Source organism: Lemur catta, chromosome 1 (genome assembly GCF_020740605.2).
Source record: "Lemur catta isolate mLemCat1 chromosome 1, mLemCat1.pri, whole genome shotgun sequence".
NCBI lineage: Eukaryota > Metazoa > Chordata > Mammalia > Primates > Lemuridae > Lemur > Lemur catta.
The window spans coordinates 116,180,831-116,383,599 of NC_059128.1; the positions used below are offsets into that span (position 1 = coordinate 116,180,831).

The following is a 202,769-nucleotide window of genomic DNA, read 5'->3' on the forward strand; positions in this document are numbered from 1 at the left end:
CTCTGTCTCAAAAAAAAAAAAAGATTAGAAACAAAAGGAAGTCAGAGCCAAGTAGGGGGACATCTCTCTGTTGAAGCTTTCCTGGACATTTTGCTGCTAAAGCTTTGGCTAACTTTCTCAAAACACTGTCATAATAAGCAGTTGTTATCATTCTTTGGCCTGTAGAAAGTCAACAAGCAAAATGCCTTGAGCATCCAAAAAACCGTTGCCATGACCTTTGCTCTCGACCAGTCCTCTTTTGCATTGACTGGACCACTCCCACCTCTTGGTAGCCATTGCTTTGATTGTGCCTTGTCTTCAGGACCATACTGTTAAAAAGCCATGTTTCGACTCCTGTTACAATTCTTTAAAGAAACGCTTCAGGATCCGGATCCCATTTGTTTAAAATTTCCATTGAAACCTCTGCTCTTGTCTGCAGCTGATCTGGGCACAACAGTTTTGGCACCCATCAAGTGGAAAGTTTGCTTTTCAGTCACATAGACCTAAAAAGTGAAATACCCAAAGCAAATACAGCTGTAGGAGTTCAGAGAACAATACCTCAAAATGAAGGCTTCAGAAGCAGGTCTCTCTGATCTCCTGCCCTCCTGTCTCTGGCCCTTCATTCTCTTCCTGAGGCTAGGCACAGAAACTAGAATCCCTCACCTCCAAGGTGGGACATAGAAACCAGAATCCCTTTTCCCCAAAGTCAGGCAAAAAAACTAAAAATGTTATTCTAACTCCCCACGCTCCCCCCCCCCATTTCTGTGTAAAAACTGGCCATAGAGAAATCATCTAGGCTGGGCGTGATGGCTCATGGCTGTAATGCTGGCACTCTAGGAGGCCAAGGCAGGAGGATCACTTGAACTCAGGAGTTTGAGACCAGCCTGAGCAAGAGCAAGACCCGTCTCTACTAAAAATAGAGAAATTAGCCAGGCATGGTACTGCACGCCTGTAGTCCCAGCTACTCAGGAGGCTGAGGCAGGAGGATTGCTTGAGTCCAGGAGTTTGAGGTTGCTGTGAACTAGGATGATGCCATGGCACTCTAGTACAGGCGACAGAGCAAGTTTCTATCTCAAAAAAAAAAAAAAGAAAAAAGAAAAACAAAAAGAAATCAACTGACCTACCTCGTCAGATGGTAGGTCATAAAGCACCCCCATTCCAGAGAGGGTCCTGCCCCATTCCTGAAAAGAATACTGCACAGAGGCCAAGAATCTAGACAGGTCTTTCGGGGTTTGCCAACTCAGTCCGTTAACATTATATCAGACATTTTTCATCGGATCATACTTCTACATGGCTGTCCATATTTTTTTTTTTTTTTTTTTTTGAGACAGAGTCTCGCTCTGTTGCCCGGGCTGGAGTGAGTGCCGTGTTGTCAGCCTAGCTCACAGCAACCTCAAACTCCTGGGCTTAAGCTGATCCTACTGCCTCAGCCTCCCGAGTAGCTGGGACTACAGACATGCGCCACCATGCCGGGCTAATTTTTTCTATATATATATTTTTAGTTGGCCAGATAATTTGTTTCCATTTTTAGTAGAGACGGGGGTCTCACTCTTGCTGAGGCTGGTCTCGAACTCCTGACCTCGAGCGACCCACCCGCCTCGGCCTCCCAGAGTGCTAGGATTACAGGCGTGAGCCACTGCGCCCGGCCCATATTTTGTTAAACCTAAGTATAAAAATGGAGTTTCTGCTGTATCTTTGGGTCTTCATTCTGAAGGCTCCAATGTCATCTAGAACTACAATCATATATAAACGTGTGCCTTTTCTTCTATTAATCTGCCTTTTGTCAGTGATTTAAAGTGAGCCATCAGAGGGCAAGCTTCCCCTTCCCCTGTTCAGATTTGATGAGATTAGGGGTGGATTCCTGGGCATATGCTGATTCTGCTGCCTGGCCTTTACCCACCCACCCCCATTTATGTACTTATCTGTTTAGCACCCATCTCCTCTGCACCCCCAGAATTTCAGCTCCCTGAGGGCAGGGATCAGAGTCTGTTTTGCCCACAGCTGAGTCTTCAGATCATAAACAGTGCTGGTACTCAGGAGGCGCACATATGTGGAATGAATATTTTTCTGTGCCATTGAATTATTTAATTGAAATGACTGAAGGCAGGACCAGCAGAGTTCAGGGCCTCAGCTAACTGCCAATTTAGCTGGGCATCATAGCAGCCTTGCGGTTACATATGAAACCATCCATGTTTCCAAAAATGGGCTGCCCATGAAGATGTGGAGTGTGGGATATGACAGGTGGGATTTGCTTTGAGGTATTTCCACAAAAATGTGTTATGGTCTGAATGTTTGTCCCCTCCTTCAAAATCCCTATTAAAACCTAATCTTCAATTTGATGGTATTAAGAGGTGGGGCCTTTGGGATTAGGTCACATGGGAGGAGTCCTCATGAATGGGATGGGTGCCCCTCTAAGAGGCCTGAGGATAGCGTGTTTGCCCCTTTGCCCTTCTGCCATGTGAGGACACGCAGAAGGCACCATCTATGAGGAATGAGGCCTCACCAGACACCTACTCTGCTGGCGCCTTGATCTGGACTTCCAGATCTGTGAGCAATAAATTTGTTGTTTATTAATTACCCAGTCTAAGTAGGACTTTGTTACAGCAGCCAGAACAGACTAATTCAACATATGAGGCCAGGTGTGGTGGTGCACACCTGTAGTCCCAGCTACTCGGGAGGCTGAGGCAGGAGGATCGCTTGAGCCCAGGAGTTTGAGGCTGCAGTGAGCTGTGATGACACCACTGTACTCCTGCCTGGGCAAGAGAGCAAGACCCTGTCTCCAAGACAAAAAAAAAAAAAAAAAAAAAAAAAAGAGCAGCTTCCCCCCCACACACATTTGCTCCCAGCAGTTACAGGGAATCCTGGCTTCTGAGGCTCCAACAACCACCTTGGCTTCCAGCTCCCAAATGTCCCCTCTACAAGGGGAGGGGGTTTCTGTTTCATTTGCCTAAAGAAAGCCTGGCACTAGAAGGTGATTAGTAAATGCTTGACGGAGTTAGTTGTCCCCAGGTGGTCTTGCTGAGGCTGGCCACCATCTCTGAGTATCCAAGACCCCAAACTCACTACCCTTCATACCCAGGGCTCCAGCACCCAGTTTTTTTCCCCATCAGGCAGCACGTTGAGCTGGGGGGACCTGACGGGACCCCCCCCCACCTCTAACAAAAGGCACCAGATGAGGGCAACTGCCCACTTTATTAGACAGCAGCTGACCCACAGGGCTCCCCGTGACTCATACTCATCAGTGGACAGCCCACAGGATGACAGAAGGAACCTGCCACCGCTATTCTGCCCCTGGGAGCCTAGTCCTGGGATGGTGGGCAAGAGCAGACACCGAGGGGACATGGAGGCTGGCCTCACGGAGGCCTCATAAATACGAGGGGGTCACTGGCCGGGGATGCAGAGGAGCTCAGCAGCAGGGACTTGGGGAGGGAGGAGGCGAGGCTATCTTGGGGCAGCCCATGTCACGCAGCCACCTGTGTCTGAGTGGGCCTCTGCTCAGCATCCAGGCGGCACAGGGGACTGTCGTACACCATCTGCAGGTTTACCTTGTGGCCCACCAGCTCCCGGATGTTGTTGATGCCATATTTGATCATTGTTGGGCTTTGGGGAGAGGGAAGAGAGTTTAACATTAGGTCACGTCATGCTCACCCCTGCTCAGAAGCTTTCCATGGCTCCCACCTTCCTCAGGGAAAAAGCCAAAGTTTTCCCTATGACCCACAAGGCCCTACACCATCCGCCCTGTCACCTCCCTCCCCTTACATCCTCTTATTCTGCCCACCTCAATCACTCCCTCCAGCCACACTGGCCTCCTCACTGTTCTCCAAACACACAAGCCTCATTCCTACCCCGGGGCCTTTGTACTGGCTGTGGCTGCTGCCTAGAACACCCTTCCCAAGATATTCTCATGCTCACTCCTTCATCTACCTCCAGTCTTTTCTCAGCTGCCACCTCCCCCGTGAGGCCTTCCCTATTCACCTGGTCTCCTTACTTACTGCCCTCGGACGTGCTCTAGACTTTATTTGTTGAATGCAGTTATTTATCTTGCTGGTCATCATCCTTCTCGCTCCACTGGGTCCCCAGTAGATGGATGGTGCCAAAGCTACACCTCATCGAGGCAGCCAGACACTTACCGCTCCAGCGAGAGGCCCCAGGCTATGACTGACACATTCTCAGGAAGCCCCATGGGCAGAAGCATCTCAGGGCGGAAGATCCCAGAGTTCCCGACCTCCACCCACTTCTTCAAGCCTGTGGGAGCAGGAGGCGGAGGACGGGGACAGTGTGTGTGGGTGGTTCTGGGCCCGGTGGTGAGCTTGGGAGTTGGGGGACCTGGGCCCAGCTGTGGGCAGCCTGAGACCTCCCCCAACCCCAGCACCAGGCCCCACCCTGACCTTGGTGGTAGCTGAACACCTCCATGCTGGGCTCCGTGTATGGGTTGTAGGCTGGCTTAAAGCGCAGTTGAGTGATACCTGGAGGGGATGGTGGCAGGCAGGAGGTGGGCAGGATAAGGTTGGTGACCAAGGCACCCACCCACTGCACCACCAACACTGCCCACCCCGGCCCGCCCACTCACCCAGCTTGGTGAAGAACTCCCGGAGCACACCCATCAGGTGGCCCAGGGTGAGGCCGTGGTCAGCCACAACGCCCTCGACTTGGTGGAACTCGGCCAGGTGCGTGGCATCCAGGGTCTCATTCCGGAATACACGGTCGATGGAGAAGTACTTGGCTGCCGTGAAGGGCTTCTAGGGGGTGACAGCCGGGCCAGGCCCAGGCGCAGGTCAGAAGGTCCCCAAGACAGCATCCTTTTCCCACCCCAACCGCTGCCTAGGCCGAGCTGCACCTTCTGGGCAAGGCGGTAGAGGGCGCGCGCGCTGGCCGACGTGGTATGCGTGCGCAGCAGATTTTTCCGGGCCTCGTCCAGCTTCCAGTTGTACTTGTACCTTCGGGAGGAAAGGCAGGAAGTCCGTGCGTGCTGTGGCCCTAGCGACCCCAACCTCCTTCCCCTCCACAGCCTCAAAGTCCAGGTCCTGCCTCACCCCTGTGAGCCGTAGCCACCCTGAGAGTGGGTCCGCTTGACCCGCTGGACGTAGTCCATGGGGAGCTGCAGGGCCTCGGCTGGATCTAGGCAGGGCAGAGGGGCTTCTGGTCAGTCAATGAGCATTTCTCAAATAGCCACGGCACAGGAGACAGAGGGTGACATGTGCAGTTCCCACCCCTGCCCCCACCACAGCCTGGGACACCTGAGTCAGTCACGTGCCTCTTCTGCCCAGAACCGTCTATAGCTCTCACTCACCCAGAGGAAGAGCCCAAGTCTTCCCCGGGGCTCCCTGCCCTCGTCTCCTTCTACCTCTACTTGATCACTCCCTGCAGCTGACCTGTGAACTCACCAGACATGCTCTGGCCTCAGGGCCTTTGCACTGGCCAATCCCTCTGCCTAGAACTTTCCTTCTCCAATTGTGGCTCACCTGCTTAGGTCTTTTTGCTTGAGCAAAGATTTAATTTAAATATCCATAGAAAAAGAAGAACAACAACAACAAAAATAAAAAAATAAATTGACAGCCACCTCTTCACTCTCTGCCATGTGTGCGCACGTGTGCACACGCCAGTTTCCCCTGCTGCGTTCACTGTCACCTGTCCCATTACGTAGTCTGCTTAGGATTTAACCCACATCTCCCTCAGTAGCTTGCAGGTCTCCCGGGGGCAGAGATTTCTGTCTAATTCACACCTGTGACAACTGTGTTAACAGAGACCATGGCACACAAGAGGGCCTCAGAGAACATTTGTTGCATGGATGTGCAAATTTTTCAGATCCCCTTCCAGGGACACAATTTTGGTGTTCCTGAAAAGCCTGAGATGGAATCCTGGCTCCAGCATTTATGAGCTGTGACTCCAGGCAAGTGATGTTCCCTCTATGGGCCTCAGTGTCTTCATTTGTAAAAGGGGGGGTGACAGCACTTTCTGTAGTTGGTAGGAAGATTTGAACAGTGGCTAGAATGTAAAGAGTGCTTAGTAAGTTTTGGGAGGCATGACAATGACAATAACATGGCATTGCTGCTCCCAGTCAGGTAACAGGCACCCAGTGACCTTGCCTACCCTCCTGGTAAGAGATAACTACCCCTGCGGGAAGTCATTCCATTTTAGACGGTATGAAGACGATGAAAGAAACAAATGAGAGTCTGGCGCGGTGGCTCACGCCTGTAAGCCCAGTTCTTTGGGAGGTCAAGGTGGGAGGATCGCTTGAGGTCAGGAGTTCTAGACCAGACTGAGCAAGGGCGAGACCTCGTCTCTACTAAAAATACAAAAAGTAGCTGGGCATGGTGGCATGCGCCTGTAGTCCCAGCTACTCAGGAGGCTGAGGCAGGAGGTTCGCTTGAGCCCAGGGGTTTGAGGTTGCAGTGAGCTATGATGACGCCACTGCACTTGAGCCTGGGCAACAGAGCAACACTCTGACTTGAAAAGGTGAGGCTGACCCACCTCGAAGGAAGAAGGTGTCATGCTGGTCGCGCGCTGGGTGCTGCTGGGGCTGGAAGAGGGCATCAAAGTTCCAGAAGGAGCTCTCGATGAAGTTGTCAGTGGGCATCTCGGTGAACCTGGTGGGAGATGTGGCCTGACTGCACTGCCTGTGCCCGGTGGCTGAGCCAGCCCGTCCCCAGCCGGGTGCTCACCCCATCTCCAGGAAGATCTGGCGGAACTGGGAGCGGACCTTGAGCAGGGGGTGCAGGTGGCCACTGTCAGGGAGGACGCCGCGGGCTGCGAAGTTATAGGACTTGAAGGGCCGGTCCCGCCAGGAGCCACTGTGGGGGGATGTGGGATGCACGGGCTGGTGAGGGCTACCTGTCCCAGCTCCCTGCCATGGCCTGCACCTACCCCTCACACGGGGCCACCCCACACCTGGAGATCATCTCTGGGCTAAGCTCCGTCTCCTGCTTGGAGATGCTGGTGCTGAAGGCGCTGCCTTTGCTCACCCAGTAGGTCTTCAGGGTCCTGCAGCCAGAGGAGGAAAGGGGATGCCACTGTCACCTCCTCCAAGAGGCTTTCCCTGATCTCCCATCTGATGTGGATCCCAGTGCTACCCACTAAGCCACTCTGCTTTTATTTTCTTCCTGACATTTATCATCACCTGAAATCCTCCAATGTGGCCGCCGCTTATCTCCCTGTGTTCACTCACTTATTCATTCAACAAACACTGACAGAGAAAAGAATGTGTGCCAGGCTCCTTTCGAAGGTACTAAGCACACAGCTGGGAGTGACAATTTAGGCAAAGTCTAGCAGTTTTATACTGTTCCACGAAAGCCCCCCCCACAGTCCTGTGAGAAGGGGCTGCTTTATAGATAAGGAAACCAAGGCTGGGAATGGCCAGGTGACTTGGCCAAAGTCACACAGATAGTACGTGGCAGAGGCCAGACTTCAATCAGGCTGCCCAGCTCCAGTCTGTGTTCTCTCTGCCACTGTGTCTGCTCACAGGGGACGTCTGCCCCGTGAGAACAGAGCCACTAGCCCGGCCAGGTCCCATGAGCCTGGCCAGTGGGCACTGGGTCGACTTCAGTTCTCGGCAGAAGGTGCCGCAAGGGCAAAGGCCATGCGGTGGCATGAGCCTGGGCTCAACAACCAGGGTGGAAAGGGGGCTGAGAAGAGGCTGATGGCACTTGTGGCCAAGTGTGGGCAGGGCGGCTCTTCCCCCCCACCCCCCACAGAGCCATGCTGGTAAGCCCAGGGCGTGCCCACGCACACTTCAGTCAGTAGCTTCCTCTTCCTCAGCTCGCTCTTCTCCTTCTCGCCCAGCTTCTCGGCCTGTGCCCCCCGGACCAGCTGGAGCCGCCGCTGCACCTCGTCCTCCATGCTGTCCACCTGTAGCGACAGCAGGTGTGAGGGCCAGGGGTCCACCTGCCCATCTACACGCCCAACTGCCTGCAGGGACTCACCACGCGGAACACCCGGGGCCCGTCGGCCGCGCTCTTGTCCACACGGATCCACTTGTTGGACATGGCCTTGCTGAAGCCCACTTTGCCACTGGGCAGTCGCTGGAGGAGACAGGATGCTGTGAGTAGGGCACGAGAGTCACCTCCACCCTGTCCCCTGCCCCTCAAGTCCCTACCATGAGCTCGCTCTGGGCCAGGCCCTCGGGAGGGACACTGCGAAACACACGGGCCTCGTGGCTACCCTCCCGGGCAATCTCCTCGCCCTCGGCAGTAAGCTCCCAGCGCTTGGTGGAGCGAAGTTCAGCTTCGATGACCTGCAGGGAAACGGGGGGCCCAGGTAGGGGGGCAGTTCAGAGCCAGGCACCCTTCACCATAGCACTGGGGCTGAGGTTCAAGTCACAGGCTCTGAACCTGACTTCATACCCCACGTGTACCGTCCTGCAGTCAAGTGATGTTAACAGAAGGAGTTCTTCTCGCTGAACCTATTTCCCTTATGTAACACAGGTACTTTAATAAAGGTCCACCACACCTCCCAGGGCAAGGTAAAGTACTACTGATGCTACCTGGCAGAGGACAAACTCATATTATCCCTTTTGAACCTGTGACAGATTTTAAGGTCTAAGGTAAACAGATTCATCTCCATGTTTGTGTTCGTGTTTGCATCCCAGTCCTGGCAGTGTCAGAGAAGGGCCCTGGAGGCCCACATTACAAACAGAAGCCTGAGGATCCCAGATGAGGACAGGTCCATGGTCATGCAGACAGGAACAAGGCTAGGCGGGACCCACAGGTCCTAGCTCCTCCTTTGTTCTGATCTCAGCTCTGCTTCTCACTTACTGTGTGACCTCAGGAAAGTTGCTTAACCTCTCTGAGCGACTTTTCTCATCCATAAGACAAGTGTGTGCTGGGCTCTACCTCAGAGGATTTCAATGTAAATGAATTAATATAATACATAGAAAAAAATATAGAGACAGGGTCTTGCTCTGTTGCCCAGGCTACAGTGCAGTGGTATCATCACAGCTCACTGCAACCTCACACTGCAGGGCTCAAGTGATCCGCCTGCCTCAGCCTCCCAAGGATCTAGGATTATAGGTGTGCACCACTGCACCCAGGTAATTTTTCTATTTTGTTGTAGAGATGGGGTCTTACTCTTGCTTGCGCTGAATACAGAGTTTTTTTTTTGTTTTTTTGTTTTTTTGAAACAGACTCTCACTCTGTTGCCCGGGCTTGAGTGCCGTGGCATCAGCCTAGCTCACAGCAACCTCAAACTCCTGGGCTCAAGAAATCCTTCTGCCTCATCCTCCCAAGTAGCTGGGACGACAGGCATGCGCCGCCATGCCCGGCTAATTTTTTCTATATATTTTTAGCTGTCCAGATAATTTCTTTCTATTTTTTAGTAGAGATGGGGTCTCGCTCTTTCTCAGGCTGGTCTCGAACTCCTGACCTCCAGTGATCCTCCAGCCTCGGCCTCCCAGAGTGCTAGGATTACAGGAGTGAACCACCGTGGCCAGCCCAGAGTTCTTAATATGTGACAAGTGCTGCATGAATTCTAACTACTAATATATTATCGTTGCTATTATTGCTATTAGGTTGAACTACATTAAATTGGCACTATTTAACCCTCTGTGATCAACACAAATGGTAATTTCATATCAATCGAGGTATTGTCACCCCACACACCATAGCTGCAACATCTCTGCACTAAGGACCTTGGGCTCTGCAGCCTGAGTGCCTAATTTCAAATCTGGATTTGCCAGCCCCTTCTAGTGATACCGATCAAGTTACCAACCAATGTTGACCATCAGTTGTCACATCTGCAAAACGGGGATAACAGTGCCATCAGCCTAAGATTATGGTAAGGATTGGACAAGCTGAGACCACAGTGGGGCACACAGTAAGAGTTTGATGAATAAACAGCCCACATCCTGGCCTCATGGATCTAACCTCCTCCTGGGTGGCCCACTGGCCCCTCAGCATCCTCCTCCTGTGACTCCATCACCCACCATTTGCCCAAATTGGAAGGCTGGGCTTCATCCCTGCTCCCCTCAGCCTGGTCCTGAATCTCAGGCAGTGCCCACTCCCCATTGCAGCTGCCTACCCACTGCCAGACATCATGGCTTCTAGCTTGGGTATGTGCCAGCCTCTGCTCTCATCCAATCCAATTCCAGTCTTGCTTCTGCCTATTTTTCCTAAGGTGATGTAGCTGGCACATCCCACCAGCTCCAACGTCTGTTATAGCTCCCCAGTACCCCTGTCACGTAAAGACCGACAAGGCCTTGCAATTCTGGCTGTGCTGGTCTCTGTCACCACCTGTCATCCCCCAAACCTCCAGCCCTTGATCCCTCAAGTGCCATGGCTTTCCTTCGGCTTTCCTCCACAGTGCAGAGACCTGACTCAGCTGTCACTTCCACCAGGCCGCTCTCACTGACCCCCAAGGCTGGGTCAGCTGTCACCGCTGGGTTTCCTGTGCTTACCCTACTATTACTCTGGTCACTTGAGCACCTCCCTAATTAGATCACCACCTACATGGAGGCAGCAACCGCGTCTTCCTTATCCACCATCGTACACCGCCACCCCCAGGCTGATCATTCATTCCTCAATGGATGTTTACTGCATGAGGAACACCCGTGCGTCCGGGCCTTCACTCGTTCCAGACTCTCCTCCTGCGTATCCCGGCGCGGACACATGTATAACACCCCCAACCAAACCTGAGCGAGTCTGGCCTGGAAGTAGGGCCCTTGCGCCAAGGGGACTGCAGGTGCAAAAGCGAGGCACCCGACATCAGCGGCTTGGCTCACCTCGCCCAGCGCCTGCAGGCTCTTCACGGCGCCCACCACCGCTTGGTGCTCCACGCCCAGCTCGGCCGCCAGCTCGGCGCTGTCCAGGCCGCCATCGGCCGCCTCCAGCCGCCGCAGCAGTAGCTCCGCCACCGGACCATCCGCCATGGCTACTCCCAGCGCGCGCGGCGTGGCCCGGCCGCAGCCTGAGCAACCGGAACCGGAACCCCGAGTTTGGTCCGCCATCTTGAGTGTGCCAAGCGCAGTGTAGACTTAGTGCTTTGCCATCTTGGGTGTGGCTAAAGAGCCGCAGGCGTGCAAGGAACTCGGGCCCTACCTCCACTCTGCCTCGTTCATTGGAGTCTGGTTGACCAAAGAGGTAAAATAGGTGACCTCCAGGTCAGAAGCACAGTTCTGTTTTGAATTTCAACTAACCTCCCCTCCAGCGAGCTGTGTGACCTTGGACTTCACCCTCTCTGAGCCTGGGAGCCCTCTGCCCGTCTGAGATTGTCTTTTGCCCTGGGGGAGGGCAGTAGCTGGTGGGCTCCGAAGATGGTCATTTTGCATGTAAACTGCTTTGAAATTTTCAAAGGGAGGCTGGGTAGGGACCATTCCCCATTTATAGAGGGGAGAAGGACTCATCTAGTAATATTAATAGTTAAGGTGGCAGCTAACTTGTATGGACAACTTCTTCTGTGCCCATTCCAGTGCTAAGTACTTCAGGTATATTATTTCATTTCTCCCCAAAACAAAACTTTATGATGTAGACACTGATATAACCCCCCATTTCACAGACGAGGAAACTGAGGCTCAGAGGTTGATAATGATTTGCCCAAGGTTCTACAGGGACTTGGTAGAAATGGGGTCAGAAATTATAACCCTCCAGGTCCACTCCCATGCTCTGATAAAATCAGTATGTCAGGGCAATAATGTATAGTCTAGATCAGTGCTGTCTTATAGAAACGTAATGTGAGACACAAATGTAATTTTAAATTTCCTGGCTGGGCACAGTGGCTCACACGTATAATCCTAGCACTTTCGGAGGCCAAGGTGGGAGGATCGCTTGAGGCCAGGAGTTCAAGACCGGCTAGAGCAACATAGTGAGACCCTGTCTCAACAAAAAAGTAAAAAATTACCCTAGTGTGGTGTTGTCTTTTTTTTTTTCTTTTTTATTTAATTTTCTCTTCTCTTTTTTTTTTTTTGGCAAAAGCAGCAGGTAACTTACAAAAGAAGGGTGTGGTGTTGTGTGCCCATCTATGGTCCTAGCTACTCAAGAGGCTGAGGCAAGAGGATTGCTTGAACCCAGGAGTTTGAGATTGTAGTGAACTATGATGCACTCTACCCCAGGCAACACAACAACAGAACTAGACCCCTGCCTCAAAAAAAAAAAAAGTCAAATTAACTTCGCGAAACTACTTTAGTGCATCCAGATGATTTTTTCAACCCTTAATATAAAGATTACTAGTGAAATATTTTATGCTTTTATTCATATGAAGCCTTCAGAATGTGATGTGTATTTTACACTTACAGCACATCTCAGTTCAGACCAGCCACATTTCAAATGGTCAACAGTCACATGTGGCCAGTGGCAACTATATTAGACATCACAGGTAGATTCTAACCCCAGATCTGCTGTTTATCTCATCAGCCAAATCGTGGAATCTTTCTGTGCCTCACTTTCTTGCCCAGCTGGAGATATGACCCCAGGTTATTGGGAGAATTAAGTGATACAGTGCCCCACACGTACACACAGCACTGGTGATACTAAATTATGCATGGACCATGTGTTAGGCAACAGAACACATTTATTCATTTAACATCACAATTATTATTTGAGCCTGTAATATGGGGTTACTGATATCCCCCATTTCTGACCATACAGTAAGGTCCTATATTCAGGACATGTCCCTCAAAGTCCCTTCTTTCTTCTTTTTGTTTATTTCATTTCCACAAGAGTCCTTCCTTCCTCTCTTCAGTCATACAACAATTAGTTTTTAAGCCTGTTCTGTGCCAGGTGCTGCAGGAGACACTGGGGGTAGTGAGGGGAACAAGACAGGCAGTGTCTACCCCTGGGCAGAAGGCACCAAGCCCAGATGTGCATTACACAGGACTGGAGGGAAGGTGGGAGGGTCAGTGGCAGGCCTGGGGGGGTCACCACGGGTTCTGGCAGCCGCTTGAGGGGTGGGGGTGGGGGCAGGCTAGGCAATACTGGATATTGCCTGGGAGAAGGGGCAGAACCCAACTTCCCCATTACTCTTCATGTCTCCCTTTTCTTCTATTTTTAACCAAAGGCCCTTTCCAAGTAATTTTTTTTTCTCTTTTTTTTCATTCATCCCTTTTCTGAGTTGCCACCACTAGCGAGGACACAGCCCGTTCCCACTCTTTTGCTGGGAATCCTCCCTTCCCCCTTCCACAATCCACTCCAGCGTCCCCAAGCCCAGCGCCCATTTGCTCAGAGTTTGGAAACCCCCAAGCTCTCCTTCCTCCTTTCATAGCAGGAGGGCAGGGTGCTGGTCTCAGTCACGTGCCTCCAGATTCAGAAGAAGACTCCAGACCCAGGGGTCCTGCCCATCCATCTCCTAGGACGTTATCTTCCGGGCCATCTGTGTCTTCTTTTCCTCCCTAAACGGAACCCCCTACTCTCTGGCCTATAGCCGTTTAATTGCAAAAGCCAGGCAGTTTGTGGGAGACCGCAAGGCAGCGACCCCTTTCATTTACCGCTGAAAGGAGAGTAAAGGGGCGGCTGCGACAGGGTAATAAACCTACCCCCATCTTAGGAGCCACAGCCTACAATCACATCTTTTGAGCCTTCAGCCCTTCTTCCTCTCTGTCCTGAGACAGCTCTAAAAACTTTAAAAGCATTTCTGCCAGGTAGCATCTGGCCAGGGTAGCCCCTCCTGGCCACTCAGAGAGGGCGCGCCTGTCCCTTCAGAGGGACTAAATGACTTGCCCCAGGTCACACAGCAGGAATCCAACAGGCTGCCCGGGCGCTAGGGGGGCGGAAGTAGGAGAGAGCTGGCAATGACCCCACGGCCTTCACGGCGGTAGCAGCACTAGGGTGCAGCCAAGCCCCACAGCCCCAGCCCCTGAGCTCTGTCCCATCCCAGGTGGAGAGAGGGGGAGCGTTGGGGTGGGGTTCCCCAAGTGCAGAGTAAGAAGTGGCTAGGAAAGCCTTGCCCACCCCTTCCACGTAGAGGGGATAGGAAGGGGCCAAGCTGGAGAAGTGTCCCGGTTCCGCGCGGACACACCTGCGCTCGCCCGGGTTTTTTAAACGCCCAGATGAGGAAAGACGCGCGCGGCTAAGGGCGGGGCTGGGCTCAGGTCTAGTCACATGACCTGCAACTAGGGGCTCACGGCCCCCACCCCACCAGTGGGCGTCCCCCACAACGCGTGGTCGACCCTCATTGGCCATTGGTGCGGCCAATAGAAATCGGCCATCTGGGAACGCAGCGTTCCGAGGCACAGCCGAACCTGCTGAGCCGAGGAGGGTCCAATGGAAAGGAAGGGCCGTAGTCTCGGACCAATGATAAAGCGTAGGGGGAGGGCTCAAGGGCAGGGTCAGGTTGGTTTGAGGGGCGGGCGTGTATAAAGGCGCCTGGCGGGCAGCAGCGTCCGTCTGTACTGCAGAGCCGCTGCCGGAGGGTTGTTTTAAAGGGCCCGCGCGCCCCCGCCCCCTCAGCCCGCCATGCTGCTATCCGTGCCGCTGCTGCTTGGCCTCCTCGGCCTGGCCGCCGCTAAGCCCTCCGTTTATTTCAAGGAGCAGTTTTTGGACGGAGGTAACGCCTGGTCCCGCCTCGAAGCCGCCCAGACGACGCGGCTGCCCCCCAGCCCGGATCTGCGTTGTCGTCTGTACTTACCGCTCAGAGGGCCCACGCGGTGGCCCTTGGGGACTACAGCCGCGGGCGATCCCTCCTTCTGTGTCCCCGGGGCGCGTGGAGGGCGTGGCGGCCTCCCGCGGCGGGAGTTGGGGTTCGCCCGATGATCTTTTAAGCTACTCGAGTTGTGAAACTAGATATTGGGGTGGGGAGAATCGGGGGATCTCTTTCCCTACCTCCATCAGCTTGGGGCTCTAGGCAGATGTTTGGTGGGGGAGGGCGTACTAGGCCTGCTGCGCTGACTTAACTCTCTGACCCCCTAGATGGATGGACCCACCGCTGGATTGAATCCAAACACAAGTCAGATTTTGGCAAATTCGTCCTCAGTTCCGGCAAGTTCTACGGTGACCAGGAGAAAGATAAAGGTAAGAGCCTGAGAGTGGGTACTCAAATCCAGGAGGACTTCTTGGTGGAAGCTGTAGTCAGCACACATGCCAGGACAATCCCCCAGGAGCAGGGCAGGTGGAGGAAGGGGGAAGTCGTCTGTACCTCCGAGGTCTTAGGGCCCTTGGGGGGTCAGGGCCCAAAAGTGACCTCACTGTGGTCTCATCTCAGGGTTGCAGACTAGCCAGGATGCCCGCTTTTACGCTCTGTCGGCCAGATTTGAGCCCTTCAGCAACAAGGGCCAGACGCTGGTGGTGCAGTTCACTGTGAAACACGAGCAGAACATCGACTGTGGGGGCGGTTACGTGAAACTGTTTCCTGATGGTTTGGACCAGACAGACATGCACGGAGATTCGGAATACAACATCATGTTTGGTGAGGGGCTGTGCCCTGGTGCTGACCTCTGTCCCTTTAGTTGGAGGGAGACTGGGACCCTCTGAGTTCTTTATAACCCCGGAAGGTAATGTTGTGAGCATAGAAAGCACTTAAATAGTTTTTCTTCTGGACAAGAAGCTAAAGGGATAGGTCACAGTTAGCAATTTATTGCGTTATGGCTGTGGATCTATTCTGTTTGTATGATTATACATAGGTGTCTTTCAAATTTACAAATGAGGATGTTGAGTTCCAGAGCATTGTTTTTTTCTTTTAACTTAAGTCTCCGCCCACAGCCCCATCATGGCAGAGTCAGGTTCTAAACCTCATTTTTTCAGCCTTGACGGACCCAAGTTTAAGAACTGAGTTTTCCTTTTGTAAATGTGGGTGAGGGCCTGGAAATGGTGAGCAGTCTCTGACTTCTTAACTTGATCTACTTGTCGCCTAGGCCCCGACATCTGTGGCCCTGGCACCAAGAAGGTTCATGTCATCTTCAACTACAAGGGCAAGAACGTGTTGATCAACAAGGACATCCGTTGCAAGGTGTGCTTGGGGGTGGTTGCAAGTGGCTGTCAGGGGAGGCTCTGAGGCCAGCTTGGTGAGGGGGGCTACTCACTTCCTACCCTCCTTAGGACGATGAGTTTACACACCTGTACACGCTGATCGTGCGGCCAGACAACACTTACGAGGTCAAGATTGACAACAGCCAGGTGGAGTCGGGCTCCTTGGAGGACGATTGGGACTTCCTGCCACCCAAGAAGATAAAGGATCCTGATGCTGCCAAGCCGGAAGACTGGGATGAGCGGGCCAAGATTGATGACCCCACAGACTCTAAACCTGAGGTTGGTGCTTGGGCAGGGGCTCTCTCCCTCGGAGGGTGTGGAAGACAGCTGGGCCACCTCTGACCTCTTCATGTCCCTCCCCCAAGGATTGGGACAAGCCTGAGCACATTCCTGACCCTGATGCTAAGAAGCCTGAGGACTGGGATGAAGAGATGGATGGAGAGTGGGAGCCACCAGTCATTCAGAACCCCGAGTACAAGGTGGGCCTGGGGGCTGTCAGCAGAGCTGGGCTCACAGTGGGGGGGCAGTGCACCTCACTCACCCACTCACCCTCTAATTCCCTTTTCCTTCCACAGGGCGAGTGGAAGCCCCGGCAGATCGACAACCCAGATTACAAGGGCACCTGGATCCACCCAGAAATTGACAACCCTGAGTACTCCCCTGATGCCAACATCTACGCCTATGATAGCTTTGCTGTGCTGGGCCTTGATCTCTGGCAGGTGAGACAAGGAGGGAAGAGGAGGATCCCTAGGGGAGCTCAAGTGGTCAGAGTCACCCAGGAGGAAAGGGACAGGATAGGATTCAACCCCAGACAGGTCTGACACAAAAATGGTGTTTTTTTTTTTTCCCTGAGGTATTTTCTGATCTGTCTCCTTTTGAGTTCTTATTATGTGTCAAGTAATTCCTGGAATGTTTATGCAAATGAACTTATTTAACTACCCCTAATGATCTAGAGGGTGGTCAGATAACCCAATTAGAAAGTTAGCTGGGGCTGGGCGTTGGTGGCTCACACCTGTAATCCCAGCACTTTGGGACGTTGAGGTAGAAGGATCGCTTGAAGCCAGGAGTTAGGATACCAGCCTGTGCAACATAGCCAGACTCCATCTCTACAAAAAATAAAAAAATTAGTCGTGCATGGTGGCATGCATCTATAGTCCCAGCAACTTGGGAGAATCACTTTTCAGGAGTTCTAAGCTTCAGCGAGCTATGATTGTGCCACTGCACTCCAGCCCGGGCAACAGCAAGACCCTGCCTCTTTAAAAAAAAAAAGGCATAAAATTAGCTGGGACTGAAATGTTCTGTCTGTTTTGGGCAGTGTAATACCTTCTGTGCCTAGGACAAATCCTGGCAGGTAGCAGGTATCCGAATAGTAACTGACTAAGTAAGGGGTGTTGAGTCCCAGATGAGGAAACTGGACTGCAGAGAAATGAAGTCAGTAGCCCAAGATCACATAGGCAGGAAACGACAGAGCTGGGGTTTGAACCCAGGCAGTGTGGCCCCACAATCTCTGTCTTTCTAGCTTCAGTGTCGGGAATGTTAACACCCTTGGCAGAAGCAGGTGGCAGGCAACAATGTGTGGTGGTTATAGGAACATGGGTGGGAGCCCTGTCCAAAGCCAGGGCTAGTGGGTGTCACCTCTGACCACCCTTCCCTCCATTCCTCCCTTCCAGGTCAAGTCTGGCACCATCTTTGACAACTTCCTCATCACCAACGATGAGGCATATGCCGAGGAGTTTGGGAATGAGACGTGGGGTGTCTCAAAGGTGGGGCCTGCTTCTGATTTTTGGGGGGTGGGCAGGGCTGCCAGGGGTGCCAGGTGCTGAGGGGTGTGGTCTATTCGTGCAGGCAGCAGAGAAGCAAATGAAGGACAAACAGGATGAGGAGCAGAGGCTCAAAGAGGAAGAGGAGGACAAGAAGCGCAAGGAGGAAGAGGAGGCTGAGGACAAGGAAGATGAGGAGGACAAAGACGAGGATGAAGAGGATGAAGAGGACAAAGAGGACGACGAAGAGGAAGACACCCCTGGCCAGGCCAAGGACGAGCTGTAGAGGCCGTGCCACCTGCCTCCGGGGCTGGACTGAGGCCTGAGCGCACCCTGCCACAGAGCCGGCCGCGCCAAATAATGTCTCTATGAGACTAGAGAACTTTCATTTTTTTCCAGGCAGGTTCAGGTTTGGGGTGAATTTTTGGTTCTGTCCCCCCCCCCTTTTTTTAAACTAGTGTTCTGTCTTGGATTCTCTTTCACCCCTCACTTCTGGTTCTCTTCTTTCTTGAGTGACATCTCTCTGCCTGTCTCTCCTCTCCAACGTGGGGGCAGCTGTGTGGAGGAGAAGCCACAGGCCTGAGATTCCACCTTCTCTCCTTCCTGGAGCCGGGGGGGGGGGGGGGTGGTGGCAGGAGAAGGGGGTGGCATCTCCAGTCCCCCAGCACTGAGAAAGAATTGGGGCTCTTCCCATTTCCCCCTTCCCTTTATCTTCTGCTGCCCTCAGGACTGGGCCACTTCTGGGGTAGGGCAGCAGGTTCCAGCTGGGCTCACACTGAGAATGTAAGAATTACAAACAAAATTTCTATTAAATTAAGTTTTGTGTCTCCCCCTCCTGCATCTCCTTTTGGGGGAGGACAGATGTCCAGGGATTCTGGTGGCTCAGGGGTGACTCCTGAGTAAGGCTCATTTTCCAGTTGCTGTTAAAAGGTTGGCTGAGTGTTCTACAAGATTATAGGGGCCTTTATTTACCTCATAACCCCAAAACCAATGAGATAATGACTTGCTGCTGTAAATACTCCATGTATAACTCACTGAGTCCTTGCAGCTGTCAAGTTTTGGTTCTTGTACTAGTCTGATTAAGACAACTAAGATCCTGAACTTAGGGGTTGGGGCCAGGGATTTGAACTCACATCTGGGCCACTATCACATACTTGTACATTTTACAGAGCCGTATGTACCTCTTGCATATTAAGGAGCAAGACTAGCTGGGCACAGTGGCTCATGCCTGCAGTCCCAGCACTTTGGGAGGCCAAAGCAGGAGGGTGAGGCCTGGAGATCAAGACGCATGTCTGCAACATAGCAATACCCTGTCCCTACAAAAAAATAGTTTTGGCAGTGCACACCTGTAGTCCCAGCTACTTAGGAGGTTAAAGCAGGAGGATCGCTGGAACCCAGGAATTCAAGGCTCCAAGTGAGCTATGATCAGCCCACCACACTCCAGCCTGGGTGACAGCAAAGACCTCTGTGTCTTACAAAAGAGCATGACTACATAGCATAATTGCACAATTTCAAACATTTTTATACCAGCCAGGGGTGTTCAAAGATATTAATTCTTTTTATAATCAAGGAAATAGGTTCAGAGATGGGATGTAACTTGCCCAGTGACCCATAGTCTTGAAGGGCAAGTTGGGAAAGAGGTGGACCCAAGGGAGGGAGCAGAGTTTGAGGGCCTGGACTACTGGGCCCACCTCTGTTGGGGTTCTTGAGGCTGCCGCTTAAAGTCCAGTGAGTGGGTAGGAGAATGGGAGGAATTCTCTGTCCCTTGTTGCAGCAGCAAGAGTTAAGAAGCTCTCCATTGGCCCTGGCTAACTGGTGGAAGCTTGGGCGTGGAGGGAAAAGCAACAGGAGTTGCAATTGGGCAATGGGTGAGGTGTCAGGCGACTGCCTGGCTTGGGTGAGTGGATAGGTATGCTGAAAAGAGCACGTCTGGAGGTTAATGGCCAGTTCAGGACATGGGAATGCTGCCCCAGCCTCTGGTCTCTGCAACCAATTATCACTCCCACACACCAGCTCCTTACTGAGAGATCAAGCCAAGCCTCACCTCTATCCAGTTCCCTAAAGCTGCGGTCCCCAACCCCTGTGGCCTCCCCATCCATGGAAAAATTGTCTTACATGAAACCAGTCCCCGGTGCCAAAAAGGTTGGGGACTGCTGCCCTAACGCACCCCCCAGTTCAGGCAAACTAGCCCTCCCCCCAACTCCCCCTATTCCTTAGACTTTCATGCTTCTCTTCCTTCTGGGTTCCTGTGGCCCAGCCCAACCCCTCTGGGAAGCCTCCAGGATTGGTGCATTTAGGGTGGATTTATGAGAATTATGTATTCAGCATAAGGAGACATGAAAGTGAACATCTTCATTAACTACTTTTGGGGTCGGACTGGGGATAGTGGGGTTAACAAATCAGTGGGAGCTGGGAATTAGAACTGTAGGTTCATTTCAAAAATTCAGATCTCCCTCAATAATGAATGGAGGCCACAAAATGCGCCCCCTGCACACCAGCCTGGGCGGCAGAGTGAGACGCCTACTTAAAAAAAATTCTAAAAATATTTTTTCAGTCATTTTTGGTGATCTTTCCGGTATTCTTTCTAGTTTTGAGTAACTTTCACTTTCAGTGTTCTAACGGGTTACTGCCAGGGTGGCCAATCCAGAATAAAACTCATTTGAAAAGGCAAAAATCATAGAAAACGATATTTATGGAAGAAACACAAACATCTATAACAAATACAGGTACATGAAAAATTTTGTTCAACGTCAATAAAGAAACATTTGGGCGTGGAAGTGGGGACACTGGAACCATTTTGTGGCCACATGACGTCACCGCTAACGAGCATGGCGTCACTCAGGAAGCCACGTGACAAGTGTGCGAGCAGAGCAAGAAGCCCCGCCCCTCCTGCAGCCCAGAGTTTGGTCTGCGCATGCCTGGCCTAAGAAGTCTCTCGTGCGCATGCCCTAAAATGCCAAGAGGGCGCGCGAAGGTCACGTGCGTTGGTGGTCAGCGCGCGCATCGCCTGCCCCGGAAGCGGTAGGCGCGCAGCGCGGCTGGGTGCTAAGATGGCGGCGGCGTGAGTTGCATGTTGTGTGAGGTTCCTGGGGCCGCCGCGTCGCTCGGGGCCCGCCATGGCCGTCACCATCACGCTCAAAACGCTGCAGCAGCAGACCTTCAAGATCCGCATGGAGCCTGATGAGACGGTGCGGGCCGGGCCGGAGCCCGGGGGCGGGAGCGACGGGTGCCAGGGGTGGGGTGGGGGCAGGGAGGCCGGGATCCCAACGGGAGGGGTAGGGAGCATGGCTCGGGCCCAGCCCTGCCCTTCCCCCCCAGCCTGTCGGACTTTCCAGGACCCCCCACCATGGTCCCTGGCCCAGCCCCTGGCGGCTCGGGCGGCGCTCTTGGCCAGCTCTCCGGGCAAGGCCCCACCCCCGGGGCGCCCGCCAGGCCCCGACTCCGATGTCAGCGCTCTCGCGGGACGCGGGAGCCCCCAGGCTTTAGGTTCCCGGGCAGGCCAAGCTCTCGGGAACTGGGGGTCCGCATTCCCAGCTTTGCAGGCGTCTCCTCTGGACGTTGGTGGGCGAATCTGGGAGTAATAACGAGGAGATGCTGAGCAGTAGCGACAGCGGCGATGATAGTGATAATAAACGGTCTCAGTCTTAATAGTTTTGGTGGTCTGTGTTTGTTGGCCGTTTATTTCTTATCAGTCACTGAGCGTGTTAGTGTTTTGCTGATGTGCAAAATGGGGCTGTCATTTGGGAACTCTGACTCTTCGAATTTTACAGATGTGGAAACCTAGGGGTTAAAGAACTTTGCCACGGTCACATAAAACATGGAATGGCAGAGCTGGGATTCAAATCGGTTCGGCCTCATGTGAGAGCCCGAAGTCTAAACATTGTGCTGCCTTTTTAGCTGAGAGGAGAATTAGGACTTAATGGAACCATATTGAATATCAAATTGTATACTTGGCACTTTTTGCACACCTACCCTACGAGAAAGACACTGAAGTCCACTTTTTTTTTTTTTTTTCTTGAGACAGTGCCCTTCTGTTGCTCAGATTGGAGTGCAGTGCGCTGATCATAGCTCACCATAACCTCAAATTCTTGGGCTTGGGCTGGGTGCAGTGGCTCACAGCTGTAATCCTAGCACTTTGGGAAGCCTAGGCGGGAGGATCACCTGAGGTCAGGAGTTTGAGACCAGCCTGGGTGCGAGACCCTCTCTGTACAAAACAGAAAAATTAGCTGGGCATGGTGGTGTGTGCCTATAGTCCCAGCTACTTGGGAGACTGAGGCAGGAGGATCACTTGAGCCCAGGAATTTGAGGTTGCAGGGAGCTATGATGACACCACTGCACTCTAGCCCAGGTAACAGAGTGAAACTGTCTCTAAAAAAAAAAATTGGGGGGCTCAAACAATCCTCCTGTCTCAGCCTCTGGAGTAGGTGGGACTACAGGTGCACACCACCGTGCCTGGCTAATTTTTCTATTTTTCATAGAGATGAAGTTGGCCACGTTGCTCACTCTGGTCTCTAATTCCTGGTGGCCTCCCAAAGTGTTGATTACAGCCATAAGCCACCATGCCTGGCCTTTAAGTGCACTTTTTGTAGAAAAGGAAACATTTTTTTGATCAGCTCAACTGTTTGACTTTGGACAAGTTATTTAACCTCTCTGTTCTTCAGTTTTCTCAAATATAAAATGAGGCCAATGATACCTATTTTATAGAATTACGAAGCTTAAAAAGAATATATATACATTTACTGTAGCTAACTATCAACTTAGAATGCCCTCAGTAAACACTGATCACTGTTACTGTCGAAGGTCACCAGTGTGGAAATGGGGTGCCCTCCTTTTTGCTCTTTATTTCTTATACTTTACACCACCTAAGTTACTAACCTGCTTTTCTTCTCACATTAGTGTTCTCTCCCTGAGAACAGAGACTTATATTTTGTTCCCTGTGATGCTTCTCCTCCTTGCCATCCCGGCTTGCAGGCTCTGCCTCCTAAACTAGAAGGGAAGAGAATTTGGGGTTTGCAATGATTGTGTGTACCCCTCCATTCAGGTGAAGGTGTTAAAGGAGAAGATAGAAGCTGAGAAGGGTCGTGACGCTTTCCCTGTGGCTGGACAGAAACTCATCTATGCTGGCAAGATCCTTAGCGATGATGTCCCCATTAGGGACTATCGCATCGATGAGAAGAACTTTGTGGTTGTCATGGTGACCAAGGTGGGTGACATGTGCTAGCTAGGAGGGTGGGTGGATTAGCCCGGCAGCTGGCAGAGAGCCTGTGTGCCCAGGAGAGATTAGCTATGAGGAAGGCGGGGCCACAACAAGGCAGGATGTTGGGGTCTGATAGGGATACTGACACCAGCTCCCTTTTTCTTGCTGTCACAGGCCAAAGCTGGCCAGTGTACCTCAGCACCCCCAGAGGCTTCACCCACTGCTACTCTGGAGACCTCCACTTCCTTCCTGCCTGTCCCTGCCTCAGGCATGTCCCATTCCTCACCTACCGCCAGAGAGGACAAGAGTCCGTCAGAGGAAACGGCCCCTACGATGTCCCCAGAGTCTGTGTCAGGGTAAGGCAAGGGCAGCGGCCTCAGCTTGGGCCCTGGTGTCCCAGCACATTCCAGCGCCCACACACGGTGGTCCCACACACCTGGAGGGAGGGCAAGCCACCAGAAGCCAGGGTCCGATTTCTCTCTCTTGAATTTGCAGCTCTGTTCCCTCTTCAGGTAGCAGCGGGCGAGATGAAGACGCGGCCTCCACGCTAGGTGGGTGGGTGGTCCCCAGGGCAGAGGCAACTGGGTGCTCCAGCCATCAGTTGGGCCTTGTCTGTGTGCGGGAGGGCCTGGGAGCTGCCCATCCCTCTTCTTGGTGACCCAGGTCTTGCTGCTCTTCCACAGTGACTGGCTCTGAGTATGAGACGATGCTGACGGAGATCATGTCCATGGGCTACGAGCGGGAGCGGGTGGTGGCCGCCCTGAGAGCCAGCTACAACAACCCCCACCGAGCTGTGGAGTACCTACTCACGGTGAGGTGGGGCCACCGCCTCCTCGGGAGGCCTTGAGGGAGTCCCTGGGCCTCAGTGCCGTGCTGGGCACTTGGGGAGGAAAACCTGCTCTGAAAAGCCTTTGGGTAGTGGTTCCAGCCACTAAAGGCTTCCTATAGGAGGCTGGCCGTGCATGGGGGGTGGGCCGATGAAGGGCAGGGCCAAGGCCTCCCCTGTTTCCTGCCGGAGCATGGAGGGAGTTAGTGGGAGGTCTGTGCATTAGAGCTGAATAGGACCCCTGACAGGGAATTCCTGGAAGTCCCGAGCCAGAACACGGTTCTGTCCAGGAGAGCCAGGTGTCTGAGCAGCCGGCTACAGAAGCAGGTGAGCAGGCGGGAGCTGTACACATGGGGTGTCTGCTCACAAGGCACCAGACTCCCCACCCCCTGGGAGCCTGGCATGATGTCTGACCACACCCTTTCCTGCTGCTAGCGGGAGAGAACCCCCTGGAGTTCCTGCGAGACCAGCCCCAGTTCCAGAACATGCGGCAGGTGATCCAGCAGAACCCAGCGCTGCTGCCTGCTCTGCTCCAGCAGCTGGGCCAGGAGAACCCTCAGCTTTTGCAGGTGCGGTCCCAGGGGCAGAAGGAGCCAGGGCGGGCACCATTTCCCTGCCCTGCAGGCACCACAGCCCACATGTATAGTTTTCTATGCCAGGACAGACTCTCTGTGACCCATGTTTCTTGTGACCTGTTTTGTAACCCCCTGTGAGGTATGGGTGCTGTTAATAGCACACACCACAGAGGACACCGGAGGCTCAGGGCAGCCTGCCCTGCCCAGAGTCGTGCAGCTGGTGGAGTATGTCTGGGGCCTGGGCCTGGGCTCTGGCTCCAGCTCCACATACAGCTGACACTGTGTAAATGTCTGTAAGATTCCGTGGCAGCACCCAGAACAGCCGTATCCCAGTTGGCTCTGGGACCACTGTGCTCAGTGAGTGCAGTTCCATCCTGCCCTTGAAGGTTCACAGGCAGAGTGGGTGCAAGCAGGGTCCTCGGGGCCCAGAGGAGTATAGCACATTCCCCCAGGTCCTCTGTGAAATGTCCCCCTCTCCTGGCTTGGGACCCACCATCTGCTGTTTCTCCCCTCGATTCTCTGTTCCTCGTGCCGTCTCCTGCCCACCTCTCCTTTTCATCCGCACTCAGTGCTCCTCCTGGGGGCCTCAGTCCGTGTGGTCACTCCTGGATGTGTGTGAGCAACCTAGGCTTCACTGAACACCACACTCACCTGTAGCCAACTTGACATCTCTGTGAAAGTGCTTTTTAGGCTAGACATGGGGCCAGGTGACTGAAAAAGCACTTTCTTGTTTGATATAGACAAAAGGAGAGAAGGTTGTTAGCAGAACCTCCAGATACCCAACACCTGGATAGGTTAACCTTCCTAAAAGATACGCAGATCGTGTCCTTTCCCCACTTCACCGTCCCCACCATGGCTTCCCGTTGCACCAGAGCAAAGTGGGTCTGGCTCTGGCTCTGGCTCCGACTCCGACTCCGGCCTTCCCCTCTGGTCTCATCTTTTGCTGCTCCCCCCTTCCTTGTTTTACTCTGTTCTTGCCTGTGAGTCTTCTGTTTTTGGGATTTGCCCAATGCATCCACCCCCAGGGCCTTTGCACTTGCTGTCTGTGCTACCTGGAGGAACCCTTCCCCTCCCCATCCCACAGACTGCAGGCCCCTCTCCCTGGCCCTCAGCATCTTTCTGGCCCAACTTCTACAGTTGTCTAGTCTGTTTATTTGCTCACTTACAGCCTGTTAGCTCCACGGGGGGGGGGGGGGGGGGGGTGTATCCCCCCTGCTGTGTTGCTGTGTTTGGCCGATAGAGCAGCACTATTTGCTGACTGAATGAAAAAATAAGGGCTGTGATGGCGACCTGGGGAGAGGGGACAAGGGCTATGGCGCCATCCCTTCCCCTTTTTCTCCCACAGCAAATTAGCCGGCACCAGGAGCAGTTCATCCAGATGCTGAATGAACCCCCCGGGGAGCTGGCAGACATCTCAGATGTGGAAGGTGAGGTGGGCGCCATAGGTGAGGAGGCTCCACAGATGAACTACATCCAGGTGACGCCGCAGGAGAAAGAAGCTATAGAGAGGGTAAGAGGCCTGGCCAAGGGGTGACTGCAGGGGTGGGTGGGGTACCCCCACACCACCTGCTTATAACTGCCCATGTCTTCCCACAGTTGAAGGCCCTGGGCTTCCCAGAAAGCCTGGTGATCCAGGCCTACTTCGCGTGTGAAAAAAACGAGAACTTGGCCGCCAACTTTCTCCTGAGTCAGAACTTTGATGATGAGTGATGCCAGGAGGCATCAGGCTGCCCACTACCCCCCACCCCACTCCCACTCCACGAAAGTTTTATAAAAGAAAAAATATATATATATTCATGTTTATTTAAGAAGTGGAAAAAAATCAAAAACTTTAAAAAAAGAAAAACCAAACACCCCAGCTTCCCATCCTCCAAGAGTGGCCTTCATTCCCATCTCGGTCTAAGAAGATCCGGGCCAGACAGCTGTCCCTGTCCTCCTCCCCAGCCCAGCCTGCTCAAAGGAGCTGGCAGGACCAGGAGGCGACAGATGGGCCCCTCTTGGCCTCTGTCCCAGCTCCCTGCAGCCAGATGGAGAGGCGGCTGCTTGCTTACCCATCCCCTGACAGAGCCCCTGAGGACCCCCTACCCCACCCCCTTCCAGGATGAGGGGAAGCTGGAGCCCCAAATTTCAATCCTCCATTGGAGTGGCCCAAATCTTTCCATCTGGGGTGAGCCCTGAAAGGCCCAAGGCCTCCCCAGCCTGGCCTTGGCCTCCAGCTTGGAGAAGGGGTAACATCAGCTCAATGTCAAAGCCACCCCCACCCTAGAACAGAACCGTGTCTCTGATAAAGGTTTTAAAGTGAATAAAGTTTTAAAAACCAGCCCTATGATCTGTGCCTGCTGGGGAGTCCCACACCAGCTTGTCTGGGTCTGGGGCCTAGTTGGGCACAGGCAATATGGGAATGCCGAGAAGGGGAGAGGAGTCTGTTAGCCCCTGCAGATTGGGGCTCCCAGTATCTCCTCCCCCCTGGAAGTTGTCACATTCCCAGGCAGTGTGCCCCAGCCCCAGTTCAGCCTTGTAAGGGCTACTTCTCCTCACCTCCACCATCCTCACCAGTCTTGTTTTGGCTACACTTCCCCCCTGGTAATTGGCTAATTACTGGAGATTAATGTTGGTAAACAGAAGCTTTCTTCTCTTCTGCCATCTGCTCCTCCATTATTTGCCCATCGTATTCCCCTTTCTCTCCCCCGAAAGTCCCAGTCAGTTGGCATGGCCTAGAGTCCCCATGTAAGCAGAGCTGGGTGGGGGATTGCCCAGCCCCAGGTGCTGGGGTAGGAAGCAGAGGGCTTGGAGGCGCACCTTGAGAAAGGATGCAGAGCTCTTCGGGAGACTTGTCAGGTGGCAGGCTTTATTGGGAAAGGACAAAGCTCAGGAGCTGGGTGCCCCAGAGGCTGCTGGGTCCTGGGCCGCAGCAGCTTCCATTGCAGCAGCTCTTGCCTCCTTCTTCTTTCTTTGTTTTTCGTCCTTGAGGTGTTTGCGTTGCTGCTTCTCTAGGTCCTGCAACAGCTCCTGAAAGCGGGCACTCCTTGGGTCCACGTGGTAGCCCAGGCGCTCCTGGGCCTCAGCCTGGAGCCGAGCCCTCCTCTCCTTGTCTGCCTGTGCCTTCTCCCAGCGCTCCCGCTGCTGCTGCCGCCAGTTCTCAATCATCTGTGGCATCTTGGCCATGCACTCTGCAATGCGCTGCTCCCTGCAGGGGAAGGAGGGTGGGCCGTGAGGACAGCCACATTCAGCCAGGGCAGAGCACATCCACCCACATCCTACCCACAGACCTTTGCCCACAGCTACCTCTCCCAACTCCCCCATGGAGATTTTTTAAAAACTGGGAGTGGGGGGCAGTGGGAAGAAGACTAATCACTGCCATTCACTGTCAGGAAAGGTCCTTGACAAGTAAAGAAATAGGAAGAGATGAAGAGATAGTTACTTGTGCATGAACTTGATCACAGGGTGGGTTAAGTTCTCAGGGGCCAAGGCCAAGTCAATTCAACATTTCACTGAGCTATCAGCTGAGCCATCTGAGTGCCACACACCATGCTGGGCAACTCCTATAGATAACCTGCTCCATTCCACAGACATCACAGAGCACCTACTGTATGCCAGGCCCAATTCTAGGCACAGGAAGGAAAGCAAGAAAGGCATTTCCCTCCAATCCTATGAGTTTGTAGGTACCAGTCACAGCCCCATTTTTAAGGATAAGAAAAGTGAAGCTCTCGGGTGTAAACGGGTGGGGGGGAAGTAAAGCTGGAAGAATTAAACCCTATGTCAGGGTCACCCAGGTGGGAAGGGGTAGATGGGAGATCCTGCTCCACCTTGCCCTGCCTGAGTGACTCCACCTCCCCAAGGCCCGTTTTCTCATCTCTAAAATGAGGGTACTCATTGGATGGGGTGTGCACTGTCTGGGGGTGATGGTCACACTTGAAGCTCTGACTCTGCTGGGGCAAAGGCAATACATGTAACCTAAACATTTATACCCCCGAAATATGCTGAAATAAAAAATAAACAATCAAATGAGGGCAATCCCCCCTTGTCTTAAGGCACTGGGAAAACAAGAAGTTTAAACACCAGGAACACAAGAGCTGCTCTCCCCCCACCCAGAAGTGGCACCCTCTGGATGACCTTGGTCTTCTATTCTTCCCTCAAATGTAATCCTTCAGATATGCCTCCAAATCCAGCCTCTCTGCTTGGTTCCAGGCCCCATGACCTCCCTGCCCTCACTTCCCATTTTTCCCAGCCACACTGGTCTCCTGGCTGTTCCTTAAGGCACATCCTACCTCAGGGCCCCTGCACTGGCTGTTCACTCTACCAGCAATGTCCTCCCCGAGATCCCCCAAGGCTATGTCTGGGTTACTTAGGTCTCCGCTTAAACATCACCTCCTCAGGGAGGCCTGAGAACTCCAAGTTGCCCTCAAGCACGCACTCTTCACCCTGTTTTATAAATATCTTCCTGGTGGTCCTCTTTTGCCCTCTGAAATTATCTTGCCTGTTTCGTTCCCTTCTGGGACCGGGCATTGCATACTGTAAGCGCTCAGTAAAGATTTGCTGATGAATGATTAAATGGACTTACTTAGGGTTTGTTTTGCAGCGGGGTGAGTATGCACGTAAACCTACAGCATGCAGAGCCCACGGCTGCCTGCACACACGCACCTGTCCCGACGCTTCTGGTCCTCGGCCAGCTGCTGCACTCGCAGCGACTCCTGCATGGCTGCCAGGCTCGGGTACCACTCGCGCTCCTCGGCCTCCAGCTCGCGCAGCTGCTCCCACGACGGCCACAGCGAACTCGGGGCCACCCCCGAGGCGTCTCCGTGACGCCCGAACTGCTTGGCCGCGTGGCGCGGCCCCAGCTGCCAGCGCGGGGTCAGCAGGTCCTCCGGGTCTGGCCACCAGGGTCCCGGCGAGCGGCGCGGGGGCGGCGGCGCCCGGTAGCCACGGAAGCCCGGGCCCAAGGTCGCCGCCAGCCCAAGCAGGCTACGCACTTGTCTCACGGGCGCCACCATCTCGGCCGTGCGGGGTCCTCACGGGCCGGCCGGGCTGTCCGCGGCACTGCCTGAGCGCTACGTCCGACGGGGCCCCGGCTGGGCGCCTCTGCAGCCTCAGTTCGGGGAGGCGGGAGAAGGAGATAATAAATAGTTCATACACCTTCAAGTTTAGCTTTACATTTTATTTAAGCAGTTATTTATTAAAAACCTAATTTTAATTTTAGATATTTAAAATACCATTTAGGGCTAGGTACGGTGGCTCACGCCTGTAATCCCAGGACTTGGGGAGGCCGAGGCAGGAGGATCACTTAAGGCCAGGAGTTCGAGACCAGCCTGAGCAAGGTAGTGAGACACCACCCACCCCTCCCCACAGACTCTACAAAAAATTTAAAAATTAGCAGAGTGTGGTGACAGGCACCTTCTGTTCCAGCTACTCGGAAGGCTGGGCCAGGAGGATTGCTTGAGACCAAGCGAATCCCTGTCTCTAAATAAATAAATAGCATTTACATTTTTATTTTAAAATTTAAATGTTTTAAATTTTATTTTAAACAATATAAATACGTATTTAAAACAAATATTTTGATTTTAAGTTCTATCTACATTACTTCCTATTTTAATTTAAATATTTAAAATCCATTATAGATATTTGTTTGTTAGAACATTTATATTTTATTATTATTATTATTTTTTTGAGATGGGGTCTTGCTCTTTTGCCCAGGCTGGAGTGCAGTGGCATCATCATAGCTCACTGCAGCCTCAAACTCCTGGGCTCAAGTGATCCTCCTGCCTCAGCCTCCCCAGTAGCTGGGACTACAGGTGTATGCCACCACACCCAGCTCATTTAAAAAAAATTTTTTTAGAGATGGCGTCTTGCCATGTTGCCTAGGCTGGTCTCAAACACCTGGCCTCAAGTGATCCTCATGCCTTGGCCTCCTAAAGTGCTGGGATTACAGGCATGAGCCACCACTGAAGGGACATAGTTGAGGCCTCTTTGGAAAATACAATCTGCTGTCACTGGTCCACAGTGTAAAATACATTTTCTTATTGTATTTAGTGGGGGGAAAAAATTGAAAAAAATCTCTGCTTCATATTGCCCATGGTATGAATAAACTATAATTATTCCATCAGCCTGTTTTAATAGGCATTTAAGCTGTTTCCAATCTTTCTTGATTGCAGAAATGATGCTGCAGTGAATCTCCCTGTCTCAATGTGGGTATGAGGAAGTTTCCCTGGGGCGCATGCTCAACAAATGCAAGTCTTTTCCCATGGTTTGCTGAGGGCCAGATAGCCAGTATATGGAAGGGCCAATGAATGAAGGGGATTGAGGGAGGAAGTGAAATGAAGAGCTTTAGGCAGAGGCCAGCCATGCAGGCCTTATAGGCCATGGTGAGGGGTTTGGGTTTTATTCTAAGGCAATAGAGAGCCATGGGAGGTCTTTGAGTGAGGACTGATGGATATGATTTACAATTCTCCTCTGGCTGCTGAACAGAAAAAGACATTGAGTGAGTCTATTTGTAGAAGCAGGAAAAGCCATTAAGAAGTGGAAGGGGGCCAGGCGAGGTGGCTCATGCCTGTAATCCTAATACTCTGGGAGGCTGAGGCGGGAGGATCACTTGAGGTCAGGAGCAAGAGCAAGACCTCATCTCTACCAAAAATAGAAAAATTAGCTGGGCACGGTGGCACATGCCTGTAGTCCCAGCTACTCGGGAGGCTGAGGCAGGAGGATCGCTTGAGCCCAGAAGTTTGAGGTTGCTATGAGTTATGATGACACCACTGCACTTTATCCCAGGCAACAGAGCAAGACACTGTCTCCAAATAAATAAATAAATAGAACAAAATAAAATGCCACAAATCTTTCTATTAAAAAGGGTGCAGAAGAGAAAGATGAAGCTTTTCTTGCCTCCTATGGTGCTTAGAAGAGAACAATCTTGAAATCAGAAGGCTGCAGGTTCCCCACCCCTGGCAGCACTCTGATGTCAAACCAGCCTGGGTTGAGTTTCAGCTATGGCCCAGGGCTCTGCATACAGCAGGTGCCAACTGGTGCTGGAAAAGGGGCTTTCTGAGGGCAGGCATTAAATTAAGGTAAATTTCACACAAGATAAAATTAACTAATTTAGCCAGGCATGGTGGCAAGTGCCTGTAGTCCCAGCTACTTGGGAGGCTGAGGCAGGAGGATCGTTTGAGTCCAGGAACATAGTGAGACTTTGTCTCAAAAAAGAAAGAAATTGGTTATGGAGAAATAAACTTAGGGTATGTATGTACAGAGGAATAGTCTTCAGCAGTGAAAATGAAGGAACATGATATGGAGGAAAGATGATAGTTACAAAGATGCATACATGATGATACCATGTATATTAAGTTTAAAACACACAGAGCAATTCTATGTATCTTTTTTTAAAAACAATCTTCCCATTCTCAAACTTAAAGAGCTTCTGCACTCTTGCATAGCTGCATAGTATTATGGGGTTGTACCTAGGGAGATTGGAAAATAAGAATAAACGAGTGTGGGTGGAGGGAGTGTGGAAAGGGGAGAGGGTGTGGGGGGACGCGGAATGGGGAGGTAATGGAGGCAGGTCGTGCAGGGCTTGGTGGGCCTTGAGAAGGACTTTGGCTTTTGTCTCTACGGACATGGGAGCCATGGAGGGTTCTGAGCAGAGGAGGGACGTGACCCGACTCAGGTGCTCACAGGCGCCCTCTGGCCGCTGTTGGAGGAATAGAATGTGGGGGGTGAGGGCAGGAGCCCGCCGACCTGGGCGGAGGAGAGTGCATTGATCAGGAGCAGGTGAGAAGCGGACGGATTGCGAGTAGATTCTGAAATGGACCAGACTTGCTGTCATATAGGATTGGGGGCGGAGGGGAGGAGTCAGGAAGAGAGGGGTCAAGGATGCTGCAAAGTTTGGAGCCTGAGCACCTGGCAGGACGGGGCTGCCGTTAACTGGGACTAGAGGACAGAGGAAGGACATGCTGGGGGACTTCCAGCAGCTAGGGTGGAGCGGGGGCGCTGAGTCGGAGGCACCCACGCGCCTCTAGGTGGGGCGTCTGCGAGACAGGTGTTCTGGGCGCTGCCGCCGCGCAGTCCCGGGAGCCGCCGCCAGAGGGCGAGCGCGTCCCACCGCTGCGCGGAGGGAAGAGCGCGGGAAGGGCCGGCCCGGCAGCTTCTCACGGCCCGCGGCGGCCTCGCAGCTCCTCACCTGGGTGTGAGATGGAGGTCGGCGAGGTGCCAGGACCGGCCCAGGACCCCCCACCCCCAGGCGGCGCCTCGGAGGCCCCAAAGCCTGGAACGTGGCTCCTACCCACTTTATGTACTTCCAGCCCTCCAACCTCTACCCCCCACCTGGCTGTTCCCAGCAACATGCCATTTCTGAGAGGCCTTCCCTGACCACCCTGGAGACAGGATCCCCGGCCCCGACCCCCATGTGAGGCACATCCCATTTTAATATCTTCTTAACACAAGGCTGTGAAATCAACTTACCTGTCTTTTATTGTCTGTTTTCTGCACAATGTAAAATCCAAGGCGAGGACTCACTTTCTGGCCTATGTTAGGTGTTAAAGGAAAAAAAAAAAAACTGCAGCAATAACCTTGTTTCCTTGTTTTAATTGAGGCAAGGTCTTGCTCTGTCACCCAGGCTGGAGTGTGATCATAGCTCACGGCAGCCTCCAACTCCTGGGCTCAAGTGATCCTCCTGCCTCAGCCTCCTAAGTAGACTGGCCTTGAACTCCTGGACTCAAGTGATCCTTCTGCCTGGGCCTCCCAAAGTGCTAGGATTACAGGTGTGAGCCACCACACCTGTAATGTTAATCATAGTGATTCATGGTGCTACTGTGCATCAGCCTGTTTTAAGCTCCTTACATAAATTATGTCCTTGAGTTCTCAGAACAACCCTATAAGGTAAGAACTAAGGAAGCTGAGGCCCAGAGTGGTTAAGGGATTTGCCCAAGGTTGCACAGCCAGGAAGTTGCAATGCTGAGTTGGAAATCCAAGAAGCCCAGCTGCACAGTGTGATTTTGCTAAACAGATGAATGGGGTCTCAGGGCTAGAAAAGCAGCCACTCAAGGCTTCAGGCATTGTGCTCCTGTCCCCAGACCTGTCTTTCCTGGTCACCACAACGCACACACCACAGGCTCAGCCCCCGTGTCCCCCACTGGGCTGGGAGGAGGTGTGGGAACCCAACACATTTGGGTTTACTTTTTTTCTCCCCCGCTGTGGGTTTACAGAGGCACCGCCCAGACTGCCCAGGTGGAGGCAAGTGATTAAAAGCCGGTCCGGAGCACCCAGACTCCACTCACCAGACAGCAGGGTCAACTGCCCAGGACCCTGAGCCCTGTCCCAGACTGACAGACGGACGCACAGACAGGCAGATGCTCCTTGGCCGGCTAGCCGCTCTCCTGAGCCTGCTTAGTGGGGTCCCACTGCCCACGGGCTCTGGGGGGCCTGGACTCCAGCCCTGGGCTGCAGCCAAGCAGACCTGGGCTCTGGACCGAGGGGCTCCGGCCCCCCAGGTGCCAGCCTCTGCCCTTGGCAGCTGGAAGGCCTTCTTGGGCCTGCAGAAAACCAGGCGGCAGGAGACAGACACGCTGCAGCATAGGCAGGAAGTGGCCACTGCCCTGTCTCTGCCACTGGACCCTCAGGAAGCGACCCAGGAGATGTGTAAGGCTGTGCCCTTCATTCAGGTGAGCGGGTGGCTATCAGGAGAAGGAGAGGGCTGGGCCTCAGCATTGGCAGAGACCACGTGTCCCCAGACAGATTTCAGTTCAAGTTCTGTATCCTCCACCTAAATGTCTCTGAGCCTCAGTTTCCTCCCATGTAAAATAGGGCATAAGCCTCTCCCATGGGTGGGGTGGGCGCAGTTGTCTCCATCCTAGTCTAGCCATCACCACCCTCCCTCCCCAAGTCTAATTTTCCATTCAGGAGCCAGAGGGTGCCTATGAACACCTGAGTTGGGTCACATCTCTCTTCCCCTCAGAACCCTCCATGGCTCCCACCTCATTCCGAATAAAAGCCCAAGTCTTCCTCATAGCCCACAAGGTCCTGCCCTCTTGGACCCTGTTACCTCCCTGATTTGACCTCCTCCCACTTTCTCCCTCACTTACTTCACCCCTAACACACCAGCCTCTCTTTCCTCAGACACACCAACTTTCTATTCACCCCAGGACATTTGCACTGGCTGTGCCTTATGGCTCAAGTGCTCTTCTTCCAGGCAGACAGCCTATGGCCCTTTCTCTCACTTCCTTCAGATTTTTACTCAAATGTCGATTGTTTAAAAATGTGGGCCAGGCGTGATGGCTCAGGCCTGTAATCCTAGCACTTTGGGAGGCAGAGGCAGGAGGATCACTTGAGGCCAGCAGTTCGAGACCAGGTGTATCTGAGTTCAAATCCTGCCTTCATTGCTGATTTCTGGGTGACTGAGGGTGGGTCAGTCACCTTCCCTTCCCTGGGTCTCAAATGAAGTTAATAATAGTGGAAGATTCATGCCAAGTGCTTGAGATCCTGCCCAGCAGGGCCAGGGCATCAGTTCCCAAGACCCCTTGGCTCAGTCTTTGCTCAGCAAACCTTCACTGAATCTGGTTTTTGTTTTTGTTTTTGTAGAGACAGAGTCTTGCTCTGCCACCCAGGCTTGCAATCATATCATAGCTCACTGCAGCCTCCAACTCTGGACTCAAGGGATCCTCCTGCCTCAGCCTACCTCCCAAGTAGCTGGGACTATAAGTGCTCACCACCACGCCCAGCTAATTTTTAAAATATTTTTGCAGAGATGGGGTCTTGCTATGTTGCCCAGGCTGGTCTTGAACTACTGACTGCAAGTGATCCTCCTGCCTTAGGACTCCCAAAGTGCTGGGATTACAGGAGTGAGCCATCATGTCTGGACAAAGCTAACATTTATTGAGCACCAACTGTGTGCCAGGCAATGGGCTCCTGCAATACTGCTATCCCTCAGCCTTGGTGGTGATAGCGGCTTCCTACTGGTGCCAATCCTTAGCCCACCTTATCATCACCGCTTACTTGGTGTTTCAGCCCTGCTCTTCCTTGGGTAGCAAATTCCCTGAATTAATCTTCTCAGATGAAAGCCCCAGAGTGATTTGTTCTTTTCCTAGTTGAACTTCAGTGATTTTACAGGTGAGGAAACAGAGGTCCAGAGAGGTTGAGAAATTTGCTCCAGGCCACACAGCCAAGAGATGGCAGAGTCAGGATTTGAACCCAAGCAGCCTGGCTCCAGCACCTTGCCTCTCAGGGTGGGGTGGATGAAGTGAGCAGGCAACTATTCTTAACACTGTGGCCCCAGACTCCACTGCCCTGACCTGTGTCCCTGCCTCTGGCTGCAGGTTGTCTCCCGACCTGGCTGCACGGCCGCCCACCTCCGCAATCACCTCTGCTTTGGCCACTGCTCCTCCCTGTACGTCCCCAGCTCGGACGCCACCCCGATAGTCCTCTGCAACAGCTGTGGGCCCTCCCGCAAGCGCTGGGCACCCGTGGTCCTGTGGTGTCGCAGCAGCAGCCCAGCCGCCCGTTGGCGGGTGAAGATATCCACCATGCTGGTCGAGGGGTGTCAGTGCAGCCCGAAGACATGAGCCATGCATCGCAGAGGCGCACCCAGAGACATGCACCTTGGAGAGATGGGGAGAGATGGAGGGAGACACACCAGGAAAGACACCCACCCGAGTGGTGTTCCCTGGGTCAAGAGACCAGGATGAGGCCGGGCGCGGTGGCTCACGCCTGTAATCCTAGCACTCTGGGAGGCCGAGGTGGGTGGATCGCTCGAGGTCAGGAGTTCGAGACCAGCCTCAGCAAGAGTGAGACCCCATCTCTACTAAAAATAGAAAGAAATTATCTGGCCAACTAAAATATATATAGAAAAAATGAGCTGGGCATGGTGGCGCATGCCTGTAGTCCCAGCTACTCAGGAGGCTGAGGCGGTAGGATCGCTTAAGCCCAGGAGTTTGAGGTTGCTGTGAGCTAGGCTGACGCCACGGCACTCACTCTAGCCAGGGCAACAAAGTGACACTCTGTCTCAAAAAAGAAAAAAAAAAAAAAAAAAAAAGAGACCAGGATGCAGGGATAAGTAGACAGGTCCCCAGAGTTCCCACCCTGCTCTGCTCCCAGGCATAGTAGACACAGCCCCAGTCATGGGGATGGACGACTAGTAGTTATAGTGCACTCTTGTTAACCACTTACTGTTTGCCAGGCCCTGTGCTGAGACTTGGATGGGTACTAACTTGTGTAATCCTTGCAGCAGCCCTAGGAGACAGTAGATAACGTCACCCCCTTTTACAGATGAGAAAACCAAGGCCCAGAGAGACAGAGTCACCCACTCAGGGTCACACAGCAGTAAGTGGCACCACCAAGGATTCAAATCCAAGGCAGGGCGGTACCCACACTTAACCACTAGGCTGAACTGCCTCTCACATAATGAGGCAAGACACACTCCCAGCCACAGGAAGGACAGATGGACGTGCCCAGACCAGAAGACACAGTGATGACCCTGTCCTAAGGACACCAAAAACCCAAAGCAGGCAGGCAGACGCAGCTGCTGGGGAAAACCTGGGGTCCCCACGTGTTCCCAGCTGCCTCTTGCCTTGACCGTGGCTGCTGTTACACTCTCATCCCACCCCCACCGAGTCTCCCCACGGCCCTGCATCCAGCACGGCATTCCACAGGAACCATAAATGTTGGCCTGACCCAGCTCTGCGGGGGTGTGTGTGTGTGCCTCCAACTGGGGTTCTATGGAAGTGGGTGGCCCCATGATGGGGTGTGGGGGCACTGGGGGCTCCCTCCCCAGCTGGGGTGCAGGGTCTGCAGCAGGCAAGGGCAGCCTGGCTTTGGGCGGCTGGAACCAGGGCCCTGGCAGATGGGCCCGTCTGGCACAGACGCAGGGACATGTGGCGCTGTCAGTGTTGCCTCCAAATGCCCCCCGGAGCGTGGGGTTGGGGGGCAGCTGGGCCCTTCTCAGCCCTCTTCCTGCTTCAGGAAGGACAGCCCCAGGTGAGGGGAGCTGGAGGGACCCGAGGAAACAGATGGCCCAGCTGGGCGTGGGAGCCTGAGACCCCTGACCCCGAGGACCAGCACCAGAGGATGGGAACGGGCCTGGAGGGCAGCTCCCAAGGCCCCACTTGTAGGGCCCTGGAAGGGAGGGTCATGAAGGGCCCCGGGGGGGCACCCCCTCCCTACTGTCTCCAGGTTCTTTGCCAAACTCCAGGCAGTGTCCCAGTGGGCAGCGCAGCCCTGGCACCGCAGGCACCCCTCCTCTCTGGCGGGCATAAGGCGTCTGCTTTCCCCCACTCAGCTGTGCCCACCTCTTGCTAGCTGGGGGAGCCAGCTGGGAACCTTAACGCCAGGGGGGCCCCCAGAGTCCCTGTCCCCTCCCGGGCAGGGCCAGCCGGCCCCCACCCCTGCCCTCCAGGCCCAGTAATGGGTGGGTAATGAGTGCTGGGGAAGCGGAGGAGGGGTGGGGGATGCAGGTGCCACAGGCACTGGCACGGGGGCCGCTAATCAGGTTTGCCAACGCCATCTGTCACCACGCGAGCATCTGGGGCTCAAGGTGACCCTGTCACCCTCAGTTACAATTATGAATTTGGCATCTGTATTAAAGCCCGCCCGCCGGCCAGGCGGGGGAGGGCTGGGGTGGGCAAGGAGGTGCACAGTAAGCTCCGTCCCTGGGGTCCCGTTCCCAGAGACTGTGTGGCTGCCAAGGCATGGGGCTTTTCCATGCCTAGAGGAGAGTGTGTGTGCGTGTGTATGTGTGTGTGTGTGTGTGTGTGTATGCATGTGTGTGAGCACGCTCAGCCCTCAGTTCTGTGCCTGGGTGCGGGACTGGAAGTTGTGGGTTTTGTGTATCTCTGTGGGGTGGTTATGTGTTTCAGAGTTTGGTGGGATGGCTGGGGGCGGAGCTCTGAGATTACGCGGGTGCACAGATGTGTGTGCGTCTGCATATGAAGAGCCTGTGGTAGTGTGTCTTCGGGTGATGGTGTGTAAGGCTGTAAATGTGTGTATAGGTGACCCTGTGTGTGTAATTGTGTGTATATATCTGAGGGTTAGTGACCTTGTATATCTGACAGTCATAGGCTGTGTGTCTGCAGGGGTGAGTCTGTCTAGGATCCTTTTGGACTGTCTGTGTGTGTGTGTGTGTGTGTGTGTGTGTGTGTAAAGGGACAGCAGCTGGGCAGGGCTGTGTGTGGTCATTCCCAGGCGCCTCTCCTCTTCCTCTGATTTGTCCCTTTCCTCACCAAACGTGCTGCCAGCTCTGATCTGCAAGTCTCTGAGGAGGGCTCAGGGCTCCAGGCTTTGCAGGGTGGCCTAGATTCTAGATTCTGAGTTCGTGGAACTGGATTCTGGGCCTGGATTCTAGTTCTGAATAATGGGATCTCGATTTTTGGATTCTGGACTCTGGAATATGAGTTCTTGGGTCTGGATTATGGGTGTTGGGCCTGGATTTTAGATTCCGGGTTCTGACTTCTTGGATCTGGACTCTAGGTCTTGGTGCTATGGGAATCTAGATTGTGATGCTGGGTTCTGGGATCGGGATTACCGGCTCTGAATTCTGGGTCTGACTTGCCACTTCTAGACTCCAGTCTCCGGGCTCTGTGTGCTCAGAGGGGCTTGCTGTCTCTGCCAGACCACTTTCTGGTTCTGCAATTTAGCTGCCTGTCATCCCTCAACGAATGGGTGCAGAGACCACATATGGCCACCAGGGGCCACCCTTGGTCTAGATTTGGTCCTAGACCAGGAGGAGCCAGGGGACCACCTGGCCCAGCCTGACCCAGCCCTTTGAAGGAGACCAAGGGCAGGGCTTCACCCATCTCCTTTTCCATCTCAATCTCTGCTGGGGACTGATGTCTGTCAACTCATACTGACTCAAATGTGGAGACCCGGACCCGAATTGCCACAGAGCCCTGAGCAGGACCATGGGACAAGGCGCCTGCCCAGTCAGTGTGTCAGATGCAGGGTTGAAGGTGCATGTGTCTGTGAGGGTGTCAACATGTGTCTGAAAACATGTGCCCGGGTGCAAGGGTGAGGGTGGCCACAGCTGACTGTGAAAAGGTCCTCCTGAGACAGTGCACCTATAGGGCTGTGTGGTGTCACTCTAGTGTGGGGTAAGAGTCCCTCTCATATGCATGTGTTTGTGTCCACGATTATGTCACTGGGTGTCTATGGGTGTATCTATAGGTGTGACTGTGTCTTTATGGGTGAACTGTCACTGTGTCTTCCATGAGAGTTTGAGTCTCTGGGTGAAGGTGTCCTCAAAGGCTGGGTCACTGTGGCAATGATGTGAAGATGTCTAGGACAGGCTGGGTGTGGTGGCTCATGCCTGTAATCCTAGCACTTTGGGAGGCCGAGGCAGGAACCCAGAAGTTTGAGACCAGCCTGAGCAAGAGCAAGACCCTGTCTCTACAAAAATAAATAAATAAAACTTAGCCAGGTGTGGCTTTAGTTCCAGATACTCAGGAGGCTGAGGCAGGAGGATTGCTTGAGCCCAGGAGTCTGAGGTTGCTGTGAGCTATGATGGCACCACTGTACTCTACCCTGGGCGACAGAGGGAGACCCTGTCTCAAAAAAAAAAAAAAAAATCATAGGACAGAGGATGTGCCTTCTGGGAGTGTCAAACCAGAGGTGGGTGGCATCAGAGACCCCCAGAGCAGGGAGCTGGGGTTCTGTCTCCAAGTACTCTTCTTCATTCCATCTCGCCGTGTCTCTCTATGGCCAGGTCTCCTCCCATCCTCTGATTTTCTCTGTGGGGGAGTCCCTGTCCATTGCCAGGCACAGTGGGCTCTATGGGTCTTGCCACCTGGTCCTGCCCAGGTCTCCTGCCACAGCACACCCCCTTCCCCCTCACCCCCTGGCTCTGCCTCTCATTGGTCCTCTTCCTCTCCCTGCCCTTCCTTGGTGGTGTGTCTGTGTCCATCTCTGCCATGTCTCTGTTTCTCCCTCTTGGATGCACCATGTCTGTCTCTCCCCATCTCTGTCTCTGTGTCCCTCCTCTGCCTTTTTTCCCCGTCTGTGTCTCATTTCTCCCACCTCCGTTTCCTCTCTACCGTCTTCCTGGCCGGACTCTTTTCCTACTTGTGTCTCTATCTCTCTCCTTTTCTCTCCATCTGTCTGCCTCTCCCAGTCTCTCCCTTTATCTCTGTCTCTTCCTATCTCTCCCAGTCTCTCCCCATTTCTCCCAGTCTCTCCCCATCTCTCCCTTTACCTCTGTCTGTCCTCATCTCTCGCAGTCTCTCTTCTCCATCTCTGTCTCTCCCCACCCAGTCTCCCTGTCTCTCTCTCTGTGTCTCTTCATCTCTTGTTTCTGCCATCTGTTCCTTTTCTCATCTCTGTCTCTCTCAGTCTCCCCGGCTCTCCCTGTCTTTTGCCATCTCTGTCTCTCCGCATCTCAGGTTTCTGTCTCTCCCCGTCTCTGGTCTCTGCCTGTCACTCATGGCTTCTTTTCTCCCCGTCTCTCTCTGTCTCTCCCCATCTCCGTCTCTGCCGGCCCGGGTGGGTCCGGATGGGTCCGGGACAGCCCGGCCCGGGCGCCGCGGCGAACAATGCCCCATTCACGCGGCCCGCCGGCGCCATGGCAACGCGCCCGCCCCGCCCTCCCCGCGCGCGGGTCGCGCGTGCCAAGAGGATGCCATGGTTACGTCAGGCGCGTGCCCGCCCCGCGCGCCGCCGCCCCGCGCGCGCTTGCAGTGGCCGGGCCAGCAGGGGGCGCCCCGCCGCAGAGTCTGCCCTGAGTCAGGACTGCGCGGTCCTCCTGCAAGGGGCCTTCAGTGGCTCAGTGCCTCAGTTTCCCCATCCGTAAAATGTCGTTGGGCGTCGTTGTGTGTCTCTGTGAGTTTGCCTTTGCGAGTCAGTAGAACTACATATGTGTGCAAATTTGAGGGTTTGTGTTCACACGCTTGTATGGGTGTTTTGTGAAGGAGCTGCTTATACTTTGGGGGTGATGGTATCCCCGTGTGTTTGGAAAGGTGTGTCTGTTGGTATTTGCATGTGTGTGTGTGATGGCAAGAGGCAGTCCGTGTCATTTGGGTGTGATGGTGTGTCTGTGTGTTTGTGGCTGTGAGACCGAGTGTGTGCCCCGTGTCTGCATGTCTGGAGACTCTGTGTGTGTGTGTGTGTGTGTGTGTGTGTGTGTGTGTGTGTGTGTGTGGTGGGTGTCTGTGGTTTGGGTGTGGTCGTGTGGCTGTGAGTTCATGTGACTGTGTGTGGATGGGGGTGTGTGTGTGATGGTGGCTGGCTGGCTGTGTTGTTGGGAGTGATTGTGAGTTTGAATGTTGTTTGTGTGTCTGGGGGTCCATGTTCACAAATTCATGTGAGCTCCTGTGTGGAAATGGGTGTGGATTATGAGGACTGCAGGGGCCTGGCCAAGCCTCCCCATCCCCTCCCCCAGCCTCCTGGCACAGAAGGGGGTGCCCAGCTGCCTGGGACCTCCGACTCCTCATAGGTTCAGGAGAGCCCCAGATGATGAATATTCATGAGGTGGGGGGCTGGCACCCACTGCCAACAGCTGCGCGTCCATTAGTCCCCTCTCTGCTCTACTTGCATCGATGGCGGAGAGGAGACGGGGGTATCATCATGGGTCTGTCCCTGTCTCCAAGACTCAAAGATGGGTGTGTCCTAGGGACAATTGTGGGGGCTGAATCAGCATGCCGGGCTGCTTGTGTGGACAGCTACGGGGCTGTCTCCATGTTGTGACAGGCACTGGGAGAGCGACTGTTGTGTGACAGGTTGTCTCTATAACTGTGGTGTGGATGTCACCCACTGTTGCATTGAAGCACAGTCTGGGGACTGTGGGCGTTGTGTGTCAGTGCAAGTGAGATGCGTACCTGTCACCTGCAACAGGGAGGTTGCAAGCATGTGCTGTCGGAGTGACTATGAACAGTGGTCTGTACCTGCTGGCTGCCTGCTCCGTGACACCATGACAGCAAGAGCGTGTTGTTGTGTTATTGGAGCCACCAGGCTGGTTCAAACCCTGATGGAAGGGCAGCTGTGTGCCACACCCTGGGGATGCAATGGTCAGAGCTGCTTCTCTTCCTTGTGACCAAGTAGGACAGCGACTCTGTGTGGCCATGTGGCTAGCACAGCTGCAGGGGCATGCAGAGTGAGAATGTCAGTGTGCCTCTGTGGGCCAGTGTGACGTGGATGCTGTGTGAGGGTCAGAGTGGCAGGGTAACTGTGCAGCTGAAGGCACATATCACCACAATTGTCAATGGTGTGATGGTGTCACTGTGCAGGTGATGCCATGGCAGTGACTGTGTGGCTCTGTGTGTGGTTTAAGGTGTGACAGTGGTTATGTCTGAGGACATGAGGAGAAAGGCCAGGACTGCCCCATTCCCACCCCCAGGCTGCACAGGGACCTGGGTGCCTCTTGGCATGGGACTGGCAGCCACCCAGCTGGGGGATGCACATCAGCCTGAGACAGGGACACTTGGAGATCCAACACCAGCTGGGGCACAGAGCCTCACCCCTCTGTCTCCCTGTCCACTGGCTGGCTCTGGAGGAGTGGCCTCCAGATGTGGCAGGGACCAGTGGGGGATGGGGCAGGGTTTGCTCCTCCAGCCTGGGAGACTCTGGCCTGTGGCTGGGTGGCCCCCAAGGCCCCAGGCCCCAGCATACGTGGCTTGTCCGGGAACTCGGTGTGGCCAACCTCATCCCCTCTGATACCCACACCCTGGGATGGCTTAGTGCTGCTGGCGGCCCCAGCGGCCATGCACAGAGGCCCCATTCAGGAGCCAGGGCCAGGTTTCCAGGGCGGGTTGGTCCTGGGCCGGTTGCAAATGAAATGTTTCCCCAACTCCTTCCCCTCTGTCTGCAGATGAGCGATGGCTGCGGGAGGCCCTGCTCGGCTGTGCGGCCTGGGCAAGTGTGAGTTTGTGTCTGTGTTTCCTTGTGTGCATGCGTCATCTGGATGTCTTTGTGTGCTACATTTATGGATGACTTTTGAGAGCATCTTGTGTAGTCCTGTGTGAGATATTTGTGTACCTGTGTGACTTTGTGTGGCCTTGTGTGTATCTGTGTGACTGGGTTTGGTGTGTGATTCTGGGACTCTGTGTAACTGTGTCTGTGTGTGTCTTTGCCACTGGGCATATGATCTGCATCTCTCTGGGGGTCTGTGTGATGGTGAAGCTCTGTCTTTGTGTATGTGACCTGGCAATATTTGTGTCACTCTGCAGGTGGCTCTAGGAAGGGCAGTGTGGGATGTTCTGTGTGCTATGTGTGTTTGTGTGATAGTCTGGAAGGGTGTGTGATGGCATCTGGGTGACTGTGTGTGATTTGGGGCTTTGTATGACCCCACAGAGGAGGAGGAGGTAGAAGAGAAGAGGAGGGAAGAGGGGAGGGGAAGGGGAGAGGGAAGAGGGGGGAGGGTTCCTATTTTTGTATGTGTGTTTTGGTGGCCCCGTGTGAGTGTGATAGTGGGAGTCTGGTGCCTTCATCCACATGTGTACAATATGGTCATGGGTGTCCCACCAGGTGTGCCTCAGGAATGAGGACCTGTAACCCTAGGCTCAGTCCCTACTAGGGGTTCCCAGCCCTGGGAAGGAGATAGTGAGGAGAAGGCTAGAACCCTGGGCCCAGGGCACAGACTGTGCCCACCAGGTTGGGCAGGGAGGCACCAGACCCTTTTGGGGTGCGGGTATCCTAGTCCTATCAGGAGGGCTTAGAGCACCCTTTTCTCTCAGCCTGGCAGCACCCATGGCCTGGCTCCCTGCCTATCCTATGTGCCAGATGTTTGCCCACCTCCCCCAAGAGACCTGCTAAGCTGCCAAGCAGCTCTGGAGCCCAGCATTGCCTGGCCCCACCTTCCGTGGCCCAGGACATGGCTGCCAGAACCCAGATGTTTCAGCCTTCACCACCCCCACCCCACCCCCCGGGCATCCTGGCCAGGTAGTGCCATGGGACTGGTTCCAGTCCCTCCCTCCTCCTCCTCCCCCCACACACCTGCATGGTAAGAACACACCTGCTGCCAGCTGCAGCCAGGTGGCAGCCCTGGCAGGGAGGAATGTGGGGATTCCAGCTGTGGCATTCCAGCTGTGCCCAGCCCCCTGGCAGCACCCTCCTCCCTTGAGATTTGTGGAAGGCCAGGTGTGCCCTAAGACCTGGGATCTGGGGGGACAGGGAGTGGCTGGGGTGTCTTCCAGAGCAGTCCGTCTGCCTCCCCATAAATTCTTCCCAGCTGGCCACTGTGGAGGGGAAGCAGAGTGTGTGTGAGTGTGTGTGTGTGTGTGTGTGTGTGTGTGTGTGTGTGTGTGCGTGCAGGGGTGCAGAGGAGGGGGTCTGAGTGTGGGGAAAGAACTGAGGGTGGATGTATGTGAATATGAGGGCCAGTGTCTTGTCTGTGTGAGCAGGAGTGGATGTGGCATGTAAGTGTGTGTATGGATATAAGGAAGAGGGTATGTGCACTGTGCAAACAGGGAGGGTGCTGTGGTGACAGCATGTGTGTATGAATGGAAGTATGGGTGTTGAGTGTGTGTGAGAGAATGCAGGGATAAGTGCTGTTGTGTGTATGTGAATAAATAGAAGAATAGGTGTTGTGATGTGGCTATATGTGTGAGTGAAGGATGGATGGTGTGTGTGTATAAATAAATGGCTGGGTGTTGTGTGTGTGTATACACGAAGGCTGGGTGTCATGTGTGAGTGGGTCTGGGATGCCGGTTCCAGCAGGGCCCAGGTCCGGCCTGACCAGGACAGGAGAGTGGGGAGGGAGCAGCTGGCCCTGGGGCTGGGGCCTGGCCGGTGCTCAGGGCTGGGAGGACCGCCAGGGATGGGGGTTTCTGAACATTGTGCCCCTCACAGCTCTTTGCAGAGAGGCAGGATCCCCCAAGCCCCTAGCTCCATAGGTCCCAGACACCCCTGAAGCCCTCCATCATTTCTTCCCCTTCCAGCCTTTTCCCACAGCTCCCCCATTAAGCAGCCCCATAGACCTCCTTCACCCAGGCTGGACAGACCCCCCCAAACATCCTCTGCTCCTCCCTCCAGCCATCCAAGGCCCCCAACCCCCTCCACCCCTCAATCCCCTGGGGGCTCACAGGTCCCCAGCTCCTTCTCCCAGATGTCTCAGCTTCTCTAGGCCCCTCAAAGGCCTCCAAACCCTTTACACACATCCCCCTGCCTCTTCCAGTTCCCCACTCCCCACCCCTGGACCCCAACCTACCCCCAACCTTTCCAGAGCCATCCAGGCCCCCAGACCGCTCCAGTGCCAGCCCCAGCCCCTTTCTGGCCCCTTCCTGCAGCGCCGCCCCCAGCCCGCCTGTGACCCCACCCCTTCCAAGCCCTCCTGGGTCCTTCCCTGGGAGCCCCCTCCCCCTTCTGGAGCAGCGGTGGTGTGGAGGCAGCTGCAGCAGCAGCTCTGAAACTTTAAACGGTGTTAAAAGTTTCTGTTTACGAGAAGCCCTTGAATTTTTAAGGACGTATCGATTCCCTCCGCCGAGGCCTTGCCTCGGTGGCAGTGGCGGCGGCTGCAGGCACGGGGGAGGGGGGCAGAGAGGGGGCACAAAGGGAGGGGGCACGGTTGGACCGGTGGGATCCCGGACACAGAGGCCTCCAAGCACGGAATGACAGGCCCACACGTACCAAGGCACAGCCTCAGGCACTCAGAGACCCCCTCCCTGAGTCTCACTCACACCTAGTCACATACAGACTGACAAAGCCTCACACAGACAGATACACAAACCTGGACACACAGAGACCCCTCCCTGACACACATACACATACCTAGTCACACACACTGACATGGTACAACACATACAGACACACAGAGACCCACCTCCCTGACACACACATATACACACACACAGTCACACACACAGACATGGCCTGAAACACAAAGACATGCATCCCCAACACAGACAAAGAGCCCCCCTCTTTGACACCACAGTACACACCTGTGTACACACACTCTAGTACATACAGACCCTCATCACTGCCCCAGACCCACAGAGAGAAACACACAACTGCTGACACCCATTGATACTTTCTGCTCCATAGACTCCGATCACCAACAGACCCACAGGGACCCTCAAACACTCACCCACATGATCATACCCACCCTGAGACACATGGAGAGACCTGTCTCCCTGCCACAGAGCACCACAGTCAGCACACGCAGTGATACCTTGTGACAGCAAGCCCCTCAGGGCTAACACACACACTCACCCAGGCACCCCACCTCCAGCACTTCGCACTGAGTCCAGACTGCCATAAACTGACCTCTCTACACCTGACACCCTCTGGAATGTCAGCCCTCAAGGACATGGTCTTTTGTCTTCTTCCCTGCCATGTTCCCAGTGCCTGGCATAGGGCCTGGCTGACACCTTCTCTGCCTCACAGACACCCCCAGGTACACAGCCAGCCCCAGTCACCACCACAACACACTGATTGGCACAGAAGGACTCCTGCAAGTATGCTGATCTGCATCTATTGGGTGTCCCCAGAGGATGTCCAGACCCACCCAGACACCCATGGGCACACTGCCTGCTTGCCCTGGCTCAATGAGGTATTATGAGCAGGAGTGCACCCTCTTAGAGCACTTACACACACACACATACACACACACACACTTTTGTGCCAGCTTGCAGGAGCCCAATGGGCATTGCCACAGTGGCTCCTGCACAAACACACACACACACACTCTCCTGGGCACTGACACCTCCTCCAACAGACAATGCATAGCTGGGAGGGCAAGAAGGTGCTGGCTGCTCCTGGCAGCAGGCAGAAGTTTTGTCTTAGCAGGAGCTGCTTGGGGGCTATGGGCATTGCCTCTTTGCCTACCCTGGGGGTCACCCGAGGGCTTTCCCTACAGCCCACTGGGGTCCCCAGCACTATTTCTCCCTCTACGCCTTTCTGCTCTGGAAATAGGAGTCAGGGGCCTGCAAGAGGGGTGGGAAGCTCACCACAGTGTGTGAGTGTATGTACCTCGGGCCCCTGTGCCCATTTCTGTCCCTGAGAACTAAGCTGTGTCCCCTACTGTATTTGCATATGCCCAGGACCAGGGCCATGTTACACGTGTGTGTGTTGGGGGGGCATGCAAGGGGCCTGGGTGTATGTGTGTGATACCTGCATGCATGGTGGGGTGATTCTCCCAGGGGGGCTATCAGCTACCTGGCAATCAGGACAGTTAGTCAGTGTACCCAAGGCCTGGGGGTACATCTGGGCAACACAGTGTGTAATGGATGTGCTTGTGTGTTGTGCTGTGACAGCCCATGTTGGTTTGTATCCACGACACTTTGTATCTCTTTTTATCACAGTCCTCCCTATGTTGTTTGGCAATTATGTCCGGGTGTTTGATGGTGTGTGTGTGTGTGACAATGTGTTGGTGCATCTTCCTTTTATCAGTGTCATTGTGTATGTTGGGGTATATTGCCACAACTGCCAATATGTTTTGGAGTTACTCCATATGTGTGTCTGTGTGTAGGAGTTATATATCTGAAATGTGTCAGGGTGTGGTTGTGTGATCGTGTGTGTGTGTGTCAGTGTCCTGCAGGAACACGTGTCAGTCAGTGTATGTGCATCAGTGTGAATCTGTACGTGTCATTGTGCACTGGTGTGTCTTGGTGTCTATCAGTGTGTGTCTATGTGAGGTCTATGTTGTCGTGTGTCAGTCGGTCTCTATGTGTTTATGTGCAGCTTGTTGTGTGCGTGGGCATCATCATGTGATGGTGCATGTCAGTGTGTGGGTCATGGTGGTTTGCCAGACTTGGTGTGTGTGTGTCAGCGTGTGTGTGTGTGTGTGTGTGTGTGTAGGGGTTGTGTCAGGACGTGTGTCTTGTGCTTTGTGTGCGTTGTCTGAGTGTGCTTTGTTGTCCGAGCGTGGATCGCGTGGCCATGCGTTCTGTATGTGACATGTGTGGTGGGGTCCGAGCCCCGCCGCGTGTCAGCGTGTGTCTGCCTTGGACCGCTGGCCAGCACGTGTCAGGGCGGCCGCGTCGGTGTGCGCCCCCGCGCCCGTGTGTGCATGCATTCGTGTGTGTGTGCATGTGTGTGCGTGTGTGCGCCGGCCGCTGCTCCCCCGCCCTGCGCGCCCCTCCCCGCGCCCCTCCTCCCGCCCGCGCCGCCCGCCCGCTCCCTCTCCCCGAGTGCGCCGCTTCCAAACTTTGTCTAAACTTTCACTTTCACAGCGCGGCGGCTGCGGCGGCAGCGGCGGGTGAGGGTGACCGGCCAAGCGGCGGCGGCATGGAGTAGACGCGCGGCGGCAGAGGCGGCGGCGGCGGCGGCGGGGGACGCGAGAGGCAGCGGCGAGCGCGGCAGCGGCGGCGGCGGCGGCGGCGGCGGCGGCGGCGGCCCCGGAGCCCGCGGGGCCTAGCCTGCGAGCCGCGAGCGCAGAGCGGCGCCGGGCCGAGCGCGGGGCCGCGGGCCGGGCGGGCGCAGCGCGGCGGAGGCCGGAACAGCCGAGCCGGAGCCGGAGCCCGAGCGCGGCCGCCGCCTGCCGGGCCTCCCCACGCCGCGGCCGGCCGCCGCGCTCCCGCCCGGGCGCCCAGCTATGTACTCCCCGTACTGCCTCACCCAGGTACCGGCCGCCGCCCCCGCGCGATCGGGGGAGGGGAGCGGGCACGGGAGACCGGCCGGTGGCGCGGGCGGGCGGAGGGGGCGCGCTGCGCCCGAGGGTAGTGAGCCCGTGGGCCACCGAGGGGTGCAAGCTGCGCGGCAGGGAGTCCGGGCACGCGTGCGGGCGTCATCATGCGCGTGCGACCCTGGTCACCCGGCGGACTCCTGGTGGGGGATCCGGGGGGTGGCCAGCTGTGTCGTGGCGCTGCCCCTGGAGCGCAGGCGGGAGTTCGATTATCAGTGCGAGTGTGTGTGTGTGTGTGTGCGCGCGCGCGCGCGCTTGACTGGGGTGCGGTGGGCAGCGGGGACTTCGGCTGACCAGTGGGCGACTGTAGCATGCACCGGAGCAGTGTGGCCGCTGGCAGTGTTTGCGAGAGTGACAGACTGGCAGGAGGGTGGTCCCGAGGGCGCAGGGGGGACACTGGATCCCGCGGCGCTCTCTAGGGCAGGCGCAGCAGTTCCCGAGGGTGGCAGTGGCCAGAGTGCGTGGCGGCGACCCTTGAGGGCGGCTGGGGTGCCCGGGGCGAGCCGAGTGGCCCGGGCGTCTCCCCAAAGTCTTTGTTCAGGCCTCGCATGGGAGCGGGGCTAAGAAAATGGCGGGGCTCCCAAATTTCGGAGGGGCAGGGGAGGGGAGAGAGGGGCGGGCGCGCTGCCAGCCAGGGCCGCGCCTCTCCAACCCTGGATGTCCTAGCTGTGGGTACCCCCACCCCCAACAAACTTTTCTCGGCGCAAACTTTCTGGCCCCAGCGACCCGGGCTGCTGCAGAGTGGACCCAGCAGGCCTGGGGAATCCCGTCCCGCTGCCCAGAGACGGGAGGGGCAGGACGCAGCTGTGGACACTACCGATCTTACTTCGGCCACGCCGTCGGGCCAGCCGCGGGCACGACAGCGCCGACCTTGGCGCGCTGCTAGAGTGCGTCCCGCCTCCAGCGAAGTTCCCTGCGCTGCGCGCAGCGGTGGCCAAAGCGGGGAGGATGCCTGTCCTGCCACCCCACTCTCTGTGGGCCATGGTCTGAGGCCCTTAGAGGGCACAGGAGCTGCCCAGAATCCCACAGTGGCCCTGGCAGTGCTGCCCGCAGGGCCAGGCCACAGCTGGTAACACAGTCTCAGTAGAGGGGACACCTGGGGTTTGCTTAGCCCTGCTTGCCAGCCAGGCCTGCATGTGGAGGTTCTCTAGGGCAGGCCCTAACTGTCCCCTCTGCCCAGCCTGAGCCCTGCCAGCCATGTGCCAAGTGTGCCCACGGCTTAGAGTGGAAGTCCACGTGGATACGGCTGCTACTCAGGCTGGAGTGTGCCTGAAGCATGCATGGGTGTCAAGGGGTGGGAGGGTTTGTCCAGTGTGTGTCAGCTGTGGCCACACCACACTCTTGTATGCACAGGTGTGAATGTATGTGCATATGAGTCAATCTGGAGTCTGCATGTGGCCCCTGCGGGTCAGCCGTGGGCAGGCCTGTGTGGCATGGCTGTGTGTATGGCCCAGGGAGTGGGTTTTCCTGTAGAAAGCGGCCCTGAGTATGTGTCAGTGAGGGCTCAGATGCATGTGGACATGGTGCAGTGTGCATGCAGGTGTGAGCAGGCCCTATGACCACCATGTCATTGTGTGGGAGACCCCCATATCTGTGCCTCCAACTCCATGACTGTGTCGGGCCCCCACATAATAACCCTGTCCACTCAACTGGATTTGAGCTGCGGCTGCCTTTGGGGCTACTCTGGGCTGGCCTGCATGGCCAGTGTTTGGGGCCTAGACCCCATGCTCAAACAGTGCCTTTGCCCACCAGGCCACCAGCCCGGCTCCCCAAGCAAACATGCCAGACATCTAGGCCTGCTCCCCCGTGGCTTGGGCAAGACACCCGCCCCTTGGATTTCACAGCACCCTGGGAGACAAAATGCCAGCCAATACACTGGTGACAAGGCTAGGAAGAGGCCAGGGTGGCCCCCAGACCCACGGTGACTGCCATGGGGCTTGACTCTGTGACACCCGAAAAGAGAGTAAGGGCTCGGATCTATGTGAGCTGCAGATCCAGGCTACGACAGCTTGAGTGTGCCAGGGTGGCTGCGGAGAGGAGTGGGCACAGTCTCCCCAGGCTGCCAGCCCTGTGCGGTAGGCAGGGAAACCCCTCGGCTCTGGGCAGGCGGCTGCTGTCAGCCGGTCAGCAGGGTCTGGCTTGCCCCTTCCCGACAGCCACATCTCTGTTTTTACAAATTTTTCTGCTTCCATAGCTTGCTCTGCTGGTCTCTGTTTTTCTGACAGCCTCTTTCATTCACTGTCTTTTTCTCTGTCTGTTTCTCTCTGTCTCTGGCTTGTTTTTGACCCTTTTTGGTTTCTCTTTCTCCATCTCTGGGCTTCTATATCTCTCTGGTTCTGGCCCTTCTCTGCTCCCCCCTCCCCTGGCGTCTCGGACTCTCTCTCTCTGGCCTGGCGCTCTCTCCCTCTCTCTCCCTTTTCTTTTTTTCAAACCAGAATTGGCTTTGATTTTAAAGTCAATAAATGATTGAGCAGGAATGAGTTTGGAGCAGCGGGGCCCTGGCGGGGAAAGACACTGTGGGCGAGGGGGAAGAGTTGGGGGGGGGAAATCTCCTTCTAGAAAAAGCATCGAAATCCAGGGCGTCCGGGCGGGGTGGTTGCTGGAGCTATTCAAGCCCATTGCGGCCACAGGCCTGAGTCCTAGGCAGAGAGAGTGGGTGGACGGATGGGACCCCCCAACAAATAGACACACGCTAGGATGTGGACACGTGCACACACCACTGCCAGCGCCAAGATGGGGATAAAAAGGTCCCGCTCACACAGATGTCCAGACACACGACCATCGACAGACCTATGGACCTATGGACACAGGAAACCATGGAATTTTGTTCACCCACCACAACAAACACACTTTAACATACACGCACCCCTTGTGATGGGACACGTGTATCAATGTAGACTCAGAGACACCGCAATACCTCCCAGACACACGGCCATTGACACATATATGAACACAGGAAACTGTGGACCCATGTTCACAACACATAAACACACACATCCCTGGAGACAGGACACGGATAAGGATTTAGGCTTATGGAGACAGCGACACCTCCCAGACTCACAGAGCCCTCAACACACACTCGGACACAAGCAGACTCAAATGTGGGTTCACCCCCACACACACTCAAGGACGGACAGAGGGATGGACACACACCTTCATCACAGAAGACATGCAGTGCTGTTGGCTCGTCCAGGTGTGTACATAGATACCTTCTCAAACACACACGCACACACACACACACACACACACACACAATGCACCAGTGCATGTTCCCCCTTCACTGACACACAAACATGCAGATACTTGCTAACACACAAAAAGACATGGGCACGTACGCATATACACTCACCCTCAGACACACACCTACCCACACCAACCCTGCCACGCAAACAGTGGGATATTCGTGTACTCTTGTTTTTGCACAGTCCCCTGCCTAAACTCCTTCCAGGGGAGGAGCATGGCCAGGGCCTCTCGGATGCCTGCTCTCTCTCTGGGTCACTGTGGTCACCCCTCTGTCCCTGCACCAGCCTGGTTGGTGCCCCCTTTTAATGGTGCATTTTCTCTCCAGCTCAGGCCCTGCCTACTTCATGCACACTGCTGGGCTGGAGGTTGTGTGGGCATGATCCAGGATGGGGTAGGCCCCAGTTGGGGCTGGGTTGGTACTCCAGGAGATGTCTTGATGCGGGGCCAGGCCAAGTTTGGAGCCCAGGGCTCTGCTGGGGGCTGGAACGTCTTGTGTAGCCTTGAGCGCTCCCAGACACAGGCTGTGCGAGCTGAGGTCAAGGGCTAGGCTCTGCCGTAAGACAGCACTGGGTTTGAGCTGCAGCTGTGCATCTTCTCATCCCATGACTTGCAGCACAGTGTTTTCCTGGTCTGTAAAATGGGCACCAATGGTGTCTATCTCTTGGGCAATGATTAGGCTCTGAATAGTGGCTGGCATAGGGCATAGTGTGTGCTGGAGAAATGGTAGTTATTGTCATTTTGTTTGTCATCCTCCCAGACCCTCCCAGCTGGAAGAAGGATGCTTCTGAGGGGTAGAAGACAGGGTCAAGCACATCCTAACCCTAGAAATCCAAGTGGACCACCTAAAGGAGGAGGCAAGAGAAGAGTCTGGAAGGATGTGGGCTGACTCATGGCCCGGCTCCTTTCTCTTGGGTGGGTCCTGTAGGCCAAGCAGCGGGTAGAGAGAGATGATGGTGGGGTGGGGTGGGGCAGGGGAGAGACAAGGTCTTCACTGTCCGGTGGAGACCAGGTGTCCTTCTTGGGGGCTCTGAGTCCTGGTACAGGAGCACATGTGCACACATGTATCCAAATGTGAGTGGGGCAGAGCCTGGAGACTGGCTGTGTGCTGCTGGTGACTTCAGGGATGTTCCCAAAGCTCCAGGGCTGCTTCTGCATCTGCACCTGGGCATTGTCACCTGGACACACCATGGGGACAGGACGCATGTGTCCCTATGTGGGCACTGGGCCGGATGGATCGAGGGGCATTGTGGGGTGGGTGTGGGGGCCAGGCATGCAGCCGCGGTGCCATGGCTGCCGGTGAGATCTCCTGGTGGTCAGTGTCTCACCCCCAGCCTATGCATCCAGCCCTCAGAGATCCTGTCCCTTGCTCGTGAAGCTTGAATTTGGGGTTGAGTTTATTCTTCCAGCTGGACCAAGGAAGGCAGTGGGGCTGGGTACCTGCCCTTTTCTCCAACACCGTGATGACGACAGGACTTCTGTCCATCCCCTCAAGCTGGGGTGGGGGAAGGAGGGGGTGTCTTCATTTTCCTGCCCCCAAAACCCTGGATGTGGGGATGGGGGGCAGGGGGACGGCTGTGAGCGGCTATCTGGGTTCTCTCAGATCCACCTGCATGTTAATTGTCTCGTCTGGCCTCAGAGCCACCATATTCCCGCAGGTATCTGTGTGGCCGTGTGTCCCTTTCCACATGTCTCTGAGTGTCTGTCACCGGGCACTACCTGCATGTGACTCCAAAGATCATCACACGCTCCATCTCTTGTGTATTTGGTGTCGAGGGTGTCGGGGAGTATGTCACTATGAGTGTCACTGTGCCTATGCGGTCTTTGTGTCATGGCACCGTTGCGGCATGTCACTGTGTGCGGCAATGTGTGTTAGTGTACCTGTTGCTGTCTTTGTCTCTGTGCTTTGTCTTTGGGGTGACAGTGTCCCAGCGACATGCGTCACATCTGTGGCAGTGTGTTTTTCTGGATGTCCACGTGTCACGGCAAGGAGTGTATTGGTGTGCCTCACATGTATGTTGGCCTTTCCATGTCAACCTGTGTCCATGTAAGTGTCAATGCATGTCTCCAGGTGTTGCCCTCCCCCTTATCATTGTGTGTCCTGGGCCTGTCCCTGTCACTGTCATTGTGTATCTCACCTCATGGGCCCCTCTCTCTGGCACCATGCATGATACCCACTATGGCGGCTGGGCAAGCGGCTGGGAGCAGGCTGCACTGTGGCCTTGCCGGGGGGCCCCGCCCATGCCCCCAGCCCGGCATGGACAGAAGCCCATTGTGTGCGGCAAGGTGCGGGTGTGTGTGTTTGGGCCGCCCACAGGCCTCCCTCTGTCTGCCCGGCGCACATTGATCTTGGCTTCTGCCTGTGTCCGTTCTAGCCTGGCCAGCTGGGTGTCCGGCTGTCTCTGTGGGCCTGAGCCCACCATCCCTGCCATCCCCACCACCCCCACAGTCCGGCCTGTCCTGGGTCCCAGACCCCTGAGCCACCTGCTGTCCCTCCAAGCCTCTGAGGGCGCCAATTTGGAAACTGAGGCCCCCCTTTCTCTCCCCCTTTCTCTCTCTCTCTCTCTCTCTTTCCTCCCTCTCTCCTCCCCTCCTCCCTCCTCCCGCTCCCTCTCTCCCTCTCTCTCTCCTCCTGCCAAACGCGTCTTGGCTCTGTCTGAATATCTCTCCTCCTCGATTTTTGGCTCCAGCTCTGGGCGCGTTCACTAAAGGAAGAAGGGCTAGCTCCCCACCCCCTACCCCTTTCCTCACCGCCTCCCCCTCCCGAGGAGCCCCTCTGAGGGCGGGAGTGGCCTCGTGCAGGGGCCTGGGCCCCCGAGCAGGCTTGGCCAGGAGGGCACAGGCTTGGTGGTGAGGGGGCAGCGTGGACAGGGCCTGGTGGCTGGAGGGGGCGGTGGGTAGGGTGACCATGCTGCCCAGCTGGGCGGGCGTGTGGGCAGGGAGGGGTCGGGGGCACAGAGCTGGGGTGTCTGGCTTCTGGTGGGGCTGGCAGGCCTCTGTGAGGCGCAGCTGTGCCCAGAACTCCGAGTTGCATTTGCCACCACTACCGATGTGGCTGCGCCAGCCAGGGAGGGGAGGCGGGTAGCGGGCACTGCGGCGCTCTGCAGCCAATCAGAAGCGGGAGTTGCACTGGGGAGCTCTCCTCACACTGGGCCCCACCCTGAGGGGAGCCGGGGTGGTGGCCAGCACAGGCAGGGGGCAGTGCCCACTGCTACCACTGAGGACCCTGCCCCCTCAGCCGAAGCCCAGTGCCAGCCTTCCTGGCACAGATCGGACAAGAGCAGGAGTCTGTCTGTCCCCACCTGAATCAGCATGAGCCAGGCTGGAGGAAGGGGCAGCACAGAGGTGCACCGATACAGCCTCCCAACCTTTTAGTCCACAGCAAGCAGGAGCTGGGGGCTGGGGCCAGGGGCCAAAACATCCAGGTGGTTCCATCCAAATATCGGCTTTGGTTGGATCATCTGGGGGGTAGGGGGGTTTATTCTGGGTCCATCTCACACAAAGTCACACACTCTCACTGGCATATTCAGGCACAAAGAATCACGCTGCCACATACTGGCACACTACACCTCCCTCAATCAAACAGACATAGGCGTCCCCACACAAAGAGGGCTGCCCTCACACACAGACACCTAGAGGCACTTGGCCACACCCGAACACATTGATGCAGCATTACACACGCAGAGCACAGACACACGGGACACGCACAATCACATGGTCACATGCCATGAAACACACAGCGCACAGGCACTACCACCACCGTCAAACACCTGGGAGTACATGGAACCCACAGACACAGCAGGAAACACACAGCACACACACTGGATAACTGTGTCAGACACCCAAACAGCTCATGAGAGCACCGATACACCTGCACATACCACCAGACACACGGGAACACACACGAGCCCACGCATAACACACTCTCAGACACACAGACACATACATACTCTAACCCAGTGCCGCCAGTGGTGATCTTGCCCGTTGGGGAAGGTCTGGAAACATTTTTAGTTGTCACATTCAGAGGTGAAGGGGTGGCCAGGGATGCTGCTCAGTATCCTACAATGCACAGGACCCCCCCCCCACCGGCCTGCCACAGAGAACAATCCAGCCCCAAATATCAGTAGTGCCCAACTTGGGGCTGGACATAGTGGTTCACGCCTGTAATCCCAATGCTTTAGGAAGCTGAGACGGGAGGATTGTCTGAGGCCGGAGTTTGAGACCAGCCTGGGCAACATAGCAAGACCCTGTCTCTACAAAAAATTTTTAAAAATTAGCTGGGTGTGGTAGTGCATCTGTACTCCCAACTACTCAGGAGGCTGAGGTGGGAGGATCACCTGAGCCCATGAGTTCCAGGTTGCAGTGAGCTATGATGACACCACTGCACTCCAGCTGGGGTGACAGAGTGAGACCCTGTCTCAAAAACAAACAAACAAACAGAAAACTATAGTAGAAACCCTGTCCCACATACTCCAGAAACACAGTAACGCACACGAGCACAGCTAACCCTTGACACGTATTATACACACACACACATATCAGACAAGAGGCCAGCTGACACATCACACACACAGTCTCGCTCACCAGGACCCCGGCATTGTCACATAGGCAACTCTCCACCAACAAACCCAGGGATGAGTGGCGTGGCATGCACACAGTCCCGTGTTACCCCACCACATGGGGACAAGTCATACCCACACATGCATTTGCACTTGGGCCACACCTGGCCCTGGTTGGAAATGGCACCCAAGAGATGAGACCTGCCCAATGGCACCTCCTCTCTGCCTGCCAGCCCCACTGGCTGTCTTTGAGCAGCAGCAACAACCACCCTAACCTCTCTGGATAGAATTGGGAGCCCCAAATCCCTGCCCTGGTTTGTAGAAGCATAGGATGGAGGCAAGCCTGGGATGCCACATGCCCACCCCTGCCAAGGGCATCCCTGGCCTTCTGGACCCAGTGGCTGAGGGCCCCACCCTCACTGCCCTGCTCCTGGCAGCCATAGAGAGAAGAATGGTGATGAAGTTAAACTCCGAGACTCATGTCCTCTGTGGGGCTATCTCACTAACCCTTTGGCCTTCAACTCCCCATTTCTTTCTTTTCTTTTTTCTTTTTCTTTTCCTTTCTTTTTTTTTTTTTTTTTTTGGGATAGGGTCTCGCTCTGTCACCCTGGCTAGAGTGCAGTGGCGTCATCGTAGCTCACAGCAACCTCAAACTCCTGGGCTCAAGTGATCCTCCTGCCTCAACGTCCCGAGTAGCTGGGACTACAGGTGTGTGCCACCATGCTCCGTTATTTTTTCTATTTTTAGTAGAGACAGGGTCTTGCTCTTGCTCAGGCTGGTCTCAAACTCCTGAGCTCAAGCCATCCTCCTGCCTCAGCCTCCTAGGGTGCTAGGATTACAGGTGTGAGCCACTGCACCCAGCCGCAAACTCCCCATTTCTGACTCTGGAGAAAGAAGAAAGGCGGTCAGCGGCACAGTAGAGGGAGATGGGATAATAGTGAAATGAATGTTTGTGCTAAAAATCCTCAAAGCTAACAGGTACTGCATGTTTGCTGTGTCATGCTCTCTGCAAAGCGCCTCCCCAGCTTGTCTCCTTGAATCCTTCTTCGTGAGGCAGATACTGTTATTAGGAGAGTGGGGCCTCTGGAGCCAGCTTCCTGGGTTCAAATCCTGGCTCTGCCACTCACTAGCTGTGTGACTTTGGGCAAGTCACTTAACCTCTCTGGGTCTCAATTTCTGCATCTAGCAAGAAGGACTGCAATAAGGATCTGAGGAGCTGGTTCACAGAAAGTGTTTTAAAACTGTGCTTGATGTGAAGTAAGTGCTTGATTTTATAGACGAAAAACCTAGACCCAGTGCTAGAGGGTCATGGGCTAGGTGGAGTCTGAGCCCCTTCTCTGATTGACACCACCCTAAATCCTGATGATGGGACAGAATTACAGCTTGCTCTCTGGCTTTTTCAAATTTTGGAGCTGGCCTGCATACCCTAACACCCCCACGCCCCCATTTGAAGTGTGACCCAGCTGTCAGCCCTTGAATCCTCCTTACCACCCTGACCTTTGGATCTTCTTCTGTCCAGGGCTCAGAATAAGGGTGGATGGTAGTCTCACCCCCCTGCACTCCCAGTGGCCAGGCTTTGTGCCCTCACCCCAGCAGGGCTGGACGCCCTCTCCCACACCTTGCTGGGCACCCAGCCGGAGCCTACATGCTGGGGGTGCAGCCAGGGGCCTGTGCATTCCTTCAGCAAATATTTACCAAGCACCTCCTGGGTGCCAGGCCCTGTTTTAGGCCCTGGGGACTCAGCAGGGAGCAAAACCGGCAAAGGTGCCGGCCCTAGTGGGAGGGCAGACACTGAAGCTGATAAACGAGGGAGGGTCCGGTCTGAGAGAGTGCTAGGTGCTGTGGGGGAAAGAGAGCAGGTGGGGACCTTGGGAGTGCTGGGCAGCTGCGGTTTTAGCAGAGGTGGTAAGGGAGGCATCACAGTGAGGTGCTGATGTTTAGTGGTGCCCTGCTACAGCTCAGTGGAGCCTGTGGGCCCCATGCCCTCTCTCAGGGGCAGTTTGGAGGTCAAGGGTGAGTGGCTTAGCATGGTCTTGCCCACCATTTGCCTAGAACGCACGGCCCGTCGTTGCTTCAGTCTGAGCTTGCCCATTATCCATACTTGTGGATACGCCATGTGGTGCCCGCCCAAGACCTGGGGACAAGATGGCCAAGGCCTTTCCCATAGAGAAACCAGGTCTTGACGGGCACTGGGTATTCTCAACCCTGCCACTCTGAGCTGGGGGATGGAGCGGGGGCAGCTGGTGGCCCAGAGTGGCACTTCCACCTGGGCCCCTCGATTTAGCTCCCCCGGGGCGGGCCCAGTTTATTTTTACCCCAGCCTGTCACCCTGGCAGTACCAGGCTGCGCCATCTTTGCAGGGTCTTGGGGATCTGCCCACAGCTTGGGGGAGACCTGGATTTGCCTGCTGGGTCCCCCAACTGCCACTGGGTTCCAGATTCTCTCTGTCTCCAAAGCTCTAGGCTCCAGGGCTCTGAGCCGGGGGGCTGGTGGGGTCGGCACCTCAGGCTGGCAACCACTGTGCCCAGCCTGGTGGCATTTGGTTTGGCGCCCTGCCTGCCCGCCACCCCCACCCCATGCCCGGGCAGAGCCGAGCGGCTGCTGCTGCCAATCTCCATTTCAAAGCTGGGGGTGGGGGTGGAGGAGTGCTGGGCGCCTCAGGGCCCTCTGCCTGTCCCATGCCATCTGGGGCTCATCCCCCATGCCCACGCCCTGGAAGGGTCCAGCCTGTGTGCTGCCCCTTCCCACTGCTGCCCCTTCCCAGCCTGGAGCTCCGGGAGGATGCCCGCCCGCCTGGCTTCCATCTTCTCGGCTGTTCCCTCCCCTCCTCCCTCTCCCCTGCGTGCCTGTAATGGCGCACCATTTTTGGCATCTCCTCCCCCTCCCCCTCCCATAGGCACCAACCTCACTTCCAAACCCTCCATCGCTGGCTCTTGGGCCTTCTCAGCCGCCTGGGGCTGGAACCTGGAAATGGAAGTTGGGGGAGGGTGGGCGCTGGGTATGTGGGCACCAGGGCCTTTCTGGGTGCTCGTGTGTGTGTCTGGGTTGGGGGGCACAAGTTCTAAGCCAGCTCACTCAACCTGCCTCTTTCCGTTTCTCCTCAAGGTTGTTAGAGCTGGACTGCAGCAACAGTGGGACCCTCCCATTTCTGACCATGCCCCGGGCCTGGGGTTGGCCTCTAGGCCACCAGGAAACCAGGGTGGATATCTGTGCTCAAGCCCAGGCCCTGGATTGGCAAAAGCAAGGCTTTATCCATGGGGTGCCCTGAACCTTCCTCCCCTAAGTTCCCCCACAGGGCTCCAAGATTCCTGCTTCCCCTTTCCAGACCTGAGGTGGGGGAGCCAAGCCCCACCTTGGGCACTTGTGCCCCCAGAGGGACAAGGGACTTCGGAGGAACCGGTTTACTGCCCTCCTCCCCCACCAAGCCGGCTGCCCGCGCCTCTCTCGGCACTAAACAAAGTTTGCTAAGTAACTTCAAATGTTATTTGAGGACGGCCTGGCCTCAACCCAAGGCGGCCCTGTGGAAACTTGTTTTTCGCTGCTGAGGCTGCGAGTATCAAAGACACACTTTCGGGGGAGTGGGGTGGGGGGTGCTTCGACGCCTCTCCCCTCTCTGTGGCAGGGGCTGGCCCTGAAAGGACACACAGACACACAGGGCAGACACACACAGGCCTGCATCGATCGAAGGACACACATGTCATGCTGAGGCCTGCACACCAGAGATGGCCGCAGGACAGCCATGGAGCTCGGCATACAGAACACATATAACACATGCACATACTGACACACCACGGGGGAGGGAGGAGTGTCACAGGGTGCTGCCTTCCCCACTCCTGCCCACGAGCCGTAGGATTCTTTCAGCTGAATTCTTTTGCCACGTTGGAGAAAGTACACAACTTTGATGCTCAGGGTCCTGTATTCTCACATCTCTAGGGGATGCTTGGATGGGTCTTCCCATGCTGGTTAAAATGCCTGGGTTGGAACTGTGGCCCGACTGCTTTTTGTCTAAGCCTGGGTTTTCTTGTCCCTCTGGCAGTGTTGTGACCCCAAAAGTAGGCTCTGAGAATAGGGCCTGGCGGACAAGTGATGCTCATAAGTGTCTGAGGGCAATTACTCTGAAAACCTGTTACGTGTCAACCCTGACTGGAGGCCCTGACCCCAGGCAGCTGCAGGTTCTCCATATCCTGGGAAGAGCCGGCGCTGACTTCTCTTCCTGATCCTTCTCTCCCTCTGCCTTTTCTTCTCTCTGGTTCTCTTAGTTTCTTCCTCCCTTTTTCTCCCAGTTTTTTTTTTTTTTTTTTTTTGAGACATTCTCGCTCTGTCGCCTCGGGTAGAGTGCAGTGGCATCATCACAGCTCACTGCAACCTCAGACTCCTGGGCTCAAGCAATCCTCCTGCCTCACCCTCCTGAGTAGCTGGGACTACAGATACATGCCATGACGCCCAGCTAATTTTTCTATTTTTGGTAGACGGGGTCTCCCACTTGCTCAGGCTGGTCTCTAACTCCTGGCCTCAAGAGATCCTCCCACCTCGGCCTCCCAAAGTGCTAGGATTGCTGGCGTGAGCCACCGCATTCGGCCTCCCAGCTTTTCTTGATCTTTCCCCAAACCCCTCTTCTTCTTTCTCTGGTCTCCACTAGCCCTGCCCTGGCCTGGAGCTCAGGGAAAGTGTAGGAAAAATGGCAGGTGTGCATTCCTCCCTGAAGCCAGCCAGGCCTACAGTCCCTCATACCCTGAGCTCCCTGATGACCTGCCTGGGGTCCTCCAAACCCCAGCAAGAAGCTGGGCGCTGGGCACTTGAGCTGACATAGTGGGTGCAGAGCAGGCTTTGTCACAGGGTCCTCTAACCTGTCACTTCTGAGGTCTGCAAACTAGTGGGGCCTCAGTGAACTCACTGGAAAAACCAAGGCCCAAGGGGACACTAGAGAGCCTCCCCATCCTGTTCAGCCAGATCCCCACCGAGGTGGGTTTGCGGGCGTCCCCCCAACCCAGTCCCACACACTGCCTCATCTCCACTCACAGTCAACGCCCGCAACACCCCGCCACCCGCAGTCTGTCGCACAGTGACAGCCTGTCACAAGCACCGCCGCACACCGGCACAATCTGTCGTCCACGCACAGTCTCACACACAACCTGTCACACACACGCACACACACACAGCGGCACAGTCGCACACACAGCCAGCCTCACGCGATCACACCAAGCGTCACAGCTTGTCACAGCCATAGATTCCTCACAATAAAAATAACAGCTACCGACTCCAGAGCAATTATGCCCAGGCAGCGGGTGGGTGGGGAGTGGGGGGGGTGGGCATACATGACCTCCTGTGACCCTCCCGATGAGAGGCGGGTATGAGTAACCTGTTTTACAGGTGAGGAAACAAAGGCCACAAGGTCAAGTGCCAAGGTCATGGGCCTAGAAGTGGAGTGGTGAGAATTACTCAGCCAGGTCCCCAGGGGCAAGCAAGACTTAAACAGGTCACTCCACCTTTTCAACCCCCTGCAGCCCACCTGAGGCTCCTCCTTCCCTCCCTTTCCCTGGGAATTCCCTTCCCATTCCCCAAGTGGGGAAAACTGAAGCCCCGGCAAAGAAATAGGAAGGGGCCTCCTGGCCCTGCTGATTAAGGGTGCTCAAACCATCTGCCCTTGGCTGGGGGAAATCAAGCCATGCCCTGAAAATGCTACTTGGCTCTAAATGGGCACTTGTGGGCACTAAAAACCCACTGGACAGTGCAGCACTATCTGAGGGGTGATTACATGTGTGGTGGGCACCAGGTTTGAATGTCTGCTGTGTGGGTGTCAGTGGCAGGGAGAGCTGGGGATAGCCAGTAGTGGCAGCAGCCTGTGGTCCTGCAGGTGATTCAATGTGGTTGGATGAGGCCAGGGGTCTTGGAAGAGGGAGAAGAGAAGACTTAGGACCTCAAACCTCCTGTCCCTGTCCACACGGGTAGAGTGGCCGCTATGGGCTGCGGGGTTTCCAAAAGCACCTTGGCCCAGGCCAGGCCCCATCGTGGGATGGGGGATGGGGCCCTCCGTGCTCACGGGTGCTTCCTCCTCTGCAGCTAGCCTCCCCTTGCTTTCCCCTTCTTTGTTCCACCCGCGCCCGATCCCCCAGGGCTTCCCCTATTTGAGTTGCCTGGGCCAAAACCAACAGAACTCCAACGACATCCATCCTTGGCCCCGCGGGGCTGCCGGCCCTGCCCCATGGTCGGCTCAGGGGCCAGATCCCGGCTCTTCGGAGTCCAGACGGAGGCCCCGCGCACGTGGCCACTCCTGGGGCGAGCACAAGCACTAGCGCACACCCCTGCACTGAGGCTCTGATGGGGGACCCTGGCGCGCACAGGCCCATGTCGGACACCCGAGCAGGGCACTCAGGCACGCACAGGCACATAGGCGCGCTCCCGCACTATTGCTCTGACCCGGGTCCGGGTCCGAAGCTCGTCATTGCCCTGCGTCCCCGACCAGGATCCCAAACACTGAAAGGTTATATGTACTCTCAGCCCTAATACCCCAAGAAGACTGCCCAGTGCATAAACACGCCCGCGTCCGGCACCACGTGGGGGTCTCGAACACACGCATGTCTTCCCTTGCTCTCGCTGGATGGGGATTCTGAGCGCACGTACTGCCCGGCTCCTCCATGAAGGTCCTGGGCTCCAGTGGGTCCGTGAGCCTGCTGGAGTCTTTGGTGCCCACGTACGTGCCTCCAGGCCCACGCGGGCACACACCTCCCCAGCCTGCACACGCGAGTTTCACGTGAGCCACACACCTGCCAGGACGCCCAGGGCACCTGGCTCCAAAACCGCATTCAGGTTGTTGGGGGAGGGGGCTGGGAAAAGAGGCCTAATTCGCATCTCCCCCACCTCTCTCAGAACACCCGCCTCCCCAAATATCCCTGGGGGCACAGGTGAGACGCCCAAGAACTGCTGCTGCCCAGTGGCGCCCCTGCATGTGCTATATTTATATTTGAAATTTGTACCTTTATATATACTTTTTATATGTAAGAACCGCTCCCCCCTCTTCCCGCTCCACGTTTGTACTTGGATTTTACCACCCCCACTAGGCTTCGTCCCAAACCTGCAAAAACCATTTCTCCAGGCAGGGACGTGGGGCTAGGCAGCGGCAGCCCTCCCCCTTTCCTCTGCGGACGTCCCACATTCTTAAAGACTTGGGACCCCCTCCCCCGAAGGAAGGGCTGGATGGACTGCATCGCCGAATCCCCGCAGCCCCCAAAACACAAGACACAATCGCGGGGGTGGGTGCTGGCGGCGGCGGCGGCGGCGAGACGTTGCTTTTTGGTGTGTGTTTGCTGTTGCAGCTTAAATTAACCCTGAGTGACGGCCCGCAATTCTCCACAAAGAGGCCATTTAATGTCCCCCAACCTCGGGCAAAACCTCCACTTGTCTTGAGTTCAGCTTGGCCGCTGAGGCAGTGCGCTACTAGCCCCTCTGGCCTTCCCTTCAGGTGCGCCCCGGGCGTGGGGATGAGCACCCTGCGCGCGCCGTGGACCGCAGGAGCCAGTGTGGGTGGGTTTTGGAGGGGTGGGGGATGTCTTAAAATAGAAGCGCATGGCTGCTGAGCGGAAGCAGGGTGATGCCCCAAGACTCCCCAGACACCCCACTGCCTAACCATAGGGCTTCAATGTCCCAACCCCGCTGAAGAATGTTAGACGGGTCCATCACTTCACCTCCGGGTCCCCCAGGGGAGGAGCCGGTCTGTCCCCTAAATCGGCCGAACCCCCCCCAAGTCCCGGTGTGCACTATGTCTAGTGCCTGTGCATAGCCCCAGGGTGGACCCCTCCACAGGTGCCCGATGCCACCCACAGGCTTCTTTCATTGTAGCCTCCTGGGGGTTCTCTTAGCACGTGGCATTTCCCGGACCCGCGGCAAGTGGCTGGAGGCTGTGGGTGGGTGGGGAGGCCTCCCGCGGGCCCAGGCAGGAGGAAGGCCGTGTGCTTTCCACGCCACGGAACATGGGTGCTGACCGTCGCCGTCACTTGCACTGTGCCCCGCTGGGTGGGAGGAGAGGACACCATACCTCACAGAAGCTCTCTCTTAAGTCCCCGACCCTGGAGCGCAGGGGTCCTCGGGCCGCTAGCTGGACGTGTGCAAAGCCTGGCGTGCATTGCGCGCGCGTGCGCGGGGACGAAAAGGCGGGAAACAGTGCATCAAGGCCCTGGATTTGGAAAGCTCCTGTGGTGCGCGTCGAGGTGGCTTGGACCTGAACCACGCTGTTTGTTGAGTGAGAACTCTGGACACGTGAGCGGGAACTGAGAGCCTAGGTGAGGCCTTTGACCCTTTGTGCCGCCAGAGGTCCCAGAATGATCCCTCTTGGCCACAGTAGGCCCTCTTGTGTGTGGGGGTCCCTGGAGCGTCCTTGTGGCTCCGCATTGCGCAGGCGCGGCTCTGTCCTGACAGGGCCCAGGCTAATCCCTCACAGTGGCCCCCCAAAAAGTGACCCCGTGCCAGGTTCGCTTTCTGGGCCCCTCCCATTTGGAGCTTCAAAGGCTGCCATCAGAAGGAGCACAGATGTGGGCATTTTTGCCTCAAGGCTGGTCTAGTCCCAGGAGCGCGCGCGCGGAGGGGTGGGGGTTCAGGGCCACCTTTGCCTCAGTTTCCCTTCTCCTGCACGCGTCCTAACATCCGACAGGGGATAATGCGCTCCGGGGCTTTGAATATGAGTGCGATGTTGATGATTGCAGTTGTTCTTTAGCTGTTTGGGAGAGTTTGGAGTTTAACTTTGGCAGCTTTTGGGGCGTCACTTCGGAGAGGGCCTCTTCTCCGCGCCGCCACCTCTAGACCCCAGGCCTCCGAGGAGCCTCTGTATCTATCCCCAAGCCGCCTCTTCTTGGGGAGTAGGGGCAGGGAAATTTACCAGGGGAGATTTTTTGTTTGTTTCCAGGGTTGGCCGAGTTTGGGGGCGTTTGGCCTCCACCGAGCAATCTTCCGAAATGTGACTAAGTGTTTGAAAATGCGTTTTCCCTTTGCCTCTCTTCTGCCTTCAGGCCGCAGGAGTTGCGCAGCCTCTAAAAATCTTTTTAAAAATTTCCCCCCGGGTCCCTTAGATCAACGCGGCTTTCGCTCTCGAGGCTGACGTTTTTGAATTTGGGACGTTAAGGCCTCCCCACCCATCGATTGCTACCAGCCCTTTTGCAGCACTGGGGGGGGGGAGAGGATGGAAAAGTGGGGAAAAAAAGTGTGCCCCAAGCTAGCAGGCCCATTTAACCTGTTGGGGGAGGCAGCTGGCGTCAGGCTGAAGTCCTCCAAGCCACCCCGGGAACCAGAGCAGCCCCCGGGTACTCAGAAAAAGCGCCCAGGGGCCCTCCGTTCCTTCGGAAGCAGGTCATAAACCCAACTTCTCACCACCTGAATTACTTAAATGCGCTCTGATGGTGTTAGGTCCTTTCCCTTTTCCACGTGCACATGACTCAGCCCGCCCCAGCTGCCGCCCCGACCCCGGGGCGGCAGCTTGACCCTGAACTCTGCACCCTGGACCCAGAGGCGGCCTATCCCAGCATCACTCCCCTCCCCAAGCTCCCATACCGCGCTTATCTCCTTTTTCCCCCTTACTCTTCAGGTCTTTTCCTTCTTTTCTAAAAATATTTTTTTAATTTAAAGGAGATTTATTACTTTTTTTTAAAGCGTGTGAGACAGTGGCTGAACTCTAGAAACAGGCTGTTAAAAAAGGAAAGAAAAATACGTGCCCGTGACGCTCCATGGAGCTAGCTAGCCTCGCCTGCCCTGAGCCTAAGCTTGCAGTCGCCGATTCCCTAGTAGACCCCGGCATGGGGCATCTGGGATCTCCGCTGCAGAAAAGGCGCTATAGAAATGCAAGGAATTATTATGATTTTAATAAAATTGTCTCATTTAGGAGCACGCTTCTGCCCTGCCTCTGTCGTTGGAGCCCGGGTTTGCCACGGCAAAGTCTGTAATCAGAGAAAAATACCAGCTTTGTTGAGGGTTAGAATATATCATTGGCTAATGTGTGTGGTTTTTTTTTTTTAAATAATGCTAAGCATTGGAATAATTAAAGAGTGAGAAATAACTCTCTCTTCTCTTCTCTCCATTCGGCATTGTCTTGTTTAAGGGCGGAAAGCTTGCTTTTCGGCAGAGCTGGTTAGTTTTAATGTGGGCTTCTTTTCTCACCCGCCTTTCCCTCCGCTCCGGTCTGATTCGCAAATCCCCAAACTGGCACAAGCCGGGAAACTTGCGGCTGGCTGGCCGGCCGTTCTTCTTCCCGAGTTGGAGACAACCCTCTCCTCTTCCCTCCCCCGCCTCTGGGCCCTGACCCACTGCGTGGTTTGTGCTAGAGCCGTTTAAAAAAGAAAGAAAAGAAGAAAGAAGCCGGGCTCTGGTACCCCGGTGCCAGCCGAGGGCGCGTTTCCCTGGCGGTCGGCTGGTGGGAGAGTCAAACCCGGGTGTGGGGAAGCAGCTTCACTGCTTACTCTGGCATCCTTCCTCCCCCCCCCAAAAAGGATCAAATACTTCTAAAGATCGCCTGCTCAGAGGGCTCGGATCCCCTGTCATATTTTAAATTAACCTGAACAGTTCTTTCTTCCCAGCTCCATATGCAATAGGAAAAGAAAATTCGGTCCTGGAGAGCCTGCCTTGACAGCCCCATGCCCTTGGTAGGGGAGAGAGCTGCTCACTTGGGCTGGGCCTGGCATCCAGTACCAGGACAATGCCTGTGCCACTGCCCACAGGGCCTGGGTTTGGGGAGGAAGAGCAGGGTGCAGAGCCAATGGCTGGGGGATGGCCTGGAAAGATGCAGGAATCGGGGAAGTGGCTCTTTATCAGGCTGCAGAGGTTTGCTCTGGGCTTGTGGTAGGTGAAGTGGCCTTCCCCACCATGGGCCTTCCCCCAGGTGTGGCTGGATCACTGGGATGGAAAAGTGGCTTCTGAACGCCAGGGAAGACTCAGCTCCCAGTGAGAAAGGAAAGGGAAAAGTGGCAAAGAATGAGGGCAGGGGCTTGTGCCCACAGGCAGCAGTGCCTTTGAGTTGCAGAGGGAGTTATTTATTTGCTTCAGGTGTTTTTAATTAAATGCATTTCTCTTTTATTTTCTTTTTTATTCGGTGCTTAGACTTTTCAGCGATCCCTTGCATTAGTCTTTTTACATAAGCAGAAACTTTCCCCCCCCCCTTGGAGAGATATTGTGGGAGGTATTTTGCCTTCAGTGCTTTCTCTTTCCTGCTTTTTTTAAAATTTAATTTTAAAATTATAAAGTAAATTTAGTGCTAGTGAAAGTGAAGGGGGAACCAGCTGGGGCTGGAGCCAGGGAAGGGGTAGACAGGGGCAGGGTTCTCCCTCCTTTCCCCACAAGCGGCAGTCCCAGCCCTGCCCCAGGACCCCAGGCCGAGCCTGCAGCTGCCCGCTCACTCTCTCTGCTCCCCTCTCTCGATGTCATCACCTTCCCCTCACCTCCCTGCAGGACTCTTGTGGACAGGGATGGGGGCAGCCTGCTCTGATGGGTGCCGGTTCTCCCTTCAGGAACCCCTGGCTCTGCAGAGTCACTTTCCCTCATGACCTGCATACTAGGGCCCCCTCAGTCCTTGCCAGGAGGGCAGGCAAGAGGAGGGGCCCCTACTCCCGTTAGTCACTAAGGCTGTTTGGCTTTCAGCTCGGTGGGTCCTGTTTGTCCCCCATACATGCCCTGCTAGTCTGCTAAACCTGCTGCACAGTTGGTTGCCCTGTTGATGGGATCAGAGTTGGGCAGGCACAGAGAGAAGATACACACACACACACACACACACACACACACAGATACACAGAAACCCTCTGTAGCAGTGACGATGAGTGGAGCTTCTATTTGCCACACATTTTTGTGGTCACATGAATAGTACCCTTTGCTCTATAACATGTGTATGCATATAGGTATTCGCATTTGATGCTACTGATGTGACCCATATCAATTATGAGAACTCTATAGTTTAAAATTTTAAGGCCTGTTCAGTGGTGCTGAAAATGTTTATTTCTTAATCTGAGTGGAGTGACATGGGTGTGTTCGCTTTGTGAAAATGTATCAAGCGGCATACTTACAATGTGTGCACTCTTCTTTTTATACATGCCTGGCTTCAGTTAAAAAGTTTATTTAAAAAAAAAAAGGAAGCCCCAGCCTCAAAGGTAAAGAAGAGGCTGCGCATTACAAAACAATAATAAAAATTTAAATGAAAGTGTCTTCCAGCCTGCTTTGCTCACTCTTTTCCGCTAGGAATGGTGGGAAGGGCTTGTAAAAATTAGTGGGCTGATAAAAAAGATTACAGACTGGTAGTCCATGAGGCATCCTGACCTCTAGTCTAGTCCGCACGTGTGAAGTGCCTGGAAACTACCTGCAGACTTAGGCATAGATGTAGGATTTTAACATCTCAGGACCAAAGGATAAGACATGGTAAGGAGTAAGTGACTTGCCAATTAACATATTTCGGTCAACATCTGGAAAGCAAAATTGCAGCTGTTTTCCCTGGCCCCCCCATTGCCACCTCTTCTTTTTTTTTTTCTGCACACTTAAATTTTTTGTATGCCTGCCATCCATACTTTAGTTTTCTGCGCTGATGAAACCTTTCCACGGCTCTGTTCAAATCGGGTTGTTGGGTTTGGCCTTTTTTAAAAAAAAAAAAAACAGTGTATCTTACAGTCTAACAGTATAGTTTTTGGAGCAATTTATTTGAACAGGCCCAGGAGCCATTGATAATCCCTCCCTTTTCTTCCCCCCTCTCTGTCTTCCCAGAGCAGCTCAGGCCAGAAGCTTGAGGGAGGACTCTGGGCCGCCTCTGCCAGCTCAGTCCTTTCGCCTCTGCTCCTCCGGGCAGGTACTGACAGCTTCGCCCTGCACGGCCCTTCTGCGGTGTTTTTGTTTTCTCTTCGCCCCCCAAAAATATTTGAACCAAAAAGCCTCTCTTTTTTTTCCTCCACCCACAGCAAACTGAAAGGGCTAGTGAACCGTGATTCAACAGAGCGAGGGCGCCTCTTTTCTTCCTTAGCATTAATTAACTCAAGTTCGTTAGGACGTTGGGTCTGTCGCCCACAGTTTTCTCTTGTGTATGCTGAATCGGGTCATGGAGGGAGACTTCCCGTGCAAACAGTTTGTGTTGGAGCTGGAGGACGCAGAGGGGGAGAGAGGGTGAGAAAGAAAGGGAGCCGGGGAGGGATGGAGCATGGCTGGCCGAGGGGTGGGCACAGTCCGAGCTCCTCCAGGCACCCTGTGCCAGCCTCTGCAGAGGCCAGACAGTGGGCAAATGAGGATTCTTGGGTTTCCTTGGCAATGATCCTGGTAATAAAATAGTTGGGGGAGCAAAACATTTTGAGAGATTGAAAAATGACCTCCTTCCAATTCCTAAAATTGTACATTTTGGGGCTCCGGGCACTGCCTATTGCTGCAGCAACTGCAAGAAAGAGGCTCCCTCAGGGCTGAAGGTGCCAGGAGTGCAGGCCAGGTTCCGGGCAGGGGGCTAGAAGAAACCTTTCCTTGTTCTGTTTTCATCTCTGTCTCCAATATCAGGGGAAACAAAACAGGCAAGATGAGGGGGGTGTCTGGACGATCCTGACGGAGCTCTTGCAGAGGGGCTGGGAAGGTCACAGGCTTTTGGATTTTGTCACCTTTCTATCTCCTGAGCCCCCCAAAGGAGGGGACTTGCCGGAGGAGGGGAGTTAGGGTGCGTTTTCACCAGTTTGCTGTTTACTCTGGCCTTGTCTCTTGGCCTCCAGATATTTTCACTGAGTGCTGGGCAGACCTTATCTTCACCACACTGGTCTCTCCTTCCCTTGCCTTTTGTCAGTTTTTCACCTCTCCTTTAGAGAAAGTTGTGAAGTTGGCCTGTGGGGTGGTTCTTCCCTCATCCTGGTCCCTTGGCCACTGTGGAGTGACACTTTCCAGCCGAGGCTCACTTTCCAGTGAGGCTCCACACTGCCTTTGTCCCCCAGCGTTCTCAGTGGTCATCTGTCCTGTACACTTAGAGGGTCCCATCCCATGCAGCCTACAGGCGGGAGGAGAGAGCTTTGGCCTTCCCAGCTTTTTTTTGTTTTTACTTCTATTTGGTGACACAAGGAACTTTAGAGCTAAATACTGAATTAAAGACTAGGGTTTTTGTTTCCCATTCTCCGTAGAGGATGAGCTGAAAGTAAACAATTTCCAGTTGCCCTAGAGAGAATAGATTGTCTTCCCCAGTATCCCCATTCCTACCCTATTTTATGCAGTGCCAAGAGGGTGAGGGAGATGTGCCTGGAGCAGGGGAGCGTTTGCAGCCAGAACAAGGCTGCCTGTTGGCCCGATCCCAGGCCACCGCTCCTGGTTTGTAGTCAGGAGGAGAAAAAGAATGGAAGGGGGGTACAGTTTAGAGGAGAGAAGTGTGCGGCCTGGCTGTGAGGCAGACCCTGTCCTATATCCAGCACCAGGGTGTAGGGCGAATCCAGCATGAAGACCCTGGAAAGACACTGCTAGGAAGCACGGGCTGCCTTTCCGGAGCGGAGGAAAACAGGCCCAAGTCAGCCAGAAACCCGCTTTGTCCAAATTATCCAAGCTTCCTCGCAAAGTGCATTTTCCGGTTTCCATTCTTGGCATTTTGAGACTGTTGGATGATTTTTCTCTGGCTGCACAGGCCCTTCTCACTGGCCCTCCAGAGCAGTGAGGCCCTACCCTCCTCTAGGATAAGCAGCAGGGCCCCTTCCTTTCTCTGCCCGCTGCCGCTGCCCAGGGTTGCCAGGGCTGCCGCGGTCCTGTCTGCAGTTCCCTTCCCATCTCTGCCCACGAGTCGAGTCTGGCCACTGCCTTTTTGTGGCCTTCCATGAAGCAGAGATCTGTGGGACACAATGGGAGATCTTGGGGATATGAAATTAGCTTCTTTAGGTTCAGACCACTGGTGAATTATAAAATGCCAGCAATTGGGCAAACTAATTGGGGTTCTGTTTGTGGCCTTTTAAATTTCCTGCGTCCTTTCTCACCCAGACTATAGATATACAGTAGCAAAATGGATACTGAAATATCTGGTAATTTCTATGAAGTTTTGTTCGTTAATCACACTGACTGCGTATAGTTGTCCAAATGAGCATGGGCCTATGTGTCCAGGATGTGAAAGAATAAATCTGGGCCTTAAAGCCAGCAGGATAGGGACAAATAAGATTTTTTTTTAAAGATAAAGATACCTCCTAACAGTGTCCCTTTCTTAAAAGATACAACTTCTTGTGCTTCTAGATGTTTCACCATTGGTAGGTGCGGGCTGGTTGCAAAAGCTATTATCAGGCTGGGAAGATTATTTTGTTTCCCTAAAGAATTTTTAATACCATATACGTGAGCGAGGTACTGTACATGTTTTCTTACTTTTCCTCAAATAATCCACAAGGCCTCAGTGGACTGGATGGTGTCCTGTAGAGTTTTTGCAAAGCATGCATTTCACCATCTCTCGTGGAAGCGGTCATTTTCCTTAGCTAGTTTTTATTTTTCGGCCTCTCTCCGGGCCTGTTTCTGTCTTTTATCCTTGCTTATTTTTCCTTCTCTGCCCTGTCCTCTTCCCCTCCATTGTTGTTTTTCTCTGTCTTTGCAGTTTTGGGCCCAGCTTGGTGTTCCCTCTCCAGGTCTGGCTGTTTTTCTCTTTTCCTTTCACTATTTCCTTTCTCTATTTCTCTTTCTCTGTGGCCTGCTCAGTCTTTCTTTTCTTGGGGGACATTTTTCCCAGTGACAGCTGAAACCAGTATGGATATTTATTTTAGAAATGTTTCAGTGAAAACTGTTGCTGTTTTTACCAAATTCTATATATTCAGCAATGTAAGAGAGAGGTCTTTCTTCCACAAAGGCAGCAAATTCCTTTCCAGCAACCAAAACCCAAGTAAATTTTAGAAGTTTCATTTCTGTCTTCTTAATTTTATTCTGAAATGGGGAAAATACCTTTTCCCAAAATTTTTCCTGCCTCTCTTTTATTTTTTCCCCTCGTTGTCTTTAATTTTTTGTTTGTTTTTTGCTCACTTTGACCAGCATCACTGACTTCCTTTTTCCCTCGGTTCTTTTTTCTCTCATTCTCTTTCCCCCTTTCCTTTTTTCTCCTCCCCTCTCCTGCATGCCCCCACGCTCCCTCCATTGCCTGAACCCTTGCACTTGCTAGTGACTCAGACCTGGAGAAGCCTTGAATCATCTCAGGGATTTTTGTCTTGGCTCTGGTCCTCGGTGCAGGGTGCAGAGCGGTCTGATCTCCCACCCGCCCCAGAGGCTGGAGGGGAGAAGGGAAGGAGGCTGGACTGGGACAGGTAATCTTACCAACAGGAGCCTCAAGTCTCTTAACAAAAGGGGGACAGTCTCCTTTTGTCTGGGGCCCTTGAGGGGCGTGTCTGGGCTCGCTACCAGTGCCATGCAGGAGTGGGGGGCGGCGGGAGGGGGTGTGCTGAAATGTTTCTAATGGAACCCGAGCAATTCTTCTCTGTGTGCACCCACTGGGGGGAGAGACAGAGAGAGATACAGAGACGCTGAGACCTTCCCCTCTCCCTTCCCAAGCACTCAGAATACCCTGACCACTCTTCCAGCACAGCCTCCCACTGGGAGCCAGCAGCCCCTGCAGGGTGAGAGGAAAGTAAAATGTTGCCTGAGAATCCTCTGCCCGCCTTCAAGGTTATGGCCACAGGCAAGAGAAGGACAACTGACGATTGTTCTCCCTTCTAGTTTCTCCCCTGGGAAGGGCCTATTGCTTCTCCTCCTTAAGAGAGCCTTGAGGGGGCACTTGGGACTCTGCGTGGGTCCCTGAGGCTTCACTCCTCTGTTGTCCCTCCTTTGCCACTTCTCAGTCAAATCTCTCTGCCACCCCATCGACCTTTGACCACCCTCCTTCCAGGAGTGAATCACGTATCTCGGCCTGTCTCCATAACTTCTATGAGGATCCTTCCATCTCTTCTCCTGACTGTGGGACTGCTGCTCCCCCACCCCCATCCCTGACCCAGTTGTACCACCAGATTCAGGTTCAGCCCGTGCAGATCTCTTCACCAGCAACGTGGTCTGTGAGATGGAACATGCCAGGACTCCCCAGGAAGCTCATCTTGGCCATTTTCTGTTCAGTGTCCAATATTTAGTACAAATCAGAATTACCAGAAAAATATCCCCGTGCCAACTATAAACTCACTTGTAGTTTTTATGGCCTCATCTTGACTTAGAAAGTAAAATTGTTTCCTCAAGGTGGAGAGGCTGGGTTTGGCACCTTATGTCACTAACATCTTTGGCTGATTGGACTGAAGCTGGTTATTAACATGATGTGAATTATTGAACAACCACCCTAAGAGGCCTGTCCCGGTGGCACCTGCCTGCTGCACTCTCACCTATGACTGTTTCTCTTGCGGGTCAGCCTTGAGCTCGCTTCACTTGAAATAGACCATTCAGGGCACAGAGTGCGGTCCCAGGTGTTGGGTGGCCCCTCTCCCATTGTCAGGGTTCAGTGCCAGCCCAGGGCTGGATATTTTGTTTTGGCACACCCCAGGCGCTCTTCCGGGAACCTTTCTGCTGAGCATAAAGGCCACATAAAGGCCACAGAGCACAGAGTTTCAGTTGGGGAAGAAAGGGCTCCAGTGAGCAGTGACCGTCCCCTCATCTTACCAGCTGAGGGCTGAGCCTTGCCTGGGGACAAGGCGGCTGTAGTGATGGGGTTCCCAGCAGAGTCAGATCACTGTCTCCCTGTCTGTGTCCTCGTCCTTCCTCCTCTGCTTTTCCTTTCATTTCATATCCCTTTCCTTACTGCTTTTGGGAGGCTTAAACCATGGCTACTCCATAGCCCTAACTGGAGAGACCCGCTGCAGAGGTGGGGCTCCCTCTCCCCACTGCTCAGCCTCCCTGCCTGCCAGGGGACCAGAAGCAGGGGCTCCCCTGCTGGGTCTCTTCTTTTCTATGTGACTTGATTTCCTCAAGGCAGAGGCACCCGCTTTTCCTGATAGGGCCCTTTGCTTTGTGTCTTGTGTCTTTTCTGAGCTCTCTCCCTTTCATTTGAGTTTCTCATTTTATGCTTTTGTACCTTGTACTTGAGCCCTTTAGTCTGAATTGATTTGGGGGACAAGTAAGAAAAGTAATCTTAGATCAACTGAAGAGGGCAGATCCGGAGAAAGTGAAGAATTAAATGTCTGGGTGGTGGTGGTAGGCACTGGTCAGACTCAGGGCCTCTGTTCAGAGGTAATGTCCATCTTTCCACCTTTGTCACTTCTCCCTGGGGCTGGCTGTTGTGTTTGTGGCTGCTTGTAGAGCTTGTCAGCGGAGTGCTGTGACAGGAGGCTATTTTAATAAACTGTTGCAGTTTCTCAAGCCGAGCTGCGTTGCGTTGGCATCCCTCGTCACCACTAATGGAGCGTGCGTGGCTGGGTGTGGGCCGAGGAAGGCGGCTGAGCTCTGAGCTTGCTGGAGGCTGGGGGAGAAGGGGAGGAGGCACGAGGTGCTGGGGGCCCTGCCTCGTCTGGGCGTGCTCCTGAAGCAGCCAGACTTGGGGGCCGGTGGGGTGGCTACACCCTGGGCAGCGGGTCCCTGCCCTAGAAGTGCTGCTGGCATGGACACTTTCCGAGCTCTCTTTCTTCGTATATCTATTCATAGCACTGCAGGCAGGCTCGTGTGTATGGCCGGGGAGGAAAACTTCCACTCGCCCCAGTGTGCTCCATAAATAATAATAATAATAATAAAAAGAAATAGAACCAGAAAAAGAGAGAGTGTGCGGGCCCCAGAGAAAGACTGAAACCAAAACAGAAAGAGAAGGCGCAGCTGCTTCCCCAAGGCCTTCTGGGGCTCCTGCCCGCCAGCCCGCCCGAGTCAGGCCTTTATTTATTTATTTTTCTGGCTTAAAAAAAAAATTCTGCATCTTTCTCAATCCCAGGCCCTCCCGCTCCACCACCCCACCCCACCCCACCCCCAAATTTGCTGGGTGGCTGCTGCCAAATGGACCCGAGTGGGAGCCTGGAATGAAAAATTCATAACTGCTGGACTTTGCTTGTTCATTAGACGTGAACTTGTCGATTGGGCAAATTGTTTTTGGTCTCCAACTGCTGGGGGCTCTCCCCACCCTCCCGGCTCGCCCGGTTCCCTCCTCCCCTTGGATGCAGCCATTGGCTGCTCGTGGATGTCTCTTTGCCAAATAGGTGGATCCTTCTTTCTCTCCCTCTCTCTCTCTTTCTCTCTCTCTCTTCTCTCTCTTCCCCCCGCTTTTTACTGGCTTGGCACAAGCAAATGGATGGGGATTGAGCATGAAAGGAGAGAGAACGAGGGAGTTGAGAGGAGAAAAGGAGCAAAAAAAAAAAAAAACAAAAAAAACCCCCAAAACCCAACCAGCGTACACATACACAGAGACACACATACCGCCCCATCCCATCCACGTCCCCCCTCGATCCTCGATCTCTCCCTTCCCCCTTTCTTCCTTCCCTCCCTCCCTCCCTCACTCCCTCTCTCTCTTTTGCTCGCGTCTGCCAGCAACGGTCTGCAGCCGGTCAGAACTCGTCCTCTTCCCCGGGAATCTGCGAGCTCCCCCTTTTCCTCCGATCAGGCGGAGGGAGGCAGCTTGAAGTTTACACCCCTGTGCCGCTGCCAAAGCCGAAAGCCTTTTTCTTCAACTGCCGCATTTTCCCTCCTGGTTTTTGTTTTTGTTTTTGTTTTGCACGGGGGTGGAGTGGGGTGCGTTGCTGTGTGTGTGTGTTGGGGGGGAGACGGTGGAAGGCTGGTTTTAATTTTTTAATTTTGCATATTTTTGTTTTCTTTTTTTTATGGGGAGAGGATGCACAGGGGAAGAAATTGAAAAAAATTTTTTGTTGGCTTTTGTTTACCTGGCGTGTGTGGCAACCAGCTCTCCTCCTCTCTGCTTGCTATCCCTGACCTTTCTTTCTTTTTGCTCCTTTTCAAAAAAAAAATATTAATTTCCCCCTTCTGTGCAATGGAGCATGGGGGGGGAGGAGGGGGAAGGGTTTGAGAATCCACCCAAGCCCGGCCCCTATTCCCCAGAACACCAATAATAACCCCCTTTAAAACATTTACCTTCCTCCCCTGCTCCTCCTCCTCCCCCCTCCCCCCACCCGCCCCCAACTCACAACTCTGTTGAGTCCAGAATCTCAGAATCGGGCGTTGGGCTTTGCCGGGTGCTTCAGATCAATGGTAATTATTTAATTTTTTCCAGTTTTATTTTTGTAAACAGAAATCAATTATTATTTAAACTTCAAACAAGCAAACAAGCAAAAAAAAAAAAAAACCCAAACAAAACCGAGAGAGCCCAGTCCTCTGTCACCTGACTGAGTGGAAAAGAGGGTGAAGGGGTCGTGGGAGGCTGGGGAAGGGGTCGCAAGAAGACCCATGTAGCTTTTAACCCTAATGTGGCCGAGACAACCACCTTATTTGTGCTAACAAGAAGTGTTTTGTTCCTTATTACTGTGATTAACATTAGTATCGGTGTGGATAACAAAGCTGAAATCACATATTTGGGATGTAGATCTGATTAAAAAATGCTGGGGTGAATGTTCCAACTGGATCAAGAGAAAAGAAAATGAAAACAGCCTGGGGAGAGGGAAGGCAGATCCGTTTTCTTCACTCGCTCGCTCCGTGGATGTCATTTTCTCTTTTCTCGGGGGTGGCCGGAAAATCGACCGGTGTCAGGAATGAGAGGCGGCCCCGCACGCCCCCGCCCGTGCGTCCCCCGGCGCCTGTGCAGACGGACACCGCGCCGGGGCGAGCGGACAGGAGTTCACGGCTGCGATAGAACATGGAGATGTCATGGGCGCGACAGAGCCTGGCGGGGATACCAGCAGCGTGTGTGTGTGGACGGCAACGTTGTCTGTGCGAGCGTGTGTGTGAGTGAGTGCGGGAGAGAGAGAGAGGGAGAGAGAGAGAGAGAGAGAGAAAATAGGTGTGTGCACAGGCTCCCGGTGCCTCTGTCTGGCTGCTGAAGCTGAGATGGGAGCAAGTGGCTGGCGAAGCTGGTGGTGGCTTCAAACCACACTTTTGTAGAACAATCGCAAGAGAAAAATTGTTAGGGGAGGAGGGAGGAGGAGGAAGGCGGTTTTCCTTGCACCCCCCCTTCTAACACTGTTTTTCTCCTTCTCTCTTTCCCCCTCATCCCGTCTTCCCCTCCTCCCGTCCTCCCTCGCCCCGCATGCTCCCGGCTTGCCGCCTGCAGGATGAGTTCCACCCGTTCATCGAGGCGCTGCTGCCTCACGTCCGCGCCTTCTCCTACACCTGGTTCAACCTGCAGGCGCGGAAGCGCAAGTACTTCAAGAAGCACGAGAAGCGGATGTCGAAGGACGAGGAGCGGGCGGTGAAGGACGAGCTGCTGGGCGAGAAGCCCGAGATCAAGCAGAAGTGGGCATCCCGGCTGCTAGCCAAACTGCGCAAAGACATCCGGCCCGAGTTCCGCGAGGACTTTGTGCTGACCATCACAGGCAAGAAGCCCCCCTGCTGCGTGCTCTCGAACCCCGACCAGAAGGGCAAGATCCGGCGGATTGACTGCCTGCGTCAGGCTGACAAGGTGTGGCGGCTGGACCTGGTCATGGTGATTTTGTTTAAGGGGATCCCCCTGGAAAGTACTGATGGGGAGCGGCTCTACAAGTCGCCTCAGTGCTCGAACCCCGGCCTGTGCGTCCAGCCACATCACATTGGAGTCACAATCAAAGAACTGGATCTTTATCTGGCTTACTTTGTCCACACTCCGGGTAGGTTGCTATCAGCCTTTTTCCCCCGTTTCATTTTACTTGCTGGCATTTGTTCTGTTTATTGTTCCTCTTATTTCCAAACGATAACACACCACAGGCCTAACTGGTACGCCCGTCCTGCCAGGGCCTGCATCACATTTGATGTGTCCTTTTCCTTTTCCCCCTCTTTCTGTTTTCCCCCACCTGCTCCATTCTTCCCCCTCTGCTCCCTGGTGGTGGTAGGGACTTTGTGCCTCTCCACCTTTTGAGGACTCATCTGGTCAGAAAGATGCTACGGGTCTTAGGGCCGGGGCCAGGATGCCCCTGGAATTATCCATGATGGTGAGAGTTTAAGATGAAAAACAACCACCGCAATCAGTCGGTTGCTCTTATTAAAATGAGTCAGAAGAAGTATTGGGGGGCAGGTGCTAGCTTTCCTGCGGCTTCACTTCAAGTCCCAGGAAAAGCTGGATTTGGCACAAGCGGGGTGGGCAGCAGTTCGGTGGAGAGAGGGGGCATGCGAAAGCTCTGGATATGAGACCGAATGAATAGAAAAGAGGAAAGAAGGCACAGTGGGCAGATCCTGGGGCCTAGATGCCCAGGCGGGAGCTGTTTGGGCTGGGATTTGGCCATCAGGGGGTATGAAAGTAATTTGATTTCATAGAGAGTGAAAACTAGCAGGAGGTTCTTTGAGCTCTTCGCCTTTACCTTGTTTCGGCTGAAGTGGCGAGGTCTCAGGCTGGCTGCCCGTAGCCCTGGAACCTCTGCCATGGGGGTGGGCAGAGAGACTTTCCCAGGGCTCAGGCACCAAGGGAGCAGTATTGCTGTGGAAGAGGTCTTAAACAAACAAACAAACAAACAAACAACAACAACCAGAAAAACTCTGTAAAATCTCCTTTTCCTTTTGCGTTCCAAATAACTCTGGTTTTCTTCTTCACTTTTCCAGTCTTACCCTGCATTTTGGGTCAGAGTGGTTTACTTCTCCTTCCTTGGTCCTTTTTTTTTTCTTTTCTTCTTTTTTTTCCCCCTTCCCCTTTCCCTTTTTATAATTTCTTTCCGCTTTTGTTTTCTTACAAATTGAAACAGAGATGGCTGGTTAATTTTTAGCCTCCACTCAGCTACGCCCAATTTACTGCCGCCTTTGAAACCTAAACGGGCGGCACTCTGTGATTAAGCAAGGCAGAAGTGTGTTTACATTATGCCTAACCAACTTGTAATGAGAGGGCTACCAAACCTTTCTCTGTGTGTGTGTGTCTGTGTATGTGTGTGTTTTCGTTTCCACCCTTCCAGTATTTTTTCCCCCTTTATTTCCCTTCTTCCTCTCTTTATGTGAATGTGAGAGAATGTGGCTTGACTTCAACTCTAGAGAAGGTTCTTTCCCGTGAGTGTGTGTCTCTGTGTCTTCCTTCCTGTTCATTCACAAAGAAGAAAAGCGACTCAGAACTGCCGTGGTCACCCCCTTGCCTTCTTGGGAAGTTGAGAGGAATGATATCACTGGATCCCGAAATAAAATTCGGGGTGGGGGTGCTTCCAGCACTGTGTCAGGAATGTAACCTCAGTGAGCACTTCGAGTTTACATGTTGGGGAACTGTAGGGAGGAGAAGGTGGTATTTGGGGTCTCTCTTCTTGCTAGTTCTCTCTTGTTCTGAGAGGTGGTTTTGGCAACTGGTTGGAGGCAGTAGATGCTGCTCTGCTACCCCCGCCAGGCCCTAGTACCTATATGGATCTTTCTAGGCCTGCACTCAACCCTGTGTGACCATCACAACCCCTCATGCAGAGGGGCAAGCCACCAGTTCTTCTTTCTCCCTTCAGCTTGACTTTTTTTCTTCTCTTTTTTCTTTTTGGAGAAGAGACTAAGAGGAAAAAAGTTATGCCCTCTTTCTCTGTCTGTACAGCACGCCAGAGTGGGGAGGGTACGTATCTGGTGGTGTTGGAGGTGGCTAGTGGCTCAGAGGAGGGTTGGAGCCTCCAGCTTGCCGGTGTGGCCGTCAGATAGCTCCTCCACAAGAGGATTCTACACCTTCTGATTTTAGAACTAGGGTCCCCAGAGCATCTAAGATGAAAATCAATACTCAGTCTTCCTCCTGAGCTGGCTTCTTTCTATCTTGCTCCCTGGGTGGATCCTTGTAGCCAAGTTGTTTCCCTGGCCTCTTTTATTTTAGACCCAATTCTTGACTGCTGCCAGTGTGGGGCTAAGGTAGGATGAGGTGTGTGTGAGGAAGGAGACTGTTTCCTGGCCAGAAATAAGGTCCCCCCAACTGTCCCAGCTCGTGAGATCATTTGCCCAGGAATGTGAGTGAATTCATAGCCCATCACATGTAGCTGAGGCCACCTCTGTCTGGGATGAGGCCAAATCTCCTATGCAAAAGTGGAGTAGAGAACTAAGGATACATTTTCTATCATTCAGTCCCTAGACTCCAGATGGTTTCAATGAAGGTGGGATTTTTCTTGCTGGAATTGCTGTAGTTTGAGCGTGCCTTCCTGAAGAGTGTTGGGGGAGTTGGTGTGGCCTGGGCCACCAGTGGGCCTCATTGCTTATTCCTCTTTGGAGTTGGGTCAGTGGTCTTGAGGTGGCACGGAGTGGACAGAGCTTCCTCCTCAAGCTGCCTCAGTTTGCTAGAAAATGTCTTCAGTGGCTGAGCCACCGAACAGCATTGATCCACAGGCACCACCTTTTCCATGCCTGCCCGATAACACTCAGCAGAGCCGCCACATGTTCCTTGCTCCCAGGATAATAAGCTGGAGGCAGGGGCCGGGGTGGCAAAGGCTCGGATAAGAGTTGCTTTGGACTCTGAAAGACATGGTTTTCTTTCCCTTAAAACTGAGCTGAAGAGTTAGATCTGGGTTGATCCAGTGGTGCCAGGTTTGATGACAGTAAAATTGATGTGAGGTCAAGTTTGGGGCATGTGGCTTTGCTCCCAGGTGTCCCATGGCCCTTGGGGCCCTTGTTATGCCCCAGATGAAGCTTCGAGAGATGGCATGTTTGAGAGGGAATAAAGGACATGTGTATGGCGTTGATAACTCCACTCCCAGAATATGGGGTCCAAAAGGCTGCCATGAGGCTGGCCATCCTGCTGGCAGGAGTCTCATCGTGTGTCTGTCTGTGTTCAGGAGGGGAGGTTGAGGCAGGGCAGGGTCAGAGGACACTACCATGGGGAGGAGGGTGTCCTTTTCTTGGTGATGTCCTTCCATCCAAAAGGAGTGTCCCAGAGCGGGTGGCTGGGGATGGGGGGTGCAGAGGAGGGCCAGGAGGCCTCTGTTTGTATGAGGAAGGATTGCTGAGCATGCCTAGAAGTGCTGCTAGACTCTCTCCAAAGCTTCTGCGGTGCTCTGAAGGTCACCAGTGCCTTTAGACCTTCCCTGCCACCTAGGGCCTTGGTCCTGGGAAAGAGAAAAAAAATCCAAACTAATTAAATGCTTGACTGAATGGAACTGTCAGCTTCTCCCCGTCAGATCCATCCAGTGGGCCTGAGGTGGGCCCACGATGTCTAGGTATTCAGGTGGTGGCTCTTTCTTTTACCTAAGCTTGTTCATGATGGAGCATTTCACATGCGCAGGGAACCCCAGTGCACCCACCACCAGTGCCAACAGTCACCAACCCACTGCCGGTCTCGATTCGTCCATCCCCTGCCTGCGCACACTGGGTTATTTAGAAGAAAAGTCAGGCATCAACGCTTTTCATCTGTAAACATTTCTGTGCACATCTCTAAAGATAAGGACTCTTTAAAAACCAAACCACAATACTACTATCACACCTGTTAAAAATTCAACAATTTTTTTAAGTATCATCAGATACCTGGTTAGTGTTCACAATTTCCTAATTATTGCCTGATTTTAGTTTATAGTTTGTTTGTCTGAATTAGGATCCAGACAAGGTCATCTATGCATTGCAGTGGGTTGATCAGTTAGTCTCTTGACTCATACTCTCTAGGTAGTCCTCTTCCTCCTTGTCTTCCTCCTCCTCTTCTTCCTTGGCGTTGGTTTCTTTTCTGGCAGTTTTTATTGTTGTTTTTGTTGAAGGAACCAGGTCATTCGTCCTGTAGGGTTTCCGTGTCTGGACTTTGCAGGCTGCTGCCCTGGGTGGTTCAGGGTGCTGCTTTGAAAGGACATCCTGCCTCCCTTCCTGCCCTCAGGTCCTTCAACTGCTGGGCTCAGCCTTACCTGTTGTCAGAAATAGGTTAGCACCTGAGGATTTGTCTAAGTGAACTTTTTCAAGTGTAAGGTCACCCTTCTCGGGTATGAGAGCTTCCTGGTTTTAGCACTCTAATTCAGGGCTTGGGGCTTTGCAGTGAGCACTGGTTTTGGGGTTTGAGGGAGGGCTCCTCATCTGCATCCTTACTTGGTGGTAAGAGAGCATAGCTCGGCCGTGTTCATCCTGCCAAGATGCAGCTGGTGCCAGCAGTGTCCCCCAAGCCTGTGCTGGACACGGACACCCAACCTGTCTAGTGGCTTTGTTGTGAGCATGTGGGAGAGGCTGCAGGAGTGCCAGCCACCCTCTCAGTGTTCACCCCTACCATGGACCCTTGTGCCTCCTCACCCATTGCCTCCTTTTTCAAGGCCTGGAAATGCCACTAGTCTGTGTCTTTGAGGCAGCGCCATCTGGTGCCAGGGCTGACAAAGACCGCAGGCCCAGGAACCCATTCGTAAAATTAGCAAAATCTATGGATTATCTTTTAACCCAACATATCTTTTAACCCTTTAGAACAGCTCAGAAAAGATGTCACTGTTGTTCAAAGGTCAGCTTTGGTCGTCGTAAAATTTTTCCATCTGTCTAGCTCAGAGGATGGTTCAGGGATTAAACCAGCCTATATGTGAAAACACTGGCACGCAGCAGGCAAGTTGTGAGGGAAGCTACAATGATTTAGTGAGCTCGAGGCCGTCTCCTTATCATCTTTACCTGTTGGTTTTGTTTCTGTCTTAAGGGACAACCCAGGTGAAAGCTGGTTTTTCTGTAACACAGCCACTTTTCACATACCAAAGGCAGCTCTTATATCTTCTTTCCATCCCTCTCCCCAGGAAGCTGTCTCCTCTCCAGCCCGAATGTCGCCAGTCCCTCAAACCTCTCTCATCTGACGTGGCTCCTAATGCCCTTGCCATTTTGGTCACTACCCCCTGGAGGCCCTGTGGGTTTGTCCTGGTCCTCAAATTGGCGTGTTCATCATTGAACACAGAAATTCCAAGCACAAGCAGATCCTAGCCAACCACGGTAGCTACGGGTAGTTTTCAGGGTCGTCCAGCTACATAATATGCAGGGTCCAGTGCAAAATGAAAATGTGGGGATCCTTGTTCAAAATTTCTAGGAATTGTAACACAACAATAGTTAACCAAGCAAGGGGCCACGACGGTTGCACACCCATGAAGCTGGCGCAGGCTGCCTTTGCTCTGGACATCCTGTGTCTGTTAATGCGACCCAAGGTGCCTGGTTCTGGGTGGTATGAGACAATGAGGGGGCTTAGTCCTGCCTCAGAGGTGCTGTGACCTCAAAGGAGAGAGCAGAAATGCCCAGACCCCATCCCCAGGCTTGGTCTTGTTCTCAGACTCCTTTGACCACCTGCTCCTATCCCTTTTGTCCATAGTGCTGCCTGCCCAACCAGTCAAGAGCCCCCACTGCCTACAGCATTCAGTGGGTGTCTTGGTAGAGTGCTCACTCTGCTGGCTGGATCAGAGGCTGTGGCACGGGGAAAAAGAATCACCCTTGTCTGAGCTCTAGCCGGCAAAGCACGGACCGTGAATGAGCCAGGGAGGACCTGGACGCCTGAGCCCATAATTATGGACATGGTGACCAGCTGTGCTCTATCACTGACCCGGAGGAAACCAGGCCACTCTGCAGCAGGAAGGCTGGGGTCCAGACACGCAAAAGGACTTCCTCAGGACTTGGTTTACTTTTTGGCACTGCCAAAGCATAGTAGAATTTCCTTTATCCATGAAATGCACACTTAATGAACTTACTGTGAGCAAGGCCCTGGCCTGGGGGCTCCTAGATCTCTAAGAAGGAAAGAATCCTGCATGTGCCCAGCAGGATTTGGATAAAGGCTTCACAATGACTTCTAGAAGGCTCCATCCTGTAGGCATAGATGTGAACCTGCAGTGATCCATGCTGGAGGGGAGGGAAGGCCTACAGGGCTTCACTGGGGGCAGCTCCAAGAGGGCCATGAATCGGGGAGTCACAGCCCTTCTTGGACACCTTCTAGTTTTTGGAGACCTGGGATGCCAGAGGAAGAGTGGTCAGAAGGGATGGTGAGGCCAGTGCTGTGTTCCTCTTTTCTGGCGTCCTCCAGCATCTAGATCGAGGGGACAGCTGAGTGTCCCCGTTTCTGCTTAGGGAAAAAAGTGGCTCCCTCCCCACCCCTTTTTCTCTTTTCCCCATCCGTCCGGCCCTCCGCCCCCTGTCTCAGGAGCTGCCACGCTTCAGTTATTTTATCCTTCAGTGTCCGATTCAGAAGTCTTTTCAAAGGCCCCAGCCGTGTCAGCGCGGTGCTCGCACAAAAGGCCTCTTTGATTTCTTGTTTGTTTTCATTTGCCAGCGGAGGGGGAGGGGGTCAGGAGAGAAAAAGCTTCTGGGTTTTAAAATTTTTATTTGGGTTGCTTCATTCTCAGAGAAGTTGGCTCCCTGGAACTCCTTTCTGAGTTGGGGGTTTGGAGGCAAGTGGCGGCCTTCTGGGGAGAGGGCCAGGGTAGAAGTGGGGGCCTGTGGGGGAGGGGGGCACTCCCAAAGCAATAGGAGGTAGTTGGTGATTCCCTCTACAAATACTTGGGGCAATTATTAGGTGCTAGGCCCAAGGGTGGGAAAGATTGGGTTGGAAGCCCTGCTTTTTGAGTAGAGAAAGGTCTGAGGTGTCTGACACAAATGACATTCCCATTTGTCATGTCTCTCAAGGAGGGTTTGAGTGGTTGTGAACCTTGGCTTTGCTGTTTTCCCTCTTTTGTCCCAGATTCTGCCTTTGGGGGAGTCCTTCTAGCACACACACTTTCCAGAGATTCTTAGTGCCTCAGATGGTTGGGGCTTCCTATTCTGTGTCAGAGAATGAGGCAGAGGGCACAAAAGGTGTATCCGAGGTGTCTTCCTGGGAGTGGTACTAGAGGGCCTGGGCCTGCCATTTGCGTAGGACTTTGAGAGCAGGTCAGTACTGCCGAGCTCTGGCGAATAGGGAGTTGGGGCCGAAAGGAGATGGAGGGCCACCCTCGCACAAGCTCTGCAATGAGAGACACCCAGACCAGTGTGCCTATTGGGGTGCATACCTTAAGCACATATTGGTGTGCCCTGACATACCTGCAAGAAGGGGCACAGCCCGTGGGTTTGCATGCCCGAGCGCAGGCCTGATAGTCAGGGCTTGGGAAGACAGCACTGGAGACTGAGGCTCGGGCAGGTGGTCACGGGCATCAGCAACAGGGAAGTGTGCCCACTGGGTGAGGGGGGGCTCCGCAGGGCCTGGTTGGCAGACGGGAGGAGGAGGCTGGGGGGCTGAGAGATAGATAAATATAGCTGATGGCATTTCTGATGATAGGTTTTTCTTGGCACTGAGGGCACCATGGAAAACAGCACGACAAACGCCTGGCCCTGCAGGCCGCCGTCGCCATTTTAAGTGTGTTTGAGCTGAAGGGTTGTTGGTGTTAGAATAGGGTCTCAGAAGGCAGAAGGGCTGGGGTAGGGAGATTTCACTGGACTGGGCCTTATCCCCTGGGTGCCTGGTTCCTTCCTTTGTCTGTATGGATATCTCATACCTGATTTTATGGTCCTCTGGGGATTTTAAAAAATATTTTTGGGTTGCCCTTTGTGGTCCTGCCTCTCAAGTGACTTGTCCCACTGCCAGCTGCTGTGGCCTATCAGTAGGGGTTATTCTTGCTCTTCTCCCACTTTTGATATCTTAGTGATGACATGGCACGCCACTGCCACCCCAGGGACAGGGCATTCATTTGGTGTTATTTCGGGGACACCCAACAACTCAAGGGGTACCTGCTTGTCCAAGCTGCCAACAAATTCTTGTCCCCTTTGACTGAGGAAGGGGCGTGCCCTTCATCTCTGTTCCCTGCTTTAATTCTATTTTTCCACTGAAAGTCCAGTATGGTCTTAGCACTGTGCTTAGTCCTTTCTGCGTATTAATACCCCGAATTTTCACCCTGATTCTGGTTTTAAACCTGTGTTCCTGGCTGGGTGTGTGTGCACTCAGGTGACACGTGTAGGGGTCTCTACATGTAGTGAGGAATAAGCAAACCAGACCTGGGGACCAGGGAGGCCTCCTGGAAGATGACCTGCTTGATCCACACCTTGAAAGACAGGGAGGAATCAGTTTGTTTTCATTAGCAGACTGAGCCTTTTTGGTGTCTAGAGCTGATTTCCTCCTCACAGTGTTTGAGTGAGACAGACAGGGCACGTATCATTATAACCACCGGACAGAGGAGGAACCCACAGTATGGAGATATCAAGGGACTCAGGTCACACTATGAGCTTCCTGCAGAAGGGACTAGACCCCAGGTTCCAGGTCACTGAGCACCTCGGCCTCTCTCTCAGGACCTTGTCGCTCCTTGAACTTGACTGGGATTACTGGCCTTGGCGGAGTCTTAGAGGAGCAAGGCTCATGGGCACCCTTTGGGGCCAGTTTCATCGCTGTGGTCTCTGTTGCTCTCTAGGAGGGGCTGGAGCCCAGCTTGTGGCTCAGCTCAAGGGCTCCCCCAGCTGCTGAGCAGATGGGCTGAAAACCAAGAGAGGGCACCTGGCCCTATCCTGACACTGGCCTCCCTCCCCCACCGGCAGGCCACAGCTCCCTGCTTCTAACCTCAAGAGGCAGCTTGAGTCTAGCATAGCCAGAGGCCGGGTCAGCTGACACCCCCACCCTGCTAAGGCCAGCTTGGCTTCTTATCACACCTCTCTTGAGCGTGGAGGAGGGGTCCCACTTGACCTTCACAGGTAGAGTGGGCAGGAAGTCCAGATGCGGGGCCAGGCAGGCTCTGCTGGATTTTAGGATCTCTCATCCTTGCTCTGTCACGCCCTTTTCCTGGGAGTCCGCTTGGAATCACAGTTTGAAATAAAAATGAATGTAATTATCCTAATTAACCAGATGATCGCTGGAAGTTTTGCAATAATCTGCTATTCACTGCCTCATGTGCTCCTTCACGTAGACTCTCATCTTCACCCTTTTCTTAAAGTTGGAAAACTCTGGGGCTCTGTTTATAAAAACTCTCCCAACATGCTGAGGGCTGTGTAAAGGGAGAGGGTGGCTCACGGCTCTAGATTTTCCCTTGCTTCCATGGCTAATAAGACAGGAGCTTACCTCTTATCATTGATATCAGCTCCCCTGGAGCAGGGTTTCCCAGCCACGGCTGAAGACATTCGCACCGGATCGTTCTGTGTTGTGGGGGACTGTCCTGGGCATTGTAGGGTGTTCAGCAGAATCTCTGGCCTTGACCCACTAGAAGCCAGTTGCATAGGCTAGGTATGACAACCAAAACTGTCTCCAGACAGTTCTAAGTGTACCCTGGGGACAGAGTCACCCCTACCCAAGAACCTCTAGCCTAGAAGAAACAGAGGGATTCAGACAGAAAACCACCTGTGTTCACCTCTTGCCTCTGCTCTGGTTCAGGGCCTCACTTACCTATTCTCACCTGGCAACTGAACCTCTGATTCCCAGCTGTGCCCTGTGTGTCCTGTGCTGGTTTTCCCTTTCTGGACAGCGGGACCCTGGGCTGAAGCAGTCTGGGGGCTCGGGAACCAGCCCGTGTTTCTTTCCCACCCCTGTGGGAATCATAAGCCTGCCTCCGCATCCTCTACTAAGCATTCCTCCTTGATTTCTTGCATCATGCGTGGTCTCTGTGTGCTGGGACAGGGAATGCACTGCTGGGCTGACCCAGGCCTGTGCAGCAAGCTGGCGACACTGTCAGGCCCATACCAGCCCTCAAAGAGCAACAGCCGTTTGTCCTCGCTGCTTGGGTTGCAGAGACTAGAACTGGCATCTGGGTCTTAGCACTACTCTTTTTAAATCATGTATTTGACTTTTTTTTTTTATTAGTAGTAGTAAAACACACTCTTTGTAAAAATTCAAACAATGGAGAGTGTAAGAGATAGGCTCCCCAAACCACCATCCATGCCCAAGAGAAACTCACTTCACAGATCCGTGTCAGTTCTAATTTTTTTCATCAATTTGTATATTAAGTAACTTTTAAATATAGAGATTTCTATTTTTAGAGCAGACGGTATGTTTGGGCTAACTGCATTGGCTCTGTCGAGTGCCACTGCTGTCTTAACTCTTCCCGCCCCCTGCCCTTTGTACCCTCATCCCCGTCATCCCAGGTGCAGAGCCAGTATCTCTGTCCTCTTTTCCCCTGGGTGACAGTTTTGGTCACCCTTCTTGGGAGAAGGGTGACCAGAGGAGCATTGTTGGTGTCTGAGTGGCCAGGATCCCACTCTGGGAGATTTCTGCTGGTGGTGTAACCCTGACCATGGACGTGCCGGGCTGAGCCTCAGCTTTACCTGAGCCTGCACGAGCGGGCTGAGGCGGGAGGAAGGGACCCCTGAGGAGTGGCCTGCTTGCCTGCTCTGGAGCTGCCTTCCCAAATCTTCCTGGAGGGCAAGGGTACTCCTCTGTGGGGAGCAGACCCTCTGCCAACTGGCCTGGCATCTGGGAGGCTTCCTTTCTTAAGATGGGGGTGGTGAACTGTCAGTCAACCTTCCAGGATTGATTCCATCATAATTCTTTGTTTTGGGCTTAAAGCTACGGCAGAGAGAGAAGAGTGTCCTCTGCAGGCCAGGGGTGGGGCTGGGGAAATGAGAAACCAGACCAGACAGGTAGAAGGAATCCAGCCAGGGCTTTGTGGCTGGGTCTGCCGGTCTCCAGACAGCTGGGAGTAGGGTGACACCTGGTGACTCTTCTGGACTGGGCGGAGCTGCTAGGAGAGATCAGGAGCTCCCCGGAGGCGACCTGCAGGAGGCCCAGCAAGTGCAGCCCTTGGGGAGTGTACCCTTATTATGCCTGCAGATTATATCCCCATTAGCGCATAATTATTATATAATGGGCGTTATTGCGTAATGGCAGTTATATAACAGGTGGCCCAGAATACAGATGGGGAGTGTAATAAGTGTATATCCTCTGGTTATAAATAGCCACCAGCCCTACACTGAATATGTGGTCACACCAGAGCCACCTTATAAATACTCGTGCTGGGCTATAAATTTCTGAGCGGTGACGTCAGCGAGCATAGTACCTAGTTAGGGGGTGGTAGGAGGGACCCGCAGTCCCACCCGGCAACATGACGTCATTGTTTCCTTAGTAACAGGAACACTCCCGGGGGACCAAGTGAAGAGAGGCCCTTAAAGGGAGGAGGCAAGTGGATAGGAAGCTTTGGTGTGGGGGGTGCTAAGCCTGGGGCTGGCCTGGGTGGAGTCCCTGGGTGGAGTCCTCAATGGGTGAGACAGGCCATCTGCCCTTAGGTGACCTAGCCAGCAGGAGGGCAGTAGACTCATTTCTTTTCATCTGCTTTTTAGAGGGTCCCAGGTCCTCTTACCCACGTGTAGCAGGTTGTACCAGCCTTGGCCTTGTGTCAGGGAGAAGCGGGAGCCACCCCGTCCTTCTCTCTCCCAGGTGACCTCTCCACAGCCGTGGGGCCGGCCTCTCGCTGGAGGGGAGCTGAAGGTTGGCAGACCCAAGTTCTGTGCCCTGGTTGTGTCCTCCCCAGGGCGTGGCCACTTCCCCTACCAGAGTAAGTTTTAGGCCAATTTCAGCCTTAGTAATATAAGAAATATGTGAGCAATTTGGCGCGGGTCATTTTACAGAGCCTCGTGGAAGTCATGGTGCTGGGAGATGGCGCTGGGGGAAGAAAGGAGACAGGGATGATATTCCAGCCCCAGAAGAAACTACGAGGTGGGATGTGATCTAGCTAGGCGTATAAGAGGTAGCTTCATATAGGGTGTGAAGAGCTAGTCTCCATACCCCTGAGCACAGAGGAGGAGATTCGCTTTTTGGCAGGTGAGGGGATTGAAGTTGGTTCGGAGGCAGGGTGGGTGGCCAACCTGTCCCAGTTTGCTCAGGAGTTTCCTGGTTTTGGCACTGAAAGTCCCTCATCCCGGGAAACCCCTTAGTCTCCAGCAAACTGGTATTATTGGTCACCCTAGAACGGTGGTTTTCAACCAGGGGTGATTTTGTCCCCCAGGGAACATTTGGCAATGTCTATAGATACTTTTGGTTGTCACAGTGCGGGCAGGGTGCTTTTGGCACCTAGTGGGAAGAGTCTAGTGCACATGACAGTCCCCCAAGAACAAAGAATCATCTGGCTCCAAACGTCACAAGTGCGGAGGTGGAGAAAACCAGCCTCAGAGGGAGGATAAGCAGACCGCGCTGTGTGTGGTTTCTCCTCAGGACGCCCCTCGCCTCCGTTGGCGGAGTGGGCCGCCCAGCCGCCTCTCTGAATTTCTTGCAGCTCTGTTTTCTGTGCATTGTGTTGTGTGTGGGGTTCTGGGACTGGGAGACCTCTTCTAGGGAGTCATGTGGCTTCTGAGAGGGGCTTTCCCCGCTCAAAGCAGAGAGACCCTTTGTAGGTGGGACAGAGCTGAGATCAAACCCTGCCAGGCAGCATGGGGTTCCTTCGCCTGTTATTAAAATAAAATGGAAAAATCATCAAACAGCTATCTCTTATTGCCTTTCAAAGAGTTTCCAAAAGGCAGAACCTGCCTGCTTCCCCTGCCTTCAAGCCAACTTTTCCCACGTAGACCTGGACAGGCCACTGCAGCCGCTGGGGCTTCCTGAGTTTACCAGTCTCAGGGTGAGAACTCATTTCCGTAAAAGCCAGTTTCGCAGACCCAGCGAGCAGAGCTGGACTCTACCAACCAAAGAGCTTCCCAAACGAAGCAGATGAGGTGGGAGCCAAATCCTATTCCGGCACGTGGAGTTTATAGAAATCTGTGTTCTAAGCACTCTCATGTCATTTATAGAAGTTTCCATTTTGCTCGGCATACGTGAAATGCAATCATGAGAGCATCACAACACTTTCTCTTTCACCTGTGTTTAGTGTCTGTTTAGTTTACTACCTGGCTGCAGGTGACTTGGCGCCCTCTGGCCTTGACCACATGCATAATCCAGCCAACTGGGTCATTGTTTCTGCTGGCTTCAGACAGCCCACAGATGAAGGCCAGGAGGGTGGTAGTGCAGTGGTCTGGTCTGCACCAGGGATTTGGCCAGAGTGAGGGGATCAGCTGGGCCATGGGCTACCCCTTGTGTATGTTGAGCCCAACTTTTGAGTTTGGACTTGAGGTTGAGGCCGCTAATGAGCATGGATGGGGAGGAGGAAGGGCCCAAGGGTCTGCATGCAAGGCCCTGCCTGCTGTGCCAAAGGGGACTCTGTGGGGATCAGAGCTGGCTCTGAACACAAAGGCTGTTGCTCCATGGAGCAATAATCCTCAGGATATTGCCAGCCTGAAAGATATGGCCAAGAGAGAGGCCCCTGCCCCCAGGATGACAGGCCAGATTTCTCTCACTTATTTATGGTATCGTGGTTTACAAAGCGGGCCCAGCACACAGATCTCTGGGCATAGTTTCAAATATATGCATTTCTTTTAAATTAAAACAACACACACACACACACACACACACACACACACACACACACAGACACACACACACACACACACACACTCTCTCTCAAGTGCGTGCGGTCTGCTCAAGCCCTGCTGCTGCCCAGGAGTGTTCCTGGCCACGTGGGACGGTAACCGAGGATGATGGTACCGAAGCCACCATCTAATATTAGATTTTGTAACTCAGAGATTCATTAATATAATTACTCAAATGCCAGCCTGGCTTGGCAAGGCCTCTCGAATTGTGTTCCTCTTCAACAAAGTGCTCTGGCTGCAGGGATGCCCCTGGTGAGCCTGAGTCTTTCCTCGCCTGCGGACAGTGGGTAGCAGGCACGCGTTGGCTTCCTGGGTGCACCTTCCGTGGGAGAGGCTGGGCGTTCCCATGGTGGCAAGTCTTGCCGTTATGTGTCTTGTCACAAGACAGGCATCTCTGGAGAGTCTGCTGTAGAAGGGAGCAGTCTGCTGGGCAAGGCCTCGTTTCTACGAAAGTTGGACCTCGACTCGGCTGGGGACAGGGTTATTTTGTCCCACCTTGACACTTTGCATGGAATTTTGTAGGTTTCTCTCACTAGGCTGGAATCTTGGAGCTGGGACTATGTTTTGTATGGCTTTGCATCTGTCTCTCGCCCAGCACATAGTTTTATAGGCTCCGTAAAGCCATTTTGAATATTGAATTACCTTCAGATGGGAAGCAGCCGATGGCCCGTCCTTGAGACAATGCAGAGGCCTGTGACAGTGTAGAATCAGAAAGGGGGCTGGTGACGGAGGGGAGCACAGGCAGGGAGAGTGGGGGTATGCACTATGGGTAGGCATCTGGGGTGGGGGAGAGTCTTGACAGATGAGGGGCAATGGAAGCTTCCAGAACTCTGTAAGAAGTGTGGCAGGAAGGTGAGAAGCTGTGGGTTAATAGGTTAAAAGGGACTTGGTGTCTCGAAATATTTTTTTTTCCCTTTATGTGAAGGGGGTGTCAGGAAAATAGGGAAGGAGAAGCGCTCCTTTACCCCCGGTGGCTCAGTGAGGGCACAGGCCCTGGCTCAGCCTGCCCCAGTCTTGCCCATGCCTTTCCTCTGTCTCCCTGTCTATCCCTGTGAGACAGTCATCCTTGAGGGGGAGTCCCCACTTCTGGACACCAAGCACACAGTCCCCAGCGGCCACGTCCTCTCCAGACTCGGCCTTCGAGGTGCCTGAACTCACCCGTGACAGGGTCTCTTCCCGTGCCAGGTCCTCTCTGCCACTCTAGCCTGGTGATGCCCCATGGCATGGGCTGGCAAAGATCAGCCCTGGGCCCGACGGGACTGCTTGCCTTTTGCTCTGAGGCCCCTTCTCTCCTCCCTCTCTCTCCCCAGAAGCCCTGGCCTTCAGGGGCCTTGTGCGGATGGACCCGCGGCTGCTCTTCCTGCCCTCTCCCTCCTGGGTACCCCTCTTGCCTGGGCCTCCTGGGTCAGAGATGACTGCCATCCCCCAGCTGGTACATGTGCTCCTGGCTCTGGTGGCTGGATTTGGTTATTAACAATGAATTATTAAAGGAATGTGAATAGGGAGGGCGGTTTGTTTCTTACACGCCTGCGTGCATACACAGCCGCTTCTCCAAGCGGATCCCAAAGTTGATTCTGCTGGCCCTGCTGCTCCTTTGCTTCCCTTAAACCTCAGAACTGTTTCCAGTAGTTTTCGGGTGAATTCTGAGCTCTCTTCTATCCACTCTCCAGCCAGCCACCTCCTCCCCTTTCACCTTGTCCTAAACCTCTTTGTTAGGCCCCATGTGCCTGTCCTTACTTTCTCTGAGACCTGATTTCCCCTCCAAAGTCCCCCGTGTTTAGCGGCAGGGCAGGCAGAGGCCCACCAGCCACCCAGTCTTGGTAGTGTGGCATGCTGCAGTATGACAGTAATGTGAGGGTATCGTCCTCCTTGCTGCCGTGTTTGGGCTGGAGTCCACTTCGTCATGAAAGTTCAGGAGGCTGAGCCTGCCTCACTCGAGCTTGGCTGGAATCGCAGGGGTGCGGTTTTGCAATCGCCTTATTATGTTGTTCTATGACTTGGGGAGAGCGCCCAGTACATGCAGTCTCTCATCTGTCCGCTGTTTTAAAAAGGTATTTTTCTGATTATAAGGATAGTGCATATTCATTGTAAAAATACCAAATGATCATAAAATCTAGTGAGGAAAATAAAAATTATTAAAATTCTGCCACTTAAATAACCTTTTTATTTATTTAAGTTTATTTTTTAACCAACTTAAATAACCACTATTAACCTTTTATTGCATTTTCTATACCTATTCATGCACATATTTTATTTTTAAAAAATTAGAGTTTATGATATAGACACTGGGATGCTGCTTTTAAAATTTAACAACACTGTATAAATTTTGCTATTTTTCATGTCACTGTTTTTCAAAAACTAATTTTTAGTGGCTTAGCATCTTTTCTTATTAGCTGCATTGCCCCTAATTCTTGACATTTTTAATGACTTCTATCCCTATTCCTTTTGGAAATAAGAAATTACCTTTTATTATGAATACGATAAGTGCTTATTAAAAAATAAAAAACATGCTTTTATGGCCTGGCATGTTGGCTCACACCTGTAAAGCCAGCACTTTGGGAGGCCGCGGTGAGAGGATTGCTTGAGACCAGGAGTTCAAGACCAGCATGGGTAACACAGCAAGACGCCATCTCTACAAAAAATAAAAAATTAGCCAGGCGTGGTGGCTCACGCCTGTAGTCCCAGCTACTCAGGAGACTGAGGTGGAGGATCGCTTGAGCCCAGGAGTTGGAGGCTGCAGTGAGCTACGATCACGCCATTGCACTCTGGCCCGGGCAACAAAGTGAGACCTTGTTTCTAAAAAAATAAATTAAATACATAAAATGAAAACATGCTTTTAAATGGCTACATGAGATTGCATCATGCCAAAGTCGATGTAAAACCCCTGCCCCCATTGAGGCCTTCAAGTTCATTGCATTCATCCCCATTATAAATCCTGCTGGGATGGACATCCTGATGCACCAAGCTTTGTAGCTCTGTTTATTAACTTCTAACAGTTGAATTTTCTAGGCAAAAGATATGGACTGTTTTGAAGGCTCTTCATATATGTTGTTAAATTGCTGTCTGGAAACTCGATGCCCACAGACATCATGAAAGGGTCCGTCTGACTGCATCCCCCGTGTACCCCATTCATGCTCCCTGGAGCCCCAGCAGGATGCTGCGGTCATTAAGACATATTGTGCACATATCAACGTAGGTGTATGTCAGGACGAACTTCTAGGAGCCAACCCTCTGATCCCTGTCATAGGTGTGCACCGCGTTCCTTTATTTATTCTCGTCAGCTCACACGTCCCCTGATGGACAACACATGCTATCGCCCACTGTAAGAGCTAATCATGGACATCAGCCCACACTCTCACACCCTTCAACCCGTGTTTTTATGAGTCTGAGGTGCCCCCTCCCAGGCCTCTGCAGCCGATTCCTGTTAGCACTCCTAGGACAGGGACCCTTTCGGGGGTGGGAGGGAGGCTCCCTCAGCATGGCAGTTCCCTGCCAGTTCCTGGCCCAGGGACTGCAGAAATGGCTCTTGAAGCTGCCTGGCGGTGAGCAGGTGCCGGCTGTGGTGTCTTAATGGCTGCAGCCCCCTAGCCTCACTACCGAGGTGCAAGCCCATGCTGGCCGCCAGCACGTGCCCTGAGAGCTCCTGAGGAAGCAGCTGCTACCGACACTTGAGGCCAGCCCCACAGTCTGCCACCAGGCCTCTGGGGCTGCCAGCATGGCACATGTCCTCCCAGGACTGGAGGGGAGCCTAGGGGAGGATGAGCCCTCACTCTGGGCTGCGGACTTTGGCTTCACACACAGACACCCCTACTCCCCCACCCAAGACACTGTCTGCCAGGGCCACGCAGGCAGGGACACATACTCTTTGTGCCCTGCCCCAAGTCCCTGTGTGTGAGTGACCATGCTCTCATTGGGCTTCACTGCTGCAGCACTCATATCTGTGTGTGAACACACATGTTTATTCACCTCTAAAACCAGGCCTAATATCACTTTCTACACCCTGCTCAGCCCATGGGAGCTGAAGGGTCTTGGGCCTCTGGTGCCACTTGTCCCTCACCCCTTGTTTGTGATGTTCCATCTTGCCCAGAAGCTGACTGACTTCAGGCCCTAGGAGATGGAGCTGCCCCAAGACCCCTGGGGCCTGGCAGGAAGCCTGTGAGGTGCAGCAGTGGAGGAGAATAGGCATATAGGACAGGGAAAGGCGACAGGACCCTCTCTGCCCTTCTCTTCCTGCAGGATGTCCTGTGCCTAGAGGGCCTATGGCCACGCAGTCTTGGGTGGGACGCGTGCATTCATGAGGCTTGCTCTGTTCTCTCCTCTGCAGGTGTTCAGCATGTGTTAACCTGTGGGTGTCTGCGTGGGTGTCCGAGTGTCAGGAGGTGGGTGTCTGTGTACACGTGTGGGTTGGGGCATGTGTGTGTAAATGTCAGCTGGAATCACACCCCAAGAATATGAGAGGAAACTTCTCAGTCATGCTCCTGTGAGGACTCAGAAGTCCAGGGAGAGTGTAGTTCATTGTCCCCGTCACCCAGTAAGTAGGGGCACAGCTGGGCCCGAATCCAGCCTGGCTCCCATGGCCACAAGCTTCCGAGTCAGAGGGTGTGTGCACTTGCTGAGAAGTGTCAGGCCCTTCCCTCCTGCCTAGCAGCTGAGCAGTTTCTTTCTGGGGCTCTTTGTGAACCTGCCTCGCTATTAATCTACCTGTTAGTAAAAGAGATTACAATTGCCGTAATTACAGGGCGCTGTGTCTCCAGTCAGGAGCGGGGCTGAGTGAGAGGCTAGGGGTGGGTGCAGCCCAGCCCCACAGGAAGCTGCTATTAAAAGCCCCGTGTTTGGATATGGCGCAGGGATAACAGCTCTTGCCGGGGAGGTGAGGAGACCTGGAACAAGCAAAGCCATAGGTCCGGCCCGTGGGGGTCAGCCAGGGTCCCGCTGTAGGCTGTGGAATGACACATGGTGTCTGCAGGACTGAGGACAGTGAGATCAATGGTGACCCCTGGGCTGCTGTGAGCAGCACAGGGCCCAGCACCCTGACCTTTTGCTAAAGGTTTCCTCCACCTCTGGACAGGCCTGCACAGGCACAGGGTGGAGGAGACCTGGTGGCTCTTGTCAGGGTGGGACAGGGGCTTGCTTCTAAGAGGGTTCCACAGCTGCCATTGCCATGGATTTGAGTGGACAAACGGAAGTAACCTGGTCTGTGCTCAGTGTAGGCCCTAGAGTTGTGTGATGTACATGCTCCTGGGAGAAGAGGATGTGGGGTTAGCACAGGGGTTCTCTGTGGGGGTGGTTCTGCCCCCAGGGGACATTTGGCAGTGTCTGGAAACATCTCTGTTTGTCACTACTGGGGGTGGGGGTGCTACTGGCATCTAGTGGATGGAGGCCGAGGATGCTGCTAACATCCTGCACTGCACAGGACGAGTCCCCACAAAAGCTAATATCTAACCCCAATGTCAGGGGTGTCGAGCTTGGGAAGCCCCAACTGTAGCAGGGGAAAGGAATGACGGGAGGGCAAGTCAGGCCATTGGAGGGCCCGAGGACTCTCTGGTGCTGAATCTGGAGACCTTAGCTTAGGATGCTCGGCATTCTGTCGCCAGGGAGGCAGGAGAGAGGGGCAGTACCCCAGGTTGACAACCTCACCATGTGGACCCTATGGTGAGCATCAGGGAACTGAAGGCTGAGGACACTCCCATCCAATCGCCCTCCCATTTCTGGCAGCCTCCTCTTTCCTCTGGTGGCAAGAGCTGGACCTGCTATTGGGAAACTTGTGCCCCTCCATGTCCCCATTGCCCACTGAGGCACCTGGGAGTGAGAGGCTTGGACCCAATCCCTCAGCTTGAGTCTATAGACCCTCTGGGTGGGAGGACTCAGGAGGAGGGTGTGCAGGAGTGGAAAGGGCTGGCGCCCTCCAGCTCCTGTATTGCAGAGACACTGGCCACACCCTGGCTTCTCCCTAATGTCTGGCCTGGCTTCTGCTCTGAGAAAAGAGCAGGGTGGGCCAAGGCCTGGCCAGTAAACCTGTTGACCAAAGGACGGCTGGCACTCCTGTCCCCTTTCCTGCTTTTGTTTCCAACTTTGACTGCCCCCCACCCCCTGCACCCCTGGGAGAAAGGACAAGATGGTGGGTTGGGAGGGCACAGTGGAGAGTGGCCTGTGGGGCTGGGTGAGGTGAGTTCAGCGCATGGCCCTGTGTTTTAGGGTTTGTGTGCTGCTTGCTTGCTGTGTGCACGGTGGTTTCTGAACCTTCCCAGCCCTCAGGCCACTGTGTCTGGTGTTTTCTGCAGACAAAGCTCAGAGATTTTCAGCTGTTGTGAATTCCGAGTCCCTAATAGTGGAGTTGCTTTGCCTTTTCCCCCCCTTTTTTTTTTGCCTTGACAGCTCCAACCTTATAATTTTACCTTCTCTTTCCTTGCATGAGCTCCTTTTCTTCCCTTTTCCCTTCCTGGGGCTTTTGCTGCTCATCACTGGGGACCCCATTTAGGAGGGATCGCTCCTGACAAGAGGGGAGGGGCTTCCTGTCAAACATTGGGAGTTGATGTTTTGTTTGGTAAAACGTCTGTAAATAGGCTGCGAGGCAGTGATTCTACACGGCTCCCCATGCACGCCAGCATCTTTTTGTGTCTATGCACGTCTCCAAGCGTGTGAATGTCAGGAGCAGAGAGAAAGGGAAGGGGAGAAGGAGAAGGAAAGAGAGAGAAGAGGGATGGTTTCTGGGGGCATTGGGGTGGGTTTCTTCCTTCCTTCTTGGCCTAAATCACAGACCCTGATCAGGAGAGGGCCCGAGGCTCAGACTCTTGAAGGGTCAAAAAGAACATTGGAAGTCAAGCCATTGCCCTCCGAGGTGGCTCTGGGCTGGCTGTTCATGGAGGGTTGGAATGGGAGAGTAGGACTGTCCTGCCTGCTAGTGCTGACAGATCTGGAACCTGACCTTGAAGTCCAGGCATCTAGGACTCTTACAGCCCTGAGGGTGGGTCATGGTGGAGACTGTTCTCCCTGCCCAGCATCAGCTGGTGAGCTGAGATTCTCAGGATCAATATCAGTCTTCCAGGATAAATGGTGGGCCCACTGCTCCCTGGAGACAGGCTCCTCTGCAAGGCCAGTTCCTGTTCCTTTTTTTAAATTCTTGTTACCTTAGATGGGCCCTTTTCGTAAGTTTCAGGTGGCTCACCTATCCCAGGATTTGATTTATAGCAAACTCACTAAAAACTCTGGTCTATTTGATTTTATAAACTTGCTCACATCCATTTTTTCCTGCCATCAGCTTTCCAGACCACGGAATGCTCTGCCTTTGAGCTGCTCCTCAGCTGACATCCTCCCTGAATCCATTTTGAGTTGCTCTTCCCTGGACCCGTTAGAAAATGTCGGCTCCAACTGCACCATGCTCGCGAACAAAGGTGCAGAACGATTTTGGCTGCTGCGTCCAGGAAATAAATTCCTCTCCGGTGCCAGAAACCATTGAGTGGTGCCATGTGTTGAGCTCCGGGGCCCAGAACTGTGGGCAGGGTTATTGCTCGGGGCAAGGAGGGTGGAAGCCTGGGATAAGGAGGCCGTGGGGAGGAGAAACTTGCTTCCTGGACGTCCCCATGTGCCTCAGGTCAAAAGCCTGAGGACTTGCCGTGTCCCCTGCTTTCTCATGCCTGGCTTTCCATCTGCAACTGCTTGTGGTATGTATGGCTGGTCCGTGGACTCAGGAAAGACAGGCTTCTCTCTTTGTCCCATGGTGGTGGTGCCCTGGCCCCTTTAATTCCATGCTCCCTTCCCGGGTGTTCTTGTTTGGCCTGTCCAGTGAAGGTAAAGGTTGGTTTTCCTGGGGTCTGCCTGTGCTCTACTTCCCATTTCATGCTCGCACCTGTAATCAGCAATGCCACTTGTCAGCATCACTGAGGCCCATCTCATTTAAGCCCATGACAGTCGGATGAACTAGGCACTATTATAATCCTGGTCTTATGCCTAGAAGTCCGACAGATGGAAGAACCTTGCTCAAGACCACCTACTAACAAGCAGCAGCCCTGGGGCCTGTCCCCATCATGCACATCTGCCCCTCACTGTTGATCACCCTGCCTCATCCCAGGGTCTGATTTCTCCTCGTGAGTTCCAAACTCTTCTTTCCATTTTGTTGATACCCCACCCCTGGGTCCACAAGGGACCTCCTCACATTCCTGACTTCCCCATGCTCTGTCTCAGATGGGGGCCTTACCACCTGGCTGAGCCCTCACAGCCAGACTCATCACAGGCCCTTGGGTGGCCCCAGAGCCTCCCTGCCTCTTCACTTCCACTGTCATTTTCTGAATTCAGTGTCTTCTCCTCTCTTCTGGATTTATATTTTATTGAGATATAATTCATTATTTTAAAGTGTACAATTCAGTGGCATTTAGTACATTCACAACGTTGTGTAATCACTACCACTATCTAATTCCAGAACAATTCCTTCACCCCAAAAAGAAACCCCTTTACCTATTAGTAGTTAGTCTCAATTCCCCATTCCTCCCAGCCCCTGGCAACCACGAATCTGCTTTCTGTTTCTATGGATTTGCCTGTATTGGATGTTTCACATAAATGGGATCATGCAATATGTGGTCCTTGTGTCTGGCTTCTCTCATGGAGTGTAATGTTTTCAGGTTCGTGGACGTTGTAGCATGTGTCAGTGCTTCATTCCTTTATAAGGCTGAGTAATATTCCATGGTGTGGCTGTGTCACATTTTGCTTATCTTTTCATACATTGATAGATATTTGGGTTGTTTCCACTTTTTGGCAATTGTGAATAGTGTTGCAGTGAACATGCGTGTATAAGTATCTGCATGGATGAATATTTTCGATTCTCTGGGGTATATACCTAGGAGGCGAATTGCTCTCTCCTAGGGTTTTGTATTGCCTTCTGCATCCATCTTCTGTGCCCAGAGGTGCTGTCTTCCTCAGCAGGCACCCAGGGTCTCTCACGGTCAGGCACCTGCATCACTTTGCTCCTCCACACGGTGTATTCCAGCATTAGGGCTCTCTTCGGGCCTGAGCACTGTGCTCTTCCTGCCTCTGGGCTTCTGCTCACCTGTCTCTCTGGCCATTCTCCTTCCCCTTTTATCTGACTGCCTCTGTCTTTCCTACCCCCAGCCTGGCTATTACCCCTTCGGTGCAGCCTTCTTCCACTTCTCTTCTCACCCCCCAGGGCCAGCCACTCCTTCTGGGTTGGGGGCTGCGTTTTGTCCATTTTGAATCCAGCTTTCAACTGTAGGGCAGTGTTGCCCAGGGCAGCTTCTCTGGTTCTGTATCTGCGTATACTTGGCATCTAGCAGGTAATAGGTGCTTAACAAACACATGTGGAACCGACTTTAAGGCACTGCGTGCATTTCTCCTTGTGTGCCTGTCACAGATCTGTGTGTGACCCACACCAGTGCCCCTGCAGAGATACAGACGAATATAGAATCATAATGTGCCTCCCGTCACCCTCTGGCCCCCTGAGTGTAGGTGGCCTTGCATTCACTCTGTGGCCCCATGGAGCAGTAAAAAGAGGGGAATGGGGCAGGACTTGGGGAGCTCCAGAGGGATTGAGGGAACTCAGTCCTCTTTAACTCAGACAGGTGACCTCCTGTTCCAGACAGCTGGGGAGGCTCTGGTCCCAGGGGACATGTGACCCGACTTGGGGGACATGTGACCCGACTTTCGTCTTAACGGGGAGGCTGAGCACCTGCAGACAGAGCGTGCCTGTCCTCTCCTCCACACCAGCTCCCTTGGAGGTGGTCCTGGGTGGGGAGAAGGCAGGCCCCAGAGCCCAGGGTCTGGTGGGAAGAGTGCCGTTGCCACCCTAGTGTTGTTGATGATAACTAGGGGGTGGACGTGGGGGCTGCATACCTCTGGGAGGCACAGGAGCAGGGAGCCACAGAGCAGCTGCGCCCAGATCCCACCGCTGAAGGTGGCACTGAGGCTGTCCCACCAGGTGTTTGGGATACTGCCTGGCCCCTGTACTATCTCCACTCAGGGGCCAGACGGCTAGAAGGGAGTCACTCATCTCAGGCTCTGCCAGGTGGCCCAGGGTGGGCGGGCGCCTCAGGTGGGCACATCCTAGTGGTGCCAAAGGCCCAGAGAGGAGCAGGGGTGTGTCCGGATGCTCCCCAGTGCTTACTCAGGGTACTGAGGATGGAGGGGGAGGGAAGGGGAATGCATCTGCACCTGAGAGGGTGTGCACCAGGCAGCCTCCTGCTCCGTGAGGTGCTCTTCACTCCTTTTCTTCCCACTGGATTCTCCTCCGTCCTTCCCTAGCTGGGGTTCCAGCTGTAGGCAGCCACTGACACGTCTCCCCTGCCCCAGGCAGCCAGTGAGTCGAATTTTTTCCAAGCCCTGAGAACAGGCAGGTTCAGGAAGGAGACAGCTGCCCAGGCGAGTGAGCCTGAGAGGCCCTTCCTCGGAGCAGCCTGGCCCTCCTCCTCCTCCCTCCTGGGCCCTCTCCTCTCCCTGGGCCTCTTCCCCACGTGGCTCATTACAACTCCAGTTGTTCAGGTCTTGACCTCAAGAGCCTTCCCTATTGACCCCTGACCAAGGATACTAATCTGTGTCAACAGGCCCCAGGGGTTAAAGAAACACAACCCGCCGCTGCCGCCTTAGCAGGTGCCTGGAGGGGGCGGGGCGGCTCCCGGGAGCAGCCTGTGGCGGGAAGGCGCCTCCTCGGCGCCGCCTCCTGCTCCCTGAGCCGCCCTCTCCGCTGCCCCTCCTGAGCTCTCCCAGTTTCTCCTCTTCCTCCACAGACCTCTCTCCTGCTGGCTGCCCACTCCTCTGCGCCACCACTTCCTTTCTGTCTTTCTTTCCTTCGCTCTCCACTCTGTGTGCAGGATTTCAGACCAGATGCCCCCTGGCATCCAGGTGGTGCCTGGATTGATGCACAGCTGGCTGCCCTCACACCTCTGACTGACGTGCACTCGCTCCGCTGGCCCGCTCTCTCTCCTCGTCCTCCCACTTGCTGCAGTCTTGGGCAGGAGCCGCCCCCTGGGCCAGTGGCCCTCACACCAGATCCCCTATCAGAGTTCCCTGGGGTGGTGTGTGAAATGCAGATCCCTGGGCCTGCCCCCAGCAAGTGGATCTGGGCAGCACCTGGAAATCTGCATTTCCAGCTCATACCCAGGTGCCTAAGCCTCCAGGCTCTGCCAGCTGTCGCCCTTTGTGGTGTACTCCTTTGTCCCCAGGGGTGGGGCCACATGGGCTGGGGGAGGCTCAGATGGGAGCCTTCCTGGTGGGCACCCCTGAGTAGTCCCTGTGTTCCCACAACATAAGCAGGTCACTTGAGCAGGGCCTGGTGAAGTGTAGGGGCTGCCAGGTGGGGCTGCCATGAGTCCTTGGGGGTCATGCAAGGGAACTCTCTGCAACTCTGGCCCGGGCTCTGTGGGGGGCCAAGTCAGGGTGAAGAGGGCACCCTCCTGACTTAGACAAGAGGACCCAGGTCCTCTCAGAGAAGCAGTCCTGTGTCAGCCACATAACCCTACCCATTGAGCACACTGTGGTCATCTCAACCCAGCTGAGGCTGCTTCAGGGACATTATTAGCCCCTGTCCCCATTCACACACACAGACCAGAGGTGGGAGAATGATGAGTATGGGGATATTAATCACTGTTCCTGTCCTGCCTGGCACTGAAGCCCCAGTCTCCAGGAGTCTATAGATTCCCATGTTCCCTTGTCCTGCTCACAGGGAGGTAGAAATCCAAACAGAAACCTGGCATCCCCATTTGAAGCTGCCGTGTGCTGCCTCTGGCCACTCAGCCTTAAGATGTCCTTTTCTCCCGTGGGGACCCCCAGCCACAGGTTGCCCTTCCTGCAGGGTGCACACGTGTCTGGCAGGGGGTGCCCCAGGGAAGGGGCTGAGCAGAGTGCTGGGTGAGTTTGACAGCATTTTGTGGGGTCTGATAGGCCCAGGAAACCTAGATGGGGGTCAGGCCAGCAGGGGGAAGCGCCCTTGGGTGCTGCCCTCCTTCCCTGGGTGTGCTGTGTCTCCTCTGACTTTACTCTCTGTCCCCCACCACCCCAGACCCCACCTCCCTTTCCTTCTTCCTCTTGGCTGTGGCTCCCTGACAGGGCTGGGGAGCAATAGATAGACTCTCCAAAAAAATTTTTTTTAAGTTTCCCAAACTTTTCCAGATGCCAAGAAGGGGCCAAGGAAACTCTGCAACTGCAGAGGAGGAAGGAGAGGGGAGACGTTCCAAGGCCTTTCCCTGCCTCCCCCTTGGAGGAAAGGTGGGACAACTAAAGGAGCAGGGTGACTCCTGAACCCTCAGACAATCCACCCCAGAGGTCAGAGAGCCCCTTCCCCATCCTCACCCCTGGTGCCCCCCAACCTACCACACCCTCATTCTAAATCCCCCAGGCAGCACGGGTAGGCCGAGTCAGAGAAGGATGTCAGTGGGGTTCCTAGGCATTTCTGGGGTTCTGAAGGCTGGATTTGGGACAGAGCCCCCCCCCCGCCCCATGCCAGCTGTGGGAGGTCAGGAGCTGGGAAGCCAGAGAACCTGGCCCCAAGGGCACCCTCCCCTGGAGTCTGGGGCCTGACAGGAGAACCTCCACTGTTGGGGCCCAGGTGTGGGGGGATAGACAGGAGGGTGGTATGTGGGGAACAGTGCAGGGATCACTGCCCTCCCCCAGTCCCACCCTCAAGGGATGCTTCCCCCACCTCTATGATTCTGTCCATCCACTCCCTGGACACCTCCTAAAACAAAGGCCTCTTTGTGGTCCTGGCCCACTGGCCTGCTGCCAACCGCATTCTTTGCGTGTTTCCTGAGTGCAGATCCCAGCTCCGTGGTCAGCTCCTCCCCCACCAAGCCTGCCTCCCAGCCTGACTCCTGGTGGCTCAGAGCAGTCCCTTCTATCCTGCCCTGCCCAGGGTCCTCCCCCAGTTCCCATCTCTCCTGTGAACAGATCTGGACCAGAAGGGAGAGACTGAGCAGCTTGGCCCCTGAGCCTGCAGAGGCACGGCTGGGCAGGGGCAAGCAGAGGGTCACCTCCCTTGAGGCTCTGGCTGATCTTGGTCTATTTCACCAAGCTCTATGTTCTCATCTGTAAAAATGGGGAAAATAACAGCCACCCCTTGGGGCTGTCAGGCAGATTAAATGTCTCCAAACCACCCAGCTCCTGCCTGCCACACACGGGAGGAGGTGCTGTGTAAACCTAGCTCCCCTTTTTTACATTGCTCCCTGAGTTCTTGGCGGGCTGGGGCTGATCTTGGTGGACATCTGAGGAGCTCGGAAGGGTCTCCAGCAAGGGACCCAAAGCCTGTGACCTACTCCTAGGAGGGCTGAGGCCAGCACCCATAGGAGTCTCACCTCTCCCCCAAGGGAAGGAGCTGAGTCCTTAGCACATGTCCTGCCATTCCCAGGCCTGGCCCTGCTCTATGTGTCCTCTGCCCCTCCAGGTACCCACATCACTGTAACAGCAGTGGGATGCACTGCGGGTGGTGGCTAATGCCCTGAAAATAAGGGGACCTGAGGAGGGTAGGGCAGGGGGCCCCAAGGAGGGATGGCAAAGCTTTTGGAGTAGAACATTTTGGAATCTGAGCAGATACACACCCCTCAGTCACAGTCCCACACAGTCACAGACACACGCGGTCCTAATGAAGTCCTAGATCACTGCTCTGGGTTTTTTTTCCCCTCTCTCGTTAAAAAATGTTCATAATTTGGAAAGAAAAGGACCTTTTTACAAGCTGGCGGCTCTAGGGAACTTTCCGTCGGTTCTTCTGGCCTCGTGATGGGTGGGGCCCACTTTTCCTTCCCCCCTCTCTCCGCCTGTTCTCCTAATCCCCCTTTCCAGCCTCAGCAAACACATACACCCTTTAGGAGACCTCCAGCCGGCTGTCACCCCAGGAAGGCTGGAGGAAAGCCGAGGACCTGTCCATGCCCTCCTGGGCCGCATGCAACCCATGCAAGTCCCAGGCACAACCCTCCTGCCCCCCCGCCCCCCCACCACCAAGAGGTTGGCCCCATCACAGGCCTAGATTCTTCAGATTGCTGCACTTGCCAGAATCTGTGCCCGGACCCAAGCCCAACAGCCTGCCTGTCCTTCCCCAAGGACCTGCCCCACTCTCCTGCCGGGTGAGGGTCCCCCGAGTGAGTCCTCCATGCATGGGGGCCCAGCCAGGGAAGAATCGGGAGGTGCTGAGCTCACCGCCTCGGCATCTGCCCTCCCCCTGCCTCTGGTGCGAGGGCCAGCCACACTCCCGCCAGTGCCTAGCTCTCTAATAGCTTTTTAAGTCCAACCACATGTGTCTGCGGAGCAAGGAGCCGCCCCTCACGGGGCCTCGGCTCTCCTCCCCTAAGCCGAGACCACCCTCCACTTGGAGCAGCCTCGGGGCTGGGGGAGGGGGTCTGCCTTCAGAGAGCCCATCTGATCCCCCCAGGCCCAGCTGAGCAAGAAGGGAACAGGCTGAGCCCTCAGGGGTCTCTCTTGGGAGTGTCGTGGGAGGCCAGCCCTCAGGCTCACCTGGCTGTATGTCCCCCACCCTCTCCTCTTGGTCCTGGGTCTAGGATCCTCTCTCCCCCTGTGGCAGGTGAGGAGGGGTTCGGGAACCTGTGTGCAAAATCCTCATCTCACCGCAGGCCTCCCTGGCTAGGGCTTTGTGCCAACCCCTCTCTCCTTGCACCCAGCACCCCTGGGGCCACCGCACAGTCACCCTTTCAACTCAGTACACGTGCGGTCCCTGTGCGTGTGAGTGGTTTGTGGGGAGGCCTGTGGGGTGCGGTTTTGCAGGAGGGGACTCAGGGCTGAGAACCAAGGAGTGAGCAGGCCTGGGGTCCTAATGAGAAAATTGCTTCCAGCCAGGGAGCCTTGCTCTGTGGCTGAAATTGCATCCAGCCCCAGCCAACTTTGCTGCCGCAGTACCCGCCCTTTAGAAGGAGGTGGGGAAGCAGCCGGGCAGGGGGAGGAGCGGGGTTTGCACATGACTCAGCCAACAGTGCCCCCCCCAACAACACACACACAAACACACCTTGGAGAGTCTCTTCTACCTCGCGGGGAGGAGGGAACTTGGGGGAGCTGGAGGTTCCGGCTTGGCTCAGGACCCGACTGTTTGATTCTTGGGAGGCAGAGGAGGGAGGGAATCTCCTCTCCCTTCCGCTCAGTCCTGCCCCATTTACGGAGCACCCACTGGGTGCAGAGGGCTTGGAGAGGTGGGCTTGGGGACAGTGGGTCCACCCACTCAGTGACCTTTACTCTGAGAAGGGTGTTAAGAGCACTTTTGTTTCCAAAAAGACCCAGTGTGTCCGTCTGTCTAGGTGGAGTTCCACCCTCCAGGATGCTTTCAGCCTTCCGCAGGGGCTCAGGGTGTGGCCCCTCTTGCCTCTCCGTTCAGGGGAGCTCAGTGCCTACACCCCAGGCCAGGGGACCCAGGGGGTGATACTCGAGTCTCTGAGCAGAACCAGCTGCAGAATTTGTGGGGACCAGTGCAAAATGAAGATGCAGGGCCCCTTGTTCCAAAATTAAGAATCTCAAGACAGCAACAGCAGAAACCGATGCCAGGAAGCCAGCCCCACTTCCAAGCAGAGCTGGTACCACCCAGCAGCCCGCTGGCTCACGAGATCCAGCCTGCTCCTGCCTGCCCTACTGGACCAGGAGGGTCCACCTCCTGGCTCCCTGACTCTTGGGAACATCTCTTCCTAACCTGGGGCTTTGGTCTTTCTGGTGCCACACTCTCCGGAGACTTGTTTTTTTTGTTTGTTTTTTTTTTTTTTTTTTTGAGACAGAGTCTCACTCTGTTGCCTGGGCACTCTGGGCTAGAGTGCCGTGGCGTCAGCCTAGCTCACAGCAACCTCAAACTCCTGGGCTCAAGCGATCCTTCTGCCTCAGCCTCCCAAGTAGCTGGGACTACAGGCATGTGCCACCATGCCCAGCTAATTTTTTCTATATATTTTTCGTTGTCCAGCTAATTTCCTTCTATTTTTAGTAGAGACAGGGTCTTGCTCTTGCTCAGGCTGGTCTTGAACTCCTGAGCTCAAACGATCCACTCCACCAGCCTCGGCCTTCCAGAGTACTAGGATGACAGGTGTGAGCCACCGCACCAGGCCTCGCCAGAGACTCTTGATCCCCCCTATTTTCTGGATTTTAGAGACATTGGTTAGGGTGAAAGGGTGTGGGGGGAGGGGAGCAGAGTGAGAATGGGCCACACCTTAAGTGCTTAAAGAGTCTCAGCGCAAGGCCGCCCTTGTCACCCTCCCATGAACCTGACAGTGGAAACACGACCCCAGTAAGGTGGAACCTGTGACTGCTGGGCCCAGCAGGCAGCGGGTCAGCCAGGACCTTCCTGTCCCCAGGGTAAAACATCCCCTGCTAGTGGCAAGTTCCAAAGGCTCTGCGGAGCAGAGAGCAAGCAGGAGTGCTTGGAGGGAGGGAAGAAGGCAGGAGGAGGGAAACAACCCCATTGTCATCCCCCAAATTACTGGCTGGGATGGCAGGGGAGGAGGCGGGAAGCCGACACTGTTTACTTAATTAAAAGTAAACAACAATTTGCCGCTGCCAGCCTCCCATTAGCTGTGTGCTGAGCCCTAGTAGCTGGAGACTCAGCTTTCGCTCCCACCGAGCCTCCAGCTCCTGATGCCACGCCCCTGGCCTCGGCCTCGGTTCCCCAAGACCCTTCCCTGGTCCTGTCCTTGTTAGGCCGAGGAGGAGGAAACAAGCTATAAAAATCAATAGTGTCTCAGAGTACTGTGGGTCAGGGTAAGAGTGTCAAGAAACTGCGGTTTGTCAGGCCACTGTGGGGCCTAGAGAGCCTGTGTGTGCACACCGTTAGGTCTGGCTGTGGTGGGGCAGGGCAGGCTGCACTTCCCATCCAGTCAGCAGATGTTGGGCTCCCTGGAGAAGGCAGCCTCCCACCCTCCCCACCGAGGCCCCAGTCCGCACTACCTGAAGGCCTGGGCCTCTCTACCCCACCTCCCACTTGTCCTTTTCCCTTTTAGCAACACATAAACATCCTTCTCTCATCTTTTTGGCGCTGCTCCCAGAAGGGGGCTGTTTAGGGCTCTTGGAGGGCTGGGAAGAGAGGCAGCCTCCCTGGGGCCTGAGGGGAGAAGGGCTGCTAGACCTGGCCCCACCCCAGGACTAGACAACTACAGGTGACCCTGGGAATGGAGGGGGGATGTTGGCCTGGCTGGGGACCTGGGGACCACCCCCAGCTTCTTCTCTGGAGTCTCCAAACAGGGGAGGGTTGGTTGGATGGCGACAGTGTTGTGCAGGAGCTTCTGCTGGCCTCCAGGAGCAAAGCATAACATCTTTCCAGGGGTCTGTCCCAAGGCAAGCCCTCCTCTCCTGTGGGCCCTGAGTAGAGCTCAGGCTTCCCTGTGGACCTGGGCGGGCATGACCTCAGGCTCAGGACTTTAAAAAGCTCAGGGCCCTGGTGCTTGCTGGGAGTTGTCTGGGAGAAAAGTGCTGGAGCACTGAAACATACCCAGCTTTATAAAAGCATTGCTGAGCCTTGAAGGCCAGAGGGTAAGGTGAGGAACGGTAGCTCAGAGCAGAAAGCCAGACCCGAGAACACTTGGGAAGCTAAGCATGCTGGGATTTAAGCCCAAAGCAGGAGAGAAGAGGAGAAGCGAAGGTAAAGCACCCTTAGTAAACTCACCTGGTGCCCTAGAGCAGCAGGTCTCTGCTACCCCCAGGGGATGTTTGGCAATGGTGGAGAAAAAAATTTTCTTTTGAGACAGAGTCTTTCTCCGTCACCCCAGGTAGACTGCAGTGGCATCACTGTAGCTTATTGCAACTTCAAATTCTTCGACTCAAGCGATCCTCCTGCCCCAGCCTCTGGAGTAGCTGGGACTACAGGCATGTGCCATCATGCCCGTCTCATTTTTCTATTTTTAGTGGAGATAGGGTCTTGTTCTTGCTCAGGCTGGTCTCGAACTCCTGAGCTCAAGTAATCCTCCCTCCTTGGCCTCCCAGAGTGTTAGAATTACAGGTGTGAGCCACCGCACCTGGCCAATGGAGACATTTTTGGCTGTTATGACTGGGGTAGGGGAGCAGGATGCTACTGGCATGGAGTGGGTGGAGACCCAACATCCTACAGTGCCCTAGACATCCCCCAGGCCCCCACCACAGAGAATGATCCATCCAGCCCCAGTGTCAAAGGTGTAGGGATTGACAATCCTAGTCTGGAGTTTGTCTCTCCAGAAAGATTTAGGGACCCATTCCCCCACCCCCCAGCCATGGTGGCCCACTTTTCTCCCCTGCCACCTCCATTTGCCCCCTTCCATCTTCCTCCTCCACCGTTAGGGTACACACATCCACATGCACACGCACATGTGCACAGATCTCGGGATTCACGAACATCAGGATTTACACATGCACTTGCACACAGACAGATCTGGGAAGTCTGTCCCGTGCTTAACTGAATTATAGGACTGGAGTTTGGCAGGACATTGTGTATCTGAGCTGCAGCCTCTTGCAGCCGTTTCAGGGAGGACGGTGCAGGCTCCTTGGGATTCCAGCTGCTGCTGCTCCCCTGGGTGGCCAAGCCTGCTCCTCTCCCCACTCCCCTCTCTCTTCTCCCACTTCCAGGCCAGATGCTGTACCCCTTGTTCTTCCTTCTGTCACTTTTTGCATTCAGCTGTTACTAATAGGAGGCTGGGGCCTCCTGAGGACAAGGTACCCGTCAGCATCAGGCCCCAGCCTGTCAGGAACAGCACAGTCCAGGCCAGTCCCTCCTTCCAGGTATTCTGCTGCCCATGTTTGAAGTGCTACTGGTTGGAAAGGGGACGCACTTCTTGGGCAAGTGTAAGCCACCAAGTTCTGAAAGGTGGAAAGAGTTTGGTCTTAGGGCTTTGTGAAACCCTACAGGAGTGGCCAGGAGCCCTAATGGATGGAGGAGTGGTGCCAGTGGAGGGCACAGAGTGCTTAGGCAACTGCCATCCCCTCCCCTGCCTGAGCTGAGAGTGGGGAGGAGCTGGGAGTGGGGATGGAGTGTGCTGCATGGCAAGTGGGCTTTTAAAGATTTCCCCCCTCCAGCTCCTACCTGCTCCCACTCTGGCCTCTGTTTTGTCAGGCTCTGGGGGTGGGGTGGGCCTGTTCCCAGCCCTCCTTTCCTGGAGGCAGAGGACCCCACTCTGGCCCCTGCTTGGAGAACAGAGTGGGTGAGTTCAGGTCCCACCTTTCATGTGAGGACAACACCAGCACAGAGCCTGGCGGCCCCCACTCTGAGGAAGCCCTGCACAGGCCACCCCTAGCCCAGAGCCTGAGGCCCTGGGAAAGGGCCTGTGTCTGGAATGGGCTCCGGAGAGAGGCTGGGAGGCTCAGCGTGGGTGGGAGGGGCGTGGTCAGCCAGCCATGCCTCCTGGGGCACCAGCTCCCAGCACGTGCTGTGCTCTCTTACCAAGCCTTTGTGGGGTGTCTGCTGTGTGCAGAATCTACCCCCAAACACACAGCTTAGGAGAAGCTTGGTCAAGCTGCCAATGGTTGGCAGTGAGGGTGTCCAAGGACCCATTGGAGGAGCCCAGCACAGCCCTATATGTGTGACCCTTGGTGTTTGGCAAGGCATTGGGGTAGAGAGCAGCCCTCCAACAGCCAGCTAGACTGTCTTGCTCTGGAGCCCGATGATTGGGGGTCCAGGGAAGCAGACAGGCCCAGCCTGGGGCCCTGTGAAGCCATCGGCACTGCCCAGGGTGGGGGGGGGAGGCGGGCGAGTGGGCCTCACCTCGGCTAACCTCCCAGCGGAACAAAGGGGCCTTTCTCCACGCCCGCCGGGCTCCGGAGGGTGTGCCTGCCTGGCTACTGCCGCTAATGCAGAGAGCGCTGGTGCTGTTTTTTTTTTTTTCTTTTTCTTTTTTTCCTTCCTGACTTTTTCCCATTTCTCTCCCTGTCTCTGGTTCTTGATCTCTGACTTTCAGTCTCCATTCTTTTTCACTTTTTGTGCGGGTGGGGTGGAGGAGATCTTACTTTTCAAGTGTTTATCAAATGCAGGGGGCAAATCTACATTGCCAGAAGATGAGGGCATTCTGGGTGTGTTCGGATACCTCTGGGGTCACATAGCCGCAGACCCCCAAATCGAGGGTAGCTTCACCCTGGGAGAGGGAGGCAGGACTCAGAGCTGCTGCCGGTGCAGGGTGGGACGGGGCTCACTGGATGACGCCCTCCAGGCTCTGCACCTGGCTCGCCCCCCACCTCCCGCTCGCCCGCCTATTCCTCAGCCCCCTTCCATCGCCCCCGCACCGCAAGCTGTTCCTAATCAATGCGAACGGGAAGCTCGGCCCTCACTTCACATCACGGGATGAGCTTGGCAGCGGCAGCAAGAGGAGCCGCTGCCTCGGACTGATCCTTCCCTGGTGCACAGGCCGGGCACTTCTCCCTGCTCCGGCCTCGTGGGTGTGCAGAGGGAACCACGTTCCCCGGAGCTCGGGCCTCGCCCCCGCGGCAGCCCTGGAGGGCAGCTAGTGTTAACTCGCTGCGCCACCTAGCTACGGCATCCGGGAGCGCAGCGCCCCGCTCCCTGAGGCTCCCGGGCCACCTGGGCAAACCCCTTTTGGTGCTTCAGGGTTTACGAATGGGGAATTTGGCACTTGCCAGCCAAAGAACCAAAGGATGCTATTTTATCTCTTCGGCAGCCTGGATTGTCCTTATGCACTCTTGGTTTTTTACAGTGTATAAAACCTCCCCATCTCATCCTTTGTAAAAATCTGTGAAAATCCTCAGTCATATATCTCATGATGCTACCTAAGCTGGTCTTGACTGTGTTGCAGAAGAAGGCAAGAGAGACGCACTGGGGGTCTAATAGCAGCAAGTCTAGGATTCAGACCCCAGGCTTCTGATTCCAGCACCCAGTGCTGGGTCAGCCCCTCAAGAGACCATCCATTTGGCCCAGCTCTGCCCATGCTTCTAGGGCTGTGAGTTGGAAATTTGGAGTCAAAGGCCTGCATTCCTCATGCCTTCTCTGGCCAGTGGCTCCCTCAGGCCCTCCAGGGCAAGGAGAGGAGCAGGCCTGTGAGAGAGCGCTGCCCTACCCTGCCCTGCCATGGCGTGCTATTCATGGGGAGGCTCTGCTTCCTTCCTCTGATCAGTTCAGCCCTTGGATATGAGGCCAGTGTGTCCAGTCCTGTGCTTGGGTCCAGCTGGGCTTTGCAGGAGGATTAGTGGTACCAGGGTTTCCACATTAATTCATTGTGTATGGGTGTCAAGGGTGGGACCTGCAAGAAAGACGTTCTCAAGAGGGGGAGAGTGCTTCCCTTCCTTGGGTGGTCAAGGTAGCTATCATTGGAGGAAGGGTTTCTTCAGAGTCTTATCACCCACTGCAACTGTGCTTTGAGTCTGGGGGAATACAGCAGTGAACAAAACCAACAGAGGCCTTATCCTCAAGGGACTGATGGTCTAGTGGGGTGCTCCCAGCCAGGACCACCTGACCTGGGTGGCTTGGTGGCCAGGTTCCTAGGGCTCTTGTGCTATCCAGAGCCAGAGTATCCCACTTCCCCAGCCCTGGCCCAACCAGAGGCTCCCCTGTTGGTGGGATTTGGAGGAAGGGCTGCTCAGCTTCCAGGCTCCAGGTGGGAGAAGGGCCCCACTTAAAGATCTGATCATGATGGGCATTTATGTTTTTTGCTCTTCCATGAGCCAGAGTCAGCCTCTCCATCCCCAAGGCAAGTCCACGGGTAAAGGAGGCTCCTTTGGGGTCACTGGCCTGGGTGTTGGGTGCCGTCCCATAGAGGATGAGGAAGGTAGCCCCTGAGGATGGGAGGCAGGTGGCTTCAGACTGACTCCTGCTTCCCCATGGGGTGAATTGAGGTAGGTGGGTTCTACTGGGTTCTACTCAAGGCCTCTGGGTTTTCTGGGTGAATTCTCCCAAGGAAAGGGGGCAGCAGGAGGCAGGTGGGTACAGGACTCTGCTTAAGGCTGGAAAGAGAATGGGGGTGGGTGGAGGTGCAGAGGGGCAGGGGCAGGGCTGGTGCTTCCCCATCCCTGCCAGTCTTCTGTCCCCTCTGGCTCCATTTCCTTAGGTGAACAGGCACGGGGCTTAGGGGCCTTCCTCTGCTCTGGGCTTAGAAAGAATTTCCTGCTCTGTAGGAACTGACTCCTTCCTTTTCTTGGTCAGTTGTTCCTTCTCGGAGCCTCCTCCTCTTCTCTCTCCCCTCTCTTCCCCAGAAGCATTCAGCAAAGGCAGGCAGGGGCTCCTTGTCCTGGGGTCTCCCTGCTCAGCTCCACTGAGTGCCTGCCAGGCGGATGCTGATGGCTGGATGTAGCCCAGCAGTGGTGCACACGAAGCCACTCCTGAGTATTTTTAGGAAAGTTTCCCCCCTTTTGTTTTTTTTCCCCCCAAAGGAATCATTTCCTCCTCTCCTTTCTCTTCCTCTCTTTGCCTTTTCCCCCTTTCCTTGCCTCTTGGAACCTTGTCCTATACTTCTCTGATTCTTTGTGCCCCAGTCTTCTTTCTTTGAACCACTTTGCTTTGACCCTGCTTCTCTACCTTGGCTCCTCTCTCTCTCTCTTAGTTTTAGTTTTGTCTTTTTGTCACTCTCTGGCTCTCGGGTTTGCTACCTCCTCTCTGTCCCCTAAACTCCTGCTTGTCCCAGACCTGTCCCTCAAGTGGCCTCCAGAGCCTCTGCCTCCCCCTTCTCATACTGCGTTGGCTTTAGAGCCTGGAGGACTTTGTCTGTCCCTGTATGAATAATTAGACCAAGGGCAAGTGTATTTGAGGGGGTGGGGGGAGGGTGATGCCCAGCCCTGGGATGTGGGGACACTATTAATAGTCCCAAGAGCAGCTGGGGGTGGGGGTGGTTGTCTGGCTGGCCTGGCCTGGCCTGGGCAGCTCAAAGGGCCAGAAAGGGCAGCACTGGCAATAGAGCAGGTGGGGGTGGGGAGCAGCCCTGCAGGTCCCTTGCTGGGATGGGGCATCCCATGCCCAGGGCCCCTGTCTTTTCTTGGTGTACAAGGTGTGGATGGCATTCTCCACTGTCAGTTTTTATTCTTCAAGTTGGGGAGGGGACAGAAGCTTCAGGGGCTGGGGACCATTTGCCTGGACCCCACCTTCACATGACTCCTGGCCCCAAGCCCTCTCAGAAATGCTGGTTCCAGCTGCCACTGAGTCGTGGCAACAGTTGGCGCTGCCAGGAGAGGCACCTGGGCACCGATGGGCCAGCGCCTGTGCTCCTGGTATCCTCAGCTCTCTGTATCCCCAGGGCTGGGCTGGGCTGGGCAGGCTGTGAGCCCAGCACTTTTGGAATCTGGGGGTAAGTGCTGTCTTTCCCTTCCCCATTGGTCTTCCCTTTCCCTACATCTCCCCCACTGTCCTGAGACCATTGACTGATGGCCACTGCATGCTGACATTGGGAGGGACACGCCTGCCACTCTTTGCAGATGATAGTGAGCCAGACCCCGAGGAAGCCCCTGGCCGTGGTCTCTAGGACAAGACACCAAAAACTAAAATCTAGGATGTACTCAATGTGTCTAAAGAGCATGACTCCTGGGGAGGGGGGCTGAGAGTCGGCCACGGTGTCCCCACCAAGGTGGCACTCGAGCAGAGCCTAGACGGAGGGACAGTTTCAGCAAATGGAGATGCAGGGACATGGTAACCCAGACAGGACACTGACATTTATGGAACCCTGACTGTGAGCCAGGCCCTGAGCTAATCACCTTATTATACATATTTTCTCATTTGTTCCTCACCCAGGAACCCTAATAAGCAGGCGTTATCTTCATTTTACAGATGAGGAAACAGTTCATACTTGGCCAAAGTCACCAGGCCAATAGGTTCCGGAGCACAGCTGTGAACTCATGGGGAGCCCTGGCATACCACTGCCGGCCACCCACCTCCTCCCTCTACCTCCCCTCCACCTTGGTGTGCCCCCTTCCCCACCACCGTGCCCTTGTGCTGGGGGGAAGCCAGCCCACCCAGGGCGGGGGTCTCTGCAGAAGCAGAGCACAGCATTGTTCCCCCTTCCGTGGCCACAGGGTCCAGACCAAGGGCCGCTCTTTGGGTGGGCCAAGGGCAGGCTCAGGGAGCAGGGGAGAGGCAGGCCCGGGGCCAGTGGCTCCTGCCTCACTTCATCTCTCCAAGCTTTTTTTCTTTTCTTTCTTTGGTAGTGGCTGCATCATCTTCAATCCCTTTCTCATGGGAATTCTGCTCTGATGGAAATTTCTACCCCTGGGGATCTCTGAAATGTCCCAGACAGTGTTGCTGCCTGGCCCTGGGTCTGCTCGTTCACTCCACAGACAGTTGTGGACCCTGGTGTCTGAGGTTCTGGGTCAGCTGCCAAGAACAGACCGTGGAGGAGCCTGCAGGCCCACCTGCATCTCCCAGTGCTGCTGTGGCTGGGGTCTCATTTATTCAGTGCCTGGCTGAGCTTGGAGTAGCGGCTGACAGGCTGATAGTCCTGGGCTCTTTCTCTCTGTCTGCCTACTGTGTGCTCTGCTCTGGACCAGGGGCATGTCCCTCCTCCTCTCTCCTTTGCTGGCCACTGCCTGTCATCTCTTGGGTAAGAGTGACTGAGCACCCAGTTCTCCACGGCCTCTCAGCTTCTCCTGCTGCTCTGTGCCTGGGTCCATCTCCAGGGGAGTCCTCCCTGGGCTGGGAACAGCCACCACCAAGTGCTGGGCAGAGAACACTGAGCAGCTCTCACCAGGAGAATTCCCCGGAGGGATCCGGGGCTGCTTGCTGGGGATGGAGGGAAGGTAGGAGTTCTGACTCTTGTTTTCGTGGAGGAGGGATGGAGGGCTTCTGGCTAGGTGGCTACCTCCACAGTAGGGGTAGGGATGGGGGTGACCAAGCACCACAGGAGACAGACCTTTTTGACCTTGATGCTCTCTGGGGCCTGCGGCTGTCAGACAGAGCCTGAGTGTGCTGTGCTGGTCGCCTGGTTACCAGATGAACTGACAGACTTGCCTTTCCTTCCTTCCTGCAGCCTCACTGCTAGGCGTGAACTGGGCAGTAGCCAGACCTGGTCCTTGCTCCAAGGCACCCATAGAGGTGGGGGTGGGTTGGGGTGGAGAAGGTAGTTCTAGGGTCAGGGATGGAGAGTAGAATGTCCCATTCAGATGCTCTGCCAGGTTCCTGTGGCCGAATCTGTTGCCTCCCCCTTCCCCCATGGCTTTCCTTGAGCCTGGGCCCCAGGGGCAGCCACAGCTGTCCTAGACTGTGTGTGTGCCTGTGGGTGTGACGTGATTTCTTCCTCTTCCCTGTCACTCATCCCCTCTGCTGCATCCTCTTCTGCCCCCTCCTTTGAGCAGGTCACTCAAGTCAAAGGCTGAAGGCCCTTTGGAAAGGAGAGAGGACAGTGATGTCTCCCTGTCCCCACCCCTGTCCCCACCCACAGCTTCAAGGCTGTTCTTCCTGGTCAGGCTTGGGCTTCTGTTTCCAAACTACGTGTGAGTCTAGGAATGACAAAGGAAGGAAAACCCACTGCCTCAGGATGGCTGCAGGATGTGTGTGCGGACATATGCATGCACACGTGGGCTGGCTCGTGGGGCAGTGTGGGGAATGGAGCTAAGGAGAGGCAGATCCTAGAAGCCTCAGGGCTCGGCTGGCTGCACTGAGCCCCGCCCGCCGCCCTCTGGCTGCCCTGCATTCTCAAGGACTTCCTTGGTCCCCTGAGTCTCCTGTTTGCTGAGACGGGGAGAACCCCTCTGTGACCCATCCCCCTAGCCCCTCATCCATCCGCCGCTCCCCTCCTCAGGGTGTCTCAGATTCTCGGACTTGGGTTTCAGGAGGCACAATAGTTACATTCTCCAGCTCTGATTGCTACAGGCTGGGCCTCTGGCTCCCCTTGAGATTGGGTTTCCCGTGCCCTGGATGCTCTGGAATCTCAGAGGAAGGGGGAGAGAGGTAGGGGGAGGGGGTGTAGTGCTGGGGGAGGCCAGGGATGGGCCCCTGAATTGCATCAGTGCTTCAGAGGACAGGGTGTTGCAGCTGCCTGGGGGCACTCCCCAGAACAGAGTGCACCCCTACCTGCTTTTGGAGCCTCAGGCCTGGGTAGGGCCAGGGGAAGGGCAGGCACACTCCAAGGGCTGTTCTCCGCAGCCCCTAAAGGCCAATGGTCCCTGCAGAATTGAAGGCGGCTCCTCTCTGGTGGCTCTGAATGTACCATCTTACTCCACCCACCCTTTCTTGACAGTAAGAAGTGGCTGGTAGCACCTCCAGGTGTGTATGTGCATCTGAGTGTATGACAAGTGTTGCTCGCTCACATGTACACACATGTCTGGGCACACGTATGTGGGTTCGGCCCAGACTGGATCTGCACACCCCTGTCTGTGCAGCCCCCAATGAATTCACTGGGCGATATCCATAGGGGCGGCTGGCCGGTGAGTTACACGTGGCCCCTTTCACAGAGCAAGCTTGTTTCAAGTGGGAGTGGAGACAGAGTGTTGGCTGCAGTGATCAGGAATTCCTCCCTCACCTAGCGGGAGCCGTAAATATCTCTGTGGCTGGAAAAATATATATATTAAAAACACACTATCAATCGGGGTTTATGTGCAGCACCAGTCTCCTCCTGGCTGCTAGAGCTTTCCTTCCAGAGCTCTGCTGAAGAGGCAGAGTCCTCTTGGAAACACGCACATGTTGTATACACGCATGCAAATAGGCAGAAACAGGAGAGGGGAGGGGCCTGGAGAGAGGTGAAGTGAAGGCAAAGGAAGGACAGAGGGAGGGGAGCCAGGGCAAGGGCAGGGAGCAAGGAGTGGGGGCGGCATGTCTCAGGGGCTGAGAAGTGGAGCTGAGGGGGTGAGAAGGGCAGTGATGTGGTGGGGGTGCTTCGTGGCTGTTCCACAGGATTCGAAAGGCCCAAATAAGGGAGAGGCCCACACTGCCCACCCTTGGCTGAGCCTGGCCCTGGTCTGGGTGCTGCCCAAGCCCTCTAGCCCACAAGCTGTCTATTCGGGGGAATGACCCACAGGGAGCACCCCAGAACTGGGAGCCAAACCATTTCAGAGACTTGTTCTGCAGAGCCCAGATTTATCGCCTGTTCCTTCATGGTCCTCCCTTCGGGAAGCCTGTAACGTGGCCAGAACCACAGGCAGGGGAGGCCTCTGCCTTGGAGGCATGGATCTTGTGCGTAGCCCAGGTCCCCAGAGGAGGACGGCCAGCAGCAGAGCTACACACTTGTGAGCTGGCCTGACACCCGAGGGCAGCATCGAGAATGAGCCGTGGGCTCCGTCCCAGATTCCCTCCCTCCCCAAGCCTGGCCGAGGGTGCAGGGACCCAGCTTGCCAGGGCACTGGTCAGACATGTGGCTGGGCTCAGTTTTTAGGGAGTTGCGTTTGATACGCCGAGTGGGAGCACAGAAGCCGAGAGCATAGAAGGAGCTCTCTGGCTCTCTCCATCAGCACAGAAAGAAACATTTATTTGGTATGGGGCCCAGGAGAGGCAGTGGCACCCCTCTATCCCATCTTCAATCTCTCTAGGAAGTGGCAGGAGCCGTAGTCGCTCAAGATAGGTGGCTAGAAAGGAGACCAAGTGGCCCTGAACTTGGGGGTGTGCCGTCAGGGTCCCCGCTGCTCTGGCAACCAGGCTGGAGAGAAGACAGTGGCCTGAAAGGCTTCCAGGGGATGTGGCCCCAGAAGATGGGAGAATCAGAGAAAGAGCCTCAGGGGCATGGGCCGGGCGAGAGAGGATAAAAGATAAAAGATAGAGCCCGGCACCTGCCTGCCTTGTGCCAGCCAACACTGTCCCTGCCCCTCCACAGCCCACAGGCCACCAGCTGGCCCATTGTCCCCAGTGAGAGAGCAGACACTGGAGGGGGTGCTCCGGTGTGGGCAGGGGCTCACTCATGCACAGCTGCCTAGCAGGGACTGCCAGGAGAGAGCCACCCTGGGCTCAGGGGTGAGGAGGGGAGAAGGGGGTGGCCAAGAGATGGAGTGTGGAGACCAAGTGGGAGGCACGGCCGGAGTCTGGGAGGCTGCCCTCCACCTTTGCCATGGGGAACAGAGCCCCACTGTGCCACAGTCAGGTCCCCTCCTGTGCTGTTGGCAGTGGGCAGTGTGCGGGGCCTGCGAACAGGAGATAAAGAGTTCAGGCAGAGTGTTTTTTCTCACTAACTGTGGATTTGTGTGTTTGTTCAGCTGGTGGCTCTGATAAGCCCCATTCTGCCAGATAAAAGCCAGGCCGCCATGAGGCGGGGCCTGGGGAGGGATGTCATAAAGGGGCCTTCCTCCTGTCTGTCCCAAATCCCGAATCCCGGGGTTATCCCCTCCCCAGAGAGCCCAGACAGGGAAAGGAGTTAAGATGCAGGGATGCTCCGGAGCACGCCAGCTGGGGTGCAGCTCCTAATGCCTGTGGTGATCCAGAGCAGGCCAGACCTGGGGCAGGACATCTCCTTGCCCACCCTGGGAGCCTGGCCACCTGCGGACCCAGTGGACTGTCTGGGCCCTGCAGCCACTGGTTGGGTTTCCTGCCAGCCCCTTTCTCCTGCCTGTTCAAGGTGCCCCTGAGCTGACAGGGTGTTTGAAGACCTTTCCCCATCATGGCCCTTAGTGTCCCCAGGTGCCTGCCACCCTGTCAGGACAGGGGTCTGCTCTTGCTGAACTAGTGGAAGCCCTGGGCATGGAGATGGGCTGTGGGGGCTTCAGCTGCCTTTGAGTAGTGGGGTCTCCAGACCCTGGCCTAGGCCTTCCCTACCCCTTTGGCTGTGCTGGCTGGGGGGAAGCAGGGGGACGGTGCTTGAGCAGACCAGTGGGGCTCTGGCCGCAGCTGCCCCTGCCGCAGGGCTGGCTCCTCTATCTCTGAGCCTGGGTCCAGATTTCCCGTGTCTCTGCCTTTTGTCCTGGAGCGGAGCTGAGCCTGTCAGGGGCCGACGGCTGGGGCCGACAGCCGTAAGATGGCTGCCAAGGTCTAAAATGGCTGCCAGCAGCGCCCGGAGCAGCGCCCAGAGGCGCGTGGCCGCGGGCCTCGCCCGCCCATCCTCACCCCCCTTGCTCCTTTACAGGGAGCTAATAGTAATAACAGCAATAACGTTTCGGGGCCATGTCCTGGTTTAGAAGGATTTCCTGCCTGTCGCGCTCTCCTGGAGCCCCATGTGTCTCTGCCTCAGTCGCTGGCCCACCTCCATCTCTTTGTCGGGTTCCCTCGCATCTTTCTGTCTCTGGGCTAGGTGTGTGCGTGCACACCCACACACGTGGGCAGGCAGCTCTCCTTGGTCTTTCACACTGGGCCGGGACCACTCCCATGGGGTGGACTCTGAGGCCTCCTCCCCAGACCCAGGCCCAGAGGGCTCAGCGGGCACTGAGTTGGTCCTAGGGTGGGTGGGATCCATTGCAGAGACCCCTGGGCAGCGATCCGGACCATGTGCCCCCCGGCTGGCTCTGCAGGCCAGTTCTGAGGCTGTGCCCTTTCCCCAGCTGCAAGTCAGAGCAGTCTCAGGGCCTGGTGGAGGAGCCCTGGGGTGGGCCACCTGCCCCTAGGTCCCCTGGCTGCTCCCCCTGGACCGGCCAGGCTCCAACCAGACCCAGGAAGTCAAGGACAGGCTGAGGAGAGAGAGTGACCAGCAGGTTCACACCCACACGGTGCGGAGGCACAGAGGTCACCCTCCCAGGGAACATGGGAGGAGGTCTTGTGGGCTCCCTCCAGAGCAGAGAGTGCCACTAACCTCTCTTACTAAACACACCGTCAGGGTGAGTGGGAAGGAAGGTATGGAAGGATGCACCCCCAAACCAGAGGGGGTGAGGGGCCTCATTAGCACTTTCTTACACACACACAAAAACCCAGTTTTCTTGACTTGTTACAAATTTTTTTTTTTAATTTTAAAAATGGAACAAGGTAAAGAATAGGGGGAGTGGGGCCTGAAACCATTGCCCTTGTCCACCTGTCACTGAGGCAAGCAGCCAGGAGTGTGGCTAGCACTCCCAGCCCCAGACATACTCGGCCTTTGCTCAGAGAGGGCTGAGCAGGACAGCACCTGGCTCTCTTTCTTCTGTCCTGACTGGCCAGAGGATCCCTCACCACTGCTCTTGGGCTAGCGTCGTCCTTTGGGAACCTCCTTATGGTGGGGGTGAGACCAGGAGGCAGGGCCACTCTGAAGAGTCTGGCAAAGCCCTGGCCAATGCCAAAGCACAGTTTTCAGATGCCACCCCTATGTTGTCCCCTGTGAGCAGCTGATTGTTCACCAAATGCCTGCCTTCCTTCTTCCCCACAACCTGCCCCAGCCCCCCTCTGCCACCCTCTTGCCAGCTGTCGTGCCCAGGCAGGCATTCTGGAGGTCCCTGTTGTGCCCCTGGCACACAAAGCTTTGAGGACCTGGGGGGTGGGGGTGGGGGGGTTTCCCAAGCTCAGCAAAATATTCACACACACACTCCACCCTGCCCCCAGCTTTCTGTGAGCTCCCACTGCACAATGGGCCCTTGTCTCGGGGCTCCCTCTGAGCAGCTGTGGCACTGGGGCATGAGACAGCCCAGACAGGCTGGCACAGAGCGGGCAACGGTGTCAGGGCAAACCTCCCCCCTCCGGGTTGCCAGGCACTGCCTGTGAGCATAAAGGTGAGGTGGGGGAGGCGCAGGCAGACAGGGATGGCTTTAATTAACCGAGTAAAGGAAGGGGTGCTCCTCTGGAAGCTAAGCTGGTGGGGGCTGGGGACCCTTGGTCTGTCCCAGCTGTGGAGAGAGGATCTCTGGCTTCTTTCTCTCCTGGCCCCTCCATTCTCCTGACTCTTGGCCTGGGCTGCTCAGCTGAGGGTGACTTTGTCCCTCAGGGCACAGTGGACAGCATCTGGGGCTAGTTTGGGTTGTCACCACTGGGGGGCTGCTGTCACCTAGTGGGTGGAGGCCAGGGATGCTGCCCAGACACCCTACAGTGCACAGGACAGCCCCACTACAGAAAACAGTCCTGCCCAAATGTCCATTGTCTTGAGGCTGAGAAACCTGCTCTGGGGCATGAGCTGGTTTTTCCTTCTCCTCTCCTGTCTCCTCAGCTGCCCTGGCTGGCTGGGGTGGAGGGTCGCGCTCCTGCACTGGGCTGGAGGGCAGCTGCTTGGCCGGAGTTTATGGGGAACTTTGCTCCTGACCTCCTCCCCTTTGTGTCTCCTTCAGAATCCGGACAATCAGATAGTTCAAACCAGCAAGGAGATGCGGACATCAAACCACTGCCCAACGGTCAGTGCCCTGCCTGCCCTTGCCCACCCCCTGCTGGCCTGGCCACCTTTGCTTCTTCCCCTTCACTCAGCTGCCCCTTGCCTGGACTTCAACTGCTATCCCAAGGGGAGGGGGCTCACCTGGAGCGCAGTCCCTCTTTAGCATAGACCTGAAAGGGCCAGCCTGGAGCCAGAACCCGGCCTGGGTGGGAGGCAGGGAAGGAGGGAAAGGCGGGGAAGAGCTTTGGAGAAACAGGCCCCTTACTGGCCTTGCCTTCTCTCACCCTCCCTTTTCCCTCTTCAGGGCACTTAAGTTTCCAGGACTGTTTTGTGACTTCCGGGGTCTGGAATGTGACAGAGCTGGTGAGAGTATCACAGAGTAAGTGAGTCCTTCCAGGTTGGGCCAGGTTGGGCCAGGGATGGGGATTGGGGGTAAGGAAGTGGGACCTCCTGGGGCCACTGCTGATAGGGTCTCGGGGCAGGTGGATGGGGCAGACAGGGCCACCCGGAACACTTTCTACCCTATTGGCACCAGGCTGGGTGGAGCGGGTCATCCAGAGAGCCCCATCTTTGGTCCACTGCTTTGGAGGGGGAAAAAGTCACAACGTAAGGCTCTTCCCCATTGACCCCCAGCCAAGAGGAGGTTTCCTTAGCAGCCCAGATGGCCCAACTTTGCCCATCTTGTGGCCCCATAGTGAACTTGCCCTGGGCTCTGAGGAGCAACGAACAGGCCCCATTGGGCCTGCCTCACCTTCTAAACCTCATCACCATCTTGTTTTTCCCAGCTCCTGTTGCGACAGCATCGGGACCCAACTTCTCACTGGCTGACCTGGAGAGTCCCAGCTACTACAACATAAACCAGGTGACCCTGGGGCGGCGGTCCATCACCTCCCCTCCTTCCACCAGGTGAGCCCAGCGCCTCAGCCTCAGCCCCTCCGGCCTCCCCTGCCCCCCAGGCCATCCCCCCAGGTGGCTGCAGGCAGCTGTGCCACCCAGGCCTGGGTGCTTCAGAATGTCACCTCTTGCTGAGGGCACTCACTGGCTTAAAAGCAGCCTGAGCCCAATGTGTTCAGTCACCCACTGAGCTTCCTGCCTCTTGCTGTCATACACCACTTGGCCTTGGGGACACAAACCCACACAAGGCATGGCCATGCCTGGAAGTGGGGATCTGAGAAGGCCTCTCTCAGGAGGTGACACTTGGGCCCAAAAACCTAGTGGGCTGGTAACAGGGCAGCATCCATCCCAGTGAAACTGGACAGGCTGGTGGGACCACCCCACAGAGGGCTTTGGAGACCAGAAGGCGTTTAGGCTTCATCCTTGGGCTGTGGGGACCACTGAAGAATTTTCAGCAGCGGATGGGGGGATGTGTGTTCTAGAAAGCTCTCTCCAGCAGCAGCGCGTGTGGGCAGGACTGACAGCCAGCTAGGAGGCCACTCGGGCCTGTATGGTGGGGGTGGCGAGGGAGGGAGGGACGGAGTAGATGGCTGCTTGGGAGGTGGAGACAGTCAGCTCTGGTCAGGCAAGTCGTGCTAGGCAGGGTCGATCCTATTTTTTAAAACATGGACATTTGTGTTTATTGTGAGCTTTTTGGCATTCATTTTGATTTTTAAAAATACTGCATTAAAATATGCTTTATACTGATGACTGAGTTTTATGGCACCCCCTGACATTTTTGTCCCTGGGAGTAACTCATGCACCACACCTGGCCCTGGGGCTGATGGGAAATAATGGGTGGGGCAGAGGAGGCAGCTGAGGGTTTTGCCCACTTCTCTGACACGGGAAGGGGCTCGAGGAGGAGGGAGCTGATGGGCTGGCCTTGAGGTTGGGCATGTAGTTAGTGCCTGGAAGTGCGGCTGGCGCTGGAGCTGCACCCTACATGGAGGGTGGTCAGCGCATGGGCCATCTGCCTGAGTGCTCGGGGACTCCCTGGAGCCTTGGCCCACCCTTGGCCCATCTGACCATTTCCTCCTTCCCCAGCACCACCAAGCGCCCCAAATCCATCGATGACAGTGAGATGGAGAGCCCTGTTGACGACGTGTTCTACCCCGGGACAGGCCGTTCCCCAGCAGCTGGCAGCAGCCAGTCCAGTGGGTGGCCCAACGATGTGGATGCAGGTATGGGTGCGGCAGTCCCGACCCAGAGCGAGGGCAGCCTGGAGCCTTGTTGCCTCCACTCGGTCTCCCTGGCCAGCCTCCCACTGGTTTCCCCCATTGGGTAGCATGACCCATCGGTCTTCCTGCCTCCTGATCTTCCAGAGGAGGGCAGAGCAGGCTGCAGGAGGGGCAAGGAGGTGAGCAGCAGAGCCCAGGGGTGTGGCAGTGGGAAGCAGAGAGGCCTCCAAGGCTCTGGGGCCCTACAGCAGCCTCCTTGTGGCCACCTTCTTGTGGCAAATTTCTAGAGAGGTTGCCGCACCTTATGGGCTTCATGGTTTAAAGCAGTTTCTTAACCTGAGCACTGATAACATTTGGGGCTTCATCATTCTCTGTGGTGGGGGCCGTCCTGTGCACCATAGGATGTTTAGCAGCATCCCTGGCCTCCAGCAGCAAACCCCTCACCCCCTGTTTTGCTGACCAAAAGTGTCTCTGGACATTGCTGAATGTCCCCAACGGGACACAATTGTCCCGGACTGAAAACTGCTAGTCTCAAGGGCTCAGCTTTACAGAGAGGCTCAGAGTCTGGTGAAGAACAAGCAGAGTCATTTTCAAGCCAGGCAGGGAAGCTAGCCAAGGGCAAAGAGCCTGTAGGAAGCCAGCTCAGTCCTTCCCCGTCCCCTCTAGGCCCCCCTCCCTATCTCACCCACCCACCTTCACCTCCAGTCTTGGTGGACAGACCTGGACAGCCCAGGTGGAAGAAAGTATGTGCGCACATGTGTTTGAGGAAGCTGGCTGCAGGAGACCCCTGCCTGAGGCCCCAGTGGTGCAGCCTGTATGTGTCCTCACTGGGTGAGCATCATAGGGCTGGGGAGTGCAGACCCGAGCATGTGGGCTGTGCAGGGCACATCTGCTCCAGCCAGGCCTGGGACTGGGGCCTCATTCTCTGACTCAGGAAGATAAGTGTCTGACCTGATGGTGCTTTGTCTAGCGTTTGCCAGATGTGCCCTTCCTAGGAAGGCCCAGGTAGGCGGGCAGAGGCCAGGGTGGGTCTGGAGAGGCACTTCTGCTTTTCTGCTGCCCCATAATGAGTGCAGACTCCAGCTTCTCTGCTTTCAGCTCCTGGGAGGAGGAGAGGAGGGCTCGCCTCCAGGCCTCAGACTGAGGGAGTGGGCCGTCAGTGGAGGCTAACCTCCGCAGGATGGCACCCTGGCGTGACTCTGGGGGCCCCTCCCAGGGTCTCCTCCTGGCAGGCAGGGACCTGGTCTAGCACAGCTCACACACTTCTGGGACAGCCTGGGGAGGCGAAGGAAGGAGTGGAGAAGGCCCAAGGAGTGGAGACACTTCAGCCACATCCCCGGTCCCCAGTCAGGCCTCAGTCGGGTGACACCTTCGGCAAGGACTGCCACTGGGGTGCTTTGAGGGCTGTGTCTGATGTTGGCTCCGGGACAAGGGCTCCCACACCCCCCTGCGCAGACCTGGTTCCTGAGGAGCCCCCCTCTTCCTGGCTCCCGCTCTCTTTCTCAGCTGTCTGCTTTCGCGCCTGCCATTTCTGCATTTCTGCTCCTTCCGGCAGTCCTGCCACGCACGGCCCCCCCCATCCTCCTGCAGCACCCCCTCAGCTCCCTTACCCTCCTCCGCCCCCCTACCCGTGTGTCGTTTCCCCTGGCTGCGACAAATCGCCAATTAAGCAGCCCAGCTGCAGGACAGGGAACAGCTGGGGAGGTGCTGGGGAAGGCTGTGCACAGCTGGTGGGACGCTCCCCCCCCTCCCCACAGTGCCAGCTATCAGGTGGCACACAGCTGCTGCCAGATAACACCTCTGCTGGCGGCTGGGAGTTCGTCCTTCCCCCGCCTCTTCCCTCTGCGGTTAAGATGGCTCTTATTTCTCTGTTCTGCAGCCCCCACACCCCCCACCCAAACTGATTTAATTTGTCCCTCAAAGATGGCCTCTCTAGAGATCTTCCCCCACTCCACCTTATCCCCCTCAGCCCAGGACAGGAGACAACTCCCCAAGAGAATCTGGCGCACCAGGGGCCCTGCTTTGTCCTGTTATTTGGACACCATGTCCACTGGGCAGAGATGACTTCAGCTGGCAACACAAGGCTCCTAGAGGCATAGCTCAAACAGGACACTCTCTGTGCCCCTGTTTCCTACTTAATGCCACCCTTACCTCTGGCACCAGGTGCAGGGCAGAGCCCCAAAATGACCCATCCTATGGCAGCACAGCCTCAGGGTCCCCTGGCTGGAGGCATCTTCTCCCCTCTGGCTCTGCTTCCAGGGCCCACCTCAGCCTGACCAGCCGGAGGACTCTGCAGGTCCTCTGGCCCTCATCCCTGCTCTCTTGCTGGGCATTGCATCCCTCTTGAGGGCCCATGGCGTGGCTGTGCTTTCCCTTCCCAGAAGGGAGAACTGGCTTCTTCCCACCAGAACATCCCACGGCCCAGGGCACCACGGCACAGACCCCAGCCTGTCCCTCCCTGGCTGTCACGCTGGCACCCTGGGGCTCTCCCTGCACCCTTCCCCAATGCTAGCCCTTCATCCCACCCTTTCATTCCATTATCTGCTTGTCAGGGGCAGGCTGGGCCCCATGCTCACCCCCGTCCTGTGCACGCCGCTGCACGTTCCTTGGGGGCCTCATTTTCCTCTCTAGTCAGAAGTACTCACTGTCTGGCCCACACGCAGGGCCTCAGACGAAGACCCAAAACTGGACAAAGGAAGCAGGGGCAGCCTGGCGGAGGAAGGGGTGGCCTGGAGGGGCCGAGGAGAGAAAGGAGCGAGCTGCTGGCTTCCCGCCTACCCTGCTCCCGCCCCAGTCCGGCTAAACCTGCTCTGTGTTGCTGCTTCCTCCCCCCAGGCCCGGCTTCTCTAAAGAAGTCAGGAAAGCTGGACTTCTGCAGTGCCCTCTCCTCTCAGGGCAGCTCCCCGCGCATGGCTTTCACCCACCACCCGCTGCCTGTGCTTGCTGGAGTCAGACCAGGTGAGAAATGGGGGGCCCAGCGGGGGGCAGTGGGGGAGGTGGCTGAGTGTTGAGGGGCAGCTTGCCAGGTAAAGGGGCCAGGGCTGATCTCAGGTGACAGCCCCGAGCTCTCCGATTGAGCCATGGGACTGCAGCGGGTATGCATGAAAGTGGGCCCCTCTCCACGGCAGCACCTCTTGGAGGACTGAGCCTAGCTCAGGCCTGCTCACTTGGTCCCCGAGCACCCCCTGCTTGCTCCTCACTCCTCACGTTCGTGCATGGGTGCTGTGTGAGGACAGGCCCATTCTGAGGCCCCCGCTAGGCCAGCCAGGTTCTCCTTTCATCCCACCAGCTGTGGGTGGGAAGGCGCAGCCTTCTCCCCCTGCCCTCCTCTGGGCCTTCTGGCCCAGCTGCTGGCTGAGCCCAGGTTGGTATGGGGCAAGAATTGGCTAGAGCATTCCTAAGGAGCCCAGGCTTCTGCTGTATGTCCCAGGGCCAATGGCTCCCTTCTCTGGGCTCTCTGTCTTTTCTGGAAGTGAAGGGCTGGGCCCAGGGGACAGGTGGTGCCTGGGCTGCTCTGCAGAGAAAGGAGCCACTGAGGCCTTGGGGGCTTCTCTCTTGCTTCATTGTTTCTAGCAGAGAAGATGCTTGAAATGAGAAAACTTAGGTCTTCCTGAGAGGACAGAGTCAGGCAGGAAGCTGTGGGGGCTAGTCCTCAGCCCTGTCACTCCCTCAGCAGGCACCCATCTGGCAGCAAGAGGCCTGGACTTTTTCCAGACATGGCCCCGTGTCCACCCGAGGTCTCCTGGGCTCTTCTGTCAGACATGGAGAACAGGGAGGTTGACCTCCCGGCTTCCTCCTCCGGGCCTCCTGGCTGGGAGCCCAGAGGCAGCCAGTGCTGGGGGCAGGGCATGTTGGCGGCTAGGTGGGGGTAGGGAGCCAGGGCCCTTTGCGCAGGCAGCGGGAGGGTGGCAGGCCCCGCTCCTCCAGCTCCATCTCAGCGTTTATGAACTCCAGAGAGAAGCCAAGTTTCCCTAGCTCCCTAATGAAACTGAGAGCAAGAGTGAGCTGATTGGAAACAGACGGGAGGGGGAAGAGCTGGGGCCCATGCCGGGGAATTGCATGTGTGAGGACGAGTGGTGCACAAGAGCGATGAGACTGAGCACATGGGCACACAGCCTGGGTGGTGGTGGCTAGGTGCACACAGGCTCATGCTCAGATGTGTCAGGCACATGTGTCTTCATCCAGAGCCCCACAGAGCCGTCTGTCTCCTCTGGCCCCTCACCCAGGCTCCCACCAGGGCCCGGGGCCAGGGCAAGGCAAGGGAGGCATTTGCTGTGGGCGCAGAATGGCTAGGGGTGCCTAAAACTCAGTCATCAAGATAGATGATTTTTTTTCTTTTTTTGGAGACAGGGTCTCACTCTGTTGCCCTGGGTACAGTGCAGTGGTGTCATCATAGCTCACTGCAGCCTCAAATTCCTGGGCTCAAGCAATCCTCCTGCCTCAGCCTCCCGGTTAGCTGCAACTACAGGTGCTCACCATCACATCTGGCTAATTTTTAAAAAAATTTTTGGAAGAGACAGGATCTTGCTATTGCTCAGGTTGATCTCAAAATCCTGGGCTCAGGTGATCCTCCTGCCTCAGCCTGCCAAAGTGTTAGGATTATAGGCGTGAGCCACAGTGCCCGGCCTAAATAATATTTTCACACAGTATTTTTTTAAAATCCAAACTATTGCAAAAAAGAGTATAAGGAGCAAATATCAACATTTGAAACAAAAGCAGGGTCTGACCTTGCCTTACCTGTCTCCCCCTAATCCCAGCCCTGGTTCTGATCAAACTTTATTTACAAAAACAAGCAGCTGACCTGTAGACCCTAGTCTGCCAATTTGGTTGTACTTTTTTTTTTTTTTTACATCGCATGAAAATATTATTGATCTTGATGACTGGCTCTTTTTGTGCCGCCTTAACTTTTGTGCCTGTGACAAGTGCCTCACCTGCCTTACCATGCTCCTACACCCTCCTCCCTCTTCCTTGGGATCCTCAGCCCTGTGACCAGCAGCCCCCCTACTCTCCTGTCCCCTCACCCCTGCTGGGTGCCTTCTTGGCCCTGATACCCTTTTCCTCCTGCCCACACGCACACAGGGAGCCCCCGGGCCACAGCGTCAGCCCTGCACTTCCCCTCCACGTCCATCATCCAGCAGTCGAGCCCGTACTTCACGCACCCGACCATCCGCTACCACCACCACCACGGGCAGGACTCGCTGAAGGAGTTTGTGCAGTTTGTGTGCTCAGATGGCTCGGGCCAGGCCACCGGACAGGTGAGTCCAGAGGGCCCCAGGAGCCCCACTGCAGCCTCATCTCGGTGTCCATCTGTCTGTCTCAGGGCTCACAGGGAGAGTGCCTGAAATCCAGGGTCCCAACTGGGGCTGGAGAAGCAGGGAGCTGGGAGCACTGAGCGCCTCAATTTTCTGGGTTTGGGGGTGGGGGTCTGTGCACTACGCTGGGGCCTGTCTGTCATGGTCTGGAGAGTGGGGGCAGCGGCTGGGCCCTGTTGCGTAGGCTCCTGCCTTTCCTGTGGTCCTTGTTACCCCAGCAGGAGTGACCCCATGACCTATTCGGCCCAGGCCTGGGCATCTACTTCCCAGCACCCCTCTGAAAGCTCAGGGCTGCAAGGATTTGGTAGATTCTAGACCATAGTCTCCCAGTCTCAGCACTGTTGACATTTGGGGCTGTTTATTCACTGTTGTGTGAGACCATCCTGTGCCCTGCAGGGAGTTGAGCAGCATCCCTGGCCTCTGTGCCGGGGGCCTTCTCCTCAGTAGTGCACAGGAGGGCAAGATCGTCCCCGGTGAGAGGCACCGTGTAGATGGAAGGCCCCGGTCCACAGAGCTGCCATGGAGCTGTTGGCAGGAGTCTTGACGAAGGGTTCTCAGAGCAGTTCCAGTTCTAGAGCAAAGCCCTCTGCTCCTCAGCCCTGGGCGATAGAGCGGCTCCCCACAGAACCCTTCGCCATCACCGTCGAGCAGAAACTCAGGGCCGCTCAGCAAAGGAATTATCCCAGGAGGTGCTGGGCCAGAGGTGACCCTTCAGTGGGGTGGTGGTCCTCACTCCATTCCTAGGGGTCCATTCCGGGTTGGGACATGGTGGTCTCTAGACCTCTGGGAAAGCTCTGGAGCCTCAGCAGCATACTGTGCCATGGGAAGCCTCAGCTCCTCTGCAGCCAGCTGTTGCAGTCTAGAAGCCCACTGCGAGAGCTGTGGCTGGGAAAGGTGTTCCGGAAGCCCACGCCAGAGGCTGCCTTGGCATGCTCTGCACAGAGTGGGCATCTGCTAAATGCTGGAATATTGATTTTCGTGGGGCCGTGGTTCAGCCTCCTTGATCTGTCCATAACAGAAGTCGGTCCTCTTTCCTCCCTCCTGCTCGCCCTCCTTCCACTCCTCTCTATGTCTCCTTTCCCCACCCTTTGCCCTGCGAGGGCTTCTCTTGCTGACTCTGCAGCTCTTAGCACACTCGGCTTCACCCGCCTCTGTGGACAACCTCTGTCCACTTTTAGGGTCATGGAGGGAAGAGCAGAACTGACCCCTGACAGCCACCGTGCTTCCTTCAGAGATGCTGGCAGTGTCCATGGGGAGCTGGTGTTCCCATGCCCTGGCCCTCAAAGGACCTGGGGTCTGGAATATGGAGCAGAGAGGCTGGGAGCAGTGCCTTGCCTGTCTTCTCGCCTACAAAAGTAGAGGGGGTTTGGAGTCAAAATTCGGCTGGCCTAGGGACCAGGTTAACACAAGGAGCCAAATCTAACCACAAAACCCTTGAGAAAGTGGGTCAGTCAGTTGCCCAGTCGTCCGGAGGGCTGGGTCCTGAGCCTCCCCCTTGACTTGACTGTTCAAGATTGAGGACTCACTAGAAGGTTCCCTTCTTGAGGCAGCTCTTGCTCCCAGGAGACCGTGGACAAAACACTGTAGACAAGAATACAAACAGAGCACAGTGGTGTGAGCCTGTAGTCGCAACTACTCAGGAGGCTGAGGCGGGAGGATTGCTTGAGCCCGGAGGTGCCAGGCGGCAGTGAGCTAAGACAGCGCCACCGCATTCCAGCCTAGGCAACACAGGGAAACCGTATCTCTAAAAAAATAAATTATAAAAGAAAAAAGAATGCAGATAGGCACCTGATTAAGCAGGGAGTGTGGCCTGGCTGGGGAGCAGCCTCTCTGGGTTTCCTCTTGTGGCCTGTCATGCTGAAAAGAGGAGGAGGGGTCTCACCCCCAGCTCTGAGGGAGGCTTGAGACAGCACCATGCTGTGGAAGAGGCCGATGTGTACCTGCAGAGAAAATCAGTGGGCCCCAGGCTCTGCAGCTGACCTAGCAGCAGGGAGCAGTAACACCAGCCTATGCTTGCACTGCAGCCACCATTAGAGCAGTGCTTCTTAGACTTAGAGAGCATGAGAGTCACCTGGAGGCCTCGCTATCACACAGGTGGCTGGGCCTCACCCAGAGCTGCTGATTCAGCAGGTCCAGGATGGGGCCTGAGAATCTGCATGTCTCCCAAGTTCCACTTTGAGAACCATTGATGTGGAGCCTAGAGAGCCATCCCCAACCTTTTTGGCACCAAGGACTGGTTTCATGGAAGACAGTTCTTCCACAGGGGTGGGTGGTGGTGGGAGGGTGTGGTGGAGGCTGTGCTACAGAGCTCAGGCAGTGATGCATGGCCCGTTTGCTAACAGGCCACAGACCGGTAGGGGCCAAGGCCAGGGGTTGGGGATTGCAGGCCTAGAGGATGAAATTTCTAACCTTTTTGAGACCCTGAAGTTACATATCAGCTTGGCAGGAAAATATCTGCATAGAAAAATTTTACAGATGTTTGCAGAAGGGTTCCCAGGCACCCCTGTAGCCGATCGTTGGACCCCAGAGTAACACCAAGGCCGAGTGGAGACGCAAAGGGCAGAAAGAGGATACCTGGTTAGCTGTGTTTCAGGGAGAGAAAAGAGCCCAGCAAACATGATGAAGAAGCCACAGGGCCCAATGGGAGAACGTGACTGTGCCTCAGCCTGGACCGCCGATGTGGAACGGCCAGACCCTCGTCCTCATTTGTAGGATGAAAGTGAGGGTCTATACCAGCTTCTAGGTTCCTTCTAGTTCCTAACTCATGAGGTTTTAAGAACCTATGAAGCCATAAGACCTTGAGTTTTTGTTTGTTTGTTTGTTTGTTTGTTTGTTTGTTTTGAGACAGGGTCTTACTCCGTTTCCCTGGCTAGAGTGCCCTGGTGTCAGCCTCGCTCACAGCAACCTCAAACTCCTGGGCTCAAGCGATCCTCCTGCCTCAGTCTCCCGAGTAGCTGGGACTACAGGCATGCACCACCATGCCCGGCTAATTTTTTCTATGTATTTTTAGTTGTCCAGCTAATTTCTTTCTACTTTTAGTAGAGATGGGGTCTCACTCTTGCTCAGGCTGGTCTTGAACTCCTGAGGTCAAACAATCCTCCTGCCTCGGCCTCCCAGAGTGCTAGGATTACAGGCCTGAGCCACCACACCCAGCCAAGACCTTGAGATTTTTAAAACCTTGACTTATACCCCAATAAGAGCTAAGACGTCCAGTCTGATTGGAAGTTACTTCTAGAAACTGAATGTTGTAAATCAGCAGGTTTCAGTGTCCAGCCATATCAGGCTGGGATTAGCCTTATCGGGTGGGATTAGTGATTCAGATACCCCTGGGGGACACAGGCTCCGAAGACCAGAGTGAGGCAGAGGCTGCCTTCCCACGGGAGACTGAGCTCAGGACATCCCGAGAGGAGCAGTGAAGCTGGGACCTATGGGGACTGTTCCATTTCCTGCCCTGATGGAACAGTGAGATAGGAACCAGACCGGCGGTGGAAATGAGGGAAAATGTTGCTGTTTGACTCTCCCTATCACCCCCGCACAGCTGGAAACCTCTGCACTCTGGCCTGTGCTATTGCCTGGAACTGAAGGATCCCTTTCCAAAATGACACCCAGTACAAAAGGTCTCCAGCCCAGGACACACATGGCAACCAGCACAGCCACTGCTGGCCTTTGTCAGGGACCCCTGAGAGTTGGTACCCTCAGTGTGCAGGAGCAATCAAGTCAAAGGGACCATTTAGAGGGCCAGTGTGTCAGACTGTGTGTGGGTCATGAGAGATAAAGTGAGGTGGGAGGGAGGGCAAGAGTACAGAATGGTGCCGCCGGCACCGGTCAGCCTGGGCTTCTGTGATTTTAAAGTGCAGCAGGAGGGATGAGTCGCTCCTATGTGGTCAGTGGCACATGGGTGCTGCTCGCTTCTGCCAGCGCGCCAGGGAGCCTGTGGGGAGCCTGTGGGGAGCCAGCCTGCTTCAGAGGTTCCAGCGGTGGCTAAGAGTGTCCTGGAAGAACAAGGCAGAGAGGTAGATTGTGATTCAGGGAATCTGGCTGGTCCCCACAGAGGGGACAGTATTTTCTGAGCAGGGCTTGAAGGGTGTGGGAAATGGTCTCCCAGACAGAGGGCTCTGCAGTGAGCAGGTGTGCCGTCCTGGCTGCTCGGCCTGTGTTCTGGAAACCTCAGTCAAACGGAATGGGAAGTGCCTGGGGGAAGGGGGACAGAGGCATGGGTGGTAGGAGAACCCACCAGGTTACCCCATGGGAGCCTTGAGTGCCCATGTGGGGAAATTCTGCTTTAAATTGGATGCAGTTGGAGCTGTGGAAGGTTTTGGAGAATGAGAGACACCTGAGCTGAATTGGATTTGGGGAAGAGGGTTGATGAGCCTGCTGGAAGGATTCCTGGAGTCAGACAGACGTGGCTGCGAATTCCAGGCCTGGCCAGTTGTAGCTGGGTGATTTTGGACACACTACTTAATTGTTCAGAGCCTCAGTTTCCTCCGTTGTGAAATGGGTAGAATAGAGCTCCCCTCACAGTAGGGTTTCCCAGCCATGGCAGTGCTAGCGTTTGGACTGATGATCCTTTGTCCTGGGGGCCCGTCCTGTGAGCTGTAGGGTGCTGAGGGGCATCCCTGGCCTCCACCCACTCCATACCAGCAGCATCCCCCAGCCCTTAATTGTGACAGCCAAAAATGTCTCGAGACATTGCCAGTTTCTTCTTGAGGGGCAGAATCACCCCTGGGTGAGAACTGATGCCTTACGGGGTGGTTGGAGGGTTAGACACAACTTAAGAAAGCGCCTGGTGCAGGGCCAGGGACTGAGGGTCCTGAGCTGGTGGACACACTGTCAGCACATGGCAGACCCCTGCAGTCTCACTGTCACAGTCCAGATGAAACCCTTGAGGATAGAACCAGGGGCTGACTGGAGGCATCCAGGAGTTGGGCTCTGAGGGGATTGTCCACTGGTAAGAGGAGGAGCACACGGGAACCTTCCAGGTCTCGAACTTGGAGGACTGGGACTGGGAGAGCAGAGCTTTGCCCGCCAGGAGAGGAGCCAGTTTAGGATGAAGGGCTCAGGCCAGGCCTCCCTGTGCCCAGGTTGCAGGTGGTCATCCAGGGCACTGTCCAGAACATCAGGAGGGACGTGCCGAGACCTCCAGGGAGCTCTGTCCGGGTAGACTGTGCCTGAAAGAGGCAGGGGAGCCCGTGCCTCTTCCTTTGGCGTTTACGTTCCCTGGAGCCAGAAGGCTGAGCCACACAAGGCCACACACAGGCCCTGGAGGAGGAAACTTGAGTTTGAAGCAAATGAGGGCGTGAAGGACAAGGACTGGATCCTGTGGCCCAGGCATCCCTGGCTTCTGAGGGCGTCACACAGGGAAGTCCTCTGGAAGAACCTCATGGGACTGGCGCTGGCAGCGATGGATTTCCCTCTCTGGCTGCTTTTTAGCAAATAGGCCAGCACCCCACTGTTCACAGGCAGCCCAGGGCGAGTCCCCAACTTCTGGTGGCCTCCTGAGGCTACGCCGTGGTGTGGATGCTGGCAGGTCTGCAGTCCTTGGTTGGATCAACCAGCCCCAGCCCAGGGGCCCTCAAAAGGAGGGCATGTACTTTTGGGGGATGGGAGGGTGGGGGTGAGCTGGCTCATCTTTCCTGCTGTAGGACAAGGTCTTCAGGAGCGTGACAGTTCTAGGTGCAGCTGCACATATTTGCTAGGTGGCACATTTTTGTACCTAAAACATTTTCCCTAAAAAAGAACAAACCACCCGTCGGACACCCCCTCTTCCTCCCTCCCACAACTTCAAAAGAGGACTTAAAAAAAAAAGAGAAACACCTGAGAGACCAAATAGAGGCCTTACACCCTCACCCATCCCGTGCCCGGATGAGAGAACCCAATCCTGCATCTTCCACCGGGAGCGCCCGCCCTCAGGAGCGAGCTGGTGCGGCCGCGCAGGGGAGCGTGTGTCTGTGTGTGATGTGCCTTCATGCGTCACTCTATTTATGTTGTTCGCAGCCCAACGGTAGCGGCCAGGGCAAAGTCCCGGGGTCATTTTTGCTACCGCCGCCGCCTCCAGTGGCCAGACCTGTGCCCCTTCCTATGCCTGATTCCAAATCCACCAGCACTGCCCCAGACGGCGCCGCCTTGACTCCTCCATCACCTTGTAAGTGGACGATGAAACCGAAACCACAACGCCCAGCATCCCCAGCCCATCCAAACAGTCTCCACTACAAAAAGAAAAGCCTTCCTCCTTCCCCACTGCCAAAGCCCCCAACCCAGAGCACCACGGAACCTCCCACCCGGACAGGAGCAGAGCCGAGCCCCTCAACCACAGCCTCCCTCCCGGGCTGCAGTCGCACCAGCCAGCACCCCATGAGCCCCTGCCCGCTGCTCCCAGCCGGGGGCCCCTGGCCCAGGCCCCTCTGGGGGGCGGGAGGGAGAGCGCAGCGGGTGCGAAGGCCAGGGGTGCTGGCGGGGGTGGGAGGGGGCGGGGAGGCACAGCCATGCCATCTTCATGCCTGATTGCTGTTTTTTTTGTTTTTTGGTTTTGTTTTTTAATTTTTTGTTGTTTCGTTGTTCCCCCCCCCACACCAAGAAAATCAATTGTAACCACAAGGCGACGCCACCACCATCCCTTTTTTGCCTTGCCCCCCTCACCTCCATCCCAGGCCCTCCGGCCTCACCTCCAAAGATCCAGCAGGCCAGCCCATGACCCTTCCCCCCAGTCTCACATTTGGTTTCTCGTTGTTCCTCTTTTTTTTTTTCCCCTCCCATCCCTCTCTCCTCCCTCTTCTCAACTCCTTTCCCAGGTTGGATGTGTCAAGGACAAGGGGGTGGTTCCGGGCCTCTCTTACTTCATCTCTATCTGTCTTTCTTTTCTTTTCTTTTTTTTTTTTCTTTTAAATCAATGACAAATTTTGTCAAAGGGAAGAGAAGAAAAATCTGAGTCAAGAGGCCCCAGGTAGACCCGACGTGGACAGGAGGCTGGGTGGGGTGCTGTCTGGGGCCGGGGCGGGCAGCGCTCTGGGGGCTGGCGGGCCACAGGCCGGGGCAGTGCCGCGGTGGGAGGGGTGGCCCATCTCACACTGCTCTCCGTTCGCGCTCTGTCTTTCCTACTTTCTCGTGGTTTGAGTTCTTTTCCCCTCTCCATCCTCTTCATGCCATCTTCCCATCTGCATCCGCCATAGGACACATGGTCATGGTCATTGGAGGTGGGAGGGGAGGCAGGCTGCAGGGTCGGGGGCACTTCTGGGGAAACATGGACAGAATCTGGTGAGCACACGGTCCCTGGGTGCGTCTGGTGCAGGTGTGGGCCTCCCAGGCAACCTGTGACACTCTTTATCCCCTCTGGGGACATCTTCCCTCCTGGGGGTACAGGGCCTTTGCCCTCCTGTAGGGCTCCAGGGCACAGCCCAAGAAGAGCTCAGGGGTGTTTGGTTCATTTGTCCCCTTGGGCCCCAGGACAGCTGCCCCTAAGTGCCTGAAACCTGGAGCTCTGCCAGCCCTTTGGCCTCCTTTTCCTCTGTCGCCTTGGCCCATTTCAGGCCCTAGGACCACAGGCCCGTTGGACCTGGTGCATTAGAGAAGGAGGATGCCATGGGCCTGAGCCTTGCCACGCCTGGGCCCAAGCTGAGCAGCCAGCTGCGAGGCCCCTCTCTGACCCTGTCCTACCTGCCTCAGCCCTCTGTTGGGCCTCATTTGAGTTCCCTAATCTACCTGCCCAGTCCTTGGGCCTGCCCAGGGTGGTAAGTAGTGTAGCATCTAGCTGGGCCACCCAGCAGGAGAGGTGGCCTGGCTGAGAAGGCCTTCCCCACCTCCTCTGAGCCCCTTCTCTTTAATACCTGAGAGGGGCTGGAGGAAAACAGGTGTACCCCCTGAGGGTGCCTGGGGACCAGGGCTATCCCCAGCCCTGCCCAGTGCCTCACTAGGGGACAGAACTAGGTCCCAGGGACCTCAGTTTCAGCCTCCAGGGCCCCTCCCTCACCCAGGCCATGAAAGAGGACGCCTGGCTGAGGCTGTGGCTGCCAGGAGGTACAGTGTGTGCTCCTGGTCAGTGGAGGATGATGAGAGGCCTCCTGTGTGGGGGAGGCAGGCTCAGAGCCCAGCCTCCAGTACAGCTGTCCCTCTGGCCCATCCTTCCCACTGCCAGCCTGAACCCTGGCAGCGTGGTCTAACCCAGTCTCTCCCTCTCTCAGCAGCCCTGAGGGGCAGGGTCCAGGCGGCCCCGTGGCCTGACAGGGTCTCTCCCTCTCTCCCCTGCTCCCCACAGCATTCGCAACGACAGGCACCGCCTCTGCCAACCGGTTTGTCAGCATCGGACCCCGGGACGGCAACTTTCTGAACATCCCACAGCAGTCTCAGGTAGGAGACCCTGGCTACCGCCTGGATGCAGGGACAGGGAGAGCAGGCAGGGCTGGGGGCATCTTGGTGTTAGGGAAGAGGCTGGGGTCCTCAGGGCTAATCAGGGAGAGAGGATGGGGCGGGGCTGGAGGGCCCAGGCTTCTGCACGCCCAGCTGAGCCTGCCTCCCCAGGCAGCCCCCAGGCTCCCTGGCTAATCAGCTAATTGAATAATTAGCTCTGACAGCCCTGGCCCTGGGGAAGGCGGCCAAGGACCCAAGGCTAGAGGCGCTCTGGGCCAGGCCTAGTGGAAGCAAAGATGGGAGCCTAAGGCCTATCAGAAGGAGGACAGCGTCTGCCTCACTGCCCTGGCCCCCGGCCCTCCCCTCTTCCCTGGCTTTGGGTGGGCTGGGCAAGGAGTGGAAGAAGGACAGAGCAGGCCTGGTGGGCTGCGTGCCCAGAGACTCTGGCAGGGCAGGGCTGGCTGCTGCCCTGGAGGCCCCTCCCCCAAGTTCCTACGTGTTAGGGGGAAGGCCAGCATGCCAGAGCCCTCTGTCCCTGCTCCCATCCCCTGCTGACACCACCCCAGTTCTCACAAGGAGACAGGTCCTGTCACAAGCAGGAGATAAACCAACCCTCAACTCTCCAGTTGGAGGCCCCTGAACTTGGCCTTGCATGTGTACATACGTGCACATGTGGGTGGGTGTCCCCACGAGGCTGGGAATAGCCCATAGAGCCCAGCGCCCACAGGGGCCCAGGGAGGACCCACCTGAGGAACGGGGCAGAGGCAGCTTCAGAGGCCCCACAGCTTGCACAGCATGACGTTTTGGAAAAGAACAAATGTCTTTCTTTTGCACACTTTACAAAAACACCTCCTTGGTGGCTTCCTGGGCCCTGGGAAATCTACCTCTGTTCAGAACCCCCAGGGCTACCTCTCATCTCCTGCTCTGCCTCTGCTCTGAGGCCGGAATCCAGAGAAAGTTGGTGGATGGAATTTTTGTGTGTGGTTTGAGATTTTTTTTTTTTTCGCTTTCCTTTCCTCAAAAAAAGAAAAAAAAAAGGCCAAAAAACTTTGTCAAACTTCAAACTTCAGAGCTCCCTACTGGCAAGGAGGGGCGGGGAAAGAACTTCAACCCCCTCCAGCTTCCCACCCCCTTTCCCCAGAGTCACGTCTGACCCGTCTGGTTTCCAGGAGCAACCAGACATGATGTAACACCCAGATGAACTTGAACTTGGGGGTGTTGAGAAGAAAAACAATGGCTCCGAGCAGGGGCTGGAGCCAGCCCCCTCTACTCTGTGCCAGGGAGGCCGAGAGAGCCCTGCTGGCAGAGGGCGGGAGGGGGTGCCAGAGGAAGGGACAGCAGGCGGGCCTCGCCTCCCAGCTCTGGGTGGGCACCAGGGGGCAGGGCTCGATTGCTCCCTCCCTCCCACCGCCTGCCCCGGCTGCCTGCAGCTCTGCAGTGCTCATGCTTCGCTCTGGGGACCACTGCCACGAGCCCTCCCCACTCACCCCGTTTCCGCCTCCTCCTGTACTTTCTCGGCTCACTTGGCTTGGATATTTTGGGGCCAAGTCGGAGTTTGAGGCAAGTTTAGGAAAGTTTGTCTCCCTCCTGTGCCTGTACCCCCTCTTAGGCCCCAGGCAGTGCAGAAAGGGGTCCAGGGCCCCTGAGCAGGCAGGTGTGTCTGAGAGTCAAGGGTAGCTGGGGCTGGACAAGCCGCGCTGGAGCCCTCAAGCCTGGGGGCAGGCGGGCGGCCTGTGCGGGCGCATGGGGTACAGTCAGGGGTGGTTTCCACAGTAACCAGTGACTTTAGCTGATCTCTGGAGCACCAGATGGAGAAAGAACAATAGAATGAGGGAAGAAAAGAGAATTTTAGCAATTTTGTCATTCCCTGGGCAGCGCTTTTTACTTAGTTTTAATCAGTTTTGGACCTGGCTCAGGCAGCAGGGAGGGATGAGTAGAAAAGGCCGCTGTGCGTGGCAGCGAATCCCCCATTCCTGGGACCTGCAGGGAGATGCCAGGGAGCCCCCTTGAAGCCGCCTTTGTCTCTAACCCCAGGCCTGGAACTGGAGTCTTCCTCCTCTGATGAGGGCCCGACAGTCTGAGCACCGGCGGTGGTTGCCCCGCCGTGCAGCTCAGGGGACCCCAGAGCGGCCAGTGTGGGGCCTTGGCATGGTCTGCTGAGGGCAGAGAGGACAGGTGGGGCTCCCCCTGTCCTGCTTGTTCAAGGTCTCCTTTCCCTGGTGGGGAGGAGAGGTGGGCTCAGGGCCAGAGCCAGCCCCCCACCTGCCAGCCTCAGGAGAGTGGCACAAGGGTTCCCATGTAGTGTCCTCTTGGGAAGGGAATCCCAGAGAGCACCAAGGGCTGAGCCTGCCAGGAGGGGGATCTCACCCAGGCAGTTCCCTGCCCCAGGCCTGGGCCAGAAGCCCAGAAGCTGGCTGCCGACCAGGCTCTTCCCCACCCACTCTGGGGAGGCCTCGGCCTGGGTTTCCGCCTCAGCCTCCCCCAGGCCCCAGCAAGCCTGTTTGGCCTTTAGTCAACTGCCAGGTTGGACTTTGAGCAGGTGCTGGAGGAGCCCTGACTAGGGAGGGCAGGTCGCTCTTGTGTGTGTTGTCCGGCACATGGCAGGAACTTTAGCATCTCTGCCCCCAGCAGTGCCAGGTCACCGTGGCACCCCTAACCCCCACCTTTCCAGATGCCCGCGATTGATACCATCCAGTGTGGTAGCCACTGGTCACGTGTGGCTGCTTACATTTAACTTAACTAAAGAAAAATTTAGTTCCTCGGTCACAGTAGCCACATTTCAAGTGCTCAGAAACCACTTGTGGCTAGTGGCTACTGCATTGGACAGCACAGACAGAACATTTTCATTGTTGCAGAAAGTTCTAGATATCCCTGAGGCTCTTTATAATTCTAAAACTCAGCATCCCCATCTCACAGTGGATGACACCCAACAGTCCCATACCAGAGCCTGAGGGGCAGTCTAGCCTGCCGGCCTAATCTGTTTGACTAAAACAGTGTTTCAAATATTGGAAATTTTCACGAAATTCTGTCTGGACTTCTGGCTTCTTTTGAAAAGTTGGCAGATCTAGCTGTCTTGGGCCCTCACCTTGATGTGGCATACACCAGGCATTCTGGTCACCATAGACCCTGCAACAATTACAACCAATGACTGTTCTGCCTCTTACATTTGAGTCCTGGCTTGGTCACCCAAGGGCTGTGTGGCCTCGAGCAGGTCACTCACCCTCTCTGTGCCTGGCTTCTGTGTGGGGTCAGGGCAAAGACGGAATGAGTCAGTGCCTGGTGTGTGCTCTGTCATTGGCTCTGCCTGCCCCCTGCAGACCAGAGTCTGTGACTCAGCCTGGGAGAGGACCTGAGATACATTTTTTGGGACCCCTCCCATTTTATCCCTAGGGTACCACCAGGTGCACCCAGGCACAGTAGATCATGGAGGAGGACCCCCTGACCCACCCCTTGGCCAGGAGTTGGGGCCGGAGCCTTTGATGGAGGGCCTTGCCAAGCAGCCTGGCCCCATCCACACTGGGTGTACTCTGTACTCAGCTGCCAGACGCCAGACATGGCCCTGTCTGTGGGAAGGTGGTGCCCCCTGCTGGCATCCTGAGGGAAGTGATGCCCACCCCAAGGAGCCTCAGGTCCTTCCCCAGTGTCTGGTGCCCTTAGGGTAGAGGATCACACTCGCTGGGCTACGTGGCCCCTCCCCCAGGCCTGGCACTGCTAGGGACTGAAGCCATGTGGCTCTCCGCCCCCAGCCTTTCAGCCTGTGGGACCTTGGCTGGGGTGTATAGACGAGAATTTCTGCTTTTAATCCAAAGAGACAGAAAGAAAACTCAGCAAGAAGCTGGGCCACCCCCACCCCACTCCCCAAACCCTTCTGGGTACAAAAGCCCCAGCCTGGCATCCTCCCCACCCTCCAGGACCCATACAAAAACCTAAACAATTGGAAACATGGCCAGCTCCCAGGTCTGTGCCAGCGCCAGCCATGGGGGTCCCACCCGCTGGGCTCGGTGCCCACAAGAAGGCCAGCTGGACTCTAGCACTGGGGGGCAGGGGCTCTGCAGGGGCGGGGTTCCCATAGAAGGGAGGGAGAGAATGGGGATGCCCTTCCTCCTCAATGAGGGTCAGCTGCCCAGCAGCCGGGATCTTTGGGCGCTGGACCCTTGAAGGGCTGGTGGTCAGAGGGCCACGTTGGGGGTGAGATGAGACCTGCCCCAGCTGTTCTCAATGTCTCCTCTTTTTTGTCCTGTTTCAGTCCTGGTTCCTCTGATAAGATCGACTAAAGAACAAAATGAAAAGAGGTTCCTCGAAAGGGGGGAGAAGAAATTTTGAGACATGGAAAAATCCCCCAGTCCAGCCCAGCCCCACCGAAAAGCAAAAATTAGACGTCGTCAGCCACTCAGCCCTTCTCTCCTCCAGCCCGGGGACTCCCGCGGGCCCCCAGAAGCAGCCCAGTTCTTGGAGAGCCCTCGGAAGGGGTCTCAGTGGAGCTGTGCACCAGCAGCCAAGCAGAAAGAAACATGTGACACGGACTCTGTCAAGTAGAGGACAGAAAGAAAGAAAGGATGCAGCAGAACTGTCTTCCTCCCCTGCCCACCCAGTCCTAGCCTTCTGGGGAAGGAACAAAGTCCCCAAACAAAGCAACCAGCACAGTTCTGAAGGGGCTTTGCCCCCACCCTCACCCTTCCTAGGGGAACCCCACCCTCCCCTCCAGCCTGAGCTGCCCTAGAGAGTTCGGAGGACCAGCTTGTAAAGATGTTGGGGTGCAGGTCCCGCGGGTTTTTCCCCCCAGACTCTGCCCCTCCTCCCTCAGTCACTGCCGTGGCTCGGGCTTCTTCCCCCAGCTGCGCTGGACCAGGCCAGGGAGGGGTGGCCTCCACTTCCCTGCCCCACCCTCCAGCTAAAAGCCCCCAGGCGGGCAGGGGGCAACCTCTGAAGCTAGTTGCGGGAGCCCAGAATGGGGGGTGTTCTACCACCCACGCTGAGCCGCAGTGGCCGTTCCCCGGCCCGGCCCGGAGGGACCCCTCTGTACAGTCCACAGGAAACAGTCGGAATGCTCTCGACGGCCTCGTCCCAACCTGGGACAGACCCCCTCTTCCCTCTCTCTGCAGGCCGGGAGGGCTGCCCTCCTGCCACGCCACGAGGGAGGGGAGTTGGGCCCCAGGTCGCCCCTGCCCCCAGCCCTGCATGCAGGTGTCTTCGCTCCGCCCCATCGGCCCCTGCCCTGCTCCTCACGCAGACAGCCCTGCTGGGGCCGGGCCGGAGAGTGGAGCAGAAAGGGGACCCTGGAGCCGAGCGAGGAGGACCAGGCAGCCGCCACTGCCGTCGCTAAGCCACCAACTGCGCCTAGGTAGGCGTCCTGCTTGCCGACTTTTAGTTCCTTTGGAGGGTGTTTGGTGTCGTCCTTTTCAAAAGCGTTTTGGAGCTTTCTGTCCTCCCCACCTCCCTCCTACCCCCACGGCCACTTCTCTCTGGGTTTTAGCTGTAATGTCGTTACTCTTTATTTTGGGGTGGGGCATTCATTGTTTGGGTCTTTCGCTGTTGGAATTGGGAACTCCTCCATTTGAGCAACTTGGGAACAATTTGGTAACACACCACAGGAAGTAGCTCTCCCCCCCAACCCCCTCCTCCCCAAAGGGATGGTTGGGGGGCCTGTCCAGAGGGTCTTCAGAAGCCCCCCTGGGAGGGAGGGGAGCATGAGCACGCCCAACCCCCTCCAGGGTGTGACTTGGCCCCTCTGGCTTGTCTTTCTGTGCCTTACTCCCTCCCCCTGCGTCTCCCCCAGCCCTCTTCTCAAGTCCTTGTGCCTCTCTCTTTCTCTCTCTTTCTTAACTGTATGAAAACACAAAGCACAGGTCAGGATCCTCTGAAAGTCAATCAATCCAACATTGCACCACGTAGGGGTGGGTTACGGGCTTTATTTATTGTGAATCTAGTTTGTGAGGCTGTGGCCCTGAGCAGGCGGAGGGAGGCGAGGAGGGGAGGAGGCCGTCTGGGGAGGGGAGGAGGGCCACGACCTGGGGCTGCAGGGGCTGCCGGGTGGTGCCTCCTGCCCGGCTGGAAGCCATGAGGTGGCTTGTCCCAGGGGCGGCGGCTTTTGTTGGAAGTTGAGCAAAGCCCTCCCCCCTTCTCAGCTGCAGCCGTGGGAGGATCCTAGGGCTGAGGGGCAGGGGATCCCGCGAGGGCCTCCCGGGGCGTGGGGGGTAAGGTCCCGGGGGTTGGGGGGCCGGGTGGGCCGGGCGTGACGCGCGGTCAAAGTGCAATGATTTTTCAGTTCGGTTGGCTAAACAGGGTCAGAGCTGAGAGCGAAGCGGAAAGGGCTCCCTGCCCGGCCGCACGCGCCCCTTCCCTCGAAGAGTCAGGGCCTCGGGCGCTGTGGGCCTGCGGGAGCGGAGTCTGCGGGCCGCCCGCCCGGGCGAAGTCGGAAGCTGCAGGCCAGCTGGGCTCCGGCCGGAGCGTGCCCGGCGGGGTTGCCCGGGCGGGCAGGGGGGGTGGGGCTGCTCCTTTCCCAAGTGGTGTTGTGAGGGGCAATGAGGGCGACAGGAGATGTGGGGACGTGTTGGGAGAGAAAAAAAACCCACAAAAATATATATGGGGGAAATGAACTTTTTTTTTTCATTGAACCAAGTGCAATGCATCAGAGAGTTTTCCTATCTTTGTATGTTAAGAGATTGTTAAGAAAAAAAATTCTATTTTTGTTGTAATGTCCTCGCGGCTCTGGGGACGCTAAAAGAACCGGGCCTGACCCGCCCTGCGCGGGGATAACGAAAGCTGAGTGTTTTTTCCTTTTTTTTTTTTTTGTTCGTTTTCAGTTTTTTTTTTTTTTAAGTCGTTTTCCTGCGTTGACGAGGATGATCTGGGGTTTTTATTTGTTTCGTCGTTCGTTCTCGGTTTCGGTGGGAGGGCTGAAGGAAACGTTCACATTTTAGAGTTTAAAAAAAAAAACACCTCGATATTTAAAAATCCAACCAACACAAGATCAAAAAGGAAAAGGACGAGAGAAAATTATTTTTAAGATAATTAAACATAAAAACCCTGGTGCTTCTTACATTATAAAGTACGTTTTAAAGAACCCACAAACTATTATACATAAGTTTATGAATCAATTAAATATCCTGCACTTGTTAGGAACACGCATATCCCTTTGTTGAGTTTAACGGAACGGGACAGCGGCGTGCGCCCGGCGGCTGGGCTGCTTCTGCCGCGGGTCTCCCCGGGCGCCCCCTCCCTTTGGCCCAGCGCCCCCTCCTCGCCCCATCCCCGTCTGGGCACGGGGGCGCGGCAGGGGTCCCTGGCCCTTCCCCCGCAGAGGTCAATGCCAACGAACAAACGTCCCTTCCCTCCCTCCCTCTCCGCCCCGAGCGCCCTTCTTTGAGCCAGACACCAACTTGACCCTCACCAGCATTATCAGGAGCGCGCTCAGCAAGTTGGTAGTTTCCTCCCCCACCTCCTTTCCCGGCGCCCCCCAGTCAACATCTCTCCTCCCATCCCCGGCCCCCTCCGGGGAACACTGGGAAGGCTTGACGCTCCAGGACAGGACCAGCCACGCTGACAGGTCGATTTGCCCAGGCCCGCGCCCGCACGCACGCACTCACACGGCCCCGCACACAGCCCCGTCCCACCCCGCAACCAGCCCTGTCGACTGCCTTACACACCCGCCCCCGCGCTGGCCGGCCGACCTAGTGCCTTGTTCTCACCCCCGTGCTGGCGGAGCGGACGCCGCGCTCTGGGTCCCAGAGGGGCCGGGTGGCTCAGACGACCCACCACTTCCCTAACCCGACCGTGCTGAACAGACCCCCCCACACACGAAAGAAAATAAAGGAGCAATAAAGTCACGAGAACTTTCGTCCCCCAATCGAGAACCCAAGGGGCACCCCAGCCCCACCTCTGCTCCCCCACCCCACTCACCCTCGGGGCGCCCCCCTCCCCCCGCAAGCCAGCCTGGGCCAGCCCCGCTTCGGCCACCCCCGGGAGATCCGTGCGCCCGACCAGCACCAGCATCGCGGACCGCAAAGGCCGCCCGTCCCGTCAAACAAGTTTCTTCTTAGGCTAAGAAACGCAGTATATACGAGTATCTCTATATATAGTACTAATGGATTTGGTGTGCTTCCCCCTTAGCGTCCCCCTCCCTCTGCTCCTCCTCCTTCAGCCTGGTCTCCCCTCTCTGCCCTCCACCCCCGTCTCTGCACTGAGATACATAAGAAACAAGGGTAGTTTACTGTCTGTTTTGTTTTCTGGGTTTTCAGTGTCCTAGCGGAATGCAAGTAGGCAGCCAGCCCGTCTGTTCCCTCTCCGCCCCGCCCCTCCCCGCCCCGCCCCCGTCACTGCGCTTCTGTTATACCATCTTTGCCTGACTCTCTCCGGCTTCTCCATTGAATGGCTAATGTGTATGTGAAATAAATAAAGAAAAACAAAAGCAAGCGCTCCTGAGCCTTCCCTAACACGATCGTGCGGGACCGGTGTGGTGGGTTCTCTGCGACGGCTCTGTGCTTCTCTCGACGCGCAGGGGAGCGTCTGTCCCTGGGCTTCCGGGAGGGGGCGCCGATGAGAGGGGCGAAGGCCCCTGAGCCCCTCCTTGACACACCCGTCACCACCACCACGGCCACCCAAGCCCGGAAAAAAAGAGACACCACTTAGATCCAATGACCGCTCTACCATTTTGGCTCACCGACCTCGCCTCTGGGAAGGGGACACTGGCAAGGCCACTTCCAGCGGGCAGTGCATGGTTCTTAAAAAAGGGTCTGCGGGGCCCCTGGGGGCGACGGTCACCTTTCAGACCCTCGAAACCTTGCCCCGTCGGGGACGTCCTCACTGGTCCCTCTTCGGGCGCGTTTGCTCCCCAGCAGGCGCAGCGCATCGTCGGCCCTTTCTTCGACGGCCCCGGGCTGAGTCCCCGGTGCCCTCGGGCTCAGAGGCGCCGCCGCGTGGGGTCACCGCACCTCCGGACTCAGAGCCGCTTGCTCCGTCTTGATGGGCCGGGCCGCCCCACCCGGGCTGCAGTCGGGATCGGCCGGGGGCGCGGGTTGAGAGCTCGCGGCCGCCTCGGCCCTGTGTCCTGACCCCTGGCGGATGCCGTCGTCTGGGACTCTGTGCGCCCGCCGTTTGCGGGACCCGGGCGGGGTGGGGCCTGCGGTCAGTGCGGCCGCCTGGTCGCGCAGCAGCCGCACGAGGAAGCCGATGTACTTCATCGCGAGGCGGAGCACCTCGTTCTTGCTCAGCTTCCGGTCGGGCGGGTGCGTTGGCAGCAGCTTCCTGAGCTCGGCAAAGGCGCCGTTAACGTTCTGCTGCCGCCAGCGTTCGCGGCTGTTGGTAAACACGCGCCGGGCCACCTTCTGGGGCTGGTGCCCTGCGGACAGGGGGGAAGGGTTGGCACTGAGGCCCAGAGGGCGCCCCCTCCTGCCCTCACTTCAGGCATGTGCCACCCTTGTAGGGACTTAAACCCTGGGGCTTTCTCTGTCCAAGGGATCCACGTGTAGCTCCGCCTCCCATGGGTGCTTCCACAAGGATCATAACAAGCCCAGGCTAGGGACAACAGGGGCCTGCTGTACCTGTGACTGTCGGCATGTTTATGTCAATGGCTGGGATTCCCTAGGGAAAGTTCCTTTCCCTGAAGTCTGGGGAGCTGTCCCTGTGGCCCCTCCATTCTGAGTGTACCCATGTGTGGCTGGGTGTGCTCATGATCTGAGAGGTCCTCTTGTGACTGTGGTTCTGTCAGTGTCTTGTGTGGCTGTTTGACTCGTGGTATATCTGATGGCTGTGGTTGTGTGTGATGCTGCCATGTGGTTGTGGGTGTGTGGCTGTTTCACCAGTGGTTATGGTTCTGTGGCTGTCTCTTGTGTGACTTTGGTGCTATGGCTGTCTCTTTCGTGGCTGTGCATTCCAGTGGAGCTGTCATTTTGTGGCTCCCATGCCCTGTTGTGGCATGCTCTGTTTTGTCGTGTCTCTTTGTGGCTATGAGGCTTGGCTTGTTGGGTGGTGGTGGTTTTGTGGAGCTGACAAGGGGACCGTGATTTTGCACATGGGTTATAACATGTATGGGCTGTTCTCTGTGTGCACTGGAAGTCCTCTCTTGTGGATGGGTATGGGACAGACGTGAGTCCCACGCAGAGATGGCCAGTCCTTCCGTGCACCCACACTCACCTTCAGCCAGGTCCAGCTCACAGTGGCTTGGTCTCCGCTTCAGCCGGCTGCTAGGGAAGATGCTGAAAGGTCCTGCCGGCCCAATGTAGACACTGTAAGGGGTTGTGGGTCACTAATGCCTTGTGGGCAACGACCCTGGTCCCTAATTCCACTCACCCCCCACCACAGCTCCCCACTGACCTGTTGAGGAAGGGGTGAGGGTGGTAATGTAGGGCCAAGGCAGGTGGGGTGGTTCCTAGGGCAGAGAGTTGCAGCAGGGGGGGCCGTAGGGTGCTCAGCTCTGTGGTGGGCAAGGCTGCTCCTGGGGGCCTGGTGTGGCCCAGGCTGATCACTGGAACACCAGGGGGCAGCCTGGGGGGTGAGGAGCTTCCGTGCCCCATCCGCTCTGCCTGCGGGGGCCCAGGTGAGGCAGGTTTAGGGGGTGGGGCAGGTGCTGGGCTGGGGACACACAGCATCTCTGCCTTCTCAGTCATGGTGGGGCCCACCTCTGCCTGGGCCTGGGGCGGGCACATGGACCCCGAGGTGGGGGTGCTCACCTGTGGGAAGGAAGGAAGCCAATGGGGAGGAGGACCAGGTGCCACCTTCCCACCTGCTTAGCCCAACAGCCCTCAAATGGGAGGGAGAGGGAGGGGGAAAGAGTGGGGGGGGTTCAGTGGGCAAAGGCAGATGGGGGTGGGCCCAGAAGCTGCCAGGAACGGGAGGGGGTCCTACACAAGACCAGGAAGTGGCCACTGAGGAGCAGGCAGTGCTATCTGAGCAAAATTCCCTTCCAGAATTCCCTTTCACCTGCAGTCTGGAGAGGGGACAGGCAGGAAGTCCCTGACTGATCCTGGGATCCCCCTGAAACCCCAAGATTGGCCCTGACACCCTCACATCCGGAAATATGATCCTGAGACCCCTCGTTGACTCATTGATACCATGTGACCTTGGAACCTCTCCAAGATTGTCTCTGACCCTTCACTGACCACCCCCTCACAGGCCCCAGGCTGACCCTCTGCACCTCTGGTATGACCTGAGCTGCTTCCCATTGCTTCCACGTCTGACCCTGACGGTTCTCAATAATGGCTCTAGTGACCCCCAGCCCCACTGAAAATGTCCCTTTTACTAACCCTGTGACCCCACTACTGATAAAATAATGCTGACCCCAGGACCCCCAAACACTGACCCCATTGCCCAGTCCAGTCCCAGTCATGCCCCAGTCCTCCCTCTGGCTCTGGGGTCCCCCACCCACATCAGCACCCACACTTCTGCAGGCTGCCTTGACATCCCTGTTCACTCTTGGCTCCAGAGCCTGGGGTGTCCAGGCAAGGTGTGGGACTCCTGGCCCTCTGCCCTGTCTTCCTCAGCTAGGCCCTGGGGAGGCTGGCCTGGCCCCTCAGGTAGTGGGTTCCTGCTGATGAATGAATGAATGAATGAATGAACAAAGGAATGCAGGCAGGGTTCCCTCCCTCCCCCCAGGATACTCCACCTTCCTTCATTCAGGCTGGCTCCCCTCTTACCCCTTTGCTGTTCCCGCAGCCTGGTGAGTGCCCTGGCTCTGTCCGGTCAGGGCTGGCAGCCTGGGCCAGGATGCGGTTTCCAGCGTCAGGCCACGCTCCACCGTCCCGCTCAGGTCCGGCCTCTGCGCTCCAGGCTGCCCGTTCCGCCCGGAGTCGGGCCGCGCCTCCTCCTGGGCTCCAGAGGGCCGAGGCGGCCGCGGTGGTGGCGTGGGTCCCCCGAGGGAAAGTGAGCGGCTCCCAGGCCGGCCCGCCCTCTCCCCGCCCCCCCCCGGCGGCCCGGTTTCCTCCCTCTCACCCCCGGAGCAGCGGCCGGAGGATGCTGGGCGGGCGCAGATAAGGGCCTGGCCGCCTGGCCGCGCCTGATAAGGAGCCGGGCTGACCCCGGAGGAAGCCGGCGGGCGGGGATCTCTGAGCGCGGGCCTCCCGGCCCCGCCCCCGGCCGGCGCGGGCTGGACTCGGCCCGTCACCCCTCAGGTCCTCACCTGCGGCTCCCCCGGGCACTGGAGGGGCCCAGGCCCTCTGGGGACCCTGGCCGCAGGGGGCAACCCCGGGGGAAGCGCCCGGATGCACTCAGCGGGTAAACTGAGGCAGGGAAGCCTCTGGGTCTGTCCTCTGGTTTAGAACACGCCTTGCCCGACTGTCAGTGCTCATGGTGAGGGAGGGCCCTTTCCGCCCCGCTGGGGCCGCGTGACCCAGGGGCCCCCTCCTTCTCTTCTCACCCCGCCTGGTTCCTCTTTTTACAAAGCCCCTCCCGGCCTCTCTACCACCCCCATCCGGCAGTGGGGCACCAGAGGGGGGACAGTTCTAACAGACTGTGCTTGGGTGTCCAGCCTGGGCAGGTGTCCTGGGGAGGAAGTGCTACAGCTGTGGGGGTGGGGGGGTGTAGGATTTCCTAGGGTGCCAGGGCTGGTGTGACCTTCCAGTAGACACCCCAGAGGGTCCCCACACTTCTGGGCCTTTTGGCCACAGGATCACGTAGCCCCAACTTTGTGGTCCCTGGCCCTCACCCCACTGCACCTGCAGGGTGAAATTTAAGATCCCCCTGAAACTTCACAAAGGGACAAGCTCTGGTCACAGCTAGCAAGGTAACAGCACCCACATGACTGCCACCCACCTGGGTCAGGCATACTTTGCTCTCTGTGTATCTGGTTGACTGCAGGAGCCCCCAGACAGGGACCTAGCCCAGCACTGATATTGCCACCACCCTCTCAGGAATGTGAAGCCCAGGTCTCCACAATCAACAGCTCCACTGCTTTCCCCCGGGAAACTAGAGCTGAAGTTTTAAGCGTGTGAGTTAATCCTACAAGGTGGGGTCTCAGATTAGCTTCCTTTTACTGATGGGGACAAAGGGTCTAAGAGGCAGAAAGGGGATCCTGCCCCAGGATTCTAACCCTTCACTCTGGGGGTGGGGTAGAGGGGAGATGCAGCTCCTCCTCCCCACTGGGCATCTGGGCAGCAGCCTGCGGGTCCCTCGCTGTGCGCATAGTCCCTGGGCCCCAGGGCAGGAAGCATCTGGTCTGGAGCGGATGCGAAGGGCGCCTGGTTCCGGTCCGGCTTCCGCCACTGCGGCCCCGGGGGAGCTGGGTCAAAGAAACCAGGCGGCGAGTAGGCAGCCGCGCGAGGACACGTAGAGGCTCCCTGGCTGAAGCGCCCGACTGCGCGGGTGCCCGCGGCCGGAGCCCGCTGAAGATGCGGCAGAAGGGGGTGGGGGGTGGGGGTGGGGTGATGAAGGCCCGCGGGTGTGAGCGCATGGCTGCCGCCCCGCGGCCACCTCGGGAACCGCAGGCACCGGCTCTGGGGTGGGTCGGTGGGGGCACTCAGAGTCCCCTGTTGCAGGGGGGGCCTCCTATACAGACAGAACACCCCAGTCAGGATGGGACAAATGACCCCCAAGATGGGCAGATGCACACAGCTCCCCCTAGGGAGTTAGAGGGACGGACGCACAAACCCCAGTCACACAGCTGGACCAATGGGCAGAGCCCCTCAGGCACATGGACAGACCCTAGACAGCCTCCCCATAGAGAGGAATGACAGTCAGAGGAAGGTGACATCTCTTTATTGACTCAGTCTATGCCGGGCCCAGCAGCAGCCCCAGGCCCAGAGGGGTTCTGGTTGGAGGTCTCTGGGCAGTCAGCAGGGGCCCCATCAGCAGCAGCCCCGGGTGTTGGGGGGCTGTGGGAGTAGCAGCACTGGTCCCCCCGTTGACAGGTGCCCTGGTGGGAAGACAGCAGGTGTGAACCCCCACCCAGAGCTCAACAGCCCCCACTGGGTTCCTTTCCTGGATGGGAAGCTCACTCCCAAGTGCCTGCCCTGCCCCAGTTCCCCCAATTCTTCCCTTGTTGCTGGCAGTGAGAGGGAAGAGGTACCTCACCTCCTTAAACCTCTTGCAAGGAAATGTTTTGAGCCGGGCAGCCCGCTGGGCTGGGTCCTCAGCCGGCTCCTTTCGCTTACTCTGCAGTAGCCGACGTCTCTCCTCTATGGCTTCACTGGCCACCTTGCCCCTGTGCAAGGGGATGAGTAGCTGAGGCCCCATCTGGCCTTCACCCTCGCCTGCCCTGGCTGAACCCCACCCTCACAATACTGCCACTCACCCTGGCCGGGCGCGGGGCCGGGGACCCCAGTTGGCCTCCGGGTTGGCCTGGAATCGCTTGAGTCCTCGCTGGCGGGAGCGGGGGTTGGCATCTTCCCGGATGGTGAAGTTGGCCTGTAGCCTGGGGAAGTGGGGGTTGGGGGATGGGGGCAGCCACCAGCCGCTGAGCAGGTGTGCATGGACTGCCCATGGGGCCTGCCCACCTCCAGGCAACATGGGGTATCTGCCGACATTGGGATTTTCTCATCCATCTAGTAAACATTTATATTTTACAACTGTGCGTCTACATTGTTCTCAGTGCTGGGAATACACAGTGAGCAAAATGGATACAAAGTTGCCCCCAGGGCTGGGCTCTGTGGCTCGCACCTATAATCCCAGCACTTTGGGAGGCCAAGGCAAGAGGATCACTTGAGGCCAGGAGTTTGAGACCAGCCTGAGCAACACAGATCCCACCTCTACAAAAAATTTTTTAAAAACTATCCAGGTGTGGTGGTGCGTGCCTGTAGTCCAGCTACTTGGGAGGCTGAGGCAAGAGGATCGCTTGAGCCCAGGAGTCTGAGGTTGCAGTGAGCTAAGATGATGCCATTGCACTCTAGCTCAGGCGACAGAGTAACACTCTGTCTCAAAAAAAAAAAAAAAACTTCCCCTAGTAATGTGACTTTCTAGTTGGGGGGACAAACATGCAACAGCATAAATCAGAAATAAGTAAATTATGTTGTATATTAGAGTGGGAGATAAGTATTTTGGTAAAGGGAACAGAAAGACGGGAGGGGGTGTGCAATGTTAGGCAGAAGGAGATGAGGGAAGAGCCATGGGGGGTACCTGGACCAGTGTTCCAGGGGCTTCTACAGAGTGAGGTGGGTGTCTTGGAAGATTCTGAGCAGAGGAGGGACATGCCCTGACTCAAGGTGTGCACAGGTGCCCTCTAGCCACTGTGCAGGGAACAGATGGTGGGAGATGGGGGGGAACAGATGGTGGGGAAGGGGGACCAGGGTGGGAGAAATAAGTGGATTCTGGATCTCACTTGAAAAATGAACAGGTGTCTACAGTGGGAAGTGTCTGTGTCATCTGCACTTGTGTGTGCTTCCCTGCTGTCTTACACACAAGTGTGCCCGTACCTGGGCTCCATACTGAGAATGCGGAATGCTGGGCTGGTCTCCGACAGGCGCTCCCGTTTCACGGGACACTCCTTCTCCTGGGGGCAGAGGTCAGAGGTCAGAGGTCAGGAGATGCTGAGTTCCCAAGGGCCTCCAAGTGACCATTGCTTGCCCTTCCACCCCCAGGTGGTCAGCCTGGCCTCACCCAGCAGCGCATGATGTCCCAGAGAGCCGAGGCAGGGGCGTCTGTCTTCACTGCGTTCTTACAGGCATGGGAGAGAGAGACCCGGAAGCCAGCATGGAGGAGGGCTGACCTGGGGACCCACAGGGATCATGAGGGGTAGGCTGGACCCCAAAGCCCGGGCTGACCTGTGTTGTATGGACTGGCGCAGCTGCACTTCTCGCGGTGACTAACCCGTGGCGAGGGCTCATGGCCTTCATGAGTTCTTTCCTAAGCACTTGGACTTAATGGAGTGACTTGCCCAAGGCTACTCTGCAGTCAAAGAAGGGTTCCTCCCCTTTCCCCAGGAGGGCACTCACCGCAGCTGCAGGAGGCTGGGTGTGTTGCAGTGGATTGTGGCGCTGAGCTGGTCCAGAGTATAGTAGAGAGGCACGTCCGGCAGCTCCTGCGAGGGGGTGCAGTGGGGATGGGCCTGAGCATAGATGGGTGGACACAGGGGGAGCCCCCTCCCTGTCACAGCCCAGCCCCCACCTCAGTGATGACAGTCAGGACCCCTCGGATCCTCTCCGAGGTGTGGAAGCGGCTGGGGTTGGCGCTCACAGCCTCCAGGACACGGCCCACGAAGTCCAAGTTGTGGATGGGTTCTGCCCACATGGGGCCACCAAGCTGCACAAGCACAGGGGACAGGTGAGTGGGGACTGTGACCTCCAGGACCCCTGAGCCCCTCTCACATCCCCCAGCCCAGCCCAGCCCTACCTGGTGGCGCTGCCCACAGTGCTCACACTCGGGGGTCACGGGGGGACCACAGGCTGCAGAGAACTTGACCCTGCACAGAGAGGGGAGGTTAGAAGGTGGCAACCTTCTGGGACACCCCTTCACCTTCCTCCCCAGCACACCCATGCTCACCGGCTGCCAGGGGCTCCCGAAGCTTTGCCCAGGCGCTGGAGGTGGAAGGTCCCGCAGCCCACACACTGGAACACCAGTGCCTGCTTGCTGTTGGGGGGTGGGGCAGGAGTCACCATGAGTTCTCAGTGTGGTCATCACACCCTAACTCCTCCCTCTGACTTGCCCAGTGTCCTTTAGAACCCCTAGGTCCCCCAGGACAAGGCCCTGTCTTCTCCCTCAATCTATCACCCCTCCCCCCACCAAGCTGACCTGGCTGAGGCCTTGACCTTGGCCTGGCCAGTGAAGACACGAACAAAAACACGCACATAGAAGTCGGCACTGATGCTAAGCAGAGGCACCACGAAGCGCTGGTAGCAGTTGGCACGGAGGTCCAAGCTGTGCAGGACGATTCTCAGGGCCTGGGGGTGGGGCGAGGGGGGCAGGCATCATCCCTCCCTCCACCGTCCCCCCACCCAGGAGCCACACACAGTGATGATAAGCACATGCTCAGGGATGTGGGATCCCTGGCTTCCAAACTCAGTCCTGAGTGTCCTGGCTGTGGGACCCCTCAACAGGTGAGTACCAATGCTATGTGACTCAGTTTCCTCATCTGCAAAATCACAACAGTCCCTGTCTGTGGCACTGCTGGGGACACAAGCCCAATAAACTGAACCTATTTCAATCAGCACCATCAGCATGCCCTGTGGGCTGGGGACCTATGTTCTGGCCACCAAGGGCTCTGTGGGCAAGAACTGGGGACACTGGGTGCTGCAGAACTGCCAGGGCCTTCTTGCTCGGGGCTGCTGGGAGACTCCAACATGGGAAAGGAAGCATTTCCCGAACTGACATGATGACAGGGCCCTTATGGAACAAGCACAAGGACCCCTCCTTTCCCAGCCCCTCAATATAGCCCCAACCCTCTCGAATCCCCACAGCAACCCAATAGGGTCAGGCCATCATTGTGCCCATTTTTACAGATGCAAAAACTGACGCCCAGGCCAGACACAATAGTTCACGTCTGTAATCCTAGCACTCCTGTAATCCTAGCACTCTGGGAGGCCGGGGCGGGAGGATTGCTCTGAGGCCAGGAGTTCAAGACCAGCTTGAGCAAGAGTGAGACCCCTGTCTCTACAAAAAATAGAAAAAATTAGCCGGACGCAATGGTGTGTGCCTGTAGTCCCAGCTACTCAGGAGGCTAAGGCAGGAGGATCACTAGAGCCCAGCAGTTCATAGTGAGCTATGATGACACCACTGCACTGTAGCCCAGGCAACAGAGCAAGACCCTGTCTCAAACAAACAAACAAATAACAAAAATCAAAAAAACAACTGAGGACCAGAAAGGCTAAGTCAAGTCATTTGCCCAGAGCCACCAGCAAAGCTAGGATTTGAACCTAGATCTGGAAAAACTACCTTAAAAAAAATTTTTTTTTAAAGTTGTTATAACACAAATATTAGAATAATGTAACCACCCACTCTTATCCTGGACAAAGCCACTGCCCCAAAATGACCACAATTAGGAGCCCATGCTCTTGGGAACTATGCCAGTTAAAGACTGTGCTTGTCATTAATAACCTGGGATGGATCTGACCCTGGCTGCCTGCAGGAGCTGAGCAGGTCTGAGGGGTGGGAAGGTGTATGGGGGGGGAGGACGACTCAGAGCCCAACCCTGGCCAGCTGGCAGGGCCCCTCACCATCTCATGGCAGGCCCGACTCTTGAGGGCCATGGCCCCGTACTTGCTGTAGCATGTCTCCCCGCTGTTCCCTGCCAGCACCGCCATGTCCGTGCAGGTCACACATAGCAGCCCTGTGGGGAGGGGCTGGGCAGTGAGGACGCTCCAAACACCCCAAGCCCAGCTCCATACCCCAGCATCAGCCCAGCCTCACCTCCTTCACTCACAGCCTGCACAGCTGCATCCAGGAATGGAGTAGGGCTGCCATAGGGGTCCAGGTCAATGACGTCAAATCTCTCTGACACTCGCTGGTGCTGGTACATCAGCATCCTGGGTATAAGAAGGCCAGGTCCTCAGCTTTCTTTCTGCACCAGGTACCTGCTCTGTTCCCTACACATGTTAACTCCTACAGTGCGGTGAACTCAGGTTCACATCCTGCCTTGGCCATTTATTAACTGCATGATTTTCCTCCTTAGATGGGCCTTAGTCTATCCATTTATAACAATGACAATGACAATAGCCAATATTGATATAGGACATAACATGCCTGGCACTGTTTCAAGCAGTTTATAGACTTTTAACACACTTAACCACATAATCCTCTAAGCAACTCCGTGGGCTGGAAACTATTATTGTTCCTTTTGCAGATGAGGAAATGAAATGTTACTTATTTCTGGCACATTACTTATTATTTAATCAGCACAGCAACCCCTCTAAAACTACTGTTCTCATTTGACAGACAAGGAAACAGGGCTCAAAGAGGCTAAGTCACTTGCCCAAGGTCATACAGTGAGAATATGATAGAGTCAGGATTTGACCCCAGGCAGCCTTGCTCCAGTGCTGGCTGTGCTGCTCAGAACCTACCCGGCATCTGCCTGGCTGGGCTGTACCAGGTGGGCCACATCATTGAGCTGCACGTTGTGGCGCATGAGCTCCATGGCTCGGGCAGAGGCATCATTGGCAACCACAGATCGGAGTCCAGGCACCTCTCGGGCAAATCGAATGGAACGTAGGCCCGAAGCAGCCAGGCCCTCCAGCACCCGCAGGCCTTCCTGTTGAGTAAGCAGGGAGCCCCACTCACGTCTCAATCTCTATCCTCTTCTGGGCCCCAGGGAACCCCCATCACCCACCTCCTGTGGCTCTCCCACTCCAGGAGCCCTCCTCCCTCCGTCACCCACTAAATTCCAGAGCTGCCACCTCCTACGCTCAGGTCCCACCTCACAGATTTCCCCCACGACAGCTATTCGAGGTTGGTCTGCTGGGGCCGGGTTTTCACTCTCTTTCAGTTCAATCTTTTCCTCCTCTTGCTCCGACAAGGCCACAACCACCTTTTGCACGTTTTTCTCACCTGGCACCTTGACTGCAGCCACCCAAAAGGCAAAAGTCAGGGAGTATCGAAGCCCCCCATCTGAGAAACTTCCCTTTAATCTTCAGAATACAGGAGATTACTGGAAGAAAATCTTCCCAAAGACCCTAGGGAAAGGGTGAGGGAGCACAGCCCAGGGCCTGCTATGTAGCTGGAGCCTTTCTGGGATTTTCAGGGAGAGGTGCCCAAGCAGGGAGAAAGCTTTGTGCGACCCCCGCCCACCAGGAGCCTGAGCCTCCCCACTCACTCTGGATTCCTTTGGCCCCAAGCTGCATGCGAGCAAACTCGGTGATCACAGCACATCTGGCAGGAGACAGAGGATCAGCTCATACCCCTTCATCCTCGTTGCCCCACTCCCCTCAGCCAGGTTGACCCCTGATCCCTGCTCACGTCAGGTCCCGGTTGAACTCCTGCACCGGGTTATAAAAGACCTCGTTGGCGCTCGGGAAGGCGATCTTGGCGGCCCCCTCGGTGACTGTCGTCTCCTGGACCTCGTGTGGGCGCTCTTCTGCGCAGGGTCCAGGGCCGTTTTCCATCGCTGATGGAGTCAGCGGCCCTTGGGACTGCCCCTCCACAAACCTAGCTCTACAGAGACTGCGGGCGGAGCGGAGAAGGAGGCTTAGCCACGGAACAGTTTTCGCACGGGACATCCGCGGGCACCTCTGCCCGCCAAGCCTGGTTCGGGGGGTGGAGCGGGCATAGAGAGAAGTTCAGAGAGCCGTATTCCCGGGCCAGGAGTGTCCTTCACATCTATAAAATAGGGACTAAGGAGACTCTGCGGCCCCAGGAAACTGACACCACCCCGTTTTCAGAGGGATTGACCCCTGAGGAGCCGGAAGCTCTCGTGCGGGCCGGCCTCCAGTCCGGATCCCTGCTCGTGCCGCCCAGCTCCTCCTCACCTTCTTTCATAACACAGAAAACCAAACTAGTCTTAGTGTGCGTTTCCCAAATTAGGACTTGGGCGCCGCCATGTTGGCACAGTGGGTGGGCGAATCACATGACAGTAGTTAGCCAATCAGTGATGGTACCTACGGTTGGGGGCCAGGATCAAAATACAGGGCAGAAAGGAAGCGGGCTGATCATGCTGTGCAGGGGCCCTTAATCACAGCGACTCCCCTGGGAGAGAACACGTCACTGGTCCCATTTCAGAGATGAGGGAGTTGTGGCTCAGAAAAGGGGCGGTAAGCAGAGAAGCCCAACACCAACTGATTGTCTTCTGTGTGTTGGATTCTATATACACATTATTTCAGAGCACCCTGCAAGAATAATTCAAGACTCTGGAATTGAATTTACTGGGTTTGAATCTCAGTCACACCACATGCTCTGGGCGAGTTACTTAAACTATCGGGGTCTCACTTTCTTTACCTTTTAAATAACAATCTTAATTTCCAAGGTAGAGCAAAGATTAAATGACACAATGCCTGGAAGGTGTGCAAAGCAGTCACTCTCACATAGTAAGCACGTAGTAGGTTCTAACGGGTGAATGAAGGCAGAAGAGCTTAATGGTCTTGGTTGCCTGGGTTCAGGTCTCAGCTCACCTTGCTACTTTTTCTTAACTCTGTACTTAAGTTTCCTCATTCTCAAGATGGGCAGAACTTTTTTAACGTTAGTTACTGGGTCGTGGTGAGAATTAAACAAGTTAGTGCAAGTAAAATGTTAACGGAACCTGGCATCTGATAAGCATCACAAAAGTCTTAGCTTTTATTGTTGCTTCTAGAGCCTGGGCTTAAATCCTGGCATCCGCCATCACTTCCTTGCTGCGTGATCTTGATCAAGTTTCTTCATCTCTCTGTGCCTCCCTTTATTTTTTACAAAGTGTGTGTGTGTGTGTGTGTGTGTGTGTGTGTGTGTGTGTGTGTGTGTGTGTGTAAAACAGTTCTTACCTAAAAATGTTACTGTAAAGTTTAAACGAGCTAATTCCCAAAAAGAGCCTAAAACAGTGCCTGGCACGGTAAATAGCAGTCGTTATTGATTTTGTTTTACAGGAAACTAAAGTTCAGAAAGGTAGAGCGACTTGCCCAAGGTCCCGGGACTAGAAGTTGGCGGGGTCGGGATTCGAACTACCCAGCAGATCCAACGTACTGGAGAGGATCCTCAGGAACGTAGAGAAGAGACGGAGCCGGGAAGAAGGGGTGCGCTCGAAGTTCGGCTGGCCTTGCCTAGGGGCGGGGCCGCGGCCGCTCCTCCTTGGCCCGGTTGCTGCGGCGGCGCGGCTTGCGCTCGCTCGGCGCTCGGCTGGGGCGGCCTGGCCCACAATGAATGGCCGCCGCGGCTGCCGCTGCTGCTGAGGCGGAGGACGCGGAGGCGGAGGCCGAGGCCCCGGCGCAGGGGGGCGCGCCCCGGGCCCAGGCCCGGCCCGAGCCGCCGCTGCGGAGCCCGCCGGGAGCCCCCGGAGCGCGGCCACGGCGCAGGTGAGGCTGCCCGCCCCAGGCCCGGTTCCGGCCTCCTTCCGCCGGGGCGGCCCGAGGGCTGCGGGGGGAGGGCCTGGGGGTTTTCTCGGACAGAGGAGGAGCTGGGCCCGCAGCCTGCACTGTGCTCGGGCCCGCGAGTGTGTGGAGGCCCGGCCACCGCGGGCGGCCTTTAGCGTCCAGCCCCGGGCCGGGCCTCGGGGTTTTGGGGTGGCGGGATTGGGCCCGGAGTCCCACCGCCACTCCTAGCGAGGGAGGGGGACAGGTCGGGCCAGGGCAGGTGCCTGGGGTCCCAGGACGTTCGGGGACTGGAGGAGGAAAAGTGAGGAGGTTTCCCGGGGATGCTGGAGAGGGAGGGGGAGGAGGAGTCGGGCTCCGGGCTGGCCGAGTGGGGGAGGAGAGGAGAGCTGAACGGCCGGAGGGAAACGGCCCGGAGGGGGGGCGGGGAGGGGCCGGGCCTGCAGGTACTGTCTGGGCGCCGGAGGAGGTGGGTGGGTCAAGTTACAGGCCTGGGGATGGCTGAGGAGAAGCCCAGGAAGTGGGGCATGGTGGGTGTGGGCGGAGTTAGTTCGGGTGGGGGCGAATAGGAGATCCCGGAGATGTTTGCCGGGGTCACATGAGGTCAGAGAACAGAGAGATGGGGGAAGGCCAAATCTGGGGGCGATCAGGTAAGGCGAGGGACTACTGTAGGAGTTTTGGGAGTGGGGGCAGGCAGATCCTTTGGGCTAGGCCAGTGGGGATGTGGGGGCAGGTCAGGAAAAACTAGTGTGACCAGAAAGTGTATGCCAAGATGCGCCCCCCGACCTCCAAGTGTTACCTCAGGGTCAAACCCAGGGGTTTTCCTTTTTCCCCCATACGTTATGCCTGAAGCCTCAACCTACCCCTTGGGCAAGCCTCTGCCAATTGTTCAAAGGCGCTGGCCAGTGAGTGTTTGTGTGGGCAGCTGGAGGCAATCTGGAACACCTAGCTCAGGCGTCTTGTTTACCACCGGCATGGTCCTCTCCCACTGCCTCCCTATATATCTGCAAGAGGCAGCGCGACAGACACTACCTGAGTGTCTTAGGGTCCTGGATTCTGTCTCTACTTTGACCAGAAGCCAGGAGGCTCAAGCCTAGGGGATGGGACCTCACAGGTACTATCGTATATCATGGCCTCCCAGGCACCAGCTCCATGAGCCTGAGTTCTGTGGGCCCCCTGCCTGGAGGTGAAGAATTAGGGAGCTAAGCATATGAAACTGTGTTAATCGTGGCTTGGAGGCTCCTGATGAGGTGAAGGCAGGTCGCAGAGACGAGGTTAAGGGGATCAAGTGAGGCACCCACACCCTGGGTCGAGCCTTTGGGCTTACCCGCCACAGGACTCTATCTCTGGGGTGCTTGTCCTGGGCCAGGCCCTGTGCTGAGCTTGCTGGTCAGATGAGCTCATTGATGGCTCACCACCACCGGGTCAGCTTAGGCCTCTGTGGTCCAGACAAGGAAGCTGAGGTTCAGGGGTGGCATGGTTTGTCCCAGGTCATGTGACTAGACAGTGGCTGAACTGGGATTGACTGACCCTCAGCTCAAACCCACAGTCACCTGGTTGGCCTTCCACGGGCACAGCTGGAGGAGCTCCTGGTTGTTACAGATTCCCTGACAGGGACTGCCCTCAACCCAGGCCTTTCCTCCTGCCTATCCCAAGGGATGGGTCGGTCCCCATTTGGGACAGACAGTTTCCTTGGTGTCCCAAGGTACTGGAACAGTGGAAGGTTCTTTCTCAGAGGCCTGGTCACCCCTTCTCCCTCATTCCTCTTCTGGGAGCCGGGAGGTTAGGGGTCACGGAGCTGTGAGCTGGCCACGGGAAGTGACTGTGAGGATGGGGCGGGCACTGGAGCTGGATTTCACTTCAGTTGCCTGGGTTGTTTGGCCCCCAGTCGGACTGCCCGGCTTTTGTTCCTTCTTTGGGGCTAATTGCAAGGCTGTTACCAGGGTGTCCGCGGGACTTTGATTTGGAATCCGCAGCACCTGAGGCAGGAGCTGCAAACTGCTGGGTCAAGTGGTGTCAGCCAGTTCTTCTGGGTTTAATCATGGGTTGTCACCCTAATTCCCCCCTTTCCCCATCTCCCTGTAGTTCCCAGGACAACCCCTCCTCCCCACCCAACCTGGGTCCTGTCCTTCTCCCCTCTCTGAGTGGTCTTCTGGTTCTGGAAGGAGTAGGAACTGGGCCCACAGCCCCATGCAAAGGGACATCCTCCCTGCCTGGTTGGTCCAGAGCTGGCTGCCGGTGCTGGTACACACAGGTGGGGGTGGGGGGGTACCATCCGGTCACTCCGCGGAAATGGGGCAGAGACTGATGAGAGTTGGCCCAGATATGCGAATGTGGCAGGGAAGGGGATCTGGCCTGGAGCTAGAGGCGGAGACACCGGTAATAACTGCTTTTCAGAGAGAACTTAGCACCCACACTGTGGGGCAAGTGCAACAAGTAGATGGCCCATTAAGACAGTTTTGTTTCAGTGCTGGGGGCCAACTCCCTCCTGGGAGCTTGGAAGCAGCCCTGAGTAACAGATCCGGAGCTGCTAGTTCTCTAGCATCTTTCATGCTAGTGAAGCTGACCAACCTCAGACAAGCAAATGGTTCGGATAACTTCAAATAGCTCTTATGTTTACAGAGATACTATAACTTGGTGAAGTTGGAATGTGCTAGTAGGGAATGGAGAGATTTCCACTGGGTGGTCAGGGAAGGCTTTGAAGGATAGGAAATGAATGGCCGGTCCTGGTGGCTCACACCTGTATCCCAGCGCTCTGAGAGGCCATGTGGGAGGATCACTTGAGGTCAGGAGTTCTAAACCAGCCTGAGCAAGAGCGAGACCCCGTCTTTACCAAAAATAGAAAAAAATTAGCCAGGCATGGTGGCCGGTGTCTCTAGTCCCAGTTACTCGGGAGGTTGAGGCAACAGGATCGCTTCAGCCAAGGAGTTGGAGGTTGCAGTGAGCTGTGATGACGCCACTGCACTATACACTCTACCTGGGGTGACAGAGCCGGACTCCGTCTCAAAAAAAAAAAAAAAGAAAGAAATTAGCTGGGGGGTGGGGGTGGCTCCAGGGCAGGAAGGGGCTGGTGTTCTAGGCCCTGGGGCCAGCACATTCCACAGCTTTTGTTAAGTGTAATCGCCCATCTCCGGCTAAGTTGCTCTAAACATTTTGTCTTCTAGAGGGAAGGGGTGAGGGATGACCCTAGTGTGGAGACAGAGATCCTTCTCTTCACAGGGAAGAGAAGCCCTGTCTCAGTGCCTCCTGCATCTCCCCATCACTCCGGATGAAAGTTTAGAGCCTTTGGCCCACATCCAGGGTATTTTGAAATCTGGCCCCTTGGCCGGGCAGCGGGGAGCCCCACCAGGTTCTTGAGCTGGGCTTTGGGGAGATCTTAGTTTGAGTCAGTCTCACAGGATCTATCAGAGGGGCCAGCCTGGAGGCAGGGGCTTTGGAGACAGTTGGGGATTGCTCCACAGAGGCCTGAGCCCAGAGTTATCAGTGTCCTTGCCAGAGCCTGAGAGGGAGAGGGAGAGCCTGCCAGGCCAGGGTGGGGCACCCGGGCTTGGAAACACAGGAGCAGTGTTCATGCTACTCTGGTCCCTCTCTTGGGTCCTCTGTATCCCTCATCACCCCTTCTCCCTTCTTGGGTTGCTCTGAGTACTTTTACACATTTCAAGTCATTTAAGCCCATGACTAGCAAGTCCTGCCTGTTATCATCACCCTTTGATACATGAGGAAACTGAGGCACAGGAGTCCTTCACATGGAGCCATCTGCCAGTCACCCCTCTCCCTCTTCAGAAGGCTGCAATAGCAGCCTTTGCAGGTGGCCTGTGCTGGCCCGCAACCGCCTGCGTGTCCTTGCCTCCCTGGCTTTGCTGTTGTGTCCCCTCAGCCCAGAATGCCTTCCCCTGGAGTGCCCTTGGGGCTGCAGAGCCTGGGAGGTGGCCTGCATGTCAGGTGGGGGTGAAGACCAGGCGCTGCAGAGGTTGTGCTCATTGTGTGGTCGTGGTCATCGTCTAGTCCTTAAAGACTGTGAGGACTTTGTGTCAGAGTTGTGTTTTCTGAATCGAGCAGAGGGAAAGGGTAGGTAAAGGTGGGCAAACAAACACAGTATAATAGAGAGAGTGAAATTTCACGGTTAGTGCCACCCTTCCCAGCCATGGGACTGGGCAAAGGTCTTGACCTCTGCGCCTCAGTTTCCCCCTCTGATGAGTAGGGACAGGTGGGCATTCCTGTACCACAGTGGTTCTCAACCAGGAGTGATCCTGTCTCCTCCGGAGATGCTTGGGAAATGTCTGGAGACATTTTTGGTTGTCATTGCTGGGGGTGGGGGTGCTACCAGCGTCACAAAGGTCTACAGGCCAGGAATGTGGTTCAACATAGGATAATGTGTAGGGCAGCCATCATTGCAAAGAATGATCCGGTGCACATGGCAGCAGTGCAATGTCGACAGTCTAGTTATAAGGATTATGGGAGAGCTTGTTTCTGGGGTGATTGGACAGTGCTGTGAGGACTCTGGGGGCACTTGCAGTGAGTACTGCTTGTTAAGGTTCTCGAAATGGGCAAGGTTCTGGGAGATAGTGAGAGACAGAAGATATCTCCAATTCTCAGGGAGGGACCCGAGGAGACAGATGGAGGGGACACCACTAGTCATAACAGCTGACATTACTAGGCACCACCTGCCGGTGTTGTTTGATTGTTTAATCGTTGAAACAGCCTTGTGAGGTGGCTGCTGCTGTTAGCCCACTTTACAGATGGGAGGTAAGACTGATGTTGGGGGCGAGCACCATTATAGGTAGACATTTTCTAGGAGCATAATTGTGAGTAAGAAGCTTTGTAAGGGATTTGAGCCTAGCACTATAAGATTCAAAAGCTTAGCCAAGTGTGGTGGTGGTAGCGCTTGTAGTCCCAGCTACTCAGGAGGCTGAGACAGGAGGATCACTTGAACCTGGGAGTTTGAGGCTGCAATGAGCTGTGATTGTGCTTGTGAATAGCTAACGCACTCCAGCCTGGACAATATAGCAAGGCCTCTTGTTCCCTCCCCACCCACCTACCCACCAAAAGGTCAAGATTTTACGTCCTGCCAGGCCCTTCGTGTCTCCTAGCACACAGCTCAGCAGGCCCCATTCCCAGTATAACCACCCTGCCACCAGCTTCCTTTGTGTTCGTGGCACCAGTGGCACCTCAGGGCCTTTGCACTTGCCGTTCCCTCCACCCTCAGCTGCTGCTCCTGTGTCTGTGGGGTATGAAGGCACACGGGGAGAGTGGACTATAAGGAAAAATGGGCTTATCATAGGGGCCTGGAGCTTGATGAGCTTGATGAGGACAGCAGAGCTGCTGCCGGGCTCTCCAAGGAGCTGGAGCTGCAGCCTGTGGAGGCCAGATTGCTGAGGGTGCGAGGAGGGAAGAAGGAGAGGCAGAAGGCAGACTGCTCATTCCTGGAGGTGGCGGTGGGGGAGGAAGGGCTGGAGAATAGCTGTGGGAAGTTGGGAAAAAGAAGGCCTTTCTGGGGGTGGGGTGGGCAGAAAGAGCAGCACCCAGTCTGATCCTTACAGGGCACCTGAGACCCTAAGGTGGGGTGGGGTCCCCAGGCAGGCAGTAGACCCTGTTTCTGGAGAGGACCTGCCTGGCTCTGGGCTTGGCCTATCCTGGGTTCCCATCCTGCCTCTGACTTGCTTTTTTGAGCAGCAGTTTTGCCATCTGTGAAATGGGTCTAGTTGCAGCTGCCTCACACCCTCGCCTGTACAAACCAGGGCCTGGCCTTCACCAGCTGCATGGTGCTGGCCTCTCACTGCACCTCTCTGGGCCTCTGTCCCATCTACAAAATGGTGGGAAGACTCATTTCTTCCTCGGAAACTGTCAAGAGGAGGAATGAAGTGAAGCTTGTCTGCGCCCTTGCTGGGCACTGGCGCACAGTAGGTGCGGCTTGAGTAGGGGTGGCTATCACTAATCCTATGACCCACCGTGGACTTAATGTTAGCCTTTCGGGGGGGAAAAGAAAGAATTAAATGTGCATGTAATTAAAATATATACAGGTGGTGGCTCACACCTGTAATCCCAGCACTTTGGGAGGCTGAGGCAAGAGGATTGCTTGAGGCCAGGAGTTAGAGACCAGCCTGGGCAACATAGCGAGACCCTGTCTCTACAAAAAAAAAAAGAAAGAAAGAAAAATTAGCCAGCCATGGTGTGCCCACGTGTAGTCCCAGCTACTCAGGAGACTGAGGCAGGAGGATCGCTTGAGCCCAGGAATTTGAGGTTGCAGTGAGCTGTGATGATGCTGTCACACTCTAGCCTGGGCAACACAGTGAGACCCTACCTCCAAAAAAGAAAAAAATATATATCCAGATGCCACCAGAAGGACCTGTACAGTCAGATATCACTTTGTTCCTGGCTAGCGAAACGTTTGCCTAGGTTACCTTCACATTCAGCCCCTAAGAGGGTCTGAATGGTTCTGGGTCAGGCGGGTCACCCAAGCAGCCAGATGTGGCTACCTCCTGCTGTGCTGGGTGAGGGACTGTACGGCTTCCCTGGGCCTGTGCTCCCTGTTACACTTGGAGTTGATGGTTTCCCTTAACTCGTGTTTACATGTCTTCATCCATTTGCGCTGTTCTAACAAAGTGCTCTGGAGTGGGTAATTTATAAACAACAGAAGCGTATTGCTCACATATCTGGAGACTGGGAAGTCCCAGATCAAGGCGCCAGCAGATTTGGTGTCCAGTCAGGGGCTGTTCCTCATAAATGGCAGAGGGACAAACAAGCTCCCTCGGGCACTAATCCCACTCATGCAGGCAGAACCTTCATGACCTCCGAAAGACCCCACCTCTTAATACTACTGACAGGTTTCGACATATGAATTTTGGGGGGATACAAACATTCAAACCATAGCACGTGTCAATAGCCATGTTACAGCTTCCCTGGAAAGTCAGTCGGAAACATAGGTGCCTTTGATAATCGCTCATGGGACACAAATCTATTGCCCCAGCCTCTGCTGGCTAGGGAATTCTGCCTGGAGTTCTCTCACCAGAGAAAGAGCTGGCAGCTTCTACTCCCAGGAATTGTCCTGCCAGCCCCCTTCCCACACATGGCATGATACAACCGCAGTGTGAGTTGGGAATTTGAAATTCAGTGACATTGAGCCCCAAGTAGGACCCGGACTGCAGGCCCCCCCGCACACATATACACACCCTGCCCCCGTCCCCCCCAGTCCACCCCACACCCAAAAGGGAGTAAGATTGGAAGGAATGGAAATAATTTTTCATTCATTCCACAAACAACTATTGAGCATGCACTGTAAGCCTGTCCTGTCCTAGGGGCAGGGGGACACAGCAGGGAACTACACAAGCAAATTCCCTGCCCCAGGGAAGCTGATACATAGCCAAAGGAGGAAAAAAAACCTACCCAGTTTGCTAGATCATAGGAAGTGGGGACAGCATTCCCACCCTAGGAGGTCTAGGAGCAGTCAGGGCCAGACCGCCAGGGGCCCCAAGAAAGCCTTGTTAGGGACCCGTAGCAGTGTCAGTTAGGGTCCAAGTGGTGCAAAGTGGTTTTGAAGAACTCAAGGATGAATCCCAGGGTCTGAGAGAGGAGGGCTGGAGCTTCAGTCCGTGGATGTGTTGAAGGAGGTGTCTGCGTGTTGCTTGGGGAAGTCCCGTTCAGAAGCTCCAATGGAGGAGGCATCAGTGAATGGATGCTGTTTTAATCCTGTGTTAGCTCTGGCTGCCACGACAAAATACCACAGATTGGGTGGCTTAAATGACAATATGTATTTTCCCACAGTTCTGGGGGTTGGCAGCCCAAGATCAGGGTGCCAGCAGGGTCAAGTTCTGGTGAAGGCCCTCTCCCTGGCTTGCGGATGGCTGCCTTCTCAATTCTACCCTTATGACCTTGATTAACTTTAACTGCCTCCCAAAGATGCTATCTTCAAATACAGGCACATTGGCAGTTAGGGCTTCAACCTATGGATTTGGGGAAGGGACATGATTCAGTCTGTAGCAGAGCTGAGACCGGGCAGGATCCTCCAGAGGTGAGAGCAGTTTCCACCACTGCCCCTCCCAGATCCCGGCTCCAGTGTGACCCTGCTCCAGGCAAGGCCCAATGTCCCCGTGTGCGGCACATTGGATGAACAGTCTGTGTTCCCCTGCCTCCAGATCATGCGTTCTACAGGCGGGGCCTTCTCATCTCAGTCTCTGCCTGCCACTGGCAGGGACTTGGCAAATATTTGTTGAGTGACTGTTGGGAAGGCATGGAAACCAAGGCCCGTGCCCTTGAATCTCACTGGGAGACCTGCTTGTGCCAGGGGCCAGGACTAGCGATGCTGGGAGGGTCCTCTCCACCCTGTGGGGCTAGGGGCTGCCTTGTGGCCTCCTGCCCTTCCCCTGCAGGGCGGGACCGATATGCTGAGTTTTGAGGAGAGATGGTTCTGATGTGGTTTTCTGCCCTTGAGAATAGTCAAGTGGGATTTAGTGTTCTTGGAGGTAAGCATAGGGTGCTGTGGCCAGGGTGGGGTGCAGGGGAGGGGCGTCTTCTTCAGCCTGGAGACTTCCAAGAGCAGGGGGTAGCTGAGGGTGGCAGAGGAGGCCACTCAGGGCAGGGTGATAGCTTGGGCAAAGGCCTGGCCTCGGTGGAAGGGGTGCCAGGCCGAGGGGTATGTTCCACCAGGTAGGGTGGAGAGTAGAGTCACTGGCTCCAGGAGCTCAGCTTGGTGGGGATGGAATCGTTGGGTGGTTTACCTTTACACCGAACTCTATTCCACCCCTGCCTGAACCAGCAGGTGACTCAGCCAGGTACCCACTGTTTGAGACCCGTTTCTTCTGGGAGCCCAGTCATAGCTGCTCCCTGCTGGGGCTGGTGTGGGTGAGAGGCTCCTCGCAGGGCCTGAGGCAATTGTCCTCCTGAGTCTGGATGGGATTGGGGCAGTCCCTGAGGGATGGATGGGACTTGGGGGTGGGTCTTCCCAGCCCCTCGCTGCAGTCCCAGAGCTGTCTACAGCCTCACCCCCGCCACACACACACCTTAAATCCTTGCAGGGCCAGCAAGGCCGTGTAGGAACAACTCAGAACAGCATTCAGGTCCCTGCAGCTCACAAACCTGCTCCTGGGTCCCCAGCAATGTGGAGGGGTGGGGGTCCTGTGCACGGACTGACTGAGCCATTTGTACCAATTGCTCCTACCACCCACTAATTGTTAATCAAAAGCTCCAAAGCCCTGGGTTCCAGGCTCTGAAGCTGAGGTGTGTAGGGGACCCCAGCCTGAGCGTCAGGTTGGCTCTTGACTTCAGGAGGGGGTCTGGGCTCCACACATGCGTCTCTGTCGCCTCCTGTTGTCTCCAGAACCTCACAGTCCCCATTGCTGAGTGCTGCCTGTGTTCCTTGCACTTCTCCCAAGGAGGAGTATGGACACCTGGGACTGGGCAAAGTGGCACTGTGGTCCCCATCCCATGGGGGGACAGTCCTAGCATCCAATTTGGAGGCTGCCTCGAGTGCTTAGGTAACCTGCAGAGGGTGTCTGCGACAGTACCCGGCACAGTAAGCAAAGTTAGTGGGATTCCTGGGAATGCTCTCTGCAGCCCTGGAAGTGTCTGTGTCCCCACGTACAACTTCTGCCCCCCACCGACCCCCCCCCAGCTGCCATGTCCCAAATTCAAGTCGTTTACTCCTACCTTGTGCTTTCTCTCCCCGTCCGCGCCCCCCCCCCACATTGTTCTTTAACACATTTACTGAGCATCTACTTCTAAGGAACTAATCTTGAACAAAACTGGCCAGGGTGCCTACCCCCATGGAGTCGCCAGTCCCCTCGGATGAATAAATCTACATACAGCTTGTAAAATGACGCCCTGACCCCAGCTAGCTCCAAGCTTCTTGCTGCTCCTTCCCAAAGAGATGTCCCTGCTCCCCAGGCCAGGGCTCCACCTGGCACACCCTCCCTGGTAGCCACACTGGCCTCCTTTGGATCCCCAGATGATACCTTCCTGCCCAGGGGTGTTCTCTCATCTCCCCAGCTCCTGTTCATCCTTTAGTGGTCCCTGCCACCAAGATCAGCCACTCTGTGACACTCAACCGCAACTGTAACTAAATCATTCCCTGTCTTTCCCCTCTAGACAGTGAGCCCTGGCTGGGCACAGCCAATCCTGTTCAAGGCTATGTCCCCAGCACCTTGGCAAGGAGGAGGATGCAGTCCATCAGGGTGGGTTGGATGGATTAGTCCCTATTTTACAGATAAGCAAGGTGAGGGGCTTTGGCTGGACTACACACCTGTCCTGTCTTGATCTTCCCCTGGGGGGGGGGTGAGACTGGAGCACCCCTCCAGGAACTGGGTGGCAGCCTCTTCTCTTGATTGGCTTGGTCCTTGCCATTCAGGTCCTGGTATGGGGGGTGGGGGGGGGCTTCAATTTGGCAGCCCAGGGAGGTGCCAGTGCCCTGAAGTAGGTTCTCTGGGCTCTGTCCTTTGGCCACCATGTTATGCCTTGGTTTCTCCTGCCTCTTCTAGAGGGCCAACTCCTGGCCTATACAGCTCTGAGGTTGGGTTCCTGAGAGGAGATTTGTGCTGCCATGTGTCTGGGGATTCCAGATTCTGCCACCTCTCTCTGATTAGCCTAAGTTATTCTTGTGTGTGTGTTTTGCTGAGACAGTGATTTTGAGTAGGAGGAAGAGGAGGGAGGATACAGCCGAAGGAAATCGCAGGCTGCGGTGCCCAGACAGACTCTGGTTTAAATCTTGTCCCCACCACTTACTCACGTGTGACCTCAGGACAACCCTTAACTTCCACATGGCCTCAGTATTCCTGGCTGGGAATTGGGAGTGTGAAACCAGCCCCGAAGTCCTGCTAAGAGGATTCCAGGAGCTTATGGGGGTGGCATGTTGGCTCCTCCCTTAACCTGGGTGCTGGGAGGGGCAGGGCCCGAATCTCGCTCTGGGTCTGCCAGAGCGCCTGGCACGTATAGTAGTGGAAACTCTGTAAGTATGGGTTGAGTTTGCAGGATCAGTTAGTCCTCAATTTCAACATGAAGAAAGCAGAGACGTGCTGGTGCCAGGACTCAACCTGGCTCCAGAGGTACCTCTGAGCCCTTGGGCACATGCCACTTCTGCTCCTCCAAGCAGCCCATTACCAGGTAGGGGCCAAGTCGTCACTGTTTTCTTTTCCCAATGCCCAGACCACAGCAGCAGCTCTGAATGGGGTTGCTAATGAATGAGTAAACAGGGAAAAGATGTGTGAAAACTAACTGGGAGTGAAGGGAAAAAAGCTGAGGTTCATTCTTGCCCCAGGGCCTTTGCACATACATCTTTCTCCAGCTGGAGTCTCTGCTCAGTCCTCTCTTACTCAGGGAAGCCTTCTCATCCCCACCCTGCCCAGGCAAGACCACTGCCCGCCCAAGAATCTATAGCATTGCAGAGGACTCACTTGTACCAGTGGCAGAATGTAGGAGGCCACACCTTCCCTCAGAGCCCTTCAGTGACTGCTCCAGAGTGTGGGACACAGCCTTCCCATCTGCCTGCCTGGCCAGTTTCTTCCTCCCGGAAGAGACAGCATGGGCTCTTCTGCATAAGTTCACACACTGAGAGTTGCCCAGCTGGTCCCTTCACTGGTCAGGGCAGGGGTGGCTCCCTGAACAGCTTAATTCCTCCTCCCCTCCCCACTAAGCATGTTTGGGTTAATTTGCATAAATTAAATATATATGGTATGATTTCACTTTTTTATTCTTTTTTGAGACAGGGTCTCACTTTGTTGCCCAGGCTAGTGGCTTCATCATAACTCACTGCAGCCTCAACCTTCTGGGCTCAAGCGATCCTCCTGGCTCAGCCTCTGAATAGCTGGGACTACAAGTGCATGCTGCCACCACGCCTCGCTATTTTTATTTCTTTTTTTTGAGACAGAGTCTCACTCTGTTGCCCAGGCTAGAGTGCCGTGGCATAAGCCTAGCTCACAGCAACCTCAAACTCCTGGGCTCAAGCAATCCTTCTGCCTCAGCCTCCCGAGCTGGGACTACAGGCATGTACCACCATGCCTGGCTAATTTTTTCTATATATATTTTTCTTAGTTGACCAGATAATTTCTATTTTTAGTAGAGACAGGGTCTCGCTCTTGCTCAGGCTGGTCTCGAACACCTGACCTTGAGCGATCCTCCCGCCTTGGCATCCCAGAGTGCTAGGATTACAGGCATGAGCCACTGCAGCCAGCCTTATTTATTTATTTTTTAAATTTATTTCATTAACATGACCTTTTTGAAATTTTAATTTTTGTAGAGATGGGGTCTTATATTGCCCAGGCTGGTCTTGAGCTCCTGGCCTCAAGCAATCCTCCCACCTTGGCCTTTCAAAGTGCTGGGATTACAGGTCACTGCACACAGCCTCCCACATTTTCGTTTTAAATAATACTTATTTTTGCATGTAGGCAATTTGTTCACCAGGTTCAAAATTCAAAAGACCATAGACTGAGTTCTACAAGGAAAAAAACCTTCAAAAGACCTAAAAAGTGTGCCAACTGTACTTTGTAAGTCTCATCCCTAATTCTGCCGAGAGGAAACCAGTCTCCTTCCCTCCCTCCCTCCATCTCTTTCTTTCTTTCATAGCTTTATTGAGACGCACATCTATCCACTTCACCCAGTTCAGGTGTACAGTTCATTGGTCAGTAGTATATCCACAGAATTGTGCACCTATTATGATGGTTAGTTTTGGAAGATTTTGCATTATGTCAAGAATAAACCCCACATACCTTTGCTTTCACTGACTTCCCCCCTCCCCTTCCCCCAACCCCTGACAACCATTAATCTGCTTCCTGCCTGCATGGATTTGCCTGTTCTGGACATTTCTTATAAATGGGGCCACACGCTACGTGGTCCTTTTGCCTGGCTGCTTTCATGTTGCGTAGTGTTTTCCAGGGACATCCATGTTGTAGCATGTGTCAGAATTTCCTTACTTTTATGGCTGAATAATATTCCATTGTATGGATTTACCACGTTTTGTTTATCCATTCATCTGTGGATGGAACTTTTGGATTGTTTCCACCTCTGAGCTATTGTGAATAGTGCTGCTGTGAACATTTGCATGCAGGTTTTTATGTGGACAAATGTTTTCATTTCCCTTGGGCATAAGTCCTAGGAGTGGAGTTGCTGGGTTGTACGGTAACCGTGTTTAACCATTTGAGGAACTGTCAGACTGTTTTCCAAGGTAGCTGTACCATTTTACACTCCTACAAGCAGTATATGAGCGTTCCGATTTCTCATCCTCATCAACTTTTTGATTCTAGCCAGACTAGTGGGCGTAAGATGGTATCTCATTGTGGTTTGGATTTGCCTTTCCCTGGTGACTAGTGATGTTTTCGTGTAATTTCTTGAGCTGTCATTCAGTCGTTCAGCAAATGGTGATTAAGGCTCATGTGCTCAGCACTGTGAACTCTGTTGCGCAATCAGGTGACTCTGCCTTCTTGGCATTTACACACCAGTGCCCTGCAAAGCTACTCTATGCCCGCGGTGCTTGTGATTGTTTGCGCTCATGGGCACTTACTGCATCCATCCTAGCCATCCTTCTGAGTTCTTAGGCAAACTCATTTTATACGCAATTACAGATGGGTACGTGTACCTTTGCCCACCTCTCTGCAAGGGACAGCATGTGGCTACCCTGGTCTATAGCTGGTTTAGCTGATTTGACAGTGTCACATAAAAGCAGGTCTCTACTGGGACGGAAGGGGTTGGAGGGGCTCTGGGGCTCCATGTGATTCTTGCAGCCACGACAAATGCCACCATGTGGATGTCCATCCAGCAGGGGAGGTCTGTGAGGGCAGGGCCAGGCCACCTGACCCTGTCCCTCCGTCTCTCCCTGCCCCCCATGCAGCCGCCGCCATGGCGCAGACCTTGCAGATGGAGATCCCGAACTTCGGCAACAGTATCCTCGAGTGCCTCAACGAGCAGCGGCTACAGGGCCTTTACTGTGATGTGTCCGTGGTGGTCAAGGGCCACGCCTTCAAGGCCCATCGGGCCGTGCTGGCCGCCAGCAGCTCCTATTTCCGAGACCTGTTCAACAGCAGCCGCAGTGCCGTGGTGGAGCTGCCGGCAGCCGTGCAGCCCCAGTCTTTCCAGCAGATCCTCAGTTTCTGCTACACGGGCCGGCTGAGCATGAATGTGGGCGACCAGTTCCTGCTCATGTACACGGCCGGCTTCCTACAGATCCAGGAGATCATGGAGAAGGGCACCGAGTTCTTCCTCAAGGTGAGCTCCCCAAGCTGCGACTCCCAGGGCCTACACGCCGAGGAGGCCCCGTGGTCCGAGCCCCAGAGCCCTGTGGCGCAGACGTCGGGCTGGCCAGCCTGTGGCACACCTCTGCCCCTTGTGTCTCGGGTCAAGACGGAGCAGCAGGAGTCGGACTCTGTGCAGTGCACACCTGTGGCCAAGCGGCTGTGGGACAGCAGCCAGAAGGAGGCCGGGGGCAGTGGCAATGGCAGCCGCAAGATGGCCAAGTTCTCCACGCCGGACCTGGCCGCCAACCGGCCGCACCAGCAGGCCCCAGTGGTGGCAGCGGCGCAGCCTGCTGGGGTGGCAGCGGCGGTGGCAGCGGCAGCGGCAGCAGCAGGGGCTGGAGCTGGGGCCGGGGCTGGGGCTGGGGCCGGGGCCGGGGCCGGGGCCGGGCAGCCGGCCAGTGGGGCAGTGGGGGCTGTGGTGAGCGGGCCCAGCACATCAGAACGGACCAGCCCAGGCACCTCGAGCGCCTATACCAGTGACAGCCCCGGTTCCTACCACAATGAAGAGGATGAGGAGGAGGACGGGGGCGAGGAGGGGACAGACGAGCAGTACCGGCAGATCTGCAACATGTACACCATGTACAGCATGATGAATGTCGGCCAGACAGGTGAGGTGCAGCCCGGCTCCCCATGCCCAACCTCCTGCCTGGCGTCCCTCCACCCAACACATGCACGCTGCTTGCTTTTCCTCCGCAGCTGAGAAGGTGGAGGCGCTCCCAGAGCAGGTGGCCCCCGAGTCCCGGAATCGTATCCGGGTGCGGCAGGACCTGGCATCTCTCCCCACTGAGCTCATCAACCAGATCGGCAACCGCTGTCACCCCAAGCTCTACGATGAGGGGGACCCCTCCGAGAAGCTGGAGCTGGTGACAGGTGAGCCGGCCAGCTTCGTCCCAAGTTCTCCCAGGTTCTCGTCCACCACCTGGGGTCTTGATGCACTCCAGTTGGGCTGGGCAGCTGGGTTGGTTGAAATGCAGCAAAGACTTGCCTCTAGCTTTCTGGCTCAAGGGTTGGCTAGTATTGTTTGGCCACAGGCAGGTGGATTAGCTACTTCCTAGGGTGGGGTGAGGGCTAACTACCATAGCTATAAGGAATTCAGCCCTGATGGCTGGGTGTGGTGGCTCACACGTTGGGAGGCCAAGGTGGGAGGTTTGCTTGAGGCCAAGAATCCGAGACCAGTGAGATCCCGTCTCTACTGAAAATAGAAAAATTAGCCAGGTGTCATGACACGCGCCTGTAGTCCCAGGTACTCGGGAGGCTGAGGCAGGAGGATCACTTGAGCCCAGGAGTCTGGGGTTGCAATGAGCTATGGTGACACTATGGCACTCTAGCCCAGGCAACAGAGCGAGACTCTGTCTGGAAAAAAAAAAAAAATTTGGTCCTGAGGTCATAGTGCCCAGGTGTGAGGCTCTACTGCTGGTACTCTGTAGCTAGCCTTGGGCAGGGGGCCTGTCACACACAGGTGGTTGTGCTAGGCTCACGGCAGGACCTGGCACCCACAGCATGTGCCCAGGGAATGGTGATACCACCCTTCCTGTCCTTTCATGAGCGCTGCCGAAGCAGGAGGAGTCCCTAGGAGCCTCACCTAACTGCCCTCAGGGAGAGGATGAAGGTCACTGGGGCAAATTATGGGGACCCAGAGCCCAATAGAGAGAGTCTCAGGGGTTCTGAGAAGGGGGTTGGGCCCAGGCCTTGGCCTGGCCTCGTCGGGGCTGTGGTGGCTTGGGAGCGCTCTGAGCCATCCTCTGGCCTCCCCTGGCTAGGCACCAATGTGTACATCACACGGGCGCAGCTCATGAACTGCCACGTCAGCGCGGGCACGCGGCACAAGGTCCTGCTGCGGCGGCTCCTGGCCTCCTTCTTTGACCGGTGAGGCCCTCGCCAGTGCCCCAGGGAAGGGGGGAGTGGGTTGCCCCATACACCCTGCTGCCACCATCACTGACTACCTCTGTGCCCCCAGGAACACACTGGCCAACAGCTGCGGCACTGGCATCCGCTCTTCCAGCAACAACCCCAGCCGCAAGCCGCTGGACAGTCGCGTCCTCCACGCTGTCAAGTGTGAGTGTCCGCACTTCTGGGGCGGGGGTGGGTTGGGCAGACTGTGGGTTTTCTCTAGTGTTGGCCCTGACCGATGGGTGGAATTTGGTGTTGAGAAGGATTCTGAGGCTGAGTCTAGGCTTTTCGGGAAGAGGGCTGTGATTGGTTAGAGGTTTCTTTGTGCTTGGGAGACAGGGGTGCCGATGGGAGGTCAGGCAAGAGGGTCTCAAACTCAGGGCGGTCACGGGAGAGATGAAGCGCCAGCAGAGCCTGCCAAAAAAGGAGCCACCACTAGACCAGATGGTGCCAGCCACATGTCAGGGGGTGAGTCTAGGTTTTCACATGGAGTCTCCCGGTTACTAAATTCTAGCAAATCATTCTAATTTTTCGAGAGTGCAGCCTATCCCATCAAGACCCACATATCTCTACTCTTGGGCAAACTCAGGCATTTGGGGACAGGAGACATGGTTTGTGGTTTGATGTCCTGGCTGTGTGGCCCTAGTTGTCTCCCCTTTTGGGGGGCTGGGTCACAGATGCTGGGGGAGGGGATGGCCTCATGGGAGTCGCTCGGTCTGACACGCATCAGGGTCAGCTGCACCTGAGCCGCCTGCCCCACCTTGCCCGCACAGACTACTGCCAGAACTTCGCCCCCAACTTCAAGGAGAGTGAGATGAACGCCATCGCGGCTGACATGTGCACCAACGCCCGCCGCGTCGTGCGCAAGAGCTGGATGCCCAAGCTTAAGGTGCTCAAGGCCGAGGGTGACGCCTACACCGCCTTCATCAGCGAGACGGGCAAGATAGAGCCGGACATGATGGGCGTGGAGCACGGCTTCGAGACAGCCGGCCACGAGGGCGAGGCGGGCCCCTCCGCTGAGGGCCTGCAGTAACCCGTCCCGACCCTCCCCACAGGGCCACACACTCCCCCTCCCGTTATACCCCTGCCCGCCATCTTGGTCACGAGCTACTGTCTGTCCCTCCCCAGGACCCGCAGGGGGTGCTGCATGCTCCCAGCCCTTCTGCCTCCTCTCTCCTACCCCCTTCCCCTAACACGAGCCAGGCCAGGAAAGGACAGAGGATGCGCAGGGAGAGCAGGTGGCCGAGGTCCGTGCCACCTTCTTTAACACACACTCGTGCACACTTGAGCTCTGGCTCCTCCTCCCCTAACCCCTCACAATCATCTCCCCACTCACCAGGCCCACCATGGGGAGGGGGCCGGCCTGGGGGGCTCAGGAAGGGCCCCTCCCTAGGCCACCCTGCGGAAGCATTCCTCAGCCTCCGCCCTCACTGCAGCCCCTTGGGACTTGAGGGGGGCCCCCAGGGGTTCTCAGGACCCCTCCTGCCACCTCCCAGTGCTTCCACATCTCCAAAAGCGCCTTCCTATCACCCTCGTCTGTCCCTGCGCCTGGGGGCTGGGGTAGGCGAGGCTGTGGGGACTGCCCATTTTACAGCTGGGGCAACTGAGGCTCAGAGAAATTGCACAACCAATCTAAGGCAGCAGGCCCAGTGCCCTTTCTCCTCTCCCTGCCTCTGTTGCTCCCTGTTGGTCCCCCGGGGCCTGAGAGAGGCAAGTCCTAAGGGAGGGGGGCCATTGGGGGGAGATGGAGGGTCTCAGAGGCTAGGAGAGGTTTGCAGGGCTGACAGAGCGCTTGTGTGTGTGTGTGTGTGTGTGTGTGTGTGTGTGTGTGTATAGAAGTTTTGCTTTCAGACAAATGAAGATTTAAGAGGCAGTAGGACCAGGGTTGGAACCCAGGGGAGCAGGTTGGGGGCCCCTTCCCTCCATTCCCTCCACCCCACCCCACCCTGCCCGATGGCAGGGCTCCAGGCCCCCCACCCCCTGTACATAATTTTTAAAACCTTTTTTTAGTGAATGAACTATTGAAGTATAAGATTCCTTTTATTTTTCAAAACCAATGGGACTGTGTCTGATGTCCCCCCCTCAGCCCGGGGCCCTGGAAGGCAGGCTGGGGTGGGGAGCCGGGGTCAGGCTGAATGTGTGCACATGTGTGGGAACGTGCTTCTGTGGTGGGGCCCCAGTCCCAGCTGCCACCTGGGCTCCTGTGGGTCTGCCCAGCTTCTCCCTCCCCTGTCCCTTGTCCTGGCCACAGGGCTACAGCTTAAGGGTGTTCCAGGCCTTGGCCAGTTGGCTTGGCCCAGCTCCTGGGGGCTGGGCAGGGCTGGGCTCACTTCCATTGTTAGCAGTTGTTTCCAGAATTTTCTCTCTTATCATTCCTTTTGTTTTTTCCTCGCCCAGAGCGAGTATTTTTATTTTTATTTTAGTTTTACATGTGATCGTGGAGGATTCTTTTCTTTTTCTACTCCCCATCCCCCCACATGGGGTGTTATTTCACCATCTCACAGCTGTGTCCCTGGCCCTTGTCCTCCCTGCCTCAGGTCTCCCTCCCCCGATGCTCCCAGTGGCCTCTCTAAAGAGGCAGGGCCCCAACTGGACCCTCTGAATCTGATTTGGTGACCATCCACCTGACCCAGCAGCCCCGCCTGCCTGCTGGGGGGTCCCTCCTAACATCTGCTTGTTGCAGGGGGACAGTCTGGGGTGTGGGGTCTGGCTGGGGTCCTGGCGCTCTGCTGTCCTGGCCCAGCTCCAGCACCTTAGCCCCCAGCCGCCTGCCTGAGTCTAGGCGGGGGAGTTGACACCCCCAGCTAAAGCACAAGCACCTTAGTCGCCCCTCCCTTCCCCTGCCCTCCTGGCCTGACGTCCCACCCCAGCGTTGATCCCAAAGCACAATATCCTGGTCACTTGGCAAGCAGCTGGGCCCTGTGGGGGTCTGGGAGGCAGGCAGGGGTCTCTGGCCAGACCCCCAAAAGGAAGCAGGAGCTCCCAGGCACTCCCCTCTTTCTAGGCCTTAGTTGGGGGGCAGCTCTCTGGGACCAGGGGTCTTCTCCCTCCCCATCCCCTTGTCCTGGGCAGGCCCCCACCGGCCCCTCTCTCGGGCAGGGTTTGCCCCTGTCTCTTCCAAGGCCCTGCACCACTGGCTTGGGTGGCAGAGCCCACTTCTTTCAGGGACCCCCAGGAGGTGCCCCTGGCTCCCGGGACTCTGTGTGTGGGTCTGGGGGGTGGGGGATGGGGAGTGGGGCCGGGCAGGGGGTGCAGGGGAGGAAACTCCTCACCAGGAGAGCCAAAGACAGGGTTGTGCCTTACCCCAGGAGCCCCCCAACCCTCTCGCCCTCGCCCTGCCATTCCCCCACCCCTGGGCGGCCTGCTGCTTTTCCCTTCTCTTCCTGCCCTGCCCTGCTCTGAGCTGCATGGTCCCCCAACCCTGGGCAGCCAGGAAGGAACAGGAATGGGGAGTCATCAAAAAAAGAAAAAGACTGTGGGGCCCTCCCCCCACCCCCTCCAACTCGGCTTCCTTGGCCGCCCACTCACCCACGCCTCTTTCACGTGGGCTGGGCGCCCACCCTGTCCCCGTGAAGTGCCAACGCCCTCCCCGCCCCAGGCCATGCCCCTGCCCCCTCCCCAGGCCCCCAAGTGAGATTGCACATTAACTACTGTAAGGAGAGGAGCGGTGTTGGCAAATGTGAACCATGAGGATATCAGTGATACTGATGAGAATAAACTAAACGCCTTTGTAACAGCCCTGCGCATGCTGCTCACTGGGGGATTGGGGTGGTGGTGGTGTGGGGGGGGCCACCCAGAGCCCCCTGACTCTGGGCTGATGGCTTCCAGTTGCAACAACCACCCAGCTACCCCAGCAGATGCACCACATTCCTCACCCTGCCGCACACTTGCTGCCCTCCTATGCCCTGGAAAGGACAAAAGGTTCCATCAAGAAAAAACATGAGGTGCCCCAAGGCCCCACAGATTCAAAGATAACATGGGATTAATTCAAGGTAACATGGGAAACATATTTACCAGTCTTGGGATCCCACTACGTGAAAGCCCCATTGATTCAAAAATAACATGGTTGATTTTCAGAGTAACATGAGAAGGATATTCACCAACCTTGGGGATCCCACTAGGTTAAAAGATCTTTGCCCTGAGATGGAGGAGCCTTCATCTCAGCCCAAGCCACATGCTACCGATCTGCGATGACTTGAGGGGAGGTACCCACGTGCATGGGGAAGATGACCGAATGATACTTCACAGGGCAACTAGGGTATATTTCAGTAAGACCAGCCCCCTTTGGAGTGGTACGGCCACCAGAAAGTAGGGGTTTTGAGAGCCAACAGCATCACCATCAAAAATCCAGTGGTGACTCTAGTCACAAGTAACTTCAAGTAACAGGGTATCTTGCCTTCCTAAGCATGTAGGCAACCCCAGGTAAGCAGAAACCACCCATCTTCCAGAAGTGTGTCTCCCTCCGCCCTTGCCTTTTTTTTTTTTTTAATAAAGACAGGGTCTCGCTCTGTCACCCAGGCTGGAGTGCAGTGGTGTCATCATAGCTCACTGCAGCCTCAAACTCTTGGGCTCAAGTGATCCTCCTGCCTCAGCCTTCTGAGTAGCTGGGACTAAAGGAGTGTGCCACTGTGCCCAGCCAGTTTTGCCAGTTTTTAAATCCATGTGATTGCTTGTTTGTTACAATAATCTATTATTCTTAATTGTGGTTTAAAAAAAAAAACTTGAGCCACCATGCCTAGCAATTTTTTTTTTTTTTTTAAAGAAATTAGGTCTGTGTCACCCAGGCTGGACTACAATGGTGTGATCATAGCTCACTGCAGCCTTGAACTCCTAGACTTGAGTGATCCCCTCACCTCAGCCTCTCAAATAGCTGCGGCTACGGGCATGTGCCACAGCACCTGTCTCCAAAAGTTCATCTTTCAACCTGAGGAAGATCTAGCATTAAGTCCAGAAAGGATTAAGAGAACCTAGCCCATTAAAAAGGACTCCGTATGGATGTTTCTTTTTAAGATTTGACAAATTCGCTAATAGAAGGACATCCTTGTAACAGCACTTTATAATGTGTAAATGAGCAACGGAGATGCATGGTTTTGATGCCTGATTACATAATGCGTGGGCTGGAAACATCTAATAATCTCAGATGCACAGCACTTGAAGGTTTCCTCCGTTTATGGGAATCACCTTGTACTTAGGAAGGCTCTGTGGCTTATCAGAGAGGAATCGCTGTAACTAGGTGTGCAGTGGAACCCAGTGTGGCTCAAAAGCCCCTCAGAAGTGACTGTGAAGCTCCACATCTAAGGGATTTATTTGCCTTAGGCCGGGATAAGCAGATGTTCAGAAAGAACTTCAGAGACTCAAGGAAAAGTCAGGGTTTGGAAGTTTCAATAGTAATAAATTATCCATTATTAAAACCAAAACATAAACCACAATAGTCTCTTCTGCACCAATTGTCAACCATTGAAATCTGTAAAACACACACACACACACACACACACACACACACCCCGGGGCTCTTGCTCAGGCAAACAGTGGGTTAGAATGGGAGTTCCAATCAGGGCTCCATCACAAGTTTGTAGTCAACACACCATAGGATACAAATAGGTACAAAAAAAGGCTGGAATTTTATTTCCAAATTGGCACATGCAGAAGGCACAGGGGCGAATGGCTTTGGGGCACTGGAAATAGAAATGGGGAGGGGTGTGTCTGAGGTCTCTCTACCTCCACCACCCCCTAAGTGCACTTCAGACAACCAGGGGCAGGGGGATCTGGCCCAGGGCCCTGAGGGTCCCACTGGCTCTGGATGAGAGCCTTGGGGACAACCCCCAGGCAGGATCCTCTCCTTCCAGGGGGCAAAGCCAGCTCAAAAGTGTTTGGTGGCTCCTCAGGTATGAGGGACCAGCTCCCCCAGGGAGGGCTGGGGTTAGAGAGAGAAGAGTAGGATTAAAATCACGAGAAGAACCCCGAGCAGCACTACGATGGCACACCACTGTCGGCGATCTGGGGACAAGAAGGTCAGAGGTCACAGCAGGAGAGGATACTATCCACAACCTGCCCCCGCAGGACCTACTGCCACCCCGGGGACTCACCACTCGTCATGTGGGAAACTTTGGCCATCTTCCTGAGAACCCCATCCATCCGGGATTGGGTGTGGTCCATCTCGTGAGCAAACGCATTCAGCATGCTGCAAAGACCAGGATGGCATCAGCCCCCAAAGGGCCCAAGCACGCCAGGGTGCCCCTGGCCCACCCCCGGGGGCCTGGCCTCACATGCCCTGCTCGTCCAGTTCCTCCCCAACTTGGCCAGACATGTGTTTCAGAACCTGGATGCTCCCAGACACCATCTCCAGCTGTTGATCCTGTTGGTCCACGATCAGCTGCAGAGCGGAAGGGGTAGCAGGTGCTGTTGCCAGGGACCCCAGCATGGTCTGCCGGCTCTTCCATCCCAGGGCCCTCGGCCACCCGCACACACCTGCTGCATGGCCTGCTGCTCCTCGATGTAGCGAGAGGTGGCCGAGACCGTGCTGGCATCCAGCAGGTCACTGGGTGACTTCTGGGTGGCTGGCTTGGCCACCAGCATCTGCGGAGAACAGACCAGACTCAGGGAGGGACGCCCACTCACAGCAGGGCACATGTGTGGCAAAGCCACACACAGTGGATGTCAGGAAGGCAGTCTCTGGGACAGAATGGCCTGGGTTCCCCCCAAGGCCATGTCACTTGACCTCCCTGTGCCTCAGTTTCTTCATCTATAAAATGGGGAGAGCATTCATCCTTGTTTCCTGGGGCTGGAATGAGGATTCAATGAATTAATCCATGGGGGACACTTAGAACAGTGCCCAATACACACTGAGTACTAATAAATGTCACCTTTTATTGTTTTTTTTAAATTATTTCATAATGGAGTCAGATGGCTGAATCCGGTTACCATCACTGGCTAGGTGCGTGACCTGAGTCGAGTGGCTCTTCCTGGGGCTGGCTGCAGGCAAAGCAGCAAAGCATTCAGCCTGACCTAAGTGTTCAGATGATAGAACACTTATTATGAGATGTCTTTTAGAGTTTGGCCTTTAATCCCTAAGGTAGCACATCTGGAAGACATACATGTAGGTACTGCAACGGGATGCTGAACTGGTGGGGGCCTCAGCTCCCAGACCCCACGGGGACTTATAAGGGGATGGAGAGAGGCTGGTGGTTTTTGACAAGCGAAGAATGGCCACACATGAGAAAGACGGACAGGCGGCAGGGAGAATATATGCATGCGTACACATGTGCACAGGGCAGGCATACTCCCACAGGAACTGGTTGGTATGCTGCCGGGAGATGGACGGAGATGCGCTCAGAGGCCAAGTGCACGCACTTGGATTGGTCAGGTGCATGCACAGAGACAGAGGTAGGCAGACACCCTGGAAATAGTCACAAGCAGAGCAAACAGCGCCGAAGCAGAAAGGAGAAAGGTATAAGGCCCCCAGCCCTCCGCTCCCCAGCAGGAAACCCACACAAACCCATAGGAGAAGGTGGAGAGGTACCCATGGAAATATTCACACAGAGGGCTCAGGTGTACACACCGAGCAAGAGCACGTAGGTAGACAACCAGAAGACAACTGCACACAGAGAAGATGGGCACTGACACAGAAGGGACAGGCGGACACACACACAGATATGGATCAGGCTGGCGCTCAAAGGCATGGGTCACCCAGACAGACGCAGGTGGGCATGTTGGGGTGGATGCCTTACCTCTCTGTTATTCTTCTCCATGAAGGCTACGGCTGCTGGGCTGACCATATGGTCCTTCATTTCCTGGGGGTGAGGACAGCATTAGGGAGTAAAGACGCCCTTAACCTCCCCACAGTCACCCCCACAGATGTCTCCGCACCTGGACTGCCTCGCGCATCTGCTCCACGAACTCCTTTCTCTCCTGCAGGTCCCCAGCTGGGAGCTTGAACTTGCTTGGACTGGATTCCACTATCCGTGGGCTAAGAGTCAAGTGTCAAAGCCAGAAGCAGATACCCACCTCCCCCTACCCTTCCAAGTGTTCATGGGACTGGCTCCCAGCGGCCCCTGCCTCCCTGCAATTGGCTCTCCCATGCCACCCCCCACCAAAAGCTCCAGGATATCAATGGTCTCTTCCAGGTCCTCGAGGTCCCACTCGATGCTGCGCAGGCCATTCCGAAGCTCATTGGTGGTCCAGTCCAGCTCCTCGCGTCCCACCGCCGCGCCTTCCTGTAGCAGCTCGCACCAGCGCTGGTACAGCCCACGGGCCGTATTCACTGCCTTCTGTACCTCGCTGCGGGCAGGGGCACAGCAGGCGCGGTTGGGGACAGGCTGCCTTGCCGCCTGCTGAGCCCCCAAACTAATGCGGGACTCAGGAGCCTCCCACATCCCCCTTGCGTACCCCTCCCACTCCGACGCTGGGCGACCCGTGCACCCAGACGGCCGTGCCCAGCCTGCCTGGCACGCTGTGGCCAGCACCCAGGCACTGGCTGGCTTGGGGATTGAGCACCCTCCGCCTTCTCCCATCGCTGTCACTCACCCTCGGACTACAAAAAAAGGGTCTTCGAGAGACATGTCAACCCCCCCTCCCCCCAGGCCGAACCCCTCTCTCGGCTTGGGTTTGCGCGCTGGCTCCCTCCCATGCAAGGAGGACGCGCCACCTCCCCAGCCCCCGCCACGCCACCATCGAGAGCAGGGCCGCCAAGGGAGAAAGAGAGGCGTTGGAGGCCCGAAGTGCGGGAACTTCCGCCCTCCCTGCGGCCATCTTGGTTGTGGGCAGAGCTGGCTTCCGGCCCGCATGCCCCGCCTCTCCGCCTTTGCGTGCCTGACCCGGGCAATGTCCTGCTTCTGTCTGTCTGGGTTTGGGTCCGAGCTCGGAATCTCGGTTCGAGACCCAGCCCCTCGGATTGTTGCTGCAACACTTCAGTTTCCCTTCTAGGCCATGTAAATAATAATAGCCTCCCTTAACTCAGACTGGATTATGGCTGGGGAGGGGCTGTTTCGATTGCTGAATCTTTTGAGACTCCCTGAGCTGGCACCGGGATCCCGTCCTGGGAGATCGTCCCAGCCTAGGGTCCCAGGTGGCAGGTTTGGGAAGGGTTGAAGGGAGAGGTGGTCTTCCCTTCCTCCCTGCAGGGGCGGGGTGAGGAGCGGGAATTCTCCTGCGGGGAGTTCTGAGACTCCCTCCTTCTCTTTTTCCTGCACAGGGGGTGGGAGGTCGCCTTGGGGTGGGGTGGCTGTGAGTGGGGCCCCCAGAGATGCCTGTACGGGAAGGGTCACCTTTCAGAGCGTGTGTAGGGGTGGCTTTCGGAGACACGTTTTTCCGTAAGCGCGGAGTCTAAGTGCGAGCTTGGAAGGGGTTAAGGGAAGGGGTATATTGGTGGCTTACAAGGTGGTCTCCAGGGCGGTCCTCTGCGTGTGGAATCTCCGTCTGGGAGGGGCCAGAAGTGTCTGGGGAGGGGCTCATAAGGTCATTCCTTGTGTGACAGAGGCACCCTGAGTGAGGTCGCCGGGAAAGCACTTTTTTGGGGGTGGTCTGAGCGGGGGGGGGTAGGGAGGCTGGTCTCCCCTGGAGGGTGATAGGCGGGATGTCAGGGAGTCCTCAGAGGGTTGCCCCTGTGCATGTCACAGTCGCTGTGGCTGTGTGGGGTCTCAGAGACAGACAGCGCCTGGGCTGGGGATGTCATTGTGGTGTCTCTGTGGTGGTTAGGGGGGCAAGGATGGGGGCGTCCTCTGCAGGTCGCCGCAGTGTGGCAGCCTCGTTGAATTGGGACAGGTTTTGGAGGGGGTCTTTTAGGAGGGAGGAATTGTTGAGTCCTCAAGTGCGGAGGCGGTGCGAGACGTGGGGGTGCTCCAAAGCATGGGAGTGGGGGGAAGGCAGGAATAGCCGGGGAGAGGGCTTCGTAGGCGAAAATATCTGGGGTCTCCGTGGGAAGGGGGACGGATGAGATGAAGGTGTCCCCAGCAGGTCGCCTCTCGTGTTGGCAGGCTGGCTACGTAGGGTCTCGAAGAGATGGCGTCAGTGGGAGCCCTGAGGTCGCCCCTACCCGCTGCGGGGTGTTTTCCCGGCATCGCGCCTTCCTGGCCCCCGGAGAGAAGGAAGTGAAACCTTCCTCTCCCCATTTGGAAGCAGGTCAGGAAGCCCGGGGCTCCAGCCAGACCGGGACACGCGGGAGGGGGAGGGAGGGGCGTGTCCAGAGCCAAAGACCCGCCTCCGGAAGTACATCGCCTCCCACCAGCGCTGTGTCCCGGCCCCTGCCCTTATATGGGCAGCCGGAAGCGGCTTTGGCGCCTGCCCTACGTCACTCTTTCCAAATTTAGCCGTGGAGGTCAGTCCGCGCCGGAGGCGGGAAGGCTCTGCGGCGCTTCTGGTGGGGGATGGGGGGGAAGGTCGCCACCTCTTAAAGGGCCCGCAGTATTCGAACAAATTTTGCACCGTTTTTGAGGGATTGGATTTAGGTTTCCTTGGAGGTATCGCTCCTAGTGGAGAATGGGGCCGATGATTTCTTTGTGCTCTTCCTCTACATTGCTCAGTTTCCAGCTCCCATTCGAACCCGCCCCTGTAGTCTGGGGGGCGGCAGGCACGTGTTCACGGGGACTGTCATGCGGCTGACCCAGCCGTCGGGCAAGCGCCAAGACCACTTGTACAGCTCGTGTCTCGGGAAACTGGGGGGATGCTCGGTTCAGAGCTGCAGCTCAGGCTGCCCACCGGGTGGGTAATTTCGGAATGAGGAGGGCTGGCGTACACGTACGTTAGAGACAGAAGAGCTGGAGGCCCTAGTGGCCCCCTTTCACTGCAGCAGCCCATTTATTCGTTTAGCAAATATTGGGCGAGTGACTCTGCCTTGGTTTCGCCACCTGAAGAAAGCAGATAGACTCAGTGTTAATATTAATTAACACTGTATTAATAAAAGGAATTAATAACAAAAAGCTGTTAGTAAAAGGAAAACGTTTAACAGTGCCTGGCATGTAGTAAGTTGCATCGTTATTGATGCAGAAAACATTCATTAGACGCCTGGTAGATGCTAGGGGCAGTGCCTACGAGGATATGCCAGTTCGACCTGGGTCTTCCCCGGTACGAAGGGAAACTTGCCGCCTACGACTCGCTGGGGCCTCCAAGCATGTGGGTGGGCCCTGAGCCCCACCCTCGGCCCCCCACCCTGGGCCTGCGCTGGTGCACTGGTGGAACTCAGAGAAAGGAGACCACCCTGAGAGGTCAGCGTGTAGTGGGGGACGCTCTTCCTTGCCCGGGTTTCGGTCCCTTTTCCTCGCTGGGTAAATTGCACCTTGTCGCTTTAAGGAGTCTCTAGCCACGGCGCGGTGGAAAGCCCGGATGCGGCCTTCTGATTGGGCGGGGCGTCTCCGTGATGTCATTCGGGGTATAAAAGGGCCCGGGTGGCGGGCGCCGGGGCAGAGTCCTAGCAGTATTGTTGCGTGGGTTTGCGCGTGGATAGAGGCCTGAGCGAGCCCGTTGTCCGGAGTGCACCTGCCGCCCGCCTTGTCCATCCCGGGAGTCCCTGTCGCCCTCACCGTCGAGCCGCTATGGAGGTGCAGAAGGAGGCACAACGCATCATGACCCTGTCTGTTTGGAAGATGTACCACTCGCGCATGCAGCGCGGTGGCCTGAGGCTGCACCGGAGTCTGCAGCTGTCGCTGGTCATGCGCAGCGCCCGGGAACTCTACCTCTCAGCCAAGGTGGAGGTCCACGAGCCCGAGGTGTCCTTGCAGCCCGCCCGTTCCCCCGACCCTCGCCTGCACTCGCCGCGGGAAGCAGAAGCTGAAGCCGAGGCAGCGCCCCTCGACGGTGAGCAGCCCTCCCCGGAGCCCATGGACACGCAGGAGGCGCCGAGATCCCAGGAGGCCCCTGCCCATGGTGGCCCGCGCCCTGCCAAAGTCAGCCGCAAGCGGCGGAGCAGCAACCTGAGCGATGGAGGGGACGTCGGACTGGTCCCAAGCAAGAAAGCCCGTCTGGAAGAGGAGGCGGCGTCCTTGGAGGTCCCTGATCGCCTGCAGCCCTCTCCGGCGCAAGCGGAGGGCGCCTTTCCCAACCTGGCCCGCGTCCTACAGAGGCGCTTCTCCGGTCTCCTGAACTGCAATCCCGCGGCCCCTCCGACGGCGCCGCCAGCGTGCGAGGCAAAGCCGGCCTGTCGCCCGGCGGACAGCATGCTCAACGTGCTCGTGCGGGCCGTGGTGGCCTTCTGAAGACCCCGAGTGACGCTACCGGAGCCCAGAGCGCGGGTCCAGCCTGTGGCCCAAGTACGCAGACCCGAGGCGAGGCCCACCCCCGGGGGAGCGCCCGCGGAAACCGTGGAGAGAAGCCGCCGACCGGGCTGCTGAAGAGGCCCGGAGAGGGACTCTGCCCCCGGGGAGCCGTCGCCTTCTGTGTGCAGCTACGGCACCGAGGAGCCTGAGCCGGGGGCGCGGGCGCCTACCGCCGAGACCTGCCGCGCGCACAGGTGCTGTCTTAACGGACTGGGACATGGACTTTTCCTTTTCCTACTGGACTGGGAGAAGGGAGGCTTGGTTCTTTAATTTCCTCAGGGTCAGACTTTGTTTTTTACTGGGGGCTGTGCTGCCCCTTCAAGGGTTTTCAATAGTTGGTGTTTGCGTTTCCAACCTTTGAGAATTCCCCGCACTCCCCTTCCCCCGCCACTGACATACTTGTGCAAGCGGTCATCGTTGCGTCATGGGGCAGACGTGGGGAGCTTCCTGTTGCCTTACGTGGGTGTGGGGCCTAGGAGGAGGGTCTGGCGTGTGGACCTGCCCTGGGGAGTGGGAGGAGAGTGGCCTGAGTCACTTTGTCCGTGGGTGCTGCTACTGGTTAGCGTCACACGCCCCTGAGCCTTCGGGTGGGAGCATCAGGGTTTTTTAGGTTCAAAATTTTCTCATCTGGTGCGTTAGAGGTGGCGAGTATGTTCCTAGTCTCAAGCGTGATCCTCCCTCAGACACATGGACACAACCCAGACGTTCCTGGTCAGAATCCCGAAAATGTGGACGGGATGTTCAAAGCACTGTAAGGTTAAGCTGGGACCAGTCACTGGTGACACTGGACCAGTTTTGGGAGGGGAGGAAATTCTTGCCGGCGAGTTTCTGAGGATCTGTTTACCTTTCCAATCGTGGATTCTCCCTCCACCTGGCGTTTTGTTAGAAATGTCAGATAGGAAAATAAAGACCATTTGAGCAAAAAGTAAGCTGTCTGGTTTTCTTCCCCGGTGGGGGAGGGGCAGGGTTAAAGGGTCAGGCATTGGCGGCGGCTTGCTGGGGCCCCAGGAACCGGTCAGACCGGTTACCACGTGGCAGGAGCGGGCTGGGCCCCCTTTTCTTTGCCTCAACACTTCCGTGCTGGTGGCGCTCCACTCTGAAATCTGGGTGTTCCCTCGAAATTCCCCTACAACTCGGGAGTGGGGGAAGAGGGTTTTCTGAGTTTAGGCGTTTGGGTAGATACTGCTGGGTACAGTGCCCCAAGCGGAGTTGGGGACCACATTTCCTTGGGAAACTTGAAAGGTGGCAGATCTCGCCCCCCACCCCCACTGCCACTCACGACCAACCGACTCAGCTCTGGCAGGAGTCCCATAGCCTGGGGTGGAGCTGAGCGGGTCAACTTTTAAGTGTGCTTAATGCCCCAATTCCAATCTCTGGGAGTATAGCTGTGTGGCTCAGGCAGGGAGGTGAGCTCCCAACCTCAGTTTCCTCATCTGTGAAATGGGCCTCTAAACAGCTTTCCCACCAAGCTTTGGGTTTAGAAATGTCCGTGAGAACCCTAGTTATTTGCTTGGGTCACGCCCGGCTCCAAATTAAGCCACCCGAGAGGAAAAACCCTTCTTGTTTCCCCCACTTTGGTTTAGGAGAGGGGATGTGGGCGTTGCCCCAGGGTGAGGGGAGGAAGACTGTTAGCGGACAAAGGAGCCGCAGGTGCGGGGAGTGGTGGTGCCAGGAAAGCGCCCGCCCCGCCTCCCCCTCCCCCCCCCGCAGACGGCTGGCTAGGCGGGCGCTGGCGTCCCGTGACCCTCGGGGGACCTGACCCAGAGGCCCGAGGGGAGGAGGCTTTGGTGGAGGGGCCGCCTGATTCTTTCCAGGAAAACGTAGGGGAGTTTTAGCACCAACCGCCCTGAGTCCCAACCCAGAAGTCCCCAAGGGGACGTGGGAGCACTTGGAGCCCCACACCCGAGATGGTAGCTCAGTGCGTCCGCTTCGGAGCTACTCCGCTACAAGACTGGCCCCGGGAAGTCCCCAGCGGCTGGGGAGGGGGCCTCGCCGCGCATCCTGTCGCAGGAACCGCTGGGCTCTTCCTTCCGCGGGAAGCGGCTTGGCCGACCACCGCCCCGGCCCGGGCCGCCTGGAGGTTTCCGGTGCCCGACCACGGGGGCCGGGGGCTGGAGAGAAGACCCGGCTGGAAGAGGCACCCTGCACACACATCCCCTTAAACGATACCCGTCTCCGAGACCCCATTTGACCCAGAAGAATAGGTAGAATTGAAAACTTGTCACAACAAACCGCATTGGTGAAGCCTGGAGTAATTGATTAAACAATAGCTGTGAAAACTAAAAAGGTCACCTATCCCATGACCAGGAGATTCCCCAGGGAAACCCAGGCCTTGCAATAGGAGGCTCCAGAAGGGTGTTTTCTGCGGCACTGTACCAAGTTGACACAAACTGGAAACAGCCTGCATGCCCATCCAACCAGTCCAATGTGGACTATGGATGGCTACTTGGTGGCTGCTACTGCCTGGATGATAAAAGGAGCAGCCAGACAGATCTACCACACAGGCAACACAGTTAACTCAGAACCACACGTGAGTGACAAAGGGCAGCTACAGAAGTCGTGGGGTAAGGCGTACATCTTCCAGAGCCAAATGGCCTGCTCTACCCGCTTGCTGTGCAGCCCTGATGCACATTACTTCATCTCTCTGGGCCTCAGTTTTCCTAGCTGTAAATTGGGAATAATAAAAGTCCCTGCCTCCTTGTAGTAATCAAGTGAGATCATGCATGCAGCAGAGTGCCTGGCACACCAAAAATGTTATATGTGTTATTATTTTATTATTGTTAGTGCTTAGAGTGGTAACAGTGCTGGACATTTAAAAGCACATACAGAAATACAAGTATAGGCCGGGCGCGGTGGCTTAAACGCCTGTAGTCCTAGCACTTTGGGAGGCAGAGGTGGGAGGATCACTTGAGCCCTGGGGGTTCAAGACATCAGGCTGGGTAACATAGGGAGACTCCCATCTCTATAAAAAAAAAAATAAGAAAAATTAGCTGGACATGGTGGCACACATTTGTAGTCCCAGCTACTCAAGAGGCTGAGGCAGGAAGATCGCTTAAGCCCAGGAATTCCAGGCTGCAGTGAGCTATGATCTTGCCACTGCACTCCAGCCTGGGCGACAGAGTGAGACCTGTCTCCAAAAATAAATAAATAAATGCCACTTCTCTACAGAACCCCTAATTTAGCTGAAAATTGAGTCCTGAAACCACTCCCCCAATCTCCAGACTTTCTTGAGCAGCCCCTCTTCTCCTGGTGTCTCCTCAAAGGGGGTCTAAGGTATTCCAAATGTACAGGAGCCAAAGAGGATTCTTGCTGTTTCCTGCCACCCTGTCCTTTCTGTATCAATGCTAATGGCAGCCTCCCATTTGAGAGATCCTCCTTGACTCATTATTTCTCCCTCAGACCCTCTGCAGCAGCTGGTGCTATCAACTCAATCTGTCACCGTACTCCAAGCCTTCCCCCACCTTCACCGCTCCTACTCTGTTGTGAGCGGCCATCACCTCTCACCTTTACTATCGAGGTGACCTCCACCCTGCTTTTGTCTCCAAAATCTATTCTGTACAACAGCTGCATTGACCTTATACAACACAAATCGGACCATTTCACTAATCCAGGTCCCCCTCCGCTCCATCCACACTGAGCTCCATTCTGCTTTCAGAATAGGCCAAGTGTGTTGCAGCCCCAGGGCCTTTGCACTTGCTGTTTCTGCTGCCTGCAATGCTGTTCTCCCAGCCTCCCACAAGTCCATCCTCACTTTCTTCAGGTTTCTACTGAAATGTCACCTCCTTGGGAAATCTTTCTTTGGCCACCCAAGCTAACATAGCACCACTCACTGCCTGAAATGGTATGTTTTATTTAGCATCCATACCCCAACTCAAATGTCAATTCCACCAGTGCCCTGCCCAGGCCTGAATGAGTGAAAGAGGTTGTTTTAGGTAAACAGGTGCTAAGTACTTAATGTCTATCATCTCATTTAATCAATGGCTTTCCCATGGCGCTTAGAATAGAATTCCCCAAAGCTCAGATGGTTGAGGGTTAGGATATTTGGGATATCTTCATAAGGACCATACTATTATTATTTTTTAGAGACTGGGTCTCACTATGTTGCCCAGGCTGGAGTGCAGTGGCTATTCACAGGTGTGATCATAGATCACTGCAGCCTCAAACTCCTGGGCTCAAGCAATCCTCCTGCCTCAGCCTCCTGAGTAGCTGGGACTACAGGCACATGCTACCTGGCTCAGTGAACTGTGCTATTATTTACCTAATATTTTTCTCTAACTTAACCCACTTGTTAATCATTCACCATACTTAGAAAGTAATCTTTTAAAAAGTTACAATGAAAACAAAACAGTGTCATATGATCCTGCTGAAACAGTAGCCAATGAGTTACAATGACAGATTAGCTAGTGTCAAAGCCACATTGTTACCAGAGGAAGGAGACTAACCTTGGGCTGAGAAGGATGCAAGCTGAAAAGAGAGAAACGGAGGGGTTCATTCCATGCTATTTAAAAACATTGAATCGTTTTGCCACACTGTCCCAAAACTCCTACAATTGTCTGCAAGACCCAGCTTAATGGGGGCCCAGCCCATTTCTGGCCTAATGTCCCATCACCCTCTGGCCACACTGACGTACTTTTTGTTCCTCATACTTCTACAATCTTCCCAGCCACAGGGCCTTTGTATAAGCTGTGACCTCTTCCTAGAGATTTTTCACTTCCTTGTTCACCTCTTTAAGGCAGCTCAGCTCAAGGGGCAAATCCTCAGGGAAGTGTCACCTGTCTGCTCCCCATTTTGGCCCAAGACCCCTATATTTATTGACACTCAGAACAAGAGCTACTTTAAAACATTTTTCATTTTTGGTAAGATTTATCACAACTGCGATTTTACTTTTGTTTCTGGGATTGTCTCCTAGCCTGTGATCTCCTACCACGGGGGCAGGGACTGAGTGTGGCAGGTGCTTAACTAAGCGGCATTTGTGAATGAAAGATGCGTCTGCAACCTTCCTTTGAGGTCTGTCCTATTAACTTCCACTTTTTACAGATGGGGAAACAGAGGCCCAGAGAGGATCGCCCTGCAAGAGAGTACGTAAGGGACAGGTCTAGTCGTGTCGCCCATCCCGATGTCCCCTTTCCCGTTTCCTCTGCCAGGCTATGTGGGACGCAAGAGACGGGTGCCCCAGTTCAGCCTATGTGGATCTGGGAAAGGGCCGGGCCGCAGGTCGGGACCAGCCCAGAAGCGGCACCCAGACCGGTTTCTCCGGTTCCAGGACTCTGGGCGAGGTCCACCCGCTCGAGGGAGGGCGCGACTCAGGCCACGCCGTGGCCCAGTTGCCAGCTAGCCAGGCGGGGCAGGGACTGATCATTGCGAGGAAATTTGAGCCTGAGGCCGGGCGCTGGAGGTGGGTAACTAGTCAGCGCGGGGGGCGGAGCGACCCAGTGCCAATCACAACCAAAGGGAGGAGACATGCAAATTGACTGTGCCTCAAGCTTTTCTCCGGGCCCCGCCCCCGCGCCCTGCGGCAGCTACTTCCAAGAACTCCCCGCGCTGTCCTTGGCCCGGGCCACGCCCCTCGCCCACAAACCCGTCCCTTCCGGATTCCGCCCAGACCCTCCGCGCGTGGCCCGCCCCCACGGGACGGGGGACGGGGCTTACAGGCAGCGCGGGAAGGCGGAGGCGGAGGCTGCTCCCGGGCCTGGGGCGAGAGGGGCAAGGGTTCGGCTCCAAATCAGGTAAACGGCCGCGAAGGCGGAAGAGAAATGGAGCTTGCTCGAGTTTGGGGCTCACGCTACCCACTTTGGCCAGGAGGGTGCTGAATGCCCCCACCTGTGTTCAGGAGAGCCTAGACCTCTCTCTCCTGTGTCCAGGGGAGCCCAGAACCCTCACACCGGTGTCTAGGGAAGCTCAGACCCACACACTTGTGTTTAGGGGAACCCCGATCTTCCCCACCTTATCCAGCGGAGTTCAGAGCCCCCCACCTTTGTTCAGGGAAGCTCAGACCTTTCCTATCTGTGCCTAGGGGAACCCAGAACCCTAAACCTGTGTCCAAGGGAGCCCAAAACCCTCACACCGGTGTCTAGTGGTGCTCAGACCCACAGATCTGTGTTTAGGGGAGCCCCAATCTTCCCCACCTCTGTCTAGGGGAGCCCTACCCCTAGTTAGAGCTAACTCCTAACCTTTCATATGTTTCCCCAGGCTCAGCCTACGTTATCCTGCCCACCACTGCGTTAAGAGGAGCTTGGGTCTCCCCGAATTTGTGTCCAGGAGAGCTGACTCCCCAGGTGCTGCTCCCTGCCTGGCCCTTTTGGGAACTGCTCTTTCAGCAGAAATCTTCCTGGGCCCCAGCCCGGCTGCCCTTTCCGGCCTTGTCATCCGGCCTCTCGGCCCAGTTGGCCCCAGATCAACCCCCCCCTCCCCCAGCACACTGTAGAGTCTCCGTTAAGAAATAACGTCAGCCTTCACGGCCCCCGGCACCACCACCAGCCAGCCTGGGGTCCTGCCTTCCTAGCCGTCTGGCCACTCGACTGGCACCAATTAATTTCCTCCTCAGCCTGTCCACCCACATCTGGTTGCCAGCTGCTCGCCGTAGCCCTGCCCACCCCTAGGGACTCCCAGGGAATTGCTAACAGTTCTCCTCTTCCCTGTGCCACCCCTCCCCCAATCCAGGCCATCCCACCCGAGTCTGCTAATCAGAAAAACCTGGCAGTTAGTGCCTGGAGGAGAAATCAGAAATCTGTTGGAGGAGGAGGAGGAGGAGGAGGGATGGGGTGTGAAACTTTCTGACCCAGCTTAGGGTGGGGACGGAGGCAAGGGATCTAGTTGTACCTAAAAGGCTGAGATCAAAGCCTTCTGGCTTCCAGATGGGGACTTCAGGGAGGGCTGCCCCACCCCCTAGGGGCAGGGAAGGTGGAGCCCCCCTTTCTCGGAAATCCCCAGAGAAGCGGCAGTGACAGCTGTGCCTTCCCCAGCCTGGAACCCGCCAGTTTCCTTTTCCTGTGCTCGCTGTCCCGTTGGGCTGGCCTTCAGCCTGGAGAGACCTCCCGGCCCCTTTGAAGGGGCTCCCCAGAGGGTCTTCCTGGACGAGGGGGAGGGGGCAGGCTGGAGAACAATGGGGCTTCTGTGGCTCCAGGACGCCAGGCGCTTCCTGTCAACTCTTCCCTCGGGGCACAGCTGCAGGGAGCACCTCCGAGGCCCCTCCTTGCTGGGGGAGGGGGAAGTCATGCTGGGAGAATTAGCTGGTGTGTTAATTGAGGCTTTTGTGAAAGTGATTAGGAAATGGAGAGGTGGAGGCAGACCTTTTCCTCTTTGGAGTCTCTGGGCTTTCTCCTCTATTGTTGGGGGTTATACAGCACGGGACTGGGTTGGGCTAGCCTGGGAGGAGCCTCACTCCATCCCAGGTAAATCCAAGGAACAGCTGTCTGCAAAGCACTGTTCAAGCTGCCTTGCTGAGGTTCGCCATGGGCCACGCCGCCCCCAGAGCCACTTCCCCCGGCAGTCTGGGCCTCAGTTTCCCTCAGCCTGGGGAGTTCTCCTAAGAGCACAAGATCAGTCCAGGAACTCCCTAAGGGGCAGGAGTGGACCAGGAGCCTGGGAAACGGTTTGCTCCTCCTTGGAGCCCCAGGAACTCATGTTGGGGAAATTAGGTGGTGTGTTAATCGAGGCTTCACCCACAGTCCCCTCTGTTGACAAAGACAGCCTGAGAAGTACCCTCAGAAGATTCTAGAAAGGCCCCCAGAGACTCAGCATCCGCCCCGGGGGCTTCCGGTTAGTTTCAGACAGGTCAGAAGAGACACGCATTGCCGCCTGCTGCTAGCAGAGCAGGTGCCCTGCTGGGCTGGGTTCCTTCCACGTAGTCACTTAATCCCCCCTGCAAGCCTGGGTCAGAATAAAAGTAGACACTTTCACTAGCTCGGTTTTACAGATGAGGGAACTGAGGCACAGGGATTAAGCGACATGTCCTGGATCATTAGTTTAGTAAAGCAAAGCCCATTGTTTTTTTCTCCTCTTGGACTTTTATTTATTTATTTTTTGGAGGATGGAGGGAACTTTTGTCTTGGCCAGTGGACTTTTGCTTAAACCCTGCCCCAATCTCTGGTTCTCAGGCAAGGAAAGAGAGCTCAAGGAGGTGACAGCTGCTCTTCAGGTCTTCGTCACCTCTGAGCTGCCTTTTTTCTGGCAGCCGATCACCCACCAGGTTCCTTCTTGGACTCAGTTGCTGGGTCACTTTGTAGCCTCTTCTCTGTCCCATCTGGAAGGTAAAAACTTCCCCAGGGGCCAAGTTGTGCACACCCGGCTCAGGGGCTTTGAGAACAAGTTTTGTTTGTTTGTTTGTTTTGTAGTCATTATTTACTAAGCAAAACCAAACTGCTAGGCTGGAAAGGCCAATGCCAGCCCCCTCTGTCCCCTCGCCTTGCTGGCCGTCTGGAAGCAGCCTGGCCCTGGCAGGGTGCACAGGAAGTGAGATGGCTCATTGCTTCACCCTTTAGACCCGAGGGCAGGGAGGGCGAGTCAGGAGGCCGCCCAGTCTGGGGCGTGTTGCAGGCGGGAGGGGCCCAGGGCCCAGGCCCCAGGCCAGCCCACTGCCAATCAGCCTCCACCTGAGAACCTCTCTGTCTGTCCCCTCCCGCTGCGGCCCGCCCTTCCGGAATGAAACTCGCTCTGGCTTCTCACCACCAGGAAGACCAAAGCAAGCCTGCAGATTACTCACTGTCGGGGCTCTGACCCAGGCCGGGGTGGGAGTGGAGCTCTTGGGACCCTTCCCCCCCTCGGCTCCACCCTTGGGAGAGGCGGCTGGAGTCTGCAGTGCTTTCACTTATTCTCCTGGTGCTCTCTGAATCCCTGCAGATGCTGCCTTAGAAACAGCTACTGGAATTTTCAAGGTGCTGTCACGTTGTTTGGGACAAGGAATTCCCTTCTGAAAGGGGTGGATGTGAAGCCAGTTTGGAGGGAGAAATGGAGGCCGGGAGAGGGGGCATGCCCTGGTGCTGCCAAAGGCTTCTTTTCTCTCTTTCTTTTCTTTTTTAAATTTATTTATTTAAAATTTTTTTATTTCAGCATATTATGGGGATACAAATGTTTAGGTTACATATATTGCCCTTGCCTCACCCGAGTCAGAGCGTCAAGCTTGTCCATCCCCCAGATGGTGCGCACCGCACCCATTAGGTGTGTATATACCCATCCTCTCCTCCCCCCATTTTTTTCTCTTTTCTTTTCTTTTTGACTGAATTTTGCACTGTCACCCAGGCTGGAATGCAGTGGTGCAATCACAGCTCACTGCAGCCTCATACTCCTGAGCTCAAGCGATCCTCCTGTCTCAGCCTCCTGAGTAGCTGGGACTACAGGCTTGCACCACCATGCCTGGCTAATTTTTTAATTTTTTTGTAGAGATGGGGTCTCGCTATGTTGTTGAGGCTGGTCTTGAACTCCTGGCCTCAAGCAATCCTCCTGCCTTGGCCTCCCAAAGTGCTGGGACTACAGGCATGTGCCACCATGCCCAGCTAATTTAAAAAAATGTTTTTTTTTTTTACAGATGTGGTCTTACTATGTTGCCCAGGCTGGTCTTGAACTCCCAGCCTCAAACAATCTTCCCACTTTGGCTTTTCAGAGTGCTGAGATTACAGGCTTTAGCCACTGCCCAGCCAGTCTGGGAGGCCTAACCTCTCTCTGCTTTTCTTTGCATCTCTGCTGGCTGCAGCAGATATTCTGAGGCCCCTGTTGGGAGAGTGTGCAGGGGAGACCTTTGTTCACTGAGTGCTCAGTGGTGTCATTGTTTTCCTCACCTTCTTTTCTCCCCAGGCTGTCCCTCTTTCTCCTGCCTCTCTGGACATCCCTGGGATGGATGGGTGGGGGAAGGTTACACATCACCCAACCTCCACCACTGCCACTCCTGCTGGTGGGACGGTGACTAAGCCAGCCCCATGGCCTAACATCCCAAGCTTGGACCTGCGTTTCTGGTTGGACTAGGTGGGCAGGCTTAGCCTTCTCTACACCCAGAGCTGCCTTGTCCCGGCCAGCCAGTACCCTACGGCCAGGCACATGCCACATGGGGCTCCTGGGAAAATCTTGCCCCACCCTCAGTTTCCCTCAGATTGTCCCAGATAACCCTAGTGTACCAACGCCTTGCTCTCAATGACTCCCCTCCTTGCAGCTGGTCTGTAAATTCTTGAGAGCTGGGGACAGAGCCTCAGCTAAAGTGGATGTCCCTGCTATGGTCCCTGCTGGCAGCTCCCTCCAGGCACCCAAGTGGCCCCACACCCCCTCTTGCTTGGTGATCCAAGCCAGGAAGAACCCCACCTCCTCCCCCAAACTTTCTCCTCCAAACTCTATTGCACCTAAGTCCATCCTGTCCCATGGACACCACATCTCTGGTACCCAGAAACCAGATGATGGTCTTATGCCCCTTCAAGGCTTGAGCATTTCCAAGTTAAGACACTTGCATTCCTTCACTCAGAACCTCTATGTCCTTAGCATGCGCTGAGACTTCAAGCTCAGTGGCTCATCTGGTTCCTCCAGCGACCCTCGAGGCAGGCACCACATCGTCTTGCTGAGCTCACAGAGAAGCCGACACTCCAGGATGCTGCAGTACCTGTCCAGGTTTAGCTGATGAGTGTCAGACTTGAACTTGAGTCTGTGGAACTTGGAGCCTGAGGTCTTCAGAATGGTGATAATGGACAGGGACAGTAATCCTAGCACTCTGGGAGGCCAAGACAGGAGGATGGCTTGAGCTCAGGACTTTGGGACCAGCCTGAGCAAGAGCGAGACCTCATCTCTACTAAAAATAGAAAAATTAGCTGGGTGTCTGTGTGTGCCTGTAGTCCCAGCTAGTCGGGAGACTGAGACAGGAGGATTGCTTGAGCTCAGGAGTTTGAGGTTGCTGTGAGCTAGGCTGATGCCATGGCACTCTAGCCTGAGTGACAGAGCGGGACTCTGCCTCAAAAAAAAAAAAAAATTCCTCTGGGAGGGATACCTTCCCCATAGTAGGCCGAGAAACTAGCCGGTATCCCCAGAGACTGGGAACTGGGGATGGCAATGGACCTGAATAAATGTTCTTACCAAAGTAACCCTTATCTTCCACTAGTTTTATACTCTCTCATATATCTCTTAGTGACTCCTTCGGAAATTTACTGTCCCCAACCAGATTTTCTTTGTCCTGTCATTTCTTCTCAAATTTATCGCTCTTTGTCTAAAAGGTATGAAAGCACCTTGCTTTGGCCGCTTCTTCAGACTTTACTCTCTTATGAAGATTCACATGTACACTAATAAAATTTGTATTTCTTTTTTATTTTCCTTGAGAGACAGGGTCTCTGTCGCCCAGGCTGGATGGAATGCAGTGGTATGATCATATCGCACTGCAGCCTCCAACTCTTGGGCTCAAGCAATCTTCCTGCCTTAGCCTCCCAAGTAGCTGGGACTACAGGTGCATGCCACCATGCCTGGCTATTTTTTCTTATTTTTTGTAGAGACGGGGGTCTGGCTATGTTGCCCAGCCTGGTCTCGAACTCCTGGCCTCAAGCGATCCTCCCATCTCAGCCTCCCCAGATGCTGGCATTACAGGGCATGAGTCCCCTTTTCTCTTGTTAGTCTGCCTGATGTCGATTTGGTTTCTAGATCTACCCAAAAAGTCCACATAATAGCTAAGGGGGAGGGGAACGTGGAAGTGATCTCTGGCTCTCCTATACAATAATAATAACTGCTATTGCTAACTGGTTTAAGAATTTCACTCACACGAACTCATGGGGTCCTCCCATCAAGGTTTTATGATGGGTTTATTATCTTCATTTCATGTTGGGGAAACTGAGGCACAGTTCGATTAGATAACTTGCCCACTATATTCCCTACAGCCAAAAAAGTGGCAGAGTCAGGATTTGAACGGAGGCATATGCCAGAGTTTCTGAACTATTAACATGTGGAACCAGGTCATTCTTTGAGGTGGGGGCTGCTTTGTGCATTCTAGGATGTTGCACACTATCCCCGGCCTCAACCTGCTCAAGCTGCCAGTAGCAACTCCGTCCTCAGTTGTGACAACCAAAGATGTCTCCAGATGTTGCCACATGTTGGGGTGGGGGTGGAGGGCAGGCTTGCTACCTGCCTTCTACTGTCCTGCTTGTCCACACAGGTGCCAACCTGCAAAGTAACTCTGTGCATGTGTTTTGCAAACTTGAGGCTGGCTTGAGTCCTTGGGGTGGAGTGACTGGCAGGTTCTGGCCAGTCTTCTTGGAGAGGGGTCAGCTGGCCCACCAGTCTGGGCCGGGTCTCTTCCTGTTGCCCAGCTCTCTGCCAGGTTCCCAGTCCCTGGTGGGTGGGCTTGCTGAGTGGTGGTAGCCCCAGGTAGGTGGAGTCGGGCCACTTTTTTCCTACTTCCTGATACTCAGAGGTGGGTAGTGGCAGTAGTGGTGGTGGCCCAGGAGCCAGAGGGTGTGGGGAGCCCTGACCGTGCCTCCAGATTTCCTGGGGCGGGGGGTGCCCGGGTATGTGCTCCAAGACCCACAGCCCCCTGTGGACACAGAGGAGAAACCAGAGACTCAAGTAAGTCTCTCTGCCTGCCTTCCGCTGTCATATCCCACCCAGCCTTGGCTCTGCGCCAGTGGCTGCCAGAATGGCGACTCACAGCTGCTGGGCAGAGGAGAGCAACCAGGTGCAAGGTGAGACAGAGGGTCTCTTCACCAACAACCTTTGCAGCATCCTGGCGAGGACCTTTGTCACATCTTAGAATGGTCACACTGGCCCCCTTCTCTTCTTCCTCCTCCCCCGCCCCCTCCCATCCCCGGTGGGTTTTTTTTCCTGGCATCACGCTAGTGCAGGAAGGCGGAAATGAGTTTGGGGCGTGGAATGTCTCTGAGGTTGGAATATATTTAGCCAGGATGAGAATGTGTGTGTGGTGCTGGCCAGGCCCTGGCGCCAGCCAGGCGGGTTGGAGGAGTGAGGCTGGGGGGCCCTGGGCCAGTGCTGGGAGTCTCCGGCTTTCTCCTTTTTAAAGACAGTGGGGACAGGGAACTGGAGACAGAGTGAGAAGACCTGGGGCCCCCAGGCTGAGGCATGCCCTGTACAGTGTCACACACATTTACGGTCTTCCAAACAAGCCAGCAAGACTGGCATCGGAGGCCGGGCGCGGTGGCTCACGCCTGTAATCCTAGCACTCTGGGAGGCTGAGGCGGGTGGATCGCTCGAGGTCAGGAGTTCGAGACCAGCCTGAGAAAGAGCGAGACCCTGTCTCTACTAAAAATAGAAATAAATTATCTGGGCAACTAAAAAAATATATAGAGAGAAAAAATTAGGTGGGCATGGTGGCACATGCCTGTAGTCCCAGCTACTTGGGAGGCTGAGGCAGTAGGATCACTTAAGCCCAGGAGTTTGAGGTTGCTGTGAGCTAGGCTGACGCCACGGCACTCACTCTAGCCCAGGCAACAGAGTAAGACTCTGTCTCAAAAAAAAAAAAAAAAAAAAAAGAAGACTGGCATCAGAATCATTTCCAGCTGAAAACCAGAGGCCCAGAGAGGTTAAGCAGCTTCCCTGAGGTTGCTCAGGAAGGAAGCAAAGAGATCAGGGTTTGCTGGCCTGGCCGGCTGCAAAGCCAACATGCTGTTGCCACCATTCATGCATACATGGCTCATTCATGCGGCAAGTCTTTGTGCACTGCCTCGCCTGTGCCGGTCCCCAAGAGACATGCTGGAGGATGAGCCTGAAGCTAATTGGACCAGGGTAGGCAAACCACAGCCCGGGGGCCACATCTGCCTGCTGTTTCTGCACAGCCTTCGGGCTGAGAATGTATTTTTCTTTTTATTAATACATTTTTAAATGGTTGAAGACAAGAATATTCCACCACACGTAACAATTATATAAAATTGCAGTTTCAGCCTTCTTGAATTAAGTGTATACAGGTCACACCCATTCTCATCCGTATTGCCTGTGGCTGCTTTGTGGAGCTGTTTCAACAGAGACCTACACAGCTGAGCATATTTCATATGTGGCCCTTTGTAGAATTTTGTCAACCCCTGGATTGGACAAATGGGGATCCGATCTTTTTTTTTTAGATAAGGTCTCACTCTGTCACCCAGGCTGGACTACAGTGGTGTCATCATAGCTCGATACAGTCTCCAACTCCTGGGCTCAAGT

The 202,769-nt window shown here is 55.6% G+C and overlaps 11 protein-coding genes across 31 annotated transcripts; 6 read left to right on the plus strand and 5 right to left on the minus strand.

The window, feature by feature from the left end:
• Positions 1 to 3,152: 3,152 nt before the first annotated feature.
• Positions 3,153 to 10,873, minus strand: FARSA (phenylalanyl-tRNA synthetase subunit alpha). 2 transcript variants are annotated; one of them, XM_045550367.1, is made up of 13 exons: positions 10,691 to 10,872; positions 8,072 to 8,209; positions 7,899 to 7,997; positions 7,706 to 7,824; positions 6,868 to 6,960; positions 6,642 to 6,770; positions 6,451 to 6,566; positions 5,013 to 5,097; positions 4,817 to 4,916; positions 4,550 to 4,718; positions 4,368 to 4,445; positions 4,110 to 4,224; positions 3,153 to 3,579 (listed from the first exon to the last, which is right to left on the minus strand). In XM_045550367.1, the coding sequence occupies exons 1-13, from the start codon at positions 10,835 to 10,837 to the stop codon at positions 3,441 to 3,443; spliced, it is 1,527 nt and encodes a 508-aa protein (XP_045406323.1). In that variant the 5' UTR covers positions 10,838 to 10,872; the 3' UTR covers positions 3,153 to 3,440. The 2 variants fall into 2 exon arrangements, 1 of the variants encoding a protein (XP_045406323.1); XR_006734810.1 differs by having other exon boundaries at positions 3,491 to 3,579; positions 3,972 to 4,224; positions 10,691 to 10,873.
• A 3,375-nt stretch (positions 10,874 to 14,248) lies between these two features.
• On the plus strand, positions 14,249 to 18,454 carry CALR (calreticulin). The gene is made up of 9 exons (XM_045550383.1): positions 14,249 to 14,445; positions 14,808 to 14,909; positions 15,100 to 15,303; positions 15,749 to 15,843; positions 15,933 to 16,142; positions 16,229 to 16,342; positions 16,439 to 16,582; positions 17,534 to 17,626; positions 17,709 to 18,454. The coding sequence occupies exons 1-9, from the start codon at positions 14,355 to 14,357 to the stop codon at positions 17,907 to 17,909; spliced, it is 1,254 nt and encodes a 417-aa protein (XP_045406339.1). The 5' UTR covers positions 14,249 to 14,354; the 3' UTR covers positions 17,910 to 18,454.
• Positions 18,455 to 20,591: 2,137 nt separating this feature from the next.
• RAD23A (RAD23 homolog A, nucleotide excision repair protein) lies at positions 20,592 to 26,539 on the plus strand. The gene is made up of 9 exons (XM_045550396.1): positions 20,592 to 20,811; positions 22,665 to 22,826; positions 22,995 to 23,176; positions 23,316 to 23,371; positions 23,504 to 23,631; positions 23,895 to 23,973; positions 24,082 to 24,215; positions 25,567 to 25,731; positions 25,818 to 26,539. The coding sequence occupies exons 1-9, from the start codon at positions 20,740 to 20,742 to the stop codon at positions 25,929 to 25,931; spliced, it is 1,092 nt and encodes a 363-aa protein (XP_045406352.1). The 5' UTR covers positions 20,592 to 20,739; the 3' UTR covers positions 25,932 to 26,539.
• A 510-nt stretch (positions 26,540 to 27,049) lies between these two features.
• GADD45GIP1 (GADD45G interacting protein 1) lies at positions 27,050 to 29,252 on the minus strand. The gene is made up of 2 exons (XM_045550408.1): positions 28,863 to 29,252; positions 27,050 to 27,408 (listed from the first exon to the last, which is right to left on the minus strand). The coding sequence occupies exons 1-2, from the start codon at positions 29,210 to 29,212 to the stop codon at positions 27,090 to 27,092; spliced, it is 669 nt and encodes a 222-aa protein (XP_045406364.1). The 5' UTR covers positions 29,213 to 29,252; the 3' UTR covers positions 27,050 to 27,089.
• Positions 29,253 to 33,553: 4,301 nt separating this feature from the next.
• On the plus strand, positions 33,554 to 35,761 carry DAND5 (DAN domain BMP antagonist family member 5). Its single transcript, XM_045553014.1, has 2 exons — positions 33,554 to 33,865; positions 35,516 to 35,761. The coding sequence occupies exons 1-2, from the start codon at positions 33,554 to 33,556 to the stop codon at positions 35,759 to 35,761; spliced, it is 558 nt and encodes a 185-aa protein (XP_045408970.1).
• A 12,500-nt stretch (positions 35,762 to 48,261) lies between these two features.
• Positions 48,262 to 146,870, plus strand: NFIX (nuclear factor I X). 5 transcript variants are annotated; one of them, XM_045550423.1, is made up of 10 exons: positions 48,262 to 48,672; positions 77,626 to 78,157; positions 122,667 to 122,729; positions 123,012 to 123,086; positions 123,493 to 123,613; positions 124,685 to 124,821; positions 127,654 to 127,776; positions 129,898 to 130,073; positions 138,379 to 138,470; positions 142,717 to 146,870. In XM_045550423.1, the coding sequence occupies exons 1-9, from the start codon at positions 48,646 to 48,648 to the stop codon at positions 138,448 to 138,450; spliced, it is 1,326 nt and encodes a 441-aa protein (XP_045406379.1). In that variant the 5' UTR covers positions 48,262 to 48,645; the 3' UTR covers positions 138,451 to 138,470; positions 142,717 to 146,870. The 5 variants fall into 5 exon arrangements, with proteins under 5 accessions (XP_045406379.1, XP_045406398.1, XP_045406406.1 ...); XM_045550432.1 differs by lacking the exon at positions 48,262 to 48,672 and adding an exon at positions 76,548 to 76,610; XM_045550442.1 differs by lacking the exon at positions 127,654 to 127,776.
• On the minus strand, positions 144,365 to 150,342 carry LYL1 (LYL1 basic helix-loop-helix family member). Of its 7 annotated transcripts, none has more exons than XR_006734822.1 (5): positions 150,101 to 150,342; positions 148,782 to 149,994; positions 148,602 to 148,693; positions 147,134 to 147,807; positions 144,365 to 145,366 (listed from the first exon to the last, which is right to left on the minus strand). XR_006734822.1 is itself a non-coding variant. In XM_045550509.1 (5 exons), the coding sequence occupies exons 3-5, from the start codon at positions 148,979 to 148,981 to the stop codon at positions 147,392 to 147,394; spliced, it is 708 nt and encodes a 235-aa protein (XP_045406465.1). In that variant the 5' UTR covers positions 148,982 to 148,990; positions 149,845 to 149,994; positions 150,101 to 150,342; the 3' UTR covers positions 147,100 to 147,391. The 7 variants fall into 7 exon arrangements, 6 of the variants coding, with proteins under 6 accessions (XP_045406465.1, XP_045406443.1, XP_045406455.1 ...); XM_045550509.1 differs by lacking the exon at positions 144,365 to 145,366 and having other exon boundaries at positions 147,100 to 147,807; positions 148,782 to 148,990; positions 149,845 to 149,994; XM_045550487.1 differs by lacking the exon at positions 144,365 to 145,366 and having other exon boundaries at positions 147,100 to 147,807; positions 148,782 to 149,137; positions 149,845 to 149,994.
• Positions 150,343 to 152,140: 1,798 nt separating this feature from the next.
• On the minus strand, positions 152,141 to 160,038 carry TRMT1 (tRNA methyltransferase 1). Of its 6 annotated transcripts, none has more exons than XM_045550573.1 (17): positions 159,972 to 160,038; positions 158,280 to 158,483; positions 158,137 to 158,192; positions 157,741 to 157,883; positions 157,388 to 157,575; positions 156,738 to 156,853; positions 156,545 to 156,657; positions 155,124 to 155,272; positions 154,875 to 154,961; positions 154,725 to 154,794; positions 154,500 to 154,634; positions 154,328 to 154,413; positions 153,993 to 154,101; positions 153,809 to 153,885; positions 152,692 to 152,811; positions 152,472 to 152,601; positions 152,141 to 152,313 (listed from the first exon to the last, which is right to left on the minus strand). In XM_045550573.1, exons 2-17 carry the CDS (start codon positions 158,423 to 158,425, stop codon positions 152,164 to 152,166), a joined length of 1,875 nt encoding a protein of 624 aa, XP_045406529.1. In that variant the 5' UTR covers positions 158,426 to 158,483; positions 159,972 to 160,038; the 3' UTR covers positions 152,141 to 152,163. The 6 variants fall into 6 exon arrangements, with proteins under 6 accessions (XP_045406529.1, XP_045406523.1, XP_045406513.1 ...); XM_045550567.1 differs by having other exon boundaries at positions 159,908 to 160,015; XM_045550557.1 differs by lacking the exon at positions 159,972 to 160,038 and adding an exon at positions 158,789 to 159,703.
• Positions 160,039 to 160,160: 122 nt separating this feature from the next.
• NACC1 (nucleus accumbens associated 1) lies at positions 160,161 to 178,788 on the plus strand. 4 transcript variants are annotated; one of them, XM_045550588.1, is made up of 6 exons: positions 160,161 to 160,300; positions 174,126 to 175,136; positions 175,225 to 175,398; positions 176,289 to 176,394; positions 176,486 to 176,583; positions 177,192 to 178,788. In XM_045550588.1, exons 2-6 carry the CDS (start codon positions 174,134 to 174,136, stop codon positions 177,449 to 177,451), a joined length of 1,641 nt encoding a protein of 546 aa, XP_045406544.1. In that variant the 5' UTR covers positions 160,161 to 160,300; positions 174,126 to 174,133; the 3' UTR covers positions 177,452 to 178,788. The 4 variants fall into 4 exon arrangements, with proteins under 4 accessions (XP_045406544.1, XP_045406545.1, XP_045406541.1 ...); XM_045550589.1 differs by lacking the exon at positions 160,161 to 160,300 and adding an exon at positions 160,951 to 160,965; XM_045550585.1 differs by lacking the exon at positions 160,161 to 160,300 and adding an exon at positions 168,577 to 168,774.
• A 3,232-nt stretch (positions 178,789 to 182,020) lies between these two features.
• Positions 182,021 to 185,203, minus strand: STX10 (syntaxin 10). Of its 2 annotated transcripts, none has more exons than XM_045550597.1 (8): positions 184,942 to 185,187; positions 184,526 to 184,695; positions 184,285 to 184,379; positions 184,146 to 184,208; positions 182,887 to 182,994; positions 182,685 to 182,791; positions 182,505 to 182,599; positions 182,021 to 182,415 (listed from the first exon to the last, which is right to left on the minus strand). In XM_045550597.1, the coding sequence occupies exons 1-8, from the start codon at positions 184,974 to 184,976 to the stop codon at positions 182,339 to 182,341; spliced, it is 750 nt and encodes a 249-aa protein (XP_045406553.1). In that variant the 5' UTR covers positions 184,977 to 185,187; the 3' UTR covers positions 182,021 to 182,338. The 2 variants fall into 2 exon arrangements, with proteins under 2 accessions (XP_045406553.1, XP_045406554.1); XM_045550598.1 differs by having other exon boundaries at positions 182,323 to 182,415; positions 182,738 to 182,791; positions 184,942 to 185,203.
• A 2,596-nt stretch (positions 185,204 to 187,799) lies between these two features.
• Positions 187,800 to 189,592, plus strand: IER2 (immediate early response 2). Its single transcript, XM_045550603.1, has one exon. The coding sequence runs from the start codon at positions 187,944 to 187,946 to the stop codon at positions 188,601 to 188,603; it is 660 nt and encodes a 219-aa protein (XP_045406559.1). The 5' UTR covers positions 187,800 to 187,943; the 3' UTR covers positions 188,604 to 189,592.
• Positions 189,593 to 202,769: the final 13,177 nt, after the last annotated feature.

Bases quoted from the DNA above. Each gene is read 5' to 3' on its own strand.
- STX10 (XM_045550598.1), bottom strand. From the start codon at position 185,201: ATGCGGGCCGGAAGCCAGCTCTGCCCACAACCAAGATGGCCGCAGGGA. The intron at 182,995-184,145 runs GTAAGGCATCCA...TGTTCTCCGCAG, and splicing joins TGGAGAAGAATAACAGAGAG to ATGCTGGTGGCCAAGCCAGC. The intron at 182,792-182,886 runs GTGTGTGCGGGT...TCCGCTCTGCAG, and splicing joins AGCAGCAGGCCATGCAGCAG to CTGATCGTGGACCAACAGGA.
- TRMT1 (XM_045550550.1), bottom strand. From the start codon at position 158,539: ATGTCCCGTGCGAAAACTGTTCCGTGGCTAAGCCTCCTTCTCCGCTCC. The intron at 157,884-158,136 runs GTGAGTGGGGAG...GGGTGGCTGCAG, and splicing joins TGGGGCCAAAGGAATCCAGA to TCAAGGTGCCAGGTGAGAAA. The intron at 156,854-157,387 runs GTAGGTTCTGAG...TCTTATACCCAG, and splicing joins CCCAGCCAGGCAGATGCCGG to GATGCTGATGTACCAGCACC.
- RAD23A (XM_045550396.1), top strand. From the start codon at position 20,740: ATGGCCGTCACCATCACGCTCAAAACGCTGCAGCAGCAGACCTTCAAG. The intron at 23,177-23,315 runs GTAAGGCAAGGG...TTGAATTTGCAG, and splicing joins TCCCCAGAGTCTGTGTCAGG to CTCTGTTCCCTCTTCAGGTA. The intron at 23,372-23,503 runs GTGGGTGGGTGG...GCTCTTCCACAG, and splicing joins AGACGCGGCCTCCACGCTAG to TGACTGGCTCTGAGTATGAG.
- LYL1 (XM_045550470.1), bottom strand. From the start codon at position 149,113: ATGTGCCCGCCCCAGGCCCAGGCAGAGGTGGGCCCCACCATGACTGAG. The intron at 148,694-148,781 runs GTCAGTGGGGAG...AACCCCTTACAG, and splicing joins CCTCACCCCTTCCTCAACAG to TGTCTACATTGGGCCGGCAG. The intron at 147,808-148,601 runs GTGAGTGTGGGT...CCCTGTCCGCAG, and splicing joins TGAGCTGGACCTGGCTGAAG to GGCACCAGCCCCAGAAGGTG.
- FARSA (XM_045550367.1), bottom strand. From the start codon at position 10,837: ATGGCGGATGGTCCGGTGGCGGAGCTACTGCTGCGGCGGCTGGAGGCG. The intron at 7,998-8,071 runs GTAGGGACTTGA...TGTCTCCTCCAG, and splicing joins TGGCCCAGAGCGAGCTCATG to CGACTGCCCAGTGGCAAAGT. The intron at 5,098-6,450 runs GTGGGTCAGCCT...TGCCCTGCCTAG, and splicing joins TGACACCTTCTTCCTTCGAG to ATCCAGCCGAGGCCCTGCAG.
- CALR (XM_045550383.1), top strand. From the start codon at position 14,355: ATGCTGCTATCCGTGCCGCTGCTGCTTGGCCTCCTCGGCCTGGCCGCC. The intron at 16,583-17,533 runs GTGAGACAAGGA...CCTCCCTTCCAG, and splicing joins TGGGCCTTGATCTCTGGCAG to GTCAAGTCTGGCACCATCTT. The intron at 17,627-17,708 runs GTGGGGCCTGCT...CTATTCGTGCAG, and splicing joins AGACGTGGGGTGTCTCAAAG to GCAGCAGAGAAGCAAATGAA.
- NACC1 (XM_045550581.1), top strand. From the start codon at position 170,438: ATGTCCCCAGCACCTTGGCAAGGAGGAGGATGCAGTCCATCAGGGTGG. The intron at 175,137-175,224 runs GTGAGGTGCAGC...TTTCCTCCGCAG, and splicing joins GATGAATGTCGGCCAGACAG to CTGAGAAGGTGGAGGCGCTC. The intron at 176,584-177,191 runs GTGAGTGTCCGC...TTGCCCGCACAG, and splicing joins CGTCCTCCACGCTGTCAAGT to ACTACTGCCAGAACTTCGCC.
- GADD45GIP1 (XM_045550408.1), bottom strand. From the start codon at position 29,212: ATGGTGGCGCCCGTGAGACAAGTGCGTAGCCTGCTTGGGCTGGCGGCG. The intron at 27,409-28,862 runs GTGCGTGTGTGC...CTTCCCCTGCAG, and splicing joins GACCAGAAGCGTCGGGACAG to GGAGCAGCGCATTGCAGAGT.
- DAND5 (XM_045553014.1), top strand. From the start codon at position 33,554: ATGCTCCTTGGCCGGCTAGCCGCTCTCCTGAGCCTGCTTAGTGGGGTC. The intron at 33,866-35,515 runs GTGAGCGGGTGG...CTCTGGCTGCAG, and splicing joins AGGCTGTGCCCTTCATTCAG to GTTGTCTCCCGACCTGGCTG.
- IER2 (XM_045550603.1), top strand. From the start codon at position 187,944: ATGGAGGTGCAGAAGGAGGCACAACGCATCATGACCCTGTCTGTTTGG.
- NFIX (XM_045550423.1), top strand. From the start codon at position 48,646: ATGTACTCCCCGTACTGCCTCACCCAG. The intron at 122,730-123,011 runs GTCAGTGCCCTG...TTCCCTCTTCAG, and splicing joins CATCAAACCACTGCCCAACG to GGCACTTAAGTTTCCAGGAC. The intron at 124,822-127,653 runs GTATGGGTGCGG...TCCTCCCCCCAG, and splicing joins GCCCAACGATGTGGATGCAG to GCCCGGCTTCTCTAAAGAAG.